This window comes from Stegostoma tigrinum, chromosome 13 (genome assembly GCF_030684315.1).
Source record: "Stegostoma tigrinum isolate sSteTig4 chromosome 13, sSteTig4.hap1, whole genome shotgun sequence".
Lineage (NCBI taxonomy): Eukaryota > Metazoa > Chordata > Chondrichthyes > Orectolobiformes > Stegostomatidae > Stegostoma > Stegostoma tigrinum.
The window spans coordinates 9,138,093-9,426,450 of record NC_081366.1 but is presented as its reverse complement, the minus strand read 5'-3'; the positions used below and the strand labels follow the sequence as shown (position 1 = coordinate 9,426,450).

The window sequence follows — 288,358 nt, the reverse complement described above, 5'->3', positions numbered from 1 at the left end:
CAATTACAATTCCAGCAGTCAGCTGTGGTTCAGGGTGGAACAGTCTCACCAATGATTCAATAACTCCTGCTCAAACACGCATTTAAAACAGGAGTACACAATCTAGGCTGATATTCCCCGTAGATAACAAGGTGCGGAGCTGGATGAACACAGCAGGTCAAGCAGAATCAGAGAAGCAGGAAAGCTGACCTTTCAGGCCTAGACCCTTCTTCAGAAATGCTGGGGTAGGCTTGATTGTAGTGCCAGGAGATGTCGGCGCATTGCTGCAAGTGTGAGTTTCAGGAGTCACAGGGAGAAACGCTCCTGAAGGATCTCAATGTTCTGAATGTAGATATTGTCATGGTTGGGAAAAAAATGCGGAAGGCCTGAATTTGAACTGTAGTCCATGGGGAAGATCTGGTTCCTTAGGCAGGTACTAAGAAAGGTAGTGTGGCTGTAGTACCCGGTTTGCTTCAGGGCACGGTCGAGCAGTTTCAGGGCCAAACATATTATAAGAGAGTTGCTATGGGAGAGAGATCCACTGAGGTTTTTAGCGGAGGGACGAGGGTAACTTCTTCAGGTTAGGCATCCTTAGAAGAGGTTTTGCAGTGGGGTTAAAATTGTTTGAGAGATAATAGGAACTGCAGACGCTGGAGAATCTGAGATAACAAGGTATAGAGCTGGATGAACACAGCAGGCCAAGCAGCATCAGAGGAGCAGGAAAGCTGACATTTCAGGCCTAGACCCTTCTTCAGAAAAGTTCATCCAACTCTACACCTTGTTATTTCAGATTCTCCAGCATCTGCAGCTCCTGCTGTCTTTGATATTCACTGTATTTTGCTGGAGGCGCTGTCTGTCACATTGTACATTGAATCATGGAATTCCTACAGCGTGGAAGCAGACTATCCAGCCTGTTGAGTCCACACCTCTGAAGAGCATCCTACCCCAATCCACTCCATCCCTGTAAACCCCTACATTTCGCACAGCCAATCCACCCCTAGCTTGCACATGCCTGGGAAATTTAGCACGGCCAGTCCACACGACTTGAACTGTGGGAGGAAACCGGAGAACCTGGAGGTTCTAGGGTAGAGACCAAAGAGAGAGAAGAGCAGTTGAATAGACAAAAGAGTTGAAAACGATCTTACTAGGAGGGTTAGCCAGATCGTTATCAACTCCTTAGTCTATCCAACTACTCTTCTCTCTCATTGGGCTCTATCCTATCATTTACTCCCTCCTCCATCCCCCTCCCTATTTTCTGCAGATAAACCAATATTTTGCCAGCTACGATCAGTTCTGAGGAAGAGCTGAAAAGTTAACTCTTGATTTTTTTCTTCACTGATGCTGTCAGGCCTGCTGAGCATTTCCAACAACTTCTGTTTTTGTTGCTGAGAAGTTTTACTGCGATTGGACAAGTTGAGTCAGAGCATAAATATATGACAGATGAGGTATAATGTAGATAAATTTGAGGCTATACACTTTGGTCGCAAAACGGGGAAGGCGATTTCTTAGCTGAATGGTGATAGATTGAGAAAAAGGAGTAGTGCAGTGAGAGATAGTAAGAACTGTAGATGCTGGAGTCAGAGACAACACAGTGTGGAGCTGGAGGAACACAGCAGGCCAGGCAGCATCAGAGGAACAGGAAGGGTTGACGTTTCGGATCAGGACCCTTCTTCATAAATGAGACCTGTGTATCCTCATACACCAGTCGCTGAGAGTAAGCATTACAAGTGCAGGAGGTGGGGAAGCAGGTAAATGGCAAGTTGGCCTTCATAGCAAGAAGATTTGAGTGATCTCTCATACGCCACTCCCACCACAATATAACACCTCGACCATACTTGGCAGGCACCAGGCTTTCCACTGATAAAATTAAATTTGCACATTTTACATTTGAAATTATCCAAATGTCTCCAGGCTTTGTATTTCTACTTTACCCACATCAAATCCTGAATGTCACGGATACATACCTAGAATGCTCACGATCAAACACATCAGAAGACTCTACAGGATCCAGGTGTCCAGGTGGATCTCAGATGGTTTAGGAATTTCACTCTGAGGCAATGATCCATCTGTAATCAGTCATCATCAAACACATATTCTGGCACCGTTGACACTACATCTTGCTCAGACTGCATCCTCTTCCCAAGGATCTCTGCGTGCACCTGTTAAATCAATCCTCGGTTTTTGTGGGGTACGCGTAATATTCCTCATTCTGATCCGGCTCAAGTCCCTCCCAACAACGCTTTCTCTGGTGCTTCAATGACATTGTTGATGCTGCTTCCCTCTCCCGGTTGGAATTGGAAAAGTTCATCAATTTCGCTTCCAGTTTCTCACCTTCACTTGATCAATCTCCGACTCCTCCCTTCCCTTCGTCAACATCACTGTTTCTAGTTCTGGGGATAGGCTGGCGACTGACATCCATTTCCCATTGTCTACCCCATTTCTGCCTGCCTATCCTTCTCTCTCTCAGGGCTCTATCCCAATCACTCCTTCCCCCACCCCGTGTCTTCAGCATAAACACCATCTTTACCGAGCTACAGTCAGCTCTGAAGTAGAGTCCTGATACATAGACCCTGTTTCTCTCTCCATAGTTGCTGCCAGATTTGCTGAGTTTCTCCAGCAGTTTCTGTGTTTGTTTCAGTTTTGTGCTCAGGTCACGATACGATGATGGCAGCGAAGAAACAATGAACAGCGAAAGTGCCCTGGGGTGCCCATGGTCAGGATGGCATCTGGGGCAGTAATGGGTGGTTCACAGCCAGAGTGGGATCAGAGATGCAGTCGCTGCAACAGCATTTGGATAAGGGAGAGGAAGGGGTTTTTAGGGATAAGGGGGACGGTGTTAGTGGTGACAAGGGAGCTGGGGTAGTTTTGGGGACTGGCGAGAAATTCCCATTGAAGAATGGAGATTGTAATGGGACAGGGGCTGACGGGTTATGGATGTAGAGAAAGGGGTAAAATAGATGGGGATCAGCAACTCTCTGTTGCATTGATATATACACTGCTGCTTCCGTGTACAGGCACATATTCTTAAGAATCTTGCCTTGCTGATAGTGTTCAGGTCTGTCCGTTGGCTAACCTGTTAATCAATTGTTTCCAATTCAGTCACAACATTCCCAAGTTATTGCACAATCTGTAGTTGATCTTTATTGTACTGGGCTGATCTGCACAGTGCAGTCATAGTCTGGCACAACCGAGGGCAGTTAGGAGTCAACCAGATTGCTGTGGGCCTGGAGTCACACATTGGCCAGACCTGGTATCATCCAAAGTTCTTAAGAAGAGACACATGGGTCTCGAAATGTTTGCTCTGTTCCTCTCTGCATAGGGGCTTCCAGACCTGCAGAGTTTCTCCAGCATTCTCTAAGTTTGTGCCTGATGTGTTTGATTGCACACGGGCTGCTCCGCAGCTTGTTCAGTGCAAGCAAACTGTTTCCTTCCCCCGTGATGCTGACAGAATTTGGAAGCACGGGTGAAGTCATCTGTTGTTGCAACGAGCTAGAAACAGCTGTGTGGCCTTTCCTGTGAGGTTGCCCCAGCCTGGGTTTATGTTCATGCCCTTTAACTTCGATGACATGACTTCCTGGCTGCTTATGGTGCAGGGTGATGTCATCTGTGTCCTGTCAAGGCAGATATTTTTATGCCTGGGTTGAGCTGAATTAGCAGCGGAATGACAACACGCAACAGGGAGTAAGCTGTACTCTGGCTGCCTCACCCACATGACGCTCAAGCAGAATAATCTCTGCTCAACTTGCATAGAATCCCAGCCACTCGGCCCTTCTATCACCACTATGTAGGCCAGAGCAAGCAAGGACAACAGATTTCCTTCCCAAACGGCACTGGGGAACCAGATGGATTTCTACAGTGGGTTTTTGAGCAGGGACTATACGTGGCCTTTCAGCTAGGCTTTAATGCCAACACGTTTCACTGAGTTCAAATGGTAGGATTCAAACGCAGGCTCCCCCAGAAAGATCGCCCAGGCCTTTATGTTGTGAACTCAGTGATATTGCAACTGTACCACCACACCACCACAATAGCCCCAGGCTGCTCCTTGGACCTGGCTTAGGCCAGTTCAAGCTCTAGAAGGTACGACAAATTATTTTGAACACAGAAAGATGCCATTTGTCCCAAATTCTCCATTCCAGTGTTTATTCTCCACACACGAGGCGGCACGGTGGCTCAGTGGTTAGCACTGCTGCCTCAAAGTATCAGGGACCTGAGTTTGATTCCAGCCTCAGGCAACTGTCTGTGTGGAGTTTGCACATTCTCCCCGTGTCTGCGTCAGTTTCCTCTGAGTGCTCCAGTTTCCTCCCACCGTCCAACGGTGTGCAGATTAGGTGGATTGGCCAGGCTAAATTGCCCCATAGTGTCCAGGGGTGTGAAAGCGAGATAGAACAGCCGTGGGAAATGTAGGGTTTCAAGGATGGCGTAAGGGACTGGATCTGGTGCGACACTTTTTGGAGGGTCAGTGTAGACTTGATGGGCCAAATGGCCACTTCCTGCACTATAGGAGTTCTATGAGTCCACAAGCCGCTTCAGCAATGTGTCTTTCTACTCTTTTCTCCCTCCTGTATTAATTTAATTAGACCTTAACTGATTCTGTACAATTTACCTCAACACTTACTGTGATAATGAGGTCCACATCCTAATTGCTTACTTCTTGATGAAGGAACTTTTCCTGGATAAAGGAGCTCTTTCTGAATTCCTGCTGGGATTCATTGGCAGCCACGTAATGTTCCCCCCCCACCCCCTGCAATTGGAAAATCTCTACTCACTAATCTATCAAAACCACTCATAATGATGAAGATCCCAGCTGGAGCAACCCTCAGTCTGTTCCTCTCTGAAGAAAATATCCTCAGCCTGTTCAATTGTACAACACTCAGGCAAATTCTTAAGGCCTGCTAATTCTCAGATGTTGGAGATGTGAATTTCCAGATACCAGCTATCAAGAATGACATCTCTCACATTCCTGACTGCAATACATCTCCTGCCCTGACCTCTGATATTGCAGCAGTAATTCATAATCGCAAAGCTCTTTCAAAATAAACACATAAAACTCACATTTCCATCTTGACAGTGCTTCTGTGCCAAATATGGACAATGTTTAACATGATAAATGGACCTGATGGGTTGGATAAGTTGAAAATATTTCCTGTTTTAATGGAATGAAGGAGAGGGGGGTCATGACCTTAAATTAGCACAAGCATAATCAAGAAATACTTCTTCAGAGAAATAGTATTAGACATTCAGATTTTTTTTCTGCTAATTGTTGTGGACACTAGAAGTGTAACTCATGGTGACAGATGTTTGTTTAGGACATTAAAGGATATAGAGGAAAGTTGTGACAAGTAACATTGCAGCTGTATAGAACTTGAGTTAGGTCACATTCGGAAATATTATGCACAGTTCTGGTCACCACACTAGAAGATGGACATGTTCGAGAGGGGTACAGAAAATGTTTACCAGGATGTTGCCTGGTTTAGAGGGTATTAGCTATGAGGAGATGTTGGACAAACTTGGTTTATTTTCATATGAGCATTAAAGGCTGAGGGGAGTCCTGATAGAATTTTATCAATTTATGAGAGGCATGTACAGAGTGGCTAGTCTGAGTCTTCGCCCAGGGTAGAAGTGTTAATTACTCAGGGCCATAGGTTTAAGGTAAAAGGTGTAAAGTTTAACGGACATGTGAGAGGCAATTGTTTTCATGCAGAGGGTGCGAAGTGCCTTGGCTGCACAGCCAGGGGAGGTGGTGGAGACAGATACAATAGGAACATTTGAGAGGCATCTTGAAAGACATATGAATAAACAGGGAAGAGAGGGATATGGACAAGATGGAGGCAAAAGATTTCTAGTTTAGAGAGGCATGTGTTGGCGCAGTCTTGGTGGGCTGAATGGCCTGTTCTTGTGCTGTACTGTTCTTTGCTTTTTGAAAAGCAGGAAGGCACTTGGAATCAAAGGACTACATGCTCTGGATGTGAGTTTGCTCGCTGAGCTGCAAGGTTAGTTTTCAGACGTTTCGTCACCATTCTAGGTAACATCATCAGTGAGCCTCCGACGAAGCGCTGGTGTTATGTCCCGCTTTCTATTGCTGAACAGTACATGCTGAACAGTAGGACCCCTGAAAGCACAGAGGATAAGAGGCACTTTGGTGGGCATATTCACTGGTCCCTTCAGGCAGTAGGACAAATAAAAAGTGTAAGGGTCCCAACCTGAAACCTCAACTTTCCTGCTCCTCTGACGTTGCCCGGCCTGCTGTGTTCCCCCAGCTCCACACTGTGTTATCTCTGACTCCAGCATCTACATTTTTTTACTATCTCTATATGGGACACTTGCCTTTATTAACTGAGGCATAGAGTTTTGGAGCAGGGAGATTATTGCTGGGACTATATAAAATGCTGGTTAGGCCAGAGCTTGAGTACTGTGTGCCGTTCTGGAATCCACACTATAGAGGGGATGTAGTTGCACTGGAGAGGGTGCAGGGAGATTTACCAGGACATTGCCTGGGTTCCAGAGCTTCGGTTACGGAGATATTGAACGGATTGGAGTTGTCTTCCATGGAGCAGAGGAGACTGAGAGGGTACTGCAATAGCAATGTATGAAATTATGAGGAACATAGGCAGGGTAAATGGAAAGAAACATTTCCATTGGATGAAGGATCCAATAAGCAGAGTCACAGATTTAAGGTGGGAGGCAGGAGGGTTTAGAGCAGACGTGAGGAAAAATATTTTCACCCAGAGAGTGATGGGGATCTAGAATTATTTAGATGTACACTTGCCAAAGTGATGGGCCAAACAGTGGACAATGGGATTAGAACAGTTAGGTGGATGTTTTTCATTGGCACAGACCAGATGGACCGAAGAGCATTTTTCTGTTCTTTTAGACCTGTATGACTCCATGACTATGACCTATCATATGAACCATTTGCTGATTGACAGTTGGAACTGATTTGATGAGCAATTCCATTTTCACGCTGAGCTTTTGGAGGAATTTGGCGCAAGATAAATGCAAGGGAAGAAGACTGGCTAAACACCACCGGAATCATCGAGCTTGCTTCAAGTGATGTGCACAACATCGGCTGCCCGTCCTGAACATGCAGTCTCCTGAGAGACACAAAACAGTCTGAAGACCAGTTTGGAGGGGGTTAGAAGAATCTCCCAGCATTTTGTAGTGAGAATCACATTCAGGGCGTTGAGGCAAATTGGTTGACAATAAGCTGCCGCCAGCTTTGTTGTCCACCTGGCTCCCTCTATCAAATGTGACCACCCATGCCAATTCTGAAAAGTTGATTCTGAATGTGAGTACTTGGTCCATGGGGACAACTGAGATATTCCCCTGAATCAAAGGTAATGCAGGGATTTCTGAAAATGTAAGATTAAGCAAAACAATTGACTTGCATTTACAGAGTGCCTATAACATAATAAAATGTCCCAAGATGCTTCACCGGTGCAATCGTTAGATCGAAATTGGCACTGACTCACACAGGGCAATGTTAGGAAAGCGGGGCAAGGGTAGGTTTTAAGGAATGTTTACAAGGCAGAGAGAGAGAATGAGGCAGAGGGGTTTATGGAGGGAATTCCAGCGTTCAGAGTTCAGGACCAATATGGTTGGAATGTGGGAGTTAAGGAAGTGAAGGTTGAGGCAAAGGCCAGAGTTGGGAAAATGCAGAGCCCCTGGCTGGTTGTGGAGCCAGAGATAAGGTTACTGAGGTTACAGCGATAATGAGGTGGCTGAGACCTCAGAGGAACCTGGGCATGAAGGGTGAGAACAGTCGAGTGAAGGAATTGTGGGAGTATTCAGTTCTTTCAGTCAGTAAGTGCAGTCTGTGAGACAGGTTAATGTTGTGGGTAGAATGCCGAGAAATTCCAATCTGTCTCTTTCTGCCAAAGGCCCAAGCTGATTTATTGTGTATTTTCAGCATTTCCTGTTCATAAATTGTTTGGAGTATAGAGAATCTACACAGTCTGAGTGGGAGCCCATGACAGCTAATTATATTTGCAGGAAATCTATGTTTTACAGTTTTTGGAGAGCTATGTGATTACAGCAAAAAGCATTAACATTTGCCATTAAGGAAGGAGGCCATTGACCACCTTGAAGCCTGTGCTGCCACTTTGAACAATTAGCCCAAATCTTTGTTACTCGCCCATAACAGAGGTAACGGCAAAATGTTTGTTAGTTAGTAATCCAAAGACACAAGTAATGTACAGAAGTTACTGGAAAAGCTCAGCGGGTCTGGCAGCATCTGTGAAGAAAAAAGCAGAGTTAACGCTTCGGGTCTGGTGGCCCTTCCTCAGATTCTGCTTTTGTTCCTGATTTACAGCATCCACAGTTCTTTTGGTTTTTATATTGTACTAGAAACGCAGGTTCAAATCCTGCCATAGCAGAGAATGGAAATTGAACTAAACAAAAATCTGGAGTTAAAGTTTAACAATGACTATGAAGTGATTGTCATTAAAAAAAAATCTGGTTCACTATTATCCTTTAGGAAAGGAATTCTGTCATCCTTCCTTAGTCTGACCTTTATTCATTCACAGGTTGAGGGTATTGCTGGCTAGGCTGCATTTATTACCCATCCCTAATTGCCCAGAGGGCAGCTCAGAGTCAACCACATTGCTGTGGGTCTGGAGTTACATGGAGGCCAGACCAGGTAAGGATGGCACTTTCTTTCCCTAAAGGGCATTTGTGAACCGGATGGGTTTTTCCCAACAATCAACAACTGATTAATGGTCACCATTAGATTCTTAATTCCAGATTTTTTATTCTTGAATTTTGCCCTGGTGGGATTTGAACTCCATCCCCAGAACATTACCTGGATCTCAGGATTAACAGTCCAGCAATAATACCACTAAGCTATTGCCTCCCCCTAGACTCAAAGCCCACAGCAATGTGGTTAACTCTTCACTGCCCTCTGGAATGGACAAGCAAGCCACTCAATTGTATCAACTGTTAGAAAGTTTCCATACAGGAATGAAACTTGACTTATCACCGGACATTGACCAAGGCACAGGAAATGTAACTTAAAACTCAGCCCAGTCAACTCTGCAAAGTCCTCCTGACCAACATCTGGGGTTAGTGCCAAGAGTGGGAGAGCTGTCTCACAGACTAGTCAAGCAACAACCTGACAGAGTCATGCTCGCAGAATCGTACCTCACAGACAATGTCCCAGACACCATCATCAACTTCACTAGACATGCCCTGTCTCACCAGCAGGACAGATCCAGCAGAGGGGGGCGGCACTGTGGGATACAGTCTGGACAGAGTTGCTCTGGGAGACCTCAACATTGTCTGTGGATCCCAAGAAGTCTCATGGCTTCAGATCAAACATGGGCAAGGAAACCTCCTGCTGATTACCACATGCTGTCCTCCCTCAGCTGATGAATCGGTACTCCTCCATGGCGAACAACACTGGGAGGAAGCATGGGCACAAAATGTACTCTGGGTGGGGGATTTCATTGTCCACCACCAAGAGTGGCTCTCAGCAGCAGTACAACTGATTGAGCTGGTCGGGCCATAAAGCACACTTATGGGTGGGAGAGTAGCACAGCACCAGGGACCCGGGTTCAATTCCAGCCTCGGGCAACAGTCTATATGAAGTTTGTGCATTCTCCCCGTGTCTGCATGGGTTTCCTCCGGACGCTGCGGTTTCCTCACACAGTCCAAAATTGCACCAGTTAGGTGGATTGGCCATGCTAAAATTGCCCGTAGTGTTCAGGAAGGTGTAGCTTAGGTGGGTTATAGCGGGATGGGTCTGGGGGGTATGCTTTGAGGTTTAGAGTGGACCGGTTGGGCTGAAGGGCCTGTTTCCACACTGTAGGGGTTCTCTGATTCTATAGCTGCTAGCAGCAGGTGGCGAGGGAACCAACAAGAGGGAAAAACATACTTGACCTCATCCTCACCAATCTGCTGGCTGCAGGAGTATCTGTCAGAGCGAGAATCGCACAGTCCTTGTTGAAACTGAAGTTTCTCCTTCACCTCGAAGAAAACCCTATCACGGTTCTAAAAGGAACAGATTTCAAACCACAAATCAACATTGGACATCTGTGAGAGGTTGCTGGCTCTCAACAGCAGCAGAATTACTCCAGCACCATCTGTAGCCTCATGGCCTGGCACTTACCCTACTCAACCATTACCACCAAGTCAGGGGATCAATCTTCTTCACTGTCACTGGGTCAAAATCCTGGAATTCCCTCCCTAACGGCATTGTGGGTCAACCTACAGCACATGGACTGCAGCGATTCAAGAAGGCAGCCCACCCCCACGTCCTCCAGGCTGTAGAGATGGCCCAGCCAGTGACACCCACATCCCATGAATACACTTTTTTTAAAAAAAAGACAGTTAGGAGTGTGACAGTTATTATGTACAATCCTCAAGAAACACTTGCCAAAGTGATGATGTTCAGATATCTGACTGTTTAGACTGTGGAAGAAGGCGCTAAATTGAAATGTTAATAGTATGAATCTCCTGGGAAACACAGTCATGTGAGAAACCTGTTTTGCAAATAGAATATGTTTAGACTAGACTTATCACAGGGAGTCGAACCTGTGGATTTCAACAGGAAGTTCACACAGGTTCCAACTTATGAGTTGTTTTCTGCACACCTCATTTTCTGTAACTTGCCAAAAGTTTTAAACCTATGATTTTAAATTCTGTGATTCTACAACTTTCCCTGTTGGAAGCAATGAGGTTTGTGAATGTTGCTGAAAAAAAGGCAGACTTTCTCAAAGCTTTCCATCTTGTATTCTTCAGGAAATTGGCAAGAATACTAATGCAAAGGGAAAGAATATGTTACACTCTGTGACATGAAGGGCTGAGTGGTTGTCAGAGGACTCTGACTGGTAGTGACATTGTCATGGATAAAACACAAGTTGCATGACGATTGACAGTTAACTGCCAAGGCTGGTTTAAATTTAAACCAGGCAGACTGGTTTTGTTTCAGACATTTTTTTAAAAAGCAGAACTCTGGCAGACAGAGCCTAACGCCACCCTCAGAGAACCTTTAATTGCCTCTTCAGCCCAAAACCTTCCTGGAGCTTTCCATTCACCAGCTCCTACCTATACCATTCAAAATTCTTCCACTATTGTGCGCTTTCAGATGCTTGGGGCTTTGACAATGGATTTTCTTGTTGTTTTGACAGATGAGAGTTCAGCAAAAGGATGCAAAAAAACCTGCGTCCATCTCATTTCCTGAATGTGCAATCCATACCTTAATGACTCTGTGTGTGAAAAAGGTTTTCCTTAATTCATCCTTAAATCTTTTGCAGTTATACACCATCTCGTTCTTGTTGCTTTAACATATCTATAATCAAGGTCGTTGAATACATTGAAGAGCTGGATCAATAGGCATTCAGACGCTGAAGTAATTGGGAAATGGGGCTATGGTGCGTCGTGATTGGAACAAGCTGGATCTTGTTGACTACGAGATCCTTGATTAAGTTTGTTAACCTGGGATGGTCGGGAAAGCCCTGGCTGACCAATATAACCCGGAGATAAGAATCTCCTCAGTTCAGGAACTGACTCCGAGCTGCATGGTCACAGCCAGTGTACAGTGCACAAGTAAATAAACGGTGACTGGGTGATGGGTAACCGGTCAGTGTGCAATTAGTTTAGGCTCAGGAAAGCAGAGCTGGGGCCATATCAGAGCAACAGTTAACCATGTCAAATAGTGGAGAGGGCTCAAGGGACCAAGCAGACAATTCCTGCGATCTATCCCAATGTTGTTCCAAAACAGCAGCTCAGTGTTACACTGTGACAGTCTCAGGAAATGGAAATATATCTGCAGGTATTTTTCCCTGAGTCATTACACTTGATAACCTGCACTGGTTGTTTTGTGCAATAAAGAATTACATGTTGCAGCCTAGAGATAGTGCTTGGAGCGACTCCATTCCATGATGGATGTGCAATTGCTCCTGCTGTCACCACCAGCGTGTCGTGAAGATTTCCGACCTATTTAGCCATGTTATGAATGCATTTTCCATTGCCGTCAAGCCTTGAGTGGGAATTGAACCTGGAGCTTCTATCTCAGACACATGGATGCCAGCCACTGTGCCACAAGCTGTTATGTTACTCAGACCATTAGTTCAAAAGCCAGGAGTTCAAATCTTACCGCAGCTGCTTAGAACTTTCAAATCAATGAACTAAATAAACCTGTCATAAAACCTTTGCATCAAAAAACAGTAACCAAGGAAACGATTGGGTCGCTAATGCTGTTTATACAAGGAATTCTGTGGAATTCACCGCACCCACAGCCATGTGCATGATTAAACAGTGATAGATTGGGAAAGGAGGAGTTGCAACGAGATCTAGATGCCCTCATGCTCCAGTTGCTGAAGGTAAGCATGCAGGTGCAGTGAAGAAGGAAAATGGTATGTTAGCCTTCATTGTGAGATGTTTCGAATACAGGAGCAGGGATGTCTTGTTATAGTTCTGCAGGGCCTTAGTGAGAGCACACCGGGAGTGCTGTGTGCGGTTCTGGTCTCCTTTTCTGAAGAAGGATGTTGTGTCTAGGGAGGAGTGCAGCAAAGGTTCACCAGGCTGATTGCTGAGACAGCAGGACTGATATAAGAATAGAGACCCAATCGATTAGGATTATATTCAGTGGAATTTAGAAGAATAAGGAAGGGAATCTCATAGAAACCTACAAAATTTTAACAGGCCTTGACAAGTTAAACACAGGAAGGATGTTCCCAATAACCAGGCAGTTCAGAACCAGAGGCCACACTCAATTCTCTGCCACAGAAAGCGCTTAAGGCCAAACCATTGAATGTTTTCAAAAAGGAGTTATTGTTCTCAGGGCTAAAGGGATCAAAGGGTATGGGGAGAAAACAGGAAGAGGGCACTGAGTTGCGATCAGCTGCGATCATATTGAATGGTCATGCAGGCTCAAGGGGCCGAATGGCCTACTTCTGCTCCTATTCTCTATATGCCTGTGGGGATAATGACCCTCTGAAATGGCTGCACAAGTTACTCAGTCACCCAGAGGGTGGCACATCACCACATTCTCCAAAGTGAATTAGGGCTGGCTATTAAAGGCTACTGATGCTCACATGCTGTGAGTGAATAAATATGAATAAACGATTGTAGCTGCATTTTACATTTCTCCACATTTGGTCTCAAGGAACACGATCCAGCAGTAAAACTATTGGTTGTTAAAACTGGGGGATTGGTGGTAGCAGATAGCAGAAACAGAGTGCCTGTGTTATTTTCATTAATAATGCCTCCCTCCCTTCCCCTGGTGTTTTTTCACCAATCAGCAGAGTGAAGATTTACACCTGAAAGTTGAAATTTCCATTATCACAAAGTATTTACAAATCAAAAACAGTCTACTTAGCTCAATGAGATCCATATCGCTGATAGTGCTTCAAATCAATGCTATAGAAAAGATGTTGTTCAACTTGAAAGGGTGCAGAAAAGATTTACAAGGATGTTGCCAGGGTTGGAGGGTTTGAGCTATAAGGAGAGGCTGAATAGGCTGGGGCTATTTTCCCTGGAGCATCGGAGGCTGAGGGGTGACCCTTATAAAGGTTTATGAAGGCAAGAAGAGGGCATGGATATAACCGAGGTCTATTCCCCAGGGTAAGGGAGCCCAAAACTAGAGGGGCATAGGTTTAAGGTGAGAAGGGAAAGATTTAAACAGGACCTGAGGGGCAACTTTTTCACCCGAGGGTGGTGCGTGTATGTAACAAGCTGCCAGAGGAAGTGGTGGAGGCTGGTACAGTTACAACATTTAAAAGGCATCTGGATGGGTACATGAATAGGAAGAGTACAGAGGGATATGGGCCAAATGCTGGTAAATGGAACTAGATTAATTTAGAATATCTGGTCAAAGTGGACGAGTTGAACCCAAGAATCTTGTTTCTGTCCTCTATAATTCTATAACTCTGAGTGTCTTCTCACTTTATTTTCTCCCATTTCACTGGCCCTCTCTTTTATCCCCTTCTCCTTCTTGTCCTCTTCCAGTTTCCCACCTCAATGTACCTATATTATTCACCTCAACCACTCCCTGTATGCCAGAGAATTCCACTTTCTCACCAGTCTCTGCAGTTAGACAGTTCTGCTGCATGCGTTACTGATTTATTACTCACTATCCTGTCTTTTACAGACTCCACTTTTGGTCTACTCCCACAACTGGAGAGATCTTGTCTTTGTTTTCCCTGTCAGATTCTTTCATCATCAAAGTTTGTATGACAAGTTTTTTTATCACAACCTTTATTCAAGAAGAGATTTTAGCTGTTACCAGATTAGTGTGCGTTCAGTTCAAAGTGGATTTATCTGGGTTCTCGTACAGAATGTGTACCTTTGGGCTTGTGTTCTGACAAGCTCAGGGATACATGTGCAAACACATTAATAGAATCGAACAAATTACTCAGGTGAAATTAAATCAAACGTTTGTCCCTCCTGCTGAAATCACGTTTGCAAGTAATATTTATGATTTGGCAAAAAAGCATAAAGTTTATTTCCTGTAATAATACATTGTCGAGCACATTATTACATTGGAATAGACTGCAAGTGTGTAGACTATAAACTCAGGTTTAATAATTGTCTCAATGTGCAATGTAATGCATTTAATTAGCGCCTGTCCCAATGCAGGTTACAGTCATTGTGGGGTTGATAAAGTGTAGTCATTGCTTGAACGGCAGGAGTCCGGGGCAAAATGCCATCATTCACCTGTCAAATGATGGTCGTGTTACCTCTTTCACTTAACCTCATTGGGGAAGAGGTGAAGTCAGGTAAGTGAGGGGGTAATCATTAGTCACATGCTTTTATTCCACATTCATGAGTTGAGTTAAGGAGAAAGCAAAGTCAAGCACTATAGAATACTGAATGGCCTGAACAATGTGAATGTTGGGAAGATGCTTCCATTAGCAGGAGAGTCTAGGACCTGAGGGCACAGCCTTAGAGTAAAGGGAGGACCTTTCAGAAGGGAGATAAAGAGAAACTTCTTCAGCCAGAGAGTGGTGAATCTATGGAATCCACTGCCACAGAAAGCTGTGGAGACCAGGTCATTGGAGTACATTTAAGACTGAGATAGACAGGTTCTCAATTATCAAGGGTTACGGGGAGAAAGTGGGAGAATGGGGTTGAGGAAATTATCAGCCATGACTGAATGGCGAAGCAGTCTCAATGGGCTGAATGGCCTAATTTCTGCTCCTATGTCTTGTGGTCACTGTCTTCGGAATTAGACTTCTTTATAACACTATTTATTGTTTATTTAGAGTAAATCCTGCTATACCTGGGACTCAGAGATATACCAGGCACTAACTGTACTGTTAAATTATTGAAAGATTATTCCATAAAGCCCATTCCCTCATCGGTTGGTTAGCCTACTCTGTTGGTTGTCTGCATGTGTTCCCCTCTTCCTAACTTTCCCTATCTTATTCAACTAATTCCGCCCAAACTGTGATATTTATCCCCAATGACAAAGCAGCTCCACGATATCTTCATGAGGTTTCTCCAGCATCCCAAAGACTGCAGCCAGTTATCACGATAGGAAGGAAGTTCTTCATTTGGAAGCCCATATATGCTTATTTGAAATATGACGTTTCAAGTGGGAAATGATACACCAAAACACCACAGTGCCCAGAATTCCTCTCAAAAACCAGCCTCATGTGCAATCTTTTGGCTATGTTCTGAGAGAGTGCTAGAACATAGAACACAGAACACAGAACAGTACAGCACAGGCCCACGATATTGTGCCAAACTTTTACACTAAGGTCTATCTAACCTCCAGCCCTACCTTATACTATCATCCATATGCCTCTCTAATAGCCGCTCAAATGCCCCTAGTGAGGCTGACTCCACTACCTTCTCCAGCAATACATTCCACACCCCTACCAACTGTTTGCTTTTGCATGAGATGTTAAATTCAGGTCGACTATCACGGCCATTTCCAAAAGAGCAGATTCGTTCTTCCCGGTCTCCCAGGACTAATATTCAACCCTCAACATTATATCACATAATTCCATCGTTATCACTTTGCTGTTATTTGGGGACTTACTGTGTGTGAATTGGTTGCTGCATTTCATCCCTCACAACAATGACCTCACTTCAAAAGCTTTTCTTTGAGTGTGTTGTGCTTTGGAATATGAGAAAGGCTCTAAATCAATGTAACTTTTTTTTTACTTTAACCCTTCATGGCTTTGAGCGATTATTCCATATTTCAGGTGTGTTGAGGCAGCTCATAGATCACAGAATCGCTACAGTGCAGAAACAGGCCCTTCGGCCCAACAAGTCCACAGAGCACCCACCCAGACCCATCCCCCTGTAACCCACACACCCCTGAACACTATGGGTAATTGAGCATGGCCAATCCAGCTAGCCTGCACATCTTTGGACTGCGGGAGGAAACCGGAGCACCCGGAGGAAACCCACACAGACACGGGGAGAATGTGCAAACTCCACACAGACAATCACCCGAGGGTGGGATCAAACCTGGGACTCTGGAGCTGTGGGGCTGCAGTGCTAACCACTGAACCACAATGCCACCCCAACCGACTTGGTTAGTTGAGTTGGTTGGACGTCTGGTTTTAATTCCTGTACCAGCTGAGGTTACTATGAAGGACTTTCCTTCTCAACGTCTCCCTCCACCTGAGGCGAGGTCACCCTCAGGTAAAGCCACAATCAGTCCTCTGCCTCTCCCCAAAGAGAAAGCATCCTTCTAATCTGGTAAGACTATGGTGATTTTTTACTTTATTTCAGATAACAATATATTTGACAGTTTATTACTCAAGTGCTTTATTGAATTTGGATCCATTCTCTGAGCAAGAGAAATTTCTTTTTATTCTTGGGACGTGGGCATCACTGGCTAAGCCAGCATTTTTAACCATCATTAATTCCCCAGATCAGGTTAACCACTTTGTTGTGGGCCTGGAGTCACATGTAGGCCAGACTAGGAAAGGACATCAGCTTCCTTTGCCAAAAGGTAATTGGTCAACCAGATGAAATTTTACAACAATCAGCAGGTAGTGAGTTTTGAGAAGATTTGTAGCTCAGGTTGAGGTTCTGGATGTGAGTTTGCTTGCTGAGCTGGAAGGTTCATTTTCAGACGTTTCGTCACCATTCTAGGTAACATCATCAGTGAGCCTCCGACGAAGCGCTGATGTTATGTCCCGCTTTCTATTTAGTGTGTATTCAGCAGTAGTTACATAGTCGTCACATTTCACCATCTGGCACAGTGGGAATTGAACTCAAGCCTTCAAGCATAAAACATAGGCTCCAGATTGCTGGCCCAGTGACATTACCACTATGTCATTGCCTCCCCTTAATTGAGAACAATGATCAGGAGCAGAAGTAGGCCATTTGGCCCCTCAAGCCTGCCCTGTCATTTCATAAACCTGTTGCTAACTTGATTGTCACTTCAATTACACTTTCCCAAATGAACTACATAACTCTTGACTACCACGTCGATCAGAAATCCACCTAATTCAAACTCGATTATATTCGAACACCAGACTCCATTATGCTCTGAGGAAGGAGTTCCACATACTGGGTGACAACATCTTGCATTTACATAGCACCTTTAATGTAATAAACCACCCTCAAGGCTCTTCACCAGAGAATAAAGAGATTGACACTAAATCACATTAGGAGGTATTAGGACACTCTACCAATAATGTGATCAGATGCCTGGAGCTTGTTTCATTAAGGAGCTTCTTAGTGGAGGGGAGGGTGTTAGAGAAGGGGAGGAAGGCAGTCCCGAACTTAAGGATCTGGGCAGTTGCAAGCCTCCCTTTGTCTTTAAGTGTCGCACCAGGTTTGAAGACATTGGAACACAACTTAGGATTCATGAATGAGTCACATCATGAAAATAGCCTCAAGTCTCACTGTGTGAATGGCCACTTGTTTCAGTGAAGGATATGGTCCAACAGAACAGAGTAGTGAAATCATTTCAAATTTGCTGATGGGGCGATTCTCCTTCCAAGGATGACTCACCCAGGTCAATTGATGCCCCTTTGGCATTGCTAATCTTCCAATTTTGTCCAGTAACTGACAGACAATTGCAGGGCGACTTCTGCAAATGAAGATCCAGAGGAAGAACAAAGTCCTCAACAACTTAAAGGAAATTGCACTGTTTAACTTGTTAGTAATTAAAGATATTGGAACTGGTTGTCTGGGAGGCAAGGTTGCAGACAGAAAGTCACATGGCAAATACTCCAGGAGTCCAGCCAACTGGAGTTGGTAACCCTGGTTTCAGCCCCCACTCTCTTTGTCAGGACTGTGCCCAAGAATGGTTCTGGTTCTTCGTCAGGCAGGAGCTGGTTTGTATCCATCAGTGTTGCCGCTGGCTAGTGAGACTCACTTTGTTTCAATCTGTCAGATTTTTCACGCTGGCAGGGACCTTTCCTAACTCTAGGACAACCCTAACTCCCTCGCCAGATTCAACACTAGGAGAAGATTCTGTACCTGGTCTCTCTCTCCCCTCTTTCTCTCTCTTTCTCTCTCTCTCTCTCTCTCTCTCTGACAAAATACCATGGCATGCAACAGCCATTTATCATATTCTAACTGGCTTCCTGTAAGCCGAGTGTTGCTTACCCACCTCAATGCTGTCCAATCGACCCTAGCTCCCACCTGTAACCCTGAGCTGTCCCAATGTCCCAGCAAACCCTTTCCCTTCCCAAGCATTTAACCCCTTCTCTTCCTTAAAGTTTGATTTGATTTGATTTATTATTGTCACATGTGTATTTAGATACAGTGAAAAGTTTCGTTTTGTGTGCATACAGTAGGTCATAATATACAAGGATCATAGGATGATTGAACAGAGTGAAATGCACAAAGTTACAGATACAAGGTGCTGTAAAAAAGGTGCACAAAAATCAAAATCAACATTAGATTTGAAATTTGAGAGGTTCATTCAGAAGTCTAATAACAGCTGGGAAGAAACTTTTCTTGAACCTGTTGGTACGTGTGTTTTAGTTTTTGTATCTTCTGCCTAGGGGAGGAAGTTGGAAGAGATTATAACTGGGATGGGAGGGGTTCTCAATGATGTTAGCTGCCTTCCCAAGGCAGCGAGAAGTGTACATGGAGTCAATGGATGGAAAGTGATGGACTGAGCTATGTTCACAACTTCTGCAGCTTCTGGACAGACCAGTTGCCGTACCAAGAAACTGATGCATCCAGATAGAATGCTTCCTACAGTGCATCTGTAAAAGTGTTAAAACCTGTTAAAGTTTCCAAACTAGCCTGAATAACAGATCACAGTGTAAAAATAACAGCTCTTCAACTTATCCCCCTCTACTCCTTCCACCAATCATTTTATTGTTCCATCCCCCTTATCTTCGACCTTTATTATTCAAAGAAGCTTCATAACTACATGTCCCTTATCAATTGTGTTACACACCACTTAAATTTATCCAGAGACAAATGGAGGAGACAGTAGGTGAGTCCGAGGCCAGGCTGGTTTGGGAGGGTGGTACTGGGTGTGGTGGGGGGGGGAGGTGGTGGGGGATGTATCCCGGTAGGGAGGTGAGGCCCTTGGGGACTGGATGTGAGGCCTCGAGGTTTGAAGCCCAGTGCAGTCTAGAGACTTGGCCCGAAGGCTCAGTGCTGGCACGGACTTAGTGAAAAGATTAAAATTTGAGTACTTCTTGAAAAGAAGACATTTTTATTCTCTATTCCTGCGCTGAACTTTATTTTATGATTTTTTCATGTCTGTAATACAAACTTAAGCATTTACCCTGTATCTAAGCTGATGTCAAAGCGGCGACATCACAAACTTTACACTGCACTCATTCGAGTACACACGACAATAAAGTTTAATTCAATTCAATTCAAGATGTATAAAACTTTGGGGAACGTAGAGAGGGTAGACAGGAAGAAATGTTCCCCTTTGGTGGAGGGATCAATGACCATGGGGATCAATTTAAGGGAAATGCCATGGGGGTTTGGAGGAGATGTAAGGAATAACTTTTTTCTGTACTGTAATCTCTAGGTTTCTATGGCATTCATATCACGGTAGACCATACTACTAGCCACTTCAGGCATCAACAGCATGCCACGCAAGGCTATAATTAATTGGATTCTTTGGGCCACACTGGGCTGTATTATAAAGTGGACGAAGCTCGATAGTAAATGTCAGAAAATCTAATGAAAGGTGCCTAGCCAATGTTGTGTGGGAGAGGGAGCATAGGAGGAGGACTGGGGAGGTGTGGCATGCTGTGAAATCTCAGAGGGACAATTGGCCTCAGTTTCCTCCATGCAAAGAAAGGGAAGATTGCAATCAATGTCTCCTGGCAATAGTACCCATGCACGTTTGCGTTCTGCCGGTGAAAGAGGCAGTTTGCTCGGCAATAATATTGCTCACACAGCCTGTTTCTTCTGAATGCCTGAGGAGCAAAGGGTTAAAGAGCAAGGGAACTAAGGCACAGTGACACAGGCTTAGGAGAAACAAAATACTTTTTACGCTGATGATGGGTGGTTGCATTGACAAATTAACCTAATTGCTAAATTACTAATATGTAAACATAGAAACAGAAAATAGGAAAACGTATAGGGCATTTACCCCTGCGCAACTATTCCTGACTACAGCTGTTTGTCGAACTCAGTCCCCGCTTCCTGCTTTCTCCCCATCCCCTTTGATCTCTATAGCTCTAAGAACTATACCTAACTCCTTCCTGAAAATATCCAATGTTATGGCCTTAAGTACTTTCTGTGTGTGGAGAATTCCACAGACTCACCAGTCTCTGGGTGAAGACATTTCTCCTCATCTCCGTCCTAAATGACCACCCCTGTGCCATCAGACTGAGACCCCCTGGTCTGAAACCATGAACTATGACTGACAGCATGGGTTCAATCATTTAAATGGTATCCCAGCATCAATTTGTCATGTTCCTGTGTTCCATGTGTGAGATGGGTTTGTCCAAACCAGCTCTCTGGTGCTCCCTCTGTATTGCCAATATTCGATTGAATATCTGTGAGCGCTCTGTAGCAGTGCATCAATCCCTGAATACACCTGCCTTGGTTACACCATAGATCATAGAACATAGAACGTAGAACACAGAATGTAGAACATAAAACAGTACAGCACAGTACAGGCCCTCAACCCACGATGTCGTGCCAACATTTTACCCTAAACCTAAAATCTATCTAACCTCCACCCCTACTTTATACGAGCCTCCATATGCCTGTCTAATAGCCACTTAAATGCCCCAATGAGGCCGACTCCACTATACTCTGTGGCAATGCATTCCACGCCCCAACCACACTCTGAGTAAAGAATCTACCCCTAATGTCTCCCCTTAAATCTACCTCTACTCACTTTAAAACTATGCCCCCTCGTAATAGCTACCTCCACCCTAGGAAAAAGTCTCTGGCTGTCCACCCTTTTAATACCTCTGATCATTTGGTACATGAGGACAATGCCATTCAACATCTGTGATCTCTGTGGCAATCAAAGTATAACTCTATTAGAGGAAAATTAAATTACAATGTAGAGGAACATCACCTTTTCAGACAGTGTTAAAGAATAGAAAAAAACCGTTCATGTAGCACCTTCCCTGGCTTCTGTGATATCCATGTATGATACAATATATCATTTTTGGAACTTGGATTTAAAAACGAAATAATCACAGATCATTTGAGAGACAGCAGGTAATTTCAGAATAGATACTTTCCCTGTTCAGAGGAACCAGCCACTTCACCAGAAGTTCTTTCTAGTTTATGGAATTTCTAAGCCGGGAGAATTTGTGCAAAACTCTTCAAATTGGTAGAACTAAAAAAGAACTAAAGAACCATAAGGAAATGAAAGGTCTCAGCAAACTAAGGGAAAGAGTTTGGAAAGTGTCAGTTAGTCAAAGATTTAACAAAGTCAGAAGTCACACAACATCAGGTTATATTCCAACAGGTTTATTTAAAATTATTTATTTTTTTCTTTTTAAGAAGGAGTTAGGTATAATTCTTAGAACTAAAAGGATCAAAGGGTAAAGGGGAGAAAGGAACAGGGGACTAAGTTGGATGATCAGCCATGATCATATTAGAGACTTCTCCTGATTAAGAAGGAGTGCTCAGAAAGCTTGTGATTTCAAATAAACCTGGTGTCATGTGATTTCTGACTTTGTCTCCCCAAGTCCAACACCAGTACCTCCACAACAAAGATTTAACAGGCTAAGATAGGAGTGATATTTCTTGACAGTTGTTAGGAAACAGGTGAAAACTTTCTTTTGATGTTTGTGTTTGGATGTTTCTAACTTATTTCCACATATATAAAATATAAATGCTTTGTATTCTTTTGTGTATTAAACTAATGTTCTGATATTAAAGGACGTCTGCAGTTTTGCATCAATATGTTTCCGTGACTATGGGAACCAAATGTCAAAATTAAATATGGATCCATTAAGCCAGCTTTCATTCGGACATCTAGCTAGTCTGGTATCACCATCAACAATGATTATTGATGTGTGCTTTTAAGATATATTGATGATCAGCAACTGTTGCACTGAGATACCTTTGTTAGTTCTTTCAGCATAAAAACACATACATGTGGTTCATGTGGTATTGAAGAAATCAATGAACTTTTATTACGGTCCAACTTCTTTTGCCCTCTTCCATAGGAATTCCACAGATTTGTTATCCCCTAAGAGTAGAAATCCCTCCTCATTTCTGTCCTAAATGGACAACCTCTCACTCCAAATTATGCTCTCTGCTCCTGGACTGTCTTACGCAAGGAAACAAACTCTCAGCATTTACTGTCAAGTTCTTGAAGAGTTTATTTCAATAAGTTTGCTTCTCATTCTTCCAAATTCCAATGAATACAAGCCAAAGTTACTTAATATCTCCTCATAAAACAATCCCTCTGTGCTTGGATCAACAGAGTGAACATTCCCTGGACTGCCTCCAATGTCAATATATCTTTCCTTAGATTAAGGGACCAAACCTGTCCACAGTATTCCAGCTGTGAACTAGTGCCTTACATGGTCTTAGCAAGATTTCTTTATTTTTATGTTCCATTCCCTTTGAAATAAAGGCCAACATTCCATTTGCCTTCTGTATGACCCACTGAACTTGAAAGCTATTTTTTTATGATTCATGCATGAAGACTGCCAAATCTTACTATGCTGCAGCTTTCTTCAGTCTTTCTCCACTTAAATAACATCCAGCTCCTCTATTCTTCCTGCCAAAATACACAGCCTCATTTCTTCCCGTGTTAAATTCCATCTGCTGAGTTTTTGCTCAGTTCTTAACCTGCCTATGTCCGTCTGCAGATTCTTTGTACCAGTGTACCACTGATGTTGTGTACACCGTAAGCGACATGTCCAGAATCAGTGATAACAGTTTAAGGATATGAGGCTCAGTGATAATGGGAACTACAGATGCTGGAGAATCCAAGATAATAAAGTGTGAAGCTGGATGAACACAGCAGGCCAAGCAGTACTCCGAAGATGCTGCTTGGCCTGCTGTGTTCATCCAGCTTCACACTTTGTTATCTTATTAAGGATATGGGGCTGCCCATTTATGACTAAAATGAGGAGAAATTACTTCACCCAGAGAGTAGTAAGCCTGTGAAATTTCTCCTCCTCTGAAAACAATTGAGGCCAAAATATTGAATGTTTTCAAGAAGGAGTTAAATATAGTTCTTAGGGCTAAAGGGTGTAGGGAGAAAGTGGGTACAGGGGACTGAGTTGGATAATCAGCCATGATCATTTTGAAAAGTGGAACTTCGATGGGCTGAATGGTCAACTCCTATTTTCAACGTTTCTCGTTAACATTCTATCAAGGTCTATCCTGTGCCACTGAGGATTCAAATTTGATTTTTAAAAAAAGTTAACTTGAAATTGTTACTTTGCTGTTTCAATAACTTTATCACTTTCAGAAGGCAGTGAGGTAGAGTCGGCAGCTGAAATGCCAAGATTCACACAGTCACCAGATCAGCAGCAGGGAATCGTAAACTCCCGAATGAAGATCTGCACATCAGAGCTGATGAGAGGATCAGGGCAACACTGTGGATGAGGAAGCTATTTGATGCTAGCCACGCTGAGAGAAGACCGAGACTTCAGAGAAGAATGCGCGGTGGGAGTAATTGTAGACTCCAGAATTACAAATCGTGACCACTGAAAAAAAAACCTGCAAAGATCAGACATGCAAGAGGGAAAGGGATTGAAAAAAGAATTTGCGTGGCTCAAAGTGAACACCGCCACCACTGTGAATATGTTCTGTAAGGCCAGTAATTAAAAATAATTCATAATGTGGTCACAGTAGCAGAAAGATCTCAGATTATAATTGAGGTGATAAAAGGCAAAATTGAGAAGATTTGAAGGATGAATTTAAGGGTAGATAGTCATTTGACCAATTTCATGGCTTTTAGAAAAGCACATATTCCAGATGTGAGGCACATTTCAGCTGCAGATTTTATTAAGGGTGCAGCCTAAGGAGTTTTTATTTCAAATTATGCTCAGGAACACCATCACCTGCCAGTTCCCCTCCATGCCACTCACCGTCCTGACTTGGAAATATATCGCCGTTCCTTCATTGTCACTGGGTCAGAATCCTGGAATTCCCTTCCTAATGACATTGTAGATCAACCCGCAGCAGGTGGATTGCAGCGATTCAAGAAGGCAGCTCACCCCCACCTTCTCAAGGGCAACTAGGGATGGGCAATAAGTGAGATGATGACCCAGTGGTATTATCACTGTATTGTTAATTCAGAAACCGGGTAACATTCTCGGACCCTGGTTCAAATCCTGCCACAGCAGATGGTGTTGTGGCATTCTCGGTTGGTCCTGGGGGGGAGATGATATTCCACTGCTTGGCCAACCTGTCCAGCAAGAACCTCCAGTTCTCTGCCCACAAAGCAGACCACCGATATCCCCCTGCATGGGGCAGGGGTAAGGAACTGAGCAGGGTAGCTCCACACTGACAGTTTTATCCAGGTACCCAAGAGACCAGTGCCAGGGATGCTAGTCTATTCCAAAATCATCCAATGGCGTGGAGTATGTCTGAGAAGGGGTCATGGTAAGATGGGGATAGGATTGAGGAGGCGAGGGCCTAGTTGTATTATCACTCGACAATGAATCCAGAGACTGAGCTAATGTTCTGGGGACTCATGTTCCATAACAGATGGTGGATTTCGAATTCAACAAAAATCTGAAATTAAGAGTGTGATGATAACCGGATTGTCGGAAAACCCCATCTGGCTCATTAATGTCCTTTCGGGAAGTAAGGTGTCATTTTTACCCGGTCTGGCCTACATCTGACGCCAGTCACACAGTAATGCGTTTGACTTTTAGCTGCCCTCTGGGCAACTGGGATGGGCAGTTAAACTACCCTAGCCCATATCTTGTGAATGAATGAAAAAACAACTGGACAAGTTGGATGCTATAGTTCAGTTGGCTGGATAGCTGGTTTGCAATGTCATTAGCATGGGTTCAATTCCCACACTGGCTGAGATTACAATGAAGGGCTCTTCTTCTCAACCCCTCCCCTCACCTAAGGCTTAGTGACCCTCAGATTAAACCACCACCAGTGACCTCGCTCTCTCTCTCCCATAACAGAGCTACCCTATTGGCTGGTAGCACTATGGCTGTTCCTTCCCTTTGTTCATTCACAGGATGAGGACATCGCTGACCGGTGCCACATTTATTACTGTGGGTCTGGAGCCACATGCAGGCCAGGCCAGGTAAGGATGGCAGTTTCATTCCCTAAAGGACATTAGTGAACCAGATGGGTTTTTCCTGACAATCAACAATGGATTCACGGTCATCATTAGACTCAATTCCAGATATTTTATTGAATTCAAATTCCACCATCTGCCGGGCCTCCAGAACATTATTTGAGTTTCTGGATAAACAGTCCAGCAATAATGCCACTAGGCCCCCAACGCCTCCCCTGGTGACCTGACTTTTATCAGAGTGTGGTATGTAGTTAATGAGACATGTTTGGTAAGACATGGTGAGAAAACATACTGGGCTTCATGGTGAAAACTCCTGCAAGAAATTCAGTGCAAATGGCACCAAGTGAAAATGTGTAAGATGCAGCGCAGCATTTCTGACTTGTATTTCTTGCCAAGTTGATTTGGCAGTGATTTGACTTAAATATGGCAGTTGCTCTTGCACAAAAATAGCCTGAATATTTAACCGTTCAAAAAGAATTGTTTTATCAGCTCCCTGAGCTGGGATCTGGGCTCAGTTTGCCCCATTCCTTCAAAGAGGGAAGGACGCTGCAGTGATTAGAACAAGGTTGGCCAGGCAGAAATTATTGGTAATAAGATCCCAAACTGGGTCTATTCACCTGATCCAATCAGGGAGCCTTGGCTGACAGGCATAAACAGGAGTCTCAGGAATTCTCCTCACTCGAGGGACTGGCTCTTAGCTAGCTGGTCAGAGTCCACCTACCGTGTATGTGTCAATAAAGGGTGATTTGGTGATGGGATACCAGTCTCTGTGGATAACAAGGTGTGGAGCTGGATGAACACAGCAGGCTGGGCAGCATCAGAGGAGCATGAAGGCTGACGTTTCGGATCTGGACCCTTCTTCAGAAATCTTTGTGGAGAAGTCTTTGTGGAGTTATTTCAGAACTGTTCTGAACTTCTACAGTTGGAAGGTGAAGGCTCTGTTTGATTTTGACCTGATATGAGACATCAAATGCAGAATCTAGAAGCCAACCTAGCTGCCTGAAGGTCAGGCCTAGCCCAGTTCGGACACAATGTGGGATTAATGAGAATGGTTTCATAGTGATCATTTGTACTGACATCTTTGGGAAATGGGTGTTGTCTTGAGGTTAAACAAAGTAATTCTGATATGAGCCCATCGTTTCTAACTGCTTCCCGCCTAAAGTCAGGCAAAGGCATAGAACATAGAGCAGTCAAGCACAGTACAAGCCCTTCAGCCCACGATGCTGTGCCAACCTATTGCCCTACTAAGATCAATCTACCCTGCGTACCTGGCATTTTACTATCCTCCATGTGCCTATCCAAGAGTCGCTTAAAAGTCTCAAAAGTATGTGACTCCACTGCCACTGCCAGCAGCATGGGGCTCAACAGCATTCACTATAACTCAATGGTCAGCATTTGTGCATCAGCCCTGACAGCGTTTGTTGGGGACACTGTAAACGGAGCTGTCACTTTTATTTTGTCAACTGTATCCAAATCTTTGATTACTAACGTCACCTTTCTCCTTTGTCGGTTTATTTAGCAATCAGAGTTCACAAGCTGATGTAATGAAATATCACGGTGGCTCAGTGGTTAGCATCACTTGCCGCACAGCGCCAGGGACCTGGATTCGATTCCACCCCTCGGGTGGCTGTCTGTGTGGAGTTTGCACGTTCTCCCCGTGTCTGCGTGGGAGTTCTCTGGTTTGCTCGCGCAGAGATGTGCAGGTTTGGTGGCCTGCCCATGGGAAATTGCTGTCATAGTGTGCAGGGATCTGTAGGCTTGGTGGATTAGCCATAGGAAATATTGAGTTACAGGGATAGGGTAGGTCTGGATGGGATGCTCTTCAAATGTATGGTGTGAACTTGATGGGCCGAACGGCCTGCTTCCACACAGTCGGGATTCTATGATCGAACAATCAGCAAGCCAATTCACCTCAAAGACACATGCTCATGCTACCATCACTGTAAACTAGCATCTCCCCTGAGGACTGGAAGGTCTCAATCTCGGTTTTTTTCTGTTCACAAGAATAGTTCCAGGGATGAGAAACTTCAGGTACGAAAGCATATTGAAGAAGCCAGGGCTTGGAGAGAAGGAAGTTTAGTTGAAGTTTTCAAAATCATGAGTGGGCTAGACAGGAAGAAGCTGTTTCTACTCATAAAAGGAACAAGAAAGAGAGGGTGTAGATTTTAAAAGCGAAGAGCAAAAGAAGCAACAATGGAGTGAGGAAAAGAAAATTTCATTCAGTGTGTACTTAGTGCCTGGAAATGTGGTGGGGTCAGGTTCAGTTGGGGCATTCAAAAGGAACATAGGATGGCCATTTGAATGCAAATGGAGTACACAAATAGGAGATTGGATCTAGATAATGATGGTCCAGACATAATGGGCTGAATGGCATCATACTTCAGCACTGTAACAATTCTGTTGTGACTGTGGTTTGAACTCAGGTCATTAAAGCATGGCATTCTGATTGAAGAGTGTTGCTTTTAGTAACCAGATCACTGCATGTTATCTCAGGCATGGAGATGCCTGTGTATCTTATATACCTATATTTTACTGAGCTGCAATAAACATTCTGTGAATCTTTCAGAATCACATTACTGACATTCCAGATCCTTATGTTACTACGGATCAAATAACCATGGTGACATCATGTCAACATACTTTGCTGAAGGCAAATGGACAGCAATTGGGTCCTGCTCTTTATAGAAACAAAGCGACAGAGAAAATTGTAGCAGGAGGAGGCCATTCAGCCCTTTGAGCCTGCTCTACCATTCATTACGACCATGGCTCATTGTCCAACTTTAATGTTTTAGTGAAGATCGGTGGCTTGGGTTGTGAGAGTTGTTGCTTGGTTCACTGAGCAGACTGGTTTTTGTGCAAACGTTTCATCCCCCTTCTAGGTAACATCTGCTGTGCTGTCCAGCCTCCACTGAAGTTTTGTTGCTCTATTCTGCTCTGAATTTATATGGTCCAGTCTGTTATGGTAGGCAGTTCTGTTTCTGGTTTTGCTCCACTGTGGTGTGTGGATAGGGTCTTTTTCCACATGGTTGTTGAGGGTACTAAGTGGTTGAAAAGCAGGCTTCCAGGAATTCTCTTGCTTGTCTTTGTGTTGCTTGCCCTAGTTCTGTTACATTGTCCCAGTTAAATTGATGCCCTTCTTTGTCAGAACGACAGCAGGTCGTGCTGTTTTGCTGCGAGTTGGTATTTGTATATCCTGGTGGCGAGTTTCCTGCCCGTCTATCCCATGCAGTGTTTCTTATCATTGCTGAATGGGTATTTTGTACCTCACATTTGTCCTGTTCATTGTGGGTATGGGGTCTTTCGTCCTCAAGAGTAACTGATGAAGTGTGCCTGTTGGTTTGTGCGCTATCCGTATTCCAAGAGGTCGTAGGAGTCTTGTAGTCAGTTCCAATAAGTTTCTAATAATGGGTAGGATGGCCAGTGTGTTGGGGCGTACAGAGTCCAAGAAGTGTCATTTGGAAATGGGACGAAATGTTTGCATGAAGACCAGTCAATTTGCTGAGCCAACCAACAACTCAATACTCTATTTCCACTTTCTCCCCATGTTCTTTGACCTCTTTAGTCTCAAATGTTATATCCAATTCCTTCTTGCAATCATACTATTTTTCGGTCTCAACTGCTTTAACGAATTCCACAGACTTGCTATCCTCTCACTGAGAAAAGGTCTCCTCAACTCAGTCCTTAAAAAGCTTGCCCAATCTGTTTATACCGTGAATCCTAGTTTTGGACTCCTCAGAAGTGGCTAGACTTTAACTTACAATATACATTTTAGAGTCATAGAGATGTACAGCACAGAAATGGGCCCTTCGGGTCCATTATACTAAATTAATCTAGTCCCATTTGCCAGCATTTGACCCAAATCCTTTGACACCCTTCCTATTCATGTACCCATCCAGATCTCTTTTAAATGTTATAATTGTACCAGCCTCCACCACCTCCCCGGCAGCTCATTCCACACAAGCATCACCCTCTGCACAAAAAGGTATTTTCCCCCCTCGCCGTAAACCTATGCCCCTCTAGTTTTGGAATCGACTAACCTGGGAAAAGACCTTGGCTATTAACCCTATCCATGCCCCTCAGGGTTTTATAAACCTCTATAAGGTTGCTCCTCAGTATCCAATGCTCCAGGGAAAATAGCCCTAGTCCATCCAACCTCTCCCTATGGCTCATTAGAGTCCCAAGTGGTTTTCCTCTACCATATTGGCCCAAGTAGACAACTATCAGGGAAGCAGATGATGGCAGATGGATCTTACACTGTGATGAGCAATGACAGGAGATCTCCACCAGCTAGGAGCTTAATTCCATTCAGAATGTAAAGTATTTGTTGTGTTTAGTAACCTAAAAAGACTCTACTGCGAGATCCCTCATCACTCAGCACACTAGCCTACAGTTTGGCCTATGCTAGTCTACCACATTCACACAGTCACGGAGTCACAGAGTAATGCAGTTTGGAAACAGGCCCTTCAGCCCAAACTGGTCCAGGCTGACCATGGTACCCACTCAGCTAGTTCCAATTACTCACATTTGTTCCAAATCCCTCTAAACCCTTCCCATCCATGTACCTATCCAAATGTTTTTTTAAATGTTGCTATTGTACCTGCCTCAACCACTTTCTCCGGCAGCCCATTCCATATACACACCACTCTCTCATTGAAGAAGTTGCCCCTCAGGTCCTTCTTAAAACTTTCCACTCTTACCTTAAACCTATGCCCTCTAGTTTTCAACTCCCCTTCCCTGGGGAAAAAAACCTATATGCCCTTCATGATTTTATACACTTCAATAGCAGCACACCTCATTTTCCTATGTGCCAAGAAATAAAGTCCTATCGTGGCCAAACTCTCCCTATAACTCAGGCCTACTAGCTCTGGGAACATCCTTGTCAATTTTCATTGCACATTTTTCAGCTTAAGTATATCTTTCCTATAACAGGGTGATCAAAACTGTACACAACATTCCAAGTACGGCCTCACCAATGACCTATACAACGGTAACATAATGTCCCGACTCCAATACTCAATGCCTTGACTAATGAAGGCCAGCATGCTAAATGCCTTCTTCACCAGCCTGTCTACCTATGACACCACTTTCAATGAGCGATGTACCTGTACTCCTGGGTCCCTCTGTTCCACATAATGCCTCAGGACCTTACCATTTACTGTCTAATCCTACCTTGGTTGGGCTTTCCAAAGTGCAACACATCACACTTAACTCTACTGAGCTGCATTGCCAAACCTCAGCCCACTTCCCCATCCGATCAAGATCCCTCTGTAATTTTTGATAACTTTCCTCAGTATCAATTTTGTTTCATCCACAAACTTACTAATCATGCCTTGCACATTCACATCCAGATCATTAATGTAAATAATAAATTCAGAAAACGCTTTATAACATCACCAAGAGCTAATGACAATGCAGTGATGTCTGCTCTGACAAACAGTGCAGCTCATTTGGGAGAATGAGTGGGAGTTGTTATGTACAGATTAACTAATGAATGGAAAATGAGAGGGAACATTTCTCTCACAATAGGGAGTATTCTGTTTGTGTTTTAGAAAATAAACAGGCCCCCTTTTGTTTTTCCTTCCCAGGCTTTGAAACCAAGCGGCAGTATTAATCTTTCACTGTGACAGGTTGGAAAGGGTTTCCATTTCCCTCGTCTACAGTCAGACTTGGTGACAGCTAACAGGAGATCTCCACCAGCTAGGAGCTTAATTCCATTCAGAATGTAAAGTATTTGTTGTGTTTAGTACCCTGCCTTCTTTTATTTCTTTTCTAAAATACGGCTGCTTTCTCCCTGCAGAGATGAGTTTCTTTCCTAAAATGAATGCAGGTAACTCAGAGATAGTAGGAACTACAGATGCTGGAGAATCCGAGATAACAAGGTGTAGAGCTGGATGAACACAGCAGGCCAAGCAGCATCAGAGGAGCAGGAAGGCTGATGTTTGTAGCCAGTTAGTCTTGTAGTCTTGTAGTCAGTTCCAATAAGTTTCTAATACTGGGTAGGGTGGCCAGTGTGTTGGGGCGTACAGAGTCCAAGAATGCCCAAAACATCAGCTTTCCTGCTCCTATGATGCTGCTTGGCCTGCTGTGTTCGTCTAGCTCTACACCTTGTTATCGCAGGTAACTCAGACCCAGGTTTCCAACTGTCACACTATGTTAGGGGAAGGTGGATGAAAATTAGGACACCTGCACATTATTAGACAATACATCTGATTAGGTGCCATAACATTAATGTCACTGGGAATCAGGAATCCAACATCCCAGGCTATTGTTCTTAGGACAGGGACTCGATTCCCACCATGGCAGCCAGTGGAATTTGGAATTTCACAATATCATTCGAAATATAATCTGTCGAAGCAAGGGAGGATGGTACAGTGACTCAGTGGTTAGCATGACTACCTCAAAGTGCCAGGGACCCAGGTTCAATTCCACCTTCAGGTGGCTGTCTGTGTGGAGGTTGCATGTTCTCCCTGCATCTGTGTAGGTTTCATCCAGATGCTCCAGACTACTCCCACAGTCCAAATATGTGCAGCTGAGGTGGGTTAGCCATGGGAAATGCAGGGTAACAGGGATGGGATGGGTGGGTCTGGGTGGAATGCTCTTAGGAGGGTTGGTGCAGTCTTGATGGGCTGAATGACCTGTCCTTGTAGGGATGTTATGATGTGAGGCATTTTTATCCTGCTTTTGAAATAAATTGCATTATTTATAATATCAAATTTAACCTGTTTCAAAATTTATGAATGAAGTATGATATTGGAAGCAAAAAGATTGAAAACTGAATAAAAATCACAAGCAGATTGTGTCCAAGACAGTCAAGATCACTAAGCTATTGCAAATTAATAAATATTTAACAATTACTTACAGGTAAATATGCTTCAGGAGGGAAATCCCAGTTAAAATTAGCTTCTAACCACAATTGGGTCAGCAATGTTGATTATTATAAAACCTCATCTGGTTCATTAATGCTGTTGAAGGAAGGAAATCTGTCATCCTTATCTGGTCAGCTGACTCCAGACCACAGTGATGTGTCTAATTCTTAACTGCTCTCTGATATGGTCGAGCAATGTTGTAGAGGTGTTGGTGTTGGGCTGGGGTGGACAAAGTCATAAGTCACACAAAACCAAGTTATAGTCCAACAGATTTATTTGAAATCACAAGCTTTTGCAGCACTGCCCCTTTGTCAGGTAAAAGCCAAGATCTGACTTCACCTGACAAAGGGGCAGCGCTATGAAAGCTTGTGATTTCAAATAAACCTGTTGGACTATGACCTGGTGTTGTGTGACTTTGACATGATCAAGCAAGTCACTCAGTTAGAATTATAGAATCATGGAATGTTACAGTACAGAGGGAGGCCAACCGACCCACCATGTCTGTACTGGCTCCTGAAAGAACCATTCAGGTAGTCTCACTCTCCAGTCCTTTCTCTATAGCCTTCTAACTTCATCCCTTTCAAATATCTATCCAGCTATCTCTTGAAACCTCCAATGGAATTCGCCTGCTCCATTCTCCCAGGCAGTGCATTCCAAATCCTAACAACTCTCTGAGTGAAGAAGTTTCTCCTCATCTCACTCTTAACTCTCTTGCTGACAGTTTTGAAACTGTGACCCCCAACTCCTGGGCAACTGGCGGTGGGCAATTAATCCCATTGTCCATGACCCCCACATACCACTATGTTTGTTTTTAAATCTCAGAGATTATTTTAAGTTCCATTGTGACATTTGGTGGATTTGAATTCAATTAATTAATTCTGAAACAAAATAAAATGATTACCAGTAATGTTGACCAAGACATTTTGGCCTAAATGTGACTCCAGGCCCATAGCCATGTGGTCAAGTCTGGAATGGAGCAGCAAACCACTCAGCTCTATCAGCTCTCTGCAAAACACGGTAGTAACTCCATATCCAACTACCCCGTGAGTGCACAACAGACTGTACAACAACTGTTTCAAGGCTATTACGGGCTTTGTTTGTCATGAAATAATATCTACATCCTCTAACTGAATAGATATTTTTAGTTTCCAGCACAGAAACAAGCCATTCAGCCCATCTCTTATATCCTGCTGTAGATTATACTCCATGGCACCCTCCTCCCAGCCTAATTCATCTAATTGTTTTAACCCATCCTTGCTTTCCTCCATCCCTAATGCACTAATCTAGCCTCTTCCTAAATGTATCTACATTATTCACCTCACCTTTTCCCTAGGATAGCAATTTACACAGATCAGAGCAGCCCAGCCAATCAGCACTCGAACCAACACTCAAATCCACTCCCTTCTCCACCATTGCTCACCCACAGCATTGGGTGTGATCCACAAGACACACTATACCAACTCATCAAGGCTCCTTCAAAACACCTTTCAAACCCAACACTGTTACCATCCAGAAGGACAAGGGCAGCAGATATGACCCTGGCGATGAGCTATTCCCAGTATTCACACAATGGTGATGGTCAATTCTCAGTGTCTAGCCCTTGGTCACTATTGATCAGCTACTTTGGGCAGACCACATTGACCCTGTACTTGACCCTATACTTCCAAAACAAGTTGTGTCTCCTCAGAGCCTTGTCACGGCAAGAAGTTACCAGAGCTGCAGAGAAAATACTTCTAGGATATCCTCAAAACCTCCCTGACTAAAGCAATGTTCCCATCATACATTTGAAATCACTAACCTAAGACCAGCCAGACTCAAGAAGAGCCAATCACAAAGGTACCAACTATGTTAAGCACCTCCAGGGCCAGATGAAGGCCAATACAAATCACAGAAGAAGTGTATATCCTACTGAGACACTTGAACAAGTACAGCCTGCCTCACACAGCAAGGTTGTGGATCAAGTGTGAGTCTCTTTAATCAACTCAGAACACACACTACTCAAATGGAAGAAAGTCGTCTTCAAGGGACAGCCAAAGAAAATGTTTTTTTTTTATTATTCATTCACAGAGTAGTCATCACTGCTCAGGCCAGCATTTCTTCTCCATCCCTAATTTCCCATTCCGCAGTTAAGTGTCAAAGACATTGCTGTGGGTCTGGAGTCACATGTAGGCCAGGTCAGGTAAGGACAGTAATTTCCTTCCTCAAAGAGCATTAGAGAACCAGATATGTTTTTCCTGACAATAGATTCATGATCACCATTAGACTCCTAATTCTGTACAACTATTGAGTTCAAATTTCACCATCTGCCATGAAAGGATTTGAACCCAGCTCCCCAAAACATTACTAAGGTTCTGGATTAATAGGCTGGCAACAATACACTGGGTCATCACTTCCCCAGTGCAAACAAGTCACCATCAGCACACCAGGCCATTGGGCTGCCCCCTCAATAGAAGAAGAGAGAGAGTTGGCTGATGTTGGTTTAACTTGAGGGTCACCACACCACAGGTGAGGGGAAAGGTTGAGAAGGCAAGTCCTTTATGGTCACCTTACCTGGTGCCAGTATTGAGCCTGCAAGGTTGGTGTTGCTCTGCATTGACAAACCAGACATCCTGCCCACTGAGCTAAACAACTGAGATGATGAGTGATTGTAGCGTTGGCTCAAAACTACTTCCTCCAGGGCATCAGGAAATTGGAAGTAAATGTTAGAGCCAGAGATGCCCATATCCTGTGGAGAAATCAAAAACAACTTCAACAACTTTGAATGAAGAATTTTTTTTCCTGAATCCACTGATGGATTTATCAGTGACTCACCCACCATTATAGTTCTTTGTCTTAGAGAATCCCCAAAGGAAAAAGGCCTGGCTCACACCACATGATGCTCAATGCTAAGAGCAGGAATTATACATTTACAGACTGGCAACAAACTTGGTTGAAAGGAATATCACTTTCACTTTGAACCAGATACTTCAAAGGCTTTGGTGTTGTATCACAAAGAAAACCATGAGGGTTTACGCTTTCCTGCTACATGCTGCCACTTGCAAATTCTTTCTCTTGAAGGAAACTTGCATTGCCTCTCGAACACAAATGACCCTCTGTGACCCCATCCCAGGCTGGATTTGGTTCATCATTTCAACCACATCGAATAGAGGTCTCCCAGTCTGTCACACCTTTACCTTCATTGCACATCACAACATGACCAACAAGCCCCTTCTGTGAAATATTTGTTGTGTTTTTTTCTGTGAATTCTCTTTTTGATCATCCAGGTGATAGATGTATCTGATCTCCTTCCAAGTTCAAACTCTCACGAAATATGGTACTTCCCCATCAATCTCTCCACCCTTCCTCCTACCATCTACACAAGACCAAACATGGTTTTATCAATCTGCTATATTCAATTGTTCAATAGTCATTTTGTATTATATTGTAGTGTTATCTCATTCAAGAAGAGGTGAGAACTATATTGCTATATGCATGTCTGAGTAAATCTCCAGAAGAACATATCTCTCGCACTTACACTATTGTCTCTGCACTGAACCAATAACATCACACTTGGCTGGCCAGCTGGTTTGTGAAGTCTGGGTTTGATTCCAGCACCAGCTAAGGTGTGGAGAACTCTCAAATTAATCTCACCATCTCAGAATAGGACTATGATAACTGTACTTTTGTCTTTTGGGAATATTTGCGCAGGAAACACAGAAAGTTAGCACACAGGAGCATGTAATCAGGAAGTCTAGAGGAATATTGGCCCTTATTTCAAGAGGGTTGGAGTGTAAGGGTAGGGAAGTCTTATTACAAATGCACGAGATGCTGGTGAAACCATATCTGGAGTACCACGAGCATTTTTGGTCCCTTTATTTAAGTAAAGATATCATTTCATTGGATGCAATTGAGAGAAGGCTCACTTGGGTGATCTATGGTATGGAGAGATTGTTTTATGAGTAAAGGCTAAACAGGTTGACATTCTATTCAGTGGTGTTGAGAAGAATGAGAGGTGATCTCATTGAAACATGGAGTATTTTAAGGGCTTTTCAAGTTAAATGCTGAGAGGATGTTTCCCCTCACAGGATCTTAGAGTCACGGCACACAAATGGGCCCTTCAGTTCATCCAGTCCATGCCGAGTATAATCCCAATCCCATCTGCCTGCTCCTGGACCATATCCCTCCAAACATTTCCTATTCACATACTTATCTAAATGTCTTTTAAACATTGTAATTGTATCCCCATCCACCACTTCCTCAGGAAGTTCATTCCACACGCGAACCATCCTCAGTGTAAAAGATTGGCCCCTCACGTCATTTTTAAATCTCTCTCGTCTTATCTTAAAAATGTGCCCCCTAGGCTTGAAATGCCCCCATCCGACGCAAAAGACAACTACCATTAACGCTTGTATACGCCTCATTATTTTATAAACCTCCACAAGGTCACCTCTCAATTGTCTCTGTGCTCCAGTGAAAGACGTCCCAGCCTATCCAGCCTTTATTTATAACTCAAGCTTTGCATGCCCAGCAACATCCTGGTAAATCTCTTCTGAACCCTCTCCAGTTTAACAATATCTCATGGGATTGTCTAGGACCAGAGGGCATGGTGGAGTGTATCATGTCAGCAATGGCAACAAATTAGGAGTTTGACCCAAGGTCTGAATCTAACAGTTCTCCCCAACATTCTGGTTGATAGTTGTCCCTTAAAAAAACTGTCTGATATTTGTCACGGTGCTGTTTGTAGAGGTTTGCAGAGCACAAATGAACTGTGTCAATTTCCTTCATTACAGCACTGACTTCATTACAGAATTGTTCATTGGCTGTGATATTTTGGGACATTGAGGTAGTGAACAGTGCTAAAGAAATACCAGCCTTCTTCTACTGAGAATTATTGCCGTTGTTAAAATATAGGCAACCAGGACTTAAAATGTTTTGACTACTTTGACACATTTATGCATTTGCACCAGTTTTTAAAAAGCACAGAGGCAAGAGCAACTTCACATGAAAGTAGGAATTGTTTTCTCCATAGACGGTGAGCCATGAGTAATTTTCTCATGTATCTTGGTGTTTGGGAAAATAAATCTGATAGCCCACTGTTTCGGAAAGTATTTTGGTTCTTTCTTGGCTGTGGATAACAAGAGAGAAGACAGTGAGACACGATAGTCAGCCAGATTACTCAAAAAAAAACTGTCAAGGCATTTTCTGGGGCTAGAAAGTATGACAATACACTACAGAGTATTTATAACACAGGATCAGGTCAATCAGAACACAGGGTCCTGCTGCGTAATTGTTGCACAGGACTCTCCATCTCTGCCAATTGAAATATCTCCTCCCTCCCTCGTGTTTGTCTAGTTTTCCATTAAATGGCGTAGTTGATATTCGCTCTGATTACTCCCCGTGGGAGGAAGTCTCACATTCGCTCGAAAAGAAATTTGCCCTCAGTTTCCTGATTGGATTTACTAGCAACCAGAAATCCCTCTAATTTTATCCCAGTTGTTTACAGCCTCCCATGTCCATACACTGGCAGCGACTGTCCAAACTGGAAGGCAATGCCAGAGGTGATCACCATGTGAGGAGCCTTCAGGTGGTTAGACACACACATGCAGCTTAGAGAGAACAGGGTCTGGTAACTGTTTTATATTTTCAAACTTTAGTTCCAGTGTTACCTCCAAGTGGAAACATCATCGCTATGTCCACCCGATGGAAAGCTTTCATAATCTTAAAATGTCTCTAGTAGGACCCACCAACCCCCCCCACTTTCCTGTCTTCTCTTTTCCAGTGCGTTCAATCTTTTGAAGTGGTTTAAAATGTAAAAAGATTGGTGGAAATAATATTTAAGCCAATCAGGAGGATATGGGACAGTTTTTCCTTTCATTATTGTTTCATCGATGAAGGTTCTGAAAAAGAGTCAAAGTGGACTCAAATGGTTAACTATGTTTCTCTCTCCACAGATGCTGCCAGACCTACAGAGTTTCTCCAGTGTTCACTGGGTTTGTTTCAGATTTCCAGCACCTACAGTATTGTGCTTTTATTCATTGAATAAAATTGGGCCCATAGAACCCATGGTCAGGGCATCTGGGCTTGGAGTTACTCCTTCCACCAACTGTGCAGGGTCCTGGGAGCCACAAGAGCGATGCCAGCGGTACAATGAAGACAATAGCATGTGGCATTTGTAAACCAGAGACCTGAGCTGAATGTTCCAGAATATCCATGAGGGCCACAGGAAACGTTCATTAAATTGAGTGTTTTCTTCCATGGGATGTGGGCATTGCTGGCAAGGCTCACACTTGTTGCTTAGTACCCATCACCCTTGACAACTGATGGCTTGCTCAGCCATGTAAGAGGGTACGCAAGGGTCAACAGCGTTGCTGTGGGTCTGGAGTCACGTGTGGGCCTGACAGGTGAAGGCAGCAGATTGCCTTCCCTCTATTAGCATCCATTTCATGCACCACAGCAAAGTGAAATGCAAAAATAAAACACAGAATTCCTTGAAGGTGGAATCACAGTAGACCAGGTAGTGAAGAAAATGTTTGGAACGCTTGCCTTTATTGGTCAATGTGTTGAGTATAGGAGTTGGGAGGTCATGTTGCAGCTGTACAGGACATTGGTTAGGCCACTTTTGGAATACTGCATTCAATTCTGGTCTCCCTGCTGTAGGAAAGATGTCATGAAACTTCAAAAGAGCTCAGAAAAGATTTACAAAGATGGTGTTACACTGTTTGAAATATAGAAAAAGGCTGGATAGACTGGGACTATCTTCCTCGGAGTGGTGGAGGCTGAGGGATAACCTTCCAGAGGCTTATAAAATCGAGAAGGGCATGGATAGGGTGAATAGCCAAGGGTTTTTTTTCCCAAGGGTGGAGGAGTCCAAAACTAGAGGGGCATAGGATTAAGGTGAGAGGGGAGAGATTTAAAAGGGAGCTAAGGGGCAACATTTTCATGCAGAGGCTGGTGCTTGTATGGGATAAGCTGGCAGAGGAAGTGCTGGAGGCTGGTACAGTTACAACATTGGGTGAGGCCAAAACACTGAATATTTTTAAGAAAGAGGTAGATACAGTTCTGACAGCTTAAAGGAACAAAGGTTATGGGGACAAAGTGGGAACAGGGACTGAGTTGGCTGAGGGATTACAAGGAATCTGGATGGGTACATTAATAGTTTGGAGAGATATGGGCCAAATGCTGGCCAATAGGACTCGATTAATTTTGGATATCCAGTTGGCACGGTAGTATTGGACCAAAGGGTCTGTTTCCACACAGCATAAGTCAATGGCTCTGTCACTCTGTAACCACAGATGCTGGAAATCAGAAACAAAATTGGAAATTGCTGGAAAATCTCAGCAGCTCTAGCAGCATCTGTGGAGAGAAAGTAGAGTTAACATTTTGAGTCCACCAACCCTTCTTCATAGCAGTGACAGTAGCAACTGCCAATGGTGGAGAATCTGTGATAACCAGGTGTAGGGCTGGATGAACAGAGCAGGCCAAGCAGCATCAGAGGAGCAGGAAAGCTGACGTTTCGGGTCTGGACCCTTTGACCCTTCTTCCCAACTGAGTAAATCTTTAAGCTGACTTCAAGCTGCCTTCTTGAGTGCTGACTGCATCCCTGACTTGCCTTGCTTTTCTGAACTTGACCATCTCCAAATCTGCAGGCTCACAGTAGTTCTGCTTTCCCTTGCCTTACAGCTCAACCACAAATCCAGGCAGTTTGTCCAGTTGCCAGCGGTAATCAATCAAGGGCAGGGACATACTGCTAGACAGGCCCATGATATAACCTGGAAAAATGGCATTGAGGATGAGAAATGCTGGTCCTCCTGTACCTCATGAGGGCACCTTTGGCTGCGGGTTCCTGTGGAAGCCATTCACTATCTGCTGGAGTTTGCTGCTGGCCCTGGTTATCATGCTGTAATTTGGTTCCTCTTCTATCTGTCTGTTGTACCACGTCAACAACAATGGTAACCCCAGCTGGGGCTGGACTCACTGGTCATAGTTGAGGGAATATTAGAAACAGAGCAGGTCCTTCGTAGTGCAAGCAGTCAGCATTCACATCACTCATAATCGCCTATTTAGCATCACAAAAACAGAAGTTGCTGGAAGAGCTCAGCACGTTTGGCTGCATCTATGAAGGAGAAATCAGAGTTGACGTTTCAGGTCTGGTGACTCTTCCTTAGGGCCTATTTAGTGTATCCATAATAGAGTGGGGCATGTAGGTCCCTAACAGAGGCTCATGGACCTTTTACATAAGGGCCTTATTCTGATCTGGGTAGTTCCAGGCTTGCTGCATGTATGCAGAACAGGGTCATGAATACAGTGATAATGGGAACTGCAGATGCTGGAGAATCCAAGATAATGAAATGTGAGGCTGGATGAACACAGCAGGCCCAGCAGCATCTGTGCTCCTGAGATGCTGCTGGGCCTGCTGTGCTCATCCAGCCTCACATTTCATTATCTAGGATCATGAATACAATTGGATTACTGAAACATTAATCCTCCCACAACTCCACATCACCCAAGAAAGGCAGCATTGCAGATAACAGCATGTGGTTAACTATATTTACACAGGAGCACAGAAACTAGGAGGAGGCCACTCAGCCCTTTGAACCTGCTCCACCATCCAATACGGTCATGACTGATCATCTAACTCAGTCGCTTGTCTCTGTTTTCTGCCCCATGCCTTTTGATCTCTTTAGCCCTAAGAAATACACCTAAGTCATTCTTGAAAACATTCAATATTTTAGCTTCAACCACCTATTGTGGCAGAGAATTCCACAGGCTCACCATTGTCTGGGTAAAGACACTTCTCTTCATTTCAATCCTAAATGGTTCAGTTCAAGGTGAGAGGAAATCAGATCCCAAAGCATTTTTTAGCCAACAAAATACTTTTAAATCGCTATAGGTTCTTAGAGTCACACAGCACAGAAGCAGGTCCTCAGGTCCAACTTGTCCATGCTGACCACGCTTCAAAACTTAAACTAGTCCCACCTGCCTGAGTTTGGCTCATGTTCCTCTAAACCTTTCATATTCATGCACAAATCCAAATGTATTTTAGAGGTTGTAACTGTACCTGCTTCCACCACTTCCTCTAGCAGTTCGTTCCATGCACCCTCTGCGTGAAAAAGCTGTCCCTCAAGTCCCTTTCTTCTCCCACCTTAAAAAATATACCTCCTAGTTTTGAACTTACCTTCGCTAGTGAAAAGACCCTCACTATTCACCTGATCTACGCCCTTCACGATGTTACGAGCCTCTATAAGGTCACTCCTCAGCCTCCTATGTTCCAGTGAAAAGGTTCCAGCCTGGGGGACTCAATTACTAGGGGTCATGAGTTCAAAGTGAGAGGAGGAAAGTTTAGGGGAGATATGCATGGAAAGTTCTTTACGCAGAGGGTGGTGGGTGCCTGGAACGCGTTGCCAGCGGAGGTGGTAGACGCAGACACAATAATGTCTTTTAAGATATATCTGGACAGGTACATGGATGGGCAGGGAGCAAATGGACACAGACCGTTAGAAAATAGATGACAGGTTTAGACAGAGGATCTCGATCGGCGCAGGCTCGGAGGGCCAAAGGGCCTGTTCCTGTGCTGTAATTTTCTTTGTTCTTTCTTCTATCCAGTCTCTCCTTATGACTCAAATCCTCTAGTACCATCAACATCCTGGGAAATCTTTTAGAACCCTCTCCAATTTAATAATATCCTTCCTATAACAGGGCGACCAGAACAGTACACAGTACTCCAAAAGTGGCCCTCACCAACGTCCTGTACAGGCACAACATGACGTCCCAATTCCCATACTCAGTGGTCTGAACAATGAAGGCAAGTGTACTAAACGCCTTCTTAACCACCCTGTCTACGTCTGTTGCAAATTTCAAAGAACTACGCACCTGAACCCTTGGGTCTCTCTGTTTGACAACACTACCCAGTCCCTTGCCATTGACTGTAGAACTCCTGCTCTTGTTCGTTTTACCAAAATGTAATACCTCGCATTTATCCAAATTATACTCTGTCTTTCACTTTTCAGCCCACTGGCCCAGTTGATCAAGATCCTCTTGTAATCTTAGATAACTTCTTCACTGTCCACTATACCATCAGTTTTGGTGTCATTATTACCTTATTACCCATCCCTCCTATACTGTCAATCCAAGTCATTTGTATAAATGACAAACAACATGGGCCCAGCACCAATTCCTGCGGAACACCACTGATCACAGGCCCCCCAGTCCACCGACACCCTCTGTCTCCTACTGTCAAGTCAATGTTGTATCTAATTGATAAGCTCTCCCTTAATCTCTCCCTCTAACTCCAAGCACAGAGAGAACTGAGGCTTATTGCAGTGGAGGATCTCAACCTGTTCCATTCTGCATTGCTATCATGACAACGTTAAAACAGGAGCTCTTTGTGTTACAACATCGAAAACATGTTCGGAAGTGGTGTAGTGATAATGCCATTGATCTAACAATCCAACATCCTAAGATAATGCTCTAAGGACATTGGTTCAAATCTTATAACAGCAGATAGTGGAGTTTAAATTTAATTTATCAATCTGGAATTGAAAGCTAGATTCAGTTATATGATGGCTCTCATCGATTGCAATTAAAATCCATCTGGTTCATTTCCTTTAGGGAAGGAAACTGCCATCCTGGTCTGGCCTCCAAGCAGCTCCAGACCCACAGCAATGTGCTTGACACTTAACTGCCCTCTGAACTGGTCCGAGCAAGTCACATGGTTCAAGGGTAATTAGAGATGGGTGACAAATGCCTACCTTGCCACTAACGCCCATCTCACAATGAAAAAACAAAGAACGGGTTTTTTGGGGGTGAGGGAGGGAGAATAAACAAGGCAGTCATTTTACACTCAGTGACATTCCACAAATAACAACATGCCAAAGAGGTTCCTCTCTCATCTCGTGATGTCAGTTAAAGGGAGAACATTGACCCTGAGCCATTGGACCTCTGCCTTCCTCCTCCATAGTAACTGTCACTTCAATTGGAATTTAGTCTGGGTGCAGTGATTTAGACTGTTTCTGAGAGACTTTGTGTTAAAAATGGCAGTCAACTTCATGATTAGATCTGCAGTCTAGTTAAGGGATGCTGCTGGAGGCAGGAACGAGGGTGTTTCCATGTCTATCAACACGAGTGATCACATAATACCACCTCATTGACTCACTGTAAGTTAAATGTACTCCATTGTATTGACTTCAGACGCATGGTCTTCTGTCGAAACAACAGATTTGCTGAAGTCAAGAAATGTTAAATCCAACCTTTAACTCAGTCATGAAGACAGAAAATGCTGGAGAAACTCAGCAGGTCTGGCAGTGTCTGTGGAGTGGAAACAGAGTTAACATTTCGAGTCTGGTATAACTCTTTTCGGCCTGAAGAATTGTCATATCCCAGACTCGAAACACTAACTCTGTTTTTCTCTGCACAGACACTGACGGCCCTGTTGGATTTCTCCAGATTCTCTGTGTTTGTTTCAGATTTCCAACAGTTTTTGGTTTTATTTGAGCTCCTAATTCAGTCACTGCGTGTCTCAGGAGGTAACACTCTCATCACCTGGGCTAGGTTTTGAAGGTTCAAATCCCACTCCAGAGACTTAAGCAGCAACTCAGCAGCTAACCCTCATGTAGGTCTGAGCGAGATTGGCACTATTGGTCATAGTGTCCTGGAGACTGGACATCGAACTGAGACTCCATCTATTCCCTCAGCTGGCTATTGAAGATCTCATGGTCACTAATTTAGAGATGGGGAAGGTTTATTCCTCAGTCACTAAAATGAATGAACAGGTGTGACAATGCTATTACTTTAAGAGGTCATTTTGTCCTGGTTTTTCTTTGAAGTGAGGTTGTAAGGCAGAAGTTCTGAACTGGCCAACAGACCACTTGTGTAAACCGCTTGGGAGGCCTTAGGTATTTTTAAGAGCCTGAATGGGTGTGACCAACTCTGACAGGTCAGGATTTCTGACTAGCGTCAGAAAATATTGGTGTCTTAAAAGAGTCGGAAGCTTCAGAGAATGTCTCTTAGCTGCTACACTGTCTGAATTTTCTCTCGATGCTTTTCTTTTCCTCCTGGAATGAAGAACTGCATGTGAGAACCTGAGTCTGAATTTGCCTTTTTGCTAAGGGGTATGTTTATGGGATGTTATTACATTGGAACAGTTAATTAGTAATAGTTACTGTAACTATTAATCCTTTAAGTTTTCCAATGGAGTCAAATTATTCTAAATTCCTCATTTTTTTGTTTGTATTTTAACTGTAGTGTTTAAATAAATTGTGTTTTGCTTAATGTCAAGTAGTTTGACTGTTGCATTACATCTGGAACACAGCACTTCACATTTACCTTTAAAATAAGAAAAAGTTAGGGTCTAAGCTACATTCTTAAATTATTTGGAGGGGTCTGGTATGGTCCGTAATACTGGTCATTATTGTATTGCTGTTTGTGGGATCCTCTTGTGCATAGACTAACTTTGCCTCTATTACAGCAAAGGCAGTGCTTCAAAATGTAAACAATGGGCTTAAGCATTTAAAACTGCTCTGAGGCTACGAAAGCTGGAATAGAAAAGAAAAGCTTCCTTCAGAAAGTGTTTGGCTTGAAAATAGGAAGGGGAGAGCGAAAAAACAGAGAGAAAAGTGAGGAGTGAAAAGCTAGTTGAGCGGCCAGGAAGAGAGTGGGGAATAAAAAATGACCGGGGAGGGTGCGACGTAATAGGGGGAAGAAGCTATGGGGGAAATGTGTGAGGGATGTTCACAGGGTGTTTCCCTCATCCATCAGCATGAGTAATCGTTTATAAAACCACCTCATATGTGCTGGGTTCATTCGTGCCCAAGTGTATTGATGCAGATTAAGATAGCCATCTTTTGGCTCTAATTGTAAGAGTCTTGTTGCATGAACAATATGAGACTGATTCCATGGAAGCAGCTATTTCCAGGTTATACATTGAGGATCGACATTACCCCAGGGACTGTTTACATAATGCCTCAGGTCTGTCACCCACATCTCCTTCTTTATTCTGATCCAGTCTCCGCAACGCCACCACAGCGGGTGGCCCTGACTGCCTCAATCCAGTCACGAGCACTTTCGCACCGTTACAGAGCAAGAAGGAGGTGTGACAGGGAGAAGATGAGAGGAAGGAGGGAATTGTGAAGGGGAGGGTGCGAAGGAAAGAGTGTGAAGGAAAACTGGGGAAAAGGAGGAGGGAGGCTCAAATGGCCAAGACAGGGAGATGAGAGGATGTGGACGGACTAGGAATGAGGGTGGAAGGACAGAGGAACAGGGTGGATGAGATAGGGATGGGAGCAGCAAGCTTGAGAGGCTGGGACAAGTGAAGGGGCGAGTGTGGAGGGACAGGAAAGAGGGAGAAGAGACGAGGAGACAGCTGAAGTGTGGCAGACAGAGGTGAGAGGGCAAGAGGATGAGGGGAAGGGAGTGACACAGGGATAGAAGAACAGGTGTAAAAGAGGGGATGAGGGAAGGGGGAAGTGAGTGAGGGAACGCTGTCGTGATCCTGTGCAGTGGGTGCCCTGATAGATCAACTGATATTTTGCAGTCTCCCAAATCCATTTTAGTGAGTATCTGAGTTGATGATGTTGACATTACTGCAAATTGATTTGGCCTCAATCCCAATGATTCAGATTAGCATTTTCCGGTCTTCTACATTAAATGTGACCAAGGGACAGGTTGTGTAAAAGTTTGCACACAAAGCACTGAAAAAGCCAGCACCTGTTTCCCCTCATCCTCACTGCCTCAGTCCTTGGTTCATATGGAACACATAGAGGGAGCGACGTGGCAAAATCAAACACAGGAAGGAGCAAAGTATGAGCAGGAGAATGTCTGATGCTCAAACCTACGTTACAAACACTCACTGACACTCACACTCAAACACACACACACACACACTCTCACACACACATAAACACACTCACACACACACATAAACACACACACACACTCACACGCACACTCTCACACACACACACACACACACACACACACACTCTGACACTCGCACTCTCACACATGCACACTCTCACACACATAAATGCACACACACACTCTCACAGACATACACTCTCACACACGCACACTCTCACACGCACACTCTCACACACGCACACTTTCACGCGCGCACACTGTCACACATGCACACTCACACATGCACTCTCGCATGCACACTCTCACATGCACACTCTCACACACGCACACTCTCATACACATATAAACAAACACACACACACTCTCCCACAATCACACACGCACACTCTCACACACACATAAACACACACGCACTCTCACACACGCACACTCTCACACATGCATAAACACACACACACACACTCACACACACACACACACACACACACACACACACACACAGACACACACACAAAGACCTTTTTGCTGGACTGTTGATCTAGAGACAAAGATGATGTTCCGACGACCTGGGTTCAGATCCTGCCATGGCAGATGGTGAAACTTGAATTCAATAAACATCTGAAATTAAGAATGACCGTGAATCCATTGCTGATTATTGGAAAGTTTCATCTAGTTCACTAATGCCCTTTAGGAAAATAAACTGCCATCCTTATCTGGCCTGGCCCACAGGTAGCTCCAGATCCACAGCAATGTGGTTGACTCTCAACCACCCTTTGGGCAATTAGGGATGGACAATAAATGCTGCCTAGCCAGCGATACCCTCATCTCATCCCACGAATGAATAAAGCGACAAACACTGACACTCACATATACTACAGCCACGCACACAAATGCAAGCACATACAGCTACAGACATATACACATGCTGATGTACAGACACATTATACAAGCTCACGCACATTCTCATAGGCATGCACACAGGTACGTGCTGAAGGATATTTGCATAGAGACAGTCAGACTGACAAATACACAGGCACATGCACACACATATATACCTACAGACACACACACATGGGTACATATTCACAGCAGTATGCACATACACACACAGACACGCACAAATGCCCATGCACAGACACACACACACACATATATACAAGAGCACACACACACACACAAGCTGGCACATGCTCCCACACTCAAACTGATGGACATAGACATACACCCACACACTTCACAACAAAACGCTTGAAGGAATTTCCTGAAACAAAACTGCTCTGAAACAATCCTGGAGCTGACGTTTATTTAATTACCCGGCTGCATTTATCTGTCAAAGTAGCAGGAGATCCCCAGGGCCACTGGAGAGTTTGCAAAAATACAGGATACACAGAGCAAGTTATTCATTTCATACAGACAGTTCCTTCCAAGGGTAAACCCCGTTTACTTTGAAATTTAATAGTCCCGGTAGAAATTCTCATTTGGTTTTCATTTGCAGCCCTTGGTCTGGAAATATTCACACAGGGAAAAAAAGAGTTACTTGTACTGAATCTAAACTGGGCTTACAAAAGACAAAGGAGATTTTTGTAAAGGTTTTAAAAAACGTGGCCTCACTTGATACATAAAGTGTGCAGTGTGGGTAACCAGCCAGGACAACCCAATAAGATCCCCCTGTATAAATTCCCCATCTTTACAGAATTTAATGGATCAGTGAGCTAGAGTGAGCTGAATTCGATCAGGGAAGCTGCTCCTGGTTAAAGTCCAGGAAATTCCCCAACATGCGGCACACTTCTGGATATCAGCAGGAGCAGGGATAGACTGGGCAGTCATGTGTCTCTGGGAGCACTGGCCTGGGTTCTTCAGAATAGGGTTCTTGAGCTCACAGCTTTCTGAGTGGAAGTATGATGCATTCGGTCCCAGAAACCCACACCCAGGAAATAGGGATCGATGGTTCTCGGGACAAAGCACTTGGATGTTGCCACTTAGATTTAGGGAATGATTGACAAAAGATTAGTGTGTCCTTGAAGGAGGAGGTAATGGCCTCGTGGTATTATTGCTGGACTGTTAATCCAGAGACCCAGATAATGTTCTGGGCACCCAGGTTCAAATCCTGGTACAGCAAATGGTGGAATTTGAATTCAATTTTTAAAAAAATCTGGAATTAAGAATCCAAAGATGACCATGAGTCCATTGTTAATTGTGGGGGAAACCCCCCTCGTTCACCATTGTCCTTTAGGGAAGGAAACTGCCATCCTTATCTGGTCTGCTGATATGTGACTCCAGACCCACAGCAATGCGGTTGATTCTGAATGCCCTCTGGGCAATTAGAGATGGGCAATAAATGCCGCCTGGCCAGTGACACCCTCATCCCACTAATGAATAAAGGGGAAAACTAAACCAAACAAAAAGTCAATCATGTGCAACTGCTTGAGGCTTCACCTTGGCTTCTGAACAAATAACATTAACTCAGAACCTGAACTCTGTTCCTCTCTGCCAGGCCCCGCTGATTTTCTCCAGTTCTTTCTGTTTTTGTTTCCAATATCTGCAGTCTTTTGATTTTATTCAAGAACAGAGGGGCCTGGTCTAAAAATTAGAGGCGGACCTTTAGGATTGAAGTTGGTTACACACTGCAATTCTACCGCTTTGTGGAAGGCAGAGCAAGAATGGGATTCTTGCAGGCGTGACAAAAATCGATACACTCCAATTAAAAAGTAGGCATGGACAAGTTGGACCAAAGGGTCTGTTTCCATGCTGTAGGTTTCAATAACTATTTTCCAATCAACCTGTGCAGAGATGTGGTTCCACAGCTCTGGAATAGTAGGACCTGAGACTAGGCTTCCTGGTTCAAAGCTAGGGATGATACTACTACGCTCAAAGTAAGTACTTGGATTATTTATGTGTCTGCTGAGGAGTAGACTCCAAGTCACAGAAGTTTTGGAATCAGAACCCCTCTTGAGATACACTTGAACGCATCATCTTGACATTCACATGAGGTACCAAGGGATTGTTAAAATTTTGACAACATTGCGTTTGGAATGAGATCTTCACCCACGGCTGCACCTGTCATCTCAGGTGGATTAAAAAACGGCAGAAGGGTTTTCTCCCAGTTCCTCAGGAGCAATAGTCATCTCTGTAAGAGCAGGTTGTTAACTTATTGCTGTCTGTGAGAACTCAGTGTATACAAATTGGCTCAGAGATAATGGGAACTGCAGATGCTGGAGATTCCAAGATAATAAAATGTGAGGCTGGATGAACACAGCAGGCCAAGCAGCTTTTGTGCTCCTGAGATGCTGCTTGGCCTGCCGTGTTCATCCAGCCTCACATTTTATTATACAAATTGGCTGTTGTGTTTCCTACAACAGTGATAACATTTCAAAAGTGTCTCACTGGATGTGAAATGTGTGGCATGCACTTAGAATGAGGGTATGCTTAGGACGGGAATTTGCATGTGGCATCTTTTCACAGGGGAGATGACAGTGCAGCTATCACATAGAACAGAATAATTTACCGCCGGCACATCCCAGAGGGGTCAGCAACATGCTTGGTCATGTCCTCATGGCTTCCAAGTGCTGAGGTGGGACTTGAACCAAGAGGCCCCAGTCCAGAACTAGGGATAATATCCCAGTGTTCCACAATTACCCTTGTTGGTGCAGAACTGCCGAGGTTATATAATGTATAGAGAAGATATATTTAAGCTTAAATACACAACAACAGGTTCGAGAACAGCTCCTTTCAAGCTGTGATTAGACAGCTAAATAAACCTCTCTAATGTCAAATCTAAGGTTGATTTCGCTGTTTATATGCCTCCTTTTTGGCCATAACTTTATATTCCTCACTCTGTTCAATCACCCAATAATCTTTATAAAAACTGAAAGAACTGCGGACCCTGTAAATCAGATACAAAAACAGAAGATGCTGGAAAAGCTCAGCAGGCCTGGCAGCATCTGTGAAGAAAGAAGTTAATGTTTCGGGTCCAGTGACCCTTCCTCAGAAGGTTCTGTGGAAGGGTCACCAGACCTGAAGCATTCACCCTATAATCTTTGTACGTTGTGATCTGCCCTGTACTGCACGCAAAACACAACTCTTCACTGTACGTAGGCACATGTGACAATAATAAATCAAATCAAATTAAATCAGAAAAATGTGCTCATGAAATGCAAATGATTTATTTAATTATGAACAACTGTGTTTTATGACTGAAGTTATAAAGTGCAGAACTTATCAACATTTACCTCATTGCAAACCATAATCACAAGCCACTGGATGATGCAGTTACAATTTGATGTCAATTATTATCCAACCTGAGGGTAATTTCATGCTGCTGGGTCATTCTGACCAGGCACTAATCTGCCAGATGTATTATATTTACAAATTTGACAGTTACCAGGAAAAGAATGCGACATCTCAACTCCCTGGATTTTCCCATTTTATCCAGTCTCTACACAGATGCTTCCCTTCTTCCTAATGTTTCCAACAGAAATTATGGCCATGGATGTTAAACTAAATCCCACTGCAGCCTCCTAAAAAAAAGTCACAAGATTTCTAACTAATTAGTGAATCGCTTCACCACCTTCATTACGAACAATAGGTAAGGAAGACAGATGCTGCTCAGGAATTGAATTTTTTTTTAACTTTTGTCATTTCCAGCTTCTGATCATTGTAGCTGCTTCTAGCTTCTCAGAAGCTATTTGTTCACATCCGAAATGCCACATCTTTCCTTGTCGCTTTGATATTTTGCAAAATAATTAGTTGTAATTGACTTTAACTGCTGCTTGTGGCATTGTGCTCCAGAAGTGAATACTCCTTCAGAGAGTGAGACCAGAAGAGGTTTGAGAGGAAGTAGGCCATTCAGCCCACTGGGTCAGCTAAACCCCTTTCCTGGTCCACTGCAGCCAGCTCTATTCTCATTCCTCTGTAATTACTCTTAGTTAGGTTTAGCACAGCAGTTTACAAACCATGTTTCGCCCTCTCAAACTGAACAGGAATTTTACCATGGTTACTATTTCCTGGGGAATCTTTTACTCTGAGATCATTTATTACACCTGTCTGATTACACATCACTCTGTGCAAGTCAGCCTGATCCCTGGTACAATCCACATCATATTTTTCTCGAGAACTATCTTGAACACACTCTGTGAATCCTTCCTTATGGTTACCCCCGCCAATCAGATGGTCCAAATTGACATGGTTAAGAGGATATTCACAGGAGCAGGATTAGACCTTTCAGCCCTTCTCATTTCTGCTCTCCAGACATGACATCCAGTCCGTCAAAGCTGATATTTAAGGAATTTTGCCTGAATGCTGGTGGAGCTGGCTACAAGAGAATCGCTGTCATTTGCTGAATGATCCTTCCATTGAACCCAAAGGATAGTTTGGAGCCATTGATACAGGGATTCCTCTGGTGGACCCAAGTGTCAATGATACATTGTCTACATTTCTCTCCCATACAGGAGTGTGGTGAACATAGAGCAAAGGAGCTGGAGTAGGCCATTCATCCCCTTGAGCCTGTCCCACCATTCTCGATCATTTGCCATAATTTCCCATTCCCACATTATCCCCATGTCCCTCGATGTCATTCAATGTCACAGAAAGGCATGGAATAGAAAATTTCCTGACCCACAGTGAATGTCACATTAGAGTCATAGAGCTCTAATGGGCAGCACGGTGGCTCAGTGGTGAGCACTGCAGCCTCACAGCGCCAGGGACACGGGTTCGATTCCACCCTCGGGTGACTGTCTGTGCGGAGTTTGCATATTCTCCTGTGTCTGCGTGGGTATCCTCCGGGTGCTCCGGTTTCCTCCCACAGTCCAAAGAAATGCAGGCTAGGTGGATTGGCCGTGCTAAATTGCCCGTAGTGTTCAGGGGTGTGTGAGTTATAGGGGGATGGGTCTGGGTGGGATGCTCCAAAGGGCAGTGAGGATGTGTTGGGCCGAAGGGCCTGTTTCCACACTGGAGGAAATCTAATACAAAAAGCTCCACAGCATAGAAATTGACCCTTTGATCGAATTCATCCATCCCAACCAGACATCCTATATAAATTTAGTCCCATTTGCTAACATCCCTCTAAACTCTTCCTGTTCATGTAGCCATCCAGATTCCTTTTAAATGTTATAATTGTACCAGCCTCCACACTTCCTCTGGCACCTCATTCCATCCATGCGCCACGCTCTGTGTGAAAAAGTTGCCCCTTAGGTCCCTTTTAAATCTTTCCCTCTCACCTTAAATCTATGCCCCCAGTTTTGAACTCCCCCCACCCTGGGGCAAAAGACTGTGACTATTTACCCTCTCCATGCCCCTGATGATTTTATAAACCCCTATAAGCCTCCGATGTGGCAGGGAACAAAGCCCAGCCTATTCAGCCTCTCCCTGTAGCTCAAAAACCCCCAGCACTGGCAACATTCTTATAAATCTTTTCTGAATCCTTTCAAGTGGTGTATCTTGTTTAGTTCCCCCTAACCTTTTAACAATTTCCCTTCAAGCATTTAGTTATTTTTTTCCCTAAATCTAACTGTTGAACCTGCTTTCACTGTCCTTACAGGGGGGATGTTGGGTGGGGGGAGGGGGGTGACACGGGAAGCTGTTAGGTCAGAATAATTCACTGCATTAAGAAACAAATTTCCATTTGCCCCCTCCATTGTCTCCGATCAGTGTTCCCAAGTTACCAACCTCTAAGAACGTATTCAATCAAAACACTTCATGGTGTGATTGACCCGCCATCAAATCTTCTCTGCTCTAAGGAGAACAATACCAACGCCTCACATCTCTCCTCCTAACGGCATGCGCTGTGTCCCTGCTATTGTGTCAACACGTTGCATAGTGCAGAGCTCTCCTGCCCTCTTTCAAGAGGTGCATTGTGGGACCGCTGACGATCACCTGACATGATCTGCTTGGACTTTGGTTCAGTGTGACCACCAGAAGGTGGTACCCCCGGCAGCGCAGCATTCCCAACAGCGCTGTTTCTGTGAGGGGTCAGTTGAATCTGGAGTGGGACTTGGAGGGAGGTGATAAAGTTATGGCAATATCACTGGACTAGGAATCCAGGACCCTAGCAGTTAATATTCTGACAGCGTAGGTTCGAATCCCCATGATGGATGGTAGAAATTAGATCTTGATAAAAAGCTGCAATGAAAAGGCGGAGGGGTGATCTCATAGAGGTTTATAAGGCTCATGAGGGGCATGGATAAGGTGAATAGCAAAGGTCTTTTTTCACAGGGTTGGGGAGTCCAAAACTCAAGGGTGTAGGTTTAAGGTGAGAGAGGAAAGATTTAGAAGGGACCTAAGGAGAAACTTTTTTCACACAGAGGGTGGTGCCTGTGTGGAACAAGCTGCCAGAGGAAGTGGTAGAGGCTGGTACAATTATTACATTTAAAAGACAAAATTTTTCAGGTATAGGGATAGGAGAAGCTGAGAGGGATATGGGCCAAATGCAGGCAAATAGAACGAGTGCAGTTTGGAATGCCTGGTCGGCTTGGATGAATTGGACTGAAGGTTCTGCTTCTATGCTGTATGACTCCATGATTCTGTGGTTCACTCATAATGAAAGCAAAATGCTGCAGATGCTGGAAATCTGAAACAAACACAGAGAATGCTGGAGTAACTCAGCAGGTCTTCCAGAGTCTATGAAGAGAGAGAAACAGAGTCAACGTTTCAAGACTGGTATGATTGTTCTTTAGAACTGAAAAGGGTTGGAGAAAGGGTTCACTCCTTGGGGTCCCTACAGTGTGGAAGCAGGCCATTCGGCCCATTGAGTTCACATTGACCCTCTGAAAAGCATTCCCACCCAGGCCCACATCTTTACCCTATCCCTGCAGCCCTGCATTTCCCATGGCTGGCCCACCTAATGTGTGCATCTTTGGACAGCAGGAGGAAGCCAGAGCACCTGGAGGAGACCAATGCAGAGACCGGGAGTCAGTGCGAAAGGACCGAGGGTGGAATCAAACCCAGCTCCCTGGCTAACCACTGAGCCACTGTGCTACCCTTGCCAACTTTGTTGTCATTTAGTAAAATGACAATCTGCCATACTTACCTGGTCTGGACTGCATAAGACTCTCGACTCACAGCAACATGGGCGACTATTAGCTTCCCTCAGGGCAATTGGGAATGGGCAATAAACGCTGGTCTGGCTTTAGATGCCTGCACCCCATGAATGAATGAAGTAAATGATGGATGACTCAGAAAAATAACAGGCCACAAATGTGGTAGAAATTACACCCAAAGTCAACCGATACTGGCCTAAAATGGAAAATGTAAAGGAGGAAACTGAAGCCGCCAGCACAGTGCTGACTGAAATGAGTTAATTAGGCCAAAGAAAGAAAATAGAGCCTTTGCTTATAAAAGATTTTTGTTTCAACATCCTGACAGACGGCTGCATTATGTGGGAAAATGGAACAAGCACCTCATTAAGGCCTGCACCTCCAGGGGCTTCTAATCAGGCCTAGCCAGCAAATGTTTAGTCACAAAAATGTGTCAGAAATCTTCAATAAATCAAAGATATGTAGTCAGGATTTTCTCAGCCAACTTTCCAGTTCTGCTCACTTAAAAATGGGACATTTAATTTATTCAGAAATAGGAGAACACACCTCCACTGGGGGCTCCCTTCAAACTTAAAGCAGTGAGCTCCCACCACACAGTTTGATCCCATCTCTACACAATTTTCGCAGCTCCCACTTTGGGCATGAGTCTACGATTGCCCAAGGGAGGGAGGGAGGTAATTCCAGTTGTGGTATTTGGTGGTCTTCTGGTCCAGCAAGGTACCAGCCTTCGCTAAATGAGCATTGGATTAGGCAGAGCGATGGCCTGACAGTCAATCTGTTTGGACTTAGCATCGAAATCCACTAGCGAGGGAAGTGTTGGAAGGCTCAGAGATGGCATCTTTCAGATGCAAAGTTAACTGAGACCTATCTGTTGACCTCTCCACTGGCCGCAAAGTATTCTGCACAGATTTTACACTGGTTATATCTGGGGCTGGCTATTCCTCCTGGCGGGTCACTCTCGGTAAATCTGAGCAACGCTGCTCCCATCCTAACTCGCACGTAATTCTGAGATAACACGGTATAGAGCTGGATGAACACAGCAGGCCAAGCAGCATCAGAGAAGCAGGAAGGCTGACGTTTCAGGGTTAGACCCATCTTCAGAAAAGAAAAGCTACCTGGCCTGCTGTATTCATCCAGCTCTACACCTTATTATCCCAGATTCTCCAGTATCTGCAGTTCCTACTATCTCTCACGCCTAATTCTGTTCACAGTCAGCTCTGCACTCACAGGCCAACATGGCAGCCCAGTGAAAAACCATCTCAATCTAAAACTGCTCATCGACTTCAAATACTGTGCCCCCTACCCCACCCAACCTCACACCTCCACATCCCCCACACCCTCACCCCTCCCCGCTACACCCACCCCAACACACTGGTCTTCACCTCTGCCTATCCCTGTAATATCCTCCTGCACCATAATCCTCCAAGGCCCCCAACATCCTCTCCTGTTTTGTCTGTTTGTGCGTCCCCTGATTTCAATCATTCTACTATTGACAGATCAAGCTTTAACCTCTAAAGTACTAATCTCTGCAGATCCCTCCCTATACTTCTCCATATCTCTAAGTTCATTCCTTTGTTCAGATACTCCCTAAAACACACCGCTATGACCAAACTGTATCTGGCACTATCTGTGGAGAGAGAGACAGTACTAATGTTGTACTAAGAATTGAGTTCTCAAATTTCAAATGGACTCAAAGCACTAACCCTGTTTGTCTCTCTTCTCAGATGCTGCTCGTGTTCCTGAATTTCTCCAACACATTTTGGGTATGTTTTTGTTTCAGAGTTTCAACATCTGCAGTACTTCACTGTTTAGAAGAACCTCAGGGACAAACTGTGGGCCATGTGCATAGTATTTGTCAAATTTGCTTCAGAGTGCTCCTATATAATGTCTTTATTGCATTGAAGTCACATGTATAACCGCAGGCCCTGCATAAGGGACACAGTGACATACTGGCAATGTCCCTGGGGTAGTCATCCAGAACCTAATGTGAATGTTCGAGGAGCGTGGGATCAAGTCCCACTACAATGGGCAGTGAAACATTAACTCGGTTACCAACATAAAATCTGGAATTAAAAGTTGGTTGAAATAATAAGGGGAGACAATGGCCTAGTGTTATTATGGCTGGGCTGTAAATCCAGATACCAGGATAACATTCTGGGGGCCCGGGTTCAAATCCCACCATGGCAGATGGTGGAATTTGAATTCAATAAAATATCTGGAATTAAGAATCTAACCATGACCATAAACCCATTGTTGATTGTCAGGAAAAACCCATCTGGTTCACTAATGTCCTTCAAGGAAGGAAACTGACATCCTTTCCTGGTCTAGCCTACATGTGACTCCAGAGCCACAACAATATGGTTGTCTCTGAACTGCCCTCTGGGCAATTAGGGATTGGCAATAAATGCTGCCTGGCCAGCAATGCCCTTATCCCATGAACGAATAAAGGAAACGGAACCATTGTTTTTTGGTGTAATAGTTCACAACCAGAAGGATCTGCCATGTGTCTCTTGTCGAGCATCGGAATCAGAAGTAGGTCATTTGCACCCTGGGTCCTACTATGTCATTCCATACGGTCACAGCTAAACATCAAATCCATCCCTCTTCCTGCTTTCTCCCCATTACCTTTGATCCCTTTAGCCCTAAGAACTAGATCTGACTCCTTCTTGTAAACATTCAATGGTTTGGCCTCAACCACTTCCTGTGACAAAGAATTCAGCAGGTTCACTACCCTCTGGGTGAAGACATTTCTCCTCATCTCAATCCTAAATGGCCTACACTATCTCCTTGGACTGTGACCCCTGGTTCTGGGCTCCCTGGTCATCGGGAACATCCTTCCTGTGTTTACCTCTAGTCTTGTTAGAATATTATAGTTTTCTCTGAGATTCCTCCCCCTCATTTTTCAAAATTCCACTGAATATAGTCCTAACCAATTCAATCCCTCTTCATATCCCAGTCATGCCATCCCAGGAATCAGTAATTCTTGCTCCAGACCAACAGCATTGTGGATAAAGTAAATTAGCTAAACTCAAACTAACACACAGTGTTGTTTTAACCAAATGTGAGGCTGAATGAACACGGCAGGCCAAGCAGCATCTCAGGAGCACAAAAGCTGACGTTTCGGGCCCAGACCCTTCATCAGAAAAGGGGGGTGGAGAGAGGATTCTGAAATACAGTGTTGTTTTCCTGTGAATGATGGACACAACTGGTGGTTATTCGACTTGGGAGTCACCACGTGTCAGGTGAGGGGAAAAGTTGCGAAGGAGGCTCCTTCAATGTAACCTCAGCTAGAGTGGGCACTGGACCAATGCTGTCAGAGTCAGCCAACTAAGCTAACCAACCCCTATAACTTTGCCATTGACTCCTAATAACTGCCCTTGAGGCAATTAAGGGTGGGCTACAACTGGTGGCCTAGCCAGTGGCACCAACATCCCTTGGGCAAATAAAGAAAAGAATTGACAGTACATAAGATCTGAATTTCAGAGTTGTTTGTTTTCGGATTGGTCAATGTATCAATGTCACCCAATATTTTTAAGTCAAACAGATTATCAAAAGAGCTTGAATCATGGGATTTTCTTGCCTGTAACATTGTCCTAGAGATTAGCTCAAACAATCCCAGAGTATTAGCAACATCTTTATTTAACCCTTCTATTGCTATTATGATTCACCTCATTTCTCCTAAAGTGAAGGCAATATGGTCCCATACGGCTGCTCTCGGTTAGAGAGATTTGAATGGTGGTGGTTTAACCTTAAAATTACCATGTCTCAGCTGACGGAAGAAGGAGGGATGTTCATAGTAAGAGGATCAAAAGTTGAACTGCACTGAATTTAATCAGCTTTATTGTCATATGTACTCAAATGTGTATCATAGAATCACTACAGCGTGGAAAAAGACCATGCAACCCATTAAATTCACACTGACCCTCTGAAGAGCATCCTAGTCCCCTTCCCTATTCCTGTAACCATGCATTTCCTTCCCATGGCTAATCTGCCCAGCCTGCACACCCCTGGATAGTGAGGGCAATTTAGCGTGGCCATTCCACCCTAACCTACACTTCTTGGACTGTGGGAGGAAACTAGAGCACCCAAAGGAAACTCGGGCAGACACGGGGCGAATGTGCAAACTCCGCACAGACAGTCGCCCGAGGCTGGAATCGAACCGGGGTCCCTGGTGCTGTGAGATGCTACGGCTGCCATAATTTGCTACTTACATTGACATCTCAGGTGCGAAGTCACCCAGGTACAGATCCTTCAGCACAAGTCCTTAGGAAAAAATATTAGAAAAACAAAGAAATAAGAACCAAAGGAATAGACAGACCAAAGGAATAAATTAGAAAAATAGAGAAATAAAATGTTCAGAATAATAGTCCTCTTAACCCATTGAACAGCACGCCTTAATAGGGAGAAGGCCAGAGAATAGGGTTGAGAAACAGTTCAGCTGCGGCTGAATGGCAGAGCAGACTTGATGGGCTGAATGGCCTAATTCTACTTCTGTACCTTATGATAACTTCAGCCATTGTGAGAGTTGAGCCTATGTTTTTGGTACTTTGCTACATTACATACCAGGTATTATTGCTGGACTGTTAATCCAGAGACCTAGATAATGTCCTTGGGACCTGCGTTTGAATCCTGCCACGGCAGATGGTGGAATTTGAATTCAATAAAAATATCTGGAATTCAGAGTCTCATGATGACTGTGAATCCATTTGTCGATTGTTGGAAAAGCCCATCTGGGTTCACTAATGTCCTTTAGGGAAGGAAACTGCCATCCTTACTTGGTCTGGCCTACATGTGACTCCAGACTCACAGCAATGTGGTTGACTCTTAACTGCCCCCCTGGGCAATTAGGGATGGGCAATAAATGCTGCCTAGCCAGCGACACCCTCATCTTGTGAAATAAAAAAAAGCTAACTGATCTAACTGACTCCCATATTATATGCTCACCCCCAAAAAGATGGTCAGAACAAAAGGAAATAAAAGTTAAGGGATAGTAGGAACTGCCGATGCTGGAGAGTCCGAGATAACAAGGTGTAGAGCTGGATGAACACAGCAGGCCAAGCAGCATCAGAGGAGCAGAAAAGCTGACGTTTCGGGTTGTGACCCTTCTTCAGAAATGGCGGAGGGGAAGGGGGTTCTGAAATAAATAGGGAGAGAGGAGGAGGCGGATAGAAGATGGATAGCGGAGAAAATAGGTGGAGAGGAGACAGACAGGTCAAAGAGGTGGGGATGGAGCCAGTAGAGGTGAGTATAGGTGGGGAGGTAGGGAGGGGATAGGTCAGTCCGGGGAGGACGGACAGGTCAAGGAGGCGGGATGAGGTCAGTCGGTAGGAGATGGGGGTGGGGCTTGATGTGGGAGGAGGGCATAGTTGGGAGGAAGAACAGGTTAAGGAGGCAGGGACGAGCTGGGCTGGTTTTGGGATGCGGTAGTGGGAGACGGGATTTCGAAGCTTGTGAAACCCACATTGATACCATTGGGCTGCAGGGTTCCCAAGTGGAGTATGAGTTGCTGTTTTTACAACCTTTGGGTGGCATCATTGTGGCACTGCAGGAGGCCCAGGATGGACATGTCATCTGAGGAATGGGAGGGGGAGTGGAAATGGTTCACGACTGGGAGGTGCAGTTATTTATTGCGAACTGAGCAGAGGTGTTCTGCAAAGCGGTCCCCAAGGCTCCGCTTGGTTTCCTCAATGTACAGGAAGGCACAACAGGAACAGTGGATGCAGTATACCACATTAGCAGATGTGCAGGTGAACATCTGCTTGATGTGGAAAGTCTTCTTGGAGCCTGGGATGGGGGTGAGGGAGGAGGTGTAGGGGCAGGTGTAGCACTTCCTGTGGTTGCAGGGAAAAGTGCCGGGTGTGGTGGAGCTGGAGGGGAGTGTGGAGCAGACAAGGAGTCATGGAGAGAGTGGTCCCTCCGGAAAGCAGATAAGGGTGGGGAGGGAAAAATGTCTTTGGTGGTGGGGTCGGAGTGCAGATGGCAGAAGTGTCGGAGGATGATGCATTGGATCCGGAGATTGGTGGGGTGGTACGTGAGGAAAAGGGGGTTTCTGTTTTGGTTGTTATTGCGGGGATGGGGTTTGAGGGATGAGTTGCAGGAAATGCAGGAGATATGGTCGAGGGTGTTCTCAACCACTGAGGGGGGCAGTTGCGATCCTTGAAAACGAGGACTTCTGAGATGTACGGGAGTTGAATGCCTCATCCTGGGAGCAGATGCGGTGGAGGCGAAGGAATTGGGAATAGGGGATGGAATTTTTGCAGGAAGGTGGGTGGGAGGAGGTGTATTCCAGGTAGCTATGGAAGTCAGTGGGCTTGAAATGTATATCAGTTTCTAGATGGTTGCCTGAGATGGAGACAGAGAGGTCCAGAAAGGAGTGAGAGGCATTAGAGGTGGTCCAGGTGACCTTGAGGTTGGGGTGGAAGGTATTGGTGAAGTGGATGAACTGTTCGAGCTCCTCGTGGGAGCACGAGGCGACACTGATACAGTCATCAATGTAACGGAGGAGGAGATGAGGTTTAGGGCCAGTATAGGTACCGAAGAGGGATTGTTCTGCGTAACCTACAAAGGGGCAGGTATAGTTTGGGCCCATGAGGGTACCCATGGCCATTCTTTTTGTCTGTAGGAAGTGGGAGGAATTGAAAGAGGAATTTAAAAGTGAAATTGTTTTAAGAAGCATTCCTCCTGTCGCACTCTCTTGTGATGAGCAACAATATCACTTCTTCGAAAATTAAAGGAATTGAGCGAAGAGATTTCTGTGAGGAAACTCTGCCAAGAAAGTGCGATGAGTAATTTCAAAACATGTTTTCACTAGTTTGTTTCTTGTGTTATGATGTGAATTTTCAAACCTTGTAATCTGACCTCTAAGAAGTCTGAGGTAGCTTGATTTTTGATGAATAAATATGTGGAGAAAAAAAATGGCAATAACTGCTTTACAACTGCACAGCAGCTGTAACCAGTTTGATTTTTTTTCCTGCAGTACGAGTCCAGCTTATGTGGGTCAACAAAAGAAATAGTGTTTCAGTTGAGTTTCAAATCCACCTCCCTTGTCTTCCCCTCCCCATTCTGTCTCCTCCCTGCCTGTGTAAGAGAAACCACAGTACAGTGAGGTACAGAGAATTGTGAATAAGATCCTCTTTAACTCTGAGAGGACGGGAAAGTCACAACTCTCTCTTGCTCTCTCTCTTTCTCACACACACACACAGACACACACAGACACACACACAGACACAGACACATACACACAGACACACACACACAGACACACATACAGACACACACACACACACACACACACACACACACACACACACACACACACACACACACACCACACACACACACACACACACACACACCACACACACACACACACACACACACACACACACCACACACACACACACACACACACACACACTTTCCTGTTCCCTGAGCTCTGGTCATTGCAGCATCAAGACAGTTCAAGCCACAGGTAAGGATCCACAAGGCTCTTTTCTTTATCTTTGCAATGGTAGGAAAAGTGGGTGGTGAGAGAGGCAGATAAAAACATAGCAAGGAAAGCAGAGCAGAACGCACATGAGAAAGTTGCCTGGTGGAGAATAGGTGACAGGAGTTTGTGCTTGAAAGCAAATGAGAGAAAGATACTACGAAGGCCAGAGATCCACAGAAACAAAGTACAGCGGGTGGGGAAGGATGTTACTGTGTGGGAGCAAGACTTTGTTAGTCAATCTCCTCTCCTGCAAGGTGATATTGTCTTGTTGTAGGACAGTCAGCTTCTGAATACAAATGGTATTTATTGGAGCTCAGGATATTTTGGTTCAAGAGTCTCACTCAAATACTGTTGAGGCTAAGAGATTGGGAGAGGATGCGTTGAATAAAAAATGTTGAGATTTGAGAATGGCAAGACCTTTGCTAGGTGTAGTCTTTTGAGCCACGGCAGGAAGATCCAACCATGATCGAACTGAATGACAGAACCGGTTCCTGGGAATGAATGGCCACTGCCTGTTCCTGTGGCAGAAGGGGTTATTGGTTGGGTATTTGAAATGAGTGCTTGAAATTGTTCCCTGCACTGCAATTAGCTTAACACATAAATGGTTCCCGGGAAAGAAGCGAGATGATTTAAACACTGCTCCTGTTCTCTATTAGCACCTGAATTTTTTGTGTATATGTACATAAAATGTTGTGAAACAGCTCCAGTGCTGGAAATTGTGTTTACTTTTGCCTTTGGTGTGTGAAGAGAGCCAATTAGCTGGCATCATCTGTCAAGGTGGCCTGGAATGACTCATGAGGGTGACTGTACATTGTGACGCAGCTGCCCCACGAATACAGCCAAACTCATGCAAAACCCCTGCCTTGGACATAACCCCTGCACAAAGCTGTGGTTTTATTGCCCCTGTCCGGGAGGGATTGTGTTGGAATCTGCCTGCTTTGTACCGAAACAGAAAACATTTGCTGTGTCAAAGCAAAGCACCCTCACGGTACAAAACACAGCATTCCCTCCAACACTCACGGTCCCTGACATGTGTCAACAATCTGAAAGATTGGGGGTAATAATGTGTGAATCTGGATGAACACAGCAGGCCAAGCAGCATCTCAGGAGCACAAAAGCTGATGTTTCGGGCCTAGACCCTTAAAATGATGAAGGGTCCAGGCCCGAAACGTCAGCTTTTGTGGTCCTGAGATGCTGCTGGGCCTGCTGTGTTCATCCAGATTCACACTTTATTATCTTGGATTCTCCAGCATCTGCAGTTCCCATTATCTCTGAAAGATTGGGGATCCAGGCTGATTGAGCCTTGAGCTTCTAATAAAGATAAATAGCCAGCCTACACACAAATCCCCAACCCCCACTTCCCACCCAACCTGACAACAAAGAGTGTCCTTTGATAATGAATTAACTCCTCCAGATTGGGCCAAGGCTTCATCACTAAAGTGTTCGTGATTAGGTAGTGGTGAGTTTAACTTCTTCATTGCATGGCTGGCTTAACCAGCATTTGAAACACTACCCTTAATTGCCCTTGAGAAGGTGGTGATGAACTCTCTTCTTGCTGCATTTGATGGCTGCATTAGTCCCGATCTGCATGCGTCATTGTCTCAACAAGTCTGGGTTTATACTCATGACTGAGGTCATTCTGAACATTCCTGGATTGGAACCTGATTCAGAGAATCACTTCCATCACTTCCCTAACAATTGTAATTTTCTTGAGTTCCTCCCTCCCTTTCATCTCATAATTTGCAACAATTTCTGGTTGTTATTTGTATCCTGTACTGTGATGAAAAGCTCAGCAGGTCTGGCAGCACCTGTGAAAAAAAATCAGAGTTATTGATTCAAGTCCAGTGACCCTTCCTGTCCAATTCATCTGTCAATTTTTTATTTCCCATTGTTAACTCTGCAGATTCACTTGCTTAAGAACCAACTCTCACTTTGTTAACTATTTTAAATATCAATAGAAACTCTGACTATCTGTTTTTATATTTCTCTCAAACTTTAATTTTTCCGCATTAGTCTTTTAATCATGTTAATATGTCATCCAACCTTCAAATATGCCACCCTTCTTTGTGTAATTAAATGCTTTTTCTTTAGTTTTAGATTTAGATTTAGATTTATTGTCACAGGTATGTAAAAATAAAACGAAAAGTGATTTCTCGCACATTAAATGCAAAGTGTCACCACACTCTGGTGGCATCCTGAAACACTGAATATAATGCAAGATTTTACTGCAATAGTGTTCATCTTTCTCTCCTCTCCTTGTTCCTCCTCCATTGCTCCTCCAGTTGCTGCTTGACATCAGCTGGGGTCTCTGTAAATGGACTCCGAGGTCTCAAATATGGGCCAAATTTGATACATTTTAAAATGTTTTTTCATTAAGTACTAAGTAGTGGGTCCTTGCTTTGGAATGCTTATTTCTCATTGGAGAGATAATCCATTGCGCATTCAGAAATATCCTTTTAGGCACCTATTGTTGAATTTCTAGCCAGGGATTTGCCTGATCACTTTAGCCAGCTTTGCTTTCATTTCCTTTTAATACCACCTTTATCTGAAACACTGCTACTAGCCAATGGCCCCCGTATTGCTTTCTCCCTGAATAAAGGCAAAAAAACTGCAGTTGCTGGGCATCTAAGATAAAACCAGAGATTGCTAGAGAAACTCAGCAGTCTGGCAGCATCTGTAGATACAGCAAATGAGCTAATGTTTCGAGACCAATATCTCTTCTTCAGAAATTCTTTGATCGGTTCCTGGTTGCCTCCAGAATGTGTTGTTCTAAGAAAGTATTCCCTAAAGATTAAATGAACTCTTCATATATGCTACCCTTACCCACCTGATTTTTCAGTCCACATGTTGTGTAAAATCCCCCATGATTAACACCATACCTCTCTAACATGCTGCAACTATTTCTTCCTTTATACTCCATTGCACCATATGATTATCAATGCGTGGTCTCTACACAACTCTGGCAAATGATTCTTGACATTATCCTTTTTCATTTCTATCCAAACTGTTTCTACATCCTGATTTCCTGAACATTGACCCTCTCTGTAGGGCCAGTGCATGTCATTAATTAAAACAGCCACTCTCTGTCCTTTTCTTACCTTCTTGCCCTTCCTAAATGCCATGTACCCCACACCATTCAATTTCCAGTTTCAATCATCCTGCAGCCATGTCTCTGTTGTGACAATCAGCTTGTACTTTTCTATTTTAATTCGCCCAATCAATTCGTCTGTTTCATTTCAAATACCTCCTGCATTCATGCACCACAGCATTTAGTTTAGTCCTTGTTTTATTTTTGAAATATTTAGAATTATCTGTTGATTTATTGTTAGATTTTCACTTGATATCTCTGCATGTTGTTAAATCATGAAATATAGAAGATAGGAGCAGGAGGAGGCCATTCAGCCCTTCGGGCATGCTCCACCATTCACCACGAGCATGGTTGATCGTCCAACTCAATAGCTTAATCCTGCTTTCTCCACAAAACCTTTGCTCCCATTCTCCCCAAGTGCTGTATCTAATTGCCTCTTGAATACATTCAATATTTTGGCATCAACTACTTCCTGTGGTAATGAATTCCACAGGCTCACCACTCTTTGGGTGAAAAAATATCTCCTCATCTCCATCCTAAGTGGTCTAACCCAAATCGTCACACTGTAACCCCTGGTTCTGAACACACGCACCATCGGGAACATCCTCGCTGCATCTACCCTGTCCAGTTCCGTTAGAATTTTATAAGTCTCTCTGAGATCCCCCTCATTCACCTGAACCCCAGCGAAAACAATCCTGACCCAATCAATCTCTCCTCATACACCGGACCCGCCATCACTGGAATCAGCCTGGTAAACCCTCGCTGTGTGGTCTCAGCAAGGCCCTGTATAACTGCAACAACACATCCCTGCTCCTGTACTCGAAGCCTCTCACAGTGAAGGGCAACATACCAATTACCTTCTTTACCTCCTGCTGCACCTGCATGCACGAGGACACCCAGATCCCACTGCACACTCCCCTCTCCCAATTTACTGCCATTCAGGTAGTAATCTGCCTTCTTGTTTTTGCTTCCAAAGTGAATAACCTCACATTTATCCAAATTACACAGCATCTGCCATTGATTTGCTAACTCACTCAACCTGTCCAGATCATGCTGAAGGATCACAGTTCACCCTCCCACCCATACTGGCATCATCTGCAAACTTGGAGATGTTACATTTTGTTCCCTCATCCAAATCATGAATATATATTGTGAATGGCTGGGGCCCCAGCACCGATCACTGCAACACCCCACTTGTTACTGCCTGCCAATTTGAAAAGGGCTCATCAATTCCTACTCTTTGTTTCTTCTCTGCCAGTTTGCTATCCATCTCACTTCCCCCAATCGCACATGCTTTAATCTTGCACATTAATGTCTTATGTGGGACTTTGTCAAATCCTTTCCAGATGTCCAAATATACTACATCGATTGGCTCCCCCTTGTTAACTCTACTAGTTACATCTTCATAGAATTCCAACAGATTTGTCAAGCATGGTGTCCCCTTCATAAATCCATGCTTCACTCTGTCTAATCCTGCCACTGCTTTCTAAATGCTCCGCTATAAATTTTTAAAAATTTATTCACAGGATGAGGACATTGCTGGCTACACAGCATTTATTGCCCAACACTAATTGCCCAGAGGGCAGTTTGGAGTTAACCACATTGCTGTGCGTCTGGAGTCACATGTAAGCCAGACCAGGTAAGGATGGCAGTTTCCTTCCCTCAAGGGCATTTGTGAACCAGGCGGGTTCTTCCAACAATCGACAATAGATTCATAATCATCATTAGATTCTTAATTCCAGATATTTTATTGAATTCACATTCTACCATCTGCCATGGTGGATTCGAACCCAGGTCCCCAGAACATTATCTGGGTCTCTGTGTTAACAGTCCAGTAATAATACCACTAGGCCATTACCTCCCCGATAAACCATGACAATGGCTAATTTATCATTTCCCACATTGATACTTTTTTCTCTAACCTTAACTCTGCTCTTTGATTGACATCACCTCTCCTAATTTGATATCTACCCACCCTATTTCGTTCACCAGAACACCAGCTCCAGAAGGTTTCAGGTGTAAACTGCCCAAGTGAAACAGACCCCACTTTCCCCAATGCTGGTGCCAGTGAGCTACAGGCTGGAACCCACTTCGAGGAGTGTGGCACAATGGCTCAGTGATTAGCACTGCTGCCTCACAGCGACAGGGGCCCAAGTTTGATTCCACCCTCAGACAACTCTTTGTGGGAGTTTGCACATTCTTGCCATATTTGTGCGGATTTTCTCCGGGTGCTCCCAGTTCCTCCCACTGTGTAGGTTAGGATGGAGTGGCCATGCTAAGTTGTTCCATAGTGTCCAGGGATGTGCAGGTTATGTGGGTTAGCCATAGGAAATGCATGTTTATTGGGTAGGGGTATGGGTCTGGGTGGGATGACCTTCAGGTGAGTATTATGGGCTGGATGGCCTGTTCCCACACTCTTGAGATTCTATGATCCTACTAAAGCAGTGTTTGAGCTACGCATTCCTCGCTCTCACTTGGTTTGCTCAATGCTGAATTTGCACGTGACTAGCTTAATAAATAAGAATATGGTACCCAGATCCTCATGACAACTATATAGAACCTCTTTCTTTGCCCTCTGGGAGGTTAGGGAGAGGCAATAAATGCTGGTGTAGCTAGCAACAGCCAGAACTCACAACAAACAAAAGTTATTTTTAATCAACCTGATGAAACTAGTTATACTTGAACCTGGATCTTCTGGCCCAGAGGGCGGGGCACTGCCTTTGTGCCACAAGTACACACCTACAGTTAATAAGTGTGGAGCTGGAAAGACAGCATCCGAGGAGCAGGGAAGTCTACATTTCAGGTCCGAACCCTTCTTTGGGATCTGTAGGAACAATGTACACAGTCACAGGGAAAAGGCTGGAGTTTGGCACCAAGACCAAATGTCAAGAGGAACAGTGCAGACACAATGGGCCGAATGGCATCTTTCTGCACCGTAACAATTCTGCAAATCGCAGATTTAGACATTCACATGAGCTGATGAAAAGAACTAAAGATCATGGGCACCCACAATTTAGGGTATTCAAATTAACACAACAACAACTTGCACTTATGTAGCATCTTTGACTTTGTGAATGCTCCCAAAGCACACCGCAGGAGTGTTATCAAGCAGAACTCTGGCACTGAGGCACCAGAGGAGACATTAATGTAAGCGACCAGAAACGAGGACAGAGAGGTAGCTTCAAAAGAAAATCTTGAAGGAGAAGAAGGAAGTTGAGAGACAGGGGGTTTAAAGATAGAATTTTAGAACTTGGGGTCCAAGCATTTGAAGGAACAACGAGTTATGGCAGAGCAATGCAAACCCAGGACACACGTGAGGCCAGAGTTGGAAGAGTTCAGTGAGTTAGTCAGGATGCAGGGCATTACAGAGACTAGGATGAAGATGTGAAGTAATTTGAAAAAGGGTTGGGTACTTTAAAATAATGCTATTTACAAAAGGCTTGTATTGCATTTTTACAGACTGGTGACTCTAACTCCAGGGGACATTAGCTTAGGCTAAGGGGCAGGCCATTTAAGACTGAAATGATGAGGAGCGTCTTCACTCAGAGGGAGGTGAATCCCAGGAATTAACTGCTCCAGAGGGCTGCAGAAGCTCAAAAATTGACCAGGTTCAAGAAAGAAATCGAGAAGTTTCTGGCTACAACTGACATCAAAGGATGTGGGTATAGTGGGGTTGAGGAGATGATTAGGGCAGGGCAGATTTAATGGGCTGAATGGCCTATTTCAGTTCCTACATTCCTATGCTTCCAGACAAGGGCCCGAAGAGGAAACGGGCCATGACATAGGCTGCAGCATGTCAATAAACTAACAGAATCACACATGGTGTGGAAGAAGGCTATTCAGCTCGTCATGCTTGCAACAGCTCTGTTATCTAATCCAGTTCTATATCGAGTGCCCTTTCCCCATATACCTGCATGCCATCAGTGTTCAACAAGGCCATCCAATGCTGTCTTGAATGCCTTAACCAAACCTGCCTCCATCACATTTCCAGGCAGCGATCCCTAACTAATTACCAAGGAAAAATTTCTTTCTCACTCCGCCCTCGCTTCGTTTGCACGTCACCTTAAATCCATGCCCTACTGTTCCTTTCATGGGCTGAAACTGTGTCTTCCTACGAACTCATGATTTTGAAAACCTCAATCAGATCTCCTCTCAGCCTTCTTTGCTCCAGGACAACAGCCCCAGCTTCTTTCATCTATCCCCACAGTTGAAGTTTCTCACTCCTGGAACCATTCTTGTCAATCACTTCAGCACTGTCTCCCGTATGTTCACATCCTTTCTATAATGTGATTGCAAGTCTTTACAGAAGTTTCTGCCACTCATCGGGTGATTGTTTACAGATTTACTGGTGGTGATCAGGACTTCCTTTAGTTTTACTTCCACCCACAGCCCATCCCCATAGTTTGTATGGACCTATCGGGCAAAATGGGTTGCATTATATTGTAAAACTCTAAACCAATCTGCCTCTTCAAGATGCCATTTACCGACATGTGCAGTTGGGGCAAAGTCCTGTCCTTTCATTGTGCCCCTGTCATTGTGTTCCCAATGATGTGCATTGCCTCAGTATCGCATTCACTGACTGTGAGTAACACAGCACCATGTGTACAAAGAACACAAGCCTTAACTTCTGTTATATATCTATCTGTGGTGTTCCCTTACTCCAATGAAAAGCGTCTTAAATAATTTAAGTTTCTGTGAAAGGAAAGTCCTATTGCTGCTCTGACTGACCTCAGACTGACTGACTATATATCCTACTGCGCTTGATAAATGACATCATTGGGGCTGTGCCTCAACTCATCTAAGCTGCAGATCATTCCCAAACCCCTTTCCCTCTTTTCCAGCTGTAATGAGGTCAAGGACTGGCAGGCCTGAGAATCAGCCAGCAAGTTAGTTCTCTGTAGGTACCATTGGAGAACACTGTCGATGACTGCTTCCATCACTTTACTGATGATTGAGAGTAGACTAATGCAGCAGTAGTTTCTGGGTTGAATTTGTCCTGCTTTTTGTGTACAACACCAGTATCTACCTGACAATGAGGAAAATGTCCTATACTGATCTACTGGAACTATGAAACCAACGGACCAATCAAGCCCTGCAGGTGTTCCCTCATTCAGGGCAAGCTCTGGAGCACACTACTTCAGTACTGTTGCCAGAATGTTATCAAGACCCATAGCTTTTACAATATTCAGGCTTGCCTTTCGCTTTGATGTGCTGGGCTCCACCTCATTGACAATGGGGTTATCTGTGGAGCTTCTTACCCAGACAACTGTTTAATTGCCCATTACCATTCATGACTGAATGAGGGAACATCTGCAGGGCTTGATTGGTCCATTGGTTTCATAGTTACTTAGTCCATCAATTCTATGTTGATTCCAACGTTTGGCATGCAAGTGGCCCTGTGGTGTAGCTTCATTAAAGGTGGTGCCTGATTTTAACGGAGTTGGTGACCTGGTAGTGAGAGAGTAGGAGGTATGCAGACATATCAAGGGACAGCTTGTTGCGGAACACGTAGTCCCAGTCTTGAGCTGCCACATCAGTTCTGAATGCATTCCTTAATTCCACACAGCACATTGAAGGTCTCCTCTTAGTAAAGATGGGATTTTATCTCCACAAGGTCTGTGTAATGTTCTCTCCCTCTTTACTGTCATGGATAGTATTGCTAAGAAGCAGATTGGTGAGGGTGAGTTCTCTTGGGATTTCACTCTTGTTGATTTCCTCACCATCAGCTCAATATTCCCATGAGTGGACACCTTCCTTGAGTACTGTTGATTCCCAGACCTTAACAGCTTTACAGTTACTTACCTTATGACAAAGGAATTTGGTATGAACCTCAACAGGATAAAGATCCTTGATTGCAAATTGAAAAAGGCAAACAGGCAGCAGTTACTATATTAGCTGTACAAAAATGAAGCAGACACTTATCAGAATGTTTCTAAGCTTCCAAAGATTCATTCATGCAACGAGCTGAGACAAACTAGACTTTTCCCTGCAATATAGAAAACCCAGGATTTTAGGATCTTGAGCAGAGTTGGTAGGATAGATGGACAGAAACTGAGGTCCTTTGTTCATTCACACATGACTAGACAGCATTTATTGCCCATCCCTAATTGCCCAGAGGGCACATCAGAGTCAACCATGTTGTTGTGGGTCTGGAGTCATATGTTCGGCAGACCAGGTGTGGATGGCAGTTTCCTTTCCTAAAGGACATTAATGAACCAGATGGGATTTTCCTGACAACCAGCAATTAGGTTCCCAAATTCAGATTTTTAATGAATTTTATTGCCATACCGGGATTCAAATCCAGGTCCCCAGAACATTACTAGGGTCTCTAGTTTAACAGTCCAGAGATATTAGCACTAGGCCACTGTATCTCCCTAATCTAAAATCTAAGATAGATATTTCAAGGGTAATGAGGGATGAGCAACATGCGATGGCCCAACAAGTGAAGCCCATATCTCATGAAGGAATTTTTAAAAACTCCCATTTGTAGAAAAGCAGGGGATTTTACCAGGTATCCTCATATCACTATAAAGCAGTTAGCTCAATTGTGGGCCATTTGCTGCACGCAAAATCAGTGCTGAGCTTCCTGCATTCCACCAGTGACTTAGCTTTGAAAGCACCTGATTGGATTTAATGCGTGTTAGGATGTCTCAAAGTTACGGAAAGCTGTAAGTCTTAACACGGGTGAAATCAATTCCCACCAATTCTCCCTCATTCATCATTTCCTGTTATGTTGGTCAGAGAAGTGGAGGAGGAGATTGAGAGGTGGGTATGAGGAACTCAGATAAGCCAAGCCCTTCCCTTTCTCCAGAAGCTGATTTTAGTTGTTGTCTGACCTCGTTTGCACTGTTACTGCAACAACCTATTCTGCTAATACATTCCATATGTCTGACTCTTTTCATGTGAAATAATTCTGTCTCAGTGCTTTATTTAGTAGTTAATAGGTTAAAGAGATTTTTTATAACTAATAAAGCTCCACATTGGTCTCCTGTAGTATGCCATTAATAGAGCACTTTAGCTGCCGGGAGAGTGTAAATGAGAACACTTGCAGTTTGGAGAGTTTATATCCATTTGCAGAATCAGTCTTCCTTTCTACATCATCATAACCCCTCTTATGACCATGTAGCTTGTCATCAGAATGCACAAAATACCACAGAACCTCTGGGGACCAATTTTCTATCCAATTCCTCTAACTGACTGACACAGTCATAGAGCTGTACAGCACAGAAACAGACCCTTCGCTCCTACTTGTCCATGCTGACCTGATAGCCCAAATTAATCTTGTCTCATTTGGCAGCATTTGGTCCATACCCCCCTAAACCTTTCCTATTCATATAGCCATCAAGATGCCTTTTTAATGCTGTAATTGTACCAGCCTCCACCACTTCCTCTGGCAGATCATTCCATACACGCAGTACCACCCTCTGTGTGAAAAAGTTGCCTAACAGGTCCTTTTCAAATCTTTCCCTTCTTACCTTAAACCAATGCCATCTAGTTTTGGACTCCCCCACCCCAGGGAAAAGACCTTTACTATTCACCCAATCCATGCCCCTGATGATTTTATAAACCTCTGTAAGGTTTAATCTCTGATGTGCCAGGGAAGACAGCTCCAGCCTATTCAGGCCCTCCCTATGAGCTCAAACCCTCCAACCCCAACAGCATCTTTGTAACTCCTTTCTGAACCCTTTCAAATTTCATAACATCCTTCCTATAGAAGGGTGAAAAGTCAGCATCAAACTGGGATGAATGGTGGCAAAGTTTTAATGTCACTGGACTAGTCATTCCAAAGCCCTGCCTAATGCTCTAGAGACATGAGTCCAAATCCCATCATGCTTACTTGTGGGATTTTTTTAAAAATTCCTTAATGGGATGTGGGTGTCACTGGCTGAGCCAAAATTTGTTGCCCTTGAGAAGGTGATGATGAACTGTCTTCTTGAACCACTGGGGGAGTCCAAAACTAGAGGCCATGGGTTTAAGGTGGGAGGGGAAAGACTTATAAAGGACTGAGGGGTAACTTTCTCACACAGAGAGTGTGTGTAGGGAAGGGGCTGCCAGAGGAGGTGGTGGAGGCTGGTACAATTACAGCATTTAAAAGGCATTTGGATGGGAATAGAAAGTGTGTACAGGGATATGGGCCAAATGCTGGAAAATGGGACTAGGTCAGATTTGGATGTCTGGTTGGGGTGGATGAGTTGGACTGAAGGGTCTGTCTGTGCTGTATGAAGCTATGACAGTATGAGACCATTTGCTGTCATTTGACCCACAATGCCCTTCAAAAGCAAATGCCAAGATTCTGACCCAGTGACAGTGAAGGAACGGTGGCATATTTCCAAGTCTGGACGGTGAGTAGCTTGAAGGGGAACTTGCAGGAACTGGTGTTCCCATGTATCAGCTGCCCTTGTTCTTCTAGATGGAAGTGGTTGTGGGTTTGGAATGCACTAAAGGGCTGTGTGAGTGTTTCTTGAAGATGGTACACACTGCTGCTACTGAGAACCTGTGGTTTAATGATTGAATATTTGTAGATGTGGTAAAATCAAGCAGATTGCTTTGTGCTGGATGGTTTCGAGCATCTCGAGTGTTGTTGGGGCTGCACTCATCCAGGCAAGTGGAGAGTATACCATCACGCTCCTGACTTGTGCCTTGTAGATGATGGACAGGTTTTGAGGCGTCAGGAGCTGAGTTACGCACCGCAGTATTCCTAGCCTCTAACCTGCTTTTGTAGCCACTGTGTTTAAATGGCTTGGCCTATTCAATTACTTGTCAATGATATTAATAGTTGTGATTCTGAGATGTGAACAAATATAAGATAAAATTAATATAGAATATTAAGTTAGTCTCAGCAATGGTAACCACTAAACCGACTGGTTCACAAATGTCTTGAAGAGATTGTCCTCAATCAGTCAGGTCTACATGTGAGAAATATGGTTCTCTTCAATGCCCTCTGAAGTGGCACAGCAAGACACTCCATTCAAGATCAAGTAGAGATGGGCAACAAAGGATCATTTTTCCAGCTTTGTCTACATCTTGTGAAACGACAACAATGAGATATTCAAACAAATAGAAATCATTGCAATGTAGTTTAATCTCCACGTCTACTGAACAAATGGGAGAAGATAATAGGGGTTACTAGATAACAACTGGACCAAATTCCTTGATGTAACCTCCCTTTCCTGAAGATAACACACCAGAGATGTTTTTTAATATGTCTGAATATGTTGGTTAGATATATCTATAAAGGGTAAAACTGCCTCTCCTGGTGGTGGATAGAAGTCTGGGATGGTGGAGCATAGCTTTATTGTGAGATTCAGGGGTGATATCAGGAAGGTCTCCTTCACACTAAGACAAATCTGGAACTCTCTCCCCAAAAAATGTTTTAGCAGGGTGAAGGTGACAATTGAAACGGCAGAGATTGAGAATTATGGATTTTTATTTGGTAGCAGAGCCAGGGCAGGCTAATGAAGTGAAGACACACATCGAGAATTGAAACATAGAATTCATTCAAGAGGCCGAATGGCCTCCTCCTGTTCCTGCTGTTCCCGACATTTTGCCAGCTGGCTCAAATGGGATGGAGGAGGGGATCAGGCATTTTCTGTTTCATGGAGCTCCGTAAGTAACCTGCTCAAAACTGTCTGCATAACAATGCTCAGCATTAATCACCTTGACTATGATTGATTGGCAAATGCTAAGATCTTATTGCTGCATTGTGAAATAGGTCTGGGTCAGAACAGACAATTGAAGTTCACAAAACTAATCGTCACGCTTACCTTCATTGCTCAGACCTTTGAGTATAGGAGCTGAGATGTCATGTTGATGTTGTACAGATGGTGTGGCCCTAAGGTATAGGAAGGATATTATTAAACTGGACAGGGCTCAGAAAAGATTTACAAGGAAATGGAGGGTTTGAAATACGAAAATAGTCTGGAAAGACTTGGACTTTTTCACTGGAGCATAGGAGGTTGAGGGGTGACCTTGCAGAGGTTTATAAAATCACAAGGGGCATAGATAGGGTGAATGGAAAGCATCTTTTGTTGGGGGATTTCAAGCCAAGGGACATATTTTTAAGATGAGAGGAGAAAGATTTAAAAAGGACATGACGGGCAATTTTTTACACAGTGTGCGGTTCGTGTGAGGAATGAACTGCCAAAAGAAGTGGTGGATATGAGTACAGTTGCAGTGTTTAAAAGACATTTGAATAAGTTCATGAATAGGAGAGGGTTAGAGGGTTATGGGCCAAGCACGAGCATATGGGACCAGTTTAGTTTGGACGAAGGTTAGTGTGGACTGGTTTGGACCAAAGGGTTTGTTTCCATGCTGCATGACTCTATGATCCTATCTGGATTTTGCCGAGCAATAACTCCCTATGTTGAGGAAGTTCACGTTAACTCATATTGAAGTATGTTCTCTGAAGATTCAAAGAATTATTGGTGATCTTTTTGAAAAGTATAACATTCTTAAATGTGCAATTGCAATTGCAAGACACAGAAGACAAGGACTGAGTTCTGGAAAGTGGGATTAGAGTAGTTAGGTGCTTGGTTTTGACTAGCACAGTCTCAATGGGGTCAATGGCATCTTCCTGTTCCTGCTGTTCCCAACATTTTGCTAGCTCTCTCGTATGGGATGGAGGAGGTTTTCTGGGATTTTCTGCTCCATGGAGCTCTATAAGTATACCGTTTCGGATACTGCTGGGGGGGCTGACCTACCAGAGGAAAGCCATAGTAGTCAGTTCTCTGGCACTGAGCCTGACACTGTGGCGAAGAAGGGAAGGGGGCAGAATAGAAAAGTACTCGTGGTAGGGGACTCGATAGTTAGGGGAATTGACAGGAGATTTTGTGGTCAGGATCGGGATTCCCGGAAGGTATGTTGCCTCCCTGGTGCCAGGGTCCGGGACGTCTCCGATCGGGTGTATAAAGTTCTAAAAGGGGAGGGCGAACAGCCAGAAATCGTGTTACATATTGGCACAAATGATATAGCCAGAAATAGGATTGAGGATATAAAAAGTGATTTCAGGGAGTTGGGAAGAGGAAACTATGACGCGATTAGGATGGAAGCTGCAGAGCAGGACGAACAGAGTAGTGTTCTCTGGTTTACTACCAGTGCCACGAGATAGCGAGGCGAGGAACAGGGAGCGGGCGCAGCTGAACACGTGGCTACGCAGCTGGTGTAGGAGGGAGGGCTTCAGATATGTAGATAATTGGGATGCCTTCTGGGGAAGGTGGGACCTGTACAAGAAGGACGGGTTGCATCTGAACTGGAAGGGGACCAATGTCCTGGGTAGAAGGTTTGCTCGAGTAGTTCGAGAGGGTTTAAACTAGTATGGCAGGGGGGTGGGAACCTGAGCTGCATACCGGAGGTGAGAGTTGATGCAGGTGAGGCAGTAGCAAGAGGTAGACCAGTTAGTGGGAAGGATTTTCCTGGGAAGGAACCAAGGGATCGGTTAAAGTGTGTTAGCTTTAACGCAAGGAGTATCAGGAATAAAAGTGATGAACTTAGAGCATGGATCAGTACCTGGTGCTATGATGTTGTGGCCATAACAGAGACATGGGTTTCTCATGGGCAGCAATGGTTGCTGGATGTTCCAGGGTTTAGAACATTTAAAAAGAATAGGGAGGGGGGAAAAAGAGGAGGGGGTGTAGCACTACTAATCAGAGAGGGTATCACAGCTACAGAAGCTTCCTTTGTCGAGGAAGATCTGCCTACTGAGTCAGTACGGGTGGAAATTAGGAACAGCAAGGGAGCAGTCACCTCGTTAGGGGTTTATTACAGGCCCCCCAATAGCAGCAGGGAGACTGAAGAAAGCATAGGTCGACAGATTTTGGAAAAGTGTGGACGCAGTAGGGTTGTTGTAATGGGTGACTTTAACTTTCCTAAGATTGATTGGAACCTGCTTCGAGCAGAAGATTTGAATGGAGCTGTTTTTGTAAGGTGTGTTCAGGAGGGTTTCCTAACGCAGTACGTTGACAGGCCGACGAGGGGAGAGGCCATTCTAGACTTGGTGCTCGGAAACGAGCCGGGGCAGGCATCAGATCTTGTAGTGGGACAGCATTTTGGTGATAGTGACCATAACTGCCTCACATTCTACATAGCTATGGAGAGGGAGAGGATTAGGCAAAATGGGAGGATATTTAATTGGGGAAGAGGAAACTATGACGCGATCAGACATGAGTTAGGAAGCATGGACTGGGAGCAATTGTTCCATGGTAAAGGCACTATAGATATGTGGAGACTGTTTAAGGAACAGTTGTTGCGAGTGATGAGTAAATATGTCCCTCTGAGACAGGCAAGAAGGGGTAAGATAAAGGAACCTTGGATGACGAGAGCGGTGGAGCTTCTTGTGAAAAGGAAGAAGGTAGCTTACATAAGGTGGAGGAAGCTAGGGTCAAGTTCAGCTAGAGAGGATTACATGCAGGGGAGGAAGGAGCTCAAAAATGGTCTGAGGAGAGCCAGGAGGGGGCACGAGAAAGGCTTGGCAGAACGGATTAGGGAGAACACAAAGGCATTTTACACTTATGTGAGGAATAAGAGAATGGTCAAAGAAAGAGTAGGGCCGATCAGGGATAGCATAGGGAACTTGTGTGTGGAGTCTGAGGAGGTAGGGGAAGCCCTAAATGAGTTTTTTGCTTCTGTCTTTACGAAAGAAACGAACTTTGTAGTGAATGAAACCTTTGAAGAGCAGGTGTGCATGCTGGAATGGATAGAGATAGAGGAAGCTGATGTGCTGAAAATTTTGTCAAACATTAAGATTGACAAGTCGCCAGGCCTGGACCAGATTTGTCCTCGGCTGCTTTGGGAAGCGAGAAATGAAATTGCTTCGCCACTTGCAAAGATCTTTGCATCCTCGCTCTCCACTGGAGTCGTACCTGAGGCTGGAGAGAGGCAAATGTAATTCCTCTCTTCAAGAAAGGAAATAGGGAAATCCCCGGCAATTACAGACCAGTAAGTCTCACGTCTGTCGTCTGCAAGGTGTTAGAAAGGATTCTGAGGGCTAGGATTTATGACCATCTGGAAGAGCATGGCTTGATTAAATGCAGTCAACACGGCTTTGTGAGGGGCAGGTCATGCCTCACAAACCTTATCGAGTTTTTTGAGGATGTGACTAGAAAAGTTGATGAGTGTCGAGTTGTGGATGTGGTGTATATGGACTTCAGCAAGGCATTTGATAAGGTTCCCCATGGTAGGCTCATTCAGAAGGTCAGGAGGAATGGGATACAGGGGAACTTAGCTGCTTGGATACAGAATTGGCTGGCCAACAGAAGACAGCGAGTGGTAGTAGAAGGAAAATATTCTGCCTGGAAGTCAGTGGTGAGTGGGGTTCCACAGGGCTCTGTCCTTGGGCCGCTACTGTTTGTAATTTTTATTAATGACTTGGATGAGGGGATTGAAGGATGGATCAGCAAGTTTGCAGACGACACAAAGGTTGGAGGTGTCGTTGACAGTTTCGAGGGCTGTTGTAGGCTGCAGCGGGACATTGACAGGATGCAGAGATGGGCTGAGAGGTGGCAGATGGAGTTCAACCTGGATAAATGCGAGGTGATGCAATTTGGAAGGTCGCATTTGAAAGCTGAGTACAGGATTAAGGATAGGATTCTTGGCAGTGTGGAGGAACAGAGGGATCTTGGTGTGCAGCTACATAGATCGCTTAAAATGGCCACCCAAGTGGACAGGGTTGTTCAGAAAGCATATGGTGTTTTGGCTTTCATTAACAGGGGGATTGAGTTTAAGAGTCGTGAGATCTTGTTGCAGCTCTATAAAACTTTGGTTAGACCGCACTTGGAATACTGCGTCCAGTTCTGGTCGCCGTATTATAGGAAAGATGTGGATGCTTTCGAGAGGGTTCAGAGGAGGTTTACCAGGATGCTGCCTGGACTGGAGGGCTTATCTTATGAAGAGAGGTTGACTGAGCTCGGTCTCTTTTCATTGGAGAAAAGGAGGAGGGGAGGAGACCAAATTGAGGTATATAAGATAATGAGAGGCATAGATAGAGTTGATAGCCAGAGACTATTTCCCAGGGCAGAAATGGCTAACACGAGGGGTCATAGTTTTAAGCTGGTTGGTGGAAAGTATAGAGGGGATGTCAGAGGCGGGTTCTTTACACAGAGAGTTGTGAGAGCATGGAATGCGTTGCCAGCAGCAGTTGTGGAAACAAGGTCATTGGGGTCATTTAAGAGACTGCTGGACACGCATATGGTCACAGAAATTTGAGGGTGCATACATGAGGATCAATGGTCGGCACAACATTGTGGGCTGAAGGGCCTGTTCTGTGCTGTACTGTTCTATGTTCTCTAAGTAACCATATTATAGGCCTCTATGAATCACTGGAATTGGAAGAATGAGGGGCGAGTCTCCTAGAAGCCTATAAAATTCTAACAGCACAAGACAAGTTAGATGTAGAAAGGATGTTCCTGATGGTGGGGTTGGGGGCTACAAACAGGAGTCATAATTTAAGAAAAGGGGCATACATTTTAGAACTGGGATAAGAAGAAATTTCTTCACCCAGAGAGTGGGAAGCCTGTGGAATTCACTACCACTGAAAGTGATTGAAAACAAAATATGATGTGTTTTCAACAAGAAGGGGATATAGCTCTTGCAGCTAAAGGGGTCAAGGGATATATACAAGGAGGGTGGAATTAGGGTATTGAGCTCAATTATCAGCCATGAACATATGGATTGGCAGAGCAGGCACAAGGGGCTGAATGGTCTACTCCTGCTCCTATCTACTATGTTTCTATTTTTCTGTGACTATAGGTTGAAGGACAAGTGCTGAGAGACTGTTTATTGAAGGGTGAAAAAGATAGAACGTGTTGGGGGCAATGGGTTCACAGTCTCTGGATAAGGAATCTGAAATTTAAGACTGTAATGAGATAACAATCAGGCCTCACAAGCCCCATGTAATGAAGCAGGTTATCTCAGACGACAATGGGGCCTCAATCAGATGGACCATTGGGTTGAGGAGTAGCAAATGGAGTTTAATGTAGATAAATGTGAGGTGTTATATTTTTGTAAGGCAAACCAGGGCAAGACTGACACAATTAATAGTAGGGCCATAGGAGTTTTGCTGAATAAACAGACCCAAGGATGCAGGTGCATAGTTTCTTGAAAGTAGAGTCACAAGTAGATAGGGCAGTGAAGAAGGCATTTGGAACACTTGCCTTCATTGGTCAGTGCATTGAGTACAGCAGTTGGGACACATGTTGCGGCTGTACAGGACATTGGTTAGGCCACTTTTGGAATACTGTGTTCAGTTCTGGTCTCTCTGCTATAGGAAAGATGTTGTGAGACTTGAAAGCATTCAGAAAAGATTTACAAGGATGTTGCACAGTTCGAGTGTTTGAGCCAAAGGGAGAGGGTGAATAGACGGGGGCTATTCTCCCTGGAGTGTCAGAGGCTGAGGGATAACCTTATAAAGGCTTGTCAAATCATGATGGGCACTGGTAGAGTGAAAGCTACGGTCTTTATTTCCTGAGTGGGGGGGAGACCAAAACTAGAGGGGCATAGGTTGATGCTGTGAGGGGCAAGATTTAAAAGGGACCTGAGGGACAACTTTTTCACACAGAGGGTGGTGCATGTATGGAATGAGCTGCCAGAAGAGGTGGTGGGGGCTGGCACAATTAAAAAACATCTGGGTGGGTACATGAATAGGAAGGGTTTAGAGGGATATGGGCCAAAATTGGGCAAATGAGACTAGTTAAGTTTAGGAAACCTGGTTGTCACTGACAAGTTGGAACAAAGAGACTTTCTGTGCTGTATGGCTCTGTTTGGGGGAGCAGGAGAGTGTCCTGAGCCAATACCTGAATGTCAAGCAACATCACTAAAACGAAAATGGACTGTCTGATTGTTTGTCACCTTCCTGCTTGTCATGGTATATTGTGATGTGCAGTTTGAATGCCATGTTTTCTGCAGTGCAAGAGTGACTGTACTGCACATATTGGCTGCAAATCACCCCGGGGACACATCCTGAGGCTATCGGCGGCGCTACAGGAATGTGGGCTCTTCCCTCACTTACAAATGTCAAACAGGAACAAATTCAGCAGGAGGATGGAGAAAGGATTTGGAGGGACATGTGTTTAAAGTCTTCATATCCCACCCACCCTGTCAGCAGGAGCCAAAATAAACCCTAAACTGTGTCACGCCTATAATCTGCAGCCTGACGGTCAGCCACGTGGGAGTATTCTTTGTCTAAATCCTGGTGCTCGCAGATAAATCAAAACCTTACAACAACGCTGAGAATATGGACAAAACCAGATTTATCCACGCCAGTCAAGGGTCAGGCTTGTGAGGGCTGATTGTCGTCTAGATCCTGGACAGAATGGGCTCAAAGATTCATTGAGAGATGTCCCGGGGCTCTATTTTAATACAGCAAGCCAACATGCCCTGGGAGAGAGTGGGGAAAGGGAGACAGTGTGGGAGGAGAAGCTGCCAAAACTCATTTGAAAGGAATGACTCCAGCCGCAAGTGAAATGGTTTCAAGCTAGCTCTGATTAGCACAGTTACATCTCAGGTGGACATGTGGCATTTAGTGCTTCACTAACAACGTTTGCAGGTGATGCGTTTCATTGCACTGAAAACTTGCTTCATCCCTCCAACACAGGGCACAGACAGATTGGAAAATACCTGACCTGCAAACCAGCCAGCGCGGTGACCAACTAAGAGAGCAGCTGCCACTTAGCATTCGAAATAACCGACATGATTTTAGCGGATTCCACGACAGGATATTTGCAGCAAAATCTGTTCCTCACGCAGATGACCTCTCCGCAAGCCCCCCATCCCCGTCGCACCACACCAGCCCTCCCCATTGTTCACTCAGGAACTGAATCGAATCCAAGTTGCTGCGATTCTGTGCCAGTTCTACTGAAGATGACATTTCCTGGTGGTCTTTTGGCAGTTCATGGCAGTCTTTTGACCCAGCGTGGCCTTAGTGTGGACTCCCAGCCTTGAGGTGATTCCAGTGTACTGTCCCAGCCTCGAGGTGTTTCCAGTGCACTCTCCCAGCCTCGAGGTGTTTCCAGTGCAGTCTCCCAGTCTCACAGTGATTCCAGGGCAGTCTCCCAGCCTCAAGGTGTTTCCAGTGCAGTCTCCCAGTCTCACAGTGATTCCAGGGCAGTCTCCCAGCCTCAAGGTGTTTCCAGTGCAGTCTCCCTGCCTCAAGGTGATTCCAGTGCACTCTCCTAGCCTTGAAGTGATTCCAGTGCAGTCTCACAGCCTCAAGGTGATTCCAGTGCACTCTCCCTGCCTCAAGGTGATTCCAGTGCAGTCTCCCAGCCTCAAGGTGATTCCAGTGCACTCTCCTAGCCTTGAAGTGATTCCAGTGCACTCTCCCTGCCTCAAGGTGATTCCAGTGCAGTCTCCCAGCCTCAAGGTGATTCCAGTGCACTCTCCCTGCCTCAAGGTGATTCCAGTGCACTCTCCTAGCCTTGAAGTGATTCCAGTGCACTCTCCCTGCCTCAAGGTGATTCCAGTGCACTCTCCCTGCCTCAAGGTGATTCCAGTGCACTCTCCCTGCCTCAAGGTGATTCCAGTGCAGTCTCCCAGCCTCAGGGTGATTCCAGTGCAGTCTCCCAGCCTCAAGGTGATTCCAGTGCAGGCTCCCAGCCTTGAAGTGATTCCAGTGCAGTCTCCCAGCCTCAAGGTGATTCCAGTGCAGTCTCCCAGCCTCAAGGTGATTCCAGTGCAGTCTCCCAGCCTCAAGGTGCTTCCAGTGCACTCTCCCTGCCTCAAGGTGATTCCAGTGCAGTCTCACAGCCTCAAGGTGATTCCAGTGCAGGCTCCCAGCCTTGAGGTGATTCCAGTGCAGGCTCCCAGCTTTGAAGTGATTCCAGTGCACTCTCCCAGCTTTGAAGAGATTCCAGTACAGTTTCCCAGCCTTGAGGTGATTCCAGTGCAGTGTGAAAGCTCAGTGCCAGTGTGGACCGCACTGGAAGGATTGTTGTTCTGAACCTTTTATTTCTCTATTTTCTCATTTATTCCTACGATCTATAACCCTGGACTTTATTTTTTTTTCCAAACAGCTTGCACTGAGGAACCTATGCCTTGTACCTTAGATGGCACCAGAATTGGTGATGTGTAAAGTTTTCACTGTACTTAGCATTTGTGACATGAAAGCTCATTCAAGTACGCTTTGCGTCTGTCGCCTCACTGCAGCTCAGTTTGCTCGTGTGACCCTAAGGCTGTGGGACACACGCTCCCTCCCTAGGTCCAAAAGGCTCTGGGTCAAAGGGCCACTGCAGAAAGTTGAGAAAATAATCTCAGATTAGCCATTGCCGTGCAGTGCTGAGGGAACAAACCAAGGTCCTGTGGCCCTCAGTTGAATGGCAACTATTTTGAAAAACACCAAGGGAGACCTCTGTGATAACACGGTGTAGAGCTGGATGAACACAGCAGGCCAAGCAGCATCAGAGGAGCAGGAAGGCTGATGTTTCGGGATTAGACCCTTCTTCAGAAAATGAGACCTCTGAGTGTCCTGAGCTGGTATGTACCCCACTACCAATAGCAGAAGGAAGATGACATGGCCATTTCTTTGGCTACTCTTGTGGGAGCTTGCTGCAGACAAATATGGCTGCCATGTCTCCCACATTCCTATAGCGACTGCACTTCATTGGGTGCAAAGTGATTGGTGCTATACCAACACAACTGTCTCTTTCCAAAGATCGCGTCATGAAATGAAGGCTATGCACACTGTAATTTGGCGTAAGCACATTAGATAACATGTCATAAAGGTGCTTAAATTGAATTACAGCCTCTCCCACAGGACTAGAAATCTGGAGTTGATGATAACAGCAAGTAAATACTTAACCAGACAATGCTTGGGTCAAACATTTCTGGTCAAAACGTGAATGGGATCATGTTGTTTACTGAATTTATCGACAACACAGAAACAGGCCATTCGGCCCAACTGCTTCATGCTGATGTTATTCCTCCCTGTGGGCCTCCTCCTATTATTTTGTATCTCACCCTATCAAATTAGATTTCTTTTCCTTTATCCCTCGTGTTAACTTCACTTCCACCCATTCCACATCCTCCCAATTCCTAACATAAGACTCTTCTTCTGAATTCCTTATTGGATATATTAGTGACAATTTTATTTTTGTGTTTCTCCCGCTACGGATGCTCCCGGACCTGCTGACTTTTTCTAGCATTTTCTGTGTTCTTATCTCAGATTTATGGTTCTCCCTTCACATTATTTTGTTTCTCCTTGGCTTTAAACTGTGGAGGTTTGCTTCGCTATTTCAGAGGGCAGTTATGAATCAATCACATTATTGTCATTCTAGCATCACAAGTAGGCCAGACGGTGTAAGGAAGGCAGATTCCCCTCCCTAAAGTCCCACCTGCTTCCCTAATACCCTCCCCTCCTTGGACTCTTACCACATTCATTCCACACATGAGCTTTCTTTTAAAGAAACTGTTCTAGACAGTTTAATTGAGTTCAAATTCCACCAACTGCCCTGATGGGGCTTGAACTCATGCTTTCAGACCGTTAGTCTTGAGATTACTGCCACTAACGTTGCACCACAGCCTAACCTTAATTATAGAATAGAATCATGCAATCACTACAGTGTGGAAGTTAGCCATTTGGCCCATCGATTCCATACCAACCCTCTGAACAGCATCATACCCAGACCCAGATTCCTCCCTTTCCCTGCAACCTTGCCTTTCCCATGGCTAATCCACCCAACCTGCACATCTTTGGGCTGGTGGAGGAAACCAGAGCACCCAGAGGAAACCCACACAGACAAGAGAAAATATGCAGACTGAACACAGTCCCCTGAGGGTGGTATCAAATCTGGGTCCCTGGCACTGTGAGGCAGCACTGTCAACCACTGAACCACCGTGCTGCACAAAATGTGCCAATGCTTTAAGTATCTCTACATTTCAAAACCTTTCATAATTATAAAGCCCATTCTCAATGTCTCCTTGGTGGCTCAGTGGTTAGCAATGCTGCCTCAGTGCACCAGGGATCTGGGTTCGATTCCAGCCTCAGGTGACTGTCTGTGTGGAGTTTGCACATTCTCCCCGTGTCTGCGTGGGTTTCCTCCAGTTGCTCTGGTTTCCTTCCACAGTCCAAAGATGTGCAGGCCAGGTGGATTGGCCATGCTAAATTGACTGTAGTGTTCAGAGGTTTGTAGATTAGGTGGGTTATAGGGGGACGGGTCTGGATGGGATGTTCTGAGGGTCAGTGTGGCTTGTTTCCACACTGTAGGGACTTTATGGTTCTAATAGAGCCAGAAGGTGCTTGGGCTTCCTTGTTGTTTACATCCTCTCAGTTCTGCCATCATTCCATAAAATATTTATTGTGCCCTTTCCAGTGTTTCTGTATCCTTCTTGTGACACATGCTGGGCTTTCGCTTCATCATGCCATCATCCATTGTTCATACATTTGATTGGGGTGGGGTACAGTGATGGGTACCCAGTGGTATTATTGCAAGATAATTAATCCAGGAACCTAGGTAATATTCTGGGGACCCAGATTCAAATCCCATGGCAGATGGTGGAATTTGAATTCAATAACAATTAGGAAGTAAGAGTCTAATGATGACCAAGAAGCCACTGCCAATTGTCAAGAAAAACCCATCTGGTTCACTCATGTCCTTCAGGGAAGGAAACTGCCATCCTTACCCGGTCTGGTCAACACATGACACCAGATCCACAGCATTGTGGTTGACCTCAACATTCCTCTGGCCTAGCCAGCAGTGCCCACATCTCATGAATATAAAAACACAGTAATTTACATTATGATGTATATTTATTTACGTAGCACTTTTAACACAATAAACCATCCCAAAGAGTGTCACAGCAGCATGATCAAGCAGTGTACAACACTGAGCCATACGAGGAGATTTCCAATCAGATGTTTGGGTTTTGGTCAGCTTTAAAGAACACACAACGTAATGAAAATGTTAAAAGAAGTAAGTGAGATGTAGAGGCAGAGAGTTGTGGGCACCTAATTCCAGAGCTCAAGGCCCAGGAAACAGAATACACAGCTGACAGTGGGTAGTTGGAGCTCTCAAAGGGTCAGAATTAGAAGAGTACAGATACCTCAGAGGTTGGTGCTGCTGGAAAAGATTGTGGAGACGGGGTAAGAGGAGACCATGGAGTGAGAATCCTAACATGGGATACTGCTCGACTGAGAACCAATGTTGGCCATTGAGTAGTGCCACCCAGCTGGATGAGAGTAGAGAAGCGTTGCAGGAGTTGCATGGTCAGCATATCAAAGGCATCACACAGAATGAGGAACACTGCGGGGGAAAGGTTTATTTGTGCTGCAATCATACAGGCTGATGCTTGTATCTTTGTTAAGAGCTGTTCCCGTCTGTAACAGAGAACATAGAACAGTACAGCACAATACAGGCCCTTCAGCCCACAAAGTTGTGCCAAACTTCTACCCCAAATCTAAGATCTATCTAACCTCCAGCCCTACCTTATATTACCATCCACATGCCTATCTAATAGCTGCTTAAATGCCCCCCATTTTAGGATTCTCACCCAATGACAGGGGCAGACACCCAATTAGAGGGATTGAAGCATGGAGCTCTGAGAATGATGTGAAAGGATTTGGTGGGTGACAATACTACAAACACGTCAGAGAGGAAAGGGAAGAGAGTGGTAATTGTTATGGGCCAGACTGAACCCCCTCGATAGATATCAAGGAGATGGCCTAGACCATAGCCTTTAGCTTAGTTTAAGACAAGTGTAAGGCATTGCATCCCAGATACAATTTGATTTGTCAAACTACTAGGCTTTAATTAAAAAAAAGTTATTGTTACACCATAATTAAATACAAACAAAAGACGAAGGATTGGCATAAATTTAACTCTACTGAAATACTGAACAAAATAATAAATATTTAAACCAAGTGTTTCAATACTGCAGCATCTACTGAACATACCCTTGGCAAAGGCAAATTCAGCAAAACAGTGTTATTCTCAAATTTGATCTTCCGACTTTAATCCAGCAGAACAAAATACTGGAACAGTCCAGGAGAAGGAGAAAGAGAGAACTCAAGCTTATTGTGGCAGCATAGAAAGAGAGAGAGAGAGAAAGAGAACTGTATCCTACATCTTCCTCCAAAACCCCAGCTTTAACAATGGAAAGTAAAAACTAAAACTCTGGGTCTGTGTGAGCCTGACTCTACCCACTCTACTTTAAAATTAAATCAAAGTTAATTACTGTCTGTTTTTCATTGAGCAGGTACCTCAGCACCAGGGTCACATGGGATATATACCATATCATAAATGTCATGGGGTTAGGAAGACACAGTTTGGGGAACCAGCAGTTGCATGGGAATAGGACTGAGGGAACAAGAGATAACATGTTGTGGAACTGGATGAACACAGCAGGCCAAGCAGCATCAGAGGTGCACAAAAGCTGACGTTTCGGGCCGAGGCCTTCTTCAGAAATTGGGGAGGGGATGAGGGTTCTGAAATTAAAAGGGAGAGAGGGGGAGGCGGATCAAAGATGGATAGAGGAGAAGATAGGTGGAGAGGAGACAGACAGGTCAAAAGAGGCCAGGGTGGAGCCAGTAAAGGTGAGTGTAGGTGGGGAGGTAGGGAGGGGATAGGTCAGTCCGGGGAGGACGGACAGGTCAAGGGGGCAGGATGCGGTTGGTAGGTCGGAATTGGAGGTGCAGCTTGAGGTGGGAGGAGGGGATAGGTGGGAGGAAGGACAGGTTAGGGAAGCTGGGATGAGCTGGGCTGGTTTTGGGATGTGTTAGGTGGAGGGGAGATTTTGAAGCTTATGAAATCCACTTTGAGACCATTGGGCTGCAGGGTTCCCAAGCGGAATATGAGGTGCTGTTCCTGCAACCTTCGGGTGGTATCATTGTGGCACTGCAGGAGGCCCAGGATGGACATGTCATCTAAGGAATGGGAGGGGGAGTTGAAATGGTTTGCGACTGGGAGGTGCAGTTGTTTAGTGCGAACCGAGCGTAGGTGTTCTGCAAAGCGGTCCCCAAGCCTCTGCTTGGTTTCTCCAATGTAGAGGAAGCCACACCATGTACAACGGATGCAGTATACCACATTGGCAGATGTGCAGGTGAACGTCTGCTTGATGTGGAAAGTCATCCTGGGGCCTGGGATAGGGGTGAGCGAGGAGGTGTGGGGGCAGGTGTAGCATTTCTTGCGGTTGCAGGGGAAGGTGCCGGGTGTGGAGTGGGTCTTGTGGGCAGGAGGGAAATAAGAGGGGTATTGGAAAAAGATGTGAGTTAAAGACGGGGGTGGAGACAGCATTAAAGTCAGGTAGGGTAAGGGGAAGGAGGGATGTGGCAGAGACAGCTAATCAGATTATCTCAAACTTTGCGAACAAGATACTCCATGAGCTCCTCACAGTCGCTGTTTGAGATGAGGGAGTGAGGGGGTCAGAGAGAAGCACTTATAAAGAAAGCTTGCAGCAGGGAAAAGAAGCCAGGGGTTATCTTTGTGCATCATTCCAGAATGATGAGCGGGTTCAGCAGAAGGCGATAATGGTCTAACAGCGAATAAGTAAAACAGTCGTTCCCCACACTCCTCGCAAGATGGTAATAAACACAAAGTATAATGGCAGCTGGAAATCTGAAATACAAACAGAAAGTGCTGGAGGAACTCACAGGTCTGGTGGCCTCTCTGTTTTTCTCTCTCTCTGTAATGCTGTCTGACCTGCTGAGCTTCTCCAGCACTTTCTGTTTTTATTACCTACAAGAATGAATCTGTTGTGTTCGAGGGTGTGGTGGAGAAACCAGTGCCAAGGTGCCAATGGCTTCAGTGAGAGACAGTCATGGATCTGGTGGGATCTGGGATATCAACGGTGAAGGTGAGGGTCCAGCTGAATAAATCAGTAGTTGCAGGAATGTTGTAGGCTAAAGGCTGGGTAGATTTTTCAAGGTGTAAATTGTGAGTTTACTTGACATATTGTCTCACTTGACCCTTCCTTTCTGTTCCTTTCACTGGTTAATTTGTTCTCTTTTCTCTACGAAGGACACTGAGTCACTTTGCAAAAAATAGTGCAGCTAATTTGATGTCATAACATCTTACAGATCTGAAGAAACCCATTTAGCCCATTGAGTCAATACTGGGTCTTTGAGACAGTTGGCCGATTGCTTGCTCTCCACAGTGCCGCAATATTTATTTTTCTTTTCAAATGTTTAGCCAAATCCCTCTTGAAAGTTTATTTTGAATCTGCTTCCCTCACCCTTTCAGACAATGCATTCCAGATCACAACAACACACCTCATAATGCATCAGCTCATTTTGTGAATTGGTTCTCCTGTTAACAAGCCTGCTTCCATTAGAAACAGATTCTCCTTCCTTGCTCCATTGGAACCTATCATGACTGTGGTCACTTCCTTTTAAAAATCTCTCCTTAACCTTCTCTACTTTTTATACATTTATTCATTCATAAGATAAAACAAAGAACTGTGGATGCTGAAAATCTGAGGCAAAAAAAACTAGAAATTGCTGGAGAAACTCAGCAGGTCTGGGAGCCATTGTGGAGAGAAAGCAGAGTTAATGTTTCAGGTCCAGTCGCCCTTCTTCAGACTCTGAAGCACCTTCCCACTGCTTGTCTCTGTCTCCTATGACAAAACCCGTTCTGTACGCATCCAGGCAAAACATCCCAGATCCTAGGACACTTGACCTTTTGTACCAGCCTACCATGAGGTAGCTTATCAAATGCTTTACTAAAGATCATGTACACAACATCCACTGCCCTTCCCTCATCTTTTCACCTCTTCAATCAAGTTATTGAGCCATGGTTTTGCCCGCACAAACCCATGTTGCCTATCACTAATAAGTCCATTCACTTCCAAATGTGACTAAATCCTGTCTCTCAGTATCTTCTCCAACAGCTTCCCCACCACTGATATCAGGTACCCAAAGATTCATACAGCGCAGAAAGAGATCCTTTGGTCCAACTTGACTAGATATCCTAAACTGATCTAATCCCATTTGCCAGGACTTAGCCCATATCACTCCAAACAATTCCTCTTCATATACCCATTGGGACATGTTTTAAATGTTGTAATTGTAGCCTCTTCCACCACTTTATCTGGCAGCTTGGTTCCGCAGGACTGACACTCACTATAAAATTATAGGGGGCTCTTGTGACAGAATGGTAATGTCCCTCCCTCTGAGCAAGAATCCCTCAGTCATGTCCTATCTGCATGGGATCTGTGTGTCATAATGTGTCTGAGTATGTTGATGACACAAATGTCTGAGGCAGGTGGCTGGTATTGAAGGCATAATACCTGATATCACTTCTACACTGTGTGAGGGTCAGTGACAGTCACTGAAAGCTTATTGCTGTCTGCCAGGCTTTCACCATAAAATATTTAAGGTGAAAACTGATAGCCACTTTCATTGCCGGGCAGAGTTTTGGCTGGGAGGGCACAGCAGAGGAGTCCAAATCATCAGGTAAAGGTTGATGAGCTGTAATAAGATTAAATTGTATCTCTCTTCTTAATGAGGCATGAATATATAAGCTAGGCTGTGCCACCAACCCTCAGAATATGTAATCATAGTACACTCTTCTTGAAGGCTACCTTAGGGTACAACAGGGACTTGATTAGATGGGCCCAGGGGCCAAGGAGTGGCAGATGGAATTTAATTCAGATAAATTTGAGGTGCTCCATTTAGGTAAGGCAAATCAGGACGAAGTTTATATACTTAATGGTAAGGTCCTGGGGAGTGTTGCTGAACAAAGAGACCTTGCAGTGCAGGTTCATAGTTCCCTGAGAGTGGTGTCTCAGGTAGCCAGAATAGTGAAAAAAGCATTTGGTTTGCTTGCCTTTGTTGGTCAGTGCATTGAGCATAGAAGTTCGGAGGTCATGTTGTGGTTGTATAGGACAGTGGTTCGGCCAGTTTTGACATTTTGCATGCAATTCTGGTTTCCCTGCCCTAGGAAAGATGTTGTGAAACTAGAAAGGGTTCAGAAAAGATTTACAAGAACGTTGTCAGGGTTGGAGGGTTTGAGCTATAGGGAGAGGCTGAATAGACTGGGCCTATTTTCCCTGGAGCGTCAGAGGCTGAGGGGTGACCTTACAGAGGTTTATAAAATCATGAGGGGCATGGATAGGATAAATAGGCAATGTCTTTGCCCTGGAGTGGGGCAGTCAAAAACTAGAAAGTGTAGTTTTAAGGGACGAAGGTAAAGATTTAACAGGGACCAAAGGGGCAACTTTTTCACACAGAGGGTGGTGCGTGTATGGAATGAGCTGCCAGAGGAAGTGGTGGAGGCTGGTATAATTACAACACTTAAGAGACATCTGGATGGGTACACGAATAAGAATCATTTAGAGGGATATGGGCCAAATGCCGGCGAGTGGGACTAGATTTATATAGGATATCTGGTCCGTATGGACGAGTTAGACCGGAGGGTCTGTTTCTGTGCTGTATATTTCTAAGACTCTATGACTCAGTGTGTCATGTACCTTTAAGAGATACACATGGTATTATTGCGTACCATATCATGTAATTGAGGGTATAAAGTTCTCAGACCCCTTTTTACTCAGGGTCATGTGGAGCATGATATGCTGCCCTGTGTAAATTAATAACTTGATGTTGGCCCAGACACTTCACAGAGTCACAGAACTGTTATATTGCAACAGGCCATTCAGCTCATTGTGCCTACATTCAAAAGGGCATCAATGCCTAGTGCCAATCTCCTGCTTTGCCTCCCAAACCTTTGCACACCATTTCTAAAAAAAATTATCATCCAAACCCATTTGGCTGTCTGAGAAATGAAATGTTTGTACAGAACACTTAATGGTATTAAACATCAATCAGATTCTTCAAATCCATTATATCCAACCTAGTCTACTATGTTCTGAGTGATAACTTAAGCATTACTCCATTAGATGACATAACGGAGGCAAACTCACATCAGAGCCTGGGTTAAGTAATTACACAATTACTGACCAACTTTGGCGGTGGGGAACATCTAGAAGCAATTATTTGGGATAGGATTACTGGGCACATGGAAAAAGAAGGGTTGGTTCGGAACAGTCCGCACAGATTTCTAAAGGGGGAATTGTGGGAATTGTGTTTAATGGACTTGCTGGCATATGTTGAAAAGGGAACAGAAAGGCTTGGTGAGTGTAAAATTGTGTATGTAGTGTATATCAGTTTCCAGAATTTGATATGGTGCCACACAACAGACGAATAAGAGATGTTATACTTCGCGGAATAAGAGGATTAGCGTTAGTTTAAGGTTAGGGTAAGGGTTAGCAACAGTATCAATGTTGATTCAAAACCGGCTAACCAATAGGAAACCATAGATATTTTTTAGGCTGGAGGAATGTTTGTAGAGAAGTTCACTGTGAGCCTTTGTTTCTCCTGATCTATAATAATGATCTAGATTTGGGTGTGCAGTGGACAGTTTGAAAGTTTGTAGATGATACTAAACTTGGAAGAGTTGTAAACTGTGAGGATATGGTAGCACAGTGGCTCAGTGATTAGCACTGCCGCCTCACGCACCAAGGACCCAGCTTCGATTCCACCCTCAGGCAACTGTCTGCGGAGTCTGCACATTTTCCTTCTATCTGCTCTGGTTTCTTATCACAGTATAAAGGTGTGCAGGTCAGGGTGGATTGGCCGTGTTAAATAACACATAGTGTCCAGGGATGTGCAGGTCAGGGTGGATTGGCCGTGTTAAATAACACATAGTGTCCAGGGATGTGCAGGTCAGGGTGGATTGGCCGTGTTAAATAACACATAGTGTCCAGGGATGTGCAGGTCAGGGTGGATTGGCCGTGTTAAATAACACATAGTGTCCAGGGATGTGCAGGTCAGGGTGGATTGGCCGTGTTAAATAACACATAGTGTCCAGGGATGTGCAGGTCAGGGTGGATTGGCCGTGTTAAATAACACATAGTGTCCAGGGATGTGCAGGTCAGGGTGGATTGGCCGTGTTAAATAACACATAGTGTCCAGGGATGTGCAGGCTGGGTGGATTGGCCATGCTAAATAACACATAGTGTCCAGGGATGTGCAGGTCAGGGTGGATTGGCCATGTTAAATAACACATAGTGTCCAGGGATGTGCAGGTCAGGGTGGATTGGCCGTGCTAAATTACACATAGTGTCCAGGGATGTGCAGGCTGGGTGGGTTGACCATGAGAAATGCAGGGATAATGGGGATAGGGCAGGGGGGTCTTTGCAGGGTCAATACAAACTTGATGGGCTGAATAGCCTGCTTCCACACTGTACAGATGGGGATTCTATGAAATGAGAAACAGACAATATTGTACAGGGCTCTGAAAGGGTTAGTAGGTGGAAGAATGTGATAGCACCCCCACTGTGATGATGACACACAGAGACATTGGGTTAGCCATTGACTTGGAAGGGCCCAGGAGGGCACTAACAGAACAAGTCACGTAACCTGATCTCATCTCACCTCCATTTTCCTGCCCATTTTCCATATCCCGTTAATCTGTTACTGATTAAAATTTTGTCCATCACCTCCTTAAATTTACTTGGTGCCCCTTTGTCCAACACACTCGGGTGGTGAATCCACAGATTCACGACCCTTTGAGAGAAATAATTTCTCCTCACCTCAGTTTTAAATCTGCTACTCTTTATCCTAAAACTATGACCTCTCATTCTAGATTGGCCGACACGAGGAAGCATCCTTACCATGTCTACTTTGTCAATCAATCTCCTTTAGAATCTTCTACAATTAGATTTCCTCTCATCTGAGACCAGCAAGTATGAGCCTAAACAGCTTTATCTCTCCTCTTAAAGGTGCTTCACTGACATAAGTTCTTGGATTTTTTTTAACAATGCTATCCTGCCAGAGTATGAATTGTCCTGTGACTCCTTTCCACCCGTTTGCACAGGTCACAGTGGGAATAGAAAGGAAGTTACTATAAAAAAGGAAAAAGCTGCACAGCAAGGCATCGACTGCAGTTTGATAGGCCTTAAACAGACAGGGACCCTCTCAGCTCACAGATCCCAAAGGTCAGCCTGCAATGATCAAAACCCACACCATATCTTGTGCAGTTTTTGAACCAATTATCCCAGATGCTGCGTGCCGATACTAATCAGACACTCGGCAGATTCCAGCCCCAGTTGTAGGCCCCAAACCATCAGAGGAAAGGGATTTATTGTTGCCATCACCAGCCACAGATGATACAAATTGCTTTTGTTTTCATTTTCCAAACCTCCACAGGGCCTTGTGGGGAGGTGAGCATTTCCTGTCGATTTAAATTTCTCAAAGCATGCCTCACTCCAAATCACAAAATGATTTTGAGGAAGTCGTGTTTAAACTGCATCAAATCACATTACGTAGATCATCGTTCAGTTGTAATCGGTGAAAAATCCAGGCAAATTGAGTGTACTTACAGTAAGGAACCAATACAAACCAGACATAAATGCTCTCAGCTGGGGAAAAGCCAAGTTTACTGATGCAATTTAGCATAGAGTGGACTGGAAACAGGTACGTGAAGGTAAATTGGTGTTAGAACGAGTCAGAGGGAGAAACATAGGAACAGGAGTAAGCCATTCAGCCCCTCGATCCAGTTTCACCATTCAATGTGATCATGGTTGATCTCTGGCCTTATGACATTTTCCTTTACTTCTACATTTGAGTACATATGACAACAAAATATGAAATCTAGATCGACCTGTCTTTGGCCCATATCCCTTAATACCATTGCTTAACAAACACTTGCCTCCCTCAAATTTAAAATGAGCAACTGATCCAGCATCCACTACCATTTTTGGAAGAGAGTTCCAAATATCTACCACACTTTGTGTGTAGTGGTGCTTCCTAATATCTCTCCTACCCAGACAGGCCCTAATTCTCAGACTGTAACAGTGCAAAATAGAGGCCATCCGACCCATCAAGTCCGCATTGACTATCTGAGGAGCATCCCACCCAGACCCCATAACCTAGCATTTCCCATGGTTAATCCACTTCACCTGCACATCCCTGGCCATTATGGGCAATTTACCATTGTCAATCTACCTAGCCTGCACATCTTTGGACTGTGGGGTGAAACTGGACCACCCGGAGGAAACCCACGCAGACACAGGGACAACGTGCAAACAGACAGTCACCAGACTGGAGTCAGACCTGGGTCCCTGGCGCTGTGAGGCAGCAGCGCTAACCACTATACTGTTGTGTTGCTCTACCCATGCCCCTCATGATTTTATAACCTCTATAAAGTCACCCCTCAGCCTCTGACACTTCAGGGAAAATAGCCCCAGCCTATTCAGCCTTTCCCTATAGCTTAAACCCTCCAGTTCAAGCAACATCTTTGTAACAACATCCATCCAATAAAAGGGCAGCCAGAATTGCACACAGTGTTCTAAAATTGGCCTCACCAATGTCCTGTACAGCCACAATATGACGTCCCAATTCCTGCACACAATGTTCTGACCAAAAGACCAAATGCTTCTTCACCACCCTGTCTACCAGTGACTCAACTTTCCAGGAACTATGCACCTGCATCCCTAGGTCTCTTTGTTCACCAACATTCCCCGGGGTCCTACCTGGGTATAAATACTGGCCTGGTTTGTCTTACCTAAATGCAACACCTCACATTTATCTTAATCAAACCCCGTCTGCCACTTCTCAGCCCATTGGCCCATCTGCTCAAGATCTTGCTGTACTCTGATAATCTTCTTCAATGTCCACTATACACCTATCTTGGTGTCATCAGTAAACTTACTAACCGTGCCTCCTACAGTCATATTCAAATCATTTGTATAAATGACAAAAAGCAGTGGACCCAGGACCGATCCTTGTGGCACACCACTGGTCACAGGCCTTCAGACTGAGAAACATTGAGCATGTCATGAGGATCTGGAATACACTGCCTGGAAAGGAAAGGAGGCTAGAAAACTTCAAATCTTTAAAAATGATTGAGATGAATACTTCAAATATCATAACATTCAAGGATATGGGACAAGTGCAGAAAATTGTGATTAGTGCACTTTTAGTGGTAGCTATGTTGGTGCAGACTTAAGGAGATGAGGCTCCATTTCAGCACTGAATAAATCTTTGAATCTATAAGTCTACGTGGGTTTCCTCTGGGTGCTCTGGTTTCCTACAACTGACCAAAGATATGCAGGTTGGGTGGACTGGCAATGCTATATTGCCCAAAGTGTCCAAGGATGTACAAGCTAAGTGGATTAGCCATGGGAAATGTGGAGTTATGGGGATAGGGTAGGGAAGTGCGTGTGGGTGGGATGGTCTTCGGAGGGTCAAGTAGTTTCAGTGGGCCAAATGGCCTCTTTCCGGACTACAGGGATTCTATGATTTATAAAGCAAAGGAAGTTCTGCTTTTTTTTTGACTGTCTACCTAATGTTCCCTGTCACCTTCAAAGATTGCTGTAAACAGACTGTCCACTGTACCTGCGCCTTCTTTTTAAGCTTTTAAAATATTTTCTGTCCTCAGTCCTCCTGAAAAAAAACCTTCTTTGGAAGGGAGGCAAATGTGGGCGAGGGGAATTTATTTTCAGTTCTGATTGGTATTTTGGAGGGGCATGCCTCACAGAGATACACAGTTGCCTTCACCATTGCATCTCTCTCATGTTTTAATTTAGGTAAAGACACCTGAAACAGAGATGCTTCACAGAAAAGGGGGACGGCTATGGCAGGACAGCTAGCAGAAAGAGAGACACAGAAAGGGACGCGAGGAACAGCCTACCTATGATGCGCAAATGCCAACAGCTCTCCATCCAAACACCAAGCCATGGGAAAAGATTGCATGGTTAAGACTCACAGGGCAGAATTAGCACATCAGAAAGCAGACAGCGCTAGCCTGATGTGAAGCTTTGTGGTCCATCCAGAACGATCTAAGAAGGGTCAAGACTGCCTAAACCTAAATGGATATTTTCTTTGTGTAGGACAAGAGAATCCTTTTCATCTGCTGATTACTCCCTTGAAGCATCTTGAGCTTGGTAACAGTATCAGTAAATAATCAAACAAACAAGGAGAGATTTCTGGGACCTGTCAAAAGACAAATACCAAAGCAAACAGTGAAAATTGTTTAAATGGTCTCTCTTCTGACATTTGAAGCAGAACCTGCCTGTACCTTCACGATAAAGCTGATGTCACATTCAATTTAAACTGTCCAACAAGGAAGCTGATCACAACAAAGTCATTTTAAGATTGAAGTGGAAACATTTACAATAGTCAGCACATAGGAGGACTTCATTTATATTTTAATTCATCATTTACAAGCCTCTTAAAGCTGAAAGTGAGGGGACATCCCCTTGTCTCCATTCCCGAATACCGCGAGTGCCCTCACCAAACCCAAACACTCCAGCTGCATGGAGCTGGGGGCAAATGTGCCTCCCTTTGGCTACTTCAGCCAAACCCCCAATGAGACAAAGGCCAACTCCCCAACATTCCTCATGGATCACCAGGAGAACCATCTGAGGAACTGGGAATACAGAGAGGAATGCCAGGCCAGAGGCACGGCTGCAGAGAAAGAAAACAGCATTGCCGAGAGCATGGAATCAAGTCCCATGATCAGTGAAGGGTCTGTGAGGGAGCCAGCCTCCACCCTGAAGGAAGACGCCTGCCCCTTGACCGATTCATCTGGATTGGTCACAGCAAATAAGACTGGGTCTATTGACAGCAGGATGTACAGACCTCCCAAGATAGCGCCATCTGTGGCACCAGGTTTGACTCGACTTCAAAGACCAGCAAGTAAGAATTATTTTATTTCCTCCTGGCTCTTACAGGCTTACAGTATCATTTTATACCTCATTAAAAAAACACACACATAAACCAGACAGATCAAATGGCAGTAATTCATAAAGACCTGCGTCAGTCTGTGACCTAACTCTCGCAGTGCAGTTACTGAGGGAGCACCACACGGTTCAGAGGGGCAATGCTTAGGGAATGTTATATTGTCAGAGGGGCAATACCGAGGGAGAATCACATTTTCAAGAGTTATTAGAGTAGGAGTGAAATACTGTCACAGGGGTAATACTAGAAGTGTGCAACTGTGTTGGAGGAGCAGTTAATGCAGGAGCGCCGCATTGTTGGAGGGGGAGTCCTGGGAGAATGGTACAATATCAGAGGGTCAGTTACTTTCTGCACTGTTGGAGGGCCAATACTGAGAAGGTGCCACATGGTTAGAATGCTGAAGGAGTACTGCACTGTCGGAGGGTCAGTACTGAGGGAGTACCATACAATCAGAGGGGAAGTACTGAGGGACTACCTCACTGTCAGAAGGTCAGTGATTCGGACTGCACCTTTGGAGGGAAAGCCTCAAATCAATGTGCCTCCACCAAACTTCCAGGCAGTGCATTCCAGACCCAAACCACTCACTACAATATCATTTAATGTGTCTTTGGGTACAGTTTTGGGTGGTAGTCCTCCTGTGTAGTAGCACCTTGGGTTTTTTTTTAATGATGGGAAAGATGCTATATAAATGCAGGTGACTATCTAAGGAGCATCCCACCCAGACCCCGTAACACAGCATTTCCCATGGTTAATCCAGCTAGCCTGCACATCCCTGGCCATTATGGGCAATTTACCATTGTCAACCTACATAACTTTGGACTGTGGGAAGAAATTGGCGCACCTGGAGGAAGCCCACGCAGACATAGGGAGAACATGCAAACAGACAGTCACCCAAGCCTGGAATCAAACCTGGGTCCCTGGCACTGTGAGGCAGCAGCGCTAACCACTATACTATTGCTCTACCCATGCCCCTCATGATTTTATAACCTCTATAAGGTCACCCCTCAGCCTCTGACACTTCAGGGAAAATAGCCCCAGCCTATTCAGCCTCTCCCTATAGCTCAAACCCTCCAGTTCAAGCAACATCTTTGTAACAACATCCATCCAATAAAAGGGCAGCCAGAAGTGCACACAGTCTTCTAAAATTGGCCCCACCAATGTCCTGTACAGCCACAATATGCCGTCCCAATTCCTGCACACAATGTTCTGACCAAAAGACCAAATGCTTCTTCACCACCCTGTCTACCAGTGACTCAACTTTCCAGGAACTATGCACCTGCATCCCTAGGTCTCTTTGTTCACCAACATTGCCCAGGGTCCTACCTGGGTATAAATACTGGCCTGGTTTGTCTTACCTAAATGCAACACCTCACATTTATCTTAATCAAACCCCGTCTGCCACTTCTCAGCCCATTGGCCCATCTGCTCAAGATTTTGTTATGCCCTGAGATAATCTTCTTCCATGTCCACTATACTACCTATCCTGGTGTCATCAGTAAACTTACTAACCGTGCCTTCTATACACATCCAAATCATTTATATAAATGATAAAAAGCAGTTGATCCAGCACCAATCCTTGTGGCATACTACTGGTCACAGGCCTCCAGCCTACGAAACAGCACTCTACCACCACCCTTTGTCTCCTACCTTCAGTCAGTTTTGTATCCAATTGGCTTGCTCCTCCTAGATCCCATGTGATCTAGCCTTCCCATCCAGTCTGACATGTGGATCCTTTTCCAAGTCCTTTGCTGAAGTCCATATAGACAACGTCTACTGCTCCATTTTCATTAATCTTCTCTGGGACTTTTTCAAAAAACTCAGCCAAGTTACTAAGACACGATTTCCCGAACAAAGCCATGTTGACCTCCCTAATCAGTCCTTGCCTCTCCAAATGTGCATAAATCCTATATCTCAGAATCTCCTCAAACAACTTACCCACCACTGGTAGAGATAATAGGAACTGCAGACGCTGAAGAGTCTAGGCCCGAAACGTCAGCTTTCCTGCTCCTATGATGCTGCTTGGCCTGCTGTGTTCATCCACCTCTACACCTTGGTACCCACCACAGATATAAGATTTAGCAGTCAATAGCTCCCTGGCTTTTCCTTACAGCTTTTCTGAAATAATGGCAAACATTAGCCAACCTCCAGTCCTCCAACACCTCAACTTTGGCTGTCGATAATACAAGTATCTCAGCAAGGCCTAACAATTTCTTCCCTAGCTTCCCACAAAGTTCTGGGAAACCCCCAATCAAGTCCTGGGGATTTGTCTACCTTTATATGTTTTAAGACCTTTAGCACCTCCTCTTCTGTAATATGATCCCTTTTCAAGACATCTCTATTTATATCACCCCAAGCACCATAGCTTCCATGTCCTTCTCCACAGTAAATAATGATGTGAAATATTCATTTAGAATCTCACCCATCTCCTATAGTCCCACACACAGATGGCCACATTGATCTTTAACAGGACCTACTCTCTCCCTAGTTACTCTTTAGCCTTTAGTGCATTGTCACAGTCTCTTTGGATTCTCCTTAGCTCTATTTGCAAAGCTATCTCAGTCCCATTTTTGCCCCCCTGATTTCCCTCTTAAGTATACTTCTACCGCCCTTATACTCCCCTAGGGATTCACTTGATCCCAGCATCTATACCTGTCATATGCCTCCAGCTTTCTTTTGCTCAAAACCATACAACACCAGGTTACAGTCCAACAGGTTTATTTAAAAAGACAAGTTTTTAGAGTCTCTCTCCTTCTCCAGGTGTTCATGACAGAGGAAGCAAAAAGACTCAGAATTTATAAGTAAAAGATCAAAGGGTCACCCACTGATGCGAATTAAACAGACCTAAGATACTGTTAAACCTTTAATCAGTTCGAAAGGACATGCAGGTTTCAATTCTGCTCAGGGGTAAGTAAAGGTTTCATCAAAGAAGAGGTGACATCGCAGGTCAGATAATGCATGTTAGGTGTGACGCCCAGTTTGGAATCTGTTTCTACTTGGGAGTCAGATTTCTAAGCTAGGAATTCATAAAATGCTACATTGACTGACTGTATACAAGTTGTGTACTTTTTGACAAAACAGAACGAATCTGCAAATGCAAATTCACCCCATAGGCTTGCGTGTGCATGTGTGTGTGTATTCACACGAGTGTATGTGCACGACTGCGTGTACGTGTGAAAGTGTGTGTGCCTGTGTGGATGCATGAATGTATGTGTACGCATGCGCGCGTGTGCATGTGCTTGAATGTGTGCAAGTGTGTGCGTGTGTTTGCAGTCTGTATCTGTGTGCATGCACGTGTGTATGTGCGCATGCACGTACATGTATGTGCGCGAGTGTGTGTGGGCACAATTGTGTGTGTGCACGCACACATGCATGAATGTGTGTGTGCATGTGAGTGTTTGTGTGAGAGTGTAGAGTGTGGTGGGGTCACCTGCAGTGTGACATGGACCCAAGGTCCAACTTTAGAAGTTTAACTCCAAGTCGAAACACAAACAGGTTCTAAACAGGACATCACACCTAACATGCATTATCTGACCTGAGATGTCACCTCTTCTTTGATGAAACCTTTACTTACCCCTGAGCAGAATTGAAACCTGCATGTCCTTTCGAGCTGATTAAAGGTTTAACAGTATCTTAGGTCTGTTTAATTCGCATCAGTGTGTGACTCTTCGATCTTTTACTTATAAATTCTGTATCTTTTTGCTTTCTCTGTCACGAGAACCTGAAGAAGGCGAGAGAGTCCGGAAGTTTGTGTTTTCAAATAAACGCATTGGGCTATAACCTAATGTTGTGTTGTTTTTGACCATGTCCACCCCAGTCCAACCCCGGGACCTCCACATCATCTTTTTCTTGACCAGAGACTCAGTTTTTTAGTCATCAAGCATTCCCTACACCTTCCAGCCTTCACCCTTCACACTAACAGGAACATACTATCTTAAAACTAATGCAATTATGATGACTTGCCCCAAAGCGGTCCACCATTGATACATCCATAACTTGTCCTGCCTTATTTCCCAACAGAAGGTCAAATATTGCTCCTTCTCCAGCAAGTACATCCACACACAGAATAAGAAAGTTTAGGTTTTGAATTTTTTTTATTGGTGGGCTTGCAACAGCACGTGTAAGAACCTCAGAGAAGAAAGGGAGACAATTTGCAAGAACATGAAATCCGAGATAGATTTTTGAGGAAAGGAAACTGAAGGTACTGGGAAACTGCACATTTAAGGAGGGGGTGGATAGTACCTGAAGACAGGAGATTATTCATAATATTGGCAAACATGTCGGGAGCTAGGAATCAAAGTGGGATTGTCAGCAGTTTGGTGGGAAGAGGTTCAAGAAAGCAGGAAGTGGGTCTCAGATTGGAGAAGGATGAACAGAAGATGGGGAGGGAGACCTCTGCGCCGCAATAGTGGTGTCTCTACCCCTGGACTGGGAGGTTGGGCTCCAAGTCCCAGCTTCCCGAGAGGTGTGTAATAACATCACTGAACGGGTTTATTCGAAAATAAGACGGAACTTGGAGAAACATACAAGCCCAAGGCTCAGGTAAGAGAGAGGGAAAAGCAGAAGTGACTGATCAGACAGCCTCAATATTAATGACAAAGTTGAAGCAGATGAGAGAAGGACTCAGTAGTGCTTTTTAGAGTCTGACAGCGAATGTGGCAACGTTCTGGAGTGTCAGCCTTGATTTTTATGCTCAAATCCTGAAATAGGACCTTGTGACTCAGGCAAGCGTGCCATGGGTGGCAAAATAAACAAAAACTTCAGGAAACGTGCCCAGAATATACTTAAAATTGTGTTGATTGGATAAATGAAACCATAATTACAGGCTTCCTTTATCTGCACATCTGAAAAGCAACAAGATAAAAAGCAAGATAATGAAATGTGAGGCTGGATGAACACGGCAGGCCCAGCAGCATCTCAGGAGCACAAAAGCTGACGTTTTGGGCCTAGACCCGTCTCTGATGAAGGGTCTAGGCCCGAAACGTCAGCTTTTGTGCTCCTGAGATGCTGTTTGGCCTGCTGTGTTCATCCAGCCTCACATTTCATTATCTTGGATTCTCCAGCATCTGCAGTTCCCATTATCAAAGATAAAAAGCAAAATTTTCTCAGACATGGACCTGAACAGACCTGTAGACACGCTGAGTTCAGGCCCTTTGGAAAGAAAAACTCTCTTTTACAGCTGTTAGGGTCAAGTAAGGTGCTTTGCCAAATGGCCCAAATAGACCAGAACAGACCCAAATGGACTATAGTGGTTAGGGTAGCAACAAATGGAAACAAAGATGAGTAAGTGCAGAGACAACGATAAAAAGCATATACGTACTATTAAAATTTTGATAACGTGAACTCATTTCCCAACAGACAAGAGTACGAGTTCCAGAGTTAAATGAAGATTTTGCTTTTGAGGTGATTATTGAAAGACCTCAAACAGTAAGGGAAATATACCCCAAAACCAAAAATATGCTTCATCTGCAAAATCTAGTTGTGAGGTTTTCAAATAAAGGATTCCTGATTGTAACACAAAATGAATTGGCATAATCACACTTTTATTATTCACTCATGGCTAGGCCAGTATTTATTGCTCAAACCTAGCTGCCCTTGAAAAAGGTGGTGGTGAGCTGCGTTCTTGGGCCACAGTAGTCCATGTGCTGTATGTGTCCCCATTGGGGATGGAATTCCAGGATTCTGAACCTGCGAAAGTGAAGAAACAGCGATTTATTTCCAACTTGGATTGTGAGTGGCTTGGAGGGAACTTACAAGTAGTGGTGTTCCCATGCATCTGCTGCCCTTATCCTTCTAGATGAAAGTGGTCATGAGTTTGGAAGGTGCTGCCAAAGAATCTTTGGTAAATTTATACAGTGCATCTAACAGGCCATACTCACTGCTGCTATTGAGTGGTGGTGGTGAAGTCACTGAATGTTTAGAGTTTGATGTCAATCACATGGACGGCTTTGTCATAGATGGTGTCAAGCTTCTTGAGTGTTGTTGGAGCTGCACCCATCCAGACAAGTGGGGAGTATTCCATCACATTCCTGACTCGTGCTTTGTAGATAGTGGACAGGATTTTGGGGAGTCACTCACTGTAATATTCCAAGCTTCTGAACTGCTCTTGTAGCCAGTATAAATATAAGTACAGTGAGTTTCTGTGAATGGCAACTCTGAGAATGATGATATTTGGTGGTTCAGTGAGAGTAACACCATTGAACGTCAACGGAAAGTGGTTAAATTGTTTCCTATTGGAGATGGCTTACTGCCTGACACTCATGTGGCACTAATGTTACTTGCTACTTGTCAGTCAAAGCCTCAATATTGTCCAGGTCTACTTGCATTTTGTCATGGACTACTCCAGTATCTGAGGAGTTGTAAATGATATTGAACATTGTGCAATCGTTGGTGAACATCCCCACTTCTGAGCTTATGCTGTAGGGAAGGTCATGGATGAAGCAGCTGACGACGGTTGGGCCTAGGACCCTACCCCAAGGAATTCCTGCAGAGATATCCTGGAGCTGAGATAACTGACCCTCCAACAACCACACCCATCTTCTGTTGTGCCAGGTATGACACCAGCCAATGGAATGTTTTTCCGATTCCCATTGCTTTCAATTTAGCTAGAGATTCTAAATGTCACACTCATTCGAATGCAGCCTTGATGTCAAGGACTGGCACTCTCACCACACCTCTGGAATTCAGCTCTTTTATCCATGTTTGAACAAAGTCTGTAATGACATCAGGAGCCAAGTGGCCCTGGCAGAACCCAAACTGGGTGTTGCTGAGCAGGTACTGCTTGATAGTACTATTGATGACACTAACCATCACTTTACAGGCAACTGAGAGTAGACTGATGGAGAGTTGGCAGTTACCTGACTGATCACAGGCTCTCTGACCGATCCCGGGCTGCCTGACTGATCCCAGGCTCTCTGATTGATCCCAGGTTATCTGACTGATCCCGGTTTACCAGACTGATCCTGTTCCAGCACCACCATTCAGCAGGGATTACTTTCATTCTTTTATGGGAAGCAGGCAATGTAGGCAAGACCAGCATTTGTTACCAATCCATAATAAGGGTGGCCGCTGGGAAGTTGTTTCTGTTAGGCGGGGAGACTAGGACCCCTGAGTCCAGCCTTAGAATTAGCAGGGGTAAATTTAAAACGGAAATAAGGAGACATTTCTTCAGCCAGAGAGTGGTGAGCCTGTGGAATTCATTGCCACGGAGCGCAGTGGAGGCCGGGACGTTAAACGTCTTCAAGGCAGAGATCAACAAATTCTTGATCTCACAAGGGATCAAGGGCTACAGGGAGAGTGCGGGTAAGTGGAGTTGAAATGCCCATCAGCCACGATTTAAATGGTGGAGTGGATTTGATGGGCCGAATTGCCTTACTTCCACTCCTATGTCTTATGGTCTTATAATTGCCCTTGAAAGGGGTGGCTTCCTCAGCCATTTCAGAGGGCAAGTGGGAGTCACGTGTAGGCCAGATGAGCTAGAGATGGCAGATTTCCTTCTGAAATGGGCATTAGTGGCCCAGACAACCTTTTATGACAGTGGATTGTAGCTGCCATCATTAAAGCTAAGTATACATGCTAGATTTTATGAATTGAATTTAAATGGGCACGATTGAGATTTGAATCCATGACCCCAGCAATCAGCCTGGACCGTAGTCCAGTGACATTACCACCACATCTCCATTTCCTCTTCAAATTTTCTGCACTCACTTCCTCAAGTCCCCTTACCAGGTAACGGGCAGCCAATATGGTAGATGATGGCCTACTGGTGTTATCGCAGGACTATAAATCCAGAAACCCAGCTAACGTTCTGGGAGCTGGGTTTGAATCCTACCATGGTAGATGGTGGAATTTGAATTCAATCAAAACAAAAATCTGGAATTAAGAATCTACTGATCATCATGAAATCATTGTCAATTGTTGGAAAAACTTAATACCCTTCAGTGAAGGAAATCTGCCATCCTTACCCAGTCTGGCCTACATGTGACTCCAAACTCACAGCAATGTGGTTGACACTCAACTTCCCTCTGAAATGGTCCAGCAGCCACTCAGTTGTACCAATCGCTACAAAGTCTCAAATAAATGAAACTGGACGGATCACTTGGCATTAACCTAGGTACTGGAAACGACAACGGCAGAAACAGCCCTGTCGACCATAGAAAGTCCTGCTCTCTAACACCTGGGGGTTAGTGCCAAAATTGGGAGAGCTGTCTCAGACTGCTCAAGCATGACATAGTCATACTCTCAGAATCATACCTTACAATGTCCCAGACACCACCATCACCATCCCTAAACATGTCCTGTCTCACCAGCAGGACAGATCCAGCAGAGGGGGCAGCACTGTGGTATACAGTCAGGAGGGTGTTGCTCTCAGAGTCCTCAACATTGATTCCAGACCCCATGGAGTCTTCAGGTTAAACATGGGCAAGGAAACCTCCTGCTGATTACCACATGTTGTCCTCCCTCAGCTGATGAATCAATACTCCACAATGTTGAACAACACTGGGAGGAAGCACAGAGGATGGCAAGGGCACAAAATGTACTCTGGGTGGGGGATTAAAATGTTCACCAACAAGAGCAGCTCGGCAGCGGTACTACTGATCAAGATGATCGGGTTCTAGAGGACACAGCTGCTAGACTGGGTCTGCAGCAGGTGGTGAGGGAACCAACAAGAGGGAAGAACATACTTGACCTCATCCTTACTAATCTGCCAGCCGCAGGTGCATCTGTCCATGACAGTATCGGTAAGAGTGACCGTCGCACAGTCCTTGTGCAGGCGAAGTCCCGCCTTCACATTCAGAACAACCTCTCATTGGGTTGTGAGGCACTATCACCGTGCTAACCGGGACAGATCTAGCAACCCAACACGGGGCATCCATGAGGCGCTGTGGGCCACCAACAGCAGCAGAATTGTACTCCAGCACAATCTGTAACGTCATGGCCCAGCACATCCCCCACTCAACCACTACCATCAAGCAGGGGATCAACCCCAGTTCAATGGAGAGTGCAGGAGAGCATGCCAAGAGCAGCACCAGGCATACCTGAAGATGAGGAATCAACCTGGTGAAGCCACCAAACAGGATTACTTGCCAAACAGCAAAAGCAGCAAGTGATAGACAGAACTAAGCGATCTCACAACTAACAGATCAGATCTAAACTCTGCAGTCCTGCCACATGCAGTGGCGACTGGTGATGAACAATTAAACAACTCACTGGAGGAGGAGGTTCCACAAATATCCCCATCCTCAACGATGGAAGGGCCCAGCACATCGGTACAAAAGATAAGGCTGAAGAATTCACAGCAATCTTCAGCCAGATGTCCCGCGTGGATGATCCATCTTGGCCTCCTCCAATGGTCCACGGCATCACAGATACCAGTCTTCAGCCAATTCAATTCACTCCACGTGATAACAAGAAACATTTGGAGACACTGGATACTGCAAAGGCTACGGACCCTGACAACACTCCAGCAGTGGTACTGAAGACTTGTGCTCCAGAACTCGCCGCTCCCCTCACCTAGCTGTTCCAGAATAGTTACAACACTGGTATCTGCTCAACAATGTGAAAAATTGCCCAAATATGTCCTGTATATAAAATGCAGGTCAAATCCTGCCAATTACTGCCCAATCAGTCTCCTCTCGATCATCAGTAACATGATGGAAGGTGCCACCAACAGAGCTATCAGGCAGCATCTACTCAGTGATGTCCAGTTTGAGTTCTGCCAGGGCCACTCAGCTCCTGACCTCATTACATCCTTGATTCAAACTTGGACAAAATAGCTGTATTCCAGAGGTGAGGTGAGAGTGATAGCCCTTGATAATCAAGGCTGCATTCGACCAAGTGTGGTTATCAAGGAGCCCTGGCAGAACTGGAATCTACAGGTATCGGGGGGTAAACTCTCTGGTTATTGGAGTGATACCTGGCACATAGGAAGATGGCCATGGTTGTTGGAGGTCAGTCATCTCAGCTTCAGGACATCGCTGCAGGAGTTCCTCAGGTCAGTGTCCTCGGCCCAAACAGCTTTAGCTGCTTCATCCATGACCTTCCCTCCAACATAAGGTCAGAATTGGGGATGTTCACTGATGATTGCACGATGTTCAGCACCATTCACAGCTCTTCAGATACTGAACCAGTCCATGTTCATTTGCAACAAGATCTGGACAATATCCAGGCTTGGGCTGGCAATTGGTAAGTGACTTTCGCGCCACACAAATGCTAAGCTGTGACCATCACCAATAAGAGACAATCTAACCACTGCCCCCAGACATTCAATTATGTTATCATCACTGAACCCTGGAGGTTATCATTGACCAGAAACTCAACAGGACTCACCACATTAACACAGTGGATGCAACAGCAGGCCAGAAGCTGGGAATACTGCAGCAAGGAACTCACCTTCTGATTCCTCAAAGCCAGTCCACCAACTACAAGGCACAAGTCTGAAGTGTGATGGAATACTCCCCACTTGCCAGATTAGGTGCAGCTCCAACAGCTTGACACCATCCAGACCAAAGCAGCCTATCTGATTCTCACCACATCCACAAGTATCCACTCCGTCCCCCACCGACGCTCTGTAGCAGCAGTGTATACTATCTACAAGATGCACTGCAGAAATTCACCAAAGATCCTCAGACACCACCTTCCAAACCCACGACCACTTCCATCTAGAAGGACAAGGGCAGCAATACGTGAGATCCCCATCATCTGCAAGTTCCCCTCCGAGCCACTCACCATCCTGACCTGGAAATGTATTGTCGTTTCTTCATTGTCACTGGGTCAAAACCCTGGAATACCCTCCCTAAGGGCACTGTGGGTCAACCCACAGCAGGTGGACTGCAGTAGTTCATGAAGTCAGCTCACCACCACCTTCTCAAGAGGCAACTAGGGACGGGCAATAAATGCTGCTCCCAGAGACATCCACATCCCACAAATGAATAAAAGAAAATTTCAATATAAAAGGGACAAAAGAATGAAGGAAATTTTATTAAGTAAGGGAAGGCACATGAACTAGCTCAAAGTCCATATAGAGCTGTTCCAGTATAGAGTATGCTAGAATAATTGCTATAGCCACAAGTGCATAGACGGCGGATAAGGTTACGTATGAACTGTAGTGAAGTTTGAACTCACTCTGCACTGCTTAACATCTGTTCAACTCTTTTGAACTCAGGACTTTTCTGAATTGGCTCACATTTCAAGCCCGCGGACATCATAGGAAGAACTTGCAATTATATAGCACCTTTTAATTCACTATGTGAGCTTCAATGGATGGGCCAGCATTTCTTTGCCAGTTCCCAGTTGCCCTTGAGAAAGTGGTGGTCAACTGCCTTCTTGAACTGCTGCAGTTCATGTGCTGTGGTTTGACCTAAAATACTCTTCAGAGGGAATACCAGGATTTTGACCTAGTGATAGCGGAGAAAGGATAATATATTTTCAAGTCAAGATGGTGAGTGGCTTGGAGGGGAGCTTGCAGATGGTGGTCTCCCCATGTGTCTGCTGATTAATGGAAGCGGCCATGGGTTTCAAAGTTGCTGTCTCAGGATCTTTGGTGAATTTCTATAGTATATTTTGCGGATAGTACAAACTACTGAGCACTGGTGGTGGAGGGAGTGGATACATGTGAATGCAATGCCAATCAAGCGGGACGCTTTGTCCTGGATGGTGTCAAGTTTCTTGAGTGCTGTTGGGGCTGCACTCATCCAGGCAAATGGGGAGTATTCCATCACACTCCTGACTTGTGCCTTGCAGATGGTGGATGGGCTTTGAGGAGTCGGGAGCTGAGTTACTTACCGTAGTATTCCTAGCCTCTGACTTGCTCTTGTAGCCACTGTGATTATATGGCACACTAAGGTTATCCCAAACCACTTAACAGCCAATGAGGAATATTAAAACATAGAACATAGAACATAGAACAATACAGCGCAGAACAGGCCCTTCCACCCTCAATGTTGCACCGACCTGTGAACTAATCTAAGCCCATCCCCCTACACTATCCCATCATCGTCCATATCCTTATCCAAAGACTGTTTAAATGCCCCTAATGTGGCTGAGTTAACTACATTGATAGGCAGGGCATTCCATGCCCTTACCACTAAATTGGAATGAGCAATATTGGAAGAACAACACCTCATTTTCAAAATTTATTGCCGTTCCGGATGTGAGTTTGCTCTCTGAGCTGGAAGGTTAGTTTTCAGACGTTTCTAGTTTTCGCTCTACTGTGACATCTAGGAATGGCAGTTTGTTGTTGTCTTCCTCGTCTTTTGTGAATGTTATGCCAGTAAAGGGTATTATTGATGGTCTTCGTCAGAGGCTCACTGATGATGTTACCTAGAATGGTGTTACCTAGGTAACATCATCAGTGAGCCTCTGACGAAGACCATCAATAATACCCTTTACTGGCATAACACTCACAAAAGAGGAGGAAGACAACAATAAACTGCCATTCCTAGATGTCACAGTAGAGCGAACAGCCAATGGGGAACTTCAAACCAGCGTCTACAGAAAAACAACACATACGGACCAAATACTGAACTACAGGAGCAACCATCCCAACACCCACAAACGAAGCTGCATTAGAACATTATTCCAACGAGCCACCACACACTGCAGCACAGAGGAACTACGAAGAGCAGAGGAAAATCACCTATACAGCGTATTCAAAAAGAATGGGTACCCTATGAACACAGTCCGCCGATTCCTCAGCAACAAACCCAAACAAACAGACAAAACGGGCTCAGAAACCATAACCACGCTCCCCTACATCAAAGACATTTCCGAAATGACTGCCAGACTACTCAGACCTCTTGGCATCAGGGTAGCCCACAAACCCACCAACACACTAAAACAGCAGCTAATGAACTTAAAAAGACCCTATACAGACAACAAATAAAACGAACGTCATCTACAAAATACCTTGCAAGAACTGTGACAAACACTACATTGGACAAACAGGCAGAAAGCTAGCCACCAGGATACATGAACATCAACTAGCCACAAAACGAAATGACCCACTATCACTCGTATCCTTACATACAGATGAGGAAGGACACCACTTTGATTGGGACAACACATCCATCCTAGGACAAACCAAACAGAGACATGCACGAGAATTCCTAGAAGCATGGCATTCCAACCGGAACGCCATCAACAAACACATTGATTTGGAGCCAATCTACCATCCCCTGAGAAAAAGAACAGGAAATGACATCACCAACACAGGAAATGACATCACCAACCCAAGGAAACCTAACCAGATAAATAGAAAGCGGGACATAACACCAGCGCTTCGTCGGAGGCTCACTGATGATGTTACCTAGAATGGTGACGAAATGTCTGAAAACTAACCTTCCAGCTCAGCGAGCAAACTCACATCCAGAACCTCAACCTGAGCTACAAATCTTCTCAAAACTCGTTATTGCCGTTCCTTTACTGTCGCTGGGTCAAAATCCTGGAACTCCCTCCCTAATGACATTGAGGGTCTACTTGCAGCATGTTGTCTACAGCAAGCTCAGTGCAAGCTGGAAGAACAGCACATCGTTTTTCCACTTGGGTAACCCATATCCCTAGCAGATTACTATAATAAAACAGAGAACAGCAGGTGCTGGAGATCTGAAACAAAATCAGAAAATCCTGGCAAAACTCAGCAGTTCTGGCAACATCTGTGGAGAGAAAGCAGAGTTAACATTTCAAGTCCACTGGCTATTTATTAGAATTGTTAACAGCTAGGTTAAAGTAATATTTATGCTGAAGACAAGGTCGGGTGGGGGGCAGCGGGAAGGGGAGGTGAGTGCATGGGTGAAGATGGAGCCCAGAGGGACAGAGAGAGACAGAGAGAGGGAGAGAGAGAGGTATGAAAGAAGTAAACAAGGAGAATATGAATAGCAGGTGAGAACAGAAGAGAAGCTGAAAAAGTGATAATAAGAGCTAAGAGTAGAAGAGTGTAGTGAGTTGTACTGAAAGGAACCCATACAATGTGATAATGGGCCTAGGCATAAGTGAGAATGGGTGACTGTGTTAAAAGCAATCATGTCATAAGAGGACCAGGCTAGGGCGGATATATTCCCCAATGCATTGCTCTAGACTACCAGGCCAGTGATATGACTACTATGCTACCACCTGTCTCTACCTGGCAGTCTCCTTATTTACAGTTCCAAATTTGAGACACATGAGTACAGCCCTCAACACTTCACAGGGTCAAAGCTCAGTGACCTACTCCTCTTGTTTAGCCTGTTAATAATTAAACCGGTGAACTAATAAAAAGATAAAGGTACTTCACAGGAACTATTTATAACTAGCCCTGCCAAGCTCAATGAAAGGTTGCTGGATCTCCGCACCAGAGGTTGGAGCTGAATACTTTCCTGTGAAAAGCAGTAAGTTTGGACTTATTGCAGGCAACACCATAGGGAGTGAAACGCATGTGGACAGGTGAGATCCGTCAAATGGTCAGGCGAAGCTAAAAATGGATTTTGGAACATTGTAGGATCAAGGGCAGAAACGTCAGCTGCCCCACTGCTTGGAGGGGACAATGAGAGATAGGGGAAAGACATTCACAAAGTGGAGGATTGTTCTGTATGGGAACCCCTTGGGAGTTAAGAAGATCCACAGTTTGGAAGTTCTGGGAAAGAACAGATGAAGGTAGGGAACGAGGCAACAAAGCTAGATTCCAATCCAGTGAAAGTTGAATCAGGACGAACAGGGAGAATGAACAGGGAATTTGCAACTGAAGAAAATGAAGGGGGACAGGCTTAGGTGAGAAATAAAGCAGTGATGCTAATGAAGTCAAGACAAGGCAGATTAGACTGGGTAAAGGTAGGAGGAGAAGATTGCAAGTAGGATTGGATAACAAACAAATTCTTTGATTGTGTTGCAATGAAATGCTTGCAGAACAACTCAGGGCTATATAATCATGTCGTCCTTTGGCTTCTGGAGTCTGTACTTCTCCCTCCTTGCTTGCTTATTTTTATAAAGAAGTCTGCAAATTGCATCTAAAGGAATGACTCCAGCTCTCTACAGCAGGCTGCACCTCATGAACACCCTCCACAAAGTGCCCCACCTTGTGGTTGGCCAAAGAACCATGCAGCATCCTATCCACCCAAACATAACACACTGCTCCCTGGGGAGGAGAACCAGCACTGACTTAACACCGAGAATGAGGGAAGATCTCATTGTCTGAGAGAACATTCTGAGTGGATTTGACAGGATAGCTTCTGAGGGCTGTTGCCCCTGGCTGAAGAGTGGCTCCTCAATGAGTTGGGGCAGGGTGCAATCAAAGTCTCAACATAAAGGCCAATCCTTAAAGTCTGAGATGAGAAGAAAATTCTTCACTGCACTTGTGAATCTCTGAAAGTCTCCACCACATCATCTATGAATGTCCAGTTGTTGAATACATTCAAGACTGAGAGCCACAGATGTTTGGATGCTAAAAGAATCAAGGATTATGGGAATAGGACACTGAATTGGAGTTGAGTTAAAAGATCTGCCATGATATCTTATTATTCGCCTGTGGTTCACCGTTCACCTGGGTTCAAATCCTGCTATGGCAGATGGTGGGATGGCACATGTTCTCCAGAACATTACTTGGGTCTCTTGATTAACAGCCTAGCGATGATAACACTAGGCCATTGCCTCCCCCACTGGCTAATGTTTGCGTGTGCCAGCTTTGAAGCTGGGGTCTATTCATGAGGCTGTGGGCAAGCTCCAGATGATCCACTCGATTATCAGGAAGTTTCAAATGTGGTTCCTCAAGGAACACATTCTTCTCATAAACAAATCACTGACAAGGAGTTTCTGGTGCACATGGCTTAAGTTAACATCTGCAACTAATTATAGACAGATCTCTTCAATGAAGATTCTAGCTGATATACCCTTGAGGCAACCTCCTCAGAGCAAGAGCTGAAAAAACGAAGTCCTGCTGTTACTTATTAACGGCCCTTGGTAAGATTCAACTCTTTAAAATAATACAAAACAAATTGAGGAAAGGAACCCTGGAGGCGTCGCAAACACTTTACAGCAAACATAGTCATTTGCTTGAGGTGCAGTCACTGTCATAATGTGGGATATGTGAAACCAAACCATACACAGCAAGATCCCACACGAGGTAAGTTTTAATGCCATCAGTTTAAGGATGAATATCAACTCAGGACATGAGAGGAGACCTCGACCCTCCTGCTCATTTATTCTATATTCTTTTCTGCTCATTCACGGCATATGGACACCCAAACAAAGTAAATGGCTGTGAATTACAGTATTGAAATGTTGCAGTCAATCTGGTGTAGCTACACTACAGTTATCTTAGCGAGAGAGTCTATTTGTTTATTCGTTCACAGGATGAGCGATCTCTCCCCAATTCCTAATTGCCCTTAAGGACTGCAGGGCAATGGGATTAGAATAGATAGGTGCTTATTTTTGACTGGCATAGACTCAGTGGGCCAAAGAGCCCCTTTCTGTGCTATAGACCTTCCTGACTCCATGACTAACGTGGTGGTGAGCTGCCTTTTGAACCGCTGCCATCCATGTAGAGTCGGTACACCCACAACACCCTGAAGGAGGGAATTCCAGGATTTTGACCTCACTACAGTGAAGGAACAGCAATATATTTCTAAGTCAGGGTGGTGAGTGGCTTGGAGGGGAATTTGCAGGTGGTGGTGTTCCGATGTATACGTTGCTATCGTCTTTCTAGATGGTAATGTGCACTCAGGAGAATCAAGGGCTATGGGGATTAGGCAGAAAAGTGGATGTGAGCAGAGTTGAATCAGTTATGATCCTACTGAAAGACAGTTACAGCAGGTTCAAGAGGCTGAATGGCCTACTCTTGTTTCTATTTTCTACAGTCTCAAGGTGTGTGCTGTCTCACAAGAGATCATCATGTAACTCAGATGTAATGTAATTACTTTGTGAGGAATCTATTCTGTTCATATCTTCTTCTGAAGACATCCCATGCCTATATAACAGCACTAATGCCCATCCTCCACAACATAGGTATCCGGGAAGGATTTACAGGTTGGAACTCAATCTGTTTGGATACGTTCACAGTCACCTTCAATGGCCATCAAGTCTCGGAGTGTTTCTAACTTAGATACAGGCACCCTAGCCATTGCACATCCTCTGAGACAAATCCTAGAGCTAAATCTGCTTTTCCTTTCTGGCCTCACTAAACTGTGTCTCTACTTTCAGTGGTACCTGTACTCCCAGGTCCCTCTATTTCACTGCTACATTTGGACTCTCAATTTTCCAAGGAGCACATGATGTCCCCCGTATCAGCAAATTTGGAAATGGTTACTTCTGATTCTTGAGTCCAAGTTGTTAAAATGTAAACAGTAAACAGCCATGGTCCCAGCCCTGATCCTTGTTGAGCACAACTTCCCATGTGTAATTATGTTTAATTTCTGTTCTCTGTTTGCTGTTTCATAGCCAGTTTTCTTTCCACAGTAGCAAGGCAAACATAATTTTGTCACATTTACTTTTAAAGTGTTTTCTTTTTCTAAACTGTGAGTGCTTCCACATACTACAACAGTGACTATTACACTTCAAAGAGCATTTTGTTGGCAGTGAAACCCTATAGGTGGAATTGAGTAGGTGGGGGCGTTGTTGCTGGGCTGGTAAAAGCTGCTATACAAATGCAAGTATATGTTCTGCTTTCCATGTTTAATAGTGAAAGTAACAACCCTTCCTTCAAAGATATACATTTTTTATATGCATCCGAGTTTACACAGTGAGTGCATTTTTCTGCAGGCAGGAGGCTTCAGTCAGAGAGAAAATAAACAGCCGTGTTCAGGAAAATGACTTTACCAGATGGGATTTTATGTGATGGAAAGCATTCCTTTTGTTCTTCTGCCTTTATTGAGCCAAAAAAAAGCACATAAAGGGTTCAGGGGTTCGATGGTTTTAATGAGCGACAAGGTTGTAGTCTTGTTGATTCTTTTCCTGTTCATTCATTCCTAAGATTCGGCGACATCTCAGTGTAAGCCCAGCTTTGTCCCAACAGGTAGACCTCTTGTCTCTGAGGTCAGGCGGCTGCTGGCTTAAGACCCATTCCAGAGTCATAGATCACTGAATCCCTACAGTGTGGAAACAGCCCCTTCGGCCTAACAAGTCCACACCGACCCTCAGAGCATCCCAAACCCATTCCCCCTGTAACCCACCTAATCTACACATCCCCAGGCACTAAGGGCAATTTTCCATGGCCAATCCGCCTAACCTGCACATCCTTGACTGTGGGAGGAAACTGGAGCACCCAGAGGAAACCCACACAGACACAAGGAGAACCTGCAAACTCCACACAGACAGCCACCTGAGGGTGGAATTGAACCCAGATCCCTGGCACTGTAAGGCAGCAGTGCAAACCACTGAGCCACTGTGCCATCTGGGTGTAGAATCCAGTCTGGCACTCCCAGAGCTGTACCAAGGTAGCTCTACACCTTTGGAGCTGCCATCCTTCAGACAAGATATTCACCCAATTGATTTCTCTCGGGTGAATATAAGAGATGCCAAGGCCACTCTCAAAGACAAGCTGGGTACTTTTCGCTGAAATCAATATTTAAGTCACAATCAGCACGTTTCATCATTAATTGCACTTCTGAGAGTGGAAGCTTGCTGTGTGTAAACTGACAACTGTGTTTTTCTGCAACTGTGATTACACCCCAGATCAGTCAGCAAAGTGCAATTCAGAATCACAGAGTTGTTACGGTGTGGAAAGCAGCCATTCAGTCCATCGTGCCATACTGGTTCTAATACCTTATGCCAATCTCGGCCTTTTTTCCTTTATCGCTGCACACCATTTCGATCCAAATAGTCATGCAATGCCCCTTTGAGTGCCTCCACTGAATCTGCCTCCACCACATTTCCAGGCAGTGCATTTCAGACCCTAACTACTTGCTGGGTGATGATGTTTTTGTCTCACACCACCTTTGCTTCATGACCTTCTGAGGTGCAGAAAGGCACTGTGTAAATGCAAATCTTGAGGGGTCATGTCGCTGGTGGACAGTCTCCCTGGAGGAAGGAAACAGTGTATTCACTACAGATTATATGTGAAACATTGAAACCTAGTTCCATTCCAAAGATTACTCTTGTGAAATTATAGTCTGGATGTCAGCTTTAACTTGCTCAGATTAAATTCCTCTCAGCTCATTGTTGCTCTTCAATGGGGATGCAGTATAGATTTCGAGAATTACAGCAGGGTTAAGTAATGAGGAATGGCTCCATAAACTAATCTTATATTCCCTCAAGGGTAGAGATTAATGGGATGATCAAACCAACGTATTTAAAGGATGGATAGAAAGAAATTATTTCCTCTGGTGAGGGGGTTGGTGAAGCCCAGAATCCAGGCATCATGTCTGTAAGGAGCAGTTCACACTGGAGCTCTGGGGGTCAATTGAAGTTTCAAACCTGAGATTGATAGCTTTCATTAGGTAAAGGTATGGAAGGCTTATGAAACCAGAATGAATAGATGCAGTTTAATTGACATCTTCCCAGGGTAGGAACATCATTTAGTAGGGGACATAGGTTTAAGATAAAAGAGGAAAAGTCTAAAGGGGATGGGAGAGGCAAGTTTTTTTTTACCTAGTGGGTGGTAAGTGCTTGGAATGTGATGCCAGAGTTGGTGGTGGAGGTGGATACAGTAGCAACTCTAAAAGACATCGTGACAGAGATATAAATAAGCAGAGAATAGAAGGATGTGGACTGCATAGAAAGGCATCATTGGTTCTCATTTAGTGGGCTGAAGAGCCTGTTCCTGTACTGTACTGTTCTTTGTCCTCTTTGTAGGTGCAGATCAACCGTGATTTAACAGAATGTTAGAACTGACTGACAGGAATCAATGGCTTTTTTCTGCCCTTTTTCGTTTTAATCTGCCAAAGGAATGTGGGTATTGCTGGCCAGGCCAGTATTTATTGTCCATCCCTAATTGCCGCAGAGGGCAGTTAAGAGTCAACCACATTGCTGTGGGTCTGGAGTCACATGAAGGCCAGACCAGGTAAGGATGGCAGTTTCCTTCCTGAAAGGACATTAGTGAACCGGATGGGTTTTCACAGCAATCGACAATGGATTCATGGTCATTATTAGACTCTTAATTCTAAATATTTATTGAATTCAAATTCCACCATCTGCCATGATGGGATTTGAACCCTTGCCCCTCAGAAGTCTGAGATGCTGGATTACTCATTCAGTGACTACTCCCATTGCCTCACCTACATTTCTAACAGTGACTCATTTGTATTTTGTCAATTGACTTTCACTGCTCAGGCATTCCATTGCAAAAGCTTGGCCAAGCAAAGTCTGAATTTTAGAAAACTGGTTCTTATCTGCACATTTTCCTCTAGTAATGGTGTCTCCTGGATGAAGTATAAATTCCCTCAAACCCTCAGTTCCCTCAGTATCAAGAGCCTAATCCTCACCTTGTGATCCCATGACAGTTGGTGGGGCCCAGGCAATTTGGTAATTGTTGGCAACACGATGGATATTAAACTTCTCTTCTCCCTTATGTGGGTCATGATTAGAATTGCCCCATTATCTATAATACTGTTCATTAGCATAATGCCTCTGGGTGAGTTAGGGTGGCAGTGTGGTTAGCACTGCTACCTCTTAGCACCAAGGACCTGGGAGCAAATTCCACCCTTGGGTGACTTTCTGTGTGGAGTCTGTACACTCTCCCCATGTCTGCATGGGTTTCCTCTAAGTGTTCTGGTATCGTCCCACAGTCCAAAGATGTGCAGGATAGGTGGATTGGCCAGGATCCAGGCATGTGTAGGCAGGGTTGCAAGGTTAAGGCCGGGGTTTTGGGATGCTCCTCAGAGGGTCAGTGTGGACTCAATGGGCAGAATGGCCTGCTTCCACAGTATGGGGATTCTATAGTTCTATACCACAACCCCAAAGCGCTGAGCAACATGGGATATTACAGCTGGTAGCCAAAATGGTGGACTTTAAAGGCCTTATTCAAGGATGAGAGTGAAGAGAAGGGAGTTTTCTGGATGGAATTCCTGAGCTGAGGCCATGACCTCCCATGTCACAGCAATTGAAATCGGCAGCGGGAGGGGAACATGGGGGAGGAGACTAGAATGAAAGAAAAACAGGGATGACTCAGGTTTGACACATTGAAGGGGAAGTGGTAGAGACTGCGTGGGTTTGAAAACATGGAGCATAATTTTAAAATGGAGGAAGCCAGAAAAGAAGGGTTTTCTGGTGGCCAGGGAGGAGGTCTCTGCAGCGTAGATGGGAGTTGTGCATTGGAACCCCTCAGATTGTCCAATAGCCATTTAGTCATATAGATCACAGTCCATAGGGATTTTCAGAACACTTCCTCCCTCACTTCCTCCCTACCTTAAAGAAATTATCTGAAAAAATTTCTGTTCCTGCTGTTCACTCATTGACTTGTTACAATGATGTTAAGAAGGGATGTTTTTCCTGTGATTTTAAGAATATATTGTGTTGGTTTTACCCCCTAGTAGTCACCTCTCCTCTCCCCCTGGATCTGATACACCTCCACCCATCCTACTCTGCCCTAAACCCTCAATCAATTAACCAACGCCCTTACAATCTTGCAAACTGGCATCTAAATAACAAGACTCTCTGGCATCTTAGCCACTTGGGATCCTAGACAACTGGAACTATAGTTACCTGGCACTCTAACACCTTGCCTACTCAGTGTCTTTACATCCTAATGCCTTGGCATCCTGCACCCTACTCACCTGACACTCTACCCACTGGGCACTTGAGCACCCTACCCACCTGGCACCCTTTCCACCTGCAGCCTAACCTCACACTTACCCTTTCATGGCAGCTGTTGAATCATCTGTCTATAATGCTAAATATTTAAAACACAGAATATGAAAAAGGGGGCATGGTTAACCTTCACCCATCACCTCACCCCACCCCAACCCCAAAACTAGCCAGCAAAGCAAGGACACAGTTGGATTTACAGCATGCTCTGCTTTTGGTCAGAACCTCCTGCCAAAATGTGCAGCAATCCCTTAGCAGAAAAAAAAGCTGGGAGACAGAGCGACAATCCGACTACAATTATCTCCTTTTGGAAAATCTAACCCAGAGAGACCAAGTTCAAAGAGAAAAGCAGAAGGAAGTTAAAGCAAAGACAATTATTCCTGTGAATAAATCCAATAAAATGTTTACTTAAAACCACAGAATAATTCCCTTATTAATATCTTTGTAACAAATCAATGAGTCAGCAGCAGGAACTGACTTTTTCTAAGAGAATTTCTTTAAGGTTTCAAACAGCAAGGATAAATTGCCTAATTGGTTTGGATTCTCTCCCATGTCGAAGATTAAGGAAGAATCTAAGTGAGGTATTTACGACAATAACAGAAAGTGATGAGTAATTAGAGATAAGCTATTTTCTCTTGTGGTAAAGTCCAATACAAAGGAGTATTTAAATAATCTTCAAATTAGAACTAGTCAGAGGTGATTGCATTGTGTGATAATGTTTGGTTTGCAAAGCTGAGGTTCTACAGGTATAGTAAGAACTGCTGATGCTAAAGTCAGATACAACACATTGTGGAGCTGGAGGAACATAGCAGGTCAGGCAGCATCAGAGGAGCAGGAAAGCTTCTTCTTCTGAATCCTTCTTCTGAAGAAGGGTCCCAACTCAAAATATCAGCTTTCCTGCTCCTCTGATGCTGCCTGACCTGCTATGTTCCTCCGGCTCCACACTGGGTTATATCTGAGGTAGCAGTATGTCTCTACCTCTGAGCCAGGAGACCCAGGTTCAAGACCAACCTGCTCCAGAAGTTGTCATACCATTTCTGAACAGGCTGATTAAGAAAAGTCTACAAATGGAAATTAGAGTGTATTCGGGAGAGATGACAGGAAATGCATCTTACATGGAGTCCAGTGATAATTCTCTCCAAACCCCAATAAGCTGTTGAATTTGGGTAATTATTTTTCCATGGGTCACGGATTTTGCTAAGTGGGCCAGCATCTATAGCCCATGTCTGGTTACCCTTGAGAAGGTGGTGGTGAGTAGCCTTGTTGAACCGCTGCAGTTCCTGTGCCATACGTTGACCTACAATGCTGTTAGGGCGGGAGTTGCAGGTATTAAACACAGCAACAGTGAAGGAATGGCAATAACTTCTAAGTCTGAATGGCAGTTGGGTTGGGGGAAAACTTGCAGGTGGTGATGCTCTCGTGTCTGCTGCATTGTCCTTCTGGATGGTAGTGGTCATGGGTTTGGAAGGTGCTGTTGAAGGAGCTCTGATGATAAGGAGTTTTGATGAGTTGCTGCAATGCATCTTACACATTGCTGCTACTGTGCAGTTGAACTTTTCAAGACTTTTGGTGATGGACAAGTAGAGCTATCAGGATTTTTGAGGAGAAAGAAATAAATTGAATTTTGTATCAGCTATGATCTAATTGGATGGTCAACCAGGTTTGATGAGTTAAGTGGTCTCCTAGTTGTTCCTAGTGTTCCTGTGAAGGAGCTAATTGGGAGGCCATCATAGATCAATAATGTATGGAAAGACCAGACAATCATAGCCAATCCTTGAAAATATTTTTCTAAAATTAAACTATTTTCTAATCAATCTATCCCAAGATGCTACTGCACACTTCTGGAATAGTTGGGACTTGAACACGGACCTCCTGGCTCAAACAGAGGGATACTATGACTGAGAGAGTGGTGAATATAGGTTCAATGCCAATTATTTTGTTGTTGACATTGAGTAAATCCTGGAGGGAGAGAGATTTGCAGGATCATGGACAACCAACAGGGGGAGTGTAGTAATCAGAGTAATGGGCTGAACGATCTTCTTTCGCGCTGCCTCATTCTACAATTCAATTTTACTATATTTGGGGAAAATCCTCAATGGTCAGAGAACAGAGTTTCAGGGGAACCCCCCACCCAACAGTTTGTTTTATTTTCCCAGAAGGCTTTGAAGACCATGCATGGAATGAGTAAGCAGCGTTCTACATGTGGTAACCATCACAACAAACCCCGAGGTTAGGCTGTAAGCAACAGGCCCACACTCCTGGACAGACCTGGATGACTCAACATCACCCACTGGCACAATATGTTGGTTTCTGCTTGGCAGTTTTCACATCCCACCTGAGAATATCCCAAAGTTCTTTCCAATCAATTGCTGAAGTCCATTCACTGCTGCCAATAGAAAATGTGGCTTCCAAATTGGCACAGCAAGATCCCACAATGTGACAATGCGCTGTTATCTGTTAAAGGACAAATACTTAACCAAGGTACCAGTGTAAATGGCCCTGTTGTTTGTCTGAAGAATGGGTAGGGGTCCCTCGAGGTGGGAGTGGGGGCAGAAGCTGACAGAGTCACACTGTAATGTTTCATCCAAAGGTAGCACGGCCAACAGTGTGGTGTTCTCTCAGCACTGCACCAGCTGGCCCTCTGATGGGTTCAGGAGTCTTGCTAAGGAGGGACAGCACCGAACAGCTCCACCTCACCCCCTACCGGCCAGCAGGATAAGAGCTGCCAGGCTTCAGTTAGCGGCAACAGGACGAGGTCTTTAAGTGGTCCTTGGGATGATGCGCACATATGGGTACATATTGAGTTTAATGTGAGTGGCATGTTACAGGGGTCACACTACCACACCCCACAAAACCTTGGCATCCGAAGAACTGTACCATCCTTAAACCAGCGCAAACTCTAGACTAGGGTTTAACCAGTTCCATTTCTACCATTCTCAAGGCAAACAAACCAACAAGTTGCTGATTAACCATAGCGTTCAAACACTGTCAATGAGTCTATAACAGACTGGGCACGAGTTGAGGAAACTCTACTGTTGGAAATCTTTGCGAACCAAAGTTCACTCGTTCTTCCTAAATTATATTGTACCTAGCACGTTACACAAATGAGGAGCAGGGACAGGCCAATTGGACTCTCAACCCTGTATTCATTGCTGAACTGATTGTGGCCTCAACTGCATTTTCAAAACTACACACCCCAATAGATTCTTAACTCATGGAGAGTCAAAGGTCATCTATGTGTATCTTAAGAATATTCAACAACCCCGCCCCGACCTCCTCTCCGAGGAAGAGACTTCCATATGATTCTCAAAATAACTCAAGTACATAGATCGGAAAAATTATTTCCTGGTAGAAATCAATCCAATTTGCAATAGTACTAATGAATACAATCTGGTTTGAATGTCTCCCAAGGGAGGCTGTTCCAGAAACTGACGGCTCACTCACTGATACATTTCGGCTAATTACTTTCAAACTTAACCCCATGTTGTCTGGTTCCATTGCTCTGGAGAAACTAGGTGAAATATCTGTCATGGTTGACATTATCCAATCTCTTTAGAATCCTAAAACAAGCACTGTATTGCTATCCCTATCTCTACTGCACAAGACTTCAAGAACAGTAAGTCATTGGGGCCCTTCAAGCTTGCTTCACTATTTAATGAGGCCTAGTTTTGACCTTAACTACACTGTCCTGTCTGCATCACCCTTCCCCCACACCCCAACATAAGCCTAGACTCCCTTGTCAATCAAAACTCTACCTCACTCAACCTTGGGTATGTACAATGGTCCAAACATCACTGCCCACAGGCACAAAAACACCAGAGACAAATGAGTCTCTGAGGGAGTGACTGTCTCCTCATCTTCATCTTAAATAGGAGACTCTTTACTTTAAAACTATGTCCCTCTAGTGGTAGTCATCACACATGGGGAAATAGCCTCTCAAAATCCACCCTCAGAATCTCTTATGTGCGATTAACATGTCCACTCATTCTTCTAAACCCCAGTGCAAATAAGACCAACATACATTCCTTTCCTTATAGCACAAACTCCTCACCCCAGGAATCAGTTAAATGAATCTTCTCAGAATTGCCTCCAAATGTAAGTACCCTCCGCTTTAGCTAAGAAGACCAGAACTGTACGAAATACTCTAGGTGGGTTCTCATCATTGCCTCATATTGTTGTATTTTTATACTGCATTCTCTTTGTAATAAAAGCAAACATCCCACTTCCCTTCCTAAATCATTTTAATTGATGCACACACCACCTAACCTCCTCCACCCCACCTCCAGTTCTAGATTCCACTGTGAGACGGGACATCCTCTCAGAATCTATCTAGTAGAGACCCCTTTATTGTTTCTTAAGATCACCTCGAACATCTCAACATCCACCTTTTCAAGCTCCCTCAGAATCTTCCATGTTTCAACAGATCTGGAATTAAGAATCTACTGATGAGCATAAACAAAAATTGCCTAATGTTGGAAAAACCCATCTGGCTCATTAAAGTCCTTCAGGAAAGGAAATCCGCCATTCTTACCCACTCTGGCTTCCATGTGAATCCAGGCCCACAGCAAAGTGGCTGACTCTCAACCACCCTATGAAATGGCCCAGCAGGCCATTCAGTTTGAGGGCAGCTAGGGATGGGTAATAAATGCTAGGCTGGATGAACACAGCAGGCCAAGCAGCATCTCAGGAGCACAAAAGCTGACGTTTCAGGCCTAGACCCTTCATCAGAGAGGGGGATGGGGAGAGGGAACTGGAATAAATAGGGAGAGAGGGGGAGGCGGACCGAAGATGGAGAGTAAAGAAGATAGGTGGAGAGAGTATAGGTGGGGAGGTAGGGAGGGGATAGGTCAGTCCAGGGAAGACGGACAGGTCAAGGAGGTGGGATGAGGTTAGTAGGTAGATGGGGGTGCGGCTTGGGGTGGGAGGAAGGGATGGGTGAGAGGAAGAACCGGTTAGGGAGGCAGAGACAGGTTGGACTGGTTTTGGGATGCACTGGGTGGGGGGGGGGAAGAGATGGGCTGGTTGTGTGGTGCAGTGGGGGGAGGGGACGAACTGGGCTGGTTTAGGGATGCAGTTGGGGAAGGGGAGATTTTGAAACTGGTGAAGTCCACATTGAGAGAAAATGGGAACTGCAGATGCTGGAGAATTCCAAGACAATAAAATGTGAGGCTGGATGAACACAGCAGGCCAAGCAGCATCTCAGGAGCACAAAAGCTGATGTTTCGGGCCTAGACCCTTCATCAGAGAGCTCTCTGATGAAGGGTCTAGGCCCGAAACGTCAGCTTTTGTGCTCCTGAGATGCTGCTTGGCCTGCTGTGTTCATCCAGCCTCACATTTTATTATCTAAGTCCACATTGATACCATTAGGCTGCAGGGTTCCCAGGCGGAACATGAGTTGCTGTTCTTGCAACCTTCGAATGGCATCATTGTAGCACTGCAGGAGGCCCATGATGGACATGTCATCTAAAGAATGGGAGGGGGAGTGGAAATGGTTTGCGACTGGGAGGTGCAGTTGTTTGTTGCGAACTGAGCGGAGGTGTTCTGCAAAGCGGTCTCCAAGCCTCCGCTTGGTTTCCCCAATGTAGAGGTAGCCACACCGGGTACAGTGGATGCAGTATACCACATTGGCAGATGTGCAGGTGAACCTCTGCTTAATGTGGAATGTCATCTTGAGGCCTGGGATAGGGGTGAGGGAGGAGGTGTGGGGGCAAGTGTAGCATTTCCTGCGGTTGCAGGGGAAGGTGCCGGGTGTGGTGGGGTTGGAGGGCAGTGTGGAGCGAACCTCCTCCCACTGCACCACACAACCAGCCCAGCTCTTCCCCCCCCCACCCACTGCATCCCAAAACCAGTCCAACCTGTCTCTGCCTCCCTAACTGGTTCTTCCTCTCACCCATCCCTTCCTCCCACCCCAAGCCGCACCCCCATCTACCTACTAACCTCATCCCACCTCCTTGACCTGTCCGTCTTCCCTGGACTGACCTATCCCCTCCCTACCTCCCCACCTATACTCTCTCCATCTATCTTCTTTACTCTCCGTCTTCGGTCCGCCTCCCCCTCTCTCCCTATTTATTCCAGTTCCCTCTCCCCAACCCCCTCTCTGATGAAGGGTCTAGGCCCGAAACGTCAGCTTTTGTGCTCCTAAGATGCTGCTTGGCCTGCTGTGTTCATCCAGCCTCACATTTTATTATCTTGGAATTCTCCAGCATCTGCAGTTCCCATTATCTCTGGTAATAAATGCTGGCCAAGCAGTGAAGCCCATGTCCCTGTTCGGAACCATTGCTCTCTGATGTCATCTCTCAGCATTCTTCTTGCCATGTTGCTAAAAGTGCTTCTTACTTCTCACAGCCAAAGCAAAATTGTTGCAGTGTCACTTTCAAATGAGTAATTTTTCCACTGGGCGAACTACATGTTGTTGTGTTCTTCAGTCTTATGTTCTCTCCGGAACTTTGAAGTCTCCGATGTTAAGAAGGATTCATTGTGGAGGCTAAGGATTAATCAAACTCTAAATATCTCCTTTTATCTCATTCATGCTGATAACACATCACGCCATCTAATTATTTTTCTGGTTGCAGTTAAGTCAGATGATGTCTGGAAGACATCTTGTAAGGTTCTGTGTCTTAAAAAGACTGATTAGCCTTATTACAAATATATAGAATATTATCATTACACAGTCATGACAATGCCAACAACTCTTACTGGCCATAAAAGATTAATTCTATATTCGTATAATGTTAAATTTCTCCATCGTGTTATTTATTTCATTTTAGGAAGGTTTATCTTTATTTTAACTTTTATCTTAACCCAATCATTTGTTTTAACCCAAATTTGTAAATTATAAACAAAGGATATTAAGTGCTTTTAACTTTCTGGTTGAGTGCATCTGTGGCTACTTCGAAATGATTAGCAACATACTTGGTTATTGACATCCCCAATGTTGGACGTCTGGAGATCCCCTTGATCTGGTGCCTCAAGCTGCCATCAGAACATGGAAAATTCTTACAACAGCTGTACAGGACATTGGTAAGACCATACCTAGTACTGTGTGCAGTTTTGGTCTCCTTATATAAATCTGACTGCAAAAGAGGCTAGGGTGATGTGAGGAAAAGCTTTTTTTACACTGCAGGTTGTTAGGGTGTGGAATGCAATGCCTGGAAATGTGATGGAGGTAGGTTCAATTGAGGCGTTAAAGATGGTATTGGATGATTATTTAGATAGAAATAATGTGTAAGGGTATGGGGAGAAAACAGGAGAATGGCACTACGTAATGTTGCTCATTTAGTAAGGCAGTACAGGCACAATAAGCTAAGTGGCCTTCTTCTGCACCATAATCTTTCCAGGATTCTAAGATGTGCAAGCATTGAAAGCAGTTCAGAAATATATTATGATAGAACAAGGTGTAGAGCTGGAGGAACACAGCCGGCTATGCAGCATCAGAGGAGCAGGAAAGCTGATGTTTCGGGTCTGGACCCTTCTTCATAAATGAGGGGGTAGGGTAACTTCTTCAATGTCGGCATCCTTAGAAGAGGCTTTGCAGTGAGGTTAAAACTGATTCAGAGACAGTAGGAACTGCTGATGCTGGAGAATCCGAGATAACAAGGTGTAGAGCTGGATGAAATGCTCAGAAGGGTCAGCTTTCCAGCTCCTCTGATGCTGCTTGGCCTGCTGTGTTCATCCAGCTCTACACCTTGTTATCTCAGATTCTCTAGCATCAGCAGACCCTACTATCTCTGAAACTACATTACCAGGCTGATTCCTAGGATGAAGCGATTGGCTTATGATGTAAAATTGAGCAGCTTTGGATGATAATCATTGGAGGTTAGAAGAATGAGGGTTGAACTTTTTGGAGTTTATAATATTGAGTTGGCTTGATGGGGTGGATGCTAGAAGAATGTTTCTCTTTAAGCAGGAATCTAGAAATCAGGAGCACATAAAGAAAGGGTCACCTATGTATGTTGGAGAATTTCTTCTCTCAGAGGCCCAGTGGTGTTTGCAGTTCTTTCCTCCTGAGAGCAATGGCGGCTGGGTCACTGAATATATTCAAGGCTGAGTCAAACAGATTTTTGACTGACAAGAGAGTCAAGGCTTATGAAGTCAGGGGGTGGGGGGGGAGACAAGGAAGTGTTGATGAAGTCTAATTTGATGGTGATGTGGGCTCAAAAGGCCAAACACCAAGCCAGGGATTAACATCACTGGACTGGTGTTCCAGAACCAACATTCTGGTTTATGGGTTCAAATCCCACTCACAGCAGAAGGTGAAACTTGTATTTGGTAAACAACAGGTCTATCAGCAACCATGTAACTATTATCAATTGTGGCTATCAATGAAATCTATGGAGAATAGGGCTGAGAAACATAAAAGCCATGATCAAAATGGCAGAGCAGGCTTGATGGGCCGAATGGTGTAATTCTGTTCCTATATCTCATGGCTAGGATGTGTTGACTCTTAATCCTCCTCTGGGCAATTAGGGAAAAATCTTAAATACAAAAGGGAAATAAAAGGAAAAGTAGCAGCATTACTTACAATGTCTGAAAAGTAAGTTAAAAATAGGACGGCTATAACATAGTTAAAGGATTGACTTCGCAGTCCGGTGAAGAAGTTCAAATAGTAGCAACTCAGCACGTGCTCTGACCACCAACGCCAGACCCCAACCCAACAACTGTCCCTCTCCATTCCAAGCCTCCAGTCCACTCCTCAGCGGCACTCAGCTGCTCCAAAGTAAGTTGCACTGCTCCAGGACTCGCGTCCACTCGCATTATTCCAGGACTCACTCACTCTTGTGCTGTTCAGGGACCTGTTTCCCCTCACATCGCTCAGGGACTGCAAAGATGTCCGTATCCCGTGAATTAACTATTAAAGTTTACCTCCTCCTGCTTCTGTTTCTTGTTTTCCTACGTTGTATGTCTCATGTGTCAGTGCAGAACCCCCTGCGCCCCCTGTGGGGTGTCAACCCAGAATTTGTGCTCAGTGCTCTGGGACTGGCGCATTGAAGGAGTGAAACATTATGGGGCACAAACAGAGGGGGGGCATAGAAAGATAGAGCTAAACATGGAGAGAGGAGGAGACTGTCACATATGTTATTGTGAGCTACTTGCACTCATGCATCACCCAAAGCGTCACTAGTTGTAAACAGCAAGCTTGCTGGTTGTCAGCTGGTGTTTTAACCTGAAAGCCAGGAGCACTCACATATATTCACCAGGCCATGTAGCTCCAACACCCAATCACCAGGGATAGGTTGAGAATTGTAGTAATTCCTTCCTGTCAAGCAACGGTCAGCAAAATTTCAACATCTTTGACTTTTAAACAAATGGCTACATGTCCTATATTTAAAACTCACAGTCAAAGTGGGAGGCAGGGCAGGGGAGGAGGTGTTAGCTGACACATGGCTCACCATTAGCCAGAGGTGAGTGATGTTTTGAGTCCTGTACTTGCAGTAGTTCAGATTGAAACATGACAGCAAGAAAAGGCCATTCAGCCCTTTGAGCCTGCCAATGAATTCAATCATAGTGGATGTGTGACTTATCAGTCTGCTATGTCTTAGGGACACAGGTTCGAATCCTGCCACAGCCGATGGTGGAATCTAAATTCAATGAAATTAACAGTCTAATGATGACCATGAAAGCATTGTCAATTGTTGGAAAAACCCATCTGGTTCACTAATGTCTTTCAGGGAAGGAAATCTGTTATCCTTACCCAGTCTGACCTGCATGTGATTCCAGACGCACAGCAATGTGGTTGACTCTTAACTGCTCGCTCGGCAATAAATGTTGGCCTGGCCAGTGATATCGATAGCTCGTGAATGAATTTAAAACAACTGTTAATGCACTTTCCCAACAGAAATCTATCCCCTTTATCTTTGAAACATGTTGCCCAGCGTCATCAGCATTTTTCTGGGTGGTTTGGGGGCAGGGGAATGAAGTTCCAGGTTTCCACTACTTTCAGTGTGAAGAATCCTTCCTCACATCACACCTTGTTTTAATTTTAAGGTTACACCCTCTTATTATAGACTTCTTCCAACAGAGACAATAATTTCTCTCTATTTAACTTATCAAATCCTTTAATATCCCAGTAGGTTGCTCCTTAATCTTCTTGTTATCTTAATCAAACAGTTCTGACATGTTGTGACACAACTCTGGAGAAGGTTCAGTCCTGAGCTCAGACCTTGTGGTCCCAAGGTAGGGGACATTACTACAGTGCTGCAAGAGCCACTTTAATCTTGTAAATTTGAGAGAATCTAAAACTAGTCTCTACCAAACTTGTAGTATAACATTACGATCCCAGTGTGCTAGTCCGGAGTAAAATACATTTCCTTCCCCTAAGGTTTTGGAGTAGATTTGTAGCTCGGGTTGTGGGTGTTGAGGTTGGTTGACTCTCCGAGCTGGTTTGTTGTTTCGCAGACGTTTCGTTACCGTGCTGGGTAACATCCTCAGTGCAGCCTCCGATGAAGCGTCAGTGTGTTTTCCCGCCTGGTTTTTAAACTCTGGGGTCTGTTGTGATGGATTGCCTCACTTCCGGGTTTCCTCCGTAGTGGAATGTATATGGGGTCGAGTTCAGTGTGTTTATTAATCACATGCTTCATGGAGTGCCATGCTTCCAGGAATTCTCGCGCTTGTCTCTGCCTAGCCTGTCCCAGGATCTTGGTGTTGTCCCAGTCAAAGTCGTGGTTCTCCTTGTCCATGTGGATTGAGACGAGGGAGTATCGGTTGTGTCTTTTTGTCGCCAGTTGATGTTCATGTTCTCTTGCTGTTCGTTTCCTTCCTGTTTGTCCGACGTAGTGTTCCTCGCAGTCTCTGCAGGGAATCTTGTAGATGATATTGGTCCTGTCCATGGCGGAGAATTAGTTCTGATTAGTACATTAGAACTCATTAGTTCTGAAGAATTGCATTCGTGAGTATGAGTGTTAGTAAATTGTGGAGCCCTCGTACAGTGTGAATGTATGCTCAGGGTTATCTGGGAACATAAACTCAGTTACACTGTGAATGTACATAGGATCAGGACCCGAAACGTTAACTCTGTTTATTCCTTCACAGATGCTGCCAGACCTGCTGGGCTTTTCCAGGGACTTTGTTTTTAAATCTGTTTAATTATTGCATACAATTGTATCTAAGTGAACATTTCAATGCTTTTTACCCACCCCATCCTCACAACCATGTACATTTTTGGTGATTCACTCTGGAGTCTGTTCACAAGTCTATTTGTACGTGGGTCAGAACACTTTGCAGAACAATGTAAAGCAGCTGTTTGTAAGTACAGGAAATGTCTGTAAGTCGGGTCTTTAAATCTGTATGGGATCCCTGCATGGGATTGCATTCATGAGTATGAGTGTTTGTAAATTGTGGAGCCCTTGTACAGTGTGAATGTATGCTCAGGATTATCCTGGGAACATATACTCAGTTACAATGTGAACGTACATAGGATCAGGAGCAGGCCATTCAGCCCCTCAAGCCTGCTCCACCATTAGTAAGATCATGGCTGATCTTGGCTTACTCCACATGCCTGCCTTGGGCCTGTATCCCTTGTTTAATAAAAAGTTGTCTAAATCCAACAAAGAACAAAGACCAAAAGAACAAAGAAAATTACAGCACAGGAACAGGCCCTTCGGCCCTCCAAGCCTGCGCTGATCCAGATCCTCTGTCTAACCTATCATCTATTTTCTAAGGGTCTGTGTCCATTTGCTCCCCGTCCATCCATGTACCTGTCCAAATATATCTTAAAAGACGCTGACGTGTCTGCGTCTACCACCTCCACGTTCCAGGCACCCACCACCCTCTGTGTAAAGAACTTTCCATGCATATCTCCCTTAAACTTTCCTCCTCAATTGAATTGGCAACAACTGCCTTTAGAGGAAGAGAGTTACAAACCTCCACAACCTTGGCATGTAGAAGTGAACATCTCTCCTGAATTCTAATTCTCAGACTGTGTCCCCAGTTCCAGACCTTCAACCAATGGGAATAGGTTATCTTTATCTGCTGGGTCTTACCCTGTTAATATCCTGAAGACCTTAATTAGATCACCGCTCAACTTTCTAAATTCTAGAGAAAACAGGCCTAATTTGACTGATCTCTCCTCATAACTTAACCTCTGATATCCAAGTATCATCCTTGCAAAGGATAGAACCACCAAAATCCCCAGGAGCTATTCAATTTGATTCACAATGAACTGCCATCCACGTGGCCCATTTGGGGCTGGGCAAAACAAAAAATCCAGCTCTCCGAAACTCTACAGTTTCTGTGCTACATCCATTCTGAGTGCTTGCACATCCTGATATTAATACTCTCCCAAAACTTTTCATCTTTCTCCCCTCCGTTTCATAAAACCTACTTTGTTGGGCAAGTTTTAGGTAGTTTATTAGGTTTGATTGAGTGCAGTGAAATATCGCCTGATAGTACTCCCCTTAAGTGACTTGGTTATGTTCTTAACACTCGGTTAAAGGCACTATAGAAATGCAAGTTTGTGTTGTTGTTTAAGAAAATATCTGCGTCATGATATTTTCCAGGTAGGGTAGATTAGTGACCTAAGAAGCTGGATTGGTAAAGTGGAGTCCTGACTGAAGTACTCAAAATCAGGAGGTCTGGGCAGAACAGGGAGGGAGACTCATCAAAGAGCTAAAAACAAGAGGGCATGATTTTAAAGGAAACAGAGAAAGAAGCAAAACTGATATTTGTAACTTTGGAAGATTGCACAGGGCTGGTGAGGCTGAGTTGTAACGTATGTTCAAGGCTGAGATCGATTCACATCTGCAAGGAAATTGAGGGTTATGGGGAAAAGGCAGCAAAGTGGAGGTGAGCATTATCACGTCATGATATCACTGCATGGCGAGCAGACTCGATGGGCTGAATGGCCTTTGTTCCTGCCTCTTCTGGTTGTCATAGCTAGGACTTGGTGGGCGCACTGCCTAACAGTCTGTTGGAGGCAGGCTCAATGTAGGCTTTCGAGAAGGAATTAGGACAATAATTTAAAGAGGGTGTAAGGGGTGACGGGGAGAAGGGCAATCGGGGGAGACGCTCTATGGGAGAGCCGAACGGCCTGCTCCCGTGCGCTGTAAGCTTTCTGTGATATGAGGGCGGAAACCGGAAAACACATATCAAAGTTCAGGTGAACACACACACACACAGATAGCAAACTCCGAACATCCTACCCCGTTGTTGCTTTAAGCAGTTGCGTGCGACCCAGTGGGCGCTAATGACCCATTCGGACAGAATCGCTGCTGCTGTCTGGTGGACAATGATTCCGTGCACGGCTCTCTCTTTCATTCCCCTGTGCAGAAAGTTGAAGTTAGTCTGACAGACACATGCATTTGCTGTTGGGACATCCGATAGCAGGAGCAACAGGGTTAAGAAAGGGCGTTGCAAACGTTACAGTTAAATTGCAACAAAGCAGGCGGTGACTTTACACTCTGGTCTCAGCTATTGGGAAAACGGTAAGATCAAATATTCGAAATCTGACAGTCAGTAACTAATTTCGTATATTTTACTCTTCCACAAAGCCAATCTTTCTTTTCTAAAAGCAAAAAAACTACGATTTTTTTGGTTTTATTGAAAACAAAGTTAATATTTAGAATAGAGATCATTTTTTCTCCCTCATAGAGAATTTAACTTCTCAAAAAAATTAATTTAAAAAAGTTTGGAGAAAGCACAAACTGAATTGAAGCTAGACCTGTAGAAGTTTCTCAGCTGATTTGGGGAGCGTGAATATCTTGTTAGAACATTCTTAAATTATCTGTCTGTTTAGCTTAGCTTCAGAATGTAAGAGTTCCCAGTTTGTTGCAATGACAATTTAGGATTAAAAATGACTTGGATTGTCTTTTGAACACATTAGGATCATTCGTGTTCTGTGCTTTTAAGAAGGTAGTGTAACAGCTGGAGTATTCGGGGTGCAGTTTTTCTGCTGGGGAACAACAATGTGAAATCAGTCCTGTTGTTTGCGGTATATTTCCTGGTCACCTATGTAGCTCTTAACTTTAGACCTGTCCAATGACAGGTTTACAAGCAATGGGTAAAATTCGTGTTTTGTTCCGCTTAGTTCAAAATAAGGTTCAAACTCCGTGTTTACTGGCCCTGTATGTGTGTTATGTATGAGAGTGAGCCCGTAGTCTGGCGCCACCTCCTGTTAGCATAGCGGGGACACCTCGGAGATTGCAAAATTTGCCTTTGCCTAGCACCTGTCGCGGCCTCCCACTGTCCCATGGATCCCAGCCACTGTTGCAGTACGGTTGGCTGAGTTGCCCGAACTAAAGAACTGCAGATCTGAAACTAAAACAGAAGTTGCTGGAGAAACTAGCAACATTAGCCCTGCTTCGTCTCTCTCTCTCTCCGCAAAAGCTGACAAATGTGCTGAGTTTCTCCAGCAATTTCTGCTATCGTTTTAGCTCAGTTGGCTGATTTGCTTGAGTGACGCCAACATCATGGGTTCAATCCTGCACCGGCTGAGGTCACCATGAAGCAGTCTCCTTCTCAACCTCTCCCCTCACCTGAGGCATGATGACTTTTGGGTTAAACTACTACCAGTCATCCTTCTCTAATGATCTAGTAGGACCATGGTGACTTTACCTTTGACAGGTGGACTGCAGGAAAAGCAGCACTCAATGTGTGCACAGCAATCTCCTGCAAACAGCAGCTGTCAAATAATTTGCCGCACTTTTGCTGCAGAAGGTTAAAGGGGTCTGGGACTGGGGATACACTGTCTGGCTTTTCTTCAAATTATGATCATGGGTATTTTTCATGTTTCCTTGGGGTGGTAGAAAGGATCATAGCTCAAGGGATCACTCAAAAGACAGAAATGTCGACAGTGCGGCACTCCCCCCTGTGCTGACCCAAGGCTGTCTGCACAGACTTTGTGTCCAAGGCTTAAACCCTCAATCCTGCAAAGAGGGATACACACAGCTGTCTGAGTCACAGCTAACAACTTCTTACAGTGAATGTCCTTCTTCCGACATTGATGTCCAACACTGCCCTTCCCAGTTGCCTTTGAGAAGGTGGGGGTGAGCTGCCTCCTTGAACCGCAGCAGTCCATGCGCTGTAGATCCACCCACAATGCCTTGAGGAGGGGGGGGGATTTCCAGGATTTTGATACAGCAACAGTGAAGAAACAGTTAGGATGGTGCGTGCATTGGACAGAACTTACAGGTGGTGGTGTTCCCATGTATCTGCTACCCTTGTTCTCTGACATGATAGTGGTTGCCATTCAGAAAGTGTTTACTAAGAAGCCTTGTGAATTTCTGCAATGTGTGTCGTAGATGGTGCATACATGGACCGAGCATCAATAGTGGAGGGTGGAGATGCTTGTGGATGTGGGCTACATTGCCCTGGGTGGTGTCAAGTTTCTTGAGTGGTGTTGGAGCTGCACCCATCCAGGCAAACAGGGAGCATATCATGACCTTCCAGACTCGTGCCTTATAGTCTGTGGACAGGTTAAAGTGATCAGGAAACTGAAATTTGTTGGAAGAGCTAAATTACACTATTTGGATGCTCAGAATACCCTGGCAATCACAAGTTCACCAGGTGAAGCATTGAAATTCATCTTAGTATTGCAGGTTCTAACTGGGCAGAAACGTGAGTGCTGGAATCAGATTGTTGTTTATAAAAAACATAAGACTGACCCATTGATGTAGTCAGGCAAGCTTATCATCCCTACCTCAACCAGGTGTGTGCACATCTCCTGTCCCACACTATGATTCATAATGTACTCACGGTTTTAATGGACTGTGTAAATGGGCTATTCATCCAGATGCTAAAGCAAATTAAAGAACCACAATTAAAAAAAATTAATTGCAGTACAGATGGAAGCCAGGTGAAGATCTCCTGGAAATGTTACCAAACCACTGGGACTCATTCAAATCCCTCCCTCTCTTCACAAGACTGTGGACACAGGAAAAGCAGGAGAATGGCAGAGTCAGAATGGTCATTTGAAGAGCTGGTCAACACGATGGACCGAATGGTCTCATTTTTCACCATAAAACTCATGATTCTGTTGAGTTAGTTTCACACTTGGATTCCTTTCTGAATGTAATTTTTCTTCCTCTTACACACATTTATTTCATTCACCCCCTTAAAATGTTATTAAGAACAAAGAACAAAGAAAATTACAGCACAGCACAGGCCCTTCGGCCCTCCAAGCATGCGCCGATCCAGATCCTCTCTCTAAATTTGTTGCCTATTTCCCAAGGATCTGTATCCCTCTGTTCCCTGCCCATTCATGTATCTGTCTAGATACATCTTAAATGACGCTATCGTGCCCGCCTCTACCACCTCCACTGGCAACATGTTCCAGGCACCCACCACCCTCTGCAGAAAAGAACTTCCCACGCATATCTCCCTTAATGTTGAATAAGCTTCCACCATGTGATTGTAACAAGTTGTCGCATTTAAAAGATAGGAACATGGGAAGCGGGGGGGGGGGGGTGGCAGGGATGATTAGACCAATCAGCCCATCATTGAACAAGATCACAACTAATTTTCTCCCTAAATGTCGCTTTCCCGCATTGTAACCCCATTTGCAAAGATTCACTAGCCTCAGTGGGAAACAAAAATCCTCCTCATTTCAGACATAAATGACCTGCCTCAGGTGTGGCCTGGCAAGGGATACTCTAAACCGGACCAGGGAAAAACACCCTTCCTTCTCCTGTTGGGGGGGGGGGGGGAGGGGCACTGTCATCAAAATCAGTCCACACAGAAATAGATCAGAGCACAAGGAGGACAATGGTGATACTTGGACACGGTTCTTTGGCGGGGAGCATGTATGGGGTGGGAGTATGTGGGGGAGAGGGGTGGATGTGTGTGTAATAAGAGGTGGGAGTGTGAGAGGCAGATAGGAGTCAGTAAATGAGATGAGGGATGAGTGTGTGGCGGGGGAAGTGTGCAGGGAGGCATTGGGTGCATGAGGGTTACTGTGTGGGGGAGTACTGTGGGGCGAGTACGGAATGTGTGGCAAGAGTAAATGTGTGGAGGGGAAGGGGTGAGTGTGTGGTAGGGGAGTGTGATAGTGGGTGGGTGTGTGAGGGGGGGCGCGGATTGGTCTTTGCCTGTCTGGTTCTGCAGCATCTCACATAACAATCTTTGATATCACCCTGCAGGTCTCGGCCGCAGCCTCAGCTCGAGTGAGCAGGAGGCAAAAGACGCCAGGATCCAGAGCCAGAAAATTGTAGCCCAGCTGACTACTCCACCGAGTACCAACTCCAAGGGTGTATTGCTCTTCAATAGGCGCAGGAAGAGAGTGAATGCTTTCACCTTAACGAGCTACGGCAAGGGAGAGCACTGCACTGACCTGGAATCGGGCAGCCTCACTGATGGAGAGGGCCGAGATCCTGGAGACGGTCTAGCCGGGCAGCCAGGCAGAAAACCGCCTACATCGTCCGACTCCTCAGAGGACACCAGCCTCTGGCGCTATCGGGGGAGGGCTGAGGGCCACGCCATGGAGTCCACATTGACGGTTGGAAACCACGAGGAGGCAGCGGACCCGAGGCGCCAGACGGGAGCGGAGGAGGACTACGTATCGGAGGTCGAGGGGCTGCAGGGTGAAGAGGTAGTGGAGGAGGATGGAGGCGAGAGGGAGCTTGCAGGGGAACCCGGGCTTGAGCGAGGATTCAAGAGCCCCACGGTGACACAGCCGGTGGAAATCAGCCATTCAGTGAAACCGGCCAGAACGACGGTAGAGGTCCATTTGTCGTCGTCTTACCCGCCACATGACCCAGACAGTAAGGATCTACTGAAGGAGGTCAATGGTCAAACAGGCAGCGGTGGTCAACATGGACAAAGCCACATGGTCCACAGGCCTGAAGAGAAGCAGCCATTCTTGGCGAACAGGACACCCAAGCCTTTCTCGGCGGAGGGGGGCTCTCCAAAACCGTACAAGCCACCGGCCAGTGTCCCAGAGATTGCTCCCTATGCCCCGGTTTACTCCCGCCAGCCTCCTGGGTCCCAGAGGACATCGTCGGCACCGCCTCCAGGTTCCAGTGCACCAGGCGTGGAGCAGTCATCCAGGCCTCCGGCCATGTGGGCCAACAAGACGGGCATCCTGGAGGAGTCAAGGATTCGGCGGGCGGCCTGGAAGCCCATGTTCACCTTCTCCGAGAAGCCCAAGGTGGCGCCCAATCCCGAGCTCCTCTCCCTGGTGCAGGGCATCGACGTCCAGAAGAGGAAGGGCAGCCAGGGCGAGGCGCTGGCCGAGGACGACGACAGCCTGGGCCTGGGGGCCGAGGCTGCCACCTTCAACCCCCAGAAGAAGCCTTCGCCCCCCGTGGCCCCGAAGCCCCCGGTTCGAGGCCAGGAAGAGCCCCCGGTTCCCGAGTGGGCGTCGTGCCTGAAGCCGCCGGAGCTGAGGGCCCCGCGCACGTCAGGGGCCAGCCAGGCCCTGGCAGAGGTCAAAGGGAAAGGGGCGGAGCTGTTCGCGCGGCGGCAGACCCGGATGGAGAGGTACACCATCGAGGCACCAGTTGCCATGGAGACCAGGCCCAGGCCCCCCTCCCCCACCATGTCCCTGCCGCCATCTTGGAAATGCAGCGACGAGCCCTTCGACCGCCAGAGCGTACCCGCCGGCCCCCGCTCCCCGGTCTCCGCCTTTGCCCGGGTGGGTAAGGCGAATGGGAACCCGGCGGCTTCCCGGCAGCAACATCAGCACCACCACCACCACGCGAGCTCCTCGCTGTTCATCATCTCGCCGGAGAAGAACCCCGTCAGCTCGTTGCCCAAAGGGGCCCCCTCCCCGCCCCGGCTCCTCAGGCCCAACCCGGCCCCAGCCTCCTACCTCAGGCAGACCTCGACGCCGCTCTCCTCGTGCCCGCCGACAGCCGCCAAGCCGCCCCCTGCCGCCGCCCCCTCCTCCCGGCTGAACGGATTCACCGAGCCCCCGGCTCCAAGCTTCCAGCCTCCTCCTCCTCCCGGCACCGGCGGCAGCTCCTCGCCGTCCCCCCGAGCCACCAAGGGGGTGCTGCAGGTCCCGAGACCCTCCTTCTCCGCCCGGAAAGCAGGACTGGAAGCCCAGGTGTGGAAACCTTTCGGTCTTCTTTTCTGAAAGGAAAACGGTTAAGAGTGGGATTTTATTTTTTTGGAGGCCGGCGGGGGGGGGGGTTGGAATTGGCGGGTGTTGGGGAGAGAAACAAAAAAAATTGCCTGCCCCTTAGAATGTGCCTGATAGAGGGCAAAAATCAGCTGGGAGGAACTCCGCAGTGGATCCCAGCACGGGCTCGATGGGCTGAATGGCCTGCTGAAAACGCCTGTGTAATTTCCTGTTGCCCCATTTTGGCATCCAGGTCCAAAACCTCACCCGTGCAAACACAAACCCATCTTGTTCCTCATCAACCTGTCTGGAGATGTTGTTAATACATTTCTGGCACTTGAACCTAGCCCTCCATGTCCAGGGGTATGGACACTCCTGCTAGCCCCCACACACAACAAAACTTCTCCACCCTCATAGCCATCATCTCTTCCTCAAAGGTCCTGCCACTTCCCCCTTGCTGGCCCGGATTCGGAAACATCAAGCCAAACCAATGATGGCTCACCCAGCAGCACTAGCTAACCTGTGCTTGAAGGTTTGTTGGTTTGAATACAAATACCGAAACCTAAGCCCATATTCCAGGCTGACATCCCCACTGTTAGAGGGTGTACCGTCATAGAGACCTACAGCACGGAAGCTGGCCCTGCAGTCCAACTTGTCCACGTTGACCGGATATCCTAAATTAATCTAGGCCGATTTGCCAGCATTTGGCCGATATCCCTGTAAACCCTTCCTACTGATACTCATCCAGATGCCTTTTAAATATTGTAATCATACCAGCCCCCACTACTTCCTCCGGCAGATCATTCCATGCACTCACCATCTTTTACGTGAAAAAGCTGCCGCTTGGGTCCATTTTAAATCTTGTCCCTTTCACTTTAAACCTATGCCTTCTGGTTTTGAACTGTCCTACCCCATGGAAAAGACCTTGGCTATTCACCCCATCAATGCTCCTCAAGATTATATAAAGTCACCTCTCAACCTCTGCTGTAGGGAAAATAAACTTTTTTTTTCCTCATCAACCCGTTTGTAGATGTTGTTACACACCTCGGGAGCAGATGGGATCTGAACCCAGGCCTCCAAGTCCCAGTTAGGGGTACGACCACAACACCATAAGAAGGCCCCCATCAAAAGTCCTCCACCCTAATCGCTGTCAGTTGCACAGAAATTCTGCCACTTGCTCCTCACTGGCCCAGATTCAAAAATATTAAGCCAAACCAATAACGGCTGACAGGTAGCTGCAGCGAGCCTGTGTAACAAGGGTGTTGGTTCAAATCTAAATACTGAAGCCTGAGCGCACCATTCTGGCTGTCATCTCCATTGCTACACAGGGAGCACCATCCCAGGTTCAGTACTGAGGCAGTGCTGTCAGGGTCACTGTGGAGGGAGAGCTGTGCTGTAGGAGGGTTAGTTCTGAGAGAGTGCTATGCTGTCAGGGGGACAGGACTGAAGGAGTTCCTTCCTGTCTGAATACATCTAAAAATCAATATTTCTTTTTCCCTAGTTCCTGATTATTATTCAACCCTCTCCCCACAGGTCAACTTGTCACAGTAAAACTGCTTAGTCTGACTGACTGTCCTCCAACCTGTCCACCTTTCTCTGTACCTCCCTCCCTTTCTCCTCTCTCTTTTTTCCTCTGCACAAATCTTACAACACTCTTACCCCACCTCAGCCCTAACTCAGAACTCCAGATGCTGCCTTCCTGAAACTTGCCAACTCTGTCTTTTAGTCTTTATTTGATGTTCTCCGCACATTTGTCTCATGATCCTATATTCTTCTTTTCAGCAAACTTTGAGTTCAGGATGTATTCCTGTCACAAATGGGACTTTTACAGTTGGACTTTTCTCTATCAAATTGAGTCAGGGGTCTGTTCGCAGCCTGCCTGCGGATCCTAAATTGTGGTCACGTCCCATATCAACCTGACATTGCAGGTGCCATGAAGACTGGGAACATAAGATTTGAGCAGAGTAGGTATAATGTTCAGCAGGCTGGGGTTGAGGTTGTCTTTTGGGAACTTACTGGGATAAATGGGCTGTAGAGATTCAAGCCACCGGGTGATAATTTCCTGGTGTGAGTGGCCATGTGTAATATACATTGATGGAATAGCTCCCCTCGCCCTGCCCCTCAATGGTTTGCTAAGTTGCAGCTGAAGAATCCATCACCGGATGGCACACAATCTCCCACTGCCATTGGTGCTCAGAAAACCTTGACCTCTAGTGTTAGTTTGTTCCCTTAGGATGGGGTGGGGTTTGAGCCAAACTGGGGAACAGGAAATGTCTGGGGAGCGGAGGGGGATTGTTATAGGGATGCCATGCAAATTTGGAACAAGCTGTTGCCCGGTTAATCAGTTTGTGAGCAGTGGAACTGAGGAGCCTAGGGGAGTGTAGGAACCACACCGTAAGATTCAAAAGGAAATCTCTATGTTCCGGGCAAAATGTTTTCCTGTTTCCCATGTGAAGCTAGTTTCTATGAACTAGTTTCTCATTTCAAGATCAGTGAGCAAAGAGTGGCTGGAACTTGTAGAACAGTCTCCAACATCTGCAATTGGGATGTAAAGAAATAGATTTCTCCTTGACTGACTAACCTCCGAAGTTGATGGAACTGATATTGCTGAGCTCTCCCTCTCTCTTGTTTCTGTGTAATTAAGACATGCAATGCCAGAGGTATTGAAAAATTGTAAGCTCACCTCTTCTCTCGTTTCTTCTGCAACCTGTTGAGATCAGCTGTTGTACTTATGCTTGGATTGTATCCTGCACTTTAATAAAGCTCTTTTATTTCTCTTTCTGGACATTTTCTCTTTTTTCCTCTCCTTCATTCTCTGTGTCATTTATGTATACATTTGCTCTCTTGCTCAGATTAAGCTTTTTCATGTCATCATAGAGGCTTCCACATTTCCTCGGCTCTCAGAACAGCACAGATCCTCATTAATGAGTGTTGACTGCAATCTCAGGATGTGACTTAAGAACAGAAAAATGTTAGAGAAATTCAGCAGGCCTGTCTGCATCTGTGGAGGAAGAAAAAGAGTTAATGTTTTAAATCCAGTGTGACTCACTTTCAGAACTGAAAATGGCTGGAAAATGTGATTTTTTTTTTGCTGTTGACGTTTGGTGGGGGTGGGGTGCTGGAATCGGGAGGGCATTGGAACAGGCGGTGAGTGACCCCAGAGCAAAAGTCAAAGGCAGTCTTCATGGTGTAAAGGAGAGATAGAGATGTTAAATAGGCGTACATGTTAGGTGTGAGAAGGTGAAAATAGGCTCATTCCGCTGACAGCAAAGCCAACAAGGCATAGTATGGGAGGTGGAAGCTAAGAGAAATGGAGGACTGGGGTTATTCTCTGAAGTTTTGGATCTCAATATTGAGCCAAGGCTGTAAAGTTTCAGTTCTTCAGCATGCAGTGAGCTTCTTTGGAACACTAATATTTCAAGAACAGAAATGTTAGCATCGGAGCAACAATAGGTCTGCTACAGTGTTCCACTGAAGCCCTTCACAATCTAGAGGAACAGCAGCTCATTTTCCACATGGGCACTTTACAGCTGCTAGGAGTCAGTACTGACTGTCCACAAGTTCACAGCGTCTTCCCGGTTTCTTATCTCCAACCCTCCCCTGGCCATGTCTTGTGTCTCACTGGCTTTGCTCTCAGCAGAGTGGATCTATTTATCTGTTTTCACTCCTAACCTTTACACCTATTTTACATTTCCTTCACTCAACCACCATTAGCCTTGGTCATTTGCTCTGGACTCGCTTTCAGTTCTCTTGGCTCGCTGCCACCCCCGCCACCCCACCTCCCCAAAGACACGTTCCAAGTCAACAGCATGAAAAACAATTATTTTCCAGCTTCATCCTGAAGAAAATTCATCTGGACTCGAAACATTAACTCTGTTTCTCTCTGCCCTCAGATGCTACCAGACTTAAGTGAGTTTCCCCAGCATTTTCTGCTGGCACTGTTCTTGCAGTACAGAAGGAGAGATTTAACAAAAGTATCAAAACCACCCCAGATTTTTTTAACAGAGTTTAAAAATAAAGAATAAAAATGGAAAGAACTGCAGATGCTGCAAATCAGGAACAAAAACAAAGTTGCTGGAAAAGCTCAGCAGGTTTGGCAGCATCTGTGAAAGAGAAAACAGAGTTAACGTTTTCAGGTTCAATGACCCTTCCTCAGATGGGTGTGTTAAAAAGAGAGAAACTGTTTCTGCCCAGAGGATGTAGTTTTAAGTTGATTAGCTAAAGAAACAGAGCAGGAGAAGGAAAGAAGTTTTTGTTATGCAAGGGAATTTTTATGATAATGATGTACTTCCTGAGTTGGAAGTAGGAGCCATAACTTTCAAAAGAGAGTAGGATTAACACTTAAAAACGAAATGTCTGGTGAACTTAAGAAATGATCGCTGTTGGGACTAATTGGAGAGATCTTTTGAAGCGCTGGTAAAGGCATAATGAGCCAGATTTCCCACAGCAGCTGTCACAACTGTCGGCCTGAGATTTTTTACCTGTGAAGTGACTCCTAAATTCAATCAAGTCTTGCAGACAGAGGCTCGGCCAGGATGAGCAGAAAGATCAAGTTAATTGTCCTATCTTACCAAGGCCCTGCCGACTCTCAGCTTCCCTCTTGACCATTCACTGGTGAGGGAAAAGGTATAAATCTCAAACCAACTCATAGTCATTTTGGAACATGCATAGAAGCCCAAGTTGATACTCCTGGAACATGGATTCATACCCCATCAAGGCAAATGTGAAATTTAGACTTGATAAAAATATGAAATTAAAATGTTGCCTAATGGCGACTACGTAACCATTGTGGAAAAACCCACCTGGCTCGCCAGTATTCTTTAGGGAGGGAAATCGGCCATTTTTACCTGGTCTGGGATAAATGTAACTGCAGACCCACAGCAATGTAGTAGATTCCATACTGCCCTTGGGAAAGGGCAGAAATGCTGCCCTAGTCAACAATGGCAACATCCTTTAAATAAATTGTAGAAGAAATAACAACCGGCCCAAATATGTAGGCTGCAAATTCTCTGCTTCCCTGACTCATCAATAATCAACTTGAGCAGTTTCCAGAGCAAAAGGAGTTGCGTAGGAAAATGGCCATCAGATTTAGTGAGCACGTTCATCAAAACATCCCTAGCACCTTTTCTGAGGAACCAATTTCAATCTTGAATGCTGACTCACGTTAATGAATAATCCTAATAGAGAAGTTACCAATGAATTCTGTTTTGAAGAGAATCAGCAAAAAATAAAATATTCCTGACAAGCTAAAGTTTAGGAACCTATGTCAGTCTCTGAATCTCTCTTTGATTCTTGTATAGTGCACTTCTGACACGACTTCCAACTTTCTCACAAGTATCACTTGCACTAAGCAGGTGGAACAGACTAAATTATTTCAGTCACATATGGTTTAATCGTGAGACCAAATAAAGCAAACTATTTTAGGTTTTCTGAATCAGAGTCTTTACAAAATCTGTACACAGCAGTTTTGCAAAATGTTAAGACCGCATCCTCTACGGGAAATAAGGCTTCAGTGAGTTAGACAAGAAAAGCAAACGAGTTACCGGGCCACAAACCATACGAGCATAGGACCTAGGCGCAAGCCTGGTCTACCATTCAATAAGATCGTGGTTGATCTGATGGTTCCACATTCCATAATCTTCCACATTTCCCCCACCTAGAAGAATCTGTCCATCTTTGCCTTAAAAACATTTAAGATTCTCCTCCTGCCTTGCAAGGAACAGAATTCCAAACACTCAAAACCTTCTGAGAGAAAAATATTCTTCTCATCTCTGTCTTTAGATTGTCACAAGTAACAGCACAGGTTAGTGAAACATTACCATGTGTAAACCGACATTGGGTGTAATTTAAAACCAGACAACTTATGTTGAACTTGTATAGACACTTGGTTGGACCACACTTGAGGTATTGTCAACAGATCTGGTTTCTTTCAGTATTAGCCAGGAGGAGATTGAGGCCCTGGGTAAGGTGTAAAGTATGTCAGCCAGAATGATACCAGGACTGGGAAGTCATAGCTAACTGCAAAGGTTAATCAACTTGTAGAAGACTGGTGAGCCTAATAGAGGTCTCTACAACTGTGTAAGGATCTGAGAACGAGTTGGAAATTTGAAGAACCTGGGTTAGCTGAAGAGTGGGCAATATATGCGAAGAGGGCAAGCTCAAGGCTATTGATATGTTTATGAGAAAACATGGGGAAGTCAGGAGCATGAGGTAATACTGATAGGCTGAGGTGCAGTGGAATGGAACGTGGGACATAAAACTCAGCATAAACCTGATGGCTGAATGGCCTGTTTTCCTCTGCATCCTACAGACAGTAGATACATAAATGGAATTGAGCTCCCTCTTTTAAACTGCAAGCAATACTGACAACACCATCCCCATCAAACACTCTCAGGACAAGTGCAGTACACAGTTTACAGAGTAAAGCTTTCTCTACTCTTTTAAATTGAAATTAAAGCTGTACTTTTTTAAACAGAAAGCAAATGTCCATCAAAATCTCCATCAAACACTCCCAGGGCAGGGACAACACTGGGTGAGATAAAGACAAAAGCACTGTACTCTTTTAAACTAAAAGTAAGCTAAGTAAAGCTCCCCTGATACTGCTCCATCTACATTGTCCTCCATCAAACGTTCTGGGACGGGTGCCACATGGAGCGAAGAGATGCAATAAAGCCCTCCCTGCACTGGTCCTTAACAGAACCAAAGGCCTTGTTCAGCATGCATTAGATAATGATTCAATCACAACCAACATTGTCTCCACCTGATTTGCCCAGGACAGGTACAGCATAGCATTTGTTGTAGAACAAACCTCACACTGCTCCGTCAGTGTCAAATTCTGAAGGACAGGTACAGCACTGGGTTAGAAATAGAAGTTCCCTTTTTAAAACTGAAAGTAAATCTCCTCTGACAGTATCCCTATCAAACACTTCCAAGACAGTGCAGCACAGATTAGATACAGAGTAAAGCTCCCACGACTCTTAAAACTTAAGGAAACTGGAATTAATGTTCCCTCAACACCATCTGCAGGAACAGCATGGTGAGTAAATACGGAATAAAGCCTTCTCCACTCTGAACTGAAAGTAAAGCTCCATCTACAGTGTCCTCCATGAAACACTCCCAACACAAGTACTGCACAGGGGAAGGTGCAGACTAAAGCTCTCAACATTTCAAACTGAAAGTAAAGCTCTCTCAACACTGTTCCCATCAAATATTCCCAGGACGGGTAAAATGTGGGGTGAGATAGAAAGTTAAGCACCCTCAACACCGTCCCCATCAAACACTCCCAGGACCTGGACCACTTGTGGTTGGATACACAGTAAAACTTTCTTTACTGTGTTAAACTACAGCTAACTCTACTCTTTTAAGAAACATAAATGTCTCGGAACACCATCCCCACCAAACGCTACAGGGCTGTGACAGCATGGGGTTAAATACAGTAAAGCTCTCTCTCCTCTCTGAAACTGAAAGTAAAGCTCCATCTACTGTTTTAAACAGAAAGTAAGCGACCCTGGTTACTGCCTCCATAAAACGTTACAAGGGTGATGACAGCATAGGGTTAGATGCAGAGCTAATCTCCTTTTACTCTTTTAAAGTGAAAGTAAAGCTCCCTCGACACTGTTCCAATCAAATACTCCCTGCACCATATGATATAAGAGCAGAATTAGGCCATTTGGTCCATCGAGTCTGCCCCACAATGGCAGATATGTTTCTCAAATCCATTCTCCTGCCTTCTCCCCATAACCCTTGATTCCTTTACCAATAACTCTGTCTTAAGTACACTCAAAGAATTGGCCATCACTGTCTTCTGCAGCAATGATTTCCACAGATTCAACACCTTCCAGCTGAAGAAATTCCTCCATATCTCAGTTCCAAAGGGTCATGCCATCACTGAAGCTGTGCCCTCAGGTCCTAATCTCTGCCAGTAGTGGAAACGGCCACTCTGTCAAGGCCTCTCAAAATTTTGCAAGTTTCAGTCAGATCACTCCTCATTCTTCTAAGCTCCATTGAGTATAGACCCAGAGTCCTCAACCGCTCCTTATATGACAAGCCCTTCATCCCTGAGATTTTTTAAATCACTGGACCCCTTCTGATAGCAACACATCTTTCCTTAGATGCGGTGGGAGGCGATGACCTGGTGGTATTGTCACTGTACTGTTAATCCAGAAACCCAGGTAATGTTCTGGGGACCTGGATTTGAATCCTGTTGTGGCAGATGGTGGAATCTGAATTCAACAAAATTTGGAATTAAGAGTCTAATGGTGACCATAAATTCATTGTCGATTGTTGGAAAAACCTCTCTGGTTCACTAACGCCCTTTAGGGAAGGAAACTGCCAACCTTTCCTGACCTGTTGTGACTCCAGACTCTTAGCAATGCGGTTGACTCTTAACTGTCCTCGGGGAAATTGAGGGTGGGCAGTAAATGCTGTCATCCCTTGAATGAATAAAAAACAAAACTGCCAGACCTAAAACTGCTCATACTGTTCCAAATGTGGTCTCACCAGAGCCTTAGACACCCTCAGCAGTACATCTCTGCTCTTGCATTCTAGCCTATTGAAGTGAATGCTGATACTGCATTTGCCTTCCTAACTGCCAAAATAACCTGCATGTTAACCTTAACAGAATCCTGAACCAGGACTCCCAAGTCTGTTTATGCTTCAGGTTTCCAAAGCCTTTTTCTGTTTTGAAAATAGGCTACGCCTCTATTCTTCCTATCAAAGGACATAATCTCACACGTTTTTGTATTCCATCTGCCACTTCTTTACCCACTTTCCTATCCTGTCCAATTACCTCTGCAGCCTCCCCACTTCCTTGAAACTACCTGTCCCTACACTGATCTTTGTGTAATCTGCAGACTAAGCAACAATGCCCTAGTTCCTTCTTCCAGATTTTAAATGTAGTGTGAATGGTTGTGGTCCCCCAATAGTGACACCTGCTGAACTCCACTAATCAGTGGCTGTCATCCTACAAAAGCCTCCTTTTTCCCCACTCTAATCCTGCCAGCCAATCCTCTATCCAGTACCTAGCCTCCTGTGCAGCATTTTATCAAAGGCCTTTTGGAATTCCAAATAGATCACATCCATTGGCTCTCCTTTGCTAACCTGGTGATTACCTCAAAAGAATTCCAGTAGATTTGTTAGGCATGACCTCCTTGACGAAGCTGTGCTGACTCAGCCCTATTTTACCGTGCACTTCCAAGTACTCCTTGATCTCATTCTTAATGGATTCTAAAGTCTTACCAATGACTGAGCTAAGGCTAACTGACTTATAGTTTGCTGTCTTCTGCCTCCCAGCCTTTCTAAATGGATATTACATTAGCCACTTGCCGGCCCTCTGGGACCCTCCCTGACTCCAGTTATTCCTGAAAGATCACTACTCAATGCCTCTACAATCTCCTCACTATTTCCTATAGAACTCTGGGATGTATTTTATCTGGTTGAGGTGATTTATCCACCTTCAGATCTTTCAGCATTCCCAGCACCACCTCCTTCGTGATGGCCACTACACTCATGACTGCCCCCTGACTCTTTTGAAGTCCTGGTATGCTTTTCTTTTATTCACTCATGGAACATGGGTGTTGCTGACTGGCAAGCACTTTTTTTGCCTGTTCCTAGCTGTCCTTGGCTTGCTAGGCCATTTCAGAAGTCAGCTAAGTCTGAACCACATTGCTATGGGTCTGGAGTCACGTGTAGGCCAGACCAGGTAAGGACGGCAGTTTCCTTTCCGATGGATATTAATGAACCAGATGGGTTTTCTTCTGACAGTCGGCAGTATTGCTCATCCCTAATTAAGAGCCAATCACATTTCTATCAGTCTGGAGTCAAATTTCGGTCAGACCAAGTAAGGATGGCAGATTTCCCTCCCTGAAGGACTTTAGTGAACCAGACGGGTTTTGGCAGCAATCAACAGAGATCTCTGTTAAGCTATCTTTTTATTCCAAAGTTTTATTAGTTTCAAATTTTACCATCTGAAAGCAGATTCAAAGTGGAATTCACAAAGCATCTGTGTGGTGCTCTGGATTACTCATTGAGAAACATTACCACTACACCAACATCTTCCTCCCAAGTTAATAAGAAAAGTTAATGATATGCTGAGCATTAGATCTTGGGGATTGGAATACAAAGGAGTGAAAGCTGTCCTGCTATACAGAGATCTTGTAGAGAGCAGCCCTGGGCACAGTACCATAGGTAGAATAGTTTAGTGTTGGAGAGAATACAGTGTGAATAGAACCAGGGCTCAAAAGGCTTTATTTAAAAAAACAGTTTATGAGGAGAGAAACAATAGAATGGTGAAATAGCCTCAAGAGACTAAAAAACCTCCTTACGTACCCATAGATCGGAAAGAAAGACCAGCACAGCTCAGGCCCTTTGGCCAACCAAGACTGCACCGACACATGACACCTTTCTAAACCAAAATCCTTTTGCCCGTATGTGGCCAGCCAGTGGAATTTAAATGTGATAATTAGGACCAGACCATTCAGGAGAGATCGTACTCCTCTGTTCCCTGCCTGTTCATTTATTCTGTTTTAATGTTGCTATTATATCCACCTCTAGCAGCGCAATCCAGGGACTTAGAAGGGGGTCTTCGATAAAGGGTGATGCAGGACTATGATAGAGTGAGCACAGTGGTAGAAGGATTTTGGTAATTAGGGAGCACGGTACTTAGATCCTTTACCAAAGGAGCTGGTGAGGAAATCCAACCTTTTAGCATCATGTTGTGATCTGAAACATGCAGCCAGACAGCTTGATGGAATCAGAGTCAGTCATGACTTTCAAAAGGATATTGACCGTATTTATTTAAAACTAGACGCAACAAGCCTGCTTTTGTCCCTGTATCATTCCATTCTGTGGTTCAACCCTCTCCTTCTAGAATCCACCACCTCTCCATCAATGGCGATTCCTTCCCTCTCTCTGCCAACTTTTCTCGCACTCTCTCCTTCAGTTGGGGGGAGCAGTGAACACTGACTCCATTTGGCTCATTCATTGTGTGAAAGACGCTGTCTACTGTAAAAGAACAATCCAGCCCCACTTTCAAAATTCAACTTTTTAAATGAACCGAATCCACATTATATTTTTTCAAAAACTCTTTCGTGAGTTGTGGACATCAGTGTCAAGGTTCAGCTTTAGTTTTCCATCTGTAATTGCCCGTTGAACTGAGTGCTTGTTCAGCCATTTCAGAGGGCAGTGAAAAACATACGCATCGTTCTGGCTCTAGAGTCATGTGTAGGCCAGACTGGGTAAGGTGGGCAGATTTCCTTCCTTATTAGTGAACCAGATGGATTTTTACATTGATTGATGATTCACCATCACTAAGGCTATCTTTCAGAGATGAAGGATATGTCTGATAATGCCGTAAGAAATAGTAGGCCATTCAGCCCCTCAAGCCTATTTCACTATCCATAAACTTGCCTTTGACCCCTGTCTCTTATTAATATCTTGGCTTAACAAAAAGTGAGCCATCTCAGATTTAAATTTAACAAATTATCCAGCATCCAGTGCCCTTTGTGGAAGAGAGTTGCAAATACCTACTACGCTGTGTGTGTATAAATGCTTCCAAACATCTCTACTGAACAATCTGCCCCTAGTTCTCAGATTTGAGTTCTACTAGCTGGTGAGGATGTGTGGGCTGGAGGAAAGGCCACAGGAGAATTTTTGGCTGTCCCCTCCCCTACCTGCAGATCCACCAACTATAGAGTTCTTTGACTGAGGAGAGTAGTATTTAAAGGATAAATTCATGAGGAAGATTGGAATATGTATTGATACAGACAATGAACCAGAGAGAAATGGGTGTGCACCCGTTTGGAGAGTTAACAGGACTGAACTGGTTGGGCTGAATGCTGTTTATTTGCTGTACACTTGAGGGAGGTTAATGTAAAATCTTCAGACGTTGGCTGGGACATTAAGAGGCGTTAATGCAGTAAAAATCCTCTGGGGGGCATTCTTACCATGTGTTCAATTCCTACGAGCTCCAGTGGTTCCTCATTTAATCTCTTAATCATTATTAACACCAGCTCATAAAATATTGCCTTTACTTGATACAGATTTCCTCAGAACCTGTCCACTAAGTAGCTAATTGTCTCACCTCAGAAAGTTATGGGTTTGTGTGCCACTAGGGAGACTTGAGGACAGTATTCAGGCTGGAACTTTCCAGCAATTCGCATAGAAATTGCAATGCCAAAGGTTCAGTACTGAGCGAGTGCTGCATTGTCAAAGATGCTGTATTACTCGCATAATGTTAAACATACTGCGAGTATTTGCTGTCAGGTTGAAGTATAATAGTTTATCTCCATTATTGTGAAGAAAGGCCAGGAATGTTCACGCAAGTCCTGACCAAAATCCGTCACTAGAACATCACTGGAATATTACCACATTCTTGTTTATGGCAGCTTGCTGAGTGCAAAATAGCTGTCGTTGTGTGGTAAATTAGAATAGGGGGTAGTCTTCTGATAGACCTTTAGCGAGAGTGCTTTTGGATGCTGTCTAAATGTGAAAAGGTGCTATAAATAGAAATTTGGTGAATGGAAAAAATAGATGGTGTGGGAATGAGATTAATGTTGTGCCTTTGCTCCACAGGGACCAGTCTCTCCAGGGAGCTCGCTTTGGAAGGCCAGCTTCGAGCGGAGATTGAGCAGCCCCCGGCTGTACACAGACACGTTCCGTACCCCCCCAGAAAGCCCCAGATCACCCTTTTCCCCAGTCAGTAGCAGCAGCAGCCCAGGAGCAGGAGGCACAGCCTACAACAACTGGAGTCCACTCGGTGAGCCCAAAGCCAGCTCAGCCTCCACCCGACTGTCGGGCTCCAGCCCAGATAGTCGCCGTCTCAAGGAGCTGCTGGCCAAGAATGTGCTCAGTGCCGCCCGTCGTAAGAAGCTGTCAAGCCCTCCCGCTTCTTCTGGGGAGCTGCCCCCCAGCCCCCACAGCCCCTGCCCCTCTCCACTGGTGCCTCTCTCGCCCAGTGTGGTCTCTCCAGACACTCCGGGTGTCCGCTCTCCCCTCCGCCTTTACCGCAGGTCACTCACTGATTCTGAGTTTTCGCTGGCCTCAGATGATTCTGGACCCAGGTCCCCCAGTTACTACAACTTCTGTCCGCGCGGATGGACTGGGAGCAAACTCCGACAGAGTGAGCAGTTATAAAGCCAGAGAGTGGGAGCAGGGCCAAGCTGTGTGCAGAGGTGTGTGTATGTCTAAGCATGTGTGTGTGTAGCTGTATGTGAATGTGAGCACGTGTGTGTAGCTAGGTATGCAAGTGTGAGCACGTGTGTATCGCTAGGTATGTGAATGTGAGTACGTGTGTAGCTAGGTATGTGAGTGCGAGCACGTGTGTGTAGCTGTGTATGAGTGTGAGCACGTGTGTGTAGTTGTGTCTGTAGTTGTGTATGTGTGAGCTCGTGTGTAGTTTTTTCTATGCAAGCACCTGTACGCAGCTTTGTGTGCGTGTGAGCCTGCTTGTGTAGTTGAGTGAACGTGTGTAGAGTTACAAACACGTGTTTATGTGGATTATGAGTGTGAGCACATGTTTGTGTAGTTATAAGAGTGGAGCACAGGTATGTGTGTGGGAATGTGTATGTGTGTAGGTGTCTGCGTCCGGCATTATGTGTGCAGGAGTGTGTGCGTTTGTATGTGGCAATGTGTATGAAGGAGTGTGAGTATGTATGCGTATGCGTTTTGAAAGAGCCAATTTGAAGAGGATGTGTGTGCAAGAGTTTGTGTCTGTGGCAGTGTGTAGACAGGAATATCTGACAGTGTGTACGCGACAGTGAATATTGGAGTGAGAGTATACGTGGCAGTGTGTGTGTATGGGAGTGCATGTGTTACAGAACTGTGTGCGAGTGTGCAGGAGTCCGTGCATACGGCAGAATATGGGTGGGAGTGAGAGTGTGTGTGTACAGGAATGTGTGTACATGTGGCAGCATGTATGTGGTAATGAGTGCTTGTGCGTGCATATGTAGAGGGGAGAATGGGATCTGGCTTCTGCAGGACATGTTCTCAAGTTTACTTTTTGCACGTTGCACGCTTTCCAAAATGTGACCATTAATTCTGGGGAAGACAGAAAGTTCCAGCCTGGGGTGATGGACAGACCACTGCTCAATTCAATTAAAGTTCAGCAGGACGTAGTTCCAGAGAGAGAGGATTCCAGCACGGAACACATCTCTGCCAGAATCATTCAGAAAACAAACATCTTTCCACTCGAGACTATTGTCTCCTTGGAAATGAATAGCATATAAGCATTGTCAATTCTGGATGGGCACATTTCTGGCAGCTTTGTCATACAATCACCCAACCAGTCACCCTGTCAGCTCCCACACACATGCATTCCCCACCGTCAGTCCAGTCTCCTGCTTTCTCCTGTATGATGATTACCTGCCTGGTCACGGGATTCATAGATTACAGACAACACCTTGGGGATAAAGACTTCACCCAATCAGAACAGAACCTCTCACAACGGTCAGTCAAGATGTGGGGAACCGTGGCAAAAGAATAATAACTGCCAACCAATATTAACTCTCACCAATACCAAATCCTGCCCTCATTGACGTCCCCGTATACTCAGAAATATACCCCTCTTGCCTTTCTGGTGGGATACAGGTAACTGAAGGTGGGTTATTCTTACAACAATTTTTGAAAGAACCAATTTGAAGAGAATGTGTGTGACAGCAACAGTCTGGCCATGTGTACTGGGACTATCTCCCTTTTGTAACCACTTAGTTAATAGGCATCAGGTCATCCAGACTCATTGGCCTCTGTACATTCCTGCCAGGGAAGACTGTTGAAGGTGGTGGATGAAGTGCACTTTCAGTGGGTGTAGAAGAGTTAGTTTAATCTGGAGGATGTCAAACCTGTGGAGTGTGTTGGAGCTGCACCCATCCCTGGTGAATGGAGAGGTGTTGCTTCGAGCGGTTGCCTTGCTGAACCCTTCTATAATTGTAATAGAAATGCTGAGTGGAAAGATTTTTTATGGCATAGGGAGTCGTTTCATTGTAAACATGGACACCTGTTGGGGTTTTGGCTTTCCAAAACCAGCCTACACTCTGTGGTTATGTTGCACAGCCACAATATCACTTCTACTCGCCTGGACAGTGCACATCTAAGGACACATGATCAGCTGGGAGCAAGGACCAGCCCAAGGTGTGATGCATCTGTCATTGACAGTCTGAAGGCACCCACTGTTCAGATGTCAGGCGCAAAGACTTTCTTGAGGATAATTGCTGGTTGGTGACTGGTCCAGGGTCAAGGAGAGGGGGAGGATGGAGAATGGGATATCAAGAAAAGAAAGCAGAAAGAATCCTCCCACTCATGCCAGACCAAAATCCAAACTCTTGACTAATTCTGAAATGGGGTGCTTTCATTCACAGCAACACGTCTTCATATCGCTTTCATCAGTTAGTTAATCAGCAAACAAAAACAAAAGGGACCTGTATGGGAAGACATTCCCACCTTGCTCTATAGCAGTTTTTCAATTATAAGAGATTACTGTCCTATTTTATATATTATAATGTAAATGAAATGCGGTTGATAATGGTATAAATATATATATAAATCTCATCCAGATGTGAAATGCTTTGACGTGTTGTTTCTTTCTCTGTCTTTCAAAGAACCCCTGCCCTCACCACACCAATCAGGCATAATGGACCAATTGACGTTTGCTGTTTTTACATTTCTTGCACAAGATTTGACATTTATTGCCCCTGTCTAGTTGCCATGGAGAAGGTGGTGATGGACTGTCTTCATGATTCACTGCAGTCCATGTGCTGTAGGACACTCTGAATACCCTTAGGGAGAAGCTTGCAGGATTTGGACTTGACACTGAAGGAATGGTGATAAATTTCCAAGTTAGAATGATGAGAGGTTTGTGGGGGTGAATCTTGTAGATGGTCATGTTCACATGTATATGCTGCCCATATCCTTCTAGATGATGGTGGTCATGGAAGATGCTGTCTGGGAACATTGGTGATATTCCACAGTGCATCTTTGTGGGTATTACACACTGCTGCTACTGAGTGTTGGTGGAGGAGTGGATGTTTATGCCAGTTAAGCAGGCTGCTTTGTCATGGGTGGTGTTGAGCTTCTTGACTGTTATTAGAACTGCCTTCATTCGGACAATTAGGGTGTACATCTGACTTGTGCCTTATAGGTGGCATTTGGGAGCCAGGAGGTGAGTTATTTACCATAGCACCCATGATCTCTGATGTGCTCTTGTAGCCACTATTAATTTGGTGAGTCCAATTGAATTTCTGGTTGATGGTAACCCCAGGATGTTGATAGCGGGGTGGGGGTTAGCAATAGTAACACCATTGAATATGATTGGGCAACAGTAGGATTGCTTCTTGTTAGAGAAAAAGGGAAAAGGCAGGAGACATTCAGTACCAAAGAGGATGATGGGGAAGACAGTATGGGCATATGCTAAAGCCTGGCTCGACCACCCTTGAAGGACCGTGTACATCATGTCAGCACGTTATGAAAGGGACACTGCGGTGCTTGATAGGGTACAAAAGGATTCGCTAGGTATAGTAACATAGGAAATAGCAGGAATAGGTCATTTGGCCCTTCACGCCTGTTCCACTATTCAGTATGATCCTGTCTGAAAATCCAACGCAGCCCCCGTTACTGCTTTCTCCCCTACAGCCTTTGATTGCTTTAGCCCTAAGAACTTTAAAAGTATTCAATGTTTTGGCCTCAGCCATTCTCTGTGGCAGGGAATTTCACAGGCTCACCTCTCTCTGGGTGACCAGGACTTTGAGGCTGCAACTATCAGGAGATGATTTTGATTTAAAAAAAGGAGGGCCAAGGGAGCTGAATGAATAAACATATTTAAAGTTATGAATGAATGTGAAGGAGTAGATGAGGAGCAATACAAGTCCAGTTCTGTGATTAGCAAACTAGACACTGCATGAGAGTCACCAATAATCCAAGAGGAACTGCAAATGTAAGATCCAGAGTAGTGAGTTTCACAGCAAGTGGTTGAAGAGACAAATATAGATCAATTTAAGATCAGGTGGATGAATGCCCTCTTCTAGCAGCTCCTCGGAAGGTGGAGAATGTTATCACACAGTACAATCCACAGCAAACTCTGGAGAGGCTGTTGCCTTATAGCAGACATGAGGTTCTGAATGACCCAGAGACTTGTGCCACCTTTATATCCCTACCCACTGGTGTATGAAAAAGATACTTATCCAATTGGCCACATTCTAGACCCTAGACCTCCTGGCTGAGAGACAGTAGAACTACCTTCTGTTTCACATGAGCTGCACCTGGATAATCTTATAAGAGAAATACACCGGAGGTTATGTTAACAGAGTAAGCCAAGGAACAATGACAATATGCTCAATACAGCATAAACACTGAGTCGGCTGGTTTGTTTCTGTGCTGTATGTTCTACATAAATCTTATCTTTTAATAAAAACAAGGGTCTTGTGTAGGGATATATGAGGACAGGAATCTTTTCTCAGACCTACTCTGCAAAGATGTAGATGCATAGGTTTTGTTCTGAAATACTAAATGTTAAATCTAGGGATATGAAGGACTAAGATGAAGAGAGATTTCTCTACTCCGAGAGTAATGAGCTTGTGAAAACATTGAATGTTTTCATGAAGAAGTTAAATACAGTTCTTAGGGCTAAAGGGATCAAAAGGTACGGGGAGTAAGCAAGAACAGGGGACTGAATTAGATAATCAGCCATGGTCATATTGAATGGTCACACTGGGACTGGCTTGGAGGGCAGGATAGCCTATTCCAACTCCTCCTATTTCCTATGTTTAGAAGGTTCTAAGCACCTGATCAAGGAAGGGGGCTGTTCCTCCAGTTTGTTTCAGCTTCAGACATAGTAGCAGGTCAAAGATAGAAAGGCCAGTGCCAGAGTGAACTCAAACAGCATGTTCCCATAAACATAGCCCTTATTTATCTCTATAGCTTTAGATACATGATTCCAGGCAGGGTGAAATGCAGTTTTGAGAGGTGAATGTAACTAAGTAATGTGTGTATGTGAATCTGAAAAGTAACAAGCAGAATTAGTGCCATATGAACACTAGGAAACACCATGTCCATCCAGTGGATATCTAATCATTGCCCCTTTAGGTTCAGCAGAATTACCATCACCAAATGTAAAATTATCAAAATCCTGCAAATTTCCATTCACCAGAAACTGGACTAGCCATATAAACACAGTAGCTACAAATGCAGGTCAGAGATGAGGAACACTGCAATGAGTAACTCCCCAAAGCTTATCTACTATCTACAAGGCACAAGTCCAGAGTGTGATGGAATACTGCCCACTTGCCTGGCTGGGTGTAGCTCCAACAATACTCAAGAAGCTTGACACCATCCAGGACAAAGCAACCGCCTAATAGGCACACATCCATAAAACTTCCACCTCTGACACTTAATAACAGTAGTGTGTACTATCAACAAGATGTCTGCAGAAATTCCCCAACGATCCCATGACAGCACCTTCCAAACCCATGACCACTTCCATCTAGAAGGACAAGGGCAGCAGAGACATGGGAACACCACCACCTGTGTGTTTCCCTTCAGCCACTCACTATCCAGACCTGGAAACATATTGCTGTTCCTTCAATATTGCTGAGTCAAAATGCTGGAACTCCTTTCATGGCCTTGAAACCAGCTCATGACCACCTTCTCAATGGGCATTTGGGGGGGGGGGGGGGGGGGGGTTGGGGGGGAGAAATATAAGCTGGCTGTAAAGACTGTTATCTTTTATTTTGTGATTGTGGACGAAAATGGGGAAAGAACTTTTAAAAACAAAGATTATGGAAGAGGTTTCTGCACTTTTTTAGAAAGCAAGCCACCAACATTGATTTTAAGTATTTTTTACATAACTGTTTGCTCAAGCAGTGGGCAAGTTTAGTTACAGACCAGATGGAGCCAGAAAGTGTGTTCTCAGGGAGCATTGCCCAGCAACACTATTTAGGGGAGGTGATGGCCTAGTGGTATTATCGCTAGATTATTAATCCAGAAATCCAAGTAATGTCCTAAGGACCCCAGTTCAAATTCCCACCACAGCAGATGTTGGAATCTGAATTCTATTTTTAAAATGGAATTAAGAGTCGAATGTTCAGTTCTGTTCTGGATGTGAGATTGCTCGCTGAGCTGGAAGGTTAGTTTTCAGACGTTTCGTCACCATTGTTTTTGTTGAATTAAAAAGAAGTAGCTGACTGGTCTGTTGATTGGTGACCAGTTGTCTTTAACAAAGAACTTTAGCCTACCAATAGCTATATGATTGGTCCCAGGGAGCTGAAGACAAGGTTCAAGCTTCAAATCTCGGGTGAAGGAGGTGCTACTTTATCTGTGTAGTGAATAGACGTGAGAAAGCTGAGACCTCAAGCCTTAAGAAAGTCTCAAGCCCTTTGGAACATTCTGCAATTGTACAAAGTAAATGCATTCTTTTCTCTTTAACAATGAAGAGTAGAATCTTTTCATTGGGGTTAGCTAAAGAGGGAAGGTAGGAGGTTCATGTACAATGCAATTATTGGGATAGAACGTTCAGGGCCTGTTTCTGTCCCATAAATACTGTGTAATTCTATATGTAGAGGACTCCTTGAAAAACAATCTGAATGACAATCCGAAATGATGTGGGAGATTAATGGTTCACACAGATAAGGACAGAAAACACAGGTACTTTTGGGAAGTAGGTGTTTTGGGATGGTTTATGAGTCTTTAGTTGGATCAGAGATTGTTAACTAAATTATGGAGGTGTCACCATTTGATATGTGACTGCAATTTGGAAGTTAACAATGACAAAGACTGGAAAGGCTGGGTCTCCTTTCACAGGAGTGTAACAGGTTGGAGTGACCTTATTAAGGTTTATAAAATCATGACAGGCATAGATAAGGTGAATGACAAGGGTCTTTTCCCCAGGGTGGGAAACTAAGTTTTAAAGTGAGAGAGGAAAGATTTATAAAGGACATGAGGGACAACTTTCTTCTGCGGAGAATGGCTCATGTGTGGAATGAATTGCCAGAAAAAGTGATGAAAGTTGGTACAGTCTCAGTGTTTAAAACACATTTGGATAAGTTCTTGAATAGGAAAAATTTGGAAGGTTATGGGCCAAGCACAGACATGTGGGACAGGTTTAGCTTGGGTTTATGGTTGGCATGGAATGGTTAGACCGAAGGATCTGTTTCTGTGCTCTATACTCTAAAATAACATTGATGCCCACTGTTTACAAAATTTCCCTATGTTCTCCTGCTTTTCTTTCTCCATAACTTTACCCAAGGCTATAGTCTTTGCTGCCACTCTAGCAGCCAGTGATGTTCTCCCTCACTGTGTAACAAGACAGCTGTTCAAATACATCACAGGCAAGAGATGGACAAGACGCCTTCCACTAAATATAAGTTGATGATATAGGGCAGACAAGCACTTAGAAAGCACTTGGGAGGGGGTGGGGAGGAATCAGTGAGAAAGTGTCAGGACGCTAACCCCACCCAACACACACACATTTCACAGTCAGTGTTGGAATCACTGCAACTAACTTTCACTGGAAGACAACAGTGGCATTTAAAAGGCAGACTGCAAAGGCAACTAACTCAGGTAGGAAACTTCGCAAACGCAATATTGTATTTCCAACCCTTTTGACCAGCCAACGATAAGACACAGAGAATCTAAAATAGGGAAACATCTTACGAGCATATGAAGAGGAGGAAAAAGTCTTGGAAAGACAGTTACCAAAATTCTTTGTCCATGGCAAGTAGTGATTACACCTCAAGCAGTGTTTGCATTGACACTCATTCATTTTTAATCACAGTTACACTGCGCAGGTTCCTAGTTGATAGATCGTGTGGTGAATTTAAAAAGGACTTGTATTTTTATCGAGCCATACCTAACCTTAGAATGTCCCAAAATGGCTTACAGACAATAAAGTCCTCATTGGTAGTCACTGTTTGAATGTGTACAACAACACAATCTCATTAGAGCAACTGATCCTATCAATCAGACCCATGGAATTCTCTGCCACAGAAAGTAGTCAATGCCAAGACATTGAAAAACTTCAAGAAGGAGTTAGATATAGTTCCTAGGGCTACAGGGATCGAAGGTCAAAGCAGGCTGTGTTGGGTGATCAGTTGTGGTCATATTGAATGACAGAGCAGCCTTGAAGGGCTGAATAGCCAGTCCTGCTTTTATTTTCTATATTTGTATGTTTCATAATATTGTCATTCACTGTGTGCTTGCCAGGCATGAAGCCTCTGCCTTTTCAACCTCTGCTCGTATGAAGTATGGTAACCATCAGATTAAACTCACTAATGGTGTCTCCCTATCTCTCACTCTCTCTGTGTCTCTAATGAGAGAGCAGCTTATTGGTCTTCTAGGACTATGGGCTACATTGCTTTTTTTAACTGGGTGTCATACTCACCCCAGCTTCTAGATCCATGTCACATTTTAGACCTTTGTGCACTAAATCAAGGCAGTCACGCCTGAGGATATGTTGCACTGTCTGAGGTGCCCATTCAAACCACTCAGCTGGCTGTGAAAGATCCTGTGATCACTATGACCGAGAACAGCAGGGTGTCGCTCCCAGATGTCCCGACTGATATTTATCCCTCGGTCAACACCACTAAATAATAGATCATCACATTGCGGGAGCTTGTTGTGCATAAAACTGGCTGCGGTTTTCCTGCCTTACAATAGTGATAGCACCTCAAGAAGTCTTCCTTCAGTTCTCTGGCTCAAATTCCTTTCATAATACATTCAGTGTTCCCACACTCCATGGTCTGCAGTGCTTCAAGAAGGCAGCTCACTACCACGTTCACCAGGTTAACAGTAAAGCCACCATTGTCCTACCAGAGAGAGAGAGAGAAAGCTGACTGAGGACAGAGAGTGAGAAGGCTATTATGGTTACCTCAGCTGGGTGTGGGAATTGAACCCATGCTGCTAGCTTCACTGTATCGCAAGCCAGCTGTCGAGCTAACTGAACTAACCATCCCCCATTAATGTTACCATACTCTCAGTAGGCAATTGGGTTGCTCTCTCACTAGTGAGAGAGATGACTAACCCTGGTGGTGGTTTATCCTGAGGATCGCCACACCTCAGGCGAGGGGAAAGAGAGGTTGAGATGGAGACTCCCTCATGGTACCCTCAGCCAGTGTGAGAATTGAACCCATGCTGTTGGTGTCACTCACCAGCCGTCAAGTAACTGAGCTCGTTCGTCAGAGTGATTACGGATGGGAAATAGAAGCTGGCCCAGTCAGTGATGTCATCGTCCCATGAGCTAATTAAAAAACAAAATTAGCCATGATGCCCAGGGACGTTCTGAGGTGCTGAAAGGAGCTTGGTAAATATTTGTTTCTTAGGTCTTGCAGGGACCCTGAGTTCCTGTCTTTCACTGGCCATTTTGAGAATCCGAACGCCATTTACAAATATCTAGAAATGTTTAAAAAGTGAACATGAAGCAGTTGGATTTAAGCCACTTTCCTTACTCAGTCTGGCCCTATATGTATCTCCAAACCCACTCCAAGGTGGTTGAATTTGAATCATAGAGTTATACAGCATGGAAACAGACTCATCCCTGCTGACCAGATATCCTAAATTAATCCAGTCCCTTTTGCCAGCATTTGGCCCATATCTTTCTAAACCCTTCCTATACACGTACCCATCAAGATGCCTTCTAAATGTTTAAATGTTGTAATTATGACCACCTCCACCACTTCATTCCATACACACAGCACCCTCTGTGTGAAAAAGTTGCTCCTCGGGCCCTTTTTAAATCTTACCCCTCTTAACTTAAACCTATGCCCTTTAGTACTGGACTCCCCCACCCTGGAGAAAAGATCTTGGCTATTTACCCTATCCATGTCTCTCGTGATTTTATAAACTTCTACAAGTTCACCCCCTCAGCTTCCAACGCTCCGGGGTTAAAGCCCCAGTTTATTCAGCCTCTTCCTATAGCTCAAACCCTCCAACCCTGCAACATCCTTGTAGATCTTTATTGAACCCTTTCAAGTTTAACAACATCTTTCATATAGCAGGGAGACTAGAATAGAATCATCAGTGCTGCTTCCCTCTCTCCTCTGGAATTGGAAAAGTTAATCAATTTCACTTCCAATTTCCACCCTGCCCTCACTTTCACCTGGTCTATCACTGACCCATCTCCTCCCTTCCTCGACATCTGTGTTTCCATTTCTGGGATAGACTGACCACTAATATCCATTACAAACCTACTGACCCCCACAGCTAGCTGGACTATACATCCTCACACCCTGATCCCCGTAAAGACTCCATCCCATTCTCCCAGTTCTTCTGTGTCTGTCGCATATGTTCAGATGTGGTCAGCTTTGACAAGACAGCCTCCAAAATGCCCACCGTCTTCCCCAACCAAGGATTCCCCAGCACTGTTGTCAACAGGGCCCTCAACCGAATTGGACCATCTCCTGCACTTCCGCCCTCACCCCTTCTCTTCCCTCCAGCAACGGCAATAGGGTTCCCCTGGTCCTTACCTACCACCGCACCGCGTCCACACCCAGAAGATCATTAGATGCCATTTCCACCACATCCTATTCCGTCTCCTCCCTTGTCAGCTTTCCTGGTCCACTCTTCCTTGCTCCCAACAACACACCCCCACAGTCCTGGGGACCTTCCCCTGCAACTGCCAAAGGTGTAACATCTGCCCATTTACTTCCTCCCTCCTCAGTACCCAAGGGCCCAAACACTTCCCACAATCTAGTTGACTACATTTGCTGCTCACAATGTGGCCTCCTCTACATTCGGGAAACAAAGCATAGTCTGGGTGACTGCTTCACAAAACATCTACGTTCTGATCGCAAAAAAAACTCTGAGCTTCCAGTTGCCTGCCACTCTACCACATCATCCTGTTCCCTAGTCAATATCTCTGTCTCAGAATTGCTGCAGTGCAAGCTCAGTTTTAGCTAGAAGAACAACACCTCATTTTCTGCTTGGGGACCTTGCAGCCCTCCAGACTCAAGTCAAATTCAATCATTTTAGGGCCTGAGCGCTCCCATGTCCCAGGCCCCTGTCCCCACACACTAGGCCTTGTTCTCACAAAGCCTGCCATTACACAGAGTCCAGACCCAAAACATCAGCTTTCCTGTTCCTGTGGTGCTGCTTGGCCTGCTGCGTCCATCCAGCTCTACACCGTGTTATCATACACTACCTATTGTTAGCCACTAACAGTCCCCATGAACAGTTATTCACCCTCCCAGAGATAATGGGAACTGCAGATGCTGGAGAATCCAAGATAACAAAGTGTGGAACTGGATGAACACAGCAGGCCAAGCAGCATCTCAGGAGCACAAAAGCTGACGTTTCGGGCCTAGACACTTCATCAGAGAGGGGGATGGGGAGACGGAACTGGAATAAATAGGGAGAGAGGGGGAGGCGGACTGAAGATGGAGAGAAAACAAGACAAGTGTTGGAAAAGGTTATAAGGGATAGGGTTTATAATCATCTAGAAAAGAATAAATTGATTAGGGATAGTCAGCATGGTTTTGTGAAGGGAAGGTCGTGCCTCACAAACCTTATTGAGTTCTTTGAGAAGGTGACCAAACAGGTAGATGAGAGTAAACCGGTTGATGTGGTGTATGTGGATTTCAGCAAGGCGTTCAATAACGTTTCCCACAGTAAGCTATTGTACAAAATGCGGAGGAATGGAATTGTGGGAGATATAGCAGTTTGGATCGGAAATTGGCTTGCTGAAAGAAGACAGAGGGTGGTAGTTGATGGGAAATGTTCATCCTGGAGACCAGTTACTAGTGGTGTACCGCAAGGGTCGGTGTTGGGTCCACTGCTGTTTGTCATTTTTATAAATGACCTGGATGAGGGCGTAGAAGGATGGGTTAGTGAATTTGCAGACGACACTAAGGTCGGTGGAGTTGTGGATAGTGACGAAGGATGCTGTAGGTTGCAGAGAGACATAGATAAGCTGCAGAGCTGGGCTGAGAGGTGGCAAATGGAGTTTAATGTGGACAAGTATGAGGTGATGCACTTTGGTAGGAGTAACCGGAAGGCAAAGTACTGGGCTAATGGTAAGATTCTTAGCAGTGTAGATGAGCAGAGAGATCTCGGTGTCCATGTACACAGATCCTTGAAAGTTGCCACCCAGGTTGACAGGGCTGTTAAGAAGGCATACAGTGTTTTAGCTTTTATTAATAGAGGGATCGAGTTCCGGAACCAAGAGGTTATGGTGAAGCTGTACAAAACTCTGGTGCGGCCGCACTTGGAGTATTGTGTACAGTTCTGGTCACCGCATTATAAGAAGGATGTGGAAGCTTTGGAAAGGGTGCAGAGGAGATTTACTAGGATGTTGCCTGGTATGGAGGGAAGGTCTTATGAGGAAAGGCTGAGGGACTTGAGGCTGTTTTCATTAGAGAGAAGAAGGTTGAGAGGTGACTTAATTGAAACATATAAAATAATCAGAGGGTTAGATAGGGTGGATAGGGAGAGCCTTTTTCCTAGGATGGTGACGGCGAGCACGAGGGGGCATAGCTTTAAATTGAGGGGTGAAAGATTTAGGACAGATGTCAGAGGTAGTTTCTTTACTCAGAGAGTAGTAAGGGAATGGAACGCTTTGCCTGCAACGGTAGTAGATTCGCCAACTTTAGGTGCATTTAAGTCGTCATTGGATAAGCATATGGACGTACATGGAATAGTGTAGGTTAGATGGGCTTGAGATCGGTATGACAGGTCGGCACAACATCGAGGGCCGAAGGGCCTGTACTGTGCTGTAATGTTCTATGTTCTAAGATAGGTAGAGAGGAGAGTATAGGTGAGGAGGTAGGGAGGGGATAGGTCAGTCCAGGGAAGATGGACAGGTCAATGAGGCGGGATCAGGTGGTAGGTGGGAAATGGAGGTGCGGCTTGAGCTGGGAAGAAGGGATGGGTGAGAGGGAGAACAGGTTAGGGAAACAGAGACAGGCTGGGCTGGTTTTGGGATGCAGTGGGGGGAGGGGATGAGCTGGGCTGGTTTTGGGCTGCAGTGGGGGGAGGGGAAGAGCTGGGCTGGTTGTGTGATGCAGTGGGGGGAGGGGAAGAACTGGGCTGGTTTTGGGATGCAGTGGGGGAAGGGGAGATTTTGAAGCTTGTGAAGTTCACATTGATGCCATTGGGCTGCAGGGTTCCCAAGCGGGATATGAGTCTCCACATTGATGCCATTGGGCTGCAGGGTTCCTAGCAACTCCTTTGTCTATCCAATTGTTCTTTTGTCTCTTTGAGCTCTATCCCCACCTATTGTTTAATCCTTAATCCTCCTCCGACCCTACCTTCTGCATATAAACTGACATTTTCCTAGTTCTGACGAAGTGTCACCAGACCCAAAACATTAACACTGACTTTGCTTCTCAGATCTTGTCTGACCTGCTGAGCTTTTTCAGCAACTTCTGTTTTTGTTCTCGAATTGGACGCAGTATTCTAAAAGTGACCTAACCCAATGTCCTGTACAGCCACAATTAGACCTCCCAACTCCCATACTCAATGCACTGGCCAATGAAAGCAAGTGCACCAAATGCCTTCTTCGCCCTCCTGTCCACCTGTGATGGCATTTTCAAGAAACTATAAAGCTGCATTCCAAGCTCCCTGTGCTTGGCAGTATTCCCCAGTGTTTACCATTGATGGCATAAGTCCTGCCCTGATTTGCCTTACCAAAATGTAGCACCTCACATTTACCTAAATTAAACTCCATCTGCCACTCCTCGGCTCATTGGCCCATCTGAACGTGGTCTTATTGTATGTAGAGAAAACCTTCTTCACTGTGCACTATAGCCCTAATTTTGGTGTCATCTGCAAACTTACAACCATACCTCCTACATTCACATCCAAATCATGTATATATCAAAAAGCAGTAGACCCAGCGCCAATCCTCACGGTACATCATTGATTACAGGCCCCCAGTCCAAAACACTACGGTCCAGAGCCACCATCTGTCTTCTACCTTCAAACCAATTTTGTGCCCAATTAGCTAGCTCACTCTGGATTCCATGTGATCTAACCTTGCTGACCAGTCGACCATGTCGAACCTTGTCGAACGCCTTGGCTGAAGTTATATTGACAATGTCCACCACTCTGCCTTCATCAATCTTCATTGTCACTTCTTCAAAAAACTCAACCAAGTTGGTGAGACACGAATTCCCACGCACAAAGCCATATTGGCTCTCACTAATTGTAACTGTCCTCTGCAGTGGCCTAGCGAGGACCTCAAGGAGAATTAAAAGATGGGCAGTGAACACCAACATTCTTATGCCGAGAATAACCTTTCAACCAGTAGCTTTGCTATGTGTGTCACTGAGTGCAATCTCATAACATAACATGGATACAGTGGCATGCGAGACTGAGGGATAGGGTTCAATCCTGAAGAGCTTCACACAACCTCTCTTCCATTAAATAAAGGCAGAGTGAAGATCCAGTCACCCTTATAGTTATATGGCGTGTAAAGAGACCTTCAGCCCATCTCGTCTATTCCAACCAGGTTTCCTAAATTGAACTGGTCCCATTGCCCTGCATTTGGCCCATATCCCTCTAATTCTTCTCTATTTATGTACCTGTCCAGATGTCTTTTAAATGTTGTAATTGCATCCAGCTCTACCACTTCCTCTAGTAGCTTGTACCATGCATCCACAACACACTGTGTGAAACAGTTGCCCCTCAGGTCCATTTTAAATCTTTCCCTTCTCATTTTAAACCTATGCCCTCTGGTTTAGGACTCCCCTCCCCCAGGGAAAAGACGTTGGCTGTTCACCTTATCAATGCCCCTCATGATTTTATAAACCTCCATCAGGTCACCCCTCTGCTTCCAACGCTCCAAGGAATAAAGTTCCAGCCTATCCAGCCTTATCTCAAACCTTCAAGTCTCAGTAACATCTCTGTAAGTCTTTTTTGCAGCCTTTTCAGTTTAATAACATCCTTCCTATAGCAGGATAACCTCTATCGTATGTCGTAGGCGATGGCCTAGTGGTATTATTGCTGGACTGTTATTCCAGAGACCCGGATAATGTTCTGGGGGACCCGGGTTCGAATGCTGCCATGGCAGATGGTGGAATTTGAATTCAATAAGTATCTGGAATTAAAAGTCTCATGATGACTGTGAATCCATTTCCGATTGTTGGGGGAAAAACCCACCTGGTTTACTAATGCCCTTTAGGGAAGGAATCTGCCATTCTTACCTGGTCTGGCCTACATGTGACTCCAGACCCACAGCAACATGTTTGGCTCTTAACTCTCCCCTGGGCAATTAGGAATGGGTAATAAATGCTGCCTGACCAGCGACAGCCTCATCCTGTGAATGAGTAAAGAAAAATAAATGTGACCTAACCAGTGTCTTGTACAGCCATAACATGGCATCCCAACTCCTGTACTCAGTGCTCTGACTGATGAAGGCAAATGCGCCAAATGCCTTCTCTACCGCCCTGTCTATCTGCGACACCTCCTTCAAGGAACTATGTACCTGTACCTCTCTCTGTTCGACAGCACTCCCCAACACTCCACCCTTAAAAAATTTCATGCTCAAAGTGCCACTACCAGTTTGTGTTTGGCAAATGCCTCCCTTGTTTTCTTAAATCGACTCTTCGCCACCCTCTCAAGGTTTCTTACGGGCCTTAGAACATCTTGAGGAGCAGCACACCTCAAACCTCTGGACTGCCCGTTAACTTCTAAACGGATAATTCAGGGAGTGGGGTAACAAATGCTTGCATTTGTGCAGCACCTGCAATGTAATGTCCCAAGGTGCTCTCTTGGATTGATCAGCCAAGATTTAACCTCAAGTGGATGTAAGGAAAAGGGACCACATGTTTCATAAAGGAAGTACATTTTGCAAAGAATCCTAAAGGAGGGCAGAGCAAAGAGGATTTAGGAAGGGAGCTTAGAGCCTAGGCAGCTGGCAAAGCAGCAGCAGTTGGAGGGGAAGTTAAAATTAGGGCATTAGAGAGATGCAGAGGGACCAGAGGCCAACAAAGGTAGTACAAAAGTTAACAATGATCTGAGATGTATTTTGAGAGATATAGAATTGATGAAGTGATGCTGAACTTGTATAGCACCCTGGTTCAAGCCACTCTGAAAGCACTGTACACAACCCAAGAGCATTGTAATAATGGTGAGAGTGCAAAATCAAGATTCCCAGGGATGGTACTAAACCTGAGGGATTAAAGCCACTGGGAAAGATTGGACCATTTGGGCTTTTCTCTGTTGAAAAGAGTTGACCCCCTAAAGGACTTTAACATTGCAGAGTAGGTTGGACAGAAGTAGAGAGAACATGTTTCCACTTAGGAAAGAATCCAGATCTCAGGGCAGGGGGGGGGAGGGGGGGGGCGCGCATACATGCAAGATCCTTACTGATAAATCAGACTAGGAGAATGAGGGCAAATCTCTTCTCTCACAGACTGATTGAGGTGTGGAACTTGCTAGTAAAAGGCAAATAGTTCAGATGGGTTGAAAGAGAATCTAGATCAGTATATGGGAGGAATGGGAACAGAAATATTTGCAGAAAGGCAAGGAAATAGCAGGTGGAATGGAAGGAGAATGATATATAGTGGAATCCTGGATGAGTATAACTCCCACAAGAAGCGTGACACCATCCAGGACAAAGCAGCCCTCTTGATTGGTCTCACATCCACAAGCATCCACTCTACCTACCACTAACACAGGGTGGATTATCTACAAAATACACTGTGCAAATTCACTAAATATCCTTGGATAGCACCTTCCAAACCCATGATCACTTCCATCTAGAAATACAAAGGCAACAGATACATGGGAACACCATCACCGTTTCCCTTCAAAGCCACTCGCCATCCTGATTTGGAAGCATATTGCTGTTCCTGCAGTGTCAATGGGTCAAGCAGGGGGACTGCAGTGTTTCAAAAAGGTATCACCACCAGCTTCTTAAGAGCAACTAGGGATGGGCAAGAAATGCTGGCCCAGCTAGTGATGCCCACATCGCCTGAATGAATAAACAAAATTTGAAGAATCACTAGCATGGATTAGTTGGACCGAATGGTCTGTTTCCATGTGGACTCTATGACTCTGCCACTACAGCTCTCTATGGCAAGGAAATCCAAAGACTCCCAGCCATCTGAAAGAAGAAATTACTCCTCAGCTCAGTCTTAAATTTACGCCCCTTTTTTCTGAGTCTGTGCCCTCTGGCCCTGGACTCCGCCATGACGGGAAACATTCTGTCAGTATTTATCCTGTCAAGTCCTTTAAAAATCATGTATGTTTCAATGAAATCACTTAAACTCCAGTAAGTAGAGTCCAAACCTGTCTAATCTTTGCTCATAAAACAATCCCACCATACCACCAATCACCCAAGTGAAACTTCTCTGAATTGCCTCCATTGAAATTAAATCCTTCCTTAAATAAACCAAAATTGCTCCCAGCATTCCAGATGTGGTCTCACCAGCACATTGTATGGCTGCTATAAGACTATCTGACTCTTACACACCAGACCGTTTGAAATAAGGGCCAACATTCCATGAACCTTCCTGATTACATGCTGCCCCTGAGTGCTAGCTTTCTGTGTTTTGTACACGAGTGCCCCCAAGTTGTGGTACAGTGGCTCAGTGGTTAGCATGCTGCCTCAGAGCACAAGGGACATAGGTTCAGTTCTAGTCTCAGGTGGCTGCCAGTGAGGGGTTTGTACGTTCTCCCCATGTCTGCGTGGGTTTCCTTCGGGTGCTCTGGCTTCCTCCCACAGTCTAAAGATGTGCAGCTTAAGTGGATTGGCCATGCTAAATTGCCCTCAGTATTTCGGGATGTGCAGGTGAGGTAGATTAGCCATGAGGAGAAATGTAAGGTAGAGCTGTGGGTGGGATGCTCTTTGGAGGGGCAGTGTGGACTTAATGGGCCAAATGGCCTGCTTCCACACTGTAAGGAGTCTATCTCTATGTTGTCCTTTTGTGTTGCAGCTTTCTGCTGTTTTCCTTCACTTAAGTAATGCTCTCCCTTCCAAAGTGAACAACTTGGCATTTTCCCACATTATGCTCCACTTGTCAACCTTTTTGCCAATAATTTCACTTATCAATAGGTCTCTGTAAACCATTTGCATCCCTCTCACAGCCTGCCTTCCAACATATTTTTGTATTGTCTTCAAACTTGGCTACCGTACATTCACTTCTTCCTCCAGTTCATTAATAAATTGTAAACATGGCAGTCCCAGCACTGATCCCTGTGGAAGACTCTGAAAAAGTACCCCTTATTCCACCACTCACTGTTTCCTGCCCATTAACTGACATATTATCTCCAAAATCGTGGGGTGTTCTCTTATGACTTAAAGTTTTGAGAGGTTGCTTTGCCTAACACTTTCTGGAAGTCCAAATACAACTTAACTACTGGTTCCCCTTTATCTACTTGTGTTGAGACTTCCTCAAAAACTTCTAATAAATTAGTCAGACACGATTTCATGAAGTCGTGTTGACTCTGTGTGATTAGATGTTGATTTTCCAAACATTCTGCTATCGCTTCCTTAATATCCGATACCAATATTCTTCCATCAGTAGATTTCAGGCTAATCGACCTGTAGTTACCTGCTTTTTGCCTCATTCTCTTCTGGAATCGGGGTGTCACATTAGCAGTTTTCCAATTCGTTGGTACTTCTCCAGAATCTGAGTGAGGCAAAGAGTTTCCCCTGAATGGGGAGCCTAGAACCCAGGGGCACTATTTAAGCATGCAGTGGATGCTGTGTAAGACTGAGATGAGGAGAAATTGGTTTACTTTACTCAGAGGATAGTGAATCTTTGGAAATCACTACCGCAGAGACTCACAGAAGCTCAGTCTTTGAGTGTATTTAAAGTACAGGTTGATAAATTTCAGATTATCACCTTTTAGAGGGCTGCGGGAATGATGCGGGTTAAACAAATTGAAATGTTCAATTGGCCATGATTGCATAAAATGGGTGTGGGTTTGATGGATTAAATGGCCTGCCTGCGTTCCTGATTGACTTATGGTGCAATTGAGGAATAAATATTGTTCAGTATGAGAACTCCACTGTTCTACCAAATAGTGGCTGTGGGATCTTTCACTTGCTACTGAAAGGACAGATGAGGCTAGGATTTAACGTCTCACCTGAGGAATAATCCTTCGGACAGTGCAGTACTCATTCAGTATTACATTGGCAATGTCAGCCTGGAGTGGGCCTCTATTGCACAACTCAAACCACTAACTCAGAGGCTGCCCTTCAGAATGAAATAATTAGGAGTGGGAGTAGGCCATTCAGCCCATCAAATATGCTGCCCCATTCCATTCCATCAAGGCTGACCTAACTGCTCCTTCATTGTCATCGACTGCTGATAATCTTTCATAGAGCTCCTACAGTTCAGTTAGAGGCCATTCAGCCCTTTGAAGAGTATCCTACCCTATACCCATAACCCTGAATTTCCCATGGCAAACCCACCTAGCCTGCACTTCCCTGAACACTTTGGGTAATTTAGCATGGCCCATCCACGTGGCCTGCACATCTTTGGATTGTGGGAGGAAACCGGAGCACCCGGGGGAAACCTACGCAGGCTCAGGGAGAATGTGCAAACTCTACACAGACAGTCGCCCGCGGCTGGGATCGAACCCAGGCCCCTGGTGCTGTGAGGCTGCAGTGCTAACCACTGAGCCACCGTCCATCCCACAAATCAGCACAATGGTCAATTTGTCACCTATTTTCTTATTAAAAATCAATATATATCTGCCACTAATATTTTCAATAACTGTGCTTCTGCCTCTTCCTGGGGAAGAGAGTTCTAAAGATTCACAATCCTCTCAGAGAGAAACAAAATCTTCCTGTCACAGTCTCAAATGAAGACCCTGTTTTTGTTATATTGAGACACCCTCAAACTGTCCACACTTCCTCAGACCAATCAAGGAAGCACGTTTTGACGTTGGGTCACAATTATAATGCTGAAACTATGACAGCAAAGCCAAAACTGCTGACGCGGAGACAGGGCCAAAATACCTGGATGAAGATGCAGCCCGCCTATTTCTAGTCGATGCACATAAAGAAAGCTAAGAACAGAAATAAATACTAATCCTTCTTCAACATCAAAGATGGGAATGGCTAGTAATGTCAAAGTAAATTTATGGGTCCTGTTCTGGTCCTTTTTTTGTATTTTGCTTACAGTGGGAAACATGAGATGCTCTGAGGAAATCACTTGCATACAAGTGGTCTAGTCAGTTTGCCTGGATGGTGAATATTGTCCTTGAGATTATCATCCAGGCTGCAGGAAGGGAAAATGATAAAATTACTTCAACAGCCATGATCTCATTGGATGGCATAGCAGATTTGATGGGCTAAATGGCCTACGTCTGCTCCTACATCTCAACAAACACACCTTGAATGTTCCTGCATCAAGGGTCAAGATGGTCGAATCCAGAAGCTGATCCCTATCCACTGACCTCTGCTAGAAACTGCTAGATAGAATCAAGATTGGTTTATGATGGAGAATTTTAACTGTGCTCATCTGTGAATAACAGTCCCTTGCTATTTGATTAATGTTAATAGCCTCTTGTTAGCACAGAGTATTGTGGTAAAGAGAAACATGCTGTCAAAGATTTTCATCTCACACTCAGAGGACAGATGTAAGAATGCCCGGTTTCAAAGGGAACAACAATTTATACTGTAAAATGAACTAGTCCAAATTACTTTGTGAATACGCTCTCATTGTTCAATTGCCAGGAAGAATTCACTAACAAATGGTGGCTTTGATTGAGTGAGGTTGCACAATGCCTGCAAAGGACCCACTCTTGAAATTATGCCGTTTCTAGCTCTTGTTCTCTCATTATCCACTCCTTTGTCTGTCCAACTATTCTTCTCTCTGTTTGGGCTCTATCTCCACCTATCATTCACTCCAAAACTGCAACACTTTTCCCCCCCTTCAGCCCCTGCCGTATCTTCTGCATAAAACTCAACATTTTTCTAGCTACCATTAATTCTTAAGAAGGGTTACTGGACCAAAAATGTTGTTGATAGAATCCCTGAAGTGCAGAAACAAGCTATTCAGCCCATCGATTCCACCCCATCCCACACTCTTACCATACCCCATGCTAATCCACTTAACCTGCACATTTTGTGGTCTGCTGGAGGAAACCAGAACACCTGGAGAGAAGCCATGTAAACATGAGGAAAATGTGCACACAGTCAGTCACGGATCATAGAAGCATTTATACAATCTGAAGAGAAACCAGAGTATGTTGCCCCAGACTAAAATCAAACCCGTGTCCCTGATGCTGTGAGGCAGAAATGCTAACCTTTGAGTCACCATGCTGCCTTAAACTTTGATTTCTCTTCACAGATGCTGCCAGATCTGCTGAGGTTTTCCAGAAGTTTCTGTTTTTGCTTCTAGCTCTTACAAGATTTGTAGTCTGGCATCCGTCCTGATGCGTACAAAATGGAAACCTTTGACAGCAAGAGATCTGTAAACCCAAGCTCAGCCAAAACCTCTAATCCACATATCCTAACAACAGAGTTCTGTTCAGCCATCAGCCTTATCAGGAGAGGAAACTGAATCTCCATTCCCATGTGTTTCAAAGAATGTGAAGGTGATCTCTTGAAATCTATCACGTTTTCCCAGATGTGGCAGAGTTGACAGAGATGGGTGTTTACCCTGGACTGGTGACTCTAGAAACAAGGGACATAACCTCAGGATGAGGGCCAGACCATTTAGGAATGAAATGAGGAGGATCTTCTTCATTCAGTTGATGGTGAATGTCCGGAATGTTATACACTAAAGCTCAATCATTGAACAGGTTTGTGACAGCATTTTGTGAAGATAAGGACATTAAGAGATAAGGAGCTAGTTTTGCAAAGTGACACTGAAGTAGAGGATTGGCCATGATCTAATTGAATGGCGGGACAGGTTTGATGGGCTGAATAGCTCAGCCTGTTATCCATCTGCCAGAGATTCATTTCTGGCTTTTTCATCCATGTTTTCAAAGCCCCATGTAGTCTTGCCCATCCTATCCACCTCAGCACCCCACTTTGGCCTTCAAAGCTCTCTCATCGCTGCTGCCTCCCTGTGGTCTCTCTGAGATTTAGCCATTCCTCCAATTCCAACCTCATGACCTTCCCCATTCTAATTGCTTTACCTTTGACTGATGCACCCTCAGTTCCTTGAGCCTCACGACTGTGATCGTGGCCATAAGCCTCGATAATATTCTTTCCTCCTTTTAATTGTTTTTTAAAACCAACCTCCTTTTTTTCTGAAAAAAGCTCCAGACCCAAAATGTCAGCTTTCCTGTTCCTCTGATGCTGCCTGGCCTGCTGTGTTCATCCAGCTCCACACTGTGCTATCTCTGACTCCAGCAGTTCCTATTATCAAGGATAGTAAAAACAGAAGTTGGTGTTGGGAACGGATTATCCTTGATGATTTTTGCATTTTCACTCTCCATTTCTTGCCTGATCTTTGCAGAGAATCAGCCATCAACGAAAGACCAGAAATGGTCTTAGCCCAGTGCCAGTGCTTGACAGACACCAATACGCACCTTGGGTGCCCACATGGTTCAGTGAGTGTTCAACAAGGTGGGACGAGCGCAAATCCAAAGTCCCCCACTACCAAGGGAAGTGGAAGATTCACTCGTTTGACCTGGGCTATGGAGGGGAGGTTGAATATTTTGTACCCTTTGGAGGTCAGAATAAGAGGGAACCTCTCTTAGAGACAAGATTCTTAGGGGTCCTGACAGGGGAGATGTTGAAAGGTTGTTTCCTCTTCTGGGAGAGTCTGAAGACAAAGGGCTTCATGTCAGAGCAAGGATTTAAGGCAGTGATGAGAAATTTCTTCTCTTAGAGGGTAATGAACCTTTAGTATTCTTTACCACTGAGGCTGAGTCATTAGGCATATACAAGGCTGAGAAAGATAGATTTATAATCAGTAAGGGAAAAGGCAGGAAAGTAGAGTTGAAGATGGGTTGAATGGCCTGCTTCTGCTCCAACACCTCATGGTCTTATGGTGTGATGTGCCTGAAATGGGTGTGAAGTCTTGCTTGTATGTGCAGATGGAGGTTGTCATGTTTGATGAAGCTTCCCTAATCACTGGCCCTCGAGTTGTGCTCACTTGCGTTTGAACTGGTGAGTGAAGCTTGTATTGATTTGTCAATGGGAATGTAGGTATTGCTGGGCCAAGTCAGTTTCATTGCATACTGAACTGTCCTGGTGAAGGTGCTGACTTACCTTGCTGGGCAGTGGGGGTGTCACAATGCTGTTAAGGGAGGGAGTGCCAGGATTTAGACCAGAAACAATGGAGGCATCGTTCCGATTCATGATGAAGTGTGAGTGGTGGGGGGTGGGGGCTGTTCTTACAGGTGGTTGTGTTCCCATGTATCCGGCTGCCCTCCTCCTTCCAGATGAAGAGGTAATGGATTTGGAGGGTGCCATCATAGGAGACTTTGGTGAGTTGCTGCAAATTAAGTTGTAGACGGTAGACACCGCAGCTGGTGTGAATTGGTGGTGAGGGAGGTAGTGGACGCTGTGCTAATCAAGTGGGCTGCTTTGTCCTGGAAGGTTTTCAGCTTCTTCAGGGTTCTTTTAGCTGTTCCCACCCAGGGAACCTCACAGTTATCCACATTTTATTCCCTCTGTCATTCACCCAGCAGCTCGAAATCTCTGTTTGCATCCTTCTCACAACTCACATTCCCACCCGTTTTATATCATTTGCAAGCTTTGAAACACTTTGATTGTTCCCAATATCCAAATCATTGACGTAGACTGTGAACAGCTGGGTCCCAAGCTCTGCTCCTTGTCATACCCCAGTGGTTATAGGCTGTCAATCTAAGAATTGTGTTCCCATCTATTAACAGGGAAAATACGCCATTCAGCCCTTCGAGCCTGAACAGCCATTAAATATGATCATGGTTGATCATCCAACTCAATACGTTGACCCCTTTAGCCATAGGAATTATATCTCACTCCTTCTTGAAAACATTCAATGTTCTGACCTCAACTGTTTTCTGTGGCAGAGTATTCTACTGGCTCACCACTCTTTGGGTGAAGAAATTTCCATACCCTAAGCCCCTCAGTTCTGAACTCCGCAGAACTCAGGAGCATCCTCCCTGAGTTTAGCCTGTCTCGTCCTTTTAGAATTGTATAGCGTTCCATGAGATTTCCGTCCTCCAAACTCCAGTGAACACAGTCCTAACCAATCCAATCTCTCTTCATACATCAGTCCTGTCATCCCAGGAATCAGCCTGGTAAACCTTCGCTGCACTCCCTCTAGTCACCAGAACATCCATCCTCTGATAAGGAGACAAAAACTGAACACAATACTCTAGGTGTGGTCTCCCCAAGGCCCTGTACGATTGCAGCAAGATGTTCCTGTTCCTGCATTCGAACCCTGTCCATATGAAGGCCAACATCCTATTTACCTTCATCACCAACTCCTGCAGCTGCAATGCTTATTCTCAGCAACTAGGTGTATAAGGACACCCGGGCCTCACTGCACCTCCCCCTTTCCCATCCAGATAACAATCTGCCTGACTGTTTTGCCAACCAAAATAGATAACCTCATATTTATCCATATTATATTTCATGTTGTAATGATTGTCATCCAGATAGATCTCATGGACTATGAGTTCCCTGATTGGGGCTGTTAGCCTGAGCCAGTCAGGGAGTCCTGGCTGACAGATATAAACAGGCGTGTCAGAGGTTCTACTCACTCTAGGAATTAGCTCTGAGCTAGTTGAGTCAGCATCCTGTACTATGCACGTGTAAATAATCGGTGATTTGGTGATGGGATTCTGGCCATCGTGGAATTAGTTCACATCTACCATGCATCTGTCCATTCGACTTGTCCAAAATTTACTGAAACCAGCCAATCCTCAATCCATGGTTGTATATTGCCTTCAGTAAAGTATTGGCTCCAAGCATGCAGGGGTGACATTCTGGAGAGAGAGAGTTTGCTCCTAAATTGGAAGTTCTCTGAAATGATATGGGGTTTTTAGTCACGTAAATAAACCATCTGAGTCTGTAGCTGCATTTGTATTACTTTGAGCTAGATTAGATTTACAGAGGTCTCAATGCAGAGAGAGCACAGGTACTTGCATGTTGGGGGCACACCTTTGTAAGATATTGCCTCTGAGTGTAAGTGGGGCAAGAGGTCATGTGTCGAATGGGTCTTGGGTCTGGAACCAATTTCCCTGCCAACATCTTCCTTCGACTTTCTCTTTTACAGGTTGTCACCGCTGAACAAACCGAGGGGCGTCATGTCATACGCTGCACTGATTAAGGAAAAGAAACAAATGGCATCAGCCATTGCACAAGAGGCCCACGGGGAGATGGAAGGTAAAGAGTCTCATCCATCTAATGTCTCCATCTCAGCACTTTCCAAAGGGGTGCAACTCAGAGTGAAACTGTTGGAAGGTTGGGGGAGGGATGGCGTGGTCGGGACTGGAGAAGGCGTAGCAATTCTACATGGGGTGGAGGTGCAGATGGATCTGGGGGTAAAAATGTACACATCATTGAAGGTGGCAAGACAGGTAGAGGGAGCAGTAAGTAAAGCATACAATGTTCTCAGCTTTAATGACAGGGCACAAAGTAAGTGCAAGGAGGTGATGTTGAGCTTGTACAAGACTCTTGTTGAACCTCAGGTGGAGTATTGTGAACAGGTCTGGGCGCCACGTGAGAAAAAGGATGTGAACACCCTGGAGAAAGTGATTTACGACAATAGTTCCAGGAATGAGGAACTCCATTTGAGGATAGTTTGCAGAATTTGCGACTGTCCTGTCTGGAGAGAAGACGGCTGAGTGGAAATCTGATAGAGGTCCCCCGCTTCTGTGCCACAACAGTTCTTTGATTCGTGGTCGTCGGTGAGGAGGGAATGGGGTATGTTCAGTTGCTGAGGGTGAGGACGACACGGCTTGCTCAGTGGGCTGGTGGGAGGCCATGTTTGACAGTGGAGGATGATGAAAACACGGGAATGCTACAAAAACCCTGACCTTTTCACCAGGTTGGTCTTACAGCTACAATGGGGCCTCAGAAAGCGGTCCGATGAACCACACCCATAAATGGAACAGAAAGCAAGAATTTAGCGGAACCTCACAACTTTTTGCATTCAGTCCAGTCTCCATGGCAACCATAAGGCTTCAGAGCCCGCGACGTCAAATTCTTGACTCATGACCCCATGTTCCACAGAGTTTTCGGGTTGATGAATGTTTTCAAGAAGGCGTTAGATATAGTTCTTGTGGCTACAGGGATCAAAAGGTATGGGGAGAAGGCAGGAACAGGGACTGAAATGGATGATTAGCCCTGATCACATTGAATGGTGAAGCAGGCTGGATGGGCCGAATGGCCCTCAGTTGCTACTATTTTCTATGTTTCTATATTGGGGAGTCCTGCTCCAGGCTCAAACCTGGAGTTTATGATTCACTCTGAGGAACTTGGAAACATTCCATGTTAACCCACTGTAATAGACATAGCTGCAGGAGGAGGCTATTCAGCCCATCGAGCAGGTTCCACCATTGTACTGGATCCATGACAGATCTTTTACTCACTATCACTTTCCTTAAATGGCCTGCTCCTTATTCTGAAACAATGTACCCTGCTCCTTCATTACCCAATAGCTGTAACCAGGAGCTCCTGTTCACTGTTGAAGATTAAATAAGCTTCTTTAATAAGCTTTATTCAGAGGTGATCCAGCCCTGAGGGGATGTCCAAATGATGCCAGAGAAGCCTAAGCTTAGGTGCGTCAAGTGGCTGAAATGTGGCAGTCCCTGAATTGGGACTTGAAGCCACAAGTGTCTGTATCCAAGGCAGGAATGGTACCTAGCTGAGGTCCTGCTGGGAAGGCGCGATGGATAATTGTGTTTGTTATCTGAGAACATGCTTTAGAAGGTAATTCCATACTTGTATAACCAAGGACCACAATCTCCCCGGGCAACAACAACCTGACTATTCAGATACCAGTAGAGCTGCTATACACTTCTGAAAACACATCCATCAGTCACTGACACTGCACAGAAGTCCAGGCCAATTCTAATGTTTCAACAACACTGACATTATATATTTGCGGAGAACATTAACATCTCCCTCCATAATTACTCTTCCCAGAATATACTGCTGCAGTGTTCCTAAGTGACAGCTCCTACCAGCTATTTTAATTCCTTGTTTTGATTGGCAATGATAGCTGCTGATTAACTGGAAGGCATTGGTTTTAATATGAAGTATTAGAACCGTTTGTGACATTTAGTTTAGAAAGGAACAAAAAGGGGTGTTGATACACAATGGTAATGGCCCTACCCCTGGAGGAGGAGGTCTGGATTCAAATGCCACCTGCTCCCCAGAGGTGTGTAATAACATCTCTGAACAGGTTAATGAGGAAAAACAAATGTAGAAAGGAACAGAATTTGGATGATGTGTTAAATAAAGAAATTAAAATAAAAACAAATGCATCGTGCAACAGGGAAGAGAACTCATTGTGTAGAACTGGGTGTAGAGCAGTTCATCAGAAATATAATGTAAAGGCAGGAATGTTTATACTAAATGATTATATTGACCTTTAATGTAAGTAAAGTGTAATAGTAGTGAAAGCATGTAGCAGCAATCCTACTAGACTTTGGTAGGACCACAGCTGGAGAACTGTGGTTATTGTCTCTCTCTGGGGATGATATACCTACCTTGGATGGGATGCAGGAAAGGGTTCATTGGGTTTAATTTTGAATTTAAAGTATTCTCCCATGTGTGAGACAGAATAGAATCACTTTGGGGAGATGCTGGCCTAGTGATATTATCACTGGACTATTAATCTAAAGCCCAAGGGAACTTGGGTTTGAATCCTTCATATGGCAGATTGTGAAATTTAAGTTCGATAAAACGCTGGGATTTTAGCCAAATGATCAGCATGAAACTGTTATTAATTGTCAGGGAATACCCATTAGGTACACTAATGTCTTTCAGGGATGGAAATCTGCCCCCTTACCTGGTCTGGCCTATATGTGACTCCACACTCACAGTGATCTGGTTGTCTTTTAACTGCCCTCTGGGCAATTAGGGATGGGCAATAAATGCTGTTCCAGTCAGCAACAGCTGTATTGTGTGAATGAATAAGAAAACGCACTCTCCGCAGTGCACCCCACCCCGATGTTCTGCATTGTTTACCTTCCCTGCAGAGTTGAAGTGGTAGCTCCTCAGATTAAGGATGGTGCTTGCTCAGGCCAGGACCCTATTTTTAACATGGTGTGGCTACCATACGGACCTGACTAACCACAAAACTCTCCTGCTGTTGCCACGACTGGATTCACAGATTGACAATCTTCCTTATTTGGCCGTGTTGGGAACACACCTTCTTCAGCCTTCAGGTCCTGAGGAGGGACTTAATCCTGGTGCTCCTGGCTCTGGGAAACTGCACAACGAAACCTTGGGACATTGAATCAAAAGTCTCTTTTCATTCAGGACAGAGCCTGTTTCAGAGGGATAGACTGTCTTTAAGGACTGCAGTTAGTTGGAACTTGTTAGATGTTGCAAAGGGAATGATAGATAAAGGGTTAATGTTGGAAATGGCACTTTAGGCTCCACCCACTCTAGTGTTGGCACAGAGTGTTGGGTAAATGATTGAGGAGACCATTTCAAAATCCCAATCAGGTCGGACATGTCAACTTTATCTCCTGATAGCCTTAATAACTATATCTAGCCATCAAGTGTAATTTGTACATAAGGGTATCATGTAATAAACTACATCTTGTTAAGGTAAGTGCTTCTTCTTGTTAAGGCTCACTAGTGGTTCATTCTCTATCGCTGTTAACAAAACAGGTCTTTAGGCCCAAGATAGAAAGGAGGATGTAGATGTTTAGAGACCAGTGTGCACTGCAGGGGCTGTGGGATGGAGCATCACCCTGAACAATGGTCCTTGGGTTTAGTAAGTTTCCATTTCCCCTCTATAAGCTTCTGTTAACCATCAATTTGTAGGATTTTTGTTACAGTGGCCCGGTTGGAGGTCATTTAACCTAATTTTTGTTGCTTTAATGGAGTCGAAAGGAGGAGAGACTGCAGCTTGTGGCTAAAACACAGTGGTTGGTCTCACAGAGCAGACAAATGCTTTCCAGGGACACTGTTGAGTCCCCCTTCTCCACATTCACCCAGCTATCAGCACGGGCCACATGCCACTCATAGGAAAATGAGGAGGCAACACAAGGTTAATGCACTTCCCATTCGGTAGGAGAGGTTCCAAGATCAAACCAAATGTTAAAGAGGAGGCCCCCATCTGCACCTCTTATTGTTGGAGAAACCCAGCAGGTCTGGCAGCATCTGTGGAGACAGAAAGCAGAGTTACCATTTTGAGTCCAGTATGACTCTATCAGAGCTGGCTGACTTGCTGAATTTCTCTAGCATATTCTATGTGGGCTCTTTATCAATGTGCCCGAATTTAGCTCTGAACAAATGGGTTTGCATTGAATTGATAACTCTCCCGATGCATTTCCAAAATGTTAGGTGTTTTGTAACAAGTAGAGATTAATGCAAAATCAGAATAACGCTTCAGAAAAGGGAGTCAAATATTTTTACTTAAAAACATAAAGAGGGTGAGCAGGGAGGTGAGGCTGTAAAATCATGCAAGGTTTGTTAAAGGCAAAACCTGTTCCCCTGAACCATTTATTCCTCAGTGTCCCTATACATTTCCTGGTGTTTTGTGTTGTTTTTCCCTGCATGAAGAAGTGCCTCACCTGGATCTGGGGAAGAAGGTCAGTGTTCCTCAGGATGTGATGATGGAAGAACTCTCGCTACTTGCCAACAAAGGCTCAAAGATGTTCCACATGCGACAGAAGAGAGTTGATAAGTTCACAGTGGAAGGGACCCCGGGCACTCAGGTGGTGAGTAGAACATAGTTACCATGTTAATGTTAACCCCCATTCCAAAGGGGGTGAATAAAGGTGCAGTGATTTTGAATTCTGTCCAATTTTGAGCGAGTTTGTTGGGGCTGGAGAGACAGCCATTGGAAAGAATGTAGCTGACAGTCTCTTGGTGGAGTTGGTCTCTACTGTTGTGATCCCCGTGGGCACTGAAAATTTCTAGAAAGACATTTGCACTTGCAATAGCTGACTGGAAGGATCAGCTGCGTTGATTCTGACTTTTAAAACTATTACTGCAATAACGAAACTAAAACCAAAATTCAATCATTAACACAACTGAATATCCTAGACCAAGGTTGAACTGTACAGTTTTTGAAGTAAACTCTACATTCTCCAGAATGAGGGCTTCTGAGGGCTTGCTCTGTCGTTCTCCAACCAGCTAACTCCTGAACTAACTGTCACAGAGATCCCTTCCTCTACCCAAAGTTAGATGAGTCTTTCAGATTTGTTTAAATCCTCACAAATACTCTGATTTCTGAGTTCTGAACATCTTACTTGCTGATCTACAAGACTTGCAATTTCCCCACTTAAGCTGCCTCTGTCTTTCTCTGCTCTCTCCCTTTCCTGCTACCTCTCTCTCCCTCTCACCCCTCCCCCTCCCTGTCTCATTTCACCTCACCTCTCCACTCTCTCACTCCCAACCCCCACTTTCTCTGTCATTATGTCTGCCTCTCAGATTCTTGCATGTGTCTGTGAGATTTAATCAACAATATTTAAGGAAAATCATAACCTGATCCTGCAATTCTTCCAGTGAACTCTCAAAGCACATCTCAATGGAAACATGAATCACATGGATCTCATATCCAGGTAGAAATGTTAATCATTCTTTCTTTATACAACCCAACTCCATTCTTCTGGAATTAAATAGATAAAATAAAGTATAGCATTTAGAAAAGCTGACATTTCTAAGACCTGCTAATTTTTTACAAGTGCGAGAACAATCTTGTAGCTTCTTCCCAGTAACACAATCTGCATTGTCCTCTTCCCTCTGCTCCCTTTAATTGTTAAAAGCCAAATCGTTCAGATTTATTGCCATGTAGAATTCAGAACAGGTCATTTGACTCCTTTCATTCCTCCACATCACCCTCACTTAAAATCACGGTCCTAAAATATAACTTCCTTATAAACTTTGTAACTATGGACATCAGCAAAGTGCATACTTTTACAATGAAATTCACATGTAACTGATGTACAACAGTTTTAAACTGAAACATTTGGACATGCAAATTTCCTCAACTGTGTTCCCTTCAAGATATGTCTGCCCACACCCTGTGCTTTCATATTTACAGAGTTCTATCACAAGCAACAGAAACCCAAAAGCTAATTTTTTCACTAATGCACTGCGTAAGTTTACACAGAAATGGTTAGGCACGGTACAGCCTGAACTTACCTGTTACCAGAGCTACACAGAGTTCTACAGTTTGGTAGCCTTTTGATTCTTTTTTGAAACAACATATTTTGATGCTTCCACTGAATTGAATCAAAATGCTATCAGTTTCAGTTCAACTGAGATGTTTTTGGGTCTACAACTTTCCCAGGTTCACAGACTGGACTGAGAAGCTACAATTGCCTCTACTCTGTGTAATAACGGGAAGGGCAGGAGCAAAGGGTGAGACTTCGTCCCCAGCAGGGTATCTGAGGGGAACTGATGTCGTGGCTTTGCATTATCCCTCACAGCATAAAATAAAATAGACCCAGATGTTGTGGCATTGAAGAATCTAACATACAATTACTACAGGTAGACAAACAGGAGGCTGTAAACACAGCAGGCCAGGCAGCATCTGGAAGAAGGGAGCAGTCAACGTTTTGGGTATTCCCCTTTTCAGGACCTTTTTTTTGTCTGTATACAATTACTACGACTCACAGTATAATATACAAGCATTACATTCACACGCATATCAGGTCTGCACTAAGGTTGAGCTATTAGATGACAACTGAATGGCATGGTGGCTCAGGGGTTAGTACTGCTGCCTCATAGCGCCAGGGACCTGGGTTTGATTCAAGCCTCAGGTGATTGTGTCGAGTTTGCACACTCTCCCCATGTCTCCATGGGTTTCTTCCCACAGTCCAAAGGTGTGCACGTTAGGTGGAATAGCCATGGGAAATGTAAGGTTACAGAGACTGGACAGGCCTGCGTGGGATGCTTTTCAGCGAGTTGCCAAACGGACCAAATGGCCTCTTTCTGCACTGTAGGGATTCAATGATTGATTTAAGCATGAGCTAGGAAATTGTAGGCTGGCAACTGCATCTTGACAAAGTTTTACGTAGAGTCTTTCTGTGACAATGGGATCTCTCTGTCTCTGCTGTCACTTTGCACAGAACCTTCACTTGCCCCTCTACTCTCTGAAGAGACCACATCCCAAGTATATCTTGTTTGGGAAGTATTAACAAGAGTTCTTGGTACACTTTGGCAGAATCTTCATTATTCAGGTCCTGGTTCAAACAAAGCTGGAAACCACGGACTGTTCTGGAATTTGCATTTTACAAAGTTTTTTTTGACTTTGGAAAGTGTGCAGCCCAGCTTTTCTGGATTGTTCCTGGAACTCCTAACCTCAAAGAAACCTACAGCACAGGAACAGGCCCTTCGGCCCTCCAAGCCTGCGCCAATCAAGATCCTCTTATGACTAGAGATTGAGGAGGGAGACTGTACTAAAATTACTGCACTAGTAATCCAGAGGGCCAGGCAAATGTTCTGGTGTAACAAGGTGTAGAGCTGGATTAACACAACAGGCCAAACGGCATCAGCAGAACAGGAAAGCTTGTTCAGAAAATATATTCTGGTGTCATGGGTTCAAATCCCACCACAGCAGCTGGTGGAACTTGAATTCAGACAATTTATTTTTTAAAAATCAAATAATTCTGGAATCGATAGCTGGTCTCAGTAATGGTGAAAGACATCATCAAATGTCCGATAAATCCATGTGATTTACTAATGCCTCTCCAGACCCCACAGCAACGTGAGCGACTTCTAACTGCTCTCTGAAATGGCCCTGCCAAGTCATTCGGTTGTAGCAGACATTGTTGCAAAAGGTAATGGCTCTGAAGGGGTTAATACTCCTGTTACACTGGCTCCACCCATTCCACTGAGGTCACGCACCATCTGTGGATGGAGACAGGGAGTTCTACTCCAGCTTTCAGAGGGAGCAGATGGATCTGTACCAGCTCCCTTGGTGTTAATAATTTATGGCTGACCCAATGTAATTGTACATATTGCTATCATAAGATAAACCTCTTGTTACAGTGTTTCTTCTGTAGATACTCCATAGCGGTGGAATTTAAAGTCACCTAATGGAAATGGAATTAGTTTCTTTAAGAGTGAAATTGAAGTTCATTTTTGTAAAGCCTCATACGGTTCGCTAATGCCCTGAAAGCAAGGAAATCTGCCTTTCTTACCTAGCCTGGCCTACACGTGACTCCTGACCCACAGCGACATGTTTGACTCATAACTGCCCCTCTGAAATGACTTCATTCAAGGGCACTTGGGACTGGCCAATAAATGCTGGTCTTGCCAGCGATGCCCACATCCCAGGAAACAATAAATAAAGTGTTAAATGGCGTTGTGATGCATGATCTCATTGAATGACAGAACAGAGCCGAGAGGCTGAATGGCCTCCCCACGTTCCACCGTTCATCTGAATCGAGCCTGTGATGAGTTACTGCTTCTGGTTTGGCTGCTGTGAGCCAGTCACAAAACTATGCTTTGACTTCCAGGGTCTTAAACTCTCCTCTTCCTCTGCAGAATGTTAATGGGACAGTCCCTCAGGAGAGGACAAAGGAGAACTACAGATCAGAAATCTACATCACAAAACCTGGCTCGAAAGAGGCTGGACCAGCTGTGGCCCCAAAACCATTCGGCAAACTGTCTGCAGCTAAGAATATCAAGATCGTTCTGAACCCTGGCATCCTCGCCCCAGGTAAGTGTCCCCAGGTGTTTTTGTGGCTAACTCTCGCCTCTAACTTCTAACCTCCGCTCCTTCCCTGTTGCCATCTTTCCTGGTTTCGCTGTCACTGCCTAATAAGATTAGACAGGCTTGTGGGCCCTTTTCTCTCGAAAAAGAAGGGTAAACCAATAGAGGCCATTAAAATTATGCTAGGATTCGAAGGGATAAACATGACACCAGTGCTTTGAATTGTTGAGGAATGCATTCAGATAAGACAGACTGATTCCCAGGATGGCAGGACTGATGTGTGAGGAGAGGCTGGATCAGCTAGGACTGTATTCACTGCAGTTTAAAAGAACAAGGAGGGATCTCATAGAAACCTATAAAATTCTATCCAGACCTGACGGGGTAAATGCAGGAAAGATGTTCCTGATAACCAGGGAGTCCAGAACCAGGGGTCACAGGCTAAGGATACGGGGAAGGCCACTCAGGAGCGAGCTGTGGGGAAATGTCTTCACCCAGAGAGTGGTGAGCCCAGGGAATTCTCTGCCACAGAAAGAGGTTGAGGCCAAAACATTGAGTGTTGTCAAGGAGTCAGTTAGGGCTAACGGATCAAAAGGTATGGGGGAGAAAGTGAGAACAGGTTGAATGATCAGCCATGATCATATTGAATGGTGTAGCAGGCTTGAAGTGCCCAATGACCTACTTCTGCTCCTGTTCTCTATGTTTAAAATGTTCAACAGAAAATTCAAGGGGGCATTTCTTACCCCCAAAGGGAGCTGAGAGAAAGGAACTCATGGTCGTGGTGAATAATTGGGGCAATTAGCATCAGCACATTAATGGGAAGCAAGTTAAGCACAAGGAGGGGAAAGCAGTAGGAGGTATGAACATGGGAGCAGAAGTGGGCCACAAAGCCTTTTAGGTTTGTTCCATTGGTCAACTAGACCATGGTCAGTCTCCAAGCTGTAGAGATGACTACCTTAGGGAATACTGCACTGCCGTCTGGGGTACGGAGTTCCAAAGATTGACTACCCTCTCTGAGAAAAAAATCCTCACCTCAGTCCTAAATTGTTTGCCCATATGGTCAGATTGTCTGGGGTCATGAGAAGACAATATGCAGACACATCAAGCAATCAGGAACGCAAATGGTATGTTCACATCCATTTCAAGGGCACTTGAATACGGGAATAAACTAGATTGCTGCTGTATAGAATCTCAGTGAGGTCTCACCTCCAGTATTGGCCACCACACCTGAAAAAAGAACATAGTTCAACAGAGGTTCACCAGATTATTCCTTGGGATAGCAAGATGTCTTTAGAGGAGATATTGAGAACAGTGGGCTCCCAAAAGTAAATGCTAACATGACACTTGTCTTCCTGGTTGCTTGATGTACCTGTGTATTGGCTTTTAATGATTGTGGGCCTGTGTTCTTGAGTTGTGAGGATGGGAAGTTGATCTCATTGAAAATTAGAATGTTTTAGCAAGTCATGAGTGATTGGGTGTATGTAAGGATTGGAACAAGATGTCAGCCAGGTAGACCTTGTGGAATCTGTGTTCCCTGATTGGGGCTATTAACCTGGCCCAATCAGGGAGCCCTGGCTGACAGATATAAACAGGAGTGTCAGGGGCTCTGCTCACTCTAGGAGCCAGCTCTGAGCTAGCTGGGTCAGTGTCATGTACATATGTAAATAAGGGGTGATTTGGTGACAGGATACCAGCCTTTGTGGAGTTATTACGGTATAGATAGGACCTTCCTCTGGTTAGTGATTCTAAAACCAGGGGTCGCTATTTCTGAATAAAGAACAGGCTGTTTAAGACAGAGAGGGGGAGAAATTTCTTTACCCAGAGGGTGATGAATCTTTAACATTTTCTCCCCAGAGGGTAATGGAACCTCAATCATTGGATAAATTCAAGACAGAAATGGATTGATAACAGTAAGGGATATGGAGATGGTGGCACTGAGGTGTGTGATCAGCCATGATTATATTGATGAGATGAATGACCTCCTCCTGTTTTCACCTTCCTGAGTCTCTCCTGGTTCTAGACCTTCGCAGCCAGGAGAAACTATGCTGTTCTGCCCCATCACAACTTCCGAATTAAAATGCACCCTGTAGAAATAGATGAGCTGGGGCTGGAGGAGGTTTGTGTGAAGTATATCCACTAGCTGTTGGGCTAAGTGGCCTCTTTCTGTTCTGCCCGCACAATGTGAATGCCTAAAGTTCAAATAAACATTGTTCATTTACAGCAAATGTAGAAAAGTGAGAGATCGGTTTAATTGAACTGGAACTTTTGTTCTCAGAGGTCATTGGTTAATGTAAATCAGTCAGAAATCTAATTGCAAGTCAAAGGCTGAGATAAGTGATGACTTGGTTACAGACTAACAGGGGAAGCTGATAGGAAAATGGACAGAGGTATTCACAGCACTCTTATCAAATGATGGTGCAGGCTTGAGGGGCCGAATGGCTTCCTGCCGACCTTAATGCTCCATTTGAAGAGACAGTGAGGCTTAAGAAGGGAATTCTAAGGTTAAAGACAAATTAGCTGAGGGTGCAGTTGCCAGTGGTGAAGTGAATAAAGCTGGGGATGCTTGAGAGGTCAGAGCTGAGACACCGGGGGTTCTCAGAGGATTGGAAGTTACAGGCAGGACTGGTCGAGATGGTAAAGGATTGGGATCTCATTGCTCTGTTTCCTCAATGTTAGGTTATTCCGGGCCTTTGAAGGAAATTCCACCTGAGAAATTCAACATCACAGCTGTTCCTAAGTCATACCAGTCACCCTGGACTGAAGCATTGATGGATCAACCTGATCTACTGGAATCCACGATTAACCAGCTTCCAGAGGCCCCGGTTAAAGCCCAATCACAGACTTACAGGTGCTTCAACAGGTAAACACCACCCGAGATTTGGTGTCAGCCACACACACACCTGTAAACTCTTACTTACCCATCACTACCGTTCCCTTTATTTCCCATTATTCATTCGTGGGATCAGGGTATTGTTGGTTAGGCCAGCATTCATAGCCTAACTCTAACTGCCCAGCGGTCTCAATGAGTGCCAGACATCTCAGAGCACATTTCAGCCAATGAGACATTTACTGGAGAGTGGTCACTGTCACAAACAACAGGTGATCCTGGGACAACTGATAAACTGAGAACTGAGATGAGGAGACAGGTCTTGAGCCAGAGAGTGGCGAGCCTTTATAATTCTCTGTCCCAGAAAGCATTAATGTTTTCAAGAAGGAGTCAGATATATCTCGTAGGGCTAAAAGGGTTCAAAGGGTGCTGATGAGCCACGACTATATTGATTGGTGGAGCAAGCTCAAAGAGTCAAAAAGCCTAGTCCTGTTCTTAGTTTCTATGTTTAACACTAAGTGTCAAAGGTAGTGACGGTGTTGGATGTAGGTCAGCGGTCAGTCAATGATCATTTCAGTAAAAATGGCTCAATGGACTCTTCATTCTTTTATGGGAAAGGTAACAAACTCTACCTTGTCCTTGTTCTGTGTGCCCTGCTTGGCCAGTTCAGAGGCTAGTCAGCCTGGAGTCACCTATAGGCTAGACCAGGGAAGGATAACAGGTTTCATTCTCAACAGTGAGCCAAGTAGGTTTTTAGCAACAATCAAAACCTTGCCTTCAAGAAGGAGGGGGCGTCAGGTTCCCCCAGAAGGTCATCAACAGCCACTGTCCAAGGGTCAGTACTGAGGGAGGGCCGCACTGTCAGAGGGTCAGTGCTGAGGGAGCGCCGCACTGTCGGAGGGTCAGTGCTGAGGGAGCGCCGCACTGTCGGAGGGTCAGTACCGAGGGAGCATTGCAATATCTGAGGGCGAAAGAGAGGTGGAGTATTGGGTTGGATGATCACCCATGATCATATTGAATGGCCTGTTCCTGCTCTCTGTGATTTAACCTCGGTCATTATTACTATTTTACCAATGGATTTAATCGTGTTAAAGTCCCGTTGTTATGGTGGGACTTGAACCCCTAGCATCTGAGTATTCACCTGGGGCCACTACACACCTATCCTAATGATATTCTCACTGTGCTAGTGTCAACTATGGTTCTTCTTCTCCTGGTCCTGTGAGATTGCTGGTTCAGGGACCTGACTACAAACTAAATATGCCACCTTGGCAAATAACCAGAGCAGGAGTGAGGGAGCTATCACAGTGTGGAGTTGGAGGACCATACCTGGCCAGGCAGCATCACAGGAGTAGGAAAACTGACATTTCGGGTCAGGACCTTTCTTCAGAAATGGGGGAGGGGGAAGAGAACTCCAAAATAAATAGAGAGGAGGGCTAGGGCTGGGGAAGGTAGGTGGTTTGGTGACAGATGAGTGCAGGTAGGCACTGGTGGGGATTGGTTGGTGAGATGGGAGGGGCAGATAGATGGGAGACAAGCATCAGTGTCTAGTGTCATAATGATACCACGCAGAAATTGGAGGAGCAGCACCTCGGGAGCCCACAACCTGATGGTCTCAATGTGGACTTTACCAGTTTTGAAATCCCCCCACCCCGATCCCATGACCAACTCTTCCTCTCATCCCCACATCAACCTGACACAACCTGTCCATCATCTCTCCCACCTATCCACTCCTCCCACCTCATGGACCAATCCCCACCACTCACCTATCACCATCCCACTGACCTTCCCCAGCCCAAACACCACCTCAATTTATTTCTGAGCTCCCTTCCCCCTCCCCCATTTCTGAAGAAAATGTCAACTTTCCTGCTCCTCTGATGCTGCCTGGCCTGCTGTGTTCCTCCAGCTCCACACTGTGTTATCTCAGACTCCAGCATTTGCAGTTCTTACAATCTACGAACAAGGGAGTATTGCATTGTCCTTTTTAAGAGATTTAGTAATTGAGTCAGCTGTTTGGGTTGACATAAACATAAACAGATTTCCTGGCAAAGAATGGAGTTTCACAGGCAGCTGGAGACCATTCAGCCCATCAAGCTCCTGCACCATTCAATACTATTGTGGATAATCCTGCACTTCAATGGTACGTTCCCACCCACTCCTACAATCCTCAGGATTCCTGGAGAGACCAACTAATTGTCAATCCTCGTCTTAAATATGTTCAATGCAGGAGTGGTAGAAAATCCCAAAGATTCACAAGCCTTTCACTGAAGTAATGTCTCCTGAACAACTGAGTCCTTTAAGACAGTGTCCCTATTTTCTAGATACCTCAGCCCTAGGGACAAACATTGTTTCAGCTCTAACCCTGTCCAATCTCTTCAGAAACTTGTACCTTTTGATAAACCAACCCCCATCTTCCTGAAGTCCAAAGAACTTGAGAATTGTAGAATTGCCTACAGTGTGGAAGGAGGCCTTTTGTGTCCACACTGACCCTCCAAAGAAAAACACTCTCAGACCCACCCTTGTACTCTATCCCTGTGACCTTGCATTTCCCATGGCTAACCCTCCTACTCTCCACATCCCCGGACACTATGGGCAATTTACAAAGGCCAAATTTAATTTGCACTTTGAAAAAAATACAGGCATAGACTATTTTCTAAAAGGTGAGAAGATTCATAAAGCAGAAGCACAGAGGGATCTGGGTGTGTTGGTCCAGGATTCTCTAAAAGGTTAACTTGCAGGTAGAGTCCGTGATTAAGAAAGCGAATGTAATGTTGTTGCTTATCTCAAGAGGGTTGGAATATAAAAGCACTGATGTGCTTCTGAGGCTTTATAAAGCTCTAGTTAGGCCCCATTTAGAATACTGTGTCTAATTTTGCGACCCACACCTCAAAAGGACATACTAGCTCTGGAGGGTGTCCAGCGGAGATTCACACGGATGATCCCTGGAATGATCGGTTTAACATACGATGAATGGCTGAGGATCCAGGGGTTGTATTCATTAGAGTTTAGAAGGTTGAGGGGAGATCTCATTGAAACTTACAAGATAATATATGGCTTAGAAGGGGTGGCTGCTGGGAAGCCGTTTCCGTTAGGCAGGGAGACTAGGACCCGTGGGCACAGCCTTAGAATTAGAGGGGGTAAATTTAAAATGGAAAAGAGGAGACATTTCTTCAGTGAAAGTGTGGTGGGCCTGTGGAATTCATTGCCATGGAGCGCAGTGGAGGCTGGGATGTTAAATGTCTTCAAGGCAGAGATCGACAAATTCTTGATTTCACAAGGAATCAAGGGCTACAGGGAGAGTGCAGGGAAGTGGTGTTGAAATGTCCATCAGCCATGATTAAATGGCAGAGAGGATTCGATGGGCTGAATGGCCTTACTTCCACTCCTGTGTCTTATGGTCTTAATTGGCTTCTCGCACCTGCCTTACCCCCACATCACAAGAATTGATCTAGTCAACATGTGCTGACTGAATAAAACCTTTCCTTAGACAGAGACCACAATAGCACGTGTCCCAAGCCATCAGTAACCACCGCAGGCTGAGTACGTGTCACTTGAATTCACCCACGTCCCTGAGAACTGACAGCCATGATGTACGCTCCATTAACCAGGATACACTCTCGTTTGATCCTGTAAAACTTTGGTGCATCAGGCAGATGGGAAAGGTACAGTATAAATGCAAACACTGTACACACATCACCGTAAGGTTGAAAGCTAGGGTTTATTTCAGGGCTGAGATGATATCACTGCCCTGCAATGCAGTGAATATCTGATCTGAGTCTGACTGTGCCCACCAACCATGCAATAAATAGAATGCTGTGTCATTAATAATCTATTAGTGGAGCTCACTGCCTCAAGGGGAAATAGCAGAGAACAAATGCTTCCCAAACAGTCTCTGAGGCCAGCGAAATGAGGGGACAGGAAGTTTATGAACCAAAACTAACTAATTTGTTCAGAAGCTGCTTGAAGACAGTCCAAAATCAACATTTTTAAATATGCATTGGTGTTTGTGTTGTGCAGAAATTGACAGTAATTTTTACAGGAGACTGGACTTCATTGGCTCAAAGTCACATTAGGATATCCTGAGGATAGAAATGGCATATGGTTATGTCATAAACTCCAGTTTGCTCTTCCTTTTCCAGCAGGATTGGCATTAGACATTTTTCTCATGCATTATGAACACACTCTTCCTCAAACAGCCAATGAGTATCAGGATAAACAACTCACATTGATACAGCATCTATAACATCAGAGATGATCACAAATAGTATCATGGAAGTCACCAAAGACAGTTTGCCACCTCACCGTAAAGGAGATATTGACAAAATGTTTGGTGGGAGAAACAGATTTTATTTAATGCCTTGAAAGAGAATCATGTCAAGTGGAGGGGTTTCGGGTAGGACAGAGGGCCCAGGTGGCATAGCTTTGAGTAGTTAAAACTGGGGATGTTCAAGACGGAGAAAGAGAAGAGCCCACAGATTGTGGACTAAATGGGATCACAGAGATGTAGATACAGACATTGACATGATACTGATAAGCAGGGATGAGACACATTTAGGGTTCAATGACAAACAGCCTGGGTGACTCCAATCCACAAAAGAATTTCTGCTCCACTTTCTCAATTCAGTACCAACTGTGGTTCAGAGGGCAGTAATCTCATCGCTGAGGGAGCGCCACACTGTCAGCGGGTCAGTGCTGAGGGAGCGCTGCACTGTCAGAGTATCTTGCTCTCATGATACCATTCTGCCTCAGTTAGAACGGCACTGTTGGAGGAGCACTGAGTGATCGCTGCACTGTCATCAGAAGGTCATTGAAGAGAAAACAATGCTTTGTTGGCGAAACAGTACTGGGGGATCACTGCAGTGTCAGAAAGACACCTTTCCGACAGATATTATAACCAGGTAGCTGTACAACTTCTCATGGCAGTATTTGGAAGGAGGTGGGGAGGCTCACTGATGTCCTTTCCCTAAATCCAACATCACAAAACAGATCGTCTGGTCATGATCACACTGTTTGTGGGAGCTTGCTGTGTGCAAATTGGCTGTTGCATATCCTCCCACAATGACTCCATTTCAAAAAGGACCTCATTAGTTGCTGTCCTGTGGTGACTGAAATGCAGGGTTATAAAAATGCGTTGCACAGCGCAAACGGTCCTCAGTCAGCCTGTGTGTGTGTTGTTTTAATTGAATCTTTCTAGAGCTCCCACTCCCTTCGGCGTTCCTGGTAGTCACAGGAGGTTGCTCGAGCCATCGAGATTCGAAGCCATGGAGATCCAGGAGGAGCCAGAAGTCTCGGTGGAAGTGGAGCGCTTCGCGAACAGACCCAGCTTCAACAGGCTGGCCCGGGGCTGGACCGGAGCCCCGCTCCCTGAATCCGCAGATCTGTGAGCATCCCCATGAGAGGAACCTGAAGGACACCCCTCAGAAAGTCAGTCATCCAGAATGGCAGATGCAGCGAACAAGACTGCTGCCTCTTGTGAGTTTAGAGCTGATTTCACCCTCCTCTTCACAGGCCTAGAAAGAAGCTTCTCTTTAAATCAGTACAACCCCGTGATGCTTAAACAGGACTGAGTGGAAAGCGCTTTACAGTATAATTCGTCAAAGTAACACTGAAGTTGTTAATCATATTATTATACATTAAACAATATACAAGGGACTTTTTCTCCTTTCTTTCTAAATAAAATCTGAAAAACATTACTGCTTAACAAGGGGCCATTCAGACACCTGGCTCTGTTGGTCCACATTTCCAAACAAATACCACCACATCCTATCAGGTTACAACAACAATAAAGAAACCTACAGCACCGGAACAGGCCCTTCGGCCCTCCAAGTCTGTGCCGATCAAGATCCTCTGTCTAACCTGTCATCTATTTTCTAACGGACTGTGTGCATTTGCTCCCCACCCATCCATGTACCTGCCCAAATTTATCTTAAAAGACGCTAACGTGTCTGTGTCTACCACCTCCGCTGACAACGCGTTCCAGGAGCCCACCACCATCTGCGTAAAGAACTTTTCACGCATATCTCCCTTAAACTTTCCTCCTCTCACTGTGAACTCATGACCCCTAGTAACTGAGTCCCCCACTCTGGGAAAATGCTTCTTTCTATCCACTCTATCTGTACCCTTCATGATTTTGTAGACCTCAATCAGGTCCCCCCCTCAATCTCCGTCTTTCTAATGAAAATAATCCTAACCTACTCAACCTCTCATCATAGCTAGCACCCTCCATACCGTTACCTCAGTATTCATGTCTGATGGGTTTAACTTTAAAAGGAATCTATTTAATGGACACCTAACTCAGCAAACTCTGCACACATAGCTCAAAAGCATTTACAGATCAGCACCAGGGAGATCTTTCAGAAACGTATGTGAACAAAAGACAGAATTTCTCCTGAACAGATGCCACTTCATGCCAATGCATCATTAGCAGAACTTGCAGGATCCCAATTCCCCACTTGCCCTCCCAACTTCCAGTCCCTTCTCCTGTTTCTCAGTCTCCATGTTTCCACAGCAGCACATTTAATGTCTTCCTTTCTCATCAACCGAGGAATTGCACTCAGCACCCCACCAGACCCAAGGTTAACCCCCACCATCCATGTCTGTCCTGTTCCCACCCTCCCTCCCTCTCCTCTCCACGATCACAATGGGCTTTCTCCATTCTCCCTTTAAACGTGAACACCAATGAGGAAATTAAAGCTCTTGACCAAGTGAGGCACTTCGGTTTTGTTTTGGATGCCAGGGACAAAAGATTAGAAAATAACAACTGTTTACTAACTTCAGAAAATACAAATCATTTAGCCAAACAAGTGTCCAGACTTACCATCGCTCTCACACTGGAAATATTGCAGATTTTCAATGACGTTAGAAGACTGCACCAAATACCGTCTCAGTCCACTACAGAAAGGGTTTTTAACTTTTATTTTCTGAATGCATATATGAAGTTAATGATAAAATACTTGGAGTTGGAGCTATTCTGGGATTCTACCTCATCACATTTTTGTTGCGTCACTCCTACTGCAATCCCAGGTCCTCGAGGGCCATGCTGCCAGAATGAGTCCTGGAGTGGATCTTTACTCAGTTGGCTGCTCACCAGTCCTCAATTTGCCGTCATTCTTGGTTCTCTGAAAGTTATTGCTCACACCAATAAGTGATGTAAATACTGGAAAAAGATACCCCTGTGAGTGAGTCGGAGTCAGAGAGCTGTACAGCCCACCATGCCTGTAATTGTCCTTCAAACAGCTGTCTTGTTGGTCCAACCGGAAACAAGACCCCGGCCACCCTACTCCCCCTGTGTATTCCCACATTCCTGCACATTTCTCCCAGTCTAGTACTAATTCAATTCTCGATTGAGAGTCACTCTCTAACCAGCTTTCAGGAAAAACGCTCCAAGCTGTACCAACTCACTCTGTCAAAGGCTTACCACGAGACAGTTTCTCCTCATTTGCTCTCTCAAATTCTTTCAGGATTCTGAACAATTCCTTTGAATGTCCTCTTAACCTTAGGTGCTCAAAGGAGAGCAAACACTATTTCTCCAGTAACTGAAAACCCTCAGCCCCAGTAGCATTCTATGAAACCTCTGCACCCTTCACAAGCTCCTGAATCTTCCTCAACTCCAATATTCCAGCTGTGGCTTACCACCTACTTTGATAAGGAGTTAGTATGATCCCCTCAGGTTCGGACACCAGGCTTCTGCTCATGAAGCCTGGCTTTTCACACGCTCTTTCGAAAATGCAGCCTTGTGTCCCTCCATCTTCAAACATTGCTTCTAAGCACATCTATGAAAGAACATAAAACATAGCACAGAAATAGACCATTCAGCCCATCGGGTCTGCTCCAGCATTCAATGAGATCACGACAGATGTGATAACCTTAGACAGTATTAAAAAAAAATCAAACTCGCAAACGACTTATCAAAAAGATGAACCTTTATGGGTTTGAATGGACTGACAGGATCACAATTCACATTTTGCAGTTTTATGAGTGACAAGTTCCATACCCTCTGCCAACCACGCTGTAAAGGGGCAGCATCACTGTCTCCCCAGTGCAGTCTGAAGAGCACGCAAAGGTCTTTAAACTTCAAATGCAGCAACAAGCATTTTAGGACATTAAAAGAAAACAGGATTCTACATTTATAAAGCAAAGTTGGGATCAGGTTGTGCAGTGTGACTTTGAGAATGGATTGTCTCAGTGCATGCTAAACTTCTGTTACTCCACTGGGACACTTCATCTGGGGGGAGTCACAGGGACCAGTCTGCCCATCATTAGGGAAAGCAGGGTTCACTGCTATGGGTCTGGGCTGTGCAGAGGAGGATCAGAGGTCACCTTGTCCCAATCAAGCCTCTCAATCCCACTGTAAAAATATAAATCTGCAGGGATAACCAGACAATTCTGCACCCCCAGCTCTCCACAAAGCCAGATGGTTCATTCATCGTCACTGCTCACAGCTGGACATTTAGGGATGGGGTTTTGAGGCAGGGCAGGAGTAGGGAACTGCTGAATTTTTATCTCATTGAAGGGACTGATACCTTCAACAGCTGACAGCTTGGTCAGGTGGAGGTGGATCAATGGCAGCAGCATTTCAGAGTTTCTGCAGGCAGTCACTGGAAACCATTCACAAAAACAGCTCTCGATGAACAATTAATGTGAGGCTCACAATGGCTGCCCCATTGCTGCGCAATAACCTTTCACCTTCAGCACCTTACCTATAAACAAACAGTAGCATAAATTTTTTTTAAAAAGGCAATACGGTATTGAGTCGGATTTTCAGTGCAGTCCAGGATGAAAGTGGGGTTAGCGTAAAGGACCCAAAACTACCAGCAGGATGTCGAAAAACAAAATGTACTCGCACCCCTGCGTGCAGTCTCACTGCTTGATGCAGCCACATTCCACATGACACCAGGAAACAGAGACCAACAACAGACACACAGGTAGAACATTCCAGCAAGTGTCCTACCACCACATGGATCGCTTTGCTTGACCTGTAGGTTATTGGTTGTGGCACAGGGTATAATATACTGCTGTACCTCCCTAATCCAGAAAAGAACACACCAGGCCCACGCCAGGTCACACTTATTCAGTGTACAAACACTTTTAAAGTAAAGAATTCACCTAGACTTGTGTCAATCACAAGCCTGATGGATAACTAATTTTCCAATTTCTGGCTTCTGATGTCTGACTGGACAAAATAAAAATGATTAATAAAGATTGAAACAGAGGCAGGCAATGTAGAGCATGCACGATACCAGCACCAATGGTTATAATCGCATGTTTACCACTGGCCTTCCACAGTCTCTACTGGTCGCGTAACTCACCACTTCATTCCTGCGAGGTGGACCCTGCAGGCTCTGTGAAGCTCCGGTGAATGAAAGCCTTCAATTTACTCATGTATGCTCACGACAGCTTCCATTCTAACCATCAAGGAAGCGCAGTGTTTCTAGGCTCCAGTTAGGCATGATCATTCACATTCACACACACACAGATAATAATCCAGGCTTAACACAAATGCCAAATGCCAGCTTGTTTGTGCTTTGCCTTTTTTTTTTAAAAAAGAAACAATTTTGCTCAAATGACACCTGTCGCCCAGCCCATGTTCTGCACACCTCAGAGGGCACAGATCTCAGCAAGCACCTAGCCCTCAAGTTACTGGTTCAGTATTATTTGGTATTCAAGCTGGGCTGTGGCACTTGGTGAGAAGGTCGTGGTAAAGGGTTTCGCAGCTGGAACTGAGCTGTGAGCGAGAGGCATTTTAATACAGGTCCCTGCTCCTCACCAGCCCGTAAAGCCCAGAGGTACAGGCCATACTTCAGCGTCTCCATTGCTGCAGTGTCTGTGACAGTGACAGTGCGGGAACGTACTTCCTCATCTGTGAGGCTCAACACCCACAGGGTAAACACTGGAACTTCTGAGAGCAGGAGTTGAGATGGGGATGATACAGGATACACAGTTTATGAGAGGTTTTGTGAGGGGGAGTGAGGAGGGTGGTGGAAAGGGAAGAAAGGCATGCAATTTACAATCTAGCCAAGTGTACCTCAGGCCTCTACCTGGACAGGGTACCGGTCAACCCTTTACCTTGAGAGGGCAGGGGGTGAGGTCAAGAACCGTGCTGCTCAACAACATGGGTCAGAAGCAAATCCCAACCCTGCCCAATCAGCAAAGAGGGAATAGAGAGAAGCCACTCATACTGCTCTCTGCTCAGGTGGGGCAGCAATAAAACCAAGTCTGCCAAATCCTAAAATGTTTTAAAAAAGTGTTGGAATGGATGTGGGATTCATTTTTTTTTTAAAAAAAAGACGCTCGAGAACGCAACTTTCCCAAAACTCCGGTTCGGTTGACGTTGATGCCTGACAGCCTGGAGCAGGCGAGTCGAAGAGTCAAATTCAGTCTGGTCTTAGGCATTACTGGGCTTGTTTGTGTGGGCACCCATCCGCTGAGGGTCCTGTGATGGATAATGGATGGGACCTGGAGCCCGTAGGAAGGGAGGTGGTGGAGGCGGCATGCCATGGAACAAGGTGGCTCCAAACCCTGCGGAGAAAACAAGAAACATGAGTCATTGATACAAGGACTGCATGAATGTGGAAGGCATGCTGTATTATGCCATAATACTACTGGGGATTAGCACAGATCCCTCTTTACTATGAGATAATAAGAGATAACACAGTGTGAAGCTGGGGGAACGCACGGGGAAAATCTGAAGATGGGTCCCGACCCGAAACGTGAGCTTTCCTGCTCCTCTGATGCTGCCTGGCCCGCTGTGTTCCTCCAGCTGCACGCCGTGCTATCTCCCTTTATTACACCCTATTACAGCAATGCATACAGTACACAATGGAACAGAAACTACTGGCAGAAACCTGTACTCTTCAGACATTCGTTCCACGTTAAAGTCAGTCACTGAAGTTATGAAACTAATGATTTTTCCTGACAATACACTATTACAAGGCTGTTTCCAATTACTAACCTTACACTGTCAGCAGTCTCTCTATACAAATGCTCAATGGACTTAATTAACAACGCTCTTTACCTATGAATCTTAATATACTATTACCACCCCTTACTTCCCTTCCTACTCCCAGCAAGATTAACTCTTGGCGTCCTATCCTTTAACTACCCCGGGCCCGAAGCTACAAATGCCTTCCTTCAATGTCCCATCCATCCCTGATCTTTTTCAGCTCCTCGTGACCCGTCTCCTCCCAGACCCACTCACATTGCCACTATTATTCAAAGCTAAACTGAATGACCATTTTAAGCCCTTCCTCATTCACAAATGGTGCGTGAACCAGCAAGTGAGTAACATACGACTGCACTACCCTCCCCATAAACTAACTGGCTCACTGATCCCACCGATCCATCCTGTGGTGTGTACAATGCTGGCTCCAGACCTCTCACGCCTGGTACACAGTGATGTAGATGCAGCACAAGACAGCAGCTACAGACCCAGCTTACCTGGTGGTGGGGGTGGCGCAATGCCAGGTGGAGGAGGCAGTGATATGTTCATCACGGCAGGTGGAGCACTGGGCGGAAGGTTGAAGAAGTTGGTGGGAGTCTCCTCCTCAACGGTTGGTGGAGGTGGGGGCAATGCTTCAAGGGGGTGGAGAAGGATGGAAAACAGACAAATGAAGCAGTGGTTCAGCCTAGCATACAGACCAGCTTATAGACATGTAGCTACTTAAGCACCCTTCGCTCCTCCCCTCACCATCAGACATGCTACAGAAATTACAATCGAATAAAATCCCAGAATCCCACCGCTCAGGAAGAGGGCCATTGTAACTCCATCAGTTCTTCAAAGAGTTGTTCACTTTATTCCCCCATACACACTGCTTTTGGACCTTCACTCCTCAATAACCCTGCAAACTGATCCTCTTCAGGAGTACAATTAACTGCTTCGGACACATACCCAAGCACTGTCTGAGCAGTATGTTGAGGGAACTGAAGTCAGATAGTTCACTGGACGTCTGAAGTTCCGATTTAACACGCCATACAAGCGTGCCGCCAAGGAGTTAAACCTCGGTTCTTACGTTTTGGAGCACACAAGGTCACGGTGTGATCATTTATGGCCCAGGGTGTGCCACGGCACAGTAGTATCTATGAACAGGCACCAACACCAAAACCAATCTCCCACAACAGCGTCTGATAACCACGTTGCATGTGACACCTGTGGGGGACCTGCCTCTCACAGGCTGATTCTTTCAGTCATCGTTAAAAAGTACATGATGAGAAGCTACTGCCTAGCCCCAAATGGAATTGATTTGCTGCATACCCAGTGTCTCATGTCGATAACACAATGTTGATGGCGACCACAGGCTTTGAAGGTTTCTACGGTACCTGATTCCAAAACCCCTTTCAGTATAATCCCAGATTAATGTGAACGAAAATCAATTCTCCTTATTGATTCCATTTATTTTGCCAACCAACTCGAGGTGGCATCTGAGATAATGGGAACTGCAGATGCTGGAGATTCCAAGATAATAAAATGTGAGGCTGGACGAACACAGCAGGCCAAGCTTTTTTTTTTTTTTGGACGAACACAGCAGGCCAAGCTTTTTTTTTTCTAGGCCCGAAACGTCAGCTTTTGTGCTCCTGAGATGCTGCTTGGCCTGCTGTGTTCGTCCAGCCTCACATTTTATTATCGAGGTGGCATCTACTGGTTACCAACCGTGCCCTCGGTGAAAATCACAGACAAGCCAAATCGGGAGGGGTGAGTGGGCACGGCGGCTGCCCCACAGCGCCAGGAACCCGGGTTCAGTTCCACCTTTGGGCAACAGTCTGTGTGTGATGTCTGCACACTCTCCCCATGCCTGCGTGACTTTCCTCTGGGTGCTCCAGGATCCCCCCACAACCCAAAGATGTGCAGGTGAGTTGGACTGGCCATTGGAAATGTAGTGTAATAGGGATGGGGTGGGTCTGGATGGGATGCTCATCAGAGAGTTGGTGTGGACTGGATGGCCTGTTCCCACACTGTAGGGATTCCACGATTCTACTCTGCAGCACTATTTACAATAAAGACACAAAATCATGGATAGAGACTCTCAAAAAGCACAATAACTGCAACAAAAATAATGGTCTTAATGTGCGGCAACTCCCCAGAACTGCACCGCTAAGTTCTTTTAGCCAATGTCAGGAGCCAGCTTTATCTAGATAATAAGACACAGAAACCACATTTGCCACTGACACAAAGAATAGATGACATTGCTGGCAGCGTAAAAGGAGGTTAAACCTACAAGGGGACATTGTTAGACCAAGCAAATGAGCAAAACCGTGGCAAATGTATTTGAACATCAGCAAGTGTGAGATTGCCCATTTTGAACCTAAAGAGGATAGAACAGGGAAGTTTGTAAAATGGTGAAAAGCTAACAATAGTGCAGATCCATGCGGGTAAACCAATAAAATGTGTCATGTAGAGGAGCAGAAAATAATCAACAAAAGGTGAGGAATGCTGGAATCAAAGCAAAATACCGAGGATGCTGTAAATCTGGGGTAAAAACAGAAAATTCTAAAGAAACCTCCGACAGGGTCTGGCAGTGTCTGTCTGCAGAGAAACGGTTAACATTTTGAGTTTGGCATGAAATATCTTCAGAACCCATGAGGCGTTCTGAAGAAGTCATACAGCATTCGAAATGTTAGCTCTCTTTCTCTCTCCCCACAAGTTTCTCCAGCATTGTGTTTATTTTATTATACATTACGAATGAGAGGTGACCTTTCTAATCTAGCAGAAGTTAGTCCTCATGATAATCACAATCACTGATAGAACAACCTCAAGGAGCTGTTCCTTTGTAATGACTCCTCCTTATTCAGTCAAAATACTATTGGGCACATTTCAAATCTGCTCCAAAACTTCACTGCTTCCAGAATAACCTTCCAACAAGGTTTCTCTTGATAGACTGTTTTCTTCTGTTTCAGGATTACGCAAGGCCCATGCAATGATATTCGGGAAGAGTACATTTTAAAAATTAAATCTCCCAATTCAAAGATTGTTATTGCCCTGGTTTCTGATTTGGCTGGATCATAAGGCATCTTTGTTGGGACAAAGAATGCTCTTGTTTTAAGGTCAGTAAAATTACTCAGAATATTAATACTTTTTAAGCTAACACAACAGATCAGCTGTGATCAGAATAAAGTACTCTTAGGATGCGATTCTTAGGGAGTTAGCACATGATCAATCTGGTACTCTGCTCCATGAAGTACTTCTGTATTATAAAATGTGTGACCGCCACTAAGATAACCCCACTGTAAGCTAAGGGGAGAAAACTAATCGCTGACTTACCACCAGGCAGCCCTGGAACTGGCTCCAGCTTCATTCCAGACTCTGAAACATTGGGGTCTTTCTCCTTCTCTTTCCCTCTGGCAGCTTGTGACCTGCAGTTCAGCAAGAACAAGAATCAATATAGCCACTGGCAGAAAACATCCTACCACCACAGAGAGAAGGATGAAACACAGGAGTTCAAGAACAGACCCTGTGACACAGGTAGTGAAACAATATACATTGAGCCTGCATGAAAGTAAAAAATACACAGCACTCCTGCAAATAGCTTGGCGACGTGTCAGAATTCTTATGCCCATGGAGGAGAAAGGCAGTTCCTAACTCAAGGTCAGTATTTTTCAGTACACAGAATAATCACTACTCATCTTTAAGTAAAAAGGACTAACTGAGGACCTACCTTCAATCACAATCATGTATCAAAGAATGCAATTTTTAAAAAAATTCACAGGATGTGGGAATCCCTGGCTAGTCTAGGATATATTGTCCATCAATGTATTGAAAAATCAACCACGTTGCTGTGGGTCAGGAGTTGCACGTAGACCAGGCCAGGTAAGGATGGCAGATTTCCTTCCCTAGGAGGTCATTATCAGCCAGAGCCTTATTCCTTCAAAGATCAAAGGGTCACACCACTAATGAGGTCGCATTAAACAAACCCAAGATGCTGTTAAATCTTTAATCTGTTAGAAGGTTTTGATTGACTAATTAAAATATGTAAATCTCCAAATTTCTTTCACATCACTGTCCTGAGAGAACTAAGAGTTTTATCACTGTAAAGAAGAGGTGATATTTTAAGTCAGGCAATGCATGTTAGGTGCGAGGCCTTATTTCCAATCTGTGTTTTGGTTATGCTGAGGAACTTTGCTATTCCACCTCTTGCAAACTGCTCCATCGTCTCGTATGCTTCACTGCACTCGCCCCCACCCACATACAAATTCACCCCATAGATTGGTATTTGCAGATACATTCTATTTTGTTCAAAAAGCACAGATTTTATAGACAGTCAGTCAATGTGGTGTCTTAAAAATTCATACTTTAGAAACAAAAAGAGTCTGATTCCAAACCAAAACATAGATTGTAAACAAGGCCTCACACCTAACACACCACCTCTTCTTTAAAATGGCACGTCTTGTTTACACTGGTAAAACCTTTCGTTCTCTCCGGACAGAGACTTGAAAGGAATTTGGAGATTTACATATTAATCAATCAAAACCTTCCAACTGATTAAAGACTTCACAGCATCTTAGGTTTGTTTAAGACATCCTCATAAGTGGTGTGATCCTTTGATCTTTTACTAATGAATTCTGTGTCTGATACTATCTCTCAAACATCTGAAGTAGGGGTGAGGCTCTGAAAGCTTGTGTTTTCAAATAAACTAGTTGGACTATAACCTGGTGTTGTGATTTCTGACCTTGGCCACCCTAGTCCAACACCGGCACCTCCTCATCCTGACATTATCAGCAGCAAGGAAACAAACTGAATGCCAACATGACAGTACAGAACAAACGTATTCCCTCCTAGGTGTTGTCTCAGTGGCCCTAAGCTGAGCAGTTTCCTTCCAGAGCACTTTTAGCCTTATCTCAGAAAATGCACAAAACTGAACTTTACCCTCATTCCTTCTTCATTCTTGATGCTTGCTTTTCCTCACTTCCAGTTTTCCCGCTCCCAACTAACCACGCATGGAAAACACCCTATTTTGAAATTCCATGCACCAAAATCTCCAACATTTCATACCCTCAAGCTTTCAGGAGCAAACCCTCCCCTACAAAGTGCCTTGCTGTACAACTCACCTGCCCCATTTGACATTCAGCCTCCGTCCATTAATAATGAGTTTGTTGAATGATTTCTCAGCTGCGAGCTCGGAGGACTGCCTGGTGGCAAACTGGATGAATGCACACTGCTGACGCTGGACCACAGTAATGGAGCGAATCTCTCCGAACTGGTAAAAATGGTTCCTTTAGAGTCCACACAAAAGAAAAGTGCAGGTTTACAAATACGTGAAAGAGGTTGCTCTTAAAAGAAATGCTCCCTCAACATACCTAATGAATGGCTTCGGAAGTGTCGAAGCTTGGATGAGTTACCACATACTTCAAACGTTAATTGTTAACTCATTTGTTTCTATTAGTGCAGATTTAAGAGATAGATGATGGCCAGGACATACAAGGTAAAAAAACCCTCTGCTTTTGGATCATAAGGTATAGTGAAATCCCTGTTACCTGCATCCCAAGCTTCTGGAATTCTCGTTTGGGATGTGGGTAACGGGAACTTTACTGGTATTAGCTATGCGAAGAAAATAATAGATTAGATACTTTAATAAGGCTAGCTTAAGGCTTACCTTATCAACAAAGGATAGAATCACCTATCACAGCCAGGTATGCCAGGATTTCTAAAGTGGTCCTGGCCACTTGTTTTTAAAATGCACATTCATCTTGTGACTGCAGTGAGTTTAGTTCTCCAAGCTGCCATTAGTATTTCCCATGCAACCAGCAGATTCAGACTGCTAGTACCACAACCCATTCATCCCAGATACCAGGGACATTACTAGACTTTCACATCCTGCCGAACCAGCAGACGGGGACCCTGCTTTACCTCCCACACCTTCAGGGCTGTCCGTGGGACCTGAACCCACGAAGCTGTGATTAAGAGCAACAAGGCATATTGACCACTGTGCCAGGTTGAACTGAGTATAACACAGGCCACCTGCTGCCCTCAAAAACAAACTGGGCCATTTGTCCAGCAGGAAGCAAGCAAAACCAGGGCAAAACAAAAAAAAAGTGTTTAAAGAATCTATACTCTGCTATATTAGGCCAGTATCACTGCAAGCCATGAGTAACGTCCAATTCCTACATGAAGAAGTCATGAGAGTTTACCGTAGCTCTGTCTCGGAGATCTGCTCCCCAAGACCTCCCACGTACAGAGTTGTAATGGACTTGTCCTCTGGTGGGTCCAACCTGGGCATGGTCGCTGCCCGTTTCAGCAACTTGTCAGCCACTGGGTCATTAATGCCATAGTAACGATCCTTGATATTCTGATCAGCCAAAGGATCATCCGGGTCAGTTGGTTTTTCATGCCTGTATTTGATAAATATCACCAGTCAAATCAACGTAATCAGCTACAATTCTGACATGTTTGTGGGATAAGAGGGTTGCTCCATAAACAGGGATCGAGTCGAACGGGTCATACATTCAAAAGAATGACAAGCGATCTTGTTGAGGCATTAAACATTTGTGGTGGGTTTAGCATAGTCAATGCTGAGAAAAAGCTTCCCTAAATGTGAAGTATAAAATGAGGAAACCTAATCTCAGGATAACGGGGCAGAGAACAGAGCAGGAGAAAACTTCAGAGGGCTGAGTCTCTTTGGAATTCCCTACCCAGAAGACTATGCAAGTTTAGTCATTGTGTATGATCAAGACAGCAGTTAATGGGCTCAAAGAACTTCCTGAGCACGGGCGTCACGGTGGCTCAGTGGTTAGCACTGCAGCCTCACAGCACCAGGGGCCCAGGTTCGATTCCTGCCTCGGGCAATTGTCTGTGTGGAGTTTGCACATTCTCCCCGTGTCTGCGTGGGTTTCCTCTGGGTGCTCCGGTTTCCTCCCACAGTCCAAAGACGTGCAGGCTAGGTGGATGGCCATGGGAAATTTCCTGTAGTGTTCAGGGGTGTGTGGGTGACAAGAGGATGGTTCTGGGTGGGATGCTCCAAAGGGCAGTGTGGACTTGTTCAGCCGAAGGGCCTGTTTCCACACTGTAGGGTATCAAATCTAACCTAAATACGAGCATGAAGAGATAGGGAAGGTGAGTGGAGATAACAGAGGTTCAGTAATTCTGTTGCATCTAGAAGCAGCTTGATGGACCAAATAGCCCACTCTCACCGTTTTTTTTCTCACATCTACCATAAAGGAACAGATTCAATGTGAATCAGAAATAGCTTCTGGCTGATGGAAGAGGAGATTTGATTAAGCTTTTACTGTGTCTTTCACCACCTTTCACAATTACTCAAAGTGAGTTGTAGTTGATGGAAGCGTTTCTGGCATGAGGTCTTTTAAAAAAAAAGAAATGCAGGATACAAGACAACTGATTTGATCAAAGTAAGCTTTTGCAGTAAAGAATGCACAAAGGCCTAGGGGGTGTGTTAGTGATTTTGGCTGAGGGGAAACATCAGTCAAGACACCAGGAAAAAGAACTCTTTTTTTAAAAAAATGAGATATTTTTCATTTCCATCAGAGCATGAAGGCATGGCCTCAGTTTAATACTGTAACTGAATGACACCGCAATACGAATCTTCACTCCTTTCACAACCCTACACTCTCTAGACTGCACTGTGACTTGTGCCTTGCTCTCAAGCCCATCTCTGGAGTGGGATTTGAACCTTTTATACAGTCAAACAATAAGGAAACAGACCGTTTGATTCAACCAGACCATGCCGAACCTAATTCCAAAATAAACTAGTCCCACCTGCCTGCTCCTGGCCCATATCCCTCCAAACCTTTCCTATTCGCGAACTTATCCCAATGTCTTCTAAACATTATAACTGTACCCACATCCATCACTTCCTCAGGAAGTTCATTCCACATGCAAACCACCCTTTGTGTAAAAAGTAAATGCCTCTTTTTTTTAAATCTCTCTCCTCACACTTTAAATGTGTGGCCCCTAGTCTCGAAATTCCCCATCTTGAGAAAAAGACAACCACCATCAACTCTACTTATACTTCTTGTTATGTTATAAGCTTCTTTCAGGTCACCTCTCACCCTGCTACGTTCCACTGAAAAAAGTCCCAGCCTATCCTTATAATTCAAACCTGCCATACAACATCCTGGTAAATTTCTTCCGAACCCTCTCCAGCTTGATCATATCCTTTCTATAACTGGGCGTCAAGAACTGGACATAGTATTCCAGAAGAGGCCTCACCAGTGTCCTGTACAACCTCAATATGACTTCCCAACCCGTACACTCGAAGGAACAAGCAATGAAGGCAAGCATACCAAATACCTTTTTATCCACGCTGACTACATGACGCAAATTTTAAAGTATTTATGTACCTGCTAACCTAGGCCCTACGATTCATTGAACAAGTCCTACCCTTGTTGGTTTCACAAAAATGCAATACTGCACATTTATCCAGATTGAACTCCATCTGCCATTTTTCAACCCATTGACCTATTTGATCAAGATCCCTGCGTAATCTTAGAAGAACCTTCTTCATTGTCTACAATGCCACCAATTTTGGTATCATTCACAAACTTACTAAACCATTCCTTCTATATTCCCGACCAAATCACTTACATAAATGACAAACAAAATTGGACCCAGAACAGATTCCTGTGGAACACCACCGCTCACAGGCCTCCAGTCCAAAAAGCACCCTCTACCGTTACTCTGTCTCTTGCCATTAAGCCAGTTGTGTATGCTATTGGCAAGTTCACCCTGAATCCCACGTGAGCTAATTTTACTGACTAGTCAACCATGCAGAACCTTACCAAAGACTTTACCAAAATCCAAATAAACAATGTCTACTGCTCTGTCATCAATCTTTTTGGTAACTTCATCAAAAAAACCTCAATCGAGTTTGAGAGACATGATTTACCTCTCACAAAACCATGCTAACTATCCCTAATCAATTTTTAACTCGCCAAATGTCCATAAATCCTATCTTTGAAAATCACCTCCAACAATTTACCCACAACCCAAGTCAGACTTGCAGGTCTACAGTTCCCTGGTTTCTCCATATAACCTTTCTTAAACAAGGGTACAACATTAGCCACCCTCCAGTCATCAGGCACCTCACAGTTATAGATGATGCAAATATTTCTGCAAGAGGTCTTGTAATTTCCTCCATTACTTCCCACAACGTTCTGGGATACGTTAGATCAGATCCCAGAGATTTATTCGCCTTTATATTCTCTAAGACCTCCCGAACTTCCTCTTCTGTAATGTGAACTTGTTTTAAAAGTGAGTTTATTTCTCTGCATTCTCTAGACTCCATTTCATCCTACACAGTAAAAACTGACATGGAATAATCATTTAATAGCGCTCCCATCTCCTGAGGTTCAACTCAAAGACAACCTCCTCAATCTTTAAAAGGCCCTGCTCTCTCTCTCTAGTTACCTTCTTGCTCTTAATATATTTGGCCAAAAGAGCTGAGGGTTTAGTGTCCACCACCTTCTGCTTTCTTACCTGTAGGGACACTCTTCTCCTCGCTTGCATTCTCCCTTGACCCAGAAGGAGCATATGTGCGGCCGGTTGCGTTTGTAGTACGGTGTGGTCCTGGCTAATTTCAGCAGCATGTCGCTGGAGCTGGTGGCTTTGCCCAGAGCACCCACAGGTCTCGTCCCATCCGAGTTCTGGATCTGTGGAGACAGGAGAAACATCAGCCTAATGACCTGTGCTCCACTGAGTACACAGAACAGGAGGCGGTCATTTGGCCCCTCAACCCTTCTTAGCTGTTCTATTAGCTACTCTGAAACGTAACTTCACATACCTGCCTCGGTTCTTAACCCATGCACCTTTGCCCCAAAAATGGACCAATCTTGAAATCAGATGACACTCACGCTCTTTCTCTCCCTCTCCCCCTTCCACTCCCACTATCATCACCCCGGGAATGGAATTTAAATCCAATTAAGAAAATCTGGAATTGAAACCTAGGCTCAGAAATAGTGACCATGAAACTGCTCTTGTCATAAAAATCCAACTGTTTCAGGAATGCTCTTTCAGAGAGAAAAATCTACCATTTTTACACAGACTGGTCTACAAGTGACTCCAGATCTATGGCACTGGAGCTGATTTTTAACTACTTCTTACATGATCTTGCAAGCCACTCAGTTGGACAATAAGAGACAGACAACAAATACCAGGAACACCCTCGTCATAAACTTGGATTAAAACTTGCAAGGGAAATACTTGCAGGGTTCTGGGAAATTGGTGAGGGCAGGGGGAGCAATTGGATAGCTTTTCCAGACAACCGGCAAAGGTAGGATGGGCCGAAGGCTGCTTCTGTGCTGTTATATGACAAAGTTACCTCTCGCTCCATGTTCTGTGTGTAGTACTCCTTATTGACATCAGACTTTGGCATCTCATCCTTGAGGGATATTCCTGCATCACGGACCTGGATGGGCAAACCTAACAGATGTAGGGAAGGCAAGGAGACAGAATTCATCAGATTCGGCATCGCCTAAAGAGTAAGAATGCAGGTTCACTCCAGAGTAACCAAGGGAATGGGATGTCACTTTTGTAGCAACACGGATCCCTTCTGGGTTCACAGTCAATGCAAAATAAATGGTAGAGTTCAAGGAATTGACCCGGCTCCTGCGGGGAGACATTTCACTAGCTTGAGAGCTCTGCTGTTTGTACATTTACACAGTCCCCATTGTGTAACAGCAAGACCATTCATATCGAAGAATCTTAGGAACAGTAATAGCCCATTCACCTACTCAAACCTATTCCACTGTTCAAGGCACTGGGGTCCATTGCAGGATCCTCTATATCTGACCCAGGTAAGATCAATTAATAGAAGACAGACAGGGAGAGGTGTAGGGCCCCCACAGAGTTCCCACTACAGATACTGTGCCCAAACACTGCTACCCTCTGTATTTTTGTTAAATTGATATCAGCTGTTTAAGAATAGATTTTCAAAAATAACTGAAGCTCCAAAGAAGCTCAAAACTGAAGTAAATCTTTCTGATCTTCAGAATTCAGCTTATAAAAGCTGACCTCAGTTAAAGTGAACTGTCAGGTTTATTGTAAAAACCCAAATGGTTCAGTAATGTCTGTTAGGAAAGTAAACTACTCGTCATTTCCTGAACTGGACACTTGTGTGACTCCAATCTCACGACTGATTATTATCTGCCCTCTGACGTGACAAATCAAGGCAATCAGAACAATAATTGCCAACAACATCCAGGTACCATGACAAATAGAAGAATTAATATAAAACACTCAATTAGTTTGAGGCTCATTTGAAGGAGTTAATTTCTCATGGCTTGGTAACACATACCTTGAACTAGTAAAATTGTTTAATAAATTGTTAGCTCCTTGTGAGTAGAGCAATCTATTGAATATGAAAACTGTAACAATTTAAATATTCAGAGAGCTGTGCGTTTTGAATGCAATGAGACTTCAACTAATTGAGCACGACAGGCTTGCTTTTACCCTGTAAAAGCTCGAATTACAATAAGAGTATGAGTGATAATCATTTGAGTTGTGATAATCATTTGAGTTCTACAGATCATTTTCAAAATGAAGGCAAGCTACAAGCAGCCATGTTTCCAGTCTTGAGCGCTTATTCAGAACTCGGTGAAACTGTTCACAAATTTAGGCAGATCCCTGTTCTTTCATTAAACTGTAGCTATTCAATATCTCTACTCTATTTACCTTCTGCTTCTCTATGTCCCTCAAACACTCATCTAATACAAATTCCTAGGCAGTCTATTCCACTGGGAGAGACTTCACACTAAAATCTATAACAGGGTGAACCTAGAACAGGTGTGGTATCAAGTAAAGGGTGCTGTCAGTACAGGACAGTTACGAAGCTAACGGACAGATAATGCTGGATAAATTCATCAGGTGTAGCAGGATCTATGAAGTGAGACAGATTCTAAAGAAATGCCATATCAGATTTGAAATATTAACGCTGTTTTTCTCTATTTCAAAATTCCAGCTCCTGCAATATTTTGCTTTTACTTGACACTTATAAAGGCACTCTATGAACCATATCAAGTGCATTGACTATTTCAGACAGTTCAAACATTTGCTTGCACCTCCCAATTATCCGTCACTAAATTCTGACTCTCCTTTAGATCTCCTGTCACACCCAATGCTGCCATCTTCCTGTCAGGTGCACCTGCAGCAGCTTCCTCTAAGGTTGATGACATTCTGTACAGCTTTTAAAGCAGGAGACGATCTGTAAAATTCACCCCGAACTCTCAAGCACATACCGTATTCCAGGTCCAGCAGGCAGGTCTGGCACACATTCTTCAGCTTGCTGCATGTCTGGCACACCTCAGTTTTCTTAAAACGCATCCGAGCTCCGGGACACCAACGGAAAACAGTGAAAGGCCGGGAACAGATCTGAAGGGAATGGGAGTAAGGGGAAAAGAACACGGATGAAACGCTCAATTTACAGTACGAGTAAAACTGCAATGATCCCTAGTGTTCTTTATATGGTATCCTAGTCACCTTATCAAAGAACAGTTACAGCCCAAAGCAGGTGATTTCGCTCACCATTTCCAATCTAGTTCTCTGCAAGACTGACTCACTTAGTCTCATGTGCCTATTTCATGTGGAGGCACATTATTTATCTGTTCAGATATTTATCAAATTCCCTTTTTAAAAGCTCCAATTGAACCTGCCTTGGCCATGTTCCCAATCCTAAAACTTGCTGCATGAAATAAAACACTTCCCCATGTCACCGCTGCTTCTGTACCAATCCAAGTGCTCTCAACACCATCAGATGTGAGCAGCCACTTGATTAGCATCCCCTCAAGACAAAGATGAGGAGAATTTCTCTCCAAGAGTCACTGGCTATAGAATTCTCTTCAGCAGAGAGAAGCAGTAGCAGGCAGGGTTGTAGAATATTTCAGACTGAATTAGGCCGATTCTTGATTGATAAGGGAGTGAAGATGGAATCAGAGACAAACAGGCAAGTGGAACTGAGGTTACAATCAGATCAGCCATGGTTTTACCAAATGGTGGATCAAGCTGAATGATCTCATGACCCAAATTCACATGCTTCATATCATTAATGTGCAATTAAACTTAGAGACATGCAAGAAACTAGAGCTGGAGAAGCACAAAGATCTGAGGATGATGGGGCTGAAGAAGGTTATAGGATACCAGGAGCAGAGACAGGGATGAACACTGGTTTATTTGTGACAGAAGTCGAGAGGATGGAACGGTCAAACTGGAGGTGACCAAAGATGAGGTTGAAGACAGGCGATTGAGAATTTGAACTCAGAAAGGAGAGATTTACTGCCCTCTGAGCAACTTGGGGTGGGCCATAAATGTTGACCTAGCCAGTGATGCCCACATCCTCTGATTATATTTTAAAAATCTTTGAAGTGAAGAAATAAAACTTCCTATAAAATCCTATAATCTGAGGTTGACTAGAGCACGGCTGCCACCTTGTGGATCCACTTCAAACCCGTACAATATTTACTCAGATTACCCTTTCAGGCACTAACTATAGTGGTATTGTATCCCTGTACTGCAGCCAGCCACTGGAGGCACACATCACACATCCATGCACAGATTTGTTAAACGCTCAATCGACAGACATCTGTTTTCAAAGTTGACAATCTCACCATCAAATCATATTAGTGCAATGAATCAGGGGCAGACTGTACAGCACAATGCTACCAGTGGAGGGAACGATCACACTTGAATAGGGCAGAGGGAAGCATAAAGTTTGCATATTTGGAAGACAGGTTAGACTGGATTTAAAGTTGTCAAGACTAGGTTCTTCACACAAACAGGCAAGAAAGAAAATTGGTGCTGAAACAGAGACCAGAAACATTTTAGATTAGAACTGCAAAGTTCACCAAGGATCAGAAGTGTTAAAAGAGCTGGGCAACTGAACAGAATTAGACTGGGTGGGAAAATATAGGTAGTGGAGTGTGAGGAGGAGGAGGGTGGGATTAGCCCTGAAGCAACTCAACAGCACAGGTTTGATAGCCCCTACCATTGCTGGCTCTGCTGCTAGTTTAAATCCTAGAAATTCATAATCTTTACATGTTATTGTCACACATTAAAATTACGTTAGCCACGTAATACTGAATTACAGGGAGGCCTGGAGCACAGAGGGTAGTGTCTCTGCCTCTGATCCAGAGGATCTGGGTCATCAAGAGCTGTTGATGGCCAAGCATCTACAAATCTTCCAACACACACCAATGGCTGGCAGCAGGAGTGCAAGACTCCTGGTCGACCACTCAACATACCCTCAAGCTGGAGGCCTGTTCCAGAAAAGATAAGCTATGGAAAACAGACAGGCTTTGTCTGCCTCATGCATCAATAAATGGGACAGCCAAGTCTGTAATGAGTGAGATATAAAGTTACTTTGACGCTTTTGTTTAACAATTTATCAATAACCATTCACTCAAGAACAATACAACACAGGAGGAGGACATTTTGCCCATCGTTCTTGCGTCAGCTCTTCAAAGGTGCTAATCAATTAGTCCCAAACTCCCTGCCCCAGTGAAAGAAAACTCCGAGGTTATGTTGAGATTGTGTATATAATCCCAGTCAAACAGCCGGGAGGTGAATGACAGTGTATACGAATGTGTCTTACAGCCTCAGACACACACTCACCTTGCACTCTTTCCCGTATTTCTCCTTTGTCTGAAATCAAAGAAAAGACAATAAGGCACAAATAATCACCATCGCAGGAAGCAGATTAATACCCTGAGAGATCACGCAACACCAAGCGATTCCTGTCAGCATCTTTCATACTTGTATTAAGGAAACTGAATTCTGATTCCTCAGTTCTGGTCTCCCTGCTATAGGAAAGATGTAGTGAAACTTGGAAGGGTTCAGAAAAGATTTACAAGGATGTGGCGAGGGTTGGAGGGTTTATGCTCCAGAGGTAGCCTGAATAAGTTGGGGCTATTTTCCCTGGAGCATTGGAGGCTGAAGGGTGATCTTATAAATGTTTATGAAATTGAGAGGGTCATGGATAGGGTGAATAGCCAAGGTCTTTTCCCCAGGGTAGATGAGTCCAAAACTCAAGGGCATAGGTTTAAGGCAAAAGGATAAAGACTTAAAAGGGGCCTAAGGGGCAACTATTTCCACACAAAGGATGGTGTGTGTATGGAATGAGATGCCACAGGAAATGGGGGAGGCAGGTACAATTAAAACATTTAAAAAGCATCTGGAAGGGTATATGAATAGGAAGGGTTTAGAGGGATATGGTCCAAATGCTGGAAAATGGGACTAGATTGATTTAGGATACATGGTTGGCATGGACGAGTTGGGCCAAAGGGTCTGTTTCAGTGCTGTACATCTCTATGACTCTAAGGAAACAAACATCAGGCCTATGTTGATTCCTAGGTCTGTACTCAGAGTTGCCATTTACCAGGGCAAGCATTGTGTGGAAGGAAGCTTTTTAAACACCTGATCTAATGCCTTTCAATGCAAAGCAGGGGGAAAAGGCAAGCCAGAGGCTGCAGTTTCGTAGACAACCTAGAGCTGCCTGGTGGACAGTGTGCAGGTGGAGTCCAAGCACAAAACCGACCAGATTTGAATACTTTCAATGTATAACTCCATGACTGCTCTCTGGGCTATTCAGGATTGGCAATAAATGCTGGTCACAGCACTGAATGCTGCCATTTTTCTTTAAATTAGCAGCTGTGGGATCTCAATTTCATCTGAAAAGTGGCACCTCCAACAGCGCAGCATCCATTGATGTGGGAAATGAAAACAAACAGCCCATTGTCAGAGAAAGTAGGAACCGCCGATGCTGGGGTCTGAGATAACACGCTGTGGGGCTGGACGAACACAGGAGGCCAAGCAGCAGCAGAGGAGCAGGAAAGCTGACGTTTCGGACCTGGACACTTCTTTAGAAATTCTGAATTATCACAGCCCATTGTCATCCGTCTCACTGTAAACTCTGACAAAATGCAGATTAAAGCCCATCATATATTTGAAAGTATTTAATGACATTCTAAGTTTAACAGAATGTGAAGTCTCCAAATTCACAAATGGGGTGATCAGGGTTGACGGGGAGAATTCAGGTTCAGTGCAAGTACGGAGGGGCGGGCAGGTTGGGATAGACAGATAAATAACCAGGTAAAAAGAAAACACTGGAAAGTTAAAAATGATCATTCTATTTGGACAAACAGGTGAGACAGCTATTCTTAACATGCTCTGACAAACGTCATTTCATCCCGAGTTTGTTGCCAGATTTAATTAGGATTCCCACCATTCATCCTTACTCCTTTTACGACCACCCACATAATTTGACCCAATTCACGAGAAAAAGGCTTTGAACAGAACAAGATCTGATCCAAAGGGGGTGGAAATTGGAGACAATTAATCAGAAATGTTTTATTTACTTATTTCCTGGAATAGTGAGAATATGACACTGTATCTCAGACAAAACTGCAGACCAAAGTCCCAAAATAAAACACGCATATACAGGAATAAATTTAGAAAGTGCTGGAGAAAGTCACCAGGTCTGGTACCATCAGTGGAGAAAGAAAAGGGTTAACATTGAGTCCGATATGACTCTTCGTTGGAGCTAGTTCCAAATAAGAATTATTTAGTCTCGAAATATTAACTGTCTGCCTGCAGAGATGCCATTAGGCCTGCTGAGTTTTACCAGCACTCTGTTTTTATCTGCAGTATTTTACTTTTAAACAAATATGAATGATGAGCAAAATGGCCTTATATTGCTCTGTACTTGCTTTAGAAATTCTTTCACCATACGTAAGTATCACTGACTAGGCCAGCATTCATTGCTGCCCTTAATTGCTTGAGGCTGTTTAAGGGATGGCCACATTGCTGTGGGTCTGGAGTAGGTCCTACCAGGTAAGGATGGCAAGTCTTCCTCCCTAAAGGATATGGATGAACCAGATGGGCTTTCACCACAACTGAATGCAGTTTTACGGTCACCAATGACACTAGCTTTATATTCTAAATTTTTAACAATCTAAGTAAACTGCATTTAAAACCCACCAGATGAGCCCAGTTCCCAACAGTATTAGCCTCAGTCTTGGGATTACGCATGTGTGACATAGCAGTATAGTGGTAATCTGCTCATTGTGTGGGAGCTCATATACATCCCTCAACCAACAGCACTGAAAACAATTTATCTAATCAATTCTTTACTGATAGTGCGCAGGAGCTCACTGTGCTCAAAACAGCTGCAGAGTTTCACAGAAATACAATATTTGATGAAGTGGGGCGGCACGGTGGCTCAGTGGATAGCACTGCTGCCTGACAGTGGCAGGGACCCAGGTTCGATTCCACCCTCGGGCGATTGCCTGTGTGGAGTTTGTACATTCTCCCTGTGTTGACATAGGTTTCCTCCCACAGTCCAAAGATGTGCAGTTTAGGTGGACCGGCCGTGCTAAATTGAGCATAGTGTGCTGGGGTGTGTAGATTAAGCGGGTTATAGAGGTATGGGTTTGCGTGTAATGTTCCGAGGGTCGGTGTGGACTCGTTGGGCCAAAGGGCCCGTTTCCACACTGCAGGTGTTTTATGGTTCTACGAATATGTATGCCTGTAGGTCCTTTGTGATATCCAAAAAGTTGTAAAAGGTTTCAAACGTAGGCAGCTCTTCATTTCCGTTTTTCCTAACAGGTCACAAGCACAGATGGAAGCTTCAAGCTTCCAACACTGTCAGTGATTTCAATCCATCTGGAACGAGGCAGGCCTGGTAACATGGTATAGCCCGATGACAAGGCTATACAGATAAACATCTCTCCCCCAGGCTTCACATACGCAGATTCAACAAAGAAATGACCAACTCACCATTCGAATATAGGGGGTTATCTCCAAGGCATGTTTGACAGAGAATCGGAAAATCCTAATCACACAATGAAGAGGTGTCAGTAAAATCTCCGGGCCAAAACACAAAAACAATACAGAAAAATTGTTGCAGTAAGGTTAAAACACAAACATCATGGTGGAATTAATCAGATAATTCTGCAAACACACAACTGACAAAAGGAGCGAAACAGGCCAGTGTAAGTGACCCCAGTGTTACACAGTGACAGGCCTGTCCCCACCAGTACTGTACCCCAGTGATACACAGTGACAGGCCTGCCCCCACCAGTACTGTACCCAGTGTTACACAGTGACAGGCCTGCCCCCACCTCTCCACCCTCTCCCCCCCCCTCCACCCTCTCCCCACCAGTACTGTACCCAGTGTTACAGAGTGACCATCCTGCCCCCACCACCCCCCTCCCCGTCCCCCCCTCCTCCCACTCTCCGCCACCACCCCCTCCCCACCACTGGCCTGTTTCGCTCCTTTTGGTCAGTTGTGTGTTTGCAGAATTATCTGATTAATTCCTCCATGATGTTTGTGTTTTAACCTTACTGCAACACAGGTGGGGGGAGGGGGGGGGGGGGGGGCGCAGGGGGGGGAGGGAGGGTGGGGGGGGGAGAGGGAGGGAGGGGGGGGAGAAAGAGGGAGGGAGGGGGGGGGGAGAAAAGAGGGAGGGAGGGGGGGGGAGAAAAGAGGGAGGGAGGGGGGGGGGAGAAAAGAGGGAGGGAGGGGGGGGGGGAGAAAAGAGGGAGGGAGGGGGGGGGGAGAAAAGAGGGAGGGAGGGGGGGGGGAGAAAAGAGGGAGGGAGGGGGGGGGGAGAAAGAGGGAGGGAGGGGGGGGGAGGAGAAAAGAGGGAGGGAGGGGGGGGGAGAAAAGAGGGAGGGAGGGGGGGGGGGAGAAAAGAGGGAGGGAGGGGGGGGGGAGAAAAGAGGGAGGGAGGGAGAGGGGAAAAGAGGGAGGGAGGGAGGGGAAAAGAGGGAGGGAGGGAGGGGAAAAGAGGGAGGGAGGGAGGGGAAAAGAGGGAGGGAGGGGGGGGGAAAAGAGGGAGGGAGGGGGGGAAAAGAGGGAGGGAGGGGGGGGAAAAGAGGGAGGGAGGGGGGGGAAAAGAGGGAGGGAGGGGGGGAAAAGAGGGAGGGAGGGGGGGGAAAAGAGGGAGGGAGGGGGGGAAAAGAGGGAGGGAGGGGGGGGAAAAGAGGGAGGGAGGGGGGGGAAAAGAGGGAGGGAGGGGGGGGAAGAGAGGGAGGGGGGGGGGAAAAGAGGGAGGGAGGGGGGGAAAAGAGGGAGGGAGGGGGGGGAAAAAAGAGGGAGGGAGGGGGGGGGAAAAAGAGGGAGGGAGGGGGGGGGGAAAGAGGGAGGGAGGGGGGGGGAAAAGAGGGAGGGAGGGGGGGGGAAAAGAGGAGGGAGGGGGGGGGAAAAGAGGGAGGGAGGGGGGGGGAAAAGAGGGAGGGAGGGGGGGGGAAAAGAGGGAGGGAGGGGGGGGGAAAAGAGGGAGGAGGGGGGGGAAAAGAGGGAGGGAGGGGGGGGGAAAAGAGGGAGGGAGGGGGGGGAAAAGAGGGAGGGAGGGGGGGAAAAGAGGGAGGAGGGGGGGGGAAAAGAGGGAGGGAGGGGGGGGGAAAAGAGGGAGGGAGGGGGGGGGAAAAGAGGGAGGGAGGGGGGGGAAAGAGGGAGGGAGGGGGGGGAAAAGAGGGGGGAGGGGGGGGAAAAGAGGGAGGGAGGGGGGGGAAAAGAGGAGGGAGGGGGGGGAAAAGAGGGAGGGAGGGGGGGAAAAGAGGGAGGGAGGGAGGGGGGGGGAAAGAGGGAGGCAGGGGGGGGGAAAGAGGGAGGGAGGGGGGGGGAAAGAGGGAGGGAGGGGGGGGAAAGAGGGAGGGAGGGGGGGGGGGAAAGAGGGAGGGGGGGGGGAAAGAGGGAGGGGGGGGAGGGAGGGGGGGGGAAAGAGGGAGGGGGGGAGGGAGGGGGGGGAGGGAGGGGGGAGGGAGGGGGGTGGAGGGGGGGGGGAGGGAGGGGGGTGGAGGGGGGAGGAGGGGGGTGGGGGGGGGAGGGGGGGGAGGGGGGTGGGGGGGGGAGGGGGGGGGAGGGGGGTGGGGGGGGGAGGGGGGGAGGGGGGTGGGGGGGGGGAGGGGGGGGAGGGGGGTGGGGGGGGAGAGGGGGGGGAGGGGGGGAGGGGGGTGGGGGGGAGAGGGGGGGGAGGGGGGGGAGGGGGGGGAGGGGGGGGAGGGGGGGGGAGGGGGGGGAGGGGGGGGGAGGGGGAAGGGGGGGAAGGGGGGAAGGGGGGGGGGAGGGGGGGAAGGGGGGGGGGAGGGGGAAGGGGGGAAGGGGGGGGGAGGGGGAAGGGGGGAAGGGGGGGGGAGGGGGAAGGGGGGGGAAGGGGGGGGAAGGGGGGGGAAGGGGGGGAAGGGGGGGGAAGGGGGGGAAGGGGGGGGGGGGGAAGGGGGGGAGGGGGGGGAGGGAGAGGGGGGGGGGGGGAGGGAAAGAGGGAGGGGGGGAGGGCAAGAGGGCAGGGGGGGGGAGGGGGGGGAGGGACAAGGGGGAGGGGGGGGAGGGAAAGGGGGGAGGGGGGGGAGGGAAAGGGGGAGGGGGGGGGAGGGAAAGGGGGAGGGGGGGGAGGGAAAGGGGGAGGGGGGGGAGGGAAAGGGGAGGGGGGGAGGGAAAGGGGGAGGGGGGGAGGGAAAGGGGGAGGGGGGGAGGAAAGAGGGGGGGGGGGGAGGGGGGGGGGAGGGAAGAGGGGGGGGGAGGAAAGAGGGGGGGGGGAGGGAAAGAGGGGGGGGGAGGGAAAGAGGGGGGGGGGAGGGAACCTGGGGGGGGGGCGGGAGGGCCCGGGGGGGGGAGGAATGCCAGGGGGGGGGGAGGGCCCGGGGGGTGGGGGGAGGGCCCGCTGGGGGGGGGGGGGCCCGCGGGGAGGGGGGAAAGAGGGGGGGGAGGGAACAGAGGGGGTGGGGGGGGGAGAAACAGAGGGGGGGGGTTCCACTGGGCGACAAGGAGCAGCACTGGGAGAGACAGAGGGCCTCTTGGGGGATAAATGCAGCAGCTCAGGGGCAGCATGGACAGGATGGGCCGATCAGCCTCCTCCTACCCTTCTGACCTCCGGGGTGGGGGGGGGGGGGTGGTGGTCGATACTATCCCCTCCCCAGGGGCCAGGGCCCAGTCTTTACCTCCTAACCTCACCACAGCGGGATTTCACACTCTGTTCACCACCAGCTTCCCGAACACACGTTTCCCTCTTTCCCCCAGGGGGCATCCCCGGCAAAATCCCCCCCGCCATCCCCGACCCCGACCCCGACCCCGACCCCGACCCCGACCCCGGGGGTGTCGCCGTCTTACCGCGTCCTCCCAGTTCTGCCGGTTGTACGTGTTCGCCCCCAACGACGTCGCCATCTTCCACAGCCCCAGCACACACCGCGCCGTCGCTCCTCCTGTATCCCGCCATACACCCGAGACCGACAGGAAGCTGCTGGCTCTGCGGGGCAGATGCAAGCTCTGGAGCCATACGCGGGGGCGGAATGCAAAAGTTTCTATTGCTCCCGCCTTCAACAGTGCACGTGGTCCGGGGAGGAGACAGGGTCCACGTTGCTGTGTTCCGAGCCCGAATGTTCCCTCTTGCATTAGGTTTAATGATCTCAGAGCCACAATGTCGCCAGATGGGGTGTTATGGGGGGAGAGGGTGGTATGGGGGGAGGGGTTGATATGGGGGGCGGAGGGGTTGATATGGGGGGCGGGGGGATGGGCTGATATGGGGGGGCGGAGGGATTGGGTTGATATGGGGGATGGGGTGATATGGGGAATAGGGGCATGGGGGGATTATGGGGGAGGGGGTGATTTGGGTAGCGGGTGATATCGGGGGGTGGGGTTGATATGGGGGAAGGGGAGATGGGGTGATATGGGGGAAGGGGAGATGGGGTGTATGGGGGAAGGGGAGATGGGGTGATATGGGGGTAGGGGGTGATATGGGGGTAGGGGGTGATATGGGGGTAGGGGTGATATGGGGTAGGGGGTGATATGGGGGAAAAGGGGTAGGGGGTGATATGGGGGAAAAGGGGTAGGGGGTGATATGGGGAAAGGGGGTAGGGGGTGATATGGGGGAAAGGGGGTAGGGGGTGATATGGGGGAAAGGGGATAGTGGGTGATATGGGGGAAAGGGATAGGGGGTGATATGGGGAAAGGGGGTAGGGGGTGATATGGGGGAAAGGGGGTAGGGGGTGATATGGGGAAGGGGAGATGGGGTGATATGGGGGAAAATGGGTTGGGGATTATGAAGCAAAGGAGGATGGGCTGATATGGGGAAAGGGGGATGGGGTGACAAGGGAAAAAGGCAAGAAAGTGGAGTTGAGGATTTTTGGATCAGCAATGATCTCAGTGAATAGTGGAGCAGACTGAGTGGGCTGAATAACCTCCAATATGTTATTGTCCTATCATCTTATAAGATCTTCCCGGGTACCTTTAAGCAACTTTGGAATTGCCTCTCTATGCATGTATCTTCCATGGCTTGATTCGTCCAGGGATCAAAGATTGTAGTGGGAGGGCTGGCAATTGGGATTGAGGGATGTGTCAGCCAGGATGGGATGGTGGAGTAGACTCAGTGGGCTGAATGGCCTAATTCTGCTTCTATGTCTTATGATCCTACAGCAAAACCCTTCTCTTTCTCCTCTCACTCTTTCCTGAGCCTGAAAGACATGTTCAATTTCTCTGGTTTGTCATTTGTTTTCTCTTGAAGGTTTAACATTTTTCTCGACTTTACCTTTCTAACGGAGGCTTTTCTTATTTTGAGCTCATCTTCCCAGATCCGTTTCCCAGATTTTAATCTTCAGCTCCTTTTCTGGTGTTTTTCCACTCAATCTGGGTTAAAGTAATCTGATCTTGCTTTTGATTTAACTTCTGATGTCTCCCCTGACTGTGGGCTGAATTCAAAATGCTCAGTGAGCATTTTTTAAAAAAGTTCTGTGTCTTTATCCTGCTGAGAACCTCAAGTTCTACATGTTGTACATGTCTAGCTCTTGATTGATCTGTACCTAAAGTCACTAACTTCTGCCAATTTAAACTTTCCTGATCAGTGTACTCCTATGCACTATAAAAGTCACCATCTTTGGTTTTTTGCCAGTAGCTGTACAACACAAGCCAGTCACTGGGGTCCCAAACCGAAATGTCATCTTTCCTGCTCCTCTGATAATGCCTGGCCTGCTGTGCTTCTCCAGCTCTGTGTTCTCTCTGACTCCAGCACTGGCAGTTCTTACTATCACTGTAGCTTCTGGTTTTGTTTCAAATAGTTCGAAGTGTTACAGCCCTTCGACTTCCAATCAAATTGAATCTTGGCTGTCTGCACAAATTTGACTTCGACTCATCTTGCAAATGGATATAATCTGGACACTGTCAGAGCCAAACCACGGGTGATAACAGAGTGTTCTGTGAACTTTGAATTTGTGTAGCTCATTTAGCATGGACAGGAAGACGAGCAGGCCAGCAGACAACAGAGCATGTGTATGCCTAACCTGAAGAAGTTACCCTCCAAACAAACCTCAGGGGATCTCTCTCCCACTGCAACTCTTTGTAATCTCTTCGGCCTTGAAACTGCTCGACCATGTCCTGAAGCAAACCAGGTACCACAGCCACATCACCTTCCTCAGCATCTGCCCACAGAACCAGATACCAGTCACGCTTGGACATCGAGCAGTTTTTCTGCCTTTCCACCTATCTTCTCCTCTATCCATCTTTGATCCGCCTCTCCCTCTCTCCCTATTTATTTCAGAACCCCATCCCCCTCCCCCTCCCCCTTTTCTGATGAAGGGTCTAGACCCGAAACGTCAGCTTTTGTGCTCCTAAGATGCTGCTTGGCCTGCTGTGTTCATCCAGCTCCACATTTTGTTATCTCAGAGCAGGCGTATAAATGGCCTTTCTCTGTTTGCCAGTGTGCAGTGAGTGGTTCGCCACAGGGCACTGTGCATTAATTTGCATCAATGATTTAGATGAGGGGAGTGAAAGCATTGTGGCTAAATTTGGACACAAAGATTGGTAGGAAAGTAAGTTGTAATGAGGTTCCATGAAAGTAGAGATGTTATACTTCAAGACAATGCAATGGTGAGACTACATCTCGCACACAGTGTGTGTAGTTTTGAGCTCTTTATTTCAGGAGGGATGTGAATGGGACACTTCAGAGAAAGGTTATTGATTGATACCCGGAAATGAAAGACTGGACTTATGTGGTTGAGCTGCATTTTACAAGGTTAAGGGCTGATCTGATTGATAATTCTGAATGCTCTCAGCAAAACAGGTGTGGAACTAGGGGTAGCAAGAACTGCGGATGCTGGAGTCAGGGATAACCAGTGTGGAGCTGGAAGAATGCAGTAGGCCAGGCAGCATCAGAGGAGCAGGAAAGCTGACGTTTCGGGGGTCCACCCTTTTAAGACAGAGATGAACTGAAATGTTTCCTCTCAGGCAGTTGTATGACTTTGTAAAGTCTCCAACAGAAGGTGCTGGAGGTAGGCTCATTGAATTTCTTCATTGATGTAAGGGAATCAAAGGTTTTTAGGGGCACAGGGGAATGTGAAATACAAAACACAAATAGATCAAGTGTATAACAAGAGAGCAGCCACATGGCCTGGGGTAGAACTATAGTGATTTTACCTTTAATCAACATATTGAAGTAACAATCATTAATCTGAATCACTCCCATTGCGATAAAGTAGGAAGAGCAATTCCCACCTTCAGGGGATCCATTGTCAGGAAATTTCTATCCTCCTTTGGATAAGTTAATTCAATTTCAAAATCGTCTCTCTTTCTGAAATAGATATGCCTTCCTCCCAGTTCCAGTATAAGAGAAGTGATGAGACTTATTGGAGGCATTTTGTTGGATTCCAGGCCCATTTAAGGGACAAACTAGCCTTTGTTACAAAACATTTTACAATTACAGGGTCAGGACAAAAGGCTGTCCTGTTGCATTGGTAACTGTATCTCTGACAGGGATTTCTGACACCGAGACAAAAATGACCCAGGAATGAGCAGGGCCAGATGAGCTCCTTGGTAACAGGGCTGAGTCCCTGAACTGAAAAGTCAGTCAGAGTTTCTTTCCAACAAGAGCTTCTCCTGCTCAGACCTGGCATCCATGTCTTGCTGAGGATCAGGGAGGAACCTATTGCTGACATAAGGCAAAGAACAGCTGAAGCTGATGGTCCGAAACAAACAAAATAAAAACCCAGAAAGTGTTGGGGAAACACAGCAGGTCTGGCAGCATCTGTGGAGAGAAACAGAGTTAGCATTTCGAGTCCAATAACCATTCTTCAGAGCATATTACTGCTAGGCTGAAAGATGGAATTCATTTTTTTTATATGAAATGCCTAATCACCACAGTGGAGGGTCTCCCTCAGCACATGATTAAGAAAACTCGATTTTATTTAATGCCACCCCATCACTAACTTGCTCCATTAAGCTCAGGCACAACTCATAGCAACCAGGAGTAGGCCATTCTGCTCCTCAAGCCTGCTCCACCCTGCAGCAAGAGCACAGCTCAGTTTCCATACAGACTATATAAAGTTCACGACCTTCACCTCCATTCGTCCATCAATGCCAAAAATCAATTGTCAGCCTTGTTTCAACTCAATCACCCAATTCAGAGGGCAATCCTGCATGCAATACTGGTCACCCTGCTATAGGAAGGATGTTATTAACTTGGAAATGGTGGAGAAAATAATTACAAGAATGTTACTGACATGGGTTAAGGGAGGCATTGAGCCACGAGGATGGGCTGGTTAGTCTGGGACTTCTTCCCTGGAGACTTGGGGGTGACCTTTTAGAAGTTTATAAAATCATGAGGGACATGGCTAGGGTGAATAGTAGAGGTGTTTTCCCCAGGATGGGGGAGTCCAAAACTAGAGGGTGAGATGGTAAAAGTTTGAAAGGGACCTGAGGGACATCACAGAATGTGGTGTGTATGTGGAACTACCAGAGGAAGTAGGAGAAGTGAGTATGATTACAACGTTTAAAACACATTTGGACAGGTGCATGAATAGGAGCAAACGCAGGCAGATGGGACGAGTTCAGTTTAGGAGACCTGGTCAACATGAATGAGTTGGACCGAAGGGTCTGTTTCCTTGCTGCATGACTGAGTTTCTCTTCATCTCAGTCTTAAAACAGACCGCTGCTCATCCCGAGATTGTGAATCCTCACTTTAGACTGTCTGGACAGAGGGAAACAGCCCTTTATTGTCCACTCCATCAAACTCTTCCTTATTTTTTGTTGCAGTGATAAACAGAAAGGCCAGCAGATGGTGACAGAGCATCATCTCAAAGAAAGGAGAAGCTCCAGTTACCTCCAACCAGGCAATTTATAAGGATCTGATCTTCATTAGGCATCTATTAGGAGTGCCTTAAAGGGTAAAAGAGGCATAAAGGGTGATATCAGAGTGACTAACTGAGAAATGCACAAGAGCCCAGATAAATACAGAAATCTCTGAACGCTTGGATGAGGGGATTATCCTATCACCAAAGATTAAACAGGATAGGACCATGAGAGGTGATCTCTTTGAAACATTGAGGATTCTTAAGGGGCTTGACAGAGTAAATGTTGAGGTCTTTTCTTCTTATTGGAGAGTCTACGACCTGAGGGCATAGTCTCAGAAGAAAGAGACACCAATTGAAGTCTGAGAAGCGGGGGCATTTCTTCTCTGAGGGTCGTGTGTCTTTGGAACTCTTTGCCACAGAGAGCTGTGGGGGGCACAGTCCTTGTGTACATTTAAGACTGAGACTGATAGACTCTTCATCAGTCAGGAATCAAGGATTTTCAAGAGAAGGCAGGCAAGTGGATGTGAGGAGTGTTGGATCAGCCATGATCATATTAAATGGTAGAATAGGCTCGACAGGCCAAATGATCTACTACTCCTCCTATTTCTTATGGTTTTAAGATCTTGCAAACCAAGGATTTGTTTAAACACATGTCACTGTAGATCAGAGAGTACCAGGGAGTGAGGGAAGAATGGCAGAGAGTGAATGTTGGGACAGAAGACCTATGGAATGCTTTATATTTACATAAAGAAGGGAAGACCAGTCAGCAGAGTGTTTGGATAAACAGAGAGTGTTGGAGAAACTCTGCAGGTCTGGCTGCGTCTGTGCAGAGAGAAACAGTGTTAACTTTTCAGGTCCAATGTAAGATCGATGTTAGAAGTGTTATACTGGATTCAAACCATTAACTCTGTTTCTCCCTGCACTGAAGCTGCCAGACATGCAGAGTTTCTCCTGCAATTTCTGCGTCTGCTCTGGATTTCTAAAATCCGCAGTATTTGGCTTTTATTAATTAGTGGTCGAGTCAAGGTAAAGAAGCCATGGACGAGGGGTTCAGTGGATGAACTGAGACAGTGGCAAAGTCCAGATTAAGCAAATCAAAGGACAATTAATAGTGAAGTCAGATAGAAAACTGGTTAGAATTGAGGCCATCCATGTTGGAGATAGTTTTCTTTTTTACTTTTCACAGATGATGCTCACTCATGCTGGGTCCACTTTCCCAGTTGTTCTGTTAAAGTCAGCCTCAGGCAGACAGCATCACTTTCCCCAGATTCTTCCAATCCTGTCCTCACCGCCACTTTCCAGCAGAGGGCACACCACTTACCTAACAGAAGCAGGAACCATCATAGGAGCGGGAAGGCTGACGTTTCGGGCCTAGACCCTTCTTCAGATGAAGGGTCTAGGCCCAAAACGTCAGCCTTCCTGCTCCTATGATGCTGCCTGGCCTGCTGTGTTCATCCAGCTCGACACCTTGTTATCTCGGATTCTCCGGCATCTGCAGTTCCGATTATATCAGAAGCAGGAACCTGCTCAATGGTCAGTGAGTCATACAGCATGGAAACAGACCTTCCCAAACTAAACCTGTCCCATCTGCCTGCATTTGACCCATATCCTCCAAATCTTTCCTATTCATGAACTTATCCAAACGTCTTTTAGATGTTGTAACTGTACCTGCATCCACCACTTCCTCTGGCACTTCATTCCACACACAGACTCTGTGTAAAAAGTTGCCCCTCACGTCCTTGTTAAATCTTTCTCTCTCACCTTAAAAATATGCCCCCAGTCTTGAACCTAAACTGCACCCCACGCTAGGGAAAAGACCTTTGCTATTCACCTCATTTGTGCCCCTCGTGACTTTATTAACCTCTATTAAGGTCACCCACAACCTCCTACAGTCCAACTAGAAAAGTTCCAGTCTTTCCATTCTACTTTAGATGCTGCTCTGCTCTTGAACTCATACGGCACAACCCCGTTTCCAGTTTGGGAAACAAGGCAGGAGCACACCAATTCTCAGACCGGTTAGATGGTAATAAATACTGGGCAATCTAGCTCGGATTCTGCTGACCTTTCCCCATGGTTACTTTGTCAATCCTGCAGAGACACCTGCCCAAAAATTAAACACAAAACAACAGTGTGACTGATCTCGACATTAAAGCAACACCTGGGTGTGCGGTGTCAAGGTGCCCAGGCAAAACTGCAGTCGACGTGCATTGAGGGGCAGTGGGGTATATGCACTGCTGGTTGAAGCCATACCAGCACCATGGTAAGACGGTTGTTATTATTACAAACTATCTCTGCTCCAAGATCTGTCTGTAGCCAGGTCCTCAGAGTAGTGACCTTGGTCCAACGGTGTGTCACAACATTGAGTTTTTCGAGGAAATAAGCAGAAAGACTGACGAGGGCAGAGGGGTGGAGGTTGTTTACGTGGATTTTAGTCAAACCTTTGACAAGGTTCCACATGCCGGACCGGTTACTAAAGTTAGATCACACGGGATTCAGGGTGAAATAGTCAAAATGGGACGTAAATTTAGCTTAACAGTAGGAGACAGAGGGTGATGGTGGAGCGTTGTTTTTCAGGTTTGGATGAGAATACAGGAGACATGGTTAGTAAGTTTGGAGGTGAAACCAAAATTGGTGGTGTAGTCGACAGTGAAGGTTATTTAAGATTAGAAAGGGATCTTGATCATTTAGGTCAATGGGCTGAGAAGCGGCAGATGGAGTTTAATTCAGATAAACATGAGGCATTGCATTTTGGTAAAATGAACAAGGGTAAAGTTATACAATTAACAGTAGGGCCCTGGGTAGTGTTGTACAACAGACACTTCGAGGTTCAGATACATAATTCTCTGAAAGTTGCGTCACAGGTAGACAGGGTGGTAAAGAAGGCACTTCATTGCTCAGACCATTGAGCACAGGAGTTGGGATGTCATGTTGAGATTGTACAGGACATTGGAGAGGCCTCTTCTGGAGTACTGTGTCCAGTTCTACCTGTACCTGTTCACCACCGACCATGTACAAGTCAGAAGTGTGACAGACATGGGCAGCAGACAATGGGATCATCAATTGTAAACCTCACACTATCCTGATTTGGGACCATACTGTCATTCCTTCAATGTCATTGGGTCAAAATTGTGGAATTCCCTAACAGCTCTGTGGGTGGATCCACATCCCAAAAACTGAAACAATTCAAGGCAGTTCCCACCCATTTTCTCAAGGGTAATTAGGGATTACGGTAAATGCTGACCCAGGCTCTGACTTTCACATCCCATGAACAAACAAAGAAACAAAAAGCAAAGGGAGGTCTTTAATCTTGTGTTTATTGTTGTAAGTCCACGTAGGTTTATTTTATTACACTAGTATGTCAGCAATAGTCACAGCACAATGGCTACTGGCAACAGCAAACATGCTTACACCCAGCACCCCGAGAGTAGGGCAGCGGTTCAACAGGACAAGAGACAGGGAACTTTGGGGTGGTTTGGGAGACACGTTACTGGAGACTGAGGGTTCGAGGTCAGAGACAGGACGCTAGGGACACAGGGTCAACTGTCACAGGTTGACGATGCTGAAACTGGGGTGACATTCACTAAAGGAAAGGGGTCTGATATCAGGGAGACACTTTCTGGAGGAGAAACAGGTGAAAGGTCTTTCTTCTTTGAGTTGTATTTCATGAGTAGAGCTAAATAATGTGCGCCGATGGGTGGTTAAACGTCGGGAAAAGCACTTGATTAAAGGTTCGCTGTCAATGCATTCTCTCTCAATGCAGCATAAGGACAGCCACCTGCCTGAATGGTGTTGCGCTGGGCAGATCAGAGTTAGACGGTAAGCGCAGCAGCAAGCCGCAAGCAGCAGGTGAAGTGAGTCCTGCCTAAAGAGACAGACTGAGGACAACATTGCTCACGGTCCTTCCAATCTCATGGAATGGACAGGGACAGCGTGAGTGTGCACGATATGGGAGTACGCGAGAGAGAGAGACAGAAAGCATACAGTGTGTGTCCACACACAAGCTGCAATGTGTAGTGTGACCATTCTCAAACTGACTCTACTTTCAAACTTTAGCCAAATATGAGAATGTTTTAAAAGAAAATTGTACAAAAACATGCAACTAACTGAAAGAATTTCTGCACCGTCTTTCAGCACCTCAGCCAATGGAGTAGCTGAAAATGTAGCCAATGCTGTGATGTTGGATGGAATCTCTTCCTATTCTGTCCATATCTTGTTGGGGCAATTCCAGCTGTTCCCACCAATCAGAGTCCAGAGATTTTTCCATGGAATCTCAGAGATTCTCACTCACAACAGTAGGGTCAGATTCCGGGTTGAGCAGAGCGTGTTTAATCTGGTAGCACTCCCCCCTGGCGCCAGGCGCCAGCTGTTACAAGGTGAGGTGGGGGGGACAAAGACGCTAAATGCCGTCGGTGAATTTACTGCAACGCGGTCTCATGTTTTCTCAGAGATGCTGATGTCCAGAGCAGGAGGCTGTAAGTGACCGCTCAGGAATGTGCAGGGTAGAGCAAGGGATAGGAGTTGTCACTGGTGGGTCGGCTGGATTGCTTGCGGTGGGGGGTGGTGGCGTGTCCGGGACTCAGGCAGCCAACGGTCCAAGGCTCAGGTCCACATGCTGAGTCAGCCAGATGACCTCGGCATTTTGCTCACCCTCTTCTGACTGACGGATAGGCGCCGCCAGATTCCTGAAGTCAAAGCGCAGTTTGAAGCTGATATTCACACTGCCACTCTCCTCCTGGGGGATGACCTTAATGAAGAATCCAACCTTGTTGGATTTTCGGAAGGCCACAATGCTGCAACAGGAGAGATGAGTCTCAACGTTTAGTCAGCAAACCCTTTTTTTAAACCATTAGTACAGACCATTAGTTTCTGTGCTACTTCTTGGAAAGTCCTATCCAATTACAGCAGGGGCCTAGGACATTCTCCTCAGTAATATCGCCATGCCTCACTTCAGCTATTAAAAATTCCATTCAGAAAATGCAACTGATTTTCAAAACATTGCCCCGTGTACTGAACGTGGAGGTGGCGGTGTTGGACTGGGACGGTCAAAGTCAGAAGTCACATGACACCAGGTTGAAGACACAAGCTTTTGGAGCACTGTTCCTTCATCAGGAGCTGTCACCACCCACCAATGGGGCAGGACTCCGAAAGCTTGCAATTTCAAATAAACCTGGTGTCAGGTGACTTCTGTCAGTGCACTGAAACAAGAGGGTCAGTACTGAGGGAGTGCCGCACTGTCAGAGGGTCAGTACTGAGGGAGTGCCGCACTGTCAGAGGGTCAGTACTGAGGGAGTGCCGCACTGTCAGAGGGTCAGTACTGAGGGAGTGCCGCACTGTCAGAGGGTCAGTACTGAGGGAGTGCCGCACTGTCAGAGGGTCAGTACTGAGGGAGTGCCGCACTGTCAGAGGGTCAGTACTGAGGGAGTGCCGCACTGTCGGAGGGTCGGTACTGAGGGAGCGTCGCACTGTCGGAGGGTCGGTACTGAGGGAGTGCCGCACTGTCGGAGGGTCGGTACTGAGGGTGTGCCGCACTGTCGGAGGGTCGGTACTGAGGGTGTGCCGCACTGTCGGAGGGTCAGTACTGAGGGTGTGCCGCACTGTCGGAGGGTCAGTACTGAGGGTGTGCCGCACTGTCAGGGGGTCAGTACTGAGGGAGTGCTGCACTGTCAGGGGGTCAGTACTGAGGGAGTGCCGCACTGTCAGAGGGTCAGTACTGAGGGAGTGCCGCACTGTCAGAGGGTCAGTACTGAGGGAGTGCCGCACTGTCAGAGGGTCAGTACTGAGGGAGTGCCGCACTGTCAGAGGGTCAGTACTGAGGGAGTGCCGCACTGTCAGAGGGTCAGTACTGAGGGAGTGCCGCACTGTCAGAGGGTCGGTACTGAGGGAGCGTCGCACTGTCAGAGGGTCGGTACTGAGGGTGTGCCGCACTGTCGGAGGGTCGGTACTGAGGGTGTGCCGCACTGTCGGAGGGTCAGTACTGAGGGTGTGCCGCACTGTCGGAGGGTCAGTACTGAGGGAGTGCCGCACTGTCAGAGGGTCAGTACTGAGGGAGTGCTGCACTGTCAGGGGGTCAGTACTGAGGGAGTGCCGCACTGTCAGAGGGTCAGTACTGAGGGAGTGCCGCACTGTCAGAGGGTCAGTACTGAGGGAGTGCCGCACTGTCAGAGGGTCAGTACTGAGGGAGTGCCGCACTGTCAGAGGGTCAGTACTGAGGGAGTGCCGCACTGTCAGAGGGTCAGTACTGAGGGAGTGCCGCACTGTCAGAGGGTCAGTACTGAGGGAGTGCCGCACTGTCAGAGGGTCGGTACTGAGGGAGCGTCGCACTGTCAGAGGGTCAGTACTGAGGGAGCGTCGCACTGTCAGGGGGTCAGTACTGAGGGAGTGCTGCACTGTCAGGGGGTCAGTACTGAGGGAGTGCTGCACTGTCAGAGGGTCAGTACTGAGGGAGTACCGCACTGTCAGAGGGTCAGTGCTGAGGAAGTGCTGCACTGTCAGAGGGTCAGTACTGAGGGAGTGCTGCACTGTCAGAGGATCAGTACTGAGGGAGTGCTGCACAGTTAGAGGGTCAGTACTGAGGGAGTGCCGCACTGTCAGAGGGTCAGTACTGAGGGAGTGCTGCACTGTCAGAGGGTCAGTACTGAGGGAGCGCCACATTGTCAGAGGGTCAGTACTGAGGAAGTGCTACACAGTCAGAGGGTCAGTAACGAGAATATAATGCATCATACGAGGGGTGATGTTGACAAAATTGGGGCGTTAATCACTCCCAATATGACTGAAAATGGAATGGACCCATGGAGTTAAAACAACCTCTTGAGGTTAACTGAGAGTCTATTTCACAAATCCAGTGTTAGCCTCTTCTCAGCAGCCCAATCACAAAGAGGTCCCTACCTAACCCAAGATCTGGCAGTGAAAACCTCACCTTCACTCACAATTTGTCTTTAGTCACTAAAGCAATGCTGGATGGGTTGATAACTAGGTTTAAAGACTGTATCTTTTTATTTTAATTAATTTGTAATTGTGGAATGAATTGGGAAAGGGATTGTTTAGCAACAAAGGACTGAGGAAGGAATTGCTATGAATTTAAAAAGCAAGTTACTGAAACTCATTGTGGATTTGGGTTCACAACCAGTGGGTGAGCACACAAGAGGAGATGACACAATGTACAAGGTGAAATCCAGCCAGCAACAGGTTCCTGACTGGTTTGTATAACTGCAACCGGTTGCAGATGCCCAAGGTGATCAGCCTGACAACAACTATCAGATTGGCTCATAGACAGCTTGTGGATGTGTACAATACAGATATTGGAGATAGTGTGTCTTTCTGTTCCTCCAGTAAATTACCAGAAGCTTAAAAAAAAAGTTGTTTCAATGGCGCTGTTGTTTTTAACCTATAAGTCAGAGACATTATAATTTGTGACCTCATTGCTGTGCGCCTCCTGTGAGGAAATGAAAGGAAAAGATCTGAACTGAAGGACATGGGAAACAAAATAAAATCCTCCACTGAATCCTGAGAACTAACGTCATTGAACTGTTCTCCTTTGTTCCCCTACATCTGTAACACCAATGTTCGTGTGTCTGTCTGTATGTGTGTGTACAGGGGTTTAGAAGGGGATTACAGTTTTAGCTGGTAAAGGTTATGTTCACAGGTCATAGTTGTTTACTTGTGATTTGAAACTATTCATGTCCAGTTAAGTAAAAAATTCTTGTTAAGTACAGAAACCTGTTAACCTGAATCCATCAGGTATGTAAATTGATGATAACAAAATGTGAGGCTGGATGAACACAGCAGGCCAAGCAGCATCTCAGGAGCACAAAAGCTGACGTTTTGGGCCTAGACCCTTCATCAGAGAGATGAATAAAATGACTCTCTCTGATGAAGGGTCTAGGCCTGAAACGTCAGCTTTTGTGCTCCTGAGATGCTGCTTGGCCTGCTGTGTTCATCCAGCCTCACATTTTATTATCTTGGAATTCTCCAGCATCTGCAGTTCCCATTATCACTGATACAATGTAAATTGATGAAGTTTGTTTAGTTTTGTAAAATGTGAAGACTCCAGGAAGAGCAGGATTCAATTTCTGGTGCACTACCCCCTTGTGAGGTATAGTTTGGAGAACACTGTTCTTTGTGTTACCTCATTGCTGGGGATGCCACGTTGATACCAGATGAAAGCAGGAAAGCAGCAGCACCATTCTGTACATAACAATAGCACCCAGAGCCTACAGAGTTGGGCAGTCCAGAGACAAAGAGGGTGCAAATCTAAATTGGACAACGAGTTTTGAGAAGATTTGTAGCTCAGGTTGAGGTTCTGGATGTGAGTTTGCTCGCTGAGCTGGAAGGTTCGTTTTCAGATGTTTCGTCACCATTCTAGGTAACATCATCAGTGAGCCTCCGACGAAGCGCTGGTGTTATGTCCCGCTTTCTATTTATCTGTTTAGGTTTCCTTGGGTTGGTGATGTCATTTCCATGTCAATCTCGCATCCTGAGAAAAATAACAGGAAATGACATCACCAACGCAGGAAATGACATGACCAACCCAAGGAACCCTAACCAGATAAATAGAAAGCAGGACATAACACCAGCGCTTCGTCGGAGGCTCACTGATGATGTTACCTAGAATGGTGGTGAAACGACTGAAAATTAACCTTCCAGCTCAGCGAGCAAACTCACATCCAGAATAAATTGGACATTCCAAGAATCAGGGAAGGGAATCTTTCAAACCCTCTCTAAATGTGAATCTTCAATCTGCGAAGGTGAGCAGACATTTCCATGGCAATTATCAAATGGGCAGTATTTGATACCAAGTCAAGCATTACCCACTTGGTTTGTTCTAGGTTTATAAAGATTATCACTCACTCTGGGTCATCATGGAAATCCTGTGGCTCAGCCAGCTCGTCATATTCAGCTGCAGCATCTTTTCCAGCGAGGACAATCTCCTTCGAAGGAAGAATGACCTGAAATAGAAATGTAGTAGAATGGGAGTTAGGACTAACTGACTGCTTCAGGAGGAGGGAAGGTATAGTCAGTGTCACCTGACAGAGAGGGGGTGGGGACAGTGAGCACCAGCTGATTTCCAAGGAGATGGGGGGGGTGTTCAAGGGAATCAGTTGCAAGTCAACGATCAGGAGATGAGGTAGTCAGAGATGGTCTGACCCTTGGGGGGGGTGAGGGGCTCAGTACTGGCCAATATCAGGGGTTGGTCAGTCAGCACCAGCCTATGACTGAGAGGGGTTACTGCGGTTTAGGGCCAGCAGCTATTGGGCAGTGGGGGGGTGCCTGCTGGTGGTGGAGGTTTTGGGGACAGCAGTAGGGACCAACCACTAACAAGGACTGCTTGCCAGTTTGGAAGATCAGGGTGATCTAATCAGCATTTTTAAAATCACAAAGGAATCTGGCAAAGTAGATCTAAGGAAAACAGAGACATAGTGAGGCGCGAGAGCGCAAAAAAGGGGAGGGAAGGAGGGAGGAAAGAGGGAGAAGACAGCGCGTGCGAGTGAGACGAAGGTGCATAATCTTAAAATTACTGCCTGGACTTTCAAGGAGTGATGTCAGGTAGCACTTCTTCACGTAAAAAGGGTATTGAAAATCTGGAACTCAGGCAGAGTTTTTAAGGTTGGGATTGACTGATTTTGTTGGGAAGGCTAATAACAGCTATAAATCCAAGAAAAGTAGACTAAGTTGAGGTACAGATCAGCCGAATGGCCGAACAGATTTGAAAGGCTTCCTCCTCCTGCAATTGACTAAGTATAACATGGGGCTTGTGATGCTTGGCTGAGTTCTGATCGCTGTCCTGGGTGGTCACTGGGGACAGGTTTTGCACCCCAGAGTCAGCAAGTGGGCTGGACAAGTCAGAACCTCGAGTGAAGCCTGCTGAAGGCAACTGATAATTGACAACGTGCTGTACACTCACAGGTAGCTGGGACTGGAAAGCCAGGCAGGTACGAAACAACAGCCCAGAGAAGCACACGAGGAAGAAACAGATTTTAAAAAATGTTTGAAAGTGAGTTTGCATTAAATAAAGCAGGTGGTGGCTTACATTCCTCACACATCTCAAGTTGTTAATTTAATGGTTTGAAATCTTCCCTGAACTTTGAGTTGGGCAAGTGAGATATGAGAAGCAAAACAACTGGTGCCTTAGAAGGGCTGTGTGTTGCTGAGAACTGTCTTGTCAGAAACAGGAAGGTGCTCGATATTAACACCATCAGCCATCTCAAGTGGCTCAACTTCTGCTCCGAGTGTAGTAGTTACTTTACTTCCATTTCCAAAACCTCTTAACAAAACCTTCTCCCCAAACCCACCCCTCCGACACAGAAAGCAGCTGGAGGAGACATAAGAAAGAGGGGAATGAGGAGAAGCCGAGGGTTGTGGGGTGGTGAGTGGCGGCAGCAGAAGGGAAAAGGAGGTGGGCGCACAATGAGGTGAGGCAAGGAGAATGGTGAGTGGGGAGATGAAACTCAGTGACGGAGAAAAGAGTCCAAAAACTGTTTAAGACAGTGGGTGAGTGAGCGAGAGAGAGTGAGTGACAGTGACAGCGAGAGACTGAGTGAGTGAACGAGACAGTGAGTGAGAACAAGAGACTGAGTGAGTGAATAAGACGAGTGAGTGAGTGAGCATGAGAGGTTGAGTGAGTGAGAGCGAGAAACTGAGTGAGTGCGAGCATGTGCAGAAAGCAGCTAGAAATAGGGGAAAACCAGAGTTAGATGAAGAGAGCCTCAACATTTCAGTGAAAAGGAGAGGCATAAGGAGAAGCTGAGTATGACAGGGAGGCAAGAAGACATTCAGTTTCAGAAAGGTGAATAGCCCAATGTTGCAGGATGAGGAAATCCCACTGCTATTGAGCTGAGAGACACGAAGAAAGTCCTGATTATTACAGAGTCAAGGAGATATGTTAAAACAGTCAAGTCCTAAGGAAAGATGACAGGGTATAAATAAAACTGAGGGTTCCAGCTGAGCCTGGAAAAGGCGAGGTGACAGCAGAGCAAGCAGAGATCTGGGAATGGTATTTGGGATTCATGAAAGCAGCAAAAGTTTGAGGAAATGACCTGGAGCTGGCAAGCATGGTCTTACAACTGACTACAAGAGGATTTGGAACTGGGTGCACAATAATTCCCATCGGTCGTTGCAGAGAGAGGGCAGTCATGCTGTTTCAGTCTCGTATAAGCAAAGAAGCCGCAAAGACCATGACAGCAAGCATAGGGTCACAGAAATAGAGGGAATTAACACCTAACAGCTTGAGAATTTTATTGATAAAGTTCTCCCCATGCCCCAGGACATTGTTACCTTTGCAGTGCTGTGCACATTGTCAGGGTCTGCCTCTTCACAGGGCAGAAGAGTAACATGTGTGAGGTTCTCCACAGGGTTAGTGAGTGTCAGAAGCACTTGGCTTTCCTACAAACAGAGCATCAAGAACATAAAACAAACTACATTCCTCATTCTGACCAACTGCAGTCTACACCCACCCTTTTCCACATCAATCTGCTTGCTGATCTCTCTCCCACATATAAAGCCCTGCCTGATCAGGGCATGACAGAAGCTGGGCAGATGACTGAGAATCTCGGGCTGGGGCTGCAGCACATTTAAGAGCCGCAGCACCAAACGTGATCAACAGCTGATTGCAACAGAGATTCAGGTAAAGTTTTTTTGATGGAATGGATTTAAGGTAATATTGATTTAAATTTGAATAAATCAATCACTGCTATTTCACAACGAATTTTCTGAGGTGACCAGGAACCAATTTGAAGTTGTACAAGAATTATCCATAAAATTGTATGAATTGTTAAACAAAAGACTGATCAAGACTAGACTGCCCAAGATTCCTTTTGAGACTGCATATCTAAATATGAAAATTCAGTCCACAAACTTCAAGGCACTAAATCATTCTGTACTTACCTTCATGAAGCGCATGTTAGGAATAGACAGAATTCGAACTTCTGGAATATAGTTCCTGAAAAAATTTAAAAATTGGAACAGGCTGAGTTTCAACAGTTTAAATGGAGAATGGGTACTAATTTTACAGCACCTGAGCTCTGGTTACTAACAGTAAGGTCGATCACAACATGTAGAAAATGCAACTCATATTCAAATGGTAAATTTACAAACTACAACCTTCAGTTGCCAATCTCCCAAATCTTCACAGAATGTATGTTCGTATATCTTGATGAATGATGCATTCCGATTGAACCTGTTACAACCCCAGGTATTCTAAAGCACCTTACAGTCAATAAGAGCTTTGGAAGTGAAAGTAGAAAGGGCTGGAGAAACTCAACAGGTCTTACAGTATCTATCGAGAGAGAAAGAGAGTTAATGTCAAGTCCAATATGATTCTGTTTTGTGTTCCACAGATGATCCCAGGCCTGTCACATTTCCCCAGCACATTCTACTTTTATTCCACATCTCCAGCATTTGCAGTTCTTTGTTTTTATGTGAGAATTTTAAAGGTCAGTCACTGATGTAACAGGAAATTTATGCATTCAACTCTCAAGCAGCAATAAGATAACCACCAGATCGGCTTTTCTTTTGTAATGTTGATGAAAGGATAAATTTTAACCTGATTACCAGATTACCCAATTAATTTATTTGCTACTCCCTGATAGCACTATGGGAACTTGCACGTTCCCCCGTGAGGTGAGACAACATCTCATGCAAGAGTGATTGCGCTCCTTCGAAAATCTGACCCTGCTATAAGCTGGCAGCTAGACAAGAAGAAAAACCTTTCACCCCATCACATAAAACTTCATTCAGCTGCCTTGCCACTTCACTAACAGTGGCTTCTGAGCAGCTGCAGGAACCCTTAACAAGGTTGATGCCAACTTATCAATGCTTAGTTTTGAAAATTTGGACAATAACATGCCAATTTGTACCTTTCCTGACCTGTGAACCCAGTCACTAACTCCTTAACAGCTTCATTTTCCCTTTATTAAATAAAAACCCTGAATGATATCCTGAACAATGCATGCTGACAGGAAGAATGGTATTTTTTTCTCTCCTTCTTGCTGTGGTTCGGGTATTTTTGACAGTGTGAGGATGAGCCGATACAGCACGGCATGTCTCCACAGTTTGCGCAGCCAAAGAAAAGTCAATCGTCTTCCTTTGGGAAACGTGCTTCGTGTAAACAGGACATACCACTCTCTGCTGCACTCAACACGCTACAAGTCTGGAAACATTGCGTGCGAGAGAGTAATGTATCACAGGAAACCTGCGCAGATTATTATTACCCCTTACACTGGGACGGTCAGCTCAGAGCACCATCATATTTCCAGCTGATAATTATAACCATTACACATAGGGAAGGATATAACTGATATTGCACGCGAGGGAGGAATATTGGGAGGGAACAGGAAATAAGCAGTGCCCCTAGTACTTCACCTCCTCACTGTGGTGCTGGCACCTGCATTAAAAGCGATTAAAACACTTCACAAAATTTTTTATTAATGCAAGGAGCTGGACCACAATACTGCAGGGTGAAAGTTGTTGCAACAGACGGCGTGTGAAACTGTTCAGCCCAACCTAGAAATCACTACAAGAGAAAATTCCAGAGATTTCCCAGTTCAACCCCAGCATAGTGCATGTGATGCTTCAACTTCACACAGAAGGCATCAAACTGAATTGTGTCAGTCAGGAACAACAGCTACGTCTATAAATATTTACCTTCAACAAAAAGTGCAGTTATATTCAAAAGCATAAAAGCTATTGAAAGGAGATTTGAGAAACAAAGTACTCCTTAGTCACTCCTTTAAGATCTTATGCTCGGCCAGGGATCAGCCATTGTAAATTGTTTGGGGTGGGGTGGGGTGGGGTGGCATTCCAAACTCTCTCTTCTGGGAGGTGGGGAGAGGGTGCAAATTTTAGAAAGGTTACAATTGCCACAACACAAAACACAAACTTCATGAAAAACTTTCAAAACAATAAATTGGTCATTTAAATGAACACTAGCAGAAAACATTGAAAAGCAGCAAGTAGCAAAGCCTGGCAACACAGCCAATTTTGGCTTGTTTGGTTAAAAGTAAAGCCAGAGAGAGAAAAAGAATCAGACTCAGCCGATGATCACTAGGGAGGTGGGTTAAAAATGTGAGTTGAAGGAAGGAGTTGGTTCAGTTACCTTTGGTGAAGTCAGGTTGTGCATACTCTGAGCTGACCTCAGTAGAAATCATGGCCTGGGATTTCCTTCTTTCTTCAGCCCATCTTTCCTTTCTCTTCCACACTCTCCCTCCCTCTCTTGCTCACTCAGCTGTTTCCCACTTCATGCCCTGCTTTGTGTTTAACTGAAGCTCTGGTTCCAACTAAAACAATCGTTTAAAAAAAAAGCAATTGACTTTGCACTTTTTCCTGGTCTATGTTCCTTCTTGTGTAAGGTTACATAATCACTAATTATGGAAACCCTGTAAATAATCTGTAAATTCGCTTATCATTAGATACCATCTCATATGAAATGCTCTGGCCTAGTTGGCCAACCCTATGCTAAGCATACAGTCATAAAGATGTAAAGCATGGAAACAGGCCTTTCAGTCCAACTCATCCGTGCTGAACAGACATCCTAAATAAATTTAGTCCCATTTGCCAACATCTGGCCCATATCCCCCCCCAAACCTGTCCTAATCATATACCCATCCAGATGCTTTTTAAATATTGTAATTGTACCAGCCTCCAGCACATCCTCTGGCAGCACCTTCCATACACACACTACTATCTGTGTGAAAAAGTTGCCCCTTAGATCCCTTTTATGCCTATCCCCTCTCATCTTAAACCTATGCCCTCAAGATGGAAAGCACTACCAGAAAAGTTGGTGGAAGCGGATTCAGTTGTAATGTTCAAAACAGAATTGAACAAATGTTTGTAAAGGAAAGGTTTGCAGACTACACAGAAAGATCAAGGGTCAGAGCAACTGTAGATACTTTCTGATCAAGCTGCTCAGATGTTCATACACAATTCAGAAGCAGGTGGGACTTGAATCTACTGGCTCAGGGGCAAGGCACTTAACAGTGTGTCACAAGAACCCACTGTAGCTATTTCAGAGAGTGGCACAGGTATAGAACATAGAATGTAGAATGTAGAACAGGAACAGGCCCTTCAGCCCATGACAAACATGACACCAAATTAAACTAATACCTTCTGCTTGCCCATGGTCCATATCTCACCATTCCTTGCTTAATCATGTGCTTATCTAAAAGCCCCTCTAATGCCACTATCTTATCTGCCTCCATCACTATCCCTGGTAGCACATTCCAAGCACCCATCACTGTGTTAAAAAACTTGCCCCCGAATCTCCTTTGAACTTTACCCCTCTTACTATGAATACACAAGCCCGAATATTAGACATGTCAATTTTGGGGAGAAAGGTATGATTGGGACACATGGTCTTCTGCTATAGTAGGTGCTTCCTTAAAGCTAATCCTTATTTATGGGACATGGGACAATCGTTACACACTGTTTCAACCATCAATACATCAACACCAATGCTCCAAATAACGCTGACTGCTTGAGGGTCAATCCCCTGGTTAAGTAAAGCATGTGTCAACCGAAAAAGTTAAATTACTGACTTCTAATTCTAACACTGTGTACTCATAACTTGGTAAACAGACTTTCCTCTGGATAATGAGACAAATATTGAACATTACAAGACAGCGGTGAGATAAAAGTTCTCTTTTAACTTACGGTTTAAAAAAATGACCTGCATGGGAAGGAGCTGTGATATTAACTCTATGCTGAGACAACCCCACACGATCCATACAAATCTATAAAAAACAAAGTGGCAATTTTCACACTTGTACAGAAGTAGGGACATCTGCTTTAGATATATGAAGAGTCAAAGGATTTGCTTCCATGTAGGTGCAGCAACAAGCGCAGCAGTGAACAACAGGGTGCACTTCTTTAAAAATTAACAAATAAATGAAAGGTTGTAGAAGTTTGTTTGCGGCTCCAAAGCAAAAGGGTAGAGGGTTTTGAAATTTAGGGAAGTGCCACGGCAGACTGTTCTGAGAGATTCAGTCTTAGACAAAATTTTGAAGGGTATCCGAAGATTCAACATGGTGTGGCAGTGACAAGTGAATCTGTTGAAAGCTAGGAGTGCCTAGAAAGGGAAAATGCATTCCTCATCTACCAGAAATGCTTGCCAGTGAGATCCTCATTCCACCAAAGAATTAAAAATAATTCTGTAAATGTTTAAGTAGCCACTTGCAGCAATGCAACCTATGGTTTAATAGCACATGGCAGGAAAGCAATTTCAAAATGATGAGAGATTTTGATGGGATAGAGACCGAAAATTATTTGCTCTGGCAAGTTGGTCAATAACCAGGGATCACTGATTCAAAATCATTGTCAAAGGATCTAAAGGGGTGAGGAGGAAAAAAAGCTGTTCTAGTCCAAGGGTTGTCAGGATCTGAGTAGCTCAATCTGAAGGTGAGGAGTATGACAACATGAATATAAAAGTGAGTTGGACAGGAAATTGATGATTAGGAACTTGCAAGGTTATAGCAATGATGATCTGGGACTAACCAGGACCGCTCTTTCCAGGAGCCAACAGAGACAGGATGGGCTCAAAGACCTCCTTCTGCACTGCAAGTTTCAATAATTTTACTTACATTGCGACTTGAGGGATCTTACCTGTAAACTGTGGGGTGTGAGACAGTGAATGTGACAAATGGGGGACACCCAAGGTTGTTGGTTAAACTGACACATGAAGACAGCGTCTGCTGACACCAACCATCCAACGATAAATTCTGACTGTGCAAGTTAATTTCCATTTTTTTCTAAATCCATGTTTTAAAATTTTTTTAAAAATCATTTTGAAGCGTTTTCTCTTTATTGTCATACTTTTCATTAATTTTCTTTAATTGTTATGAGTTGTAACGTTATTATTCTTTATTTCAAAGACTTTGTTGCCATTATGCACGCTCCTGGGTATCAGCAAACATAGCCGTACATTCATGTGTTAACAATTCACTAATGAGAGAAATATTTTGCTGTTTGTCCTCTCTAACCTATAACTAGAACTCTTCACTTAACCTCAACAGACTCAGTTTATTGAAGTTCATTGCCATATGCTCTGCTTCCTGTCATTATCTGTGCAGCTGCACTGTACCCATTTCACAGCTACATCCTTACAGTGAGGGGATATCTAAAAACTGCATACAGTAATGTAACAACAGTCTATCCAACGTCATGTATACGGTCAACGAAGAAATGTTTGGAAGTGATACCATCACAGGTCCGCAAGGTATTGGGTTCTCTCTTGGGTTAAAGGAACATTGGGAACTGGCAGAACTGTACACCCACTGCAACTCTGGGCTTGAGGCCTCCTAGCTCTGCAAAAATATTGATTCCAGAGTTTGGTGGCAATGGAAATGCAAAATCCCTCCTCTAGTATATTATCTAGATGCTCTTTGTGATGAAAAGACCAAGATGCAATTAACAGCCGAACAGACTGAAATTCAAACCCAGTTACATTCTTGGATTGTCTGGAAATGCTACTGCTGTGCTGAGAAGATAGACATGCAATTGTAAACATTCAAGGTAATAAAAATTGCAGGCCAACAGGTATCGCACACTGCATGTACTACTGCGACTGTCTCCAGGTCAATAAATATATGACTCCATTGTGGTCTGCAATGTATTTGGCTCTTGAATTGATTCAAGCGCTGCAAAGAGGACCTGGTCAGAACTGAACAGGATGGCAACAAAGTTGAAATCAATAATTACCACTTCAAATAGAGAGTGATACAAAGCTAAGGATTATGGCAATGGTGGTGGATTCTGACCCCTCACTCAGAGTGGGATTCCCTAGCATATGCAATCTAATGCAACATGGGTCTTGCGATCCCAGTAATCTAGTTCTGCGCACAGCATGGCTCATGGTACTGTGGTAGCGTCTCTACCTTTTGGGACAGGAGACCTACGTTCAAGTCACACCTTTTCCAGAGGTGTATAATATCATTGATGAACTGGTTAATTAGAAAATAGTTTTTTTGAGCCTAGTTTTACAAAGTGCTGCAAAGGCTGTCCCAGCTTTTCCATAACATCCTGGGAACTTCAGAAATTGTCTTAAATACTGAGAGATTGTAACCGGGCGAATGGCATAGATTGTGGAGCTGCTGCGGTGTAAAAGTATTACTTCTTTTAAAGAAAAGGTGCAAAAAATCTCTCCAAATGCTGGGGTCCCACACTTCGTTACACTATCCAGATGGCCCTGGGCCGTCCAAATGACAGGAAGAAAGTGTAAAAAAAAGAGACCAACAGGTTTCCTGCAGACTTGCACTTTATAGCATACCAAATTAGTTTTTAATCAAACCCGACAGGACTCCGAGCGAGTCATCAATTGTTTCTTCCAAAAAAAAAAGTGGATCTTTAAGAAGCAATTGCCATCTGCAGAAACTTTCAGATGTGTTTTTAAACAGTCTCCAAAGGTTTAAACACTTGGCCTTGTTGATCTATGCTGACGCAGATCCTGGGCTCAGTTCAGACAACAAACTGGCAATCCTTCCTTCCGAACTAGTACATTTGCAGAGCTGATGTTGGAATCATGTGATTACTGGCCAAACCACCTCTCCTCATTCAGCACTTATAAGAAACCCAGTTCCTTGTTTCTCCTACTGAAGGTAGCATTCCCACAATGAATACATTGCAGAGTAAGGCTTCAATTCTAAGAAGCATCTCTGCCTTTAGGAATGTGGACAAGTTACCCTGAAACTACAACAGGACTTACCCCCCCAGCATGTTTATTTCCTTTGGGGTTTTCAAGGAAAGACATGTCCATTAACTCACATCAATGTCAGAAAGTGTCATGCCATACTCCGTAGGTGAGATATTTCATCAATCCATCTCATTAGTATCTAAATTTACAGCATACAACACTGGCTTAACAATTCAGTTTAGTCTCAGATTCTACTTATACAATGCTAAATGAATATAAACAAAAAATGCTGGAAATCACAGAGGATCAGGCAGCATCCATGGAGAGAAAGCAAACTAACATTTTGAGTCTAGACGACTCTTCATCTGATAAATGTATATATTTCATGACAACATTGCTTTCCCAAAATATAATTTTTGATCACAGGTATTAGATTTTTCCTCAACGTGGGGCAGTATCAACTTTAAACAGGGTTAATAGCAATTTTCTTCCTGCTTTCTTGGGTTTCTCTTGGTAGTTCAAAAAGCACAATGGCCTGTTTAAAAAAAACTGGCATAGTTAAGCAGAAACTACCTACCCAGGAACTCTGTCAATTCACACCCAGTTTTTACCCAGCTCTCAGCTGCAAATTTTATCACTGAACCTCAACAGCTCCTCTACACCTTCCACCACTGATTTACTCCTAATTCTCTGCTCTGCCATTACTTACCTCACTTAAAAGTACTCTGCCTATCTTTAGAAGTGAGAAATCAGAGAACGAGAGCAAGCTCGGAATATAAAAACAGGCAGCTGAGCTTCTATAGTCATTTAAGAAAAAGGAATAAGTGAATTCTGGTGCTCTAGAGAAAGGGGATGAGAAACTAATAATAAAAATAAGGAAACAGTGCATGAATTGAAAAAATACTCATATCCATCTTCACTGTAGAGGATAAATAATTTTCCACAAATAATTTTGAACCAGAAGCTGCAAGGGAGGGAGGCACTTAAAACAATCTTCAGAGAACAGCTATACAGAAAACTGCTAGAACTAAAGGCTGTTAAGTCCCCAGGTTCAGATGAACTTCAATCTAACATCTGAGAAGAAGTGGCTGCTGAGATAGTAGTTGCAATGGTTTTAATTTTCCAAAATTCCCTAGATTTTGATGTCCAGTAAAGAGGAAATGGAGTAGACATAAATAGACCATCTTTAGGTTGGCAAGGTGTGACAAGTGGAGTTGCATGATGTGGACAAAGGGCGCAATCAATGAATTTGCTGATGATACAAGGATAGGGAGAAAATAAGTTGTAAAGAGAACAAATGGATATAAATCCATTAAGTGAGCCTGCAGAGATGTGGCAAATATGGGAGCATAATTTAGAAACATGTAAACTTGCCTACTTTGACAGAAAGAATAGAAAAGTAGCGCATTATTTAAATGGCGAGAGATTGCAGAATGCTGAGGCATAATTACTGAATAAAGGAGCTGACAGGTTTGGTCAAATATAATAGGAACATTCTCCTTAAACACTACATATACAAAGTGCTCCTTTCAACAGCCAAACCCTTTGTAAATAAAGATGCGCACTGCCATATAAGCTATCTTTTGCTGATACAGAAAGATATTTTCACTTGATTTTGTGATGTTTGAGGAGTAGTGATGAGATGGTCAAACAAATGAGAGATGACCCCTTCCAAATGCACACACTGTAAGATGCAATTTGACAGTCAATGCAATATGACCATTTAAGCAAAAACTCAAAATTCTCTCAAATAACACTTGTTGGCACCTACCTTAAATTATAATAGTAACTACATTCCCAAAATACTTCACTGGTTGTGAAGGCACACTGGGGCTGTGAAATGTGCTGACCAAATACAATTTCTGCTGTCCTCTTTTACCTCACACTGGAGATTATTTCTAATATACAAAATGTTCAACAAACTGCACCCAAAGCAAACCTAATAATCATATAAAGATTACTGAGATAAATCAATGTTTTGCTCAATATCCTGGCAACACCTAGAGTCACATTTAAAGATCTCAAATCTTTCTGTTAGGTGCATCAAGTCTCTAAACACATATCATTCTCATTCTATACTTAAACGTTTTATAAGGACATTAAAATAGCCATTTTAGATTCAACAAATAGCTAAAATTATAGAAGGATAAGTGCAAGGAGACAGATACAGATCATTCCTAATGATTAAAGTGTAGTAACAGAGTACAGATGGCAGATTGAATGACAGATTTAGGACAGTGAGTAGAAAAAACCTTGCACATTGAGAACTGGCAGACTACAGAAAGCACCAGTGTTTGAAACAGAAAACATGGCATAATTTAGCAAACGTATTAAATAATGAGAGCAAAGCAGTAGGGAGGACAGCGAAAGAATTTAGAACAGGGTGGACGCATGGGACTAGGACAAGCCCAAGTGAGGGATAAATAGCGCAACTTGTGTGCTGTAATTTCTAGCGAACGTACGTAACACTTGCAACCATGAGTTTTCAATTCCAATCTTTAAGAGCAGACTTCTGTTCCTAACCAATGAACAAGCACAGCATGGAACTGAAAGCCAAGTCTCAGCGTGAACAGCCATACTCACACAGCGACCAGCTGGATCTTGAACTTGATGGAAGTCGGGTTAAACTCAGGCTTGCTCAAGTTGTGTTCACATTTCTGTAATGTCAGGGTGATGGGAGCGTGGGAGGAAAAAATACAGAACTAAAACAATGATTCCCAAACTCATGCACAATTAGCCATCGTTAAGTTGATTTTAAACCACAGTTAGACAGGCTCTTTGGAAAGGTGGAGAATCTTACCTCCACTTCAGGAACAGCTTTTCCAGAGATATGCAGACTGAGATAGCTACAATGAGGGAAATCATTGGGCTATTTTTTGAAAGAAAGTTAAACGTTTGTGTGTTCGATCAACAATGTTTAATACAGATGCAGAAGTCACATTCTGGAAATCTCTGATGTTTGGAATAGGAACTTCCAGATCCAAGTAGGTCACTGTGGCAGGACTGAGCCCCTAACTCCCAACAGCTACATTCTCATTACACTTCACATGCAAATGGGTTTTTATTTAGGAGCTGTTGGCACTGGGTTAACTTTGTTCACAACTTTAAGAGGCGTGTGAAACATATTAGACAATTTATTAAGCATGTTACAAGTATACACTGTATTTACATTGCCTGCCATATTTTCATAATTCTGAAGCCGAAAGGCATCTGCGAGCTTGAGTAGGCCTTCAGGGTAAAGAAAATGAGTGTCCCTTGATGATTGAAATGAAAAGGACTCAGATGGTGTTGAGTTCCAAACAGGACAAACCACAGCATGTAATTTTGTAAACTATCATCTGTCCAACCCACTTTGCCCCTTACTGCCATAAATCTCCGTTTTAGCCATTTTGTATGGATCTCAGGGTCATAATATGGAGCATCAAATGTATCCTTTCCAATCTACTGCTGCACGTTTATCATACTCCTCCTCTCCCAGGAATTTCCATTCTCCATTAAAGTAAATATCCAATAATTCCCATGTCTGGTATGTACAGAACCAGAAAATGCTGCTGGTCAATGTCACTTCCACTCCGTCAGCCTGTAGATTCAATTACTGGATTAAAAACTATTTCTTTCCACCAACCATACGTAAAGGAGGCGGGGTCATCCTAAAATGAGAAGAGTTAGGACCCAATATCAAAGCAGGAGCAGCCTGTAGCTCACCAACCTTGCTCAGCAAGGCAAAAGCAATAGGTGGATTGAATGGGAACAAAATCCCACTGATGCAGTTGGGATCAAACTTCTGAGATTGGATGCAAGGTACATTATGAAAAGAGTTGGCAGGGAGTCTTGCACAGCCTCAGCATCACAGAGTCTTAAGATATTCTAAAGTCTACCTCTCCACCAAACTTCACAGGCTAGAAATTTCACTAGGGGACATAAGTTTAAGTTAAAAGGGTGTAGTTTAATGAATATGAGAGGGACAAGCTTTTTACACAAAGGTGGTAATGCGCTGTCAAAATTGGTGGTGGAGGCAAGCAGCAACATATAACAGGCACCATGACATAAATAGTCAGGGAACAGAGAGACACAGATCTCATAGAAGAAAAACTTTTTTTAGTTTAGAAAGGCATCATGTGTCGACGCAGTCTTGATGGGTCAAAGGGCTGGTTCCTGTGCAGTACTTTTCAACATTCGCTGACTGCTACTTCACTTCTAGGAACGGCCAACATACCAGGGGTCCTGGCCTTCCCGCCAACAATATTTACAGCTCCTTGAAACCATCACTTTTTTTAGATTAGATTCCCTACAGTGTGGAAACAGGCCCCTTTGGCCCAACAAGTCCACATCCCACCCAGGCCCATCCAGCTATAAACCACACATCCCTGAACACTACGGGCAATTTAGCATGGCCAATCCACCTAGCCTGCACATCTTTGGTCTGTGGGAGGAAACCCACGCAGACACGGGGAGAACGTGTAAACTCCGCACAGAGAGTTACCCGAGGCTGGAATCGACGCGGGTCCCTGGCACTGTGAGGCTGCAGTGCTAAGCACTGAGTCACCATGTCGCCCTTTTCTGACCTATCCCTTTTACCTTCTAACAGGATGTATTTTATCAATCATACCTGCCCTCCACCTTGTCTGAGATCCCCTCCTTTAAAATTAAAAGCACACAAACCGTGTGATGCAAACAGTTCATGCTGGCGTTCAAACCCCTGCACTCCTCTGCACATAAGCTTTACCACTATTCTTCTTCTGCTCCCCACACACTTTCCCAGGATCTGCATTCGCTTAATAACACTTTATAGTTCTGATGAAGGGTCATAGACCTGAACCATTAACTCTACTGCCAGACCCGCTGAGTACTTCCAGCGTTATCTGTTTTAGTTCCAGTGTTTTAGACATCTGCGCAGGGAGTAGAAAACGTGAGTCTCTGAATAAGGCGTCAGCCATGATATGAATCTTTGGAATCTTTTTTTCAGCAGAAGCTTCGTAATTATGTACAAAACTGAGGACCATAAATCAAGTGATGTGAGGACAGGACAGAAGTGTCAGTCACGGTAGACGAGTCACGACCTTTCCGAACAGTGGAAAAGGCTTAGGAGGCTGTGTGCCCAAACCGCATCCTACTGTATCACTGCATCTCATCATAAACAACAAATCTGCGCTGCCCACCCACCCCTAAGCTCCCGATCAGACTCACCCGACAGCGCAGCGAGCGCTTTATCAGCAGGTGCTTGTGCTTTGGGTATAACTGGGACGCAGAGATTGGCTGAAAGTCAGGCTGCAAAAGTCTTTGGTGAAGGGTGGTCACTGCAAGGGTAAAAATGAAAAAACTCATTAACAGATTATTTCACCAGCTTTTTTCATTCACTGAGTACTTAGAATCCTGAAATCACGTAACTGTTGAAGTACCTTTGGCCCATGTTGTCCATTTCAGCACTGTGCAAGAGCAACACAGCCAAACCCACTCCCACTTTTACATGTAGCCCTGCAAGTTTTTTCACTCCACGTGCTTTTACAATTCCCTTTTGAAAGCCATGATTATAGCTCTTGCTGCTACCGTCAGGTATTCAATAAGAATTTAGTTGGAGCTCATTCACACCGCAAAATCAGTTTGCGGACGACCTTCCATTATGATTCCAGCTCTGAGGAAGGGTCATTGGACGCAAAATGTTAAATCTGGTTTCTCTCCACAGATGCCACCTGACCAGTTGAGGTTTTCCAGCAACTTCTGTTTTTGTTTCTGATTTACAGCATCCGTAGTTCTGTAGATTTTTTTCCATTGTGATGGACTGGTGAGGTTAAATTAGCCAATGATTTCATGCATCATCCACAAAACCAATCTATCACCCAGACAGTAAAGAAGTGAGAGTACTGAACCTCGCAGCCAGGAGTCGCTACCTTACACCAAATTGTCTGATCTCAGTTGGGACAGTGTTACAGGTGCTGGGGGTGCACACAGTAACAATAGTTTGCTGGATGTGGAATTGGCCAAGGCTCTACTCAATCAAACATGACCACTAAGTTCAAATACACACACAGGCTGGAAAGATCAGATCCTGCAGTGTCCCAACTCTGAACAAGGGGAGGATAATCATCACATTTCCCTGACTGTCCAATCCAGGTTCATAATGGAGGGCAGCTGTTTGGTTATGGATTTGAAAAAGGGCCTGGAGACCTTACAAGTGGTCCTCAAAGAGTGATGGAAGACCAGATTTAAAAAGCCACGATAGCCACCTTCAGCTCCCTGACCAATGGCACTTCTACAGTGAAGCATCACCAATACCTTGTAGCAAGTCTGCAATGCCACATGGGAATAGACCTAGAGAGCAATCATTGAAAAACCAATGTAATATTGAGGTCCACTCCTATTGTAATCAATACAAGCCAAATAATATTTTGGCGTTCAACAGGCACAACTCAAAAACTCTAAATATATAGTTCGCTTCCCAATTTATGACAGCAGGAGTAACAGCAGTATACTGTGTGGAGTTCGAAAGTGGTGGGCTGTAGCCTTGTACTTAAATTCTTAAAGCCAGGCTGATGTTGCAGTACCACATTTGCAGCTGCTACTATCAGGGTAGCCCACAGCTTTCTTATGCTGAGCTTTCCTACTGGAGGAGAGGACCACTTTTCCTGATTCAAAATCACACAAGACTAATCAGAAAGCAGAGTTCTCCCTCAAACAATAACAGAGAAAAGAAACTCAACTAACAGGTTACTACCGGTGGTGGGACCTCTACTGTAAAAACACTGGTTGCTGCATTTGCACACCAGAAAACAACTGACTGCAGTACAAAGCAACATGAAGGACTGTGCATCCTCCAAGGACATAAACCATGCAACAATAAGCTATTCCCTTTCTTGTGACACTGACTCTTGGTAATTTAGCTACACAGCTGTCCCAGGTTCCACTAATAGTCCTGCCCTGCCAGCAGGCTGACAGATTGTATCTAAGGACATCACGAAATGGCTCAAACCATTTTTCCTCAACGTCCAATATACGCTCTAGAAGTAATCAATGGTTCACTGACATTTTATCCCATTTTCCCCCCATTTTATCAGACTCAGGACACCAAGAACTGCAAAGCTTCCACCCACATACAAACAACGATCAGCCAATTCTCTTACACATTAGGGACTCACTGAGCATTGGTTTGTCCAAGCCAGTTGGCTCAGTTTCACATCTGGCAAAGTATTTGCACAGCAGGACAGTGGAAGAACTCAACATGCATGATTGCTATCACATGGGAACTTCATTTGATCTTGACCAGATTTTGTCCACAAACATCTGCCTGCATGTTAAGTCCACTCTAATCCATCAGAAAGGATATAAATGTTTCTGCATTAAAGTTAGTTGCAAAGTCAATTGGGTTTTATTGAATCCCACATTCAGCAGACGGTACATGTATCTCAGTTTGGCTTGGTTATTACCCTCTGGCAGGTTCAGGGCTCTAGTGTAATAATCCTCTGGAAGCGGCTCTACTTCCTCCAATGGCTGGGCTGGCTCGATCTTTATCTCTTTGTGGTCTTCTGCCTCTTTCAGCCTACAAAATGATGACACACAATCAAGAAATCCAGTTAGCTGAATCATAATTTAACTGACTCTTATGCTGAGGGCACCTTCTTTTATTTATTCATGTATGGGATTTGGGCATCACCAGCCAGGGCAGTATTTATTGCTCATTCCTAATTGCCCAGGGGGCAGTTAATAACCAACTGTTTTGCTGAGAGTCTGGAGTCACATGTAGGTCAGATCAAGTAAGGATAGCAGTTTCCTTTCCAAAGGGTAAACCAGATGTGGTATTGCTGACAACCGACATTGGCGTCATGGTCATCATCGGACTCATTTTTCCAGATCATTATTGAATTCTAGTTCCATAAAGTACAATTGCGGAATTCAAATCCAGATCCCCTGGGTCTCTGGATTAATAGTCTAGCAATAATACCACTAGACTATCATCCACTGTCACACTATTCTCAGTAAAGGGCTAGTAGAGAAGCTGAGGGCCAAAAGATTCGCTTATGCAAAAATGTAGGGTTATTTTTTCACTGGAGTTGCCCCAAATGACCATTCCTACTCTTAGTCAATCAGTAAGATATTGTGGTGCCCCTATTCATTAATATATACTCGGGGGCTCTGAGGAAGAATCATTGGATCTGAAACATTAACTCTAGATTTCTCGCCACAGATGCTGGCAGACCTGTTGAGCTTTTCCAGCAATTTCTGCTTTTGTTCTGAAGGGGAACTCCTGTTACATTTCAGCCCATATGGCCACTAAAAGCCTTTTTGAGCATTGAAAGGCTAATTGCAGGCTACTGTGGCATCCCGGGTGGGATGAACCCAGTCAATAAAGGTTTGGGATTGAAACTGGGATGTAGCACAATTTACAGTACTGAATGTCTCACTACCACAATGCATTTCTCAGTTTAAAGTCTTAACTGCTCATGTAGAAGGCACCAAGTTGCTAAAACATGTGGCAAACAGCTTCCCTGCAGAGCTCACAGGAGCCGCACCACTTGCAGTGAGATACTTACGTTGACCCAGCAAGGGTAATGATAGGAGCCCCTGATCGCTGCCGCTGCAGTCTCGTACCTAGGCCATACTTGTCCTGAAACAAAATCCATTAAGATTACAATTGGCAGCGAAGTGAACAATAATTACTTACATAGTTATGACATAGTGTTGTAGAATAGCGGATGACAATTTGATGAATAAAATCTTTCCATAGTATCAATATGTGCTGCAAAATGTGCCATGTTGCAAAATGTATATGAAATGTTCAAACCTCCTAATCAGTGTTAAACAATCAATACAAGGACACAATTTGCCTAGTACACAGAGTGTTTTCAGCTCTTTAAACAGTTGGACACAAACAATAAATTAATCACAAAACATAATGGCTGATGTACATTTTAGGGAGACTTCATAACATAGACAAGTACTAACTTTTATTAATATATGATGACGACTAAAACATAAATGATAGATCGTGTATGGCACATGCATATCATTTACACACAAAAAACACTGCACACAGACACAAACATATATACCAAAGACATCCTACCAGTCAATAACACAGACTCCCAAAGTCTATCTCAATACCAGAAACTAATAAACTAAAGATATTTCCAAACCCAGTATTGTTTATGGATAAAACTCTTCCAGAAACTAAAATTAAGATTATAATTCACCCACCCCAAGTTACCTGCAGCACTGCCTGCTTTACACAGAAGGCAAATTTCTGCAAGGTTCTAAATAGATTATGAAGTTGGTTTGACTTGCTTCCCTAGGTTTAAATCAATGGAGGCTCCACACATCCTAAATCACCATTGGCCCAAGTAAAATGCTGAACATGATATGGATTCCCAATGTAAGATGCAATAACAGTGGATAACTGAATATAGTAACTAACTCACCACCACGTGTATAGTGTGCGTCTGCACATGCGGAGCAGCAGCAGTATTGAGGCAAAAAAAATCATGATGTAGTTAAGACAGTGCAATTAACACATACAACTTAAACAAGTAAATCTGATCGGACAGGGCTGATGGTGGTCCTTCAACTTTTGGGTCATCCATTGGAAAAAACAAGGGGTTGGGTGGGAGAGTTTCACTCTGAAATACTTCACAATTTTACATAAAGACAGTACATTATTGACTGATTAAATCTCAACGAATAATTGTTTAAACCTTTAAATCTCAGGGTCCTTGTCCTAATGATATCACTTTCCAACAAACTGTGTTAACAGTACAGAATTTGTGCACACTGGAAAGGGCCAGGATTTGCAAGAAGGTCAAAGGGGAAGCTCTAGTGTAACAGCCAGCAGAAGATGTACACCCTCTATGTTGCAAAGATCAACATTGTGACTACTACTTGGACTGCATACAACTACTGATGAGAGATTTCTGTACCAAGAGTCAAGATCAAAGGGAGAACTCAGATACTAGTGAATGAGACAATTTCCCTTTGCAGATATCTAGAACTAGCATGCAGTGCATGCGTCTTAATGATTGGGAATAAAAGCCTTTCAGCATCTCAAGGCTGGTTCCTTCATCATTCAACCAGATTGTGGGTACAAGTATAGAATTAGTAAAGAAGGAGGGCTACATTGTTGGAGATGACACACTGTGCTAAAGTCGTTAAAGCAAACTGTCCTTTTGGGTGTTCATAAGCATCCTAAATTTAAAGAAGTGTGGCAAAGTGTCCACTGCCCAGTACATCATTTATCCCAAAACATCAGTAAGACATTTGACAAATTTACTAATTACACTGGTGTTAGCATACTCTGCTGCATGCAAATTACCTATGTGTCCTAAACTAAAGTCGTGGCACCTCAAAAATACTTCAGTTGGGAACTTCCAACTTCGAGGCATCCAGAGGCTGCAAGTGACTCTGCAGAAATGCAAGATTTGCTTTTTCTTCAAGCAAATTTATTTTAACTTCATCTATCCAGAATGATTCTGAGTCCATTGATATCCCTACATATAAAAAATTACAGTTTTGAAATTTTCAATTGATTCCCCAGCCTCCCTAACTTCTTGGGTGTAAGAGTTGTTTGATTGAGTACAGTCAGGTCTTCCGCTCAGTTCCAAACACACGGTTTCAAAACTGAGAATGTGCCAGTTTCATGGTTTACATATCATTTTAAACAAAATGTTTACAGAATAGAAAAATGACGATGTTATCATACATTACAGAGTCATTTCACCACTACAAATGTTAATTAACACCCTTTCTATTACACACAGACATAAATAATCGCAAATGCTTCACAGTGAAGAAAAATCCTGGTAGATTGTATGCTAAAGGCACAAAGTGTTGCTTAACCAGAAACCAATTGTACCAAAAAGCTCAAGTGGGCCTGCTTTTCCTGGATGGCGTCAAGCTTCGCAAGCGTTGTTAGAGTGCACACATTCAGACAAGTAGGGTGTTCCATCACAATCCTGACTAGTGCCTTGGAGATGAAGAACAAGCTTTGGGGAGTCAACAGGTGAATTCCTTGCCGAAGTATTTCTAGCTTCTGACCTGCTCTCATAGCCAATGTGTTTATGTGACAAGTCCAGTTGGGTTTCTGGCCAATGGTAACTCCCTGATGACGACAGCAAAGGACTCACGATTGAATGTCAAGTGGCAGTGGTTACATTGCCCCTTATTTGAGATGGATATTGCCTGGCATTTGTGTGGTATAACTGTTATTTGCCACTTGTCAGCCCAAGCCTAGATATTGTCCAGGTCTTGTTGCATTTGAACATGGACTGTTTCAGTATCTGACGAGTTGTGTAATTATTGACAATATCCCCACTTACAGTGAAGCAGCTAAAGATGGTTGGGCCTGTATTACAACACTGTGAAACTCTTGCTGAGTGGTCCTGGAGCTGTGATGATAACCTCCAACAACCACAACCATCTTTCTATGTGCCAACTATGACTCCAGGCAGTGGAGAGTTTGCCTCCTGATGCCTACTGATTCCAATTTTTCTGGGGCACCTTAATGCCACACTCAGTCAAATATGCCTTGACACCTCTGGAATGGGCCACGTGGTTGCAGATTGTGCTACAGTACAACTCAATTGCTCCTGATGGCCCACTGTGCTTCATGGGTGGCCGATTGTAAATTGTTCAAAATCTTTCCCATTTAGCACGGTGATAGTGCTACACAATATGATGGAGGGTGTTCTTTTATCCACGTTTGAACCAAGGTTGTAATGAGGTCAAGAGTGGAGTGGCCCTGGCAGAATCCAAACGACGCGACAGACTATTGCTATGCAGGTGCTGCTAGACTCCACCACTTTACTGACAACTGAGTGTAGACAGGGCATAATTGACTAGGTTGGATGTGTCCTGCTTTTTTATGTACATGACATTCCTGGCAATTTTCTACATTGTCAGGTGGGTGCTAGTGTTGTAGTTGCACTGGAACAGATTGGCTTGGGTTGCAAGACGTACAGGGAGCACAGGTTTTCAATATTATTGCCAGAATATTGTCAGCATTCAAAAGACTTTGGGGTATCCATTTCCTCTAACTGTTTCTTGATTTCATGTGGAGGGAACCAAATTGGCTGAAGAGTGATATCTGAAATCTGGGGACCACTGCAGGAGGGCACAATGGATCAGCCACTTGGCACTTCTGGCTGAAGATTGCCACAAACGCTTCAATCTTCCCTTCTGCACTGATGTTTTGGGCCCTCCCATCAGTGCGGTTGGAGATATTTGCGAAGTCTCCTCCTCGAGTGGATTATTTATTTGTCTACTACAAGACTTGGCAGAATTGCAGAGCTTAGATCTGATTCGTTGGTTGTGGGATCATTTAACTCTATTACTTGTTGCTTAGGCTATTCGGCACGTAAGTAGTCCTGTGTGGTAACTTCACCAGGTTGGCACTTCATTTTTAAGTATACCTGGTGCAGCTCCTGGCACTCTCCACTGTACCAGGGTACATCCTCCAGCTTGATGGCAATGTTTGAGTGAGGGATATGCCAGGCCATTTGGTTGCCAATTCTGCTGGAGTACAATTCAACTGCTCCTGATGGCCCACTGTGCTTCACAGATGCCCAGTCATGAATTGTTCAAAGTCTTTCCTATTTATGTGATAGTGCCATACATTATGATGGAGGATGCTCTCAATGTAACAATGGGTCCTCATCTCCACAAGGATTGTGTGGTGGCCACTCTTATTGATGTTGTTGTGGACAAATGTATTTGCAGCAGAAGGCCAGTAAGGAAGAGGTCAAGTGTGATTATCCTTCTCGCTGGTTCCCTTACCACCTGTCATAGACCCAGTTTAATAGCTACGTCATGAGACTTCATGATGTCTGCAGCCAACGTTGAGGGCTACTTGGCCAAGACCCTCCGACCTATATACCACTGTGCAGTCACCTCTGCTAGGTCGGTCTTGCCAGTGGGACAGGATCTATCCAGGGATGGTGATGGCAGTGTCTGGGGCATTGTAAAATATGTTTCCAGGAGTATGGGCTGTGTCAGTCTGTTGCTTGACTAGTCTCTGAGACAGTTCTCCCAATTTTGGCACTAGCCCCCAAACATTAGTGAGGAGGACTGTGCAGAGTCGACAAGGCTGTTATTGTTGTCGCTGTTTCCAACATCTAGGTCGATATCAGGTAGTCTGTTTAGTTTCTTTTTCTTTTGAGACTTTGTAGCGGTTGCTACATCTGAAAGGCTTGCTCAGCTATTTAAGACACTAGTATGCGACACTTGTGGGGGTTTGGAGTCACATGTAGGCCAGACCAGGTGAGGATGGCAGATCTCCTTCCCTAAAGGACATTAGTGAACCAGATAGGTTTTTCTCGACAATCAATAGTGGTTTCACTGTTATCAGTAGATTTTTAATTCCAGATATTTTTAATAAATTCAAATTCCACAATCTGCTGTGGCAGGATTTGACTGGGTGCCCAGACATTAGCCGAGTTTCTGAATTAATACCAATATCACAAGCAATAATACACCACTAGGCCAAACCTCCCCACGAAGGCATAGGTCACAGTGCTGTGAATCAGTTACAGGGTGTGGAGGGTCAGAAAATAAGTTTGGGAAGCCAAAGTTTTAATACAATAGAGAAGTGGGCTTTGTGGGTTGCAAGGAAACAGCAGGAGGCAGTCCCCAGTCAGCCAAGGAGCGACAGGAATGAGATGCAGGTCAAGGACACGTGTCACGTCAAGGCCCCACATCTCCTGGCACAGGCAGGGAGGTTAATGGCCAAAGGCCATAACCACCAATGATACCTTTGTATCCAATAAAAATGTTTTACAGCAGGCCTCCAGAAAAGTGCTGGAGAAACTCAGCAGGTCTGGCAGCACCTGTTGGAGAAACAGAGTTAATGCCTTGAGTCCAATTTAACATTTTCCCCAGAAGGAGCGTTAAATATTTCTCTCTTCATAGACGCTGCTAAGTCTGTTCAGTTTGTACAGCATTTCCTGTTTTGATATCAATGCTATCTCTCCTATTTCCTTCAACAATTTAACAGAAATGACAAAAGATTCCTTCACAGAGAACTCACAGAAAAGGCAAGAGGCATGTAGTTTCTGCGTCTAACCAGCTTCTTGCGATCACGTTCAATCTTCTCTCTCTGTGCCAGTTGGTGATAATACTCCAGCAATTTATTGATCTGTTGAGGGAGGAGAACAAAGAAAAACAGTCTATAACTTCCATTTAAAATCCACACCGAGCAGTCTCAAGCATATTAACTCCCTTCACTGTCAATTGAATTAGCCAGACAGAATGGGCAATCTGAAAATAAGGGACAAACTTTAAGAAATCTCTGTTGTATCACTTAGAATTACACGAGAAGTGTAAATATTGTCCATGTCTGTTCGCAATTGCAAAACAGTAAATAATGAAAATTTCAAACCCAATACAGCAAAACTTGCAGATGTTTAATGAGATCTTCAAATTGTTTTTGTAGCATGAAGATTGCAATATTGGCCCAATAATCCATTTAGAAACAAGCCTGAATCTCATCACAGCAGCTGAAGGGAGCTTAAATCTAAATCCTTTTACAACTCAAAACATGGAATACAATCCAGCATTGATCATTATCAGAGTCGTAATTTCAGGTCCACATTCTAAGAAGCAAACTTGATGCATAAAGAAGCAGGAAATGCAACTCAGTCAGTTCCATGGTACACAACACATTGGACACATCAGGAGACCGAATAATAAAATTAAACAAGTGCCAGCCCAACCAGAGCTTGCACGATGAAGGCAACTACTGTCGGACTACAGAACGAAACCAAAGGCCAATCTTCATTTTGAAAGAGATGCTACAATCCAGTTCATTCAACCAGAGATAGGGAAAGGTGAAGTGAAATTATCCAATCTCCCAATTACCACAGGTTGAACACCAAGAGAATGGAGAGATAGGATGAGGGGGCAGGAAGGTAAAAATGAGCCAGAACCAAATTTTGCATGGTGAGGCGGGTTCAAAGGGCCAAACAGCCTACCCACTTGCTCCTATTGCTCATAATTCCTACTGGATAAAGCAAGTATGGTGTCCGACCTGGCTTTGGTGCAGTTACCCTCTACATATATTTGGTTGAAGAATGTGACGACACACTGTCCGAGATCAAGCACTTGGGTGCCCGGAACCTTGGGGCTACACCCCAGAACTAGTCAGTAAGTACACAAACTGGGTGCTGGGGAAGCACAACAAAACATTACACTCATATTTCATTTGTAACAAAGTGTATGCACCATCAAACTCACCCGCTGGGTATGAGGGTTCTCTGGTTCTTGCCAACCTCCACTGGCTGGAAGAGAAAGAATACCAGTAGTATGCTACATGATGCTGCAGTTATAGCATTACACAAATAGGGTAGAGGCCAATGAAATCAACGTAATTCAAGCGAGTCCCATAAAACAGAAAAGGTTTGCAGTTGCTCAGCACCTTTTATGGCCTTGAAAGCACCTTACGGTTATTGGATATTTTTGAAGCGTAGTCACTGTTGTAATGTAAGGAAATGTAACAGGCAACTTGTACGTAGCAAGCTCCCGCAAATTACAATACTATAATGGCCAGATAATCTGTACATGTTGTGAACCCAGGACACTACAGAAGACTCCCCTGCTCTTCTTTGAAGAGAGCTAAAGGATAGTTTGATCCCACAAGCAGACAGCTCAGCTGTGGTTTATCATCTGATCAAAAAAATGTACACCTTCAGCACTGCACAAGCAGTGTCAGCCTGGGTGGTAAGCTCAAGTCTCTAGAATGGGGCTTCAACCCACAAACTCTGACTCAGAAGTGAGAATTCAAATGCCTCATACTCAAAACTGAATGAAAGGGAAGAATGCATTGCAGCACAGATGTAAGTGAGAAAAGACACAGACAGAATGGAGACAGTTTTTGTTCAGGGCTGGACGTTGGAACCCAGCACTGAACATAACTCTAATGCTGAGCAACAGTGGGTTCAGGCTCAGCAAACACAGAGATGTTGCTTGCTCAGTTTAGTTGACTACACACAGGACAAGGCACCTCCAACCATCAGGAAGACAGTGTCAATACTGGTCAGAATTACTGGGTATCCCCTCATCCTTTCTGTATATGCTACGACAACAAATACACACTCACCTTAGGAGCAGAGTATGATAAAACAAGAGAATGGTCTTCCATTAAAAAAAGAAAGTAATCAGTTAAAACTGTAAAGTAATAGTGGATACAGGAAATTTTGTTATGTATTGTGTGTGATTACATCCTAAAAATAAAACTATTTCAACAGAATATCACAGACATTCCACAAGACACGATGAAAATTACACAATTGGGGAGGGTCCAGGAAGAGTTGGCCAGATGTCAGTGTTGAGGTCGTTTTTAAGAAGCAAAGAACATAGACGTCAGATTTGATTTAGGGTTCACAATTGGGTTCACACACCAACTAACAGCAGCAGTGAATAAAGGCTGATTTTCACTGACATCTTGTATTCCTCCTTCTCCCTGTTTGCAAATAAAATAGCACTACACTGTACAGGAGGCAGGCATTTTGCCAATTGAGGGTCCGCTAGTTCCTTTGAAAAGCTGTCAAAATTAGCCCTATTGTGCCCTCAGCATCACACAGTTGAGTCAGCACTACTTACCCACAGATTTGTCAGCCATGCCAACATCTCTGGAAGTCCAGCGACAGAAACCACAAGCCAGATAGTAAGCTTTCTTCATGGTGGTCTTGGCTGGGTCATCAGGGAGTGGTGCCGGGATATTGGTGGCTCTTGTGGAGAGAGTATGCATGCAGCAAGGGCAGTCAAAACAATTAGCGCACCTACAAAGCACAAACAAATGACAAACAGCAGATATAAGATCAACCTAAATAATCAATTGCTGCAAATCAGTCAGTCTGAAAATCAGTCACTAAAACTTTAAAAATACGTGATGGTGAAAGTGAGAATAGAAGACACTTTCAGTCACAGAATCGCAATGGTGTGGGAGGAAATTATTCAGCCCATCGTGCCTGATTCAGCTCTCCAAATGAGCAACTCACCTACTGCCTTCTCCTCATATCACTGCACATTCTTCCTTTTCAAATAAGTCTGGTTTTCTTCAGAATGTGTGCAATGAATCTGCCCCCACAATGCTCTCAGGACATTCCAGACTCTAAACAATCAGTACACGAAATTCTTCCTCATGTCACAATTGCTCTTTCTTTAGAACAGTTTGCTTTAATCTTTGCCCCTCTCGTTCTCAATCCTTTTTGGGTTCCCAGGAGCATTCTCTCCTGAAGTGCATCAGCCAGAATTGGGCCAATACTCCGGCAGCAGCTGAACCAGCGTATTATAAAATATCACAAAACCTCCCTGTTCTTGTATTAACCAAGTAATAAATCCTCAGAAATGTAGACTTTATCAACTACTGTCCCAACACAACCTGCGAAATGTAGTAACTTTTGCACATATACACCCAGGTGCTGTTGTCCCGTTTAGAGTTGTACCCTTTAAATTTCTCCATTCTCTGAATACCAAAGTATATCGCATTGCACTTGTCCACATTAAATTTCATGCGCCACCCATCTGCTCACTGTTATCATCTACTATGGTCCGAAGGGATTCCTGGGATCCAATGGAACAGGAGTGCAGGTGATGGATACATTAATTAAAGGTTAATTGGCTATGAATTCATAGAATCAGAGAATCCATAAAGTGCTGATCAGCCCATCAAGTATACATCAACCCACCGAAGGGCATCCCACCCTATCCTTGTAATCCAACATTTAGCATGGCTATCCCACCTAGCCTGCATATCCTCGGACAATGGGAGGAAACTGGACCACCCACCAGAAACCCACACAGACACGGGATGAGTGTGCAAATTGGCTGAATAGTGAGCAGTCGGCTGAGAGTTTTATGGAGAGTGGTTAACCGAAATTAAGCTCTCACTAAAATGTATACACTTCAGCAAACACGTTTATCTTCACTGCATAACACCCACTCCTCCAACCTGTTCGAGTCCTTCTGCAGATCAACTCTCTCCTTATAATTATAATGCTTCCAAGTTTCACATTATTTGCAAATTTTGAAATTGTGCCCTGTGCCCCAAGGTCTAAATCATTATAGGATAAGCCAGGGTCCTAAAACTAACCACCATAAATCTTCTCCCTCAATTACATCCATGAACCATTACTTTGTTTCCTCTAACTCAGCTAAATTTGTGTCAACTTCCCTGCTGTTGCTTTTATTCATGAGCCTAACTTCAATTAAAATGCTGTTGTGCAGCATTGCATTGAATGCCTTCTGAAATTCTTTGTACGTGACATTAAGAGCATTAGCCTCATCACACCAAAAACTCCAGGAGTTAGTTAAACCTGATTTTTCCCTAGAAAGTCCTACAGGCTCTTCTCAATTAACTTTCAATTAATTTTGTCTCAAACTATTGCTTCTAGAAGTTTAACCAAACTTAACTGACTGTTTTACCTTATCCTTGCACCTTTTGTTGATCAAGTGCACAATGTTTACAATTCTCCAGCCCTCTGGCACCACACATGTTGAAGGAAGACTGAGGGCTTCTTTTTGTCAGAGTCTCCACAATTTCCACTTTCATTCCTTCAGTAATCTTGGATGCACGCATCAGTCCTGGAACCTTGTCAATTTTAAGTACTGAAAACCTAAGCAATACTCCCTTCAATAGCAATTTAAAATTCTTCTAGTGAATGAATCACTTCTCTCACTGTGGCCTAGGTATCAACATGTTCTTGACAATGAAAGATGTGAAGTATCCATTTAACATTTCAAACATGCCCATTGCCTCCACATATAAATCCATTTTTTGGCCCTTAATCAATCGCACTTCTTCCACCTCATTTTTAAGATTTATATGTCCATAAAAAATTTTGGAATTCCCTTTTTCATTAGCTGCCAGTCTCCCTCCATAACCCTCTTTTTATGTTTGATTTTTTAAAAAATTACCCTTCTGAACTGTCTATATTCAGCCCAGTTATCAACAGTACACCAGATCTGACATCAGAGGCATTTTTTTTCCTTTATCCTAACTTCTACCTGTTGTCTTCAGGAGGTTCTGGATTTTTTTTCCCCTTTGAGGGAATACCTTGACTGTGCCAAAACCATTTGTTTATTCTGAAGGTAACCCATTGTTCCTGCAAACCTTTCATTCTAAATTTTCGACTAGGTCCATTCTTACCCCACCAAAGGTGGCATTCCTCCACTTATTAATCCTATACTAATTGTTCATTTTACCTTTATATAGTCACCCTAAACTTTATGATATAGTGATCATGATTCCCCAAATAAGTCCCATTGACACTTTATCTTAATTGACCCACCTCACTTCTGAGAATCAAGTCAAGCAGTGCCTCCTTGCTCATTGAGCAGGAAACATACTGCTGGGAATTCTTGCACCTTTACCCTTTACGCTACAAATATTGCAGTCTATATTTGGAAAATTAAAGTTCCTCCATTATAACTATATTTTTTCTCTGCTCTGCAATTTCCTTATAAACTTGTGGCTCTTTGTCCTTGCCACTTTCGGTGGCCTATGGGCTGCATTGAGCAATGTAATTGTACCTTTTTTGTTCCTTAGCTCCAAACAAGACGATTGTGTCATGATCCACATGGGACCTTTTGTCTTCAACAGTGTAATACCCTCCTTGATTAATCACATCACCCCTCCCCCATTCCCTCCTTTCCTATCATTCCGTTACCTATTGTCTCCAGAAATATACAACATCCAGTCCTGCCCCTCTTTGAGCTAGGTCTCTGTTATAGCCATGTATTTCCACTTAACAATTTGCACTGACAAGTCAGACTTATTTACCACATTCCATGTGCTCTCATACATGCAGTAATCCCAATTTAGGCTTCATTACCTTCTATCTTACTCTAATCCTACTTATTAATTTACCATTCTCTATTCTAGCCCCTGCTCTCTTTACCAGAACTTGGTACGGGTTGGTACACTTCCCTGTTATTATCACCTGGTACTCATGTTCCTGCTGAGTTTAAACCTCCAATAACAGTACAAGCAAGATGCCTCAGAAATGACGTTTCCAGCTCTGTTCAGCCAAAACATCTGGCCTGTACAGATCCCATCTTAAGAGCAATATCTTAAGAATTTAAAGTCCTCCCTCCTGCACCAACTTTCCAACCATGCAATCTAAGTTACCTTATCCCATTTCTAGGCTCACTAGTGATCAGAGATAACAAGAACGGCAGATGCTGGAGAATCCAAAAACACTTTTCCATCCCCACCCTTGTCCGCTTTCTGGAGAGACCATTCTCTCTGTGACTCCCTTGTTCGCTCCACACTCCCCTCCAACCCCACCACACCTGGCACTCTCCCCTGCAACCACAGGAATTGCTACACTTGCCCCAAAACACCTCCCTCACATCCATCCCAGGCCCCAAGAAGACTTTCCACATCAAGCAGATGATCACTTGCCCAACTGCCAATGTGGTATACTGCATCCGCTGTACCCGGTGTGGCTACCTCTACATTGGGGAAACCAGAGGCTTGGGGGCCGTTTCGCAGAACACCTACGCTCGGTTTGCAATAAACAACTGCACCTCCCAGTCGCGAACCATTTCAACTGCCCCTCCCATTCCTTAGACGACATGTCCATCCTGGGCCTCTGCAGTGCCACGATGATGCCCCCCCTCCCCACGAAGGTTGCAGGAACAGTAACTCATATTCCACTTGGGAACCTGCAGCCCAATGGCATCAATGTGGATTTCACAAGCTTCAAAATCCACCCTCCCCACACTGCAACCCAAAACCAGACCAGCTCGTCCCTATCTTCCTAACCTGTTCTTCCTCTCACCTATCCCCTCCTCCCACCTCAAGCCGCACCTCCACTTCCTACCTACTGACCTCATCCTGCCCCCTTGACATGTCCATCCTCCCTGGACTGACCTATCCCCACCCTACCTCACCACCTATCTTCTCCTCTATCCATCTTCGATCTGCCTCTCCCTCTCTCCCTATTTATCTCAGAACACTCTCCCCATCTCCCTTTTCTGATGAAGGGTCTAGGCCCGAAACGTCAGCTTTTGTGGTCCTAAGATGCTGCTTGGCCTGCTGTGTTCATCCAGCCCCACACTTTGTGATCTAGGCTCACTAGGTCTTGGCACTGGGAGTAATCTGGTGACAACTAACTTTGAAGTCATGCTTGATAATTTTCTACCTAATTTCCTAAATTATAAACATAGGACCGCAGTCCTTTTCCTATCTACACTATTGGTTCCAATGTGGGCCATGACTGCTGGCTGTTTACCCTCCCTCCCTCCCAAGGAAACTCTGCAGCCATTCAATGATAGGCTTGGTCCTAGCACTAAATTACAATGTACCATCCTTGGCTACTACCTTCGATCACTGAAACATCTAACTGTTCCCCTAATCACCTAACTCTGAGCTTTTCCAGGCTTCCCCACTGAGCAGCTGAGTCACCGGGCTCTAATGCATGCTCCAAATGAACAATCACTCCCATTAGAATTCAGAACTGCATACTAGTTGGACAGCAGAAGCCACTTGGGAGACTCCTGCACTACGTTCCCATTCCAACTGCCTCACCTGTTCCATTTCCCTCTGCAAACTCTAAAGTTGTGGAAATACTGCATTGAGAATTATGTTATTCTATGTTATTGCTCAGTCTCTCAGCGCATTGCAGCTGCTGCTCAAGTTCCAAAATCTGGACCTTGAGCTACATTTTTTTCATTAGATTCCCTACAGTGTGCAAACAGGCCCTTCAGCCCAACAAGTCCACACTGTCCCTTGCAACATCCCACCTAGACCCATCTCCCTATAACCCACACACCCCTGAACACTATGGGCAATTTAGCATGGCCAATCCACCTAGCCTGCACATCTTTGGACTGTGGGAGGAAACCGGAGCACCCAGAGAAAACCCACGCAGACACGGGGAAAATGTGCAAACTCCGCACAGACATTCGCCCGAGGCTGGAATCGAACCTGGGACCCTGGTGCTGTGAGGCTGCCGTGCTAACCACTAAGCCACGGGACTTTAAATGACATTTTCTCCATAAATGGTAACCAAGGTCACGGGAAACACTGAGGAGTTCCCACATAGTGAGGGCATGCCTGAGATTCAATTAGCCCTGAGCATTCTTTTTATTATTTAACCTTACCATAGCTTTAAAAAAAGTTTCCAATTCTAACAAACCTTACAACTTGTAATAAAACCTCACTAGTACTGAAAAATCTGTCTATATGCTCAAGACATTTTACTAGTTGAAACATACTTGACTTAAGACACCTTTTTCCCCTTGAAATATGAACTTTATTCGCTCAGGCATTGTCTCCAGACAACCATTTGTAAATCTTGTCCCTTATACATAGTATAAGTCTCTGATGAGTCATTGCTAGCATTGCTTTCTGCTACAGAAATTAACTGACTGAACCAATAATTTATAGCTGCCACTATCAGGAAACACTTGGATTGGACCAAACGGTCTGTCTCCATGCTGTATGGCTTATGACTCTACAATTTACATGTGGACCAAATTTCGCTACTGCACTTGATCTGCATCCCACTCAGGCATAATCTCCTGACTGTGCACTTCTTAGTTTTGTGGGCAAACCTGTAGAAACAGCAATAGAAAAGCTAGGACGGAAATTAAGATTTTGTAGACCTAATAATCATTCATGGTTTTGATCAATATGGAGAAACTGCTTTTACTGACAAGAGGGCCAATAACTCGTGGGTGCAAACTTGACATCATTGGATGTAAACCAGGAGAAATTAGACTTTTTTTAAAATTCATTTGAGAGACTCTGCCATTGTTAGCTGGCTAGCATTTACTGTCCACCTCTAATTGCCGAGGGCAGTTTAAGAACAAACCATATTGCTGTGGGTCTGCAGTCACATGTAAGCAAGACCAGATAATGACAGCAGATATCCTTTCCCGAAGGACATTCGTGATCCAAGCAGGCTTTAATGACAATCGACAGTGGTCACATGATGTAAACTTGCTTTTTTAAAAAATTCCAGATAGCTATTAAATTTAAATTTCATCACATGCCTGTGGTGGAATTTGAGCCCATATCTCCAGAACATTAGTTTGGTTATCTTAGATTGCAAGCCTACTGTCATCACCATTGTGTGGCATAGTCACCCACTGCAGGGAATTGCTTTAAGTCATGAAACGCTTAATGAAAACAACTGCACAGTTTTCAAGGAGACAGGATGGAACTCCCAATTGGACATCAATTAATTTCACAAGCCTAGATTGCAGCAGTCACATCGAACAGTTTTTACAATAATCTGAATTTCTGGTAATAGACAAAGCAGCTTGCCTGTTCTTTTTGAGCTTTGCTTCAGCTGATGGCATGTTCTCCAGACAGCTTGGACAGTAATGGGAGTCCACCTAGAAACGGCAAGGTAGACCATTAGCAGCTGCACAACATCCAACTAAAACTGCAGGCAGTCTAACAGCTTATTAACAAATTACAACATCCACAAATACAATGGCAGCTGGAGCTGTGTGGTGACACTTTCACGTGAATCAGAAATTTGTTGGTCCAAGCCCAACTCCAGACATAAACCCTCAATGCAGTAGTGAGAAAGGGCTGCAGTATCAGAGAAGGTTGCATAGAGAGGGTGAAGTCCTCAAGGGGTTTATCCTGTACTGAAAAACAAATCATCTGTTCGTTATTTCATTCCTGTTGTTGGACATAATGGCTGCGGTATTTCCAGCATTACAAAGCTGACTATATGCCCAAAATACGCCATTGATTGCAGAATGCTTGAGGATATTCCAACTTTCACGAGTTCTCATCTTTCTTTTCCTTATGACTGACTGCTAATAGATGAGACAACAATAATGAACATTGACATTGCACCCACATAAGAGAAAAATGCTCAAAGCAAGTCAGTGAAAATGAAATACAACAGAGCCCTAAAGGCAAACATATTGCATGCAGTGACTGAGCTCTAGTTGAAACGACTTTGTAAAAGAAAAACAAGCAGGGGTGACCAGGGGTGACCAGGGAGAAAAATCTTGGGAGTGGCATATATTCACTTGAATGAACAGCTGCTAGCTGGGACAATAAAAAGCTGGATTCAGAAGGAAGTTGGGTTGAAGGAGTTGGCAGAAGGACTGTAAAGCTGCAAGGGTTACAGATACAGGGAGAGGCGAGTGAAGGACTTAGGCACAAGAATGATAACTTATGGAGAACTGAGAGTCTAGCAGTCAATGCAGATGACTAATAATGGGTGACACACGTGATATAAAATGAGAACAGAATAATTTAAGTTCAGTTGAAGACTATAGAGTTTGGAGATTGTCAATTAGGCCATCTAAAGATATATTCAAGATTTCAATGGTACATGTGGTGGACAAAGGCAATAAATTTCAGTCAAACATCAAGATATACATATACAATCAAGGACATTGGCAGAGCAATTGCTCGAGAGTGAATGTCCACTCAGTCACAAGACAGAAAAATATAGATTATTCATTGGTTGGAATTTTGACAAGTTTTGCCCTTAATGAACAACCAAACTAGCACCAGAAGCTAGACCACAGTTAGCTGAACATGCTGTTTACACAAACAACAATGGACCCATTAAAAGACCCTTCCAAAGATGCTGTAACAGGTGTAGAAGGCAGCCACAGATTTTATCTGCATCCAAGAATTGTTTGAGCTATCTTGTTACATTTCGAAAATCATAAAAATTGCCGTGACATTTCAAAAGAATCAGGTATCTAACCACATGTATTTCCAACGTTGCCATTTCCACACCATGCTGTTGAGTTTGCTTATTGTTTCATATGTTTAATTACATTCATATGGCTTGTCTTAATCACATCATCAGATGCAGGCTGACTGCAAACCACATCAGTTGGTTTTTAGTCAGTGAGTGAAAGATGAGCTAAATCCCACTGGTCTACACAAATGTATCCAAATCATTCTTACTTGCCCCTCAGCAATACCCCTGCCCTCTGCTGAGCTCCCCAATTTATGTCTTTATAATTTCATGATTTGGTTTCTGCAAATGCTGTGCAGATTGCTCTCCCACCTACTACTCACCATAAGCTACAAGTCATATGGAATATCGATGGAGAGTTTGAGTTATAGGGAGAGGATGAATAGGCTTGGTCTTTTTTCTCTGGTGCATCAGAGTGACCTTACATAGATTTATAAAATCACGAGGGGTAGGGATGAGGGTGAATAGGTCTTTTTCCTTGGTTGGTGAGTGCAAAACTAGAGGTCACAGGTTTAAGCTGAGAGGTAAAAGATTTAAAAAGGACCTAAGGGGTAACTTTTTCACAGATGGTGGTGCCTGTATGGGATGAGCTGCCACAGGAAGCAGTGCAATTACAACATTTAAAAGGCACCTGGATGGATACATGATTAGGAAGAGTCGAGACAGACATGGGCCAAATGCTGGCACATGGGACTAGATCAAATTGGGATGTCTGGTTGATGCAGACAAAGTTCAAAAGGTCTGTTTCTGTGTTGTATAACTCTGTCAGATGGGCTGGATGCAAGACTTCTATTCTTGCCTTGAACCAGGAGTTTGCAGTTCAAATGCTAAATAGGGATGGAGCAGATAAGCTTAAGTGTGACTACAGTGCAGAAATGAGGGCTTGCAGCACTGGGGCATCTTCTATTAGGTGGTACATCAAGATAAGTCTCCACCAGCCCGCAAAGGTAGGTCTGGGGAAAAAAAAATCCCATGGTATTATTCTGCTGATCCGACTGATATTTCTTCCCCCAATCAACCTCACCAATCAAAAATAATTGGTTATTTTATAAAGGTATTTGTGAAACTTTGCTCTACTCACATTTAATTACAACGAACGATGACACATCAAAAGCCCTTTAACTAGATTTTATATAAACAGAAAGACACAAAACCATGCAGCAAATTATCAGAGGTCCTGTGAACTCATGTCAAGATCCCTATTCTCACTTCCAAGATCACTATTGCCACTACCTGGTAACGCAAAGGTCTTTCTCTACCATTCACACCTCTCATCCGCTGGACTATTTTGGATTCAACAGCACTTTTTAAAAATTTTACTCATGCGCTATGAGCGTTGCTGGCAGGGCTAGCCTTTGTTGTCCTTCTTTAATTGCCCTTGAACTCAGTGGCTTTCAGAGAGCAACTAAGCATCATCACATTACTGAGAGTTTGTAATCACATGCAGGCCAAATGACTTCCTTAGTGTTAGAAGGATATTCATGACTAGTCACAAGGTTATGCATCACAAACAAAAACAGAAACTCAGAATGCATTCTGAAGGAGGGTCTCTGGATTTGAAACATTAACTCTGTTCTCTCTCCATGGGTGCTATCAGACTTGCTAATTTTCTCCAGATTCCAACATGTGCAGTTACATTTATGGTTACTTGTTTTAATTGATTCAAATTTCGCCACGTGCCATGATGGGATTCAAAACCTGGTACGAGGATAATAGTCTGGATCTCTGAGTTACTACTCCAGTGATTTTACCACCAGACTACCTTCTCCCTGCCACTTACTAGCTAATAATTACTTATAATCCCAGTCAGTCTCTTTACTGATGGATCTGGTAATTGCCAGTATTCGCTCCAAAGAAAAGTAGCAATCATAGAATCCCTACTGTGTGGAAACAGGTCCTTCAGGCCAACAAGTACACACCAACCCTCGGTGCATCCCACCCAGACCCATCCCCCTATAACCCACCTAAGCTACACATCCCTGAACACTATGGGCAATTTAAGCACGGTCCCCATCATTGCCTCACTTCAGAGCCTCATAATCCTAGTACTGACTAACCAGGCTCTGGAAACTCTTTTCCCTGGTCTTTTATCAGTGTTCTTACTAATTTAGTGAGCTCCCTAACTTTCCTCTTATCCACCCTGTTCCAGTGAAAACAGTCTTAAGACTTCATCGCTCTCTCAGACCAAACAGCACATGCTGATTTTGATCACCAATTCAGGGTCCAACATTTAGCCAGGCAGGGCTGTTTCCAAATTAATTTTGAGGAGCTATGGATGTACAGAGGAGACACCTGAATTGTCTTGTTTCCTCATGAAAAGTCACGACCCATTACATTGAGTCCGTTTCCCTCCTGAAAGACAATGTATGACCTGCTGAATATTTCTAACATTTCCTGTTTTTATTTCCGATTTCTGACATCGACAGCAAGTTGAACTTTTTGCTGTTGTAGTTTGTTCTGAATCTACATTTTTCTTTTATATCCCTCAGCTTTTCTGACATGGATTTTTAATTGGTTTCTGCACAATCCAGTACTCATCCAAACCCCCTTCTCCTAACAGCCTGGACAATCCACAAAAACTCATTTTTCCCTTTGTCAGCCAGTCTGGAAGCCAGATTTACTTTGTCCAACTTTGCTGATTTTGGATATGGGTTTGTTCTTTAGGCTCAGCATTATTCCTTTAAATATGTTCCATTTGTCCTCTATTGAAATGTCAACCAACATTCTCTTCAAATTGTTTTTTTTTCATTCTTCCTTCTTCCCTACAAACTTTGCCATTTACAAAGGTTGTAGGAGCTGTACACTATTTCAGTTAGTCCACAGATGGAACTGTGACCACAGTTCCGGTCACACTCGATTGTGCTGGAGCAGGTGCAGAGAAGATTCACCAGGATGTGGCCTAGGACTGAACTCCTTCTACAAAGAATAGATATGCTTGGGTTGTTTTCTCTGAGACAAAAAAAGTTGAGGGGCTGGCAGGTGTACAAGGTTATGAGCGGCATGGACAGAGCAGAGAGAAACAGCTGTTCCCCTCAAGTGATGCGTCAGTAACAAAGGGACATAATACTAAGAAGAAAGGCAGGAGATCGGGAGGGTAGGGATTTAAGAAAATTCTTTCTTCACTAAGGGTGGTGGAATTCTGGAATGCACCACCTGGGAGGGCAGTGAGGTAGGAAACCTCACAACCTTTAAAGAGATGGGCATTTGAAGGTCATAACATTCAAGGCTATGGGCTTATTGCTGGAAAGTGGGACGAGTGACACTTAGTATACTGTTGGCAGTATGGGCTTGATGGGCTGAAGGGCCTCCTGAACTGTATGATTCTATGAATTATAATCCTGACTTCTGGATTTTGCTGCAATTGAATCTCACAACTTCGTACTGAATTATTCTGGTTTTTCTCACCGTTCTACATCTTCCATTTCATCATCTTATGTAGGTCATTTATAAATTCCAGATCAAGACAAGTTGTGAATCAGTCAAGTGTTATGCCCAGCCAATATGATTCTAAATCACATTGTTTTTTATTCAGATTCACAGTTCATTGATTGAAGAGATCCATCATAATAATATTTGAAAAAAAGGAACACAAGAATCAGAAAGAGGAAACTATCCTCATGGTGGTTTGCAGCATTACACTGAAGTTACCCTGGTTTTTTCACATTATAGAATATGAATGGAATTCTTTCAACCGCTTACTCCACCCACAGTCTCAATTTAATTTTCCACTGTTTTCTGACTTACATGCTAAATATATGTATTAATTCCGGTACATTTGTCCCTGCCCTCAGTGAACAGAAAATACTTCATGACCTGAGATAATGGGAACTGCAGATGCTGGAGAATTCCAAGATAATAAAATGCGAGGCTGGACGAACACAGCAGGCCAAGCAGCATCTCAGGAGCACAAAAGCTGATGTTTCGGGCCCGAAACGTCAGCTTTTGTGCTCCTGAGATGCTGCTTGGCCTGCTGTGTTCATCCAGCCTCGCATTTTATTATCTTGGGATACTTCATGACCTTTTCTTTTTCTACTGAACAGGGTGGTAAATAGTGAGCACGACAGTATAAGCCACATAAGGATATCCACTTTCTACAACAGTGTGACATAATGCACTTAGAAAGTGTTAGTAAGGCAAAGGATGGCAATATGAATAATTGGCCCCTGTAAAATCCTGAAGATAGATAAAGCCCTCGAGAAGTCACAAGGGGTACTTGCCTTTATTAGCTAAGGGATAGAAAACAGGCACAGAACGGTTATGCTGGAATTGCAGAAAATGCTGGTCAGACCACATTTGGAACACTGTGTGCTATTGTGGCTACCATGTTATGAGAGGGTGCAGAGGACTTGACAGTCTGAACTGTGAGGAAAGATTGGATAAGTTGACTTAAAGAAAGCTGATAGAAAGATTAGATTTGCAGTAAAATTTGACAGGTGATCCAATACAGGATGTAAGATTGAGGTGGAGAGGAAGGCATATTTTTTCATTTGTAGAGGAGTCAACATCCAGAGGGCATAATTTTAAGGTGAGGTAGAAGCTAAGAGGAGGGTTGAGAATTTTTCCCGTGTGCGTGATGAGTCAGAAACACTCATAATATCTAAACAACATTTGGAAATTCACTTGAGTCACCATAGCCGTGAGCCAAAGCCAGAAAATACGATTAGTGTGGTCAGATTTTGAGCCAGCGTGCAGTTAACAGGCCAAATGGTCTCTTTCTGTGTAAATGTCTAGAATTCAATTTCTGTAACCACTTCCAGTCCTCAAGCCTCGGATTTCCACACTCCTTCACTTCTGACTGCTTGTGCATCTCCAATGAAAATCACTCAAACATTGACAGCCATGGCTTCGGCTGAGTGTTCAGCCTTGGAATTACCTTCCTGAGCTTCCTCCACTTTACTACCCCTCTTGCTTCCTTACAACACTCCTTAAACCTAGGGTCATTGCATGCCTGAGCACTGCCTCATGTAGTCTGTTGTTAGACTCTGTCTGACAAAGCTCTTATTTGCAATCGTTTTTCTACATTAAAAAGCACAAAGGAAGGAAAGTTGTTGCTGAAGACTCTAACCATCCCTGAACACAGGTTTGACTGGCTTCTCAATGACCATTTAATCATGTAAAACTTTAATGAAAAAGATCCAAACTAAGCATAAAAAAGAAGCAATACTAATCAAGACATAGCAGTTGAAAATAGACATAGTTTTGATAACGTCTTTGGTGCCTGAAATTCTCAGCCAGAACTGTCAAATCAGGTCCCATTGGTGGCATGGGTATCATGTTATGATATGATGCTCGAGACTGAATCATCACAGCATTTCCAATACAAATCTCCAACACTAAGGATACTACCACTCATTGTGCTTTGTGAAAGAATTGGAATAATTAAAATTTTGCTTGGCTTTTCAATAGCAATGATTAAGAAAATTGAAACACTACTTGCTTTTGACAGATTGGACATACGGTGGTGAAGGAGTGTTGAGTAAAATTCGGAGGATCAGAAATTAGGTATGGGTGGCTGTTGGTTAGACATTAGGTCACAAGGGTGATGGAGAGAGATTGAGCATAGGATTGAAAACTGGAGGAATAGGAACAGCCTGATAGAGGTGGGGAGTGGGATAGATACGGAGGTCGGATCATGCCTGAGTCAAGAAGGGTCATTGTGCCGAATCGTTAATTCTAATTCCTGTCCACATCACAGATGCTGCCAGACCTGCTGAGCTTTTCCAGCAATTTTTGCTCTTGTTTCCTCAGACAACGCCTCCTCCCCACTTTACCTCTGGGGTGTGGTCTGATGGGCGGCGAGAAGGGGCCGGAATGGGGCTCCCTCGGTGCCCACATCCCATCACCCTGGGGCCAGGACCCACCCTGCCCCGTCACCATGGAGAGCCCTGACTGACAGGAGGGCACCGGGTGAACAGGTGGAGGCTGGGCCGGAGGTGGCCTAAGGGTGGGGGTCGGGCCTGGGCCTGGGCCGGCGCATTAGTGGAGGAGGCGGACGACAAAAAAGTCGGGATTGAGCGCAGCGGCGGCACCTACTTCGTGGGAGACGCACTCGAGCGAGCGCAGCTCATGGCAGTAGCGGCAGAAGTAAAGCTGAGAGAGCGGCAGCCGCAGCTTCTTGTCGCCGTGAACCAGGTACACCACCCGCTCCAGCTGCAGCAGCGACGCCATCTTCCCCGGGTCACCTGACTCGGCGCGCTGACGTCACCGCCGTTGTTTCACCCCCAACCGTGCCAGACGCGATGACGTCGACGGGAGCCCTCCGCTGTCCCAGGAGGAAGGAGGCCATTCAGCCCATTCGGTAGCTGTGGTGGAACTTGTGGAAATATGCAAACAGAGGATATAGAACCCCGAATAGCCCATTCAGTGACTGGGATTGAACATTTAGAAATATAGAAACATAGAATACAGGACAAGAAGTGTACCATTCATCCTATTTAATGGCAAGGATAGAATGGAGGTATTTAGGAACAAGAGTAGGCCATTCAGATTATTTAGTGGCTGGGGTAGAATATAAGAACATGGCAACTGGAGCCATTCAGCCCCTGTGTTATTCCTTGTGATCAGGTCAGATCTGTGGCATGTCCCCATGTACATTTCTTTGGCTAATACCAATTTAAAATTAGTCCAGTTCTGATCAAGAGACATACAGGACTTAAAATGTTAACATTTTTGCCTCTCCACAGATGCAACTGAGGTAATGTCCACTGTTGTCATTTAGATGTGACTGGAAGGGAATCAGGGAGGGAACTAAATATGAAAGGATGCATGTCCCATCAAAAATGACAGGCAGTCGGACAGAGGGTGAGGAATGTCAGTGAGGAATGAAATTAAATCAACAGCAAGAAGTATTTGAGAGTCGTAAAGTGTGCCCAGAGTTGAGGAACCATGAGAAAAGACCCTGATAGTAGCTACGTACGGGCCTCCTAGCAATTGTAAGGATGTGGGAAAGAGAATAAATCAGGAGATACAAAAAGTAAGTAAGAAAGGCAGTATTGCAATAATTATGGGGGTCTTCAAAGTGCAAGTGGACTGGGAACGTCAGGTTGGTAGAAGATCCCAAGGAAAGGAGTTCATGGAATGTCAATGAGATGGTTTTTGGGAGTAGCTTGTAATAGACCCCACTAGGGAACAGGCAATTTTGGATTTGGTGATGTGCAATGATCGATTGCTTTTATTGTCACGTGTACTGAAACACAGTGATAAGCTTTGTTTACAAACAGTACAGGCAGATCAAAGCAAGCAAAGGGCGTACAGATCAAAGAGACTTAGACACATACAGATTACATTGAAGGTTACATTATTTGAAGCAAAAGTCCATTCAACAGTCTGATAACGGCCAGAAAGAAGCTTTTCCTGAGCCTGCTTGTGTGTGTGTTCAGGCTTCTGTACCTTCTGCCTGATGGAAGAGGTTGTAGGAGATCGTTACCAGGGTATGATGGGTTTTTGATGATTAGATTCCCTACAGTGTGGAAACAGGCCCTTCAGCCCAACAAGACCACATCGCCCCTTGAAGCATCCCAACCAGACCCATCCCTCTATAACCCACACACCCCTGAACACTACAGGAAATTTAGCATGGCCGATCCACCTAGCCTGCACATCTTTGGATTGTGGGAGGAAACCGGAGCACCCGGAGGAAACCCACGCAGACATGGGGAGAATGTGCAAACTCCACACAGACAGTCACCTGAGGCTGGAATTGAACCCTACTTCCTGGCACTGTGAGGCTACAGAAGGAACCCCGAGGGGGAAGTGTCCATAATATGACAGAATTCACCCTGTAGTTTGAGGAGGAGAAGCCGAAATCCAATGAAACGATATTAAAATTGAGTAAAAGTATCGACAAAGACATGAGGGAGGAGCTGACCAGAGTTGATTGAGAAGGGAAGCCTAGCAGAGAGGATGGTGGAGCAAAAATTGAAAGAGTTTCTGGGAATATTTCACCCCAAGGATGAAGAAACATACTTCGGGGAGGATGAGGCAACCCTGTAGCTGACAAGGGAAGTCAGGGACAGTACAAAGGTAATAGGAAAAGCATACAATATGGTGATGATGAGTAGGAAGTCAGATGATTAAAAAATCTTTTAAAAAGCAGCAGAGGATACCTAAAAATATCCATAAGGGGGAGAAGATGAAATACGAGGGTAAGATGGCAGGTAATATTAAAGTAGATTGCAAGAATTTTTTTTACATGTATATTAGTGAGGTCAGAGTGAACATTGGATGGCTGGAAAATGAGGCTGGAGATGTAGTGGCAGGGAACAAAGAAATAACAGAAGAACCAAATAACAAAGTGTGGAGCTGGATGAACACAGCAGGCCCAGCAGCATCTCAGGAGCACAAAAGCTGACGTTTCGGGCCTAGACCCTTCATCAGAGAGGGGAATGGGGAGAGGGAACTGGAATAAATAGGGAGAGAGGGGGAGGCGGACCGAAGATGGACACTTCAGCCAAATACAATTTGACTCCACCACCCAAGACATTTTTCCATCCCCACCCTTGTCAGCTTTCTGGAGAGACCATTCTCTCCGTGACTCCCTTGTCCACTCCACACTCCCCTCCAACCCCACCACACCCGGCACCTTCCCCTGCAACTGCAGGAAGTGCTACACTTGTCCCCACACCTCCTCCCTCACCCCCATCCCAGGCCCCAAGATGACTTTCCATATTAAGCAGATGTTCACCTGCACATCTGCCAATGTGGTATACTGTATCCATTGCAACCAGTGTGGCTTCCTCTACATTGGGGAAACCAAGCGGAGGCTTGGGGACCGCTTTGCAGAACACCTCCGCTCGGTTCGCAATAAAAAACTGCACCTCCCAGTCGTGAACCATTTTAACTCCCCCTCCCATTCCTTAGACGACATGTCCATCATGGGCCTCCTGCAGTGCCATAATGATGCCATCCGAAGGTTGCAGGAGCAACTCATATTCCGCTTGGGAACCCTGCAGCCCAATGGTAACAATGTGGACTTCACCAGCTTCAAAATCTCCCCTTCCCCCACTGCATCACCAAACCAGCCCAGCTCGTCCCCTTCCCCCCACTGCATCCCAAAACCAGCCCAGCTCGTCCCCTTCCCCCCCACTGCATCCCAAAACCAGCCCAGCTCGTCTTCGACTCCCTAACCTGTTCTTCCTCTCACCTATCCCCTCCTCCCACCTCAAGCCGCACCTCCATTTCCCGTCTACTAGCCTCATCCTGCCTCCTTAACCTGTCCGTCCTCCCTGGACTGACCTAACCCTTCCCCACCTCCCCACCTATACTCTCCTCTCCACCTATCCATCTTTGGTCCGCCTCCCCCTCTCTCCCTATTTATTTCAGAACCCTCTCCCCATCCCCCTCTCTGATGAAGGGTCGAGGCCCGAAACATCAGTTTTTGTGCTCTTGAGATGCTGCTTGGCCTGCTGTGTTCATCCAGCTTCACACTTTATTATCTTGGATTCTCCAGCATCTGCAGTTCCCATTATCTCTGAGAAGAACCAAATAGGTACTTTGCATCAGTTTTCACAGAGGATGACACCAGCAGCATACTAGAGCTTCAAGAGGGTCAGGGGGAAGAAGTAATTGTAGGGACCATCACTGAGGAGAAGATGCTGGGGATACTGAAATGTCTGAAGGTGGATAAATCACCCAGCCTGGATGGACTACATCCCAGGGTTCTGAAGGAGGTAGCTGAAGAGATTGTGGAGACATCTTTCAGGAATTACTGGAGTCAGGGAGCGTACCAGAGAACTGGAAAATGACCAATGTAACAGCCCAGTTTAAAATGGATGGGGGGGCGGATGAACGGAAAATACATGTTGGTTCGCCTGACCTCGGTGGATGGCAAGATTTTAGAGTCCATTATTAATGACAGAGGTGCATGGTAAAATAAGGCGGAGTAAGCACTTTGTCAAGGAGAGATCATGCCTGACAAATCTGTTAGAAATGTTTGTGGAGGTAATGAGCAAGTTAGACAAGGGATAGCCAGTGGACGTGATCTATTTGGATTTCTAGAAGGCTTTTGACAAGTTGCTGCACAAGAAGATGCTGAATCAGAGCTCATGGTGTTCGCGGGGAGGTACTGGTGTGGATAGAAGATTGGCTGTCTGGCAGAAGGCAGAGAGTAGGGATGAAGGAATAGAACATAGAACAGTACAGCACAGAACAGGCCCTTCAGCACACGTTGTGCTGACCATTGATCCTCATGTATGCACCCTCAAATTTCTGTGACCATATACATGTCCAGCAGTCTCTTAAATGACCCCAATGACCTTGCTTCCACAACTGCTGCTGGCAACACATTCCATGCTCTCACAGCTCTCTGTGTAAAGAACCCGCCTCTGACATCCCTTCTATACTTTCCTCCAACCAGCTTAAAACTATGACCCCTCGTGCTAGCCATTTCTGCCCTGGGAAATAGTCTCTGGCTATCAACTCTATCTATGCCTCTCATTATCTTGTATACCTCAATTAGGTCCCCTCTCCTCCTCCTTTTCTCCAATGAAAAGAGTCCGAGCTCAATCAACCTCTCTTCATAAGATAAGCCCTCCAGTCCAGGCAGCATCCTGGTAAACCTCCTCTGAACCCTCTCCAAAGCATCCACATCTTTCCTATAATAGGGCGACCAGAACAAATCTTTATTTAGGATGGCAACTGGTGATTAGTGGAATTCCACAGGGATCAACATTGGGACCGCAACTTTTCGCGTTAACAGCAGAGAGAACTGGGGGCACTGTTGCTAATTTACAGATCACACAAAGACTGGTGGAGGGATATTTTGTATTAAGGAAGCAGGGAGGCTGCAGAAGGATTTGGACATGCTAGGAGAGTAGGTAAAGAAATGGCAGATGAATACAATGTGAGAAAGTGTGAGGTTTTGCGCTTTAGAAGGAATAGAAGCATAGATCAGCCCATTGCAAATCAAAAATTACCTTTGCTGCATCGTAAGGCCTTTATACTGTGAATTAGTCAGCTTCTGCCAGAAAACAAGAAGGATTGTGATAAAATTGGGTATGGGCATGTGGGACAAAAATAAAGGATAGCCCCTTATGGAAGATCAGAGTTAGGCAAATGTAGTAAAGTAGAAAGGGTTTATGAAAACAGATGGAAGAAAGGTCTGTACAAAATTCCAAACACAGTCAGATTTGAAACATTAATTTTGTTTTTCCCTCCGTGGATGCTACCAGACCTGCAGAGTTTCTCCAGCACTTTCTGTTTTTGTTTGAGGTTTACAACACTTTGAGCATTTAACTTTAGGGTTGGATATGGCAATATTAAATTAAGTTATCAGATTAAAATTGCAATAAGTAAATAGAAACATTTGTCAGAACACCAAGAGGAATTTGGAAACGCTGAATTGTTACGGTGCAAAAGGAGGCCTTTCAGCCCTTCGTGCCTGCACTGGTTCCATTACCCAGTGCCAATCTTCTGCCTTTACTCCATTTCTACCCAAATCCAATGTCCCTTTATTGCCTCAACTGAACCTGCCTGAAACATACATGGAGGCACTGGATACTGCAAAGTCTATGGGCCCTGATAATTTTCCAGCAAGACCTGCTCCACTAGATACTGCTCCCCTAGCCAAGCTCTTCCAATACAGTTACAACACCGGAATCTAGCTAACACTGTGGAAAATTGCCCAGGTATGTCCTGTACATGGAAAGCTGGACAAATCTAACCCAGCCAATTATGGCTCATCAGTCTACTTTTGCTCATCAGTAAAGTGATGGAAGGTGTCAGTAACAGAGCTATCAGGCAGCACCTGCTCAGCAGTGCCCAGTTTAGGTTCCTCCAGGGCCACTCAGCTCCTGACCTCATTACAGCCTTGATTCAAACATGGATAAAAGAGCTGAATTCCAGAGGTGAGGTGAAAGCGATAGCCCTTGATATCAAGGCTACACTGGACCAAGTGTGGTATCAAGGAGCCCTGGCAAGACTGGAATCAATGGGTATTGGGGATAAACTGTCTGGTGGTTGGAGTCACACCTGACATGCAGGAAGGTGGTCACGGTTGCTGTAGGTCAGTCATCTCAGTTCCAGGACATCTCTGCAGGAGTTCCTAAGTGTACTGTCCTAGACCCAACCATCTTCAGCTGCTTCATCAATGACCTTCCTTCCATCATAAGGTCAGAAGTGGGGATATTTTCCAATGATTGCACAATGTTCAGCACCATTCACAGCTCCTCAGAGACTGAAACAATCCATGTTCAAATGCAGCGAGATCTGGACGATATCCAGGCTTGGTCTATCAAGTGGCAAGTAACATTAGCGTCACACAAATGTCAGCCTATGACCATCACCAATAAGACACAATCTAACTATTGCCCCTTGACATTCAATGGTGTCACCATCACTGAATCCCCCACTATCAACATCCTGGGGATTATCAGTGACCAGAAACTCAACTGGACTTGTGATATAACCACAGTAGTTACAAGAGTAGGTCAGAGACTAGGAACACTGCAGCGAGTGTATAATCTAGTGACTCCCCAAAGCCTGCCCACCATCTACAAGGTACAAGTCAGGAATGTGATGGAATACTCCCCACTTACCTGGATGGAGTGCAGCATCCAGGTCAAAGCAGCCCGCTTGATTGGCACCACATCCACAATCATTCACTCCCTCCACCACTAACACTCAGTAGCAGCAGTGTGTACTATCGACAAGATGCACTGCAGAAATTCACCAAAGATCCTCAGACAGCACCTTCCAAAACTACGAGCATTTTTATCTAGAAGGTCAAAGGCAGCAGAGACATGGGAACACCACCCCCTGCAAGTTCCACTCTAAGCCACTCACCATCTGACTTGGAAATATATCGCCGTTCCTTCACTATCACTGGGTCAGAATCCTGGAATTCCCTCCTAAGGGCATTGTGGGTCAACCCACAGCAGTTGGACTGCAGCGGTTCAAAAAGGCATCTCACCACCACCTTCTCAAGGGGCAACTAGGGACGGGCAATAAATGCTGGCCCAGCCAACGATGCCCACATTGCACAAAAATGAAAAGAAATCCCAAGTGCCTTAGGGTTGCAGTTTTCCTACATTTGATTCTCCATGCAGATTCCACGCTGTGAATGCGCTACACTGTTTATGTCCATTTTTCTTGCTCTGCCAGGTTTCCTGTTTCCTAATGACAGAGATTCACACAGTGGGAGCCACAGAGAGAGGTATGATTACTTAGACTCTGCTCAGTGATCCTGGCCTTACATAATGGATGGAACCTATTTGTTTCATGGAAGCTAAACCACGATTTAAGATACATTTCAGTTCTGCTCTCCGTGCAGCTTCCATAATCGTGTGTATAACTGATATTTTGATTGGTTTCTGTCCATTTCCTGCTCTGTATCTTTTAAGCCATCTCTGTGAGTTGTTCTTTTCCAAGAATCCATTAACAATCTGGAAAGTGCCCTTTACTGCACCCTGAGGGAGTGGCAATAAGAGGTTTTCAGTATCTGAACTAATCCTTCTGAAATTCTGGTTATGAGCCTACTCACAAATGTAGAAATCAGAAGCAGGAGTGGGACATTCGGCCCCTCAAGCCTGCTCCACCATTCGATAAGATCAAGTAATTCAGGATAGAGTTGCTATATTCTGACCAGTCTGTAGGGCTGCTCCCTCACTGGAGAGAGATAGAGAGATGACTAGTGTTTAAGCTGAGGGTCACCAGGCCTCAGGTGAGGGGAGAGAGGTTGATATATAGAGTCCTTCGTGGTAACCTCAGCTGGTGCAGTAACCTGAGCCCAAACTATTGGAGCCACTCTGCATTGCAAACCAGCCATCCCAACTGTCTGAACTAAAACAGCCCCCTGTATGACAAGAGATAATGGGAACCACAGATGCTGGAGAAACCGAGATAACAAAGTGTGGAGCTAGATGAACACAGCAGGCCAAGCAGCATCTCAGGAGCACAAAAGGTGACGTTTCGGGCCTAGACCCTTCATCAGAAAAGGGGGATGGGGAGAGGGTTCTGGAATAAATAGGGAGAGAGGGGGAGGCAGATCAAAAATGGATACAGGAGAAGATAGGTGGAGAGGAGAGTATAGGTGGGGAGGTAGGGAGGGGATAGGTCAGTCCGGGGAGGACGGACAGGTCAAGGGGGTGGGATGAGTTTAATAGGTGGGAAATGGAGGTGCGGCTTGAGGTGGGAGGAGGGGATAGGTGAGAGGAAGAACAGGTTAGGGAGGCAGGGACAAGCTGGGCTGGTTTTGGGATGCAGTGGGGGGAGGGGAGACTTTGAAGCTGGTGAAGTCCACGTTGATACCATCAGGGTTCCCAAGCGGAATATGAGTTGCTGTTTCTGCAACCTTCGGGTGGCATCATCACGGCACTGCAGGAGGCCCAGGATGGACATGTCGTCTGAGGAATGGGAGGGGGAGTTGAAATGGCTCGCAACTGGGAGTTGCAGTTTTTTATTGCGAACCGAGCGTAGGTGTTCTGTGCTCGGTTCGCAAGAAGGGGACCGCTTTGCAGAACAATGCTGCTTGGCCTGCTGTGTTCATCCAGCTCCACACTTTGTTATCCCTATATGCAATCCTTACCAATACTCCAATAACCTTTCACATCCTCACTGTTTGCGTATCAATTTACCTGCAACTTAAGAAGATTCAAAGGCTCTGTTTCTACTTTCACTACTTTTTAAGGAAAAGAAATTCCAAAGATTCCCAACTCTGTGAGTAAACAAATTCTATCTAGCTCAATGGGAGACCCTTTATTTTTAAACAGCAATCTCTAGTACTTTTTCTTAAATTCGTTCTCAGTGGGGTCACTGGCCAGGCCAGCACTTACTACCATCCCTAATTTCCCAGAGGGCAGTTAAGTGTCAACCACATTGCTGTGGGGCTGGAGTCACATGTAGGCCAGACAAGGCAAGGATGCCTGATTTCCTAATCTGAAGGACATTAGTGAACAAGATGAGTTTCTCCTGACAATCAACAATGGATTAATGGTCATCATTAGACTCTAAATTCCAATATTAATTAAATTCAGATCCCACAATCTGCCATCACAGGATTCCAAACCAAGTCAACAGAACATTACAAGGGTTTCTGGATTAGTAGTCAAGCAAATGACACCACTAGATACCACCTCCCTTGTTCTAATTTAGTTCTAGATTCTCCTGCAAGAAGAAAATTCCTGTCCACATCCATCCAGCCCAGATCCCTCATCGATCATGCATGGACGTGTTATATTGGATGAGTACCTCCATATTTCCCATCGTGTGGTACACAAATCAAAGTGGCTCCCCAATGATTGGTAGGTCTAAGGATCAGAAAATGCTTCTGTCTCAATTCTTCGATATAAAAGCTGTTGCAATTGGTACCCACATGAAGCCTATCTTTTTTGGAGCATGTAGGTCATTCCTTTTTCCAGTCCTATTCAGATGCCCTCCCCTAACTCTTTGTCCAGTGCACCGATGACAGATTTGGTGTTCCCACAAGCTTGGAACACTTCAACAATTCATGTGCCTTTCCAACCCTTTGTCACATCTCATTGTCCATCTCCGACACTTCCCCACACCCACACCCGCTGCTACCTTGGCAACACTTCTTCACACCCTGCTTCCTGTGATGACTCCATTCACCCAACTCCCATTTTCTGATCCTGTCATATTTGTTCTGATGACTTTCCCTTCCACAACAGCACTCCTGATGCATCTCCCTTTCTTGCCTCAACTGAGGATTTTACCCTACCTCCTCTCCCTGTTCTTGATATGGTCCTCAATTGTGACCCATCCACTCCCCACACCTCTACACTCAACCATGATGGGGTTCCTCTTGTCCCCAATTTCCACGCCAACATCCCTCATTTCAAAGGATGGTCTACCAGCAGCAACTTTCCTCTTCCCTTCCTGTCAGAATTCCAGAAGGATTGTCCCCTCTGGGGCATTCTTTACCACTCTATAACCACCCAGTCATATGGAAGAGGTTCACTAGATTTATTCCAGAGATGAGAGGCCTGTCTTATGAGGAAAGATTGAGTGGTTTAGTCCTATACTGTCTAGAATTTAGATGAATGAGAGGAGATCTAATTGAGATATAAAAGATGTGAAAGCAATTGTAGAGAGGATGTTTGTTCATGTGTGGCAATCTAGAATGAGAGGTCATAATTTTAGACTAAGGGGTAGTAGATTTAAAACTAAGATGAGGAGAAATTACTTCTCTCAAAGGGTCACAAATCTGTGGAATTCACTATCCCAGAGTGCATTGGATGCCAGGACATTGAGCAAATTTAAGGAGGAGATAGATAGATTTTTAATTTGTAATGGGTTGAAGGGATATGGGGAACGGGCAGGAAAGTGGAGTTGAAGCCAAAATAAGGTTAGCCATGATCATATTAAATGGCGGAGCAGGCTTGAGGGGCCAAATGGCCTATTCATGCTCTCAACCCTTATGTTCAACATCTCGTTCTTTTAATATCCTCCGTCCTCACCATCCAATGCTCAAATACTTCTCCAGATGAATTAGCTGCATTTCTTTCAGTTTTGTCAACTTTATTAACTCCTCACAACAGTCTCCTCTCCCTGTTGAAGTTTCTCATTACCGGAACTGTTCTTGTGAATCGCTTCTGTACTCTCTCCAATGCTTTCACATTTTACCTGCCATGTGACAGCCACAACTGTACATAATACTCCAGCTGAGATTCTAATAAGTGCCCAGTGCAAGTTCAATGTCACCTCTTTGCTCTTGTGCTCCATGCCTTCTCAATAAAGCTGAGGACACTGTGTGCTTCACTTGATGCTCTCTCTGCCGGTCCTTCAATGATCTATGCACAGATATGCCCAGGTGCCTCTGCTGCTGCACATAAAGTTGCAGTTTCTAGGATTGTCACACACCTCATCTCCTCCAGGGATCTCTTCTCTACAGTTTACCACATAATTCACACACCGTGCTGAACTGCTTGCTCCTACTTCCTTTCCAAAATCCACAAGCAGGACTGCCCTGGCAGACCCATGGTTTCAGCCTGTTCCTGCCTCACTGAACATATTTCTTCCTACCTTGACTCGATCTTTCCCCCCCACCTTGTTCAGTGTTTCCCCAATTACATTTGTGATTCTTCTGAAGCTCTATGTCAGTTCTACAATTTCCTGTTTTCTAGCACCAGCCACTTCCTCTTTGCCATGGATGTACGAACTCTCAACTGTTTATCTGCTGTAAGGATGGTTTGAGGGCTCTCAGCTTCTTGTGAATTGCTTCTGTACTCTCTCCAATGCTTTCACATTTCACCTGCTCAAATAGTTCCAATCTAGTTCCACCCCCCACTTCATCTGACTGAGCCTATTCTCATTTTGAAAAATTTCCCATTTATCTTGTCTCACTTCTGCCAAGTCAGAAGTATGACTGTGAGTACCCGTATGGGTCACAGTTCTGTTTGTTTACTTTGTGGAGAAGGTGGAACATTCCTTGCTCCAGTCCTCTTTGGGTCCTTACCCACTAGTTTCCAGGATTCATCAATGACATGATCAGTGCTGTCACCCACTCTCATCCAGAATTGCAAAAATTAATCAATTTTGCTTTCAATTTCTGTTCTTCTCAGACTTTCACTAGGTCCATTCTTGTTTCTTATCTTACCTTTGATTGATTGATTGACTGATTTTATTGTCACATGTACGAAATACAGTGAAAAGCTTTGTTTACGAGCGGTAGAGGCAGATCACAGCAAGCTAAGGATTAACAGATTGAAAAGACTTAGAGACATACAGGTTCCATTGCAGGTTACATTATTTGAGGCTGGAGTCCATTCAACAGCCTGATAATGGCCAGAAAGAAGCAGTTCCTGAACCTGCTGGTTGGTGTGTTCAGGCTTCTGTATCTTCTGCCTGATGGAAGGGAATGTTGGGAGGTCATTGCCAGGGTGTGATGGGTCTTTGATGATGTTGGAGCCTTTCTGTGGCACCGAGCCATGTAAATAGAGTCCATGGATGAGAGGTTGGCTTCCATGATGGTCTGGACTGTGCACACCACCTTCTGTAGATTCTTATGGCCATGGGATTCGTAACCATAAGGAAAAAAGTTGATCGATTAGTAAGAGCTGGATGGATATCTGAAGGAGGTAGCAGAGAGCATTGATGAAGGTAATGCTGTGGATGTCATGCACATTGATTTGCAGAAAACATTTGACTCAGTGCCACACCACATACACGTGAGGAAAGGCATGGTTCAAGGCATAAAAGAGGTAGGAGCAATGTGGATTAAAAATTGGCTGAGAGATAGGAAACAGAGAGAATGGTCAATGAATATTTTTTAGGCTCTTGGAAGGTTTCTAGTGGAGTTCCCAAGAGATCTGTACTGGGACCTTTGCTTTTCCTGATATATATTAATGATCTGGATCTTGGTGTACAGGGGATTATTTTAAAATTTACAGATGATACTAAGCTTTGCAAGAATGATAAATTGTGAGAAGGACAGTTAAGAACTCCAGAAGGAGATTGCAAGTTGGTGCAGTGGGAAGAGTGATAGCAGATGGTGTTTAATGCAGAGAAATGTGAGATGATGCATTTTGGTTGGAATAACATTGAAAGTCAAGACAAAATAGGGTGTACCATTCTAAAAGAGCAGAGGGAACTGTGCGTATATGCACACAGATCATTGAAGGTGGTGGAACAGCTGAAGAGAGCAGTTGTTAAAGCACACAGTGTTCTCAACTTTATTATTGGAGAGTTGTAGTGCCAGAACAGGGATATGATATTGTACTTGTCCAAGATACTTTTTAGACATCAGGCGGAGTATTGTGTACATAATAAAAATAAGGTGAATGTATTGGAGAGAATGCAGAAGTAATTTACAAGAATGGTTTCAGAAGTGGGAAACTTCAGTCATGAGGATAGATAGAAAACGTTGGAACAGTTCTCCTTGGAGAAAAGGCAGCTGAGAGGAGATTTGATAGAGGCTTTCAAAATCATGAGCAAACTAGAGAGAGTAGATATGGAGAAGCTGTTCCCCACTCTGTAAAGAAAAGATGGAATAGGTTGAAAGTGATGTGCAGATCTGAACAAGGGTCCAGACCTGAAATGTCAGCTTTCCTGCTCCTCTGATACTGCTTTGCCTGCACTGTTCATCCAGCTCCACAGCTTGTTATCTCAGACTCCTACTATCTCTCTCGCTGTGAGAAAGATGTGCTTTCACACAGCAGGATATGGAATGAACTGTCTGGAAATAGGTTGGAGGCAGGTTCAATAAAAGCATTCAAGAGGGCATTAGATGGTTATTTGGATGGTAATAATGTACAGGGCTATGGGGAAAAGAAAGAAGATTGGTACTGGAGAGTAGGGCCGGTGCAGACATGATGGGCTGAATAACTTACTTCTGCACAGTTACACTTCCGTGATTCTAAAGTGTGCATGATACGGCACTGAGTGTGGGTCGCAGCATACGGTGAGAATAGCAGTCCGAGGAGCACCGTGTGTCTCAGAGATAAACCTGGGTAGCTTCAATACTGAAGGATGGAAACTCAGTTAATATTTTAATGATGCCAGGTCACTCCTGCAGATTTTCTTTTTCCTTAGATCCTGCCTTGTCCTGATAGGTAACCTGAACATTCTTCAAATTAATTTATTTGAAGAACACACAAACAAAGAACAAGAGTAGGCCACTCAGCCCTTCAAGCCTGTACTGCCATTCAATAAAATCACGGCTGATCTGATTTAGTTTTAGACCGGTAGTGTTCTTTCTCTCTCTCACACACACACACACACACACACACACACACACACAGACACACACACACACACACACACACACACACACACAAAATGACTTTCAAACCACCAAATCTCCAAGACTTTTTTTAAAACTGTTTAGCCAGTAATCACCCGTGCAACCAAATAGAAGTTGACATGCAAAGCTCATTATAGACAAATTGATCTGATTGTAACCGTAAACAAAAACCAAAAGAACTGCGGATGCTGTAAATCAGGAACAAAAACAAAGTTGCTGGAAAAGCTCAGCAGGCCTGGCAGCATCTGTGCAGAAAAAAACAGGGTTAATGTTTCGGGTCCAGTGACCTGTGACTCGAAACGTTAACTCCGCTTTTTCCTTTGCAGTTGCAGCCAGACCTGCTGAGCTTTTCCAATTACTTTGTCTTTGTCCTTGATTTTAACAATAGATGAGTGAGCTAATTCTTAACCAGAGCCTCAAGGGTTCTTGTGATGCAGTGGTAGTGCCCCTGCTCTGAGCTAGAAGACATGATTTCAAGTACCACCTGCTCCAGAGGTGTGAAATAACATCTCTGAACAGGTTGATTAGAAAATAGGAAGGGAAACTGAGTCTCATGATTGAAATCTTCCTCAATACAAGCTTGGTCAAATAAACTTAATCCCAGTGAAGCCCTGTGCTGCTATGAAAAAGGAACAACACATGCTACACTGTAGGAGAAAATTACTGCAAGATGCTGGAATCTGTACTGA

The 288,358-nt window shown here is 44.8% G+C and overlaps 5 protein-coding genes and 1 long non-coding RNA gene across 11 annotated transcripts; 3 read left to right on the top strand and 3 right to left on the bottom strand.

Annotated features, from left to right (window-relative positions):
* The first annotated feature begins 61,656 nt into the window (after nt 1–61,656).
* Nucleotides 61,657–153,761, top strand: LOC125458153 (synaptopodin). 4 transcript variants are annotated; one of them, XM_048543087.2, is made up of 4 exons: nt 61,657–61,764; nt 96,377–97,487; nt 136,301–138,207; nt 150,793–153,761. In XM_048543087.2, the coding sequence occupies exons 2-4, from the start codon at nt 97,106–97,108 to the stop codon at nt 151,351–151,353; spliced, it is 2,850 nt and encodes a 949-aa protein (XP_048399044.2). In that variant the 5' UTR covers nt 61,657–61,764; nt 96,377–97,105; the 3' UTR covers nt 151,354–153,761. The 4 variants fall into 4 exon arrangements, with proteins under 4 accessions (XP_048399044.2, XP_059506539.1, XP_048399045.2 ...); XM_059650556.1 differs by lacking the exon at nt 61,657–61,764 and adding an exon at nt 66,438–66,509; XM_048543088.2 differs by lacking the exon at nt 61,657–61,764 and adding an exon at nt 93,517–93,532.
* Nucleotides 81,551–82,799, top strand: LOC125458417 (uncharacterized). The gene is made up of 2 exons (XM_059650533.1): nt 81,551–81,618; nt 81,773–82,799. The coding sequence occupies exons 1-2, from the start codon at nt 81,551–81,553 to the stop codon at nt 82,797–82,799; spliced, it is 1,095 nt and encodes a 364-aa protein (XP_059506516.1).
* LOC132210463 (uncharacterized) lies at nt 129,269–135,832 on the bottom strand. The gene is made up of 2 exons (XR_009446599.1): nt 132,368–135,832; nt 129,269–130,049 (listed from the first exon to the last, which is right to left on the bottom strand). It is a non-coding gene; the product is annotated as an uncharacterized LOC132210463 (long non-coding RNA).
* A 3,518-nt stretch (nt 153,762–157,279) lies between the features above and the next one.
* Nucleotides 157,280–193,352, top strand: LOC125458336 (myozenin-2). 2 transcript variants are annotated; one of them, XM_048543541.2, is made up of 6 exons: nt 157,280–157,330; nt 176,313–176,422; nt 180,782–180,939; nt 184,718–184,892; nt 187,560–187,743; nt 192,902–193,352. In XM_048543541.2, the coding sequence occupies exons 2-6, from the start codon at nt 176,344–176,346 to the stop codon at nt 193,089–193,091; spliced, it is 786 nt and encodes a 261-aa protein (XP_048399498.1). In that variant the 5' UTR covers nt 157,280–157,330; nt 176,313–176,343; the 3' UTR covers nt 193,092–193,352. The 2 variants fall into 2 exon arrangements, with proteins under 2 accessions (XP_048399498.1, XP_048399497.1); XM_048543540.2 differs by lacking the exon at nt 157,280–157,330 and adding an exon at nt 158,662–158,763.
* Nucleotides 193,353–195,611: 2,259 nt separating this feature from the next.
* On the bottom strand, nt 195,612–219,800 carry rbm22 (RNA binding motif protein 22). Its single transcript, XM_059650554.1, is given in 12 exon segments — nt 195,612–198,225; nt 199,144–199,278; nt 201,962–202,053; nt 203,746–203,910; nt 204,826–205,026; nt 208,127–208,299; nt 208,968–209,068; nt 210,883–211,015; nt 213,251–213,280; nt 216,413–216,427; nt 216,429–216,467; nt 219,747–219,800. Coding segments are annotated over 12 exon segments (1,272 nt in total). The 3' UTR covers nt 195,612–198,091.
* Nucleotides 219,801–227,988: 8,188 nt separating this feature from the next.
* On the bottom strand, nt 227,989–274,180 carry dctn4 (dynactin 4). 2 transcript variants are annotated; one of them, XM_048543361.2, is made up of 14 exons: nt 274,007–274,180; nt 266,560–266,630; nt 259,884–260,062; nt 258,519–258,562; nt 257,314–257,421; nt 252,719–252,739; nt 251,834–251,907; nt 250,730–250,842; nt 248,496–248,605; nt 245,892–245,965; nt 236,573–236,627; nt 235,964–236,071; nt 233,540–233,637; nt 227,989–229,482 (listed from the first exon to the last, which is right to left on the bottom strand). In XM_048543361.2, exons 1-14 carry the CDS (start codon nt 274,139–274,141, stop codon nt 229,269–229,271), a joined length of 1,404 nt encoding a protein of 467 aa, XP_048399318.1. In that variant the 5' UTR covers nt 274,142–274,180; the 3' UTR covers nt 227,989–229,268. The 2 variants fall into 2 exon arrangements, with proteins under 2 accessions (XP_048399318.1, XP_048399319.1); XM_048543362.2 differs by lacking the exon at nt 252,719–252,739.
* Between the last annotated feature and the right edge of the window lie 14,178 nt (nt 274,181–288,358).

What these genes read in the sequence shown, in the direction of transcription:
- LOC125458417 (XM_059650533.1), top strand. Translation starts at nt 81,551, where the DNA reads ATGATTTTAGCGGATTCCACGACAGGATATTTGCAGCAAAATCTGTTC. An exon ending in CTCACGCAGATGACCTCTCC is followed by an intron (nt 81,619 to 81,772) that starts GCAAGCCCCCCA and finishes CTTTTGACCCAG; the next exon opens with CGTGGCCTTAGTGTGGACTC.
- LOC125458153 (XM_048543087.2), top strand. Translation starts at nt 97,106, where the DNA reads ATGGAGCTGGGGGCAAATGTGCCTCCCTTTGGCTACTTCAGCCAAACC. An exon ending in TCGACTTCAAAGACCAGCAA is followed by an intron (nt 97,488 to 136,300) that starts GTAAGAATTATT and finishes ATCACCCTGCAG; the next exon opens with GTCTCGGCCGCAGCCTCAGC. An exon ending in AAGCAGGACTGGAAGCCCAG is followed by an intron (nt 138,208 to 150,792) that starts GTGTGGAAACCT and finishes TTTGCTCCACAG; the next exon opens with GGACCAGTCTCTCCAGGGAG.
- LOC125458336 (XM_048543541.2), top strand. Translation starts at nt 176,344, where the DNA reads ATGTCATACGCTGCACTGATTAAGGAAAAGAAACAAATGGCATCAGCC. An exon ending in GGACCCCGGGCACTCAGGTG is followed by an intron (nt 180,940 to 184,717) that starts GTGAGTAGAACA and finishes CTTCCTCTGCAG; the next exon opens with AATGTTAATGGGACAGTCCC. An exon ending in ACTTACAGGTGCTTCAACAG is followed by an intron (nt 187,744 to 192,901) that starts GTAAACACCACC and finishes GAATCTTTCTAG; the next exon opens with AGCTCCCACTCCCTTCGGCG.
- dctn4 (XM_048543361.2), bottom strand. Translation starts at nt 274,141, where the DNA reads ATGGCGTCGCTGCTGCAGCTGGAGCGGGTGGTGTACCTGGTTCACGGC. An exon ending in GCAAAGCTCAAAAAGAACAG is followed by an intron (nt 260,063 to 266,559) that starts GCAAGCTGCTTT and finishes TGTGCTTTGTAG; the next exon opens with GTGCGCTAATTGTTTTGACT. An exon ending in AGAACCCTCATACCCAGCGG is followed by an intron (nt 257,422 to 258,518) that starts GTGAGTTTGATG and finishes CTCCCTCAACAG; the next exon opens with ATCAATAAATTGCTGGAGTA.